Source organism: Carcharodon carcharias, chromosome 13 (genome assembly GCF_017639515.1).
Source record: "Carcharodon carcharias isolate sCarCar2 chromosome 13, sCarCar2.pri, whole genome shotgun sequence".
In the NCBI taxonomy this organism is placed as follows: Eukaryota; Metazoa; Chordata; class Chondrichthyes; order Lamniformes; family Lamnidae; genus Carcharodon; species Carcharodon carcharias.
This window is the reverse complement of record NC_054479.1, coordinates 34,019,670-34,270,426: the sequence shown is the minus strand read 5'-3', so window position 1 is coordinate 34,270,426 and position 250,757 is coordinate 34,019,670. Positions and strand designations below refer to the sequence as shown.

The following is a 250,757-nucleotide window of genomic DNA, read 5'->3' as shown; positions in this document are numbered from 1 at the left end:
CAACATTTTCCTGTTGCATATTTCTACATTTTATCTTTATAGATCAATATATTGATGTTGGGTGTGGAGTAGATTGGCGAAGTTATGATATGCCTCACAATCATAAATCCTGCTTTGGAGGGGCTGGGTGTGAGGTGGAAAAACTCACCTATCAAGAATGACCATTTAGATGAGGTATTATAGGGCTACCGGTAATGTGGAACTGTACCCCAGATTCATTCAATGTCTTCAAGTAGTTGAAATTTAAAAGAAAAAAATCAAAATTATTTTCAATTAACTTTTAACTATATACGGCAATATAGTCCAATCCTCTGGATTACCAGTGATATAACCGCTAATGATCAAGAGAACTTGAGGGTTCAAATCCCACTACAGCAGTTTGAGAATTTGGATTTTGTTTCAAACAAATCTGGAAGTAAAAAGCTGGTGTCATTTAAAGTAACTATAGAAACTAAATAGGATCATTAATGTCCTTCAGGGAATTAAATATTTTTCAGTCCCACACCAACATCATTGGCTTTTAATTGCTTTCTCAAGTAACCTAGCAAGCCACTCAGTTAAGGACAACTAGGGATAAACAATAAATACTTATCAGCAGCGCCCACATGCTGAGAAAAACTGTCAAGATCAACATTAAAAATCCCTAGTCTTGCCACCTCCTATCATGTTTAAAAGTTTTATTTTTATAATGGGATTTTTCACAGGATCTGGTTAAAATTTGACAGGAGTTTGTAATACATCGAAGTGGAATATTATGAAATACCTACCATTTTTGACACATATTTTGGCTAAAGGCAGACAATTTTAGATACATAAAAGTGGGAATGGTATCAGCAGTCTTTTGATCAATTGATAAACAACGAGCCATTTAAAAGCCTGCATTCTGAAAGCATATGTGTTTTATCACAAGGAATAACTTAAATTGATGTATATAATAGGAGGCACCCCCTACTGGCTTGCATATCCACAATGCCTTTCTAAATGTATTCTTTCTATTAAACCTTTTGCTGACCCTGCTTATAATTAACTATAAATAAACATTTAATTGCATCTTGGCTGCCAAAGTGAGGGGCTGTTGATGTCTTCAGTTAATATATAAAGATTGAATTTGTTTTTTTAATTGTGAGCTGCACTGCCCTTAATTTTAATCCAGGAGTGAGGAACCATTTGCTTGCTTTCCTTTCCCTTTCTCTCTCCGGCTCTCTCTCTCTCTCTCTCTCTCTCTCTCTCACCCTTTCATTTTCCACTCTATCTCACCCCCAAACCAGCCCAGGGCAGTGACTCAACAATCCAAGGCTCTGGCCAATTCCCAGTCTGAGGCTGCACCAGGGCCTGGGCTTCTTCCTCAGTCTGCAGGTGCTGAGCCACTGTCCTGCAACACCAATAGAGCTGGAAGGGGCACAGGGTGTGAGGCACTGATGGAGCTGGGTGTCCTTCCTTTCTCTATTGCGTTGGGTTACTCATTATAAAGTTTATGGTGCGGAACTTCTAATTTCTGTGCTGTCTCAACAATTCCTCTATCCTGGAAAGGATTGTATCTCTGTTGTCAGGTCCATCTGGGAAATGAAGTCGAGATCTGAGCATTTAGCACACTGCCTGTACACTGAAAAAAATAGAAGAGAATATGCAAGGTTATGGGGTAAGGCAGAGGAGTGGGGCTAGGTAGAATGCTCTTTCGGAGAGCCAGAGCAGACATGATGGGCTGAATGGCCTCCTGCACTGTAAAGATATGGTAACTGTCCTATGAAAAGTAGATAATAATAGGAAGTTATTAGGAGTGGATAAAGGATACTAACGTATTTGTGTGTCATCTTTCTGGTCGATGGTATGAAAGTAATTTTTCCTGTCCTCCTTTATTCTCCACTTCCCCTACAGCACACATCATTCTAACCAGCCTAGTTATAGTTGACCTGGAGATCTGTTCTCAGATCTTTCCTAAGACTCTTTAGTTGGCTCTCCACTGTGGCTGTCTGGGTTACTCACACATCACCATCTGATTGGCAGAGGGCAGCATGTGGGGGGCTGAATCCAGCCCTTGGGAGCCAGGGGTTCCTTACCCTTGTTTTAATCCTGTGTATTTTTACTTTGAACAAGTTATCTTCTACGGGTGGCAGGGGGTGGGGTGCATAGTGATGGTGTGGGGGGGGAAGGTTCACACCAGTTACAACGATAATTGAATAGTTTCAAAATCCATTTCAACGTCTTATTCATGAACATGGTACTGACACAGAATCACAAACGATTAAGGACAGCCATTCAAAACTAGATGCTAAAAATTCTTGCATCATCGGGTCTCATTTCAGCCTCAAACATCTTGCTCCAGGACAATGCAAGTATATTTTTCAGTGCAAGTGTTTACAACTAATATGATAGGATACTTTTCAGTGTAGAGAGATGTGAATATGCAAAGCACTTCCAAGCTAAAAATAAGGACTTATGTGTTCTTGTTAATATCAAATCTTATGGAATTCATGATGAAAGGCACAATCATCCTCATCTACAAGGCGGAGAAGGAGGAAACCAGAAATTTGCAGCCAATTTCACTGCTTAACATGGACCAAAATTCTGTTCAACGCCCTTGCCAATCAGGTCACGTCTGCTCTGGAGTTGGAGACCCACTCTGATTAGATATACACTGTAACCAACAGGAAGATCTCTGAGAGCCTTGCGCTACTCTGATACGATTGCCTATGTGGGTACAAGGTGTGGATACCTGCATCATCAGCTTGGGCTAGGGGAAGGCCTTTGACAGAACATTGCGCACCCACAGGATGGTATGTCCTCCAAATGGGTCATGGGGAGGGAATCTGCAATGGATCCCAACTGCTCTACACAAACATCAACAATGCAGTTTTAATCAATGGGTAGGAATTGGAAAGCTTGCCAATCAAATCTAAAGTCAGGCAGAGCTGTCTCCTCCCTGCTGCCTGGTCTGTGTGCTGTTTCAAGCTTTTTGCCAAGTCCATCAGGAAGGATGCAGGCTTATGACAGGTGATGATCCCAGGCAGTGAAGGCACTGAGGTCAAAACCCCCTTGTACATGGATGATGTCGCTATCTTCTATTCAGATCTATTGTTGGTTTGTAGACTGATGAGCTTCTGCAATAAGTTCAAACCAGCTGCAGGAGCCAAAGTAAATCATGGCAAGAATGAGGCCATGTTCTTTGGGGATTCGATGATGCTTCATTGTTATGGTGATGGGGATATGGTTTGGATGGGCCAGGGCATGCACTGAACACTGGAAGGAGTGTATGGCCAATGTGAAACAAACTAGATGTGCAGAAGGAATTCCCCGCTCTGCATAGTATGTAGGAACCTGGTAGTCAGGTGCAAAATGTTCTCAGTATGATGCAGGTCTGGCCCAAATATTGCTCCTGCACTGGTGGTCACCTAAGTCATCCTCTGCAATATCTGAAGATCAAAAATGGCCCATATCCACAGAGATGCAACGTACAAAAAAAGTATTAAACGCCACCCTCATCCTATTGGCCACCTTTGTGTGCACCTGCATCAAGCTGGGCATAGACCCTTGGCATGCAACACCAAGTGTCACTACATGAGTAGGTTTTACCTATCCTTGGTGTTGCAGAGGATGGGTCTGGCCATATTGGCATGGAACACACCATTCAGTTGGACTGTGCAGTACCAACAATCCCTCATGAAGTTTGTACAGAAAATCACCTTTGACCACATGTACATCAGATAGCGGTCTGCATGTTGTGTCCTTGAGGCCCTGCCGGGAAATGTCAGATCTGATCTGATGATTCCCTGAGCTGACTCTCAAACCCATCTGGCAGAATGCCTCATTGCCAGAATTCTCAAATAAGCATCAAGATGTAGCTTGGCTGGTGATAAGAAGGGCCCTCGCTGTCGGATCCAATCTCAGTGCCAGTGCATGCTTTCCTTGAGGTGGCTGCAGTGGGGAAGAGACTTGCCCACCTCCTCCTTTGCAACACAGGTCTGGAAAGAGGTGCACTGGTTTTTATCAAGGTTCATCCTGAGCAGCTCCTTATCTCATGAATCAGTGCTCTATGGGTATCCCCAGGGACACATACTGAGGTCGGAATCAATTGCTGCTGGAGGACCATCAACTCAGTGCTCTTTGGTCAGCCTGAAATTTGATGGTCTTCTAGTGCAAAGAAGTGTTGGCAACTGTGTTGTAGACTGCCACATTCCAAGGTCCAGGATTATGTTCTGAGGGATAGACTAAAACCTGGGGCAGCCACTGTAAAGGCTGAGTGGGGAAAGGCCATTGATAAGACTCTTCCGCCATAGTATACAGAGGGGTTGGAAACCAGGTAAAACCCCTCGGGCTGTATATGCCAGAGAATGTTTGAGTGTAAATGTACATTGTACATATAACCTATTATGGTAAGCATAGTGAGGCATCTCATGTACTGTATTGAAAGAATCTGATCGGTATTGCACTTTATGTAATATTAAATTTTAACTTATATAATGTACTTTTACAAGTTTTATAAATAAAGTATATTTTGTGGGAAAAAAAATCAAATTTTGTTTATAGATGAAGACACGGTGAAGAATACTTAAATATACTAACCACTTTAAACTGCCTGTGATTAACAGTGAATTTATATTCTGGGGTTTCCGTCATGGGTGCAGTCTGGAAGTCAGACCTGCAATTGTGCAAAATGGTGCACCCATTTTGTGAATATCAAGTTACATTTAAACATCCTCCCAGTAGATCCTATGGTACAATTGTCGTGTCCCTACCTCTTGGCCAGATGCTCTGGGTTCAAGTCCCATTTCAGAACTGGATGGCCATGGAAAATGTATCCATAAGATGACCAAGGAGCCTGTAAATCCTTCCAATATGCCTAATGGCAGGTGATAAGAGTAGGACAGTTTCCAGGTCAACCATACCACAGAAGGCAATGGTAAACCAATGAAGTACTTTCACAGAATCACACAGTGCAGAAGAGGCCCTTCGGCCCATCAAATCTGCACTGACACGTGAGAAACGCCTGACCTGCCTACTTAATCCCATTTACCAGCACTTGGCCCATAGCCTTGAATGTTATGACATGCCAAGTGCTCATCTAGGTACTTTTTAAAGGATGTGAAGCAACCCATGTCCACTACCCTCCCAGGCAGCGCATTCCAGATTGTCACCACCCTCTGGGTAAAAAGGTTTTTCCTCACATCCTCTCTAAACCTCCTGCCCCTCACCTTGAACATGTCCCCTCATGACTGACCCTTCAACTAAGGGGAACAGTTGCTCTCTATACACCCTGTTCATGCCCTTCATAATCTTGTACACTTCAATCAGGTCGCCCCTCAGTCTTCCCTGCTCCAATGAAAACAACCCAAGTCTATTCAACCTCACTTCATAACTTAAATGTTTCATCCCAGGCCACATCCTGGTGAATCTCCTCTGCACCCCCTTCAGTGCAATCACATCCTTCCTATAATTCCAGAACTGCAAACAGTACTCCAGCTGTGCCCTCACCAAGGTTCTACACACCTCCAACAAGACCTCCCTACTTTTGCAATCTATGCCTCGATTGTTAAAGGCAAGTGTTCCATATGCCTTTTTCACCAGCCCACTAACATGCCCCTCCACCTTCAGAGATCTATGGATACACACGCCAGGGTCCCTTTGTTTCTCAGAACTTCCTAGTGTCATGCTGTTCATTGAATACTTCCTTGTCAAATTACTCCTTCGAAAGTGTATCACCTCATACTTTTCAGGGTTAAATTCCATCTGCCAATTATCTGCCCATATGACCATCCCATCTATATCTTCCTGTAGCCCAAGACGCTCAACCTCACTGTTAACCACCCGGCCAATCTTTGTTTCATCCGCAAATTTACTAATCCAACCCCCCCACATAGTCTTCTATGTCCTTTATATAAATGATGAGTAATAGGGGACCCAGCATAGATCTCTGTGGTACACCACTAGAAACTGGTTTCCAGTCACTAAAGCAGCCTTCTGTCATCACCCTCTGTCTCCTATAACTAAGACAATTTTGGATCCACCTTATCAAATTACCCTGTATCCCATGTGCATTTGCCTTCTTTATAAGTCTCCCATGTGGGACCTTGTGAAAGGCTTTGCTGAAATCCATATAAACTACATCAACTGCACTACCCTCATCTACGCACTTGGTCACCTCCTCAAAAAATTCAATCAAATTTGTTAGGCATGACCTCCCTCTGACAAAGCTATGCTGACTATCCCTGATCAAACCTTGCCTCTCCAAGTGGAGGTAGATTCTCTCCTTCAGAATTTTCTCCAATAGTTTCCCTACCACTGACATGAGACTCACTGGTTTGTAGTTCCCTGGCTTATCTCTACAGCCCTTCTTAAATAGTGGAAGCACGTTAGCTGTTCTCCAGTCCTCTGGCACCTCCTCTGTGGCCATAGAGGAATTAAAAATTTGGGTCAGAGCCCCTGCAATCTCCTCCCTTGCCTCCCTCAGCAGTCTGGGACACAAATCATCTGGACTTGGAAATTTGTCCACTTTTAAGCCTGCCAACACCTCCAACGTCTTGTCACTCCCCATATCAATTTGCTCAAGAACCTAGCAGTCTCTCTCCCTGAGTTCTATACCTTCATCCTAATTCTCTTGGGTGAAGACAGATGTGAAGTATTCGTTCAACACTCTACTGATGTCCTCTGGCTCCACCCAATGATTGCCCCCTTGGTCCCTAATGAGCCCTACTCTTTCCCTGGTTATCCTCTTCCCATTGATATACTTATAGAATATCTTGGGATTTTCCCTACCTTTACCAGACAGAGCTTTCTCATTTCCCCTCTTTGTTCTCCTAATTGCTTTCTTAAGCTCCACCCTTAACTTTCTGTACTCCACTAATGCCTCCGCTGAGCTGCTCCCCTTCTACCTGCTAAAATCCTCTCTTTTCCTTCTCATCATATCCTAAATATCTCTGGTCATCCATGGCTCGCTGGGCTTGTTACTCCTTCCTATCACCCTAGAGGGAACATGTTGAGCCTGTACCCTCCCCATTTCCTTTCTGGACGCCCCCCACTGCTCTTCTGTAGATTTCCCCACAAGTAGCTGTTCCGAGTTTAACTTGGCCAGATCCTGCCTTATTTTACAAAAATCTGCTCTCCCCCAATCCAAAACAGTTTTTTGCAACTTGTCTATTCCTTTGACTAAAACAAGCTTAAGTTGTACCATGTTGCGGTCGCTATTACTAAAATGCTCCCCCACCACCACCTCAGCCACCTGTCTGGCTTCATTCCCCAGAATTAGGTCCAGCACTCCACCGACTGTTGTTGGACCCTCTACATATTGACCTAAAAAGTTCTCCTGTACACATTTCAAGAAATCCACTCCATCCAAGCCCTTAACACTATGTCTATCCCAATTAATGTTGGAAAAGTTGAAATCACCTAATATAATTACCCTGTTGTTATTGTTTTTACACACCTCTGCGAATTGTGCATATATTTGCACGTCAAGTTCCCGTTATCTGGGGGTCTATAATAAACACCTAACAATGTGGCTGCCCCTTTTTTATTCCTAAACTCGGCCCACAAAGCTCCATTCGATGCCTCCTCCAAGATATCATCTCTCCTTACAGCAATAACTGACTCCTTAACTAATAATGCAATACCTCCTCCTCTTTTAACCCCTCTCATCTTGCCTGAAGATTCTATACCCCGGAATGTTGAGCTGCCAATCCTGCCCCTCCCTCAACCACATCTCTGTGATGTTTACTATATCACAATTCCACGTGTCAATCCTCACCCTTAACTCATCTGTTTTACCTGTAATACTCCTGGCATTAAAGTAGAGGCCATCCAGCCCTGCCTTACTCCCTTGAAACCTAATGCAACTATACATCCTCTGACTTGATTGTTTTACTGTATTATGATGTGTCCCTATTCTGCTAACATTCTGTGTCCCCTCCCCCTGCCGAATTAGTTTAAACTCCTCCCAACAGCACTAGCAAACCCGCCCACTAGGATGTTAGTCTCAGTCTGGTTCAGATGTAGACCATCCTGTTTGTACAGGTCCCACCTTCCCCAGAAATGGTCCCAGTGATCCAGGAATTAAAAACCCTCCCTCCTGCACCAACTCTTAAGCCACATATTCATCTGCGCTATTCTCCTTTTTTTGTGCTTGCTAGCACGTGACACTGAGAGTAATCCAGAGATTACAACCTGAGAGTTCCTGCTTTTTAGTCTACTGCCTAACTCCCTTAATTCTTGATGCAAGACCTCATCCCTCTTTCTACCTATGTCATCGGTACCAAGATGTACCATGACCTCTGCCTTATCACCCTCCCCCTTCAGGATGCCCTGCAATCGTTCAGTGGCATCCCGGACCCTGGCACCAGGGAGGCAACACACCATCCTGGAGTCACGTTAACAGCCACAGTAGCGCCTATCTGTTCCCCAGACTATAGAATCCCCTATTACTATTGTTCTTCCTCTCTTCCTCCTGTCCTGTACAGACAGACTGCTTGTGGTGCCAAAAGCTTGGCTCTGTCTGCACTCTCTGGAGGAACCAGCACCCTCATCAGCCTCTAAAATGGAATACCAATTTGTGAGCAGGACCCCAGAGGACTCCTGAACTACCTGCCTGTTTCCCTTGGACTGCCTGGGGTCACCCATTCCCTTCCTTCCTCAAGTCCCTTCAGCTGCAGTATGACCACCTCTCTAATCTTTTTGTAAAAAAATATACTTTATTCATAAAATATCTGGAAGAACATTACAAAACATTTCAAAATCGCCATCACAGAAAGTACAATCAGATTCAGCTTTTACACATGGATCACGAGGTGCATCAATACAATCAATGAATATTACAATCATTTCAATATGGTCATTACAAACAGTCAGTCAATGGTATTGGAGTTATCAACATACATCATGTTGCACTCTGAGGTGCTTCAATACAATTATAATACAATTAGTATTCAATGCATTCATTCAATTTGAGCTGTACAGCCCAAGGGACTCACAACAGTTCCCAGCCCCTCGGTGCACAATGGCAGAAAGGTCTTAGACAGTGACCTTTCCCCACTGCACCTTTGCGGCAGCTGCCCCAAGCTTTAGTGCATCCCTCAGCACGTAGTCCTGGACCTTGGAATGTGCCAGTCTGCAACACTCGGTAGGGGACAATTCTTTGCCCTGGAAGACCAACAAGTTTCGGGCAGACCAAGGAGCGTCTTTCACCGAGTTGATGATCCTCCAGCTGCAGTTGATGTTTGTCTCTGTGTGTGTCCCTGGAACAGCCCGTAGAGCACAGAGTCTTGTGTCACAGAACTGCTAGGGACGAACCTCGACAGAAACCACTGCATCTCTCTCCAGACCTTCTTTGCAAATGCACAATCCACAAGGAGGTGAATAATGGTCTCGTCTCCACCACAGCCACCTCGAGGGCAACGTGCAGAGAGTGTGAGACTCCTGGCGTGTTAGAAGGATCTGACGGGGAGGGCCTTTCTCACTACCAGCCAACCTACATCTTGGTGTTTGTTGGAAAGTTCTGGCAAAGAGGCATTCTGCCAAATTACTTTGACAGTCTGCTTGGGGAACCATCCCACAGGATCCACCCTCTCCTTTTCCTTCAGGGCATGTAAGATGTTACGTGCCGACCACTGCCTGATGGACTTGTGGTCAAAGGTGTTTCTCTGCATAAATTTTTCCACGAGGGACAGGTGGTATGCCACGGTCCAACTACTTGGAGCGTTCCACGGCAGCGTGGCCAGACCTATCCTTCGCAACACCGGGGACAGGTAGAACCTCAGCACATAGTAACCACCTCTCTATAATTTTTTTTTTGCAAAAATATACTTTATTCATAAATCTTCAAAAACATTTCGAACCATTTCAGTATCACCATTACAAAAATACAATCAGGTTCAACTTTTACAACATGAATCACAAGGTGTATTAGTACAAACAATGAATATTACAATCATTGGCAGACATTCATTTTAAGCTGTACAGCCTGAGGGGTTCTTTACAGTTCCCAGCCCCTCAGTGTACTATGGCAGAAAGGTCTTAGGCAGCGACCCTTCCCCATTTCGCCTTTGTGGCGGCTGCCCCAAGCTTAACTGTATCCAGTCTGCAACACTCGGTCGGGGACAACTCTTTGCGCTGGAAAACCAACAAGTTTCGGGCAGACCAAAGAGCGTCTTTCACCGAGTTGATGATCCTCCAGCTGCAGTTGATGTTTGTCTCGGTGTGTGTCCCTGGGAGCAGAACATAGAGGACAGAGTCCTCTGTCACAGAACTGCTCAGGATGAACCTCGACAGAAACCACCTCATCTCTCTCCAGACCTTCTTCGCAAAGACACAATCTACAAGGAGGTGAACAACGGTCTCTTCCCCACCACAGCCACCTCGAGGGCAACATGCAGAGGGGGTGAGACTCCTGGCATGTAAGAAGGATCTTACAGGGAGGGCCTTTCTCACCACCAGCCAAGCTACGTCCTGGTGCTTGTTGCAAAGTTCTGGCGATGAGGCATTCTGCCAAATGACTTTGTCAGTCTGCTCAGGGAACCATCCCACAGGATCCACCCTCTCCTTTTCCCTCAGGGCCTTTAAGACGTTACTTGTCGACCACTGCCTGATGGATTTGTGGTCAAAGGTGTTCCTCTGCATAAATCTTCCCACGAGGGACAGGTGGTACGGCACGGTCCAACTACTTGGAGCGTTCCGCGGCAGCGTGGCCAGACCCATCCTTCGTAACACTGGGGACAGGTAGAACCTCAGCATCTAGTGACACTTGGTGTTTGCATACTGAGGGTCTACGCACCGCTTGATACAGCCGCACACAAAGGTGGCCATCAGTATGTGGGTGATGTTGGGCACGTTTTTTCCCCCTTTATCTACAGGCTTGTACATCGCGTCCCTGCAGACACGATCCATTTTCGACCTCCAGATAAAGCGGAAGGTGGCTCGGGTGATCGCCACCACACAGGAGTGTGGAATGGGCCAGACCTGCGCCACGTACAGCAACAGCGAGAGTGCCTCACACCTGATGACCAGGTTCTTACCTGCAATGGAGAGGGAGCGTCGCTCCCACATGCCCAGTTTCCTTTTCACCATAGACACTCGCTCCTTCCAGTTTCTAACGCTTGCCCTGGTCCCTCCAAACCACATCCCCAGCACCTTCAGGCCATCAGCCCTGACAGTGAAGGGGACAAAGGATCAGTCAGCCCAGTTCCCAAAGAACATGGCCTCGCTCTTCCCATGATTTACCTTGGCTCCCGAGGCCAGTTTGAACTGGTCGCAGATGTGGATAAGTCTGTGCACTGACAGCGGATCCGAGCAGAAAATGGCGACATCATCCATGTACAGGGAGACTTTGACCTGAGTGCCTCCACTGCCTGGGATCGTCACTCCTCTTATGCCCAGATCCTTCCTGATGGACTCAGCAAAGGGTTCTATGCAACTCACAAACAGGACAGGGGAGAGAGGGCAGCCCTGCCTGACTCCAGATTTAATAGGAAAGCTATCTGATTCCCACCCATTGATAGAGACTGCACTACTGATGTTAGTGTAGAGCAGTTGGATCCAATTGCGAATTCCCTCCCCAAACCCCATTTTGGAGAGCACATCAACCATGTAGGTGTGCGATATTCTGTCAAAAGCCTTCTCCTGATCCAGGCTGATGAGGCAGGTATCCACACCCCTGTCTTGTACATAGGCAATCGTATCCCTGAGCAGCGCGAGGCTGTCAGAGATCTTCCTGCCTGGCACAGTGCAGGTCTGGTCAGGGTGAATCACCAATTCCAGAGCGGATTTGACCCGATTGGCGATGACCTTGGACAGAATCTTATAGGCCACATTCAACAGTGAAATGGGTCGCCAATTTCTAATTTCCTCCCTTTCCCCCTTGTGCTTGTAGATGAGGGTGATAATGCTTTTCCTCATGGATTCTGACATACTGCCGGCCAGGAGCATACTCTCGTACACTTCTAGCAGGTCCGGGCCGATCCAGTCCCACAGAGCCGAATACAACTCCGCCGGCAAGCCATCGCTTCCGGGAGTTTTACTCTTCTCGAAGGACTCAAGGGCCTCAGTCAGTTCGTCAGGAGTTAGCGCTTTGTCCAGACTCTCCCATGTACTGTCGTTTAAGACCTCCGTGATAGAGGACAGGAAGGACTGGGAGGCCGTGCTGTCTGTGGGCTTCACGTCATACAATCCGGCATAAAAGGATTTGCTGATCCTCAAAATGTCGGACTGTGATGACTTTACTGAGCCATCTTCTTCCTTCAGGCTGCTGATCACAGAGCTCTCTCTGTGTACCTTTTGGAAGAAGAAACGTGAGCATGTCTCATCCTGCTCCACGCAGCGGACTCTGGAACGGAAGATGATCTTGGAGGCCTCCGAGGCAAAGAGCGAGGCTTGCTGGCTCTTCACCTCTTGGAGTTCCCCCTTGACATCGACCCCCATCGACTGCAGCCGGAGCAGATTCTGCATGTTTTTCTGGAGTCGGGACATTTCCCTCTGTTCCTTTCTAGCTTTCTGGGTGCCTTTGAGGATGAAAAACCTCTTGATGTTTCCCTTGATCGCTTCCCACCAGTGTGTCAGTGACTCAAAGTGGGGTTTCATGGTTCTCCAACCTTTGTAATCCCTCTTGAGCTCCTCAATATTCTCTGGGGTCAGCAGTTTCACGTTTAGCTTCCATGCCCCCCTGCCAACCCTCTGGTCTTCCTCTAAGTGACAGTCAGCCAGTAGGAGGCAGTGGTCAGAGAAGAACACCGGCTTGACGTCGGTGGATCTGACTGTGAATGCACGGGACACAAACAGGAAATCTATCCTGGAACAGACAGACCTGTCAGGCCGCGAGCAGGTGTATCTACACTGCGCTCCATCTGCAGGGTTGCTGAAGATGTCATGCAGCTTGGCATCCTTTACTGTTTCCATCAGGGATCTGGACGTAGCGTCCAATCTGCTGTCGGCCCTGCCGGATCATCCAGCCGCATCGATGATGCAGCTGAAGTCACCGCCCAGAATGACCGGCCTGGAGGTTGCCAGCAGCAGTGGGAGCTGCTGAAAAACCTCCAGCCACTCAGCCCCTTGTGATGGGGCGTAGACGTTAATTAACCGGAGTGGAGCATTCTTGTACATTACGTCTGCTATGAGGAGGCGCCCGCCCACCACCTCCTTAACCTGGGAGATGGTGAAGTTGCCTCCCCGCAGCAGAATACCCAGGCCGGAGGAACGAGAGTCGTTTCCTCCTGACCAGATCGATGGCCCATGGGACCACCATCGTGACCATTGCCTGTAGGAGCAGAGGTGCGGTATCGCACACTCCTGCAGAAACAACAGGTCAGCTTTGACCTTGGCAAGGTAATCCAAGGTCGCAACACATCGTGTAGTAGATTTAATGCTACGCACATTTATGGATACAATCTTTACACCCATTTTAAAGCAGTTAGTCGCTTACCAAACCTGTTGTCTCTGAGAGTTCCAGACCTTTGGTCTGCTCCTTCATGCCCGTAGTGTGCTCAAATTGCTTCACTTTGGATGAGCTGAGGAAGGCGTCCTGAACCTCCCCATTGGCGGTGTTCTGCTCGGGTGGCATCTGGGGGTCTGTGCAGAGAGCGGGGTTTGAAATGTCCTCTGTTGGAGAAGCTTCTCCAATCCTCTCCCCCTCTGGGGCGTTGCTGCTCCCGGTTTCCCGGAGCTGGGGTGCGCTGAGCGCCTCACTGTTCCCAGATTCCTGGGGCTGTGGTACAGTGGCCTCTTCGGGTTGTGGGCAAAGTTGGGGTGCGCTGGTCTCTTCATTGTCTCCAATGTTCTGGAGCTCGGGTGTCTCATCTTCCAACTCCCTAGCGTTTTGCCGCTTCTTCTGTTGGCACCGCCCTGGCCCTTCTTCGTCCAAAGAGCTGCTGCTCTTGTTATCCATGTCGGATAGGAGACACCTCTTGACTCTAGTCTGGGAAGTGGCTTGGTTTCTTTTTAGCCCCTTCTTCCTTTTGGCTCTCTTCACCAGCTGCCACTCCCCCTGCTGCTTTCCCACTGCTGCCTCCTCCTCCTCCGTTGATTCGCTCTCCTGAGGAGTGGGAGGTTCAGGGGGCCGTGCTGTTGGTTGGCCATCTGTTGCCCCAATCTTTTCCTCCACCTTGTCTCTCTCTGTGTCCTCCTTTGTCCCGTTGTTCTCCCTGGGGGCCTTGGTAGTTGGAGTGACACGAGGCATTTCTTCTGCTTCCCCCTCGTTGGCTTTGGCTGCCTGTGCATAAGTACAGCAACGTTTGGGACAGGTCTTGTAGAGGTGACTTGCCTCGCCACACAGGTTGCAGCACTTAGCCTGTTTACAGTCTTTTGTCTGGTGCCCTTCCTGTTTGCAGTTCTTGCAGAGGACGGCACTGCAGTTGGCCACCACATGACCAGACTTGCCGCATGAGCGACAAAGTTTGGGTTGCCCAGCGTAGACAAGGTAGCCACGGCTTCCCCCGATAGCGAATCTGGAAGGGGGGTGGAAGACGGCTCCCTTACCGTCAGTCTTGAGCGTTACCTTAACCTGGCGTTTACATGTCCAGATACCCAAATCATCTCTAACCGCGGTGCAGCTCCCAACCTTACTGAAGTACCTGGTAAGGAAGGTGAGCACGTCAGCGACAGGGACGTAGGGGTTGTACAGATGCACCGTCGCAACCCGTTCTCGTTGCAACGGCAGAGCAAAGAGCGGCTCCGCCGTCAGGATCTTCATTTCTGGCAGGTCTTTCTTTTCCTCAAACACCTTCAGGAGTTTGACACAAGCTGCCACTTGCTTGAAAGTCACATCAAAAAATCCAGCGCTGGGGAAATCCTGTAGGCAGTAGATCTCCGCAGCCTCGAAACCACATAGCTTGAATAGGATCCTCTTGGTGAAGAAGGTCCTATCCATTCCTGTTCCTTGCTCGCTGCCCTTCACCATGACTCGGATGGTGTTAGGTACCCCATGGTAAGGAGTTCGACTGGTTATAGCCATTGCTCTTTCCCTGGCAGAAACGCGATGAAGGTCTCTCCCCTGCCAGGTAAGTAACCACCTCTCTAAATTTTTTTTTGCAAAAATATACTTTATTCATAAATCTTCAAAAACATTTCGAACATTTTAAATCACCATTACAAAAATACAAACAGGTTCAACTTTTACAAACTGAACCACAAGGTGTATCAGAAAAAACAATGAATATTTCAAACATTGGCAGACATACATTTTAATCTGTACAGCCTGAGGGGCTCTTTACAGTTCCCAGCCCCCCAGTGCACTGTGGCAGAAAGGTCTTAGGCAGCGACCCTTCCCCATTGCGCCTTTGCGGCGGCCACCCCAAGCTTAACTGTGTCCCTCAGCACGTAGTCCTGGACCTTGGAAAGTGCTAGTCTGCTACACTCGGTCGGGGACAACACTTTGCGCTGGAAAACCAACAAGTTTCGGACAGACCAAAGAGCGTCTTTCACCGAGTCGATGATCCTCCAGCTGCAGTTGATGTTTGTCTCGGTGTGTGTCCCTGGGAACAGCCCGTAGAGCACAGAGTCCTCTGTCACAGAACTGCTCGGGATGAACATTGACAGCAACCACTGCATCCCTCTCCAGACCTTCTTTGCAAAGACACAATCTACAAGGAGGTGAACAACAGTCTCTTCCCCACCACAGCCTCCTCGAGGGCAACGTGCAGAGGGGGTGAGACTCCTGGCATGTAAGAAGGATCTTATGGGGAGGGCCTTTCTCACCACCAGCCAAGCTACATCTTGGTGTTTGTTGGAAAGTTCTGGTGATGAGGCATTCTGCCAAATTACTTTGTCAGTCTGCTCAGGGAACCATCCCACAGGATCCACCCTCTCCTTTTCCCTCAGGGCCTTTAAGATGTTACGTGCCGACCACTGCCTGACGGACTTGTGGTCGAAGGTGTTTCTCTGCATAAATTTTCCCACGAGGGACAGGTGGTACGGCACGGTCCAACTACTTGGAGCGTTCCGCGGCATCGTGGCCAGACCCATCCTTCGCAACACTGGGGACAGGTAGAACCTCAGCATGTAGTGACACTTGGTGTTTGCATACTGAGGGTCTACGCACCGCTTGATGCAACCGCACACAAAGGTGGCCATCAGTATGAGGGCGATGTTGGGCACGTTTTTTCCCCCTTTATCTAGAGGCTTGTACATCGTGTCCCTGCGGACACGATCCATTTTCGACCTCCAGATAAAGCGGAAGATGGCTCGGGTGATCGCCACCACACAGGAGTGTGGAATGGGCCAGACCTGCGCCACGTACAGCAACAGCGACGTACAGTAACCACCTCTCAATTTTTTTTTTGCAAAAATATACTTTATTCATAAATCTTCAAAAACATTTTGAAACTTTTTAAATCACCATTACAAAAATACAAAGGTTCAACTTTTACAAACTGAAAACACAAGGTGTATCAGAAAAAAACAATGAATATTTCAATCATTGGCAGACATACATTTTAATCTGTACAGACTGAGGGGCTCTTTACAGTTCCCAGCCCCCCAGTGCACTGTGGCAGAAAGGTCTTAGGCAGCGACCCTTCCCCATTGCGCCTTTGCGGCGGCTGCCCCAAGCTTAACTGTATCCCTCAGCACGTAGTCCTGGACCTTGGAAAGTGCTAGTCTGCTACACTCGGTCGGGGACAACTCTTTGCGCTGGAAAACCAACAAGTTTCGGACAGACCAAAGAGCGTCTTTCACCGAGTTGATGATCCTCCAGCTGCAGTTGATGTTTGTCTCGGTGTGTGTCCCTGGGAACAGCCCATAGAGCACAGAGTCCTCTGTCACAGAACTGCTCGGGATGAACCTCGACAGCAACCACTGCATCCCTCTCCAGACCATCTTTGCAAAGACACAATCTACAAGGAGGTGAACAACGGTCTCTTCCCCACCACAGCCACCTCGAGGGCAACGTGCAGAAGGGGTGAGACTCCTGGCGTGTAGGAAGGATCTTACAGGGAGGGCCTTTCTCACCACCAGCCAAGCTAAAGTTCTGGTGATGAGGCATTCTGCCAAATTACTTTGTCAGTCTGCTCAGGGAACCATCCCACAGGATCCACCCTCTCCTTTTCCCTCAGGGCCTTTAAGATGTTACGTGCCGACCGCTGCCTGACGGACTTGTGGTCGAAGGTGTTTCTCTGCATAAATTTTCCCACGAGGGACAAGTGGTACGGCACGGTCCAACTACTTGGAGCGTTCCGCGGCATCGTGGCCAGACCCATCCTTCGCAACACTGGGGACAGGTAGAACCTCAGCATCTAGTGACACTTGGTGTTTGCATACTGAGGGTCTATGCACCGCTTGATGCAGCCGCACACAAAGGTGGCCATCAGTATGAGGGCGATGTTGGGCACGTTCTTTCCCCCTTTATCTACAGGCTTGTACATTGTGTCCCTGCGGACACGATCCATTTTCGACCTCCAGATAAAGCGGAAGATGGCTCGGGTGATCGCCACCACACAGGAGTGTGGAATGGGCCAGACCTGCGCCACATACAGCAACAGCGAGAGTGCCTCACACCTGATGACCAGGTTCTTACCCGCAATGGAGAGGGAGCGTCGCTCCCACATGCCCAGTTTCCTTTTTACCATAGACACTCGCTCCTTCCAGTTTCTAACACATGCCCTGGTCCCTCCGAACCATATTCCCAGCACCTTCAGGCCATCAGCCCTGACAGTGAAGGGGACAAAGGATCAGTCAGCCCAGTTCCCAAAGAACATGGCCTCGCTCTTCCCACGATTTACCTTGGCTCCCGAGGCCAGTTCGAACTGGTCGCAGATGTGGATAAGTCTGTGCACTGACAGCGGATCAGAGCAGGAGATGGCGACATCGTCCATGTACAGGGAAACTTTGATCTGAGTGCCTCCAATACCTGGGATCGTCACTCCTCTTATGCCCGGATCCTTCCTGATGGACTCAGCAAAGGGTTCTATGCAACACACAAACAGAACAGGGTAGAGAGGGCAGCCCTGCCTGACTCCAGATTTAATAGGAAAGCTATCTGATTCCCACCCATTGATTGAGACTGCACTACTGATGTTAGTGTAGAGCAGTTGGATCCAATTGCAAATTCCCTCCCCAAACCCCATTTTGGAGAGCACATCCACCGTAACCACCTCTCTAAATGTGCTATCCACGATGCTCTCAGACTTTGCCAAGCATAATCATGGACCTATCCAATGGAAGTCCATGCTCACCAACACCCTCTTAGGGCATGGTATCTGAAGGAGGAGGGTTCTCCCAATATCATTAGAATACACCCAGACTCAAAATGGGTGTGAATCAGTGGAAATCAGTTTAAATAATTGGGGCCCACAAAAAAATACTGAAGCAACACTATATGATTCTTCTTTAAATATGATCATTTATTTTTTTAATTAGCTAATCACCACATATATATCAGCATAAATGTTTGAAGACCTGCAATCTGGAATTATTTTTATGTGACTTATAGTTATTCCATAAAAAGACTAGAAAAAACAGAAAAATACAGAGCAGTAAGTACAAGTATTTTTAAAACCTTCAAAAATTGCAATTACACACCAGAATAATTAGATATTTTTCTTGGCACATCTGAAAATCTAATCACAGTGTAAAGCCACCGGACAAGTGGATTGGAGGATCCTCGATTTGAGAGTTGGGGGGGGGGGGGGGAGGCGTGGCTGATTTTGTGTTTCCGAACTGGATAGGCTGGCGGAATGTAAAATAATGGTGAAGATTTGGGTATATTCACACACACAGGCCGCAAACGCAGATGGAACTCAAGGCCCATGTATAGTAATCTTAAATTCCCACGGTAACCAGTTTCCATTTAGATAGGTCAAGATCACGATAATTCATTTAAATCACTGTAATAATGCAGACTTTGTAATGCATATGGTAAACAAAATGAATTAGGATTGAATGTGAGATGAAATGAATGTGTAAATGATTTATTTATGAGGACTTCGCCTCTAGGTTTTCATTTCTAATTTTCTGGGTGTTAAGACCAGAAAAGGGTGCAGGATTTGTTACACTGCTTGCTTTCATTTTCCAAAGGTGTCGCAGGTTTATTTTTATATTGCTACATTAGAAAACTATAATAATATCCGATTTTACCCACTAAAGTTCGTCCCAAATATAGTTTCATTATATTGTATTTCATTCCAAACGCCAATAAAAAATAAAATGTAACTTATGTTGTGGTATGTATAGTGGGAAGTATAAAAGAATGTGGTTCCATATAAAAATCAGCACTTTATATTTTTATTTCGGATTTCCATCATCCGCAGTATTTTGCTTTTATTATAAAGAATGTGGTTCGTTTGTTGTGGCATATTTATAGAGATGAATTACCGCCCCTGCTTGGGAAGAATAACATGGGAAGATGATCCAGCTCTAATGTGATTAATGGACGTTTGAATGGCCAGACACGTGTTCCCGAGTCCACTCCGTCTTTCCAGCTTCCCCACTCTGACCACAGCCAGGGCTTCTCAGCCACAAAGATAAAAACAAAAAAACTGCGGATGCTGGAAATCCAAAACAAAAACAGAATTACCTGGAAAAACTCAGCAGGTCTGGCAGCATCGGCGGAGAAGAAAAGAGTTGACGTTTCGAGTCGAAGGGTCATGGGGACTCGAAACGTCAACTCTTTTCTTCTCCGCCGATGCTGCCAGACCTGCTGAGTTTTTCCAGGTAATTCTGTTTTTGTTCTCAGCCACGGTCGTATTTACTATTAGGAAAAGTGGCGACGTATGATACATTCAAATGGAAGAAGGGAGAATGGAAGTTGTACCGGCCAACAACACTGCATTCCCGTGAAAATGTTTTCCCAGTCTTTTCTTTAGGAGTTCCCAAAGTTTTAAAGAGATTTTATATTCGCGATCTTTTTATTACTGAAATTCAATTAAAATACCAATACATGTAAAAACGCTGTCAATGATTAAATAACTGAGTTGTAGATCAACAATTTTGTCCCACATTTATAAAGAGGGACTATACCGCGAGATTTCAAAAGTTCTTATTAGGTGAACGTTTTGTACAGAATGATCTTCGCAGAATCAGTGCAGAAGAGGCCCTTCGGCTCATCAAGTGTGCACTGACACGTGAGAAACACCTGACCTACCTACCTAATCCCATTTACCAGCACTTGGCCCATAGCCTTGAATGTTATGACATGCCATCCAGGTACTTTTTAAAGGATGTGAGGCAACCCACCTCTACCACCCTCCCAGGCAGCGCATTCCAGACTGTCACCACCCTCTGGGTAAAAAAGTTTTTCCTCACATTCCCATTAAACCTCCTGCCCCTCACCTTGAACTTGTGCCCCCTTGTGACTGACCCTTCAACTAAGGGGAACAGCTGCTCCCTATCCACCCTGTCCATGCACCTCAATCTTGTACACCTTGATCACCCCTCAGTCTTCTCTCTGCTCCAACAAAAGCAACCCAAGTCTATCCAACCTCTCTTCGTAACTTAAATGTTTCATCCCAGGCAACATCCTGGTGAATCTCCTCTGCAGCCCCTTCAGTGCAATCATATCCTTTCTATAATGTGGCCACCAGAACTGCACACAGTATTCCTGCTGTGGCCTCACTAAGGTTCTATACAACTCCGACATGACCTCCCTACTTTTGTAATCTATGCCTCGATTGATAAAGGCAAGTGTTCCATATGCCTTTTTTACCAGCCCACTAACATGCCCCTCTGCCTTCAGAGATCTAGGGACACACACCAAGTTCCCTTTGTTCCTCAGAACTTCCTAGTGTCATGTCGTTCATTGAATATTTCCTTGTCAAATTACTCCTTCCAAAGTGTATCACCTCACTTTTCAGGGTTAAATTCCATCTGCCACTTATCTACCCATTTGACCATCCCGTCTATATCTTCCTGTAGCCCAAGATGCTCAACCTCACTGTTAACCACTCGGCCAATCTTTGTGTCATCCGCAAACTTACTAATCCAACCCCCCACATAGTCATCTGTGTCATTTATATAAATGACAAATAATAGGGGGCCCGGCACAAGTCGCTATATCTTGGATATTTTCAAAAATCTGTGGCTTTATTGAACCCCCGGCCCACTCGCAGTCCCCCACTTTCGGTACCTGTACCGTACATCCACTCCCTGCTCCCCCTTGACCTAATGAGTGAATCCTGCTACTTCTCACCTAGTTCTCATGTCCTGAACTTGATTCACTCAGCACTTACACCTTACCCTGATGTTACTCAAAATCTTTGTTCCTACAACTGCACGTTCCTATTTCCCTTTACCTACATCGTTGTTCCCCATTCCTTCCTCAGGTCTGCCCCTGTTCCCAATGCTGAGCACCTGCACTGTGCCATTAGCAAGGTTACTTTCACCCAATGGCCAAACATTCATTTCACTATGCTCAAAAGTCCATTTTCCCAGTGCCTATACACCCTTCATGCAGTGCCCATATTCCCTTCACTCAATGTCCACACTGCATTTACCCAGTGCCACTCTCCCTTTGCCTAATGCCCAAAATCGACCCAGAGCCCACACAGCCTGCACATTGCCCACATTCCCTTTACCCAGTGCCCACCCTCCCTTCACCCAGTGTCTACACTCCCTTTTACCCAGTGTCTCTGCTCCCATACCCTGTGGCGACACATCTGTCCACACTTCTTTTACCCAGTGCTTACAGTCCCTTCCCAGTGCCCCCAAACTCTTTACACAGTGCCACACTCCCTTTACCCAATGACCACACACCTTTAACCCAATTCCATACTCACTTTACTCAGTGCCCACACTCCCTTTACTATGTCCACATTCCCTAAATGCAATGCCCACTCACCCTTCACTCAGTGCTCCCATTCTCCTTACCCAGTGACCCCACTTGTTTTACTCAGTGCCTACACTCCACCCAGTGCCCATACTCTCTACCGTGTCCAATTTTCCAGTGGCTATACTCCCTTTTCCAGTGCCCACACAGCTTTTACCCAGTGCCCACATTCCCTACACAGTGCCTAGAGTTCCTTTACCCAATGATAACATCTTAACTAGATTCCACACTGACTTTACCCACTGCCCACACCCCATTTACCCGTGCTCACACTTTTTTCATTGCCCACACATTTACCCTATGCTGACACCATTTAGCCAGTGCCCACATTCCCTGTACCCAGCGCCCATATTCAATGTACTTAGTGTTGATTCCCTTTACCCAATGTCGGCACTCCTTATACCCAGTGCCATGTTCCCTGTACTCAATGTCCACAGATCCTCTACTCAATACTGACACTCCCTGTACCCAGTGTTGACATTCCCTGTACCGAGTGCTGACTCCCCTACAACAGTGCTGAGACTCCCTATACCTGGTGCTGACACTCCCTGTATTTGGTGCTGAATCTCCGTGGACCCATTGCTGACACTCCCTGGGCTCCATTCCAGTGCTGACATTTCCTATACCCAGCACTGACAATACCTGGATCTAGTGCTAACTCTTCCTATACCCAGTGCTGTCTCTCCCTATGGCCAGAGCTGCCATTCCCTATAGCCAATGCTAATTCTCTCTATATCCAGTGCTAACTCCATATATCCAGTGCTGATACTCCCTAGCCCAGAGCTAACTCTCCCTATACACAGTATGGACACTCCTTATAATCCAGTGCTATCACTCACTGCACCGTGTACTACTCACTATGTCCAGAACTGATAATCCTGTATCCAGTGCGGACAATAATTGGATCCATGTGTGGTGCTGGCACTCCCTATACCCAGTGCTGACTCACCCTCTAGCCAGTGCCAACTCCCTATACGCAGTGCTGAGTCCCCATACCCAGTCCTGATTCCCTTTATCCAACTCCCTATACCCAGTGCAACACACCCCATACCCAATGCTGACCCTATATCCAGCGCTGACTCTCTCTATACTCAGTGGTGACTCCCTATTTCCAGTGCTGATATTCTATGGGACGTGTGCTGACACTCCCAGACCTAATATTGAGTCTCCCTATATTCAGTGCTGACTCCCTCTATCCAGTGCTGACTCCCCTTTTCCAGTTCTGAACTGTCTGTATCCAGTGCTGAACTTTCTATTTCCAGTGCGGAATCCCCTCTATCCAGCGCTGACATGCCCTATACCAAATGCTGACCCTATACCCAGTGTTGAATCCCCATTCACGGTGCTGACTCCTTCTATCCAGTGCTGAAACTCTCCATACCCAGTGCAATACACCCAATGCTGGCTTTCCCTATACCCAATGCTGAGCCTATTATATACAGTGCTGCCGTTCCCTGGACCCAGTGATCACTCTCCCTATACTCATTGATGCCTCCCCATATCCAGTACGGACACTCCACATACCCTCAGTGCCTGTATCCAGCGCTGACTCCCTGCGTCCAGTGCCGACATCTCCTATTTCCAGTGCTGACTCCCTGCGTCCAGTGCAGACACTCGCTATACTCAGTGCTGACTCCCTGCGTCCAGTGTAGACACTCCCTATACTCAGTGCTGACTCCCTGCGTCCAGTGTAGACACTCCCTATACTCAGTGCTGACTCCCTGCGTCCAGTGTAGACACTCCCTATACTCAGTGCTGACTCTCTGCGTCCAGCGCTGACACTGGGTTCTCTGTGTGGGAGGCGTTGCCTGACGTCAGTTGGCGGGGCCGGTTTGTTGGGCTCGCTTACTCGGCCGAGCTCGGGTTCGCGGAGCTGAGAGGCCGGGATAGGAGCCGGAGACAAAGTTACCGCAACTCGAGGTGAGTTTTCACCCAGAGCCTTTGGAAGGGGAGCTCCCTCGGGGCTGGTTCGCTGGAGGATCGGCCGCCTGGCGCTGGCGGAGGCTCTGGGACGGTGAGTGCGGCAGGGCCTCAGCTCTGTGGCTGGGCCTTGGGGATAGGAAGCAGCTGGAAACTCTGCATTCTTGGCAGCAGTTAGTGTTCACAGCCGGGTTAATGTTTGAATGTGAACTTTGAAATTATGAGTACATAGTGAGGGCCAATCGACGGCGGGAACACCCGGACTCCATTCCCCGCTTTCTCTGAGTTAAAAGTATCGACGGCGTTTTCCTAGTAAAGGGACCAGGACGCGCTCTCAGTATCACTTCAGGCCACCCTTTTCTCCACTTATCAATGGGCATTTGATTATTCGGATTTGATTTTCATCTATACACTTACTGTTTCTCCCTCGTCGTATCGTTTTGCCTGTCAGATGACATGGGAATGTGCCAACTCACACAAGGGTCCTCTTACTTCAGTTCCTGTCAGCTTCAGCTCTTGTTACTTTACAAGTGTCCACTAAATTCATAACTGTTGCACAACGATTGTGGACTGTCTCAAAATCGTAGCCACAAAATAAAAGATGAAGTTGCATAACAACTTACGTTGTTGAATTCTTTTGGCACTTCCAATTAAGCATGCCTTAAGTTATTTAAATCAGATTTGTTTTAAGGTGGCATAATATAATTGGTAATAAAAACGGAAAATGCTGGAAAAACGCAGCAGGTCTGACAGTATCTGTGGAGAAAGAAACTGCTGACATTGCGAGGCTGTATGACTCAACTTCAGAGCTATTTCAGATTTCCAGCATCCGCAGTATTTTGCTTTTATTTTTATATAATTGGTAAGTGGAACAAACAGCCTCGGTGACCTTCTGAACTGGCTTTGACTAGCTGGTTTTTTTCTGTTTGTCATTTTCATATGTTTATAAGGCTAGTTTAGTATTCTTTACAGTTTCAGTTACTGCAAGATTTTTAAGATTCCTACAAATAGCAATTGATTCTTCACGTGCAGAGATATTGAGTTAATTGGATTGTACGCAATTATATCCTTGTTTTTAAATCTCACCACGGCCTTGCCCTTCCCTGTCTCTGTATATCTTCCAGCCTCACAACCCTCCAAGATATATGTGCCCCTCTAATTCTAGCCTCTTGAGCTTCTCTGATTTTAACCCCTCCACCATAGGTGACTATATCTTCAGCTTCCTGGGCTCTGAAATTCCCTCCCTAAACCTCTCTTTCCTCTTTTAAGACTCTCCTTAAAACTTATCTCCTTGGCCAAGCTTTTGGCCATCTGCCCAAATATTGCCTTAAGTGACCCATAGTCCAGTATTGCTTCTTATTGCTCTTGTGAAATGCCTCTGGGCATTTTATTATGTTAAGGAACTATATATGTACAAGTTTCTGTTATAATCAGTATAAAGTTTATCAAGGATATGAATAAAATCACAATTCTGGAAAAAGTATTAAGTTCTAAGTATGAAATTTTGATTGAAATTCTAAGTTTTAAAAACGAGAACAAAACAGAGACAATTGTAATGTGTGTGGCAAATTGGATTATTCTCATGGATTTCCTAAATCAGTGGGTACTAGAGCTGCCAAGTTGAAGGGAGACAGGTCCTTTGAGGGGAACCAATGGAAACAAGTCTTCAATTTACACTGCCTTCGTTCATATCCTAGTAAGCTGGAATTAGCTTGGGTTTGGAACATATAGCTGTCATCTTTCCTAAGATGATAAAAGGCATGGGAGAATATCTAGGTCAGCAACCTTTTATAAACAGGAAATACTGGCAATACTTATTTCATGTAGCATCTGTGGAGAGAGAAGCATTTTGGTCTGTGATCTTTTTGTCAGAACCAGAAGAGAATTCAATTAGCAATACATTGGAACTATCTGGTCTAGTTATTGATAAGCTTGGAATCTCTGTAAATAGGGAAGAAACACCTAAGGGGAAAGAAACTAGCTATCAACATGTTCGGCATCAAGTCAGGAATTGAAAGGGGATAAAACTTGCATTTATATGGTGCCTTTCATAAACCCTGGATGTCTCAAAGTCCATTACAGTCCATGAAGGGCAACTGGAGTAGCTATTTAATGTAGGAATTGATTTAAAAATTCATAATGAATAACAAATGTATTTGCTAAGAATGATTTCAATCCACTGGAAATGCATTGGGAAATCTATAAAGGGTGCAGTAGAAGTGAAAACATGATGATGTACATCATAAAACAAAAACAGAATTACCTGGAAAAACTCAGCAGGTCTGGCAGCATCGGCGGAGAAGAAAAGAGTTGACGTTTCGAGTCCTCATGACCCTTCGACAGAACTTGCGTTCGAGTCCAAGAAAGAGTTGAAATATAAGCTGGTTTAAGGTGTGTGTGTGGGGGGCGGAGAGATAGAGAGACAAAGAGGTGGAGCGGGGGGGCGGGGGTTGTAGGGACAAACAAGCAGTGATAGAAGCAGCTCATCAAAAGATGTCAACGACAATAGTACAATAGAACACATAGGTGTTAAAATTAAAGTTGGTGATATTATCTAAACGAATGTGCTAATTAAGAATGGATGGTAGGGCACTCAAGGTATAGCTCTAGTGGGGGTTTTTTTTTTATTTATATAATGGAAATAGGTGGGAAAAGGACAATCTTTATAATTTATTGGGAAAAAAAAGGGAAGGGGGAAACAGAAAGGGGGTGGGGATGGGGGAGGGAGCTTACGACCTAAAGTTGTTGAATTCAATATTCAGTCCGGAAGGCTGTAAAGTGCCTAGTCGGAAGATGAGGTGTTGTTCCTCCAGTTTGCGTTGGGCTTCACTGGAACAATGCAGCAAGCCAAGGACAGACATGTGGGCAAGAGAGCAGGGTGGAGTGTTAAAATGGCAAGCGACAGGGAGGTTTGGGTCATTCTTGCGGTCGCCCAGTTTACGTTTGGTCTCTCCAATGTAGAGGAGACCACATTGGGAGCAACGAATGCAGTAGACTAAGTTGGGGGAAATGCAAGTGAAATGCTGCTTCACTTGAAAGGAGTGTTTGGGTCCTTGGACGGTGAGGAGAGAGGAAGTGAAGGGGCAGGTGTTGCATCTTTTGCGTGGGCATGGGGTGGTGCCATAGGAGGGGGTTGAGGAGTAGGGGGTGATGGAGGAGTGGACCAGGGTGTCCCGGAGGGAGCGATCCCTACGGAATGCCGATAAGGGGGGTGAAGGGAAGATGTGTTTGGTGGTGGCATCATGCTGGAGTTGGCGGAAATGGCGGAGGATGATCCTTTGAATGCGGAGGCTGGTGGGGTGATAAGTGAGGACAAGGGGGACCCTATCATGTTTCTGGGAGGGAGGAGAAGGCGTGAGGGCGGATGCGCGGGAGATGGGCCGGACACGGTTGAGGGCCCTGTCAACGACCGTGGGTGGAAAACCTCGGTTAAGGAAGAAGGAGGACATGTCAGAGGAACTGTTTTTGAATGTAGCATCATCGGAACAGATGCGACGGAGGCGAAGGAACTGAGAGAATGGGATGGAGTCCTTACAGGAAGCGGGGTGTGAGGAGCTGTAGTCGAGATAGCTGTGGGAGTCGGTGGGTTTGTAATAGATATTGGTGGACAGTCTATCACCAGAGATTGAGACAGAGAGGTCAAGGAAGGCAAGGGAAGTGTCAGAGATGGACCACGTGAAAATGATGGAGGGGTGGAGATTGGAAGCAAAATTAATAAATTTTTCCAAGTCCTGACGAGAGCATGAAGCGGCACCGAAGTAATCATCGATGTACCGGAGAAAGAGTTGTGGAAGGGGGCCGGAGTAGGACTGCAACAAGGAATGTTCCACATACCCCATAAAGAGACAGCCATAGCTGGGGCCCATGCAGGTACCCATAGCCACACCTTTTATTTGGAGGAAGTGAGAGGAGTTGAAGGAGAAGTTGTTCAGTGTGAGAACAAGTTCAGCCAGACGGAGGAGAGTAGTGGTGGATGGGGATTGTTCGGGCCTCTGTTCGAGGAAGAAGCTAAGGGCCTTCAGACCATCCTGGTGGGGGATGGAGGTGTAGAGGGATTGGACGTCCATGGTGAAGAGGAAGCGGTTGGGGCCAGGGAACTGGAAATCGTTGATGTGACGTAAGGTGTCAGAGGAATCACGGATGTAGATGGGAAGGGACTGGACAAGGGGAGAGAGAAGGGAGTCAAGATAACGAGAAATGAGTTCTGTGGGGCAGGAACAAGCTGAGACGATCGTGTTGTGTTAAGGGGTGGGGGAGACTGGCAGGAAGAAGAAATAGAAATGTTAAATAAGGTGGCCAGTGATCAACTAAGAAAATTAAAGGAAGACAAGAAATCATGCCTAAGTGAACTTCTTATGAGGATATTTAAAGAGGTGTTGCTGAAATCAGTCATATATCTTTAGGGAATTATGAAAGACAGGAATACTATCCAAGGTTTGAACAGTATCCAACACCAAACTTTAAAAGGGGGCATGGGGATGAAATAGAACAACAGGCCATTGAGTCTAATATTGCTTGTGGATAAAGTATTAAAAGGCATATTAAAAGAGGCGATAGTGGAACACTTACATTTATGCTGATTTCCTCATAACTATATGTGGGAACTTGGTCCTGGCTAACAAATTTTCTTCATTTCTTTATGGAAATGATGGTCTTTGTTGACATGAGAAATTCTGTAGTATTACATATTGACAATGTTTTGGTGACTGTGCCACACACAACTATTCCAAAAGATAGGAATACATGAGATAGGAGCTAAACTTCTGTTTTCACTGGTTTCATCTCAGTTCAAAGGTTAGTTAGCATGGCAAGGAGTCCCTAGCAGGTGCCAAAGGGATCTGTCCCACTGCTGTCGTTGTTCGCAACAAATAGCACAAGGAGACAGAAACAAAGCTGATTAAGTTTGTAGATGACACCAAAAGGGGAAAAGAGTGTTCCAGAAAATATGGTAGAGGTAAACTCAGTTGCTGTAAAAAGCAAAGGTAGAAATAGTAGAAGCATTGGTCACAATACTTCAATCTTCATTGGAGAGCAAAGGAGCCCTGAAGTGTTCCTAATGTTATACCACTATTCAAGAAAGGGATAAGTTGGAAAACTACATGCCTGCCTGCTTAACAACACTGGTGGGAAGAATAGTTATAAGCAACAAAATTAACTTTCATTTGGGAAACCATGGATTAATCAAAGAGAGCTAAAATCAAAGATATGCCAAAAATATAAATTATGTATGACTAACTTGATTAAGTTCTATGAGGTAACAGGGAAGGTTAATCAAAGAAAGTAGCAGATCTGTATATTGACTTTCAGAATCCATTCAATAAAGTCTCTCACATGAAGCATGTTAAGATGGAAGCCTGTGGAATTAAGGGGAAAGTGGCAGTAAGGGTGCAAAACTGGCTTTGTGACAGGAAGTGGTGAATGGATGGTTTTCAGAATTTGCGGTGGTTTGCAAGGTGTTCTCCAAGGATCAGTTATTGGTCCACTATCTTTTCAGTTTTTATAAATGACTTAGATTCAGGTTTTGGGAGCAAAGTTTGCTGATGATATACTACTTTGCAATATTATAGATAGTGGTGAGTTTAGTTATAGACTTCAGGATAACAAAATGGACAGAAGCATGTAGGTTAGAGTTTAATAAGTATTGTAGCAATGCATTATGTGAGGACTAATGTGGAAAGGGAGTATGCTATAAGTGGCACAATTTTGAAAAGTGTAGATGAGCAGTGAGACCTTGGTGACTATACACACAAATCCTTAAAAGGCGGCAGGGCAAGTAAGGCAGTTACAAAAGCAAAAGGGTTACTTGGGTTTATGGATAGAGGCATAGACTATGAAACAAAGAGATTATGCTAGAACTTTATAAATCACTGATTAGACCTTAGTTGGAGTATTGTGGACAATTCTGGGTGTCAAACTTGGGGAAAGATGTAAAGGGTACAGAGGAGAATTTACCAGAATGTGACTCGGAATAAGAGACTTCAGTTATGAGATGAGGTTAGTCAAATTAAGATTACTCTTGTTGAAACAAATAAGGTTAAGAGATGACTCCTAATAGAAGTTTTGAAGATGGAGAGGTTTTGATAGAATAGATAGAGAATAGCTATTCCCTCTGTGTGGATCAAGAACCAGAAATCATACATTTAAAGTCATTGGGAAAAGATTTGAACCGGAGATGGAAATTTTTTTATTTCTTCTGTTGTTGGGATCTGGAATGCTTTACCCGAAAAGCTGGTGGATGTTGATTCCATTAATTTACAAAAGGGAGTTGAACAGATACTTCAGGACGAGGAAATTACAGCGTTATGGACAAAAGTTGAGGATGTGTGATTAACGACTTGTGTTCCTTCAAAGAGCCAGCACAAGCACGACTGTTCAAATGGCAGCTTCCTGTGCAAATCTCTGATTCTAAGTGAAGGCAAAGAGATCTGGATAGGTTGGAAAGATGGTCTAAGTAGCGAATGACATTTCGTATAGACAAATGCTTGCTAATTGATCTACGAAGGGTAATAAAAGTCTGCTGTGTACACGTTTGTATGCTCTGTCTTGCTTCTGTGTTCTCAAACATATATACAGAATATTACAGACTGTTTAAAATTTAATATAGTTTATTTAGGAAAAAGAGCAGAAATAGAATAGAAATAAAAATAATTTAAATACTTGCCTAAATTGAGGATGTTTTTGTGAAATTCTCTACTTTTCAAACTAATTTGACAAGGAACATATATCATTTAATTAATATTTCCATGAGAAAATGATTTACTTTAAAACACATTGTAAGGATCAAGAAACATCCTGTGGGGTCAGTTACAGTATAGTACAATAAAGAGTATTATCCACACTACATTGTAGTTGGGCATATTCATCAAACAAGTTATATTTTAAACTATCATATGCTTGTGTTTAATTTAAAATTTAATATATCCTAGAAGTAATTTCCACAAACAGACTAAGGCACGAAGCATATCTAAACATAAATTAGAATGAGAAATACAGTGCACATCATCAGCAAAGAGATTGCACTGTGAATAGGTTATTACAGTTGGTTTCCCATTGTCAATAATCCAGCCTCAAGCAACAATGCAATAGGGGAGCGATAGGATATATTGAAAGCAGGTTTGTTATGCTGTTAGGGAGGGAGTTCCAGGATTTTGACCCATCGACAGTGAAGGAATGCTGCTTGATAACACTATTAATAACACCTTCCATCACTTAGCTGATGATTGAGAGTAGACTGACAGGTAATTTCCTGGATTTGGATTTGCCCTGCTGTTTTTTTAATAGGACATTACTGAACAATTTTCCATCTTGAATGTTTGGGCTTCAAGTCCCACCCCAGAATTTAGGCATGTAATTTAGGTTGACATTTCAATGTTGTGTTGTTGGAAATGCTGACTTTTGAATGTGATGTTAAACCAGGGCCCATTTACCTGTTAAGGTAAACATAAACGATCCTTTGGCACAATTCTAAGATGAACAGGGAGTTTTGGCTATCATCCTTTACCCAACAGCACCAAAGAAAGAATGATCTGCCAAACTCATTTCATTAGCGCTAGCTGAATGCTGCATTACCTACATTAACAGTGATGTCTACTTGGAAAGTAATTGGTTATGGAATACTTTGAGAAATCCTGAGGTGTGATAGTGTGCTTTCTTTTGCTATTATTTATTTTCCTTTTTATTTCCATAATCTATTTAATGTTATTTATGTTTTCTGTTCTACAATTGATAGCATTATATTTATATATTTTTCACAAACTTGTATGCTGCCTGAATGGGAATTTCTCCATAAATGTGTCTGATTATTATAAAAGTTATGATCCAGATTCATTGCATCCTAATGTGACCACAACTTGCTGAACATCACCATCTCTGTCTTGGAGTCCGTTATTCATTACGGCCGATTTTTTTTCTCTAATTGGGAAAGCTGAGTTTAGAGATTTATATATTAACTTAGTATAACATTTTGTTTAATATAAAATATTGTTGGAATATGTTTGTTGTTAAAAGCCTCTTAATGGGAATATAATGCGAGCAAACAAATAAGAATTACCTAAAATGGATGTTGTGCATTTTTGCCTGGTTTTGTCTTTCTCTTTTGACAATGAATTGTGCTGTGGTGTGGTTCTACATTACCACACCCAAATGGCCATTGGTTAGGTGTGAACCTCAATTAAAATTGACAGTTTTACCACAAGTGTGTCTGTATCACAGCTGACTCTGATAACACCCATTTTCTATTGACATATGTTGAACAGTGATTAGGAGTGGAAATGTTAGCTGAATTGTTTTTCTCTTTCCCAATCATGGATGCTGAGGTCAATTGCAGTCCCCCCGCCATTAACCAAGTGTGACATCAGTTAAGTCAGCCTAAAGCAGATCACACTTGATATGTTCTTGATCTGCATGGCTCAGTACAATGTCGTGGTGTATCTAGTTAATTGATTTCAATTTGTATTATCTCCAAAGTACTGTTGAAAATTAGTGCATTGGTTGTACCCATGAAAATTGTGCCAGTGGCTTTTATGCTTCCTACTGATGGCAAGTTACTCTCATTCTCCCCCTAAAAATGTGTTGCTAAGAAGACTAGGTGCTGAATGCTTTTCCAATGTTCTGGGTAGAAACAAAAAAATTAAAAAGAATCTTCTGCCGTGCAGCTTTAACAAAGCTTTAACAAAGCTTTGGGAAAAGTAGTTTGTTGCAGAGTGATTCAGCTTTTCCACAGTGAGATTATAATCAAGTACACCAACTGTATAAATCTGATCTTGATGACATCTAGAAAAACAACTTCCCCTTGATTTTGTTTAGGTTGCAGAGGTTTGTTACAAACTAGTAGATTTTGGATTAAAATCAGGAACTAAATCAGCCCATACTTTGTGCACATATTTTAAATATTTTATAGCACCGACTAGAGATAACTCTGACAGTAAACTTTGTCCAATCGTGTTTAAGTAAATTGTGTTAATCTCAGTGGTTCGAAAAGTATATTTAGGGTTTCAGAATCCCGCCTATGAAGCAGCAACCCCAGAGAAACTGTTCACTCAAGCCAACTATTGAGTTTTTTCCTCTTGGTTGTACTAGAATGAAACAATATCAAAGCAAAAGTCACAGTTACCCTGCAAATCTTGCATGTCATAAGGCCTCTCCACTCCCATGATCTTGATCACAGATTAGGTCATCTCCAACTACTTATATCTCTCACATCACCCACATCTCTCTACTGCCTTCCAATTCTACTTCTGTTTATTTCAACCATGGTAAAACAACTCTCCTCTGCTTACAATAGTATATTCAAGTTGCTAACTGTCTAGCCTTTGGCCTTCAATTCACGACTTCTACAGCTGTCAATCCTGTTCCATCACCCCTTCACTTCCAACTTTGACACCTTTATACCCAGCAAAACCTTTAATCTCTCCCATACCAATCATTTTCCATCTTTGCTCTTCAAATCCAAGTGATTCAAATTTAAGCTTATCTCATGTGCAGCTGGTTTCACAATCCATCACCAGATCTGCTGGACACATCAAGCCCCATTCTCCTCTGTCAATACCCATTATGCCAGGATCACACTGGAAAGCAAAGATAATCCAGTTGCTTTTCCCTACATCAATCATCGCTCTATATTCTTAACTCCTGCGCCCCACAGTAGTGCAAGGAACCCATGAATTATTTTGGCATCAAGACTAAAATCATCCATTTAGCATCTCTGCTGCTTCCTCCCCTTTTCTCCTTCACTGAGCCGAGCCAAGCCAAACCTTCCACTTTCTTACCCAGTCCTGAACCCACAAATTTCTTTAGTTTTTCTACTATTTTCCCTAAGCCCCTCTGGGAGTTCATCTTGCCCATGAGACCCATTTTCTGATTCCATGATCCCATATCTTCTAAACTGATGAACCACTCAACTTTTTCTCCTTGTCCCCAGAATGACTGACATTGTACCCGAGGAGAGAAAATTATTTTCAATCTCTCTCCATTTTAAAACTGCTGACATCAACAAGCTCCTCAAACAACCACTCTTAATCCCTCCAACCTTTCAAACTACTGCCCAATCTCCAACCACTCTTTCCTGCCTCCAAAGTCCATGTTAATCTTTCCCACAAATACATGTATAAATCTTTAAACAGGTTTCCCAGCCTGTCATAGCACTGTAACGTCTAGAATCGAAGTTACAAATTACATTCTCTATAGCTGAGATTGTCCTTCTTAGCCTGTGGTTTGTGACACAGCTGACCATACCAGTCCTGTCCAATGCCCCTCCTATATGGTTCAGCTCAATGGGATTGCCCTTGCTTGGTTCCTCTTTTACCTATACAATAATAGCTGGCGCACCTCTTGCAATAGCCTCTCTCTCTGACCCTGCAATGTTATTTTTGAAGTCCTTCAAGAATCCATGATCAGCTTCTACCTCTTTCTCAGCTATATGCTACTCCTTGGTGGCATGATCTGAAAGCATGGACTCAGCTTCTACATGTATGCTGACAACATCCAGATCCATCAACTCAGCCACCTTGACATCCAGCCCTGAAAAAGTTGAAACACAAAGATCACCTACTTACAACTCCATAACACTGCACACCTACAACGCTGCGTCAGCACATCAGTTGCTGAAACTCTCATCCTTGCAGGCTCAATTATTTCATCATTTGACCTCCTTCCTCATACAAGACAAAACATCTAAATCAATCTTCCTCTGTTTGAGTAATGTCACTGTAGGCTTTAGGAAGTAATTTTACCTACACTGATGAGTACATGCAAACCCAATTGGCACCAGTTTGATCTGTACCAGAACAATTGTCCATGATGAATTGAGATTAAACTACACATCTGAGGAAGATTAAATATTGATTATACAGCAAAAACACAAATGCATATATAAATAAACTCTTTCATGGCTTTCATTAAAGAAAGTATTGTTTGATTTAAATAATCTAAATTTCTTATTCATAGCATTAATTGCATTCCCAAGTGTTCACATTAATAATATATTATAGCTTTCCACAACTCAATTATTCTGAAGTATTTGTCAGTACCCAGATTTAATCCATGACAAAAAAATCAGCTTTCTGCATTTAGTATAATCTTCATCCAAAACTTCTATTTTCTTAAAAAGCATTTTAATATCAAAATACATCAAATATTAGTCTTGGATCAAATTAGCAGAATAGGTAACTAATTCCAAGATACACTGGACATTTTTAAAATCTATTATTGTACTTTTTTCCATATGCTTCAGCAAGGTGGAATATTCCAATATCACCCTCACTAAGCACAGATGTAAAGATGTTAATAATTGTAAATGAAACGGAGGAGGGAGTTCAAGATCTAAAGTTGTTGAATTCAGTATTCAGTCCGGAAGGTTGTAAAGTGCCTAGTCGGAAGATGAGGTGCCGTTCCTCCAGTTTGTGTTGGGCTTCACTGGAACAATGAACCAAGCCAAGGACAGACATGTGGGCAAGAGAGCAGGGTGGAGTGTTAAAATGGCAAGCGACAGGGAGGTTTGGGTCATTCTTGCGGACAGACCGCAGGTGTTCTGCAAAGCGGTCGCCCTTTTTGCGTTTGGTCTCTCCAATGTAGAGGAGACTGCAACGAATGCAGTAGACTAAGTTGGGAGAAATGTGAGTGAAATGCTGCTTCACTTGAAAGGAGTGTTTGGGTCCTTGGACGGTGAGGAGAGAGGAAGTGAAGGGGCAGATGTTGCATCTTTTGCGTATGCATGTGGAGGTGCTGTAGGTGGGGTTTGAGGAGTAGGGGGTGATGGAGGAGTGGACCAGGGTGTCCCGGAGGGAGCGATCCCTACGGAATGCCGATAAGGGGGGTGAAGGGAAGATGTGTTTGGTTATCTGAACATGATTGAAATACTGCTCTAGGCACTTTCAATTTTGCTGTTCTGTTTAGAAATACTTCATGACTTTCCTCCACTTTTATTTATTCAAGTTAGATTTCAATAATACGTTTTGCAACTTTTTAAACTGCTGTACTATTAAAATCTATTTGAAGGTCTATATTTAATTGGGTATGTATAGCCCAAAAGCAGATACGTGGTTTCCCATTTGTATCTCTGAATGAGAATGCAAACTCACCATGCTTCTTGGCTCCACGTATCTGCTTTTGGGCTATACATACCCAATTAAATATAGACCTTCAAATAGTTTTTAATAGTACAGCAGTAAGTGGGAAAATTTCAGTTCTAATGCTAACTGTTTAATATTTGTGGACACAAATTATGTCCTATGTGCAGCATGACCTTTTGTATGCAATGTTTTCACTGTCAGAATTTTACAAATTGCAGGAGCTGTGTTAGAAAGTGAAATTGGAGCAAGCTGCGAAAATAAAATTAAAATTTAGATGGGTAAAGACAGCCTTTAAATAAGGCAGAGAAATTGTGTGATAGTCAGTTGTCTCTGACACTTATGGTGACAAACAAAAAGTTGCAAAACGTATTATTGAAATCTAACTTGAATAAATAAAAGTGGAGGAAAGTTATGAAGTATTTCCAAACAGAACAGCAAAATTGAAACTGCCTAGAGCAGTATTTCAATCATGTTCAAATAAATTTGAGTAGATTCTTTGCAAGTGGATTGGCTTTTATGTTTTACTGTAAGAAAATGGTAAGTTCATTATGACACAGTATATTTTTCGTTCAGTTATGTAGTAAGTGAATATAACTTGCTGATTAGAATTTTACTTTCTGTTACTTCATCTGTAATTATAAGATGCACAAAAGCAGTTACAAAATTAATTTCTACTGTCTTAGTTAAAACAAATATCCATAAATTTAACTTTTATGTGATGGGTCACTTACAATGCTCAAAGTCTTCACTTTACTGGTAACTTGAGAATCATAAATTATGCAGGAATTTTATTTATGAAAGTGTAATGCCGTGTGATTTTATGCTACACTTTGGCATTCAGTTGGACATCATTGTTATATATAATTGGGAAAAACACATCCAATAAGATCATCTGGAAGCAGTAAGGATGCTCATTAAGCTTAAGTTAAAACAGTTGGTGACAAATTTCACTAGTAAAGGAATATTTTTAAAAACGAAAGCAAACTCTTGAGGCTTCCTGTACTGTTCACATTTTAATGATTGTCAGTTAGCTGTGTTGTATCAAATACTCTAAAACTACTTGGAGATTGATGATCATTACTCATTACTTGTGCTTAGGATGCACATGTAGAACTAAGCCTTCTCTTCATTGGTAAGTGACCAGGTAAACTTAAGACGAACTGGACTCTTTAGTATTTTATTGAAGAGGTGTAGGAAAGGTACCAAGGGCCTGGATAGAGTCTAACAGGAAATATAAAACAGCATGTACAGAATGTGATTGTGTTAAACTACAGAATAAAAAATATCCTGGATGTATCAGTTCCATTCATCGAACCACCAAAATTGTCAGAAGGCATCTAGGGTTAAAGTTGCATCTGTTAAAAGGGTTTGCTTGAGCTATTATTCCTTTTGTAAACCCGATCTCTCCCCTAAGCTGTCTCAAAGGTGTGTGCTCATTCCATTGATAATGACAGCAACCACACCCTTTGGGTTTGTATGTTCATTAAAGAGTTTGTCTTTTTGAATTTTGTTTGACTATCATCCAAAAATTACGTAAGGCTTTGTGGCACTTTTCATATTTCAGCACCTAATTTCCATTTTGGTATTTTTTTCTCATTATATGCAAGAAAATACAGCTTCTGTTTACTCTAGGAAGCCTTAGGACAATGGCACAGAGCATTAAAGAAATGAAAGGTATTCTGATACTTGGTTCAAGGTTGTGCAAGAACAAATGGTAGTAGTGCCTGTTATAGCTGCAATGTTGGGTGAATTCCAAAAATATAGTAAAATTGTAATTTTTCTGTGATCAATTTTACAAAAAAAGCTTTTGCAAAGAGCTGATTATGTTCAGTGAAAAGATTTATCAAAGAGCTGAGTATGTTATCACTTGAAATGTGTAATAAACAAAATTATGCTGAATATGTACTTTCTCCTCAAATTATATTGACGTGCAATTTTGGAAGAGTGATTATGAAATAGGAGACTGATGTATGGGATGCTGCCTCAACAACTCTTAGAATCTTGCCTCCTGCAGTAGGATCCTATTTCTCTTATTACTTTGTCAGATTTTGGCATTAGGAGTGTCTAGATTCTGTTTTGCTGACATGAGGAATTGTGTAAGCTACCAATGGCATTTAGTACTCTGCATTAGTGTTAAATGTATAATTTGACATATATTTAGTTAGAAAATTTGAAATTCTCACACCATAGACTTTTTCTGTTTTTACATGATATTTCCAGACTTTTTCTATTAAAATTGCATTAATTTATTTTTAAATGAGGGCGAAAATAACTTTTTCTCCCCAGTTTTTTTTAGTGTTAGTGAGCTGCCAGCGTTTTTTAAAGTTTGTAGTTGGGATGTGGATAATGCTGCTAAAACATATTGCACATCCTTAGTTGCCATGAGAAAGTGGGTATGGGCCTTCTTGAAATGAAGTGCTCATAAAGCTGGTATTCCCAGAATAGTGTTAGCAACAACAACTTGTATTTAAATAGTGACTTTAATGCAATGAAACATTCGAGGGGTTCACAGCAGCATTAGTTAAGTATGGAATTCCAAGATTTTGTTCATTGACATTGAAGGAAAATCAGTATATGACCAAATTAGGAATGTATGTGACTTGACGGGAACTTTGAGGTGATATTCCTATGACATTGTTGCCCTTGCCCTTCTTGGTGGTAGTAGTGAAGACGCTGGGTGGTACTATTCAAGTTACCTTGATGAGCTGCTGCAGTGCATCTGCAGATAGAGCATATTGTCACTACTGTTTGTTGGTACAGGAGGGTGTGGATATTGTCCAGTAGCCAGGGCATCGATCAGGTGTAATGCTTTGCCTTGGATGGTGTGGAGCTTGAGTGTTATTGCAATTGCACCCATTGAGATGAGTGGTAGGTGTTTAATTGCACACCTGAATGAGCATGGTAGTTGCTGGAGAGGCTTTGATGAATCAGGAGGTGAGCCATGTATCAGAGTGTTTTGCATCTGACCTAATCTAGTAGCCATTTTGTCCTGCGGCTGGCGCAATTCAGCTTTTGGTCAATTTTTGCATTATTGAAGGTCAAGTGAGGTGGTTGGACCTTTCTATTTTTGGAATGTTCATTACATGGCCTTTATATGGTGCTTATATTACTTGCCAGTTGTCAATCCAAGTCTGGAGGCTGGCCATGTCATTCTATCTTTACTATCTGATGAGTTGTAAATGGAGCTGAAAACTGAGGATTTTTCAGTGAATAGTCCTACAGAAGTATTGTTTGGTAAAGGTGGAATCGCAACAAGGACTGGTTTGAGACCTACTTAGCTGAGATGATATCTGTCATTGATGCAAAAAACAAAGCCTATGTAGCAGTTCTTCTTGGAGAAGAGAAGGTTGAGAGGAGTTTTGCTAGAAATGTTCAAAATCATGAGGTGTCTGGACAGAGTAGGTTGGGAGAAACTGTTCCCATTGGTTCTCAATCCTTCTACCAGAGGATACTGATTTAAGGTGATTGGCAAAAGAAGCAATGGTCACATGAGGGAAAACTTACTTATGCAGCAAGTGATCTGGCAGTAAGGGATCTGGAATGCACTGCCTGATAATGTGGTGGAGAAGATTAAATTTTGGCTTTCAAAAGAATAAGATCATTACCTGAAGAGAGAAAACTTGCAGGGCTACGAGAAAAAGGCAGGAGAGTGGCAGTAGGTGAATTGCCCTTGTAAAGAGCCAGCACAGGTATGCAGAACCGAATGGCTGCCTCCTGTGCTGAGGTCATTCAATGTTCTCTGATTCAATAATGCAAACATAGGCCCAACAACTAAAACACCACACAACCTGAAAGTAGCTAAGACAGCCAAGCAAAGGACAGGGCGATATTGTGCAAATAACCATTGGATCAACTTATGTCAAGAAATCCGTAACCTCTGTGACAATGGAAATCTACAAGCCATGTATGAAGGGGTCAAGAGGGTGCCTGACCCTAACACCACTAAAGTTGCCCTCCTGAAGTCAGCAGATGGTGAAGTATTCACTGACAAAAGTAAACAAATGTCCCTCTGAGCTGATAGTACTGTAACTGTACCCCTGTGAGTTGGACATCGCCCAATCTGTCCTTGATGCTCTCCCACAACTTCCTGTCATGGATGAGTTAGATGAAGAACCATCATTGCTTGAGCTCGAGAAGACCATAGACCGCCTAGCGAACAGAAGGGCACCCAGCAAGGCTGGATTCCCAGCCAAACTGCTCAAGCATGCAAAATCCCATCCATTGCCACACCTTTATGACCTTTATGAATCCTTTGTTGGAAGGTAGGCTCTGTTCAACAGGAGATGCATGACATCAAAATCATCACACTATACATAAACAAAGAAACAAAGTCAACAGCATTGAGACTGCAACAGCCACAAGGGCATCTCCACCCTCAGCATCACAGGAAAGGCCTTTGCTACTTAAAAGACTACTTGCAGACCAAGCGTACCCAGAAGCACAGTGCGGTTTCCGTGCTGGCAAACCTACTGTGGATGTGATCCTCTCCATACACCAGGGACAAAAGAAGTGTAGGGAAAGGGGTATACCCCTTTACCTTTTGTAGATCTCAGGAAGACATTCAACACCCCACCAAAGGTGCGGCTCTACAAGATTTTGGGAAAAATTGGCTGTCCACCAAAGCTGCTCAGTCTCATTTGCTCCTCCCTTCCATGCACTGCACTGTACAGTTTGATGGTCCGTTTCCAACAATTTGAGTGAAGAATAGAGTGAAATGGGCTCTGTCCTAGCCCCCCACTCTTTTTGGTGTCGTCTTCTCCAGGCTCCTGACCTTCCCCTTCCCTGCAGATATGGTAAGTTTTACAGTCAATCAAGACTGAGCGAAGACGAAAACACATCTTGTCCTGACCAGGAGACTCTTGTATGCTAACAATGCTGTACTCATCGTCTGTACGAAAAATCAACTACTAAGACTCATGGGCTGCATCTGCCATGCTTTGTTCTCCCTGACTATAGACATCATGAAAATGTGATCATGGACAAGGTGTTGTATCTCTGTTTCTGAACATACTACATGACACCCCACTAGGAGTGGTTAGCAAATTCCGCTACCTTGGGTCCACAATGGCAGACAATCTGTCCCTTCATGCAGACCTCGATTCATGTGTAGGGAAAGCAGCTGCCACCTTTGTTTGACTTGCAAAACGCACTTGGGGTAATACCAAGTTTATTGAGGACAAAGCTGATGGTTTATAAGACCTATGTTCTCAGCACCTTGCTGTATGGCTGTGAAACATAGGTGACTTACAGAAAATCACAATTGTGACAGTTCCCTCAAAGGCAGAGCTCTCGTGTGCTGGCACTAGTCAAACAGGTGGCTTTAATAGATCGTGCATGTCCACAGGATGGAAGACGGTCATGTGCCCTGGAACCTTCTGTGTGGTGAGGTAACTGGAGACCATGTGGCGCCCAAGGCTCCATTTGAAGTGTGACATGAAGATCCTCAACATTGACTATTGTGCCTGGGAGTCATTTGGCCAAAGACGGAAATGCTGACATCTCCTGTGGTCTGGCATGCGCTAACTTGATGACCAGTGGCAACAGTGGCATGGCACCAGGTGCCAACACCAAAAACAACAGGTCATGACTTTGCAGCTTTATGTTTGGCATTTGTGGCAGAACCTGCCTGTCAAGGATTGGCCTTCACAGCCATCAGCAAAGATATACCAAGTGAAGACACCCCACCTAAATAGATTGTTGTGTGTCCATTATCGCTTGCAAATGGAAGGATGCCAACACTCAGTCCTACACCTGACCTTAAGAGAGAGGTAAGGACTTGGTAATACAGCTGAAGTTGGTTGGACTGGACTGGAGGCACTACCTTGACAAACTCAAGGTTGTGAAGATGGCCTCTGACAACCACGTTCATCTGTGTGCGCGCGCCAAGCATGACTGAAACCACTCATGAATTTTCCCTTTGACCCCCATTGATCTCCATTTTGCTAGGATGATTCCTTGTCCTAAGTCAAATGCTGCCTTGATACTAAGAGCAGTTACTCTTATTTCTGACATTCAATACTCATCATGTTCACACCTAAGACTCTACCAAACCAATTCTGCAACTTGATGATTTAAGGTATGTAGCTGTTTTCCAGTAAGGACCTCATTGGGGAAACTAGTTTGTTCATAAAGTTGCTCTACAAACTGCAATATACTATGAATTTAGTTACTTCCTCAAAAAAAAATTTTGTTAGACGTGACCTACCCTTTACAAATCCCAATCAGTTCAAGTTTCTCTAGCTACTCAGTCACTCTTCTAAATTATAGATTCCAATAACTTCTCATAACAGATGTTACGCCAACAGGTCTATAATTTCCTGGTCTCTCTCTCACCTCTCTTAAATATAGTCTTTGATGCAGTAAGATAACTAGCTATTTGTAGCTATTGGCATCAGTGCATACTTCCAAATGAGTAAGGGAACTGAGTGCCCTGTTTATCTGCTGCTCATATATTTACTCTGCACCCAGGCAACCTGACTACCAGAGCAGCAATTGCTCTTTAAACATGCTTGTCTCAGATGAGTGTTTCCTGGGTAACCTGGCCAGTCTATAGTATCCTATTAATACCAACTACCTCATACTTTTTAAGCTTCATTTACTTTGTGGACCATTGCTACACGTTTTTTTCCTTGGATGAGACATCTTCATTTTTATTTAGGAACATTTGTTGCTTTGAGTTCAACCAATGAGTGTCATTTGTCATATTATAAAATAAAATTATTTTCGTTTAGTTAAAGAGAGTACTTTTTTTTTTCAGTTGGTTAGACAACTGTTGATAGAGCACATGAGTTTTTAATGTTCCACCGATCCATTACAATTTTTTGGCATTCTGTCAGGGAAGGTCATTAATATTTATATAATCCAAGAATTATGCAGTACTGAAGGAGGCCATTCAGCCCATTGTGTATTTGCCAGCTTTGAAAAAGTTATCCAATTAGCCCCACTCCCCTGCTCTTTTGGGGGGTCCTTAGGCCCTTTAATAATTGAATGGCATCACTATTGAGCTTGTACTTGGTCTTGTAATAGCTTTACAGTACAATAAATCAAGCTTTTTTACTGCAGAACATTTCTCCAAAGTACACTGCAGATTTTGGCTGATGATGGCAGTATTATATTTCCAGATTTCTGGGTCGGTAGTGGACAATGGAGACTTGAGAGCAAATGAACCATTCACTGCAGCCATGGTGTGGTTTAGGATGAAAATGGAGGGCTTTTGTTCCTAAAATAAAATGTCAGTTTTTCTGGCCAGTGAAATAAAGTTTATATTGTGTATTTGTGTTGAGGTGCACTGAATGCAAAAACTAATATAAGTAAATAACACCCTTGGCGAGGTGCAAATATCTTTTAAGTATTTATGTCCTGCTCACCCCTTCTAAGTGATGTGGGGTTACAATTTGTGCTAAGCATGGACTGCAGTTTAAATAATGCTAATTGTATTCTTCTCCTTAGGCAGTCCCTCAGGATCGAGGATAACTTGCTTTCACACTGATTTGATAGGTTTTGAAGTGGCTAATAAATCCATGCAAGCTGTGTAGACTCTGCCACGTGCAGGATAGGTGGTGCTTGAAGGGTTGGGTAGGTGGGTTGCCTGGAGGTTTATGTGCTCTCTCCTATGCCTTGACTTTGCTTCTGCACGTTCTCGACAAAGTTTTTTGCTGTGTTCAATACCTTCCTAATTGAGCTTCTCCGTGTTAGTCGATCACAAGCTACAGTATCCCATGAGTCAGCGAGTATGTTTGACTTCTTCAGATGTGCTTGGAGGGCATCCCTAAAGAGGTTCTGTTGTCCTCCTGGGAGTCTCCTAATGGGACTGAGTTCCAAGTAGAGCAGTTGCTTCAGTAGTCTGTTGTCAGGCATATGAATGATTCCCCGCTCAGCAGAGCTGGTCTTGAGCGATTAGCGACTCAATGCTAGGCAAGTTGGCTTGGGAGAGAATGCTGCTATTGGACCACCTTTCTCACCAGCAAATTTGGAGGTTCTTGCGAAGGCATGACATGTTTATTGCATTGCATGTTTATTCAGTAGCAAGCTACAGCCATCTTGTTAAATAGCTGAGTACTGCAATAGTGCTACCATGTTGTACAGGCCATTGCATATAGCAGAAAAATCATATTTGCATGAACCTTCCTGCTATGAGTGTTGAAGAATGTATATAATTTTTTTGTTTGATCTGCTGCTTTATTGAGTGTGCCACCAGTGAACTGTCTCTTGTTTCTCCCAGAAAGAAATAATCTTTTATGTTATATATCATCTCCAGAGTGAACCATATTTATGTTCTTGAGGATCTCACTAATCAAATCAGTGTGTTAGTCACAAAGCTAGGCTAATATTCAACCAACTCTAAAGAGTTGCAGATGCATTTAATGTTAGAAATATTTTTGCAGTATCCAAAATGGACCTGCAGGTGCCAAAATGTGTATTGTACAGTTTGTGAGGCAGTAGGTTTTATTTAGGTCCGTTATACAATTCTTGATAGATACTGCAGTTCCATCAGACAGTAGAACCAGTGGCTAATGGTAGTGATGTTTTTTTCATTTTTGAGATGTGGGCATCCCTGATGAGACCGCCATTTATTGCCCACCTTTAATTCCCCTGAGAAGGTAATTGATTGGCTTGCTCATCCACTTCGGAGGGCAGGTAAGGGTCAACCAACATGTAGGCCAGAGCAGGTAAAGATGGCAATGAATAGTTGGATTTTTTTAACAAAAATCCAGCAGCTTAATGGTGACTCTTTTTTGACAGTTTTTAAAAAAAATAAATTCAAATTATCAAACTGTTGCAATTTGAACTTGTGTTCTCTGGAGTATTACTCCAGGCCTCTAGATTACTACGGTACCATAAACAGTACTATGTTGCTGTAAAACAAAAACAGAATTACCTGGAAAAACTCAGCAGGTCTGGCAGCATCGGCGGAGAAGAAAAGAGTTGACGTTTCGAGTCCTCATGACCCTTCGAAAGAACTTGAGTTTGAGTCCAAGAAAGAGCTGAAATATAAGCTGGTTTAAGGTGTGTGTGGGGGGCGGAGAGATAGAGAGACGGAGAGGTGGAGGTGGGGGGTGGTGTGGTTGTAGGGACAAACAAGCAGTGATAGAAGCAGATCATCAAAAGATGTCAACGACAATAGTACAATAGAACACATAGGTGTTAAAGTTAAAGTTGGTGATATTATCTAAACGAATGTGCTAATTAAGAATGGATGGTAGGGCACTCAAGGTATAGCTCTAGTGGGGTTTTTTTTTATAATGGAAATAGGTGGGAAAAGGAAAATCTTTATAATTTATTGGAAAAAAAAAGGAAGGGGGAAACAGAAAGGGGGTGGGGATGGGGGAGGGAGCTCACGACCTAAAGTTGTTGAATTCAATATTCAGTCCGGAAGGCTGTAAAGTGCCTAGTCGGAAGATGAGGTGTTGTTCCTCCAGTTTGCGTTGGGCTTCACTGGAACAATGCAGCAAGCCAAGGACAGACATGTGGGCAAGAGAGCAGGGTGGAGTGTTAAAATGGCAAGCGACAGGGAGGTTTGGGTCATTCTTGCGGACAGACCGCAGGTGTTCTGCAAAGCGGTCGCCCAGTTTACGTTTGGTCTCTCCAATGTAGAGGAGACCACATTGGGAGCAACGAATGCAGTAGACTAAGTTGGGGGAAATGCAAGTGAAATGCTGCTTCACTTGAAAGGAGTGTTTGGGTCCTTGGACGGTGAGGAGAGAGGAAGTGAAGGGGCAGGTGTTGCATCTTTTGCGTGGGCATGGGGTTGTGCCATAGGAGGGGGTTGAGGAGTAGGGGGTGATGGAGGAGTGGACCAGGGTGTCCCGGAGGGAGCGATCCCTACGGAATGCCGATAAGGGGGGTGAAGGGAAGATGTGTTTGGTGGTGGCATCATGCTGGAGTTGGCGGAAATGGCGGAGGATGATCCTTTGAATGCGGAGGCTGGTGGGGTGGTAAGTGAGGACAAGGGGGACCCTATCATGTTTCTGGGAGGGAGGAGAAGGCGTGAGGGCGGATGCGTGGGAGATGGGCCGGACACGGTTGAGGGCCCTGTCAACGACCGTGGGTGGAAAACCTCGGTTAAGGAAGAAGGAGGACATGTCAGAGGAACTGTTTTTGAATGTAGCATCATCGGAACAGATGCGACGGAGGCGAAGGAACTGAGAGAATGGGATGGAGTCCTTACAGGGAGCGGGTTGTGAGGAGCTGTAGTCGAGATAGCTGTGGGAGTCGGTGGGTTTGTAATGGATATTGGTGGACAGTCTATCACCAGAGATTGAGACAGAGAGGTCAAGGAAGGGAAGTGAAGTGTCAGAGATGGACCATGTGAAAATGATGGAGGGGTGGAGATTGGAAGCAAAATTAATAAATTTTTCCAAATCCTGACGAGAGCATGAAGCGGCACCGAAGTAATCATCGATGTACCGGAGAAAGAGTTGTGGAAGGGGGCCGGAGTAGGACTGCAACAAGGAATGTTCCACATACCCCATAAAGAGACAGGCATAGCTGGGGCCCATGCGGGTACCCATGCTGCTGTACTCAAATTTGTCTGGAATAAAAAACTGGGTCCACAGGTTAAAGTGAGCTCACTATACTTAATGCATGCAGTTGTTTGTTAAAGGAAGTTTATACTTAAGAAATAAGCTTGCAATGCTGGCTGAACAGAATTGGCAGTTTATTAGATCAGTTGTAATTTTGCTATCACTGGACCATTCCCAAATGCTCTTGTGCTGCCGAGTGTTATTTGAAAAATTGTTGTGCGAAGCCTGTGTGGTTGTCTAAGTAGTATTGAATTAAATATAAACAAAATGGTGGATGCAGGTCAGGCAGCATCCGAAGAGAGAGAAACAGAGTTAATGTTTCAGGTTGATGACCTTGCATCTCTAACTTTTCCCAGTTCTGATGAAATAGCAAGGGGTTGGAGCAATGTTAGAGCAAAGGATTGGTTGGGACAAAGACAAAGGAAGGCCTGTGATAGGGTGAAAGACAGGAGAGGTTGAATGACAGAAGAATTAGTCTTACAGGGCCAAAAGGAATGGTGTTGGGGCAAGAAAAGAAACAAAAGATGTGCCTAAAGCAGGTCTGCTGCTGTCTGAAAGTAAAAATAAGACCAAAAAAATGCAAGAAAAAGAAACAACATTGGAGGAGAGAGTTTATGGTCTAAAAATGTTGAATTTAATGTTGAACCTAGAGGGCTGTAAAGTGCCTGATTGAAAGATGTGGTGCTGTTCCATGAGCTTAGGTAGAGCTTCATTGGAACAGTGAATAGTGCAGCAGGCCAAGGACAGATATCAGCGTGAGAGCAAGGTGAGAATTAAAATGACAGGCCACCGGAAGCTCGGAATCAGGCTTGCGGATTGAGTAGAGGCGTTACGCAAAGCAGCTTCCTAGCCTGTGTTTGGCCTCTCTACTGTAGAGGAGACCACATTGTGAGCAGAAAATACAGTGTAGCAAATTGAAAAAAAATACACAATCGTTGTTTCACCTGAAAGGCGTGTTGGGTGGCGGAAATGGTGGAAACTGATCCGTTGAATATGGAGGCTGGTGGGGTGGAAGCTGAGGACAAGGGACCTTGTTCTGGGAGGGAGGGGAAGGGTGAGAGAAGATGTTTCCTCTGTGATACCCTGATCCACTCCCCAATACCTCCAACACCCTGTCCCTTTCCCACAACACCTTTTCCATGCAAATACAGGAGCTATAAACCTGCCCTTTTACCTCCTGTCCCCTCATTGTCCAAGGCCCCAAACACACACTCATTCGAAGTGAAGCAGCAATTTACCTGTACTTTAAATTTAGTATACTTTATTCACTGCTCACAATGTGACCGCTACAATGGGGAGACCAAACACACATCGGGAGACCATTTTGCATAACCCCTCTATTCAGTCGGCATGCATGATCCTGAGCTTCCGGTGGCCTGTCATTTTAATTCTCCACCTTGCTGTCATGCTGACATCTCTGTCCTTGGCCTGCTGCACTGTTCCAGTGAAGCTCAATGTAAGCTTGAGGAACAGCACCTCCAAACTCAATATTTGAGTTCAACAATTTCACACTGTAAACTCTGTTCCCACACCACACCAACTTGCATTCCCCATTTTATTTCCTTTTCTTTGCTTGTTTTCATTTTTTTCTTATGCTTTCAGACAGCAGCACACATGCCCTAGGCACAACTTTTGTTTCTTTGTTCCTTTTCTTGCTCCATCTCCATTTCTTTAGGCCCTGTAAGACTCTTACTATTATTCAAACTCTCCTGTCTTTCACCCTATCACAGGCCTTCCTTTGTCTTTGTCCCACCCAACCACTTTCTCAAAATCTATTACATTTCTAACATTCCCAGTTCTGATGAAAGGTCATTAACCTGAAATGTTCATTCTTTTTCTCACTCCACAGATGCTATCTGCTATAGGTTGGGTCTAGTTTCATTCCATTTATGTGAATGTTATTTCCAACATGGTGAGCTGTTGATTTCAATTGCCCATCTGAATAATATGCACGTATCACAAGGTTTTCACCGTTCTCTATAAGGCACTAAATGCAGATTTCTTTATGGCTGCCTAACAGTAAAGGGAGAGATGGTGAATTTACACCATTAACACTGGTCCAAGAAACACTGTATGGCACATGGAAGCCAAGAGAACTAATTATACAAATTGGAATTCTCTTTAGCCCAATTGATGCTTCAGTTTAAATCAGTTTCACTTTTGGATACAGTATTATTGCTAAACCAATTTTGAATGTGATTTCAAAACCTTTAGTAAAATTATGGGGATCAAACCAATCCACGATAGTTGGTGGCCGTTTGTCTTGAGAAATAAATTTGCATTCTGTATGTTGAAGTTCATTGCTTATATCCTAACTATACACAGTTTTCCTGTTTTTTTTCCCCACAGTGAAATAATTTCTGAAGTTTTTAATGCAATACCTTTAACTTTATACCTGTAACTTGCTGAAGGGAGAGATTTGTATCAACAAATTTTGAGTACAACACAGATTTCATAGGATAGTTAATTATGAAATGTTTAAGATTATAAAAGGATGGACAGGGAAGATAGAAGCAGATTCTTTCCAGTAGTTCAGGGGTATAGAATGGTGAACCATAGATGCAAGATTAAATGCAGGATAATTAAAAGAGAGCGGAAAATAAGCTTCCTTGTGAGCTTGTGGAATTCATATATGCTAGACTCAGCATTCCAAATTGGATTGGATAGTTGGATGAAGGAAAAGAGCAGAAAGAGATGTGGAAGCTAAATGGGTAGATGTTATTCAGACAATTTTCTTGCGTGGTGGGTAGATAACGCCAAGGACTAGTTGGGCTGCATGTCTTATCAGTGTTGTAACTTGTACATTGAGCAACTGAAATCTAAGCGTGCCATTCCTGATTGTGGATGCAGTAATTTTGAAAGCACTGCAGGGGTGTGCAGAATTTATATCTACCTGAATGTTATTAGCTGCCTCATGTGTTCAGATAATTAATGTTTTGAGAATATTTTAATCTCATTTTGAAAGTGATACCGTATTCCACATGACCATTGAGTTACAAGGAATGTTAAACAAAGGATATGTTGATTCTTTGAACAAGCAACACCAATACAGTATTTTCGTTTTCCAGACGGTATTAATCACAGGCTGCTGTGAAGTGTGGTCATTAATAATACATGAGCTCCATGGTTTAATCATATGTTACTGTCTTTGTTTTAAAAATGTATAATTATTTACTGGTAACTGCTTTCCGTGTTTTAGGAGAAAATGTCACTCTGGGTTCGGTAATGTCATGTCTAAGTGGGAATATAAATCATGGATCATGTGCTCATTGCAAAGACTGATGACTACATAAAATATTTTAATTGATTTTTTAAAAATAATCCGGCCATAAATTGTGTACTGTTAGAAAATATAATCATATTTAAAGCTTCTTTTATAACTCAGCGAAAAACAACAAAATTAGAAATTCTGAAACGTTGAAAGTGGTTAATAATAAAACCTGCCGTAGAAAAATAGTCATCTTTTAAACGTTCGGCCTTTTCAGAAAAAACAGGATTCAAGCACAGGGTAATAGGGGAGGACCTCATTGAAGAGTCATTCATAGGAGCTCAGGCATGTGGAAAAGAGCATTGTGCTTTGTCAGGAGGAAGCTGTTTTATGTACTGCTTCCTGCAACAAATCATTCAAATGTTCATGTTATAGCAGCTAAAATATTTTTTTCAGTCTGTGTAATATTATCTCTTTCAGGTTTTAAATGATGCACAGAATCTAAAAGCAGTGCAGATGATTTGATGATTGGGACAAACTATTTCTGAGACAAAGGCTGAAGGAAGCGAAGAGGAAGGATGAGTCTGCTAAAACCTAGTGGGCTAAAAGCTCCTAGCAAGATTGCCAAGCCAGGGAGCACTGCAGTGAAGCAAGCTGCTTCTTTACAATCATCAAGTAAGCCTTTGGAATCTCCTGTCTAGACTTTATGTATGGTACAAATGAAAGCTAAGATTACCATTTTAAATTTCTTTGTGCAAGATTATGTTTCATCTTAAACCTTGGAGCAGTGCCTCATTAATTTTACTGGACAGAAATAGGTAATGAGATTCAATGCACAGTTCTACTAACATCTTTGTATGGTCATTCTGGTTTTAAGCTTTGATGCGATTACATTGTATGCTTTAATACAAATCTAATGTATTGTTTTATATTATATTGATACGAACACTTTTCCGTAGCTTGGTGAGCCAAAATTTCAAAAAGATAGATCAGCCTTTTTCGCCATTGTATCTTTGCAACGCTTTATGTTTAGTTTGTAGGCTTATTGCACACAATGGAGAACAGCTGAATATCCAGTTTGTTCCATGAGTTATCATAAAATGAGCTATGAAGGTATTTTTTCTAAAATTACTTGGAACAAATTGAATATTTTCTATGTATCCTATTTAAACAATGTGTTTTACAAATTTTTAAAAAAGCTTTTATTTGTTTCATTTTTATAACACTGGCACTATTCCAATATAGAGCAGGCTTTCATATTTAATGTTGCCCTTACTCTGTGTAGGCTACTATTGTGCTGCCACAATCAGCAATTTTGAATTTGCAAAATTAATTTCAAATAGAATCTGTTTTTGGAGGGTGGTGAAGAGAGAAAGGGAAAGCTTATATCTGTTAAAGGAAAAAGATAACATGCATTTTTTGGAATAGAATGGAAGATGAACCACGCTGGACTTGCAGTGATAAAACTGAATGTAACTAGGTTTGGTGAGAGAGAACCATGATTGGAGAAGAGAAGGAACTGGTAATATATATCAGGGATTACTTAGACTCTCTATTGGCCTCATGACCTCTCTTTTGTCTCTGTTTCGAGTTTTTTTTGTACAGCAGACGCCTTCAAAAAAAGTTGGGAGTTTTCAATTTTAAACTTTTAACATTTCTAATAAAATTTTAGTATATGTGTATAAGTTGTTTCAGGGTGTTTTGTAAAAAGCATTATTACCTTAAAATGATGCTCAGCTGCTGTGTTTGTGCCACCATCCGTACATTAAAGCTAAAAATTGTTTCTGTGTAGAAGTCTATATGGCTTTTATCTTCTTCCTTTGTGCTCGTTTCCATTTGTAACAAGCTTAATCTCTTTTCCTTCTGTCTACATTCTTCAATTATTATCTTGATAACTGCTGAAAAGGCATTGCAACTGAAGACAGAAATCAAAATAAAGGCAGGAAAAAGATAAAGTATTTTTTAAGAGTTGAGAAAGGACAAACCATATGAACCCAGTTTCGCAAACAGCATTACTTCCGCTTGCTTCTTCCTGCGTTTTCTGTGCCTCCTTCCAAAAATGGAGCGACAAACAAAAAGTTCAGTCTTTGTAAGGTCTTGAGTTTTTGATTTTGTAGCTGGAAACATTTTAACAAAACAAAATGGAGGAAAAGAGCAAAGGAGAACAATGTAGATTCAGTAATGGCAACATAACAGTAACCTGGAAAGAACAGAAATCCAGAGCGCTTGTCGGGTCAACGAATAATGGTACAATGCTGTGTAGTGTGGAACTGAGTCACAGGATGGTACCAGATTCAGTCTCTGGCTTGTGTTGTGTTAGCAGTTCTCAATTGGATTGGCACTGGGGGTACAAGAATTAGTGCCTTACAGCTGGCGAACGACAAAAAAACTCAGTCAAGGTCTGGGACCACTGGTTGCTGTTCAATGATTCCTACCTGAAAGTGCTTGTGCTGATATTGGAGAGTGACACTGGGACACCTTAGTTCTGATGTCATAGAGCTTGTGTCCATGCCAGCTCTCTAGAGCAATCCAATCAATGCCATTCCTCCACTTTATTCCTGTAGCCCAGCGGGTTAATTTCCCTGAAGTGTTCATCCAATTTCGTTTTGACATTCATTGTTACTGCTTCCACCAACCTCATAGGCCATGAGTTTCTGATCATTATCAGATGCCATGTTTTTTTAAAAAAAAGTTGTTCCGCACATCACCCTAGCTGCATCTCTCGCCCAAAACCTTAAATCTGTGTCCCCTAGTCCTTGTATCATCAGTTAATGGGACTATGCCATGGTAAGCTTTGATATGCATGACAAATGAGATTCATTAAATTGTGTGTGAGCATTCATGTTTATGGCTCGACTTGATATGAGCAGCGTCACTGTACCCTTCTCAATTAGGATTCAGACAATATAAGGGGCACGTGTGGGAGAGGGAGAGGGTGAGCGCTTGTGTGGTGGGGGAGAGAGAGGGTGAGTGTGTGCGTGGGGAGGGAGAGGGGCTGAGCGTGTATGTGGTGGGGATATGGGGAGATGAGCGTGTGTGTTGGGGGGGAGAGAGGTTGGTGAGCGTGTGTATGGGGGGAGAAATGGTGGTGAACATGTGTGAGGGGGAAGAGGGGAAAAGCATGTGTGAGGGGGAGAGAAGGGGTGAGTGTATGTGTTGGAGAGAGAGGGAGTGAACATTTGTGTTGGGGAGAAGGGGAATGAGCGTGCGTGTGTGTGGGTGGGGAGGGGGTGCTGAGCGTGCATGTGGGGGAGAGGGAGCTGAGCGTGTGTGTGGGGGGGGGTGAAAATGTGGTGGGGGGGAGGGAGGTGAATGTGTGAGTGGGAGAGGGGGGAGAAGGCGGGGTGAGCGTATGTGTAGGAGGGAGAAGGGGGTGAGTGTGTGTGTGTTGGAGGGAGAAAGGAGGGTGAGCCCGTGTGTGTGTGTTGGGAGCAGAGAGGGTGGTGAGTGTGTGGGGGCGGGGAGAGGGTGGTGAGCGTTTGTATGGGGGGGGTGAGAGGGAACGAATGTGTGTGTTGGGGAGAAGGGGGGTGAGCATGCGTGTTAGGGAGAAGAGGAGGGTGAGTGTCCGTGTTGGGGAGAAGAGGGGGTTGAGCGTGCGTGTCTGGGGAGATAGGGGGTGAGTGTGTGTGTCTGGGGGGGTAGAGAGGAGGTGAGCATGTGTGTCGGGGGGGTGGAGAGGGGATGAGCGTGTGTATCGAGGGGGTGAGTGTGTGTGTCGGGTGGGTGGAGAGAGGGAGGGTCAGTGAGAGAGAGAGAGAAGGAAGTGTGTGTGTTTCTGGCTCACTCCTAGTCCCAGAGTTCTCATTCATCCTCAGCTCCACACAGCAACAGACACTCTCACCCACTCTCTCACACCAACAGGCACTGTCACCCACTCTCTCAGGGGTGAGGTTGTAGGAGTGAGCTGGACACACACTGTCTCACCCTTTCCGTCTCAAATGGTGGTCTTAATTTAAAAAAAAGAGAATAAATGATCAATTTATGTTGTGATTTCTTTTTTCTGCTCAGCAAGTTATTTTCATCTGTCAACTTTTTGTTTTGAAATTCATGTTTAAAGTTGTGCCAAACCTGAACTTTCTAAAATTTTCTCACTGGCCCCCCAAGTGTGAGAAAAATTGAAATGTGGCCCCCCCCATGCAAAAAGGTTGGACAAGCCTGCTCTAACATATTAGAAAACACTATTCAGGCATATAACAACTAGCATTATACAACACAACTATTATCTGCTAAAGATTGTTAGTTAAAAATTTTGAAAAGTTGTGATCTAAGCGATTATTTTGCTGATGAGATGAACTTGCATTTTATTTCATGTCTTCAAAAAGTTATGATCCCCATAGAGACCAATAACTTTTTTAAAAGGGCTATGAATTTCCCAGTGCACAAATCCAAGTATCACACAATGGGATTTCACATTTTAGACTGTTTTGACTGTTACAAACACTAAAATTAACATTGACTAAACATTACTTAGTCGGCAATTAATACATTAAACTACAGAAAATTTATTCACTTCCTACCAAAAAACCTATGCCAAGTTCATACATTACACTGTGTTTGCTGGAGAATTGTAGTCTTGTGTTTAAAGTCCCAAGCTTCTCTCAGCTTTAACAGGGTCACTTCTCCCTGCCCCACCAGGATGAATCTTCCTGTGTCCTTTTAACCAGGTCCGCTTCACTCAACCCTTTGAGCATAATTGAATGGACTTCCACTAGCATGGTAATTCTGTGGTCATTAAATCTTTACAAGCCTCTTTTCTTCAAACAAGGAATCTGTCCATACCAGCACTCTGCTTGGTGTTAACCTCAAATCAGTCCTTTTTTTTTCTTGGCATAGCAGCACCTGTTGTGGGTCATCTTCTCCCCCCCCCACCACCCCCAGCCAAAACTCTTGGTCTGACTGACCCTCAGAGTCCAGGCAAGTAAGGCCTCTTGCCTCCTCCTTTATGTCCAGGTGTTAAAACTTGCACCTGACTCTGAATAAGTTTCAATTTTAGTTTTTGACTCCATACATATCAAGCAGGTCACACAGGTTTGTCTCTGGGTAGATTTAGTAATTAACCCTCTGCAAATTATTCCATTTTACCTTGAATTAAAGGTGACAGTTTAAAACATAACTGTCTTATAAAATCCAGCATTCATAACACAGTCCCAAAGTCCTTCACAACCAATGACTTAAATTTGAAGTGTAGCCAAATTGTTTAATTTTGTAAGCAAATGTGGCAGCTAGTTTCTGCACAGCAAGGTCACAGAAACAGCATGTGAGATAAATGACTGGTTAATTTGTTTTAATGGTTTTGGTGCAATGATGAATAGTGGCCAAGAACCACAGGCTCTTTATGGGATCTGGATAGGCAGATGAAACATCAGTTTTAACATCTGAAAGACTACTAGATAATTCAACGGTCCCTCAATACTGCTTTCAGTTGTCTGAACCCCATACTCTGGAATTCCCTTCTGAAACTTAACATCCTCCTAAGACCCTCCTCAAAACCCCCTCCTTGACCAAACTTTTGCTCACTGCTTCTAACATTATTTTGGCTCAGCTGTCAATTTCTGTCTGATGTTTGCCTCTTTGAAGTGCCTTTGTAAGTTTTTCAGTGTTAAAGAACTCTAAATGCAAGTTGTTGTTGAAGTGTCAGCCTAGTTTATGTGCTAAAGTCCCGCAGTGCGGCTTGAACCCACAACTTTCTGGCTGCAAGGTGAAAGTAATACCAGCTGAGCCAAGCTGATGAGATCACTGTGTAATTTATATAATAAAGCTAATTGAAAAAAACTAATTTCTGCTTTTTTGAAATCCATAGTCCTACTGAAAGCATTACCCTTTGACTGTTTCAATTGTTTCTATTATTTGGAAAGTTGCCCCAGCCTTTTTGTAATCAATTTTCCCACTAGCTAACTAACATAGGTAAATAAATTTAACTTTATTGAAGATTCTTGAATATGGAATAGTGAAACTTCATTATAGATGTTGCTGTATTGTTTTGAATATGAAAAATATTAATTCTTTTTTATTGAGAGTCCATTAATCTCAATTAAGGTAGTGCTGGGGACACTACAATTTGACACATACGAATTAGGAGCAGTAGGCCACTCGGCCCTTCAGACCTGCTTCACCATTCAACAAGGCCATGGCTGATTTAATTTTAACCTCAACTCCACATTCCTACCTTGATAACCTTTCATCTTCTTGTATATCAATAACCTATATACCTCTGCTTTAAAGATATTCAAGGACTCTGCCTTAACCACCTTTTGAGGAAAAGAATTCCAAAGTGTCTCAACCCTTCAAGAAAAAAAATTTCCTCCTATTTGTCTTAAATGGGTGACCCCTTATTTTTAAACAGAGACCCCTAGTTCTAGATTCTCCCACAAGAATAAACATCCTTTCCACATCCACCCTGTCAAGTCCCCTCAGGATCTTATATGTTTCAATTAAGTTGCTACTTATTCTTCTGAACTTTGTTAAATACAAGCCTAGACTATCCAGCCTTTCCTCATAAAACAACTCACCCATTCCAGGTATTAATCTAGTAAACCTGCTTTTGATGCATTTACATCTTTCTTTAAATAAGGAGACCAATATTGTACACAGTACTCCAGATGTGGCCTCACCAATGCCCTGTATAACTGAAGCATAACCTCTCTACTCTTGTGTTCAATTTCCCTTGCAATAAGTGATAACGTTCTATTAACTTTGCTAATTATTTGCTGCACCTGTATTCTAACCTTTTGCGATTCATGCAATAGGGTACCCAGACCCCTCTGCATCTCTGAGCTCTGCAATCTCACCATTTAGACTCAGTAACTCTGGATTAGAGAAGGGAAAATTTGCCAGGATTTCTGGTGCTGATCACTATCCAACAAACCCTGCTGGACAATGTGCACATGTGGATGTTGTTTAAGGACATGATTAGGATTGACTGTGTTGCCTGTCACAATATAATAACTTCTTTACACTTATTGTCAATAACCACAAATGAATAGCCATTTGAATGAGACAGAAATAAATGCTCCGATCTGTACCCCAATGTGGAATTTGTGCTGAGAGGAGATGAGGGGAGAATATTAACAAATAGAAAACAATGTATAAAAGAATGAAATTGTTTACAGCTATTTAACAGTTTTTTTTTCTGTATCAACAACTATTATTGCTACAGCAAAAACGTCACCTGCAGAGAAGTCAAGCGCGCCCACCACAGAGGCACAGGAAGAATTTGTGGACGACTTTAGAATTGGAGAGCGCATCTGGGTAAATGGTAGTAAACCTGGATTCATCCAGTTCCTTGGCGAGAGTCAGTTTGCTCCAGGCCAGTGGGCTGGAATTGTTTTGGATGAACCAATTGGTAAAAATGATGGTTCAGTTGCTGGTGTTCGATATTTCCAGTGTGAACCATTGCGTGGAATATTTACAAGACCTTCAAAACTGTCTCGAAGCCCACTGACAGATGGTGAAGCCAATGGTTCACAGACTCGTGCAGCATCTGTTTCCAGAGCCACTTCACCAACATCTACATCAGCTAGTATTGCGACTGCTCCATCTACGCCAACTGCACAAAAAGCAGCATTAGGTACACCAGGTGCAGCTCAGGAATCTGCAACATCTTCAGCCATGACAAATCTCTTAAAAACAGCAAGTGAATCCGTGTCAAACCTTTCAGAAGCTGGCTCTGTTAAGAAGGGAGAACGCGAATTGAAGATCGGAGACAGAGTCCTGGTAGGTTTGTTAACTATTTAATGTTATTTTATGATGAGGTCCTGCACTCTGGTTTTCACACATCATGCATAAAGAGAAGAAACAGAGTGAGTAATGTAACTATGTAGTTTGCTAAGCTCTACCCCCAATTTCCAGTTCTTTGAAACACACTAGTCTTGTGCCCAAATTCCTGTCCCACTCCCAGATCTTAGGATCCTCTTGGTGTTCAGAAACTTCTAGCCATGATCCCAGTGCCCTTGGATCCCAAAACTGGCCTTCATGCTCCCAGACCCTGAGTACTCCCTCCTTACTTCTTCCATGTCCCAGGACTCCTTGTAATGTAGATCCTATGATTGCCCCAGTATTTGTGGAAGCCTCGTCCCAGTGTTCCTAGATGTGTACCTCAAAATATTGAGCACCCTTGGACCTTATCCTACTCCTGCCATACTCTTGAGATGGCTTCGTTCCTAATGATTCCAGGACTGACCCCAATGTTCATTTTTCATGATTAAGTTTATTTTCTGTTTGAATGTAGTTGCATTAGCACTATTTGTAGTCTTTAACACAAAACATTTTCTATTTGTCATTTAGAAGTAGTGCCATGTAAGTTGAATATTCTCAACATTCCTTAAGAGCTGTTCAGTACTGTAGTTGTAAGATGTGTTTGCAGCACTGTCGGGCTAGCTAAATATCACAGCAAGGAGAGATGAACATAGCTTGTATAATTTGCAGGGCTTCTGGGAAAAGACATGGGGGTGCGTCTAGCTGAGTTGCTTTTTGCAGAGAGCCAACAGACACAATGGGCTGAATGGTCTCCTATGTTGTAATCATTTTTATTCAAAATATATCACTCCACACTTCTCTGCATTAAATGTCATCTGCCACATGTCTGCTATTCTTTCAAATAAGGCTTCTTTGTAAAAAGGTAGCCTTTTTCCATAATTTCTGATTAGTTTTTTTCACTTTAACGCCTCTGGTGTAACCAAGTAGGCAAAGGGGGAGCAATGGAATATTTAACTTGCTCAAATTGTTACAAGTACCCAGTCATTAAGTTTAAGATTATCAGACCATGCTCAGGTATTATTCATGGTACTTATTTTTTATTGTCCACATTCTTGGTTTGAACTATTACACTGTTTGAATAGTTTCAACAAACTGAGCATTAGTATATTGAATGTTGTTACTTCATTTTAGTATATTTATAGTAAATGACCTGACAGTTATAAAATGAAAGTTGTCTTTTCCACACCTGATAATATGGAGATAAGTTTGTATTGACCAGACAACTTACTGCAGTCAGATATCAGCTACTGACAGCAATGTGTTCTTGGATCTAGTTTATTTATACGCAATAATCCATATTGGGTCTTTTGGCAGCCACTTTGGAAATGTGTGCTAAATGCTAATAGTATCTTGGTGAGTCAGCCTAGATGACCTACAATAATCACTTGTTCATTTACATGGAGCAGTTTATTATGCTGCTGTTCTGCTGTTTGTAGCCCTATCCCATCTGTGGCCCTCAGAAGGGGTTGCTCAGAGGTTTTTCTTTCAAACAAACACTGAAACAGTAATGCTAGCACGTGGGTGTTTCACAGCTGAAGCAAAAAGGCAACATGATGTTACTATCTTCTTCGACATCAAGGAGATTTATTAGCATTTATGTATTCTCTCCATCCTCCCACAATACCAAGTCGTCTTCTATTTCAACACTGAATTTTATTTTTCATTGAAAAGCATTGTCATAATAACTCAATACTCTGTGGAAATGACAACTAGTCTGTTTCTTAACAATTGATGTGGCAATGGAACATCAAGCTACATTTGGCAGGTTTGGCAACCTCCAAAATAATTGCTTTAATCAAACTTGAAAAGAATACAATTATCAGAAACAAGTCTGATCTGTGTTATGTATGACATCATATTATTTGTTGCTGACAAGCACTAGCTGACAGGTTATTGGATAGCAATCAGGAGTTAATTTCTAAAACAAAAATAAAAATACCTGGAAAAACTCAGCAGGTCTGACAGCATCTGCGGAGAGGAACACAGTTAATGTTTCGATTCCATATGGCTCTTCAACAGAACTAAGGAAAAATAGAAAAGAGGTGAAATATAAGCTGGTTTTGGGGGGGGACGGGGACGAAGACGACGACAGGTAGAGCTGGATAGAGGGCCAGTGATAGGTGGAGATAGACAAAAGGACAAAGAGGTGTTGAGGGTGGTGATATAATCTAAGGAATGTGCTAATAGGCGACATTAAGAGTAGAAAGCAGGACGAACAAGATACAGATAGTCCTAGTGGGGGTGGGGTGGAGGGAAGGGATCGAAATAGGCTAAAAGGTAGAGATAAAACAATGGATGGAAATACATTTAAAAATAATGGAAATAGGTGGGAAAAGAAAAATCTATATAAATTATTGGAAAAAAGAGGGTTTGGAAAGGGGATGGGGATGGAGGAGAGAGTTCATGATCTAAAATTGTTGAAGTCAATATTCAGTCCGGAAGGCTGTAAAATGCCTAGTTGGAAGATGAGGTGCTGTTCCTCCATTTTGTGTTGAGCCCTCTATCCAGCTCTACCTGTCCCACCCCCCCTTAAACCAGCTTATATTTCACCTCTTTTCTATTTTTCCTTAGTTCTGTTGAAGAGTCATATGGACTCGAAACATTAACTGTGTTCCTCTCCGCAGATGCTGTCAGATCTGCTGAGTTTTTCCAGGTATTTTTATTTTTGTTTTGGATTTCCAGCATCCGCAGTTTTTTGCTTTTATCTGGGAGTTAATTTCTTCTCGGTTCACGGGCACTGAGAACAAATTAGATATATTTAGCAAAGACTAGGAACTGAACTTAAAACATTTCTTCTTTGTGTGGTTTAGTATTTGCAAACTTTCAATGCGTTTACCCACCATGCCATTGAGGGCACTGAAAGTGCACTTTTATTTCCTTTTCATGATATACTGAAAATAACTGAAATTACACTGTTGTAAATGTTGGGATACTGAAGTAGCTGTTGTAGTTATCCTGAAGTTCTATCTAATTCCTTTGTATGCATTCAATGATATATAGTATTATCAGCACTTGATAGATTAGAGCTGTGATATGGTATGAAATGTTAAACTGCCAGACCAGAGGAATTCCTAATTATGCAGCAAAATGTTGTAGGGAATCCCTAAAACAGTTACTTTTGATTTTTTTCATGTTAAAGTCTTTTTATTTCAATAACAAAGTGTTTACTTTAAATTTCTGGTAGACTTTGTAAGAGATTTATTCCGTTAAGTATTTCAACTTTAAGTCCTTTGAGAAGAGATGTACTATGTCATCCAAAAATTTCATGATTGTGTATTGCAAAATTTTTGGATACAATGTATGTGCAATGATTTCAAAGCAATATATTTTGCCAGTATTTGTGTGTACATAAATTGGCATTTATGTAGAAGTTATATTAATAATTTGTGATTAGCCGGGCTGGTTGTGTACATTTGATTGTTGCTGTGTGTATAAATACTCCTAAAAGTTGATGTATCACTTGCCAAATATCCTTAAAATCAAAGATATTTGAATGCAATATGTGTAATAAGATGATGTTGTAATAAGAATATATTTGTACAGCTAACAGATCAGGCTTTAATATGCCATTGAGAAGGTATGGCATATATTTCAAAGAGTTAAAATTCCATTTTTGGGTGATGGAAGCTTTATTCCCTTTTGTTTTGGTATGGCTGCTCTTAAAGAGTTGAAGCAGTATCATTGCAGTTGTGATATCTTCCAACTCATAGAATTGCTATGTCATGTACCCAGGTTTCTTGGAACCATCAGATTAGTTTAATTAACAGCAGGGTAATATTTATTATTATTTTAGAAGACCTTTGACATCTGAAATATGACAAGCGATAGTCTGAGTACCATTCTGCCACTGGTTCTAAACAGACTTCATTCCAAATTGAAGGAAAATTGTTGACTGAGTTGGAAGGTTGGCTAGGCTGTAGAAGGCAGTGAGTAAGGATAATGGGTTTATAGTTGAGTTGGAAGAAAATGATTAGCCATGTCCCATAATATCTGTGCTGGGGCCTCAACTATTCATTATATTAGTGAATTGTGTACTGCATTTATCCCAGTTTGCTGATGATTAAGAGACTGGTGGCCTAATAAGCCACCACTACATAGTGTAAGACCATAAGACATAGGAGCAGAAAGCAAAAATTAGGCCATTTGACCCATCGAGTGCTCCGCCATTCAATCATGGCTGATAATTTTCTCAACCCCATTCTTCCGCCTTCTCCCCGTAACCTTTGATCCCCTTACTAATCAAGAACCTATCCATCTCGGTCTTAAATACACTCAATGACCTGGCCTCCACAGCCTTCTGTGGCAATGAATTCCATAGATTCACCACTCTCTGGCTAAAGAAGTTTCTCCTCATCTCTGTTCTAAAAGGTCTTCCCTTTACTCTGAGGCTGTGCCTTCAGGTCCTAGTCTCTCCTACTAATGGAAACATCTTCCCCACATCCACTCTATCCAGGCCTTTCAGTATTCTGTAAGTTTCAATCAGATCCCCCCTCATCCTTCTAAACTCCATTGCGTATAGACCCAGAGTCCTTAAACGTTCCCCATATGTTAAGCCTTTCATTCCTGGGATCATTCTTGTGAACCTCCTCTGGACCCTCTCCAGGGCCAGCACATCCTTCCTGAGATACAGGGCCCAAAATTTTTCACAATATTCTAAATGTGGTCTGACCAGAGCCTTATAAAGCCTCAGCAGCATATCCCTGCTTTTATATTCCAGTCCTCTCGAAGTAAATACCAACATTGCATTTGCCTTCCTAACTACCACGTCAACCTGCAAGTTAACTTTAAGAGAATCCTGGACTAGGACTCCCAAGTCCCTTTGCACTCCAGATTTCTGAATTCTCTCCCTATTTAGAAAATAGTCTATGCCTGTATTCTTCCTACCAAAGTGCATGACCTCACACTTCCCCACGTTGTATTCCATCTGCTGCTTCTTTGCCCATTCTCCTAACCTGTCCAAATCCTTCTGCAACCTCCCTGCCTCCTCAATACTACCTGTCCCTCTACCTATCTTTGTATCATCTGCAAACTTAGCCAGGATGGCCCTCAGTTCCTTCATCTAGATCATTAATGTATAAAGTGAAAAGTTGTGGTCCCAACACTGACCTCTGTGTAGTAAGGAGCGTAAGATTACAATGCGACGTTGATCACTTAAGTGAGTGGCAATACTGTGACAGACGGATTTCAGCAGAGGTAAATGTGAGATCATTCATTTCGGACCAGAAAGGATAGATAAGAGTTTTTTTAGAATGGTGAAAAGCCAGCAACAGTGGCTGCCCAGAGATTTTGGGGACCAATTAAATAGAACACGAAGATATAGAGATTAGAAGCAAAAAAAATCAAAAGGGCTAATTTCAAGGATGTTTTGCTACAGCTATCTAGAGTACAGTGTACAGTCTACTGCATTCGCTGCTCCCAATCCGGGGTCTCCTCGACATTGGAGAGACCAAACACACACTGGGTGACCGCTTTGCGGACGACCTTCGGTTTGTCCGCAAGCATTACCCAGACCTTCCTATAGCTTGCCATTTCAATATCCCATCCTGCTCTCATGCCCACATGTCCGTCCTTGGCCTGCTGCAATGTTCCAGTGAAACCCAATGCTTCAAGCCCAAACTGGAAGAACAGCATCTCATCTTCCGATTAGCCCTTCTGGGCTTAACATTGAGTTCAATAACTTCAGACCATGAACTCTCTCCTCCATCCTCAACCCCTTTTTAATGCCTTTTTTCAATATTCATTATTAATTTTTATTTTTTATCAACTTATTTTTACTTATTTTCATTTTTATTTATTGCTTTATCCCCAACTTTTATCCCCCCACCCTCACAAGGACCATCTGTCACTTGTTCATGTTGTTCTTTCCAGAGTGTTTACCCTTGTCCTGCTATTATCACATTCTACTTTCTGACCTTAATGCCACCATCAGCACCTCCTTTAGCCAGTACCACTATCATTTACACCCTTTTGTCCATGACATCTCTGGCAATCTCTCCTTTGCCTCCACCTATCACTGGCCTTCTATCCAGCTTCACCTGCTCCACCCCCCCCTTAAACAGTGTAAATTTCATTACATTTTTACTTCTCTTTAGCTCTGAAGAAGTTATAAGGACGTGAGATGTTAACTTTTTTTTCTCTCCGGAGATGCTGTTAGACCTGCTGAGTTTTTCCAGCATTTTCTGTTTTTGTTTCAGATTTCCAGCATCTGCAGTATTTTGATTTTATTTTAGGACAGTGTACGGTTCTGGGTGCTGCACCTTGGAAAGGATTTGTTGGCCTTGGAAGAAGTGAAGTACAGATTCACAAGAATGTTACCAGGGCTCCGAGTTAAATTCTGAGAAGAGATTACATAAACTAGGCTTGTATTACCTGGAATACAGAAGATTTAGGGGTGATTGATTAAGATTTTGAAAGGAATTGGTGGGGTTGAAAAAGAGAGAGATTTTCCATCTGTGGGACAAGTCTGAGACAAGGGGATACAGTAGCCTCTAAAATCAGAGCCATTCAGGAGAGAAGTTGGTCATTTTTTCATGCAAAGGGTAGTAGAATTGTAGAACTCTTTGCCACAAAAAGCAATAGATGCTAGATCAGTTGATAACTTTAAAAATCTGTGATTGATAGAGTTTTGCTTGATCGGCAGATAGAGTTGGGATACAGATCAACCAGGATATCATTGAATGGCGGGAACAGGCTCAAGGGCTGAGTGACTTACTCCCATCCCTATTCCACAGCTTTATTTTAATCTGAATATTGCTGCTAATTTGATAATATGCTTGTTCAGGCAACCAGATTTATGAGCAGAGAATAGTAGATATGCTGAATGCTTCTGCAAGTGACCAGAACATGATGCAGCCATTGTAGGAAAAGCACACTACTATGTTTGGGAATTATTAGTTTTGTGTGTAGGTGATTAAAATCAGGATCCACTGTATTGACTGCTTGACTTGTTAAACAGAAAAGATAATTTAAGACAGTGTAATGTGGTGACATGGAAGTGAAGTAATTGCTTCATGAAAGGTTGTTATGCCAGTAAAAGTCAACTAGGATATATTAATGGCCCAGAATTTGCTGCAGCATGCCTTATTAGTTAGATTTTTTTCCTCACCCTTCAATTTGAAAAGCTTTTACACTGCAAATTGCTGGAAATATGTGCTGATAACAGCACAGCAAGCTCTGGAATTTTGGTGAATGATAGGACCAACAATCTATCTCCTTGATTAATGAATTCGAAGGATAGAGAAGAAACTGAAATGACTGAGAAGGAAAGAGGATGAACTAAAATCAAAATATGTTCAGAAAGAGAAATAAAAGTGGGAAAAAAAGATTGGGATTAAGAAGGGGAAAAAAGGAAGAAAAATTCTAAAAATGTTAAATCTTAAAAACTCCTAAAAAATCATTTGCTACCCATAGAACTGACACTCCAATTACAGTTCTTCCCTTCTGAGCTGAAAATATTGAATGGCATTCCAGGAATATAAATCTCATCAATAAGGGGCTTCTTACTTGCTTTCTGCCGTGGGTTTAGTTGTTAATTACTGCAGAAATTACTTGAAATTCACCGGGAAGTTGATGGTGACCTGCTGTTTTTGCAAGATTAGCATCAGAGCGACGCAAATCGTCCCACAATCTGTGGCGATTTGCAATTCTCTTCCTTGCCACAAATTGCTGAATGACTTACACACTAATAACAGTGTGCGCGTTATTTTCCCAGCAAATTCTGGGCTATTGTTTCCATGAAAACTTTGGTTGTACTGTTTTTATGTCATAGTAATGGCATTGTTAGCCTAGACAAAAATGTGATGTTCATAACCTGGTGCCTTAATGGCTTTGTACAATTTGTAGAGGCAGTCATTGCTTGTTTTTGGTTATTCTGTAGTTTTGTGATTTTTTTTTTCTTCAATGTTTTCCTCCCGTCTACTTGCTTGGATCGATTGTTTAATTGGTTTTGGCTGCCCATGAATACCTTGGCTACGTCTTTCTTCCATATGTGAGGGTAGGCATGTAATTTGATCATGGAGGGCTTCAGAAAGCATATTCCCATTTTATTTCTCTACACGTTTTGTACATACGATATCCACATATGCATACTTTCCATCATGAATCATTGGATAGCACTCAATCCAGAACCCGTGGCTGATTTCCCAAAATCTGTCTATGCTTATTGTTTCTTACAACGTCTGGCACATATGCTGATGAGATCCTTCTTTACTTATTGTCCCTAATAACTTTCAGTGTTTAACTGCTGTTATTTTATACCTCTGGAGATGTTTTTTTTGATATTCCTCCTTTGCTTTTTGAAATCTTATTTTTGCATTTTTGCTTGTTGTGTGAGATGTCTTGCTCTTGCAATCATGGTGTTTTGCTCATCTTTTTATTCTTGCGCCAGAAGCTCAATAGCCTTTTGAAGGCTTGTCTGCTTACTCATCTCAGTCCTTTTGTTTCATTTGCCCGTACTTTGTTCTTCCACTCGATTTTTCTGTTCTTTGGCTCTTTCCTTTTATATACTTCTGTGCAATAACTTGTTTGCTCTCATAGTAAATATTATTTGCTTTGATAGAAAATGACTTCACAGTATAATAATGACAAAAAACACTTAACTACTCTCTTACTCCTTTAACTAAATGCATTTTGCTAAAATGTCCTTCAATTTTTAGTGTATCATTTAAAAATTAAATTAGTTTTTATAAAATCTAATACCTTATCTAAGTGGTCATTCTTCATGTTAAAATCTTAACATTCAATGATCTATTTGATAATGGGGCTCTCGGAGCCACATCCTAAACTGACTTCAGTCAGTGTACCCACACAAGCACGCTTATCACTAGCTGGTACATGTAATTAAGAGCAGCAATGTTTTTGTTCCACTCCTCTCATCTCTATCCTTTCCCCTTCTAAGACACTGGCCAATTTCAGCACACCCATTTCTATTCTAGCTTGACATACTGAATTGCTGAATTAGTCACAGACCAGCAATCAGATTTGAGATCTCCTAGTCTGTATATTTCTTGTCTACATTATGTATATTTAACACAAATCCAGTTGGCTTAGCTGGAGCCTCAGATTTGCCAGCAGTTCACTGACATCTAATTGAACAAAGCTAAGGTTGCAAGCAGCTTCAAGTTGCTCAATTCCCACAAGGAGTACTTGAGCTCTACCCTTAACAGGACAGCACACCATACGTTAGTAGCTAAACATCACAAGGATGTGCCAAAGCCCAGGCTGCTCAAGAGCAAAGCCTTAATTTAAAAGCTTCAAATTGTGTGCTATCCATTTTTTGTGTGTTTAATACCTATGGGTTAACAGAAGCAAATAGGACCACATCTGTGTATAGCATCTTGGCTTCAAAGTTTTAAAATAATATTTAAGAAAATAGGGGGAGCCATTTATGTTTTTAAAGTAATTCTGTTCAAATGATGGGAAGTGTTACATTCAGCCAAATGCCAGTTGGTATGTTTTGGAAAAACAGCGCCTAGCTCTCTGAATTGTGAAAGAGTATAAGAATGTGCTTAATGGCCTGGATTTTCATCGAGTCGTGTTTCACTTGGGAGCCCTTTAAAAATGGCGGCCAGGTCCTGATTCCGGGATTCCTGACTCCATTCACAGGTTGATTTTTTAGAGTGCCATTAAAGGGTGTGAGCTGGTTTCTGTCAAAAGCCCGCACCCAGCACTCCCAACCTGGCTGACTCCATTGCAGGAACAGGCATGTCCTACGCTGCAATTTTCATGGAGTCAGGCCAGGTTTTTAAAGAGTCATGGTTCATGGCACCTTAGGAGAGTCATGAATCCTGGTTTGCATGAGGGGACCTTTTAAAAACTTAAGTTCAATCTCTGCCTGTCCACCCCCTATGGCCCCTCATGCCCCCTTTGCCAAACTATGGCATTTTCCTGCCCATTGACCTACTGTGCACTTTCTAGAACCAAAAATGTATAGTTGTATGTGTGGGGAAAAAATAGCTTTGAAGTAAAAGTAATCCATCCTAAGTTGAAAACAATGTCTTCGCCACAAGTTTTAACATATCATTGACAAAAAGCACAAACCCTTGAAACTACTAACTTATGCAAACAAGCATTGTGAAATTGACAGCAGAGATCAGAAAGCATGAGCTGTCAATCAAACAATGTTTCCAATGAAAGAGCTGCTCCCCAGAGGAAACATTGTTTGATTGACAGCTCAGGCTTTCTGATCTCTGCTGTTAATTTCACAATGTCTGTTAACTCAAGTTAAGTGACTTCAAGAGTTTGTGGCTTTCGTTATTGATACATTAATTGGCCTGGATTATTGACACTTAGCCTAAAGTGAAGACTTTTTTTTCAACATAGGAGAAAGTTATGAATAGGTTACTTTTTAAAAGTTTCTTTTTTACACATACCACTATACACTATAGGGACTGGTGATCTACTGTACACTTTCTGCAATCAATGGACATGGAAGTGCCATAGCTTGGCATAGGGGGCCATAGAGGTGAGTGGAAGGGTAGAGCCTGGTGTAGGGAGTATGAGGGGCCATAGGGGGTGGGTGGGTGGCATGTGATGGCATGGGGTATGAAGAATATTTGGAGGATGAGGAGGTATAAGGGATGAAGGGCCTTTTTGTTTATATTTTAACTAGGACATGGTCCCACGGCTCTGAGGCAGGCCTTTTAAACAGCCTACCTCCACACCCTGCAGCCCCTGTGGCTGCCTCCAAACTTCTTCCCGGGTTGGCTGGCCCAACTCCAGCCTGCACCTGCCCCCACCCCCAGCAATGAAGGCACTTTCTCCTGAGGTGGATGGATCGAGCCGGGAATTTTCCCAACTCCCCCTACACACCTTGAGGATGAAATTACAGGCTAATATTTCAGGCCTGCTAACTATAATTACGTGTACAATGATTTAGTGAGTCCATATCCCATCCAAAACTGCTAGTGCATGTTTCCTTCATGTTTTAAGAATATGATAATTGACAAAATACTACATCAATAAATTTAGAAACTGCAGGTATTCTCCAATTAGGAGTTTGTATGTATCCAACTGCTGCATATGGAGTGCCAGACTACAATCTGTTAGACTGAGCTTGGCTTGATGCAACAAACAGTTTATCCTCAGGATGCAAATAATGTATCCTCAGAGTCTGTATCTAACATAACTGCACTTGTTTTAATTTAGGATGATTTTACAAAGCTGCAGTTAAAACAATTCTGTACACCTTGGAATTTTATGAATCCAAAGTCACATTAAAATCTAAGTTGTTTAATTCTGTACCTGTAAAGCTATTTTACTGACCGCTCGTGAGATAATTGGATCATGCTTTGGACAATTATTTAACTTCTGCAATATACTGGAATTGAAATAAATGTTGGAGCTGCTCACATTAAGTCAGAGGATGCATTTTTTTAAACACAATGTGCAATACTGTTGAGGCAGTTGATTTGTAACTTTATTCTTCCTATACTGTTGGGGCACATATCATTAGCCAACTGATACTATCCAATTCCACCTTGGGCTTTTGGCTTGAGCTCATGTAGTTGCAAGTGCACTTCAGTTGCATTTGTTATTAATGTAATGTGTGCAGTTTTCTTGGAAGAACTCTAGCTTGTTTCTATTGTGGCTACTATTTCCATGTTTGCTTAGGAATCCCTTTATTGGACATTCTCAGAAATTTCCTTTCCTGCGAAGCTGGTAGGCAAGGGGGCATGCAACATGCATGAGACGTGACTGAGGCAAGTTGCGGCAGTTACTGATTGTCAACCTATTCAAACCTGTGGTGCCAGATGCTAGGCATGCCCTCTCTCTTATTCCTGCCAAATTCAGGGATCCCCCCTCTGGCAGTGCAGTCAGAATTAGTGATTCCATCCCGTGCTGCTGCACCTGAGGATCCTTGTTCCCAATGCTAACATGACTTTGTTCCATTCCCATGAGATTGCCCTTGCTCGAAGCTAGGTTTTTTTGAATTGTTTGTTCAAACAGTACTTGCCAGCTAGTTTTAAGTGCAGTCACAAGTAAAGTGAAAACCATACAGCATAGCAAGTTTAGGCCTGACCGTCCAGGCATTGGTCTGACAGGCCAAAAGAGCTGAGAATGGGAGTAGGGTGGTGCAGTGTGGTGATTTTCTACTCTCTTGAGGTTTGGTAGGACTGGAATGGGAATCCTTGGATTGAAAGGATGAGTGAGGGTCCTGGGTTTTGACACCAATACTGGTTTATTCTAGTGTAATGTAAAGTTTAATCTTACTGTGGAACAATGTTTGGAGTTTGTTGGCACTTGGCATGAGTGTGTAATTTAGCAACGTTATACAGAGATAACCTGAACTTTGCAAACCCATGGGTTGAGATAGGTTTGTTGGCTTCCTGAGGTCTGGCGGCATTGGTGAGCAAGAGACTCGAGAGTCCCACACAATGGGAAAGGTCCTATAGTCTGGCACTGTTGAGGCTTCCAAGTGTCTAGGCATTCAGTGGGAGAAGGCTCACAAATCTGGCAATATTGGGGGAGTGGGAGAACCGGGAAGAGAAGTAACTTTTTTTATTCTACTGAGGTGGAATGGTGCCCCGTAAAGTCACAGTTTAATTATTATTGAGTTCAGTTTAGTCAATGTTTACTGTTTGGCCAGGGAACTTTGTAAATTGGAATGTGCTAGTCAGTTTAGGTTGCATTATACTGTACCATGTAATGCACTATATGTCATTCTGCTATTAGGGTGAAGTTATATTTAAGGTGTCCTGACCCTTTAAGACCACAAAGTCTAATTGCTATAAGTACGCACGTTGAAGTCAGTTGTTTGGTGACTAAATTTTGTTGATTACACTTTACTTGCCAGTTTCAAACTGTAGCTTGGAAATGCCAACATTTTAAATTAAAAACAAAGTGCTGGAAATACTCAGCACACCTGGCAGCATCTGTGGAGAGAGAAACAGAGTTAATGTTTCTAGTTGAATATGACTCTTAGCCATTTTAAGATTGTATTGTGTCTGTACAAAGTATGATGTCTGTTTATGCTAGACATCATAATTTATTCATGAATTTTAAAAGATCAGGTAGACACAGTAGGATTTTACCATTTGGCCCAGAAGATGTATGCCAGTGCTCATGTTCCATACAAGATAAAAAATAAGCACACTCTCAATAAGTACACATAAGCAAACAAGCATGGTGCCCTTATGAAAAAAACAGGTATCATGCTCTAAGGCCAGTAGAGCACAGATTTACACCATGTAGTGCAAAATTCAATATTTAGTTTGGATGGAGTTTTGTTTCTTCAAGGCAACAAATAAACAAAGCTACACATCACTTAAGATTTAATTGTTTGGTCAGGGAAGTTTGAAGCTGGCACGTGTTTATTTGTTTCAGGGGATTAGAAATTCATATCGGCATTTTAATATTGTTTTGCATCAGTGATAAATTGCATCATTAAATGTGACAATTGCATATGCTGCGTTGTTTTTAATGTATTCCTAGTGAATCTTCTCTGCCATGGCGGAATGGCATTTTTATAAGGACTGATCTGTACATCAGGAAGGATATAATGACCTTTTGAATAGGTGCAGCACAAATTCATCAGATTTATACCAGGGCTAATGAGGTTAGATCGCCCAGACTAGGCTTGTATTGCCTTGAGTATAGAAAATCAAATAAAGGTGTTTATGTTGATGAAAGAATTAGATAGGGAGAAAATATTTCGTCTGGTAGGAGAGCCCAATGTTCATGTGCAAGTTCTTAAATAACTTTATAATTATAGCTAGGCTATTCACGGGTGAAGTCAGGAAAGATTTCTTCAAGCAAAGGGTAGTAGAAGTCTAGAACTCTTCTAACCACCCCCAGTCCTCAGAAAAAAAACTGTTGAGGCTAGGGCAATTAAACATTTCAAATCGGAGCCTAGTAGATTTTTGGGCAATGATGTTAAGGGATACCAAAACAGGTAAATGTGGTTAAGAGATTAGGCATAATGTAACTGTATGATGGAAAAGGCTTGAGGGGCTAAATGGCTAATTTCTGTTTCTGTGCCATGTGACACACTTTTGTTCTGCTAAAGTGCAACTGTATCCCTCGAAGGTAGAAAGGAATAATTGCTGCTGGTTCATGAAATTAATGTTTGGGTCAATTAAAGATATGACTGACTTTCTCCAAGTGTTTGAGCTCTCAAAATCTAATTTTTAGGTAAATAAACTCCGGTTAATTGTAGTTTACAGACATCCTGGTTCTTCTGTCAGATAACTACCTTTTTTTAAAAGTCTAAATGGGAATTTCTATGTAACTTAAGTATGATGGACCAGAAAGGTGCATATTCTATACAGTTTTTATTCTATAGATCTTTACCAAGGGGGAGGTGATGGTGCACTGGTATTGTCACTGTACCAGTATCCCAGAGACCCAGAATAATGTTCTGGGGACCTGGGTTCGATGTGACCACGGCAGATGGTGGAATATGAATTCAATAAAAATCTGCAAATAAAAGCCGAATGATGACCATGAAACCATTGTCAATTGTCGTAAGAACCCATCTAGTTCACCAATCTCCTTTCAGGAAGGAAATCTGCCATTTTTGCCTCGCCTGCATGTGACTCCAGACCCACAGCAATGTGGTTGACTCTTGGCTGCACTTTTAATTGGCCTAGCAAACTGCTAGAAAGTTAATAACGAATGAAACCAGACGGACTGCCCGGCATCAACCTAAGCACCGGAAACAACAATAAGCTCAGCCCTGTCGACCCTGCAAAGTCCTCCTTACTAACATCTGGGGACTAGTGCCAAAATTGGGAGAGCTGTCTCACAGACTAGTCAAGCAACAGCCCAATATAGTTATACCCACGGAGTCATACCTTACAGACATCACCATGCCTGGGTATGCCCTGTCCCACCGGCAGGACAGACCCAGCAGAGGTGGCAGCACAGTGGTGTACAGCCAGGAGGGAGTTGCCCCGGGAGTCCTCAAGATCGACCCTGGACCCCATGAAGTCTCATGGCATCAGGAGATCACCATGTACTCCCTTCCCCAGTGACAATACCATGATGCCACCGTCAGCTGATGAATCTGTACTCTTCCATGTTGAACACCACTTGGAGGAAGCACTGAGTGTGGCAAGGGTGCAGAATGTACTTTGAGTGGGGGACTTCAATGACAATCACCAAGAGTAGCTTGGTAGCACCACTACAGACTGAGCTGGTCGAGTCCTAAAGAACGTAGCTGCTAGACTGGGTCTGCAGCAGGTGACGAGGGAACCAACAAGAGGGAATAACATATTTGACCTCGCCCTCACCAATCTACCTGTCGGAGATGCATCTGACCATGACGGTATCGGTAGGAATGACCACCGTACAGTCCTTGTGGAGGTGAAGTCCTGTCTTCACACTGAGGACACCCTCTATCGTGTGGTGTAGCAATACTACTGTGCTAACTGGGATAGATTTCAAACAGGCCTAGCAATTCGACTGGGCAACCATGAAGCACTGTGTGCCATCAGCAGCAAAATTGTACACAACCACAATCTGTAACCTCATGGCTCTACTCTACCATTACCACCAAACCAGGGGATCAACCCTGGTTCAATGAAGAATGCAGGAGGGCATGGCAGGAGCAGCACCAGGCATGACTAAAAACCTGATGAAGCTTCAACACAGGACTACTTGCGCACCAAACAGCATAAGCAGCAAGTGATTCCACAACCAGTGGATCATATCTGTTCTGCAGTCCTGCCACACCCAATCTTGAATGGTGGTGGACAGTTGAACAACTCACTGGAGGAAGAGGTTACACAAATATAACCATTTTTAATGATGGGGAAGCCCAGCACATCAGTGCAAAAGATAAGGCTAAAGCATTCGCAACAATCTTCAGCCAGACGTGCGCTCAGTGGATGCTCCATCTCAGCCTCCTCCGGAGATCCCCAGCATCAGAGATGCCAGTCTTCAGCCAATTCGATTCATTCCATGTGATATAAAGAAATGGCTGAAGACATTGGATACTGCAAAGGCAGTGAAGTCTTGTGCTCCAGAACTTGCAGCGACCCTAACCAAGCTGTTCCAGTACAGCTACACCACTGGCATCTATGTTGCCCAGCCAGTGAGGGCTACATCCCATGAATGAATTTTAAAAATGAGTTCTTTCTTTGACAGGACATCTGAAGATTGATTACTGTGGGACTGACTAAGTGGAAGTAGCCAATTCAATATAAACATAACCAGATTTAAAATTTAATAGCCTAACTGGCAGAATGAGTTATTGTTTCAATATTGCTGATCTATTAGACTGGCACAAGTTGTATTATGCTCCACTGTGCCTACATTGCTTATTCTGCTGGTTACTTGTAATAGGACTCAGTTTATTTTTAAGTGTTTCCAATGTTGATGTGTAGTGTAATGTGTTGGGGTGCTTTGGAGTGGCTTAGTGATAAAGAATCTTTATGTAGGTCACATAAATAACAACCTTCTGTGGTTCATTTTTTTGTACTGTTCTAATTTTGGGGCTGAATTCAATGCATGAAGTAAGCTGAAGTTGAAATACAATATACAGATTTTGGCAGCGGGTGGCAGTAGAAAAAAAGTGCAGGTCACAGAATCACAGAATTGTTATGGTGTAGAAGGAGGCCATTCGACCCATCATGTCTGCACCAGCTCTCTGAGCATTTTAACTTTAATGTTTTAACTTTGTGCCGATCTCCCGCCTTTTCCCCATAACCTGCACATTGTTTCTATTTAAGTAATCATCCAATGCCTTCTTAAATGCCTCAATTTAACCTGACCCCAGGCAGTGCATTCCAAACCCTAACTCCTCGCTGTGTGAAAAAGGTTTTTCTTACTTCACATTTGCTTCTTTTGTAAAACACTTAAATTATGCCCTCTGGATTTCGATTCATTTATGAGTGGGAATAGTTAATCCTTATCTACTATGTTCAGACCCCTCATGATTTTGAAAACTTATATCAAGTCTCCTCTTAGTCTTCTCCTCTCCAAGGGAAACAGTCCCAACTTCTCCAATCTTTCCTCATAACTAAATTATCTCATCCCTGGAACCATTCTCGTAAACCTCTTCTGCATTCTCTTCATTGTGTTCACATCTTTTCTATAATGTGGCACCCAGAACTGTACGCAATACTCCAGCTGAGGTCTAACCAGTATCCTATAAAAGTTCATCATAATCTCCCTGCCTTTGTACTCTATGCCTCTATTAATGAAGCCTAGAATACTGTATGCTTTAGTAACAGCTCGCTTTACCTGTCCAGCTACCTTTAATGACTTAGGTACAGATACACCTCGGTCTCTCTGCTCCTGCACACCCTCTACAATAGCATCCTTTATTTCATACTGTCTCTCCATGTTCTTTATACCAAAGTGTATCACTTCACACTGCTCTGCATTGGATGTCATCTGTTACCTATCTGCCCACACGACCAATGATTCAATGTCCTTTTGAAGTTCTACACTGTGGTCCTCACAGCTTACAATTCTCCCAAGTTGTTGTGTCGTCTGCAAACTTTGAAATTGTTGCCTGCACACCAAGATCTAGATAATTTATGTATATCAGGAAAAGCAAGGGCCTCAATACTGACCCCTGGGGAACTCCACTACAAACCACCTTACAGCCCAACAAATACCCAACAACCATTACTCTGTTTCCTATCCCTCAGCCAATTTTGTATCTATGTTGCTACTGTCCCTTTTATTCCATGACCTATTACTTTCCTCACAAGTCTGTTGTGTGTTCCTGTATTGAACGCCTTTTGGAAATCAGTGTACACCACATCAATGGCCTTGCCCTCATCAACCACCTCTGTTACTTCTTCAAAAAACTCCAAGTTAGTTAGACACAATTTTCCTTTAACAAATCCATGCTGACTCTTCCGAATCAATCCACATTTTTGCATGTGACTATTAATTCTATCCCAAACAATTGGTGTTGGGGAAACTTCTAGAAACAAAGTTAAACTGACTGGTCTGTAATTGCAGGGCAGATCTTTACAACCTTTTTTGAACAAGGACATAATCTTTACAATTCTCCAGTCCTCCAGCACCTCCCCTGAATCCAGGAAACATTGAAAGATTATTGCCAGTGCCTCTGCAATTCCCGCTGTCACTTCCTTCAATATTCTTGGATGCATCCCATCCAGTCCCAGTGCCTTATCAACTTTAAATACCGGCAGCTTGTACAATACCTCCTCCTTATCAAGTTTAAATCCTTCTAAGTGACTGAGTTTCCTCCTCTGTCACCATAGCCTGGACAGCATCTGCCTTGTAGTAAAGACAGATGCAAAGTATTAATTTAACACTTCGGCCAGGCCTCTTGCCTCTATGTGTAAATCCCCTTTTTGGTCCCTAATTGTTCCCACTCCTCCTTTTACTACCCTTTTACTATTGATTTGCTTATAAAATATTTTGGAATTCACTTTTATGTTAGCTGCCAGTCTTTTTACATAATCCCTCTTTGCTTCTCGTATTTACTGTTCCACATCCCTTCTGAACCTTCTGTCTTCAGCTTAGTTCTCAATTGTGTTTGCTACCTGATACCTGTCGTAAGCACACTATTTCCTCTTTAACTTAATTTCTATCTCCTTTGTCATCCGGGGAGCTCTGGATTTGTTTGTCCTACCCTTCCCTTTTGAGGGAACATACCTTGACTGTGCCCAAACCATCTCCTCTTTGAAGGTAGCCCATTGTTCAGCTCCCGTCAATCTTTGGTTCCAGTCTGTCCGGCCCAGCTCCATCCTTGCCCCATTGAAGCCCGCCCTCTGCCAGTTGATTATTCTTATTCCACTGTCATTTTCCATCATCATCCTAAACCTTATGATACAATGACCAGTCCTCTAAATGTTCCCCCATTGTCATTTGATCTACTTGACCCACCTCATTCCCAAGAACCAGCTCCTGTAGTGCCTACTTTCTTGTTGGACTGGACACATATTGCTGTATGAAATTCTCCTGAACACAATCTAGGAACGCTTGTCCCTCACTGTCCCTTACACTACCACAATCTTAGCCTTTATACAGGTAATTAAAGTCCTCCATTATAACTACGTTATGATGTTTACCCCTCGCTATAATTTCCTTGCAGATTTGTTCCTCTATATCCTTCCCATTAGCTGGGATTACACTGAGCAATGTAATTGCAACCTTCTTATTCTTTAGCTGTAACCAAAACAATTCTGTCCTTGAATCCTCTGACACATCCCCTTTCTACAGTACTGCAACACTCTCCTTAACCAAAAATTCCACCCCTCATCCTTTTTCCCCTTTCCTATCTTTTCCTTGTAACCAGGAATATTGAACACTCAGATCTGCCCGCCTTTAAGCCAAGTCTCCATTATCGCCACAACATCATAATCCCACAAGGCAATCTGTGTCCATAACTCGCCAATTTTATTAAATTATACTCCGTGCATTCACGTACATGCAATGTAACCCTGATTTAGACTTCATTATCTGCTCCCTTACTCTGACTCCAAGTATTAACTTAGTGTTCTCTATTTTAGTGCTATCTACCTCTCCCAGTCTTCTGTGCAACCTGGTTTCATTATCTAATATTCTCTTCTGGTTCCCACACCGCTGCTGAGTTAGTTTAAACCCTCCCCAACAGCACTAGCAAAATGACCTGCAAGGAACTCTGGTGTGTTTATCCAGCCTTGCACCTAATCCAGTGTTCAGTTCTGGTTTAATTTTCCTTCACATTCTTTTTGGTTGAAAAGAAAAGAAATGTTAATTCTTTATTTGTAATATAGCTTTACGTATTTCTGTAGGTTGGTGGTACAAAAGCAGGAGTAGTGCGCTTCCTGGGCGAGACTGACTTTGCTAAAGGGGAATGGTGTGGAGTGGAACTGGATGAACCCCTTGGGAAGAATGATGGAGCTGTGGCTGGAACCAGGTTTGTTTAGGATGATGTGTGCTGTTTACATTAGAACTCTTTGAAAACATGTCACTTTTAAAACATTTCACTATTTTCAGAATCTGGTAGATTTAGCTTTTGGTGAACTAAAAAACCAAAGTTTTAGTTTAAGTTCAGTTGCAATAAATAATTCAAATTGAAATAGTTAATATTAATTGAAAGAATAATTCATAACCTATAGGATATGCTGCATGCTGTTTTTCTATCAGGCTGGTGTCTTCATTCAAAATTGACTATATAACTAAAATAACTTTTCAAGGAAAAATGTTATGATTGGCTCAAATTACTTATCTGTTCAATTAACAATCAAGTATCCATTTGACTGCATGAATCAAAAAATTGCAAAAATTACAAATGATTGAGTATTCAGCTGAAAAAATGTTTTAATTTTTAATGCAGTTTGAACCTCACATAAAACTTTTGAATTAATAATGTTGTTTGGGGCAAGGTTATTTTATTCTTCACGAAAGGGGAGTGATTTTTGTGCCAGGACAGAGAGGTGCTGATTGTTGCCGATGGGAAAATCCTCATTACAATAGCAGTGTTAATGGATGACAGTTCAGCAAGTTCTACAGAACCACCTTGGAAGTAAGAGGTGAAAAATACATTCTATAATGTTCTAAATATGGAAAAATATCAGAGGTGGGAAAAATAAATCATATACTTGTATAAATTTTATACGTGAGATTTTCTTAGGGGCAGGACAAAATTGCTTCGCTTTGAAGTTTTATCAAGTGATGATCAAGTAGTATTACAGGCCTTGAGACCAGCATCTTTCAATATCAGAAAGAAATCTCATTTTTACCTTGAGTCACTCATTTGATACAGCAGCAAATATACTGCAATGTGTCAATGGGCCATTTGCTGTCACACTTGCATTACTTAGTTATTCCCGCTGGCCTCTCTAGATGTGTTTCCATTAAATGAATTGAATATGCACAAAATACAAAGGAATCAGCAACTCCCGACATAAAGTTCTTCTTTGATCCACACACAAGCTGAATCTTGATAGCACTGTGTGTCATAATGTTCCAAGCAATGTTTTCTGATGCATTGGTGAAAGAAATAGGTGGTTTAAACTGCCCTGAGATTCATTCTGTCTACAGAGGGTGTACTTTTTTGAAATAAATATCTTGCATTTATATAGTGCCTTTCATGACCTCAGGATGTCCCAAAACACTTCACAACCAATGAACTCTTGAAATGTTGTAATGTCGGGATATACAATCAGTTTGCACACAGCAGGATCCCACAAACAAAAATGAGATAAATGGAAAATTAAATAATTTTAGTCATATTGGTGGGGGACAAATATTAGCCAGGACACGAGGAGGATCTCCCCTACTCTCTTTCATGGATAGTGTCCAGATTTGAGACCACTGGTTTAGTTAGTGACAACACTTTGTGACCAATGGTATCACCGATGTTGTACCCAGCTTTATTGTCAGTAGTTACTCTGTTAATTTATTGTTAATGCATGTTAGAGCTGTCTTCATAATATTGGAGAGTGATACATGGATTGCCTTTATTATAAAGACCATTGTTGGCATTAGCCCTGTCTCTAATGGGTAACATTAAGTATGCTTAAAAAGGTTTACTGGACCATTTAAAAGGAAAATTTTCAAAAGAATACTTTTTACCTTTTGTCAGATATTTTCAATGCCAGACAAAGTATGGTCTGTTTGCACCAGTTCACAAGGTTACCAAAATTGGATTTCCCTCGACGACACCAGCTAAAGCCAAGACAGCCGTACGAAAAATGGTAGCAACCCCATCAAATCTCAAGCGCAGTCCTAGTGCATCATCCATCAGCTCTTTGAGTTCCATAGCATCTTCTATCAGTGGTAGACCTAGTCGTTCAGGATTGGTAAGGAATCGCATTAATCTCAAAACCTGCTTAATCCAGCCTTGTCAATTTGTGAAATGGTATTTTAAGAAATAGTCATAAAAAGCAGTTAATCTCTTATGATGCTTTATATGGGGAATCAGTTTAAGGCCTGATTGGGGAGGGGCAGAGATTGGCAGAGAAAGTAGATGGAAATGCAGTGGGAGTGGGTAAGGTGGGCAAGAAGGAAGGAGAAGGTAAGGATGGGACAAGGGCCTGGGGTAAGGGAGAGGGGAAGATGAGCTAAGAGGGGAGAATAGGGTGTGAGGGTAGGAAGTGGCGAAAGGAAATGGAAGCCAGGGGATGGGAGATCAAAGGAGGGTGAGGGGAGAAGTGGAGGGAGGAGTGTGGAAGCAGAGAAGAGGGGAGAAATGGGAAAAGGATGCACGGGAAAGCAGTGCTGAAAGCAGGAGGAGAAAAAGTGGAGTTTGCCTCAGCAGAGATTGAGGAAGAGTCTACCAATTTTCCTCAAAAGTGGTGGGCTAGGCAACTACTTTTGATTCAGTAGGGATGGAGAGAGGTCATTGATTTAAAGGGCAAGTGGGAAGAGTGAGTGAATGGATTGAGGGACAGAAGGGAAGAAGAAGTGGAATGGCAGTGGCAGAAGAAAAACTTGCCTCAGCAAGGAAGAGGGACTTTCTGTGTGCTGCTTTTTGTATCAACAAGTAGAGGTGGGGAGAGCTGGGCATATTTTGCTTCCATTTGGAATAGAAGTTACCAGCAACGAATTTAGCTAGTCCAAATCCAGGACGAGCCCTTCCATGTTGTCTCTTACAGTCCAAGTCACAAATCATGATCTTTAAATTCTTTGCTTTGCAGTAGACGGGATTGGGAGCAGCCAGTTTGTAACTGTTCTGTGATTTCTTTGCCATTTTGTGGTACATCTTGCAATTAATGGGAATTCCTGCTATCTTCAACACTGCTTGCGAATCCTGCTACCGTTTTTAAGTTTGGCATTGTAAATTCTTTTTTACCTGCCTTCTCTGTAGCTTCTGAAATATGAAACCTTGTATTCAGTTTGCTGTGCTTTTCAGACAGTGCCTTGGCTGGTCACGCTTACCACTTAAATTCACTCTACATTCATCCTATTGTTCCTCAATCTAGTTCCAATATTGTGCTTAGATTTTTAATGTTTTCTTAGTTTTGTTTCTTCTTGTTTTTCCTGTGTTGTTTCCAGGGTAGATGATTAACGTTTCTATTGGTTGGCCCTGTCATGTAACATTAGTCAATGTAACCTTATGCTTACAATGCCATCTGCAGTTACAATGTCCTTGGCAGGTTGCAATTATGAACCATTTTTAATACATAATACATATATATTCATTATGTTTGGATGATTGCATTTATTCCCTACTGTATTTGATTATGTAAAATGTTAGTGTAAGTAACAGCAAAATCTCTGCTCAAATTTCAGCCAAATAACTAGCTCATCTTATGGGTTATTAAAACAATACCAAATGTTTCCTTCCTTGTTAGCCCACAATAGTGCTTTTTAATTGCCTTTGTCCACAGTAGTTACATATTTATTCCAGTTGAATACTCACTGAAGCTTTAAACCTTAAGGAAAGTGAACACTCCTGTTCTTTGCTAGACCAAATGCCTATGTATTTCTTGGACCAGACATGAACATGGTGATTTTTCTGTCTCCCTTTTCCTTGTCTGTTCAGTATGTTCAGCATATGTTTTTAAACCAGCCAGGTCATCGAGTGTTTGTCACTTGTGTCCACAGTGTGTTTCACCCACTCAGCTAAACTATTGGAGAGAAGATCACTATACAGGAGAGGAGAAAAGCAAATAAAAGGGGATAAAAATGAGTTGTCCAATGAAAAAGGAATTTGCAATAATATACATAACCTTAATTGTAATTCTAATGGCTGAGATAATGAACATTTTTTTCAGCTAACAGAAACATCCTCACGTTATGCAAGAAAAATTTCAGGCACCACTGCATTACAGGAAGCTTTAAAGGAAAAGCAGCAGCACATTGAGCAGCTTCTGGCTGAACGAGACCTGGAAAGAGCAGAGGCTGCTAAAGCAACTAGCCACGTGGGAGAAATTGAACAGGAGCTTACATTACTTCGGACAGGTCATGAACAGGTAAGAACTTAAGACAGTGAACTTTACTGGCTTTATGAACATTTATCGAATGTACAATAGAAATTAGATGTAAAGATACATAATTACTTTATGATGGGCACCACAAGAATCCGAAACTAAAATCGATTTGATGGGGAACAATATACTGTTGAGAGTGTCTTTTGGATGATTGCATTTATTCCCTACTGTATTTGATTATGTAAAATGTTAGTGTAAGTAACAGCAAAATCTCTGCTCAAATTTCAGCCAAATAACTAGCTCATCTTATGGGTTATTAAAACAATACCAAATGTTTCCAATACCAAATGAGAACTATTTATAGTTTATTAATAAAAGTTGTAAGTTTCTTTTCTAAGAGGGAATGCTCTTTTTTGACCAGTAATATCGGTGCCTGAATCAGGTGTAAATGGGTCCCTGTCCACACCTATCTTTATCTTTTACCATTAAGTAATGTCAAGATCTGCATCATTTCCATCCTTGGAAACAAAGTTAGTTATTTATATGTAACTAAAAGTTTATTAAAACCTAGCGATGATGTCCATTGAATAATTCACATGATCAGGTCTTTTATAGCTAGGTTAGCAGTAAGGGCATTTTGGCTCTGTGTAAATTTGCATTACTACTGGCAAGGGAGAATGATTTTTCAGTGAAATTTTCTTCATGATCTATCTTGGAAGGATTGCTTTTGATTTTTAAGAAAGCTATATGTCCCTGGGAAAACAGTGAAGGATGAATGTAGTAGAAATTTTTCTGAAAATAAAATCAACATTTGACATTGCATTTTGCTTTTCCAAAGTAACAATTTATCTTGGCCATCTTATTGAAGGGAATTTATCCACCTGTTTCTTTAAAATGTTATAACTTAAGGTTGGTATTCGTTAGAAAACTTTCCGCAGCCAAAATCCGTTCTATGGGTATTTTATTTTAAAAAGTAAATGTTTTGCTTTTTTATATCTTTAACCAGTCATAAGCTTGTTATGTCTGTGCTTAACTAGTTTGTTTATCAAACTGAATTTTTTATAAAATCTTTTTCCATCATCCTTTTCTCAGTAATTCCATATTAGTTACATTACGCATTACTGTGCAACCTTCTGCACCTTGTGGGGAAACAGTGTTTTTTGTAAACGTTTCCATAGATTAAGGGATGCTTGGTTATATGGTGACTGGAAGCTATCTCCTAATTGTTCCATGTTACATTTCACGAAATATGGGGTATTCACTTCATTATATCTATGCACAATTCTTGAGTAAAGCAGTTTACATGAAGAGTACAATTAAAGATGTAGACTTGCATCTGTTTTGACTTTGTATGAATGAACTTGGTCTCCACCACTGGAGTATTTTCACCTGAAACGAACTTCAGAAGATAATTGCTGCGTCTTGTGGCAGGAGGGTCTGTGCAGTTCTCATAGCAAATATGCTACATTAACATAAGTAATGATGGCATTTCAATCATGTGACGATAAATGAGAAACCTTTATGCAATGCCTTTAACAAAAAACACCCTGCAACACTTCACTGATGGGTATAAGAGTAAATGATGCCAAGCCAGGAAGGGAGAGCACTCATGTGCTTTCCTTCTTTCTCCTCCCCTTCTCCTCTCCTCAACCCCCAAACAATTTTTCTTACACTCTGATGACTACTGTGTAGGCTGTTTGTTAATTGTGTTGGATATGAGATAATAATCGATAGATATCAGTGGTTGCAACAATAGAATTTTGCACTCCACTAAATACCACTTAACATCCAATGTTTAATCGTTCTTGTTCCATATATTATTAAATAATCTAGATAATAGCATATGTATGAAATCTTTTATGATGGTCATGACAAGTAATATTTTAAAAAGTACGTTATGCAAAGCACATGGTTCTTATATGTTGGGTCAGTATTTTATGGTCTGCCACGTGGCAAGTTTGGAGGCAGGGTGTTATTTAATCTGGCAGATTGGTGGCGGGTGGCGACCCCACCGCCTTTTCACCTCTACCCCGATAAGTGGATGGCCTTCCTGCCCTGCCACCAATTGAGGCCCTAAAGGACAATTAAAGCCCCATTAAGGGCTTCTTTTCACCATCACTACTATTAATCCAGCAGCAGGCGGGCCCTCACCATGCGAGGAGCACAACATGCAAACTTGTGTAGGTTGCTTGTGGTCTCCCCAGGCTTTCCCCTGCATTCAACGGCACTAAGTGCTTGATGGAGAGTCTGGCATCGGGAAGTGGGGTGCCTGCTGAGAGCCACAGCCCTACCCTTGCAGAGAAATATAATAACTGCTTAATGAACTTCCCACAATGCAGTTGCCCACAGTGTTAAAATTTCATTCATTTCATGCAGCATGTGTTGGAGATGGAGACGAAGATGGACCAGTTACGAGCACTGGTTGAGGCTGCGGATAGAGAGAAGGTGGAGCTGCTGAACCAGTTAGAAGAAGAAAAAAGGTGCCATTTACTAACATGAATTTTAAAGTATTATCAATAATGTGACTTTCTTTTTTTCAAAGTACATAATAACATTATACTGCAGATTTAAAAAAATAAACTTCTATATGGAGTCACCGTTGTTACTATCAGTCAAATGAAGCTTCATTTGGTATGAACCAACTCAGAAAGCTCAGTTAATCTTTAAACTACAGACACTCCTTTACAGCGGCAATTTTGTAATATAAGTTTTTATATGAACTAAGAAGACTTCTCTTCTGAGCGTAATTTTCTTCCTACTTTCCTTTCTTCCTAATATTGAACGTTCAAAACCTCAGGATATGACATTCTTTTTCCTTAATAGAGTGCCAGTTGGCACTTCCAGGAATTACCTCTTTGTCTTTATCAACAGGAAAGTGGAAGACCTTCAGTTCCGTGTTGAAGAAGAGTCCATTACCAAAGGTGATTTAGAGGTAAACAGGCTGCTAATTTGCAAAGAACCTGAACTAAAGACCATGACAGTGTGGTTCAGAAGCTGATGGGAATTTCATGTTAAAAAAACTTGTTAAGCTAGTGCTTAAATATCCAGAGAATATTGACACTGAATGTTACCAATACCTGTTGATAAAAAAGGGGTGAGAGGTTCATATTAGTAGCCGATAACTGCTGATTAACAGTGAATTGGGGCTAATATATCTGAACATTTCAGATTAATTGCTATTTGATAATTGGGCTATTTGGCATGGTGCTTGTGGCTAGGTGGCTGCAATGGTGGCAGAAAATTGTTGATCAATTAAAGGTTTATAAACTGACGTACTCACCAAAAAGTATCATTTTATCTGATTATCGTTTTGGTGAAGCATGTATTCAACTGAGGACAAAGGTTTATTCTGTTTAACAAGTTCTATTACTGCTTTATAATTTCTTTACATTCAACTTGGATATTCAAATATTTGGAAATCTCAAATATGAGTTATACTTATAAAACTGGCAGCCTTTGGTTCATTGATTCAGAATTAATTTAACAAGATTCTTTTAATGGGGTGTCCTTCTTGTGTTTATAGACATCTTTTCCAATCTTAGGGTACTGGTTTATGACACAACATATGGAGTTCTTCACTTTCCTTTAAATCTCTGAAAATATTTTATTTTTGAAAACTACATCAAGGAAATGAGGGAGATAGTAGGAAGGGCTTTGGGAAATTATTTTTGGAACCATTATAAACACTGAGAGAGCACTTGAGCTTGAATTGAGACAAATAATATTCACGAAGAGATTGCAATGCAACCTGTAGACCAATTAGATTGACATTTGTAAAGAGGAAAATACTTCAACTTATCATACAAGGAACTATCATTTAAAGACCACTAATTCATCAGGAATTGGCAGCAAAGATTTTGAAGCAGATGGTTTTACTGTACCTTTGCTTGAAATCTTCAAAGAGATAACCACAAATTGATAAGATCTGCCCACTGGAACCAGTTTACTTGGATTTTAAGGCATTTCATAAAGTTTCTTTCACTCGGAAGATTAAATGGGTACAGGTCTATAATAAGATAGATTGTTTGAGGTCTGTTGAAAGTGAAGGCTTGGTGGGTCAAATGGCCTTTACTCATTGCATGCATTTTTATAGCTTATTTAAAATAAAACAGAAAATCATTGTTATAAAAGGAGCTGTGCAAAAGTTTGAACCAACATTTTGCTAATTGTATATGCATTTTAATTTTCGACCGTACCTGAATTTTTAAACGTTTTTTTTAATAGAAGCCTTTACTTCAACACCACAAAATACCTCCCTATTTAGTGAGATGCTATTATGTCACTTGCCTTGGAAAGGTCAAGGGTAGTTGAAGGACTGTAATACTGGCTTAGAACAACAATTTTGGATTTAAGGCAAAAACGGCAGCTGCGAAATAGATATTAGATGATTAAAGATAAGCAAAGAGGAATGAAACATCAAGGGCCTTAACTTCCGAGTTCCACAGTGTTGGATTGGTGAGGTAAGGTTTGCACAGCGATTGCCCAGAAGTGCAAACTTCCCATGGACAATTGATCTGCATTGGGAACCATCCGAGAATGTGATTTAAGTCGCAAACTTTGAATGGTTCCCACTGGGTCACACCAATAGTTACCCAGAAAAAAGCTATCAGAACTAAAAGTACTAACTTTTGGGTGACTATTGTACAGATCCAGACCAGGGGACTCCCCCCGACCCTCCAGGGGACTCCCCCTACCCCCTCCCATGGGACTCCCCCACTCCCACAAAACCCCCAAAGTGGGATTCCCCACACCCGCATGGGACTCCTCCCAGGCCCAACTCTCACTACCACGCTCCTAGGCCCAATGGATCCAACTGAGCCCTGACCCCAACCCCATTACCCTGAGGCCTGGCCTGACACCTACCCCCACCCCCCTCAAAAAACAACCCCAGCAAGGACCTTTAAATTTCAATGGATAAACTTCCCTGGTAAGAAAGGGGAACGGGCCTCCTTCCCTTTGACTCTGCTGCATTTCAGTGCTGGGCCCCAGGGACGCGCTGCACTGCCTGGATCTCGCCCGGCCTGAATCAGAAGACTAGGCGAGACAGGCTGAGAAGAAAAAATTTAACTTAGGTAATTGGGCACGGAGTGGCAATCCGCTCTGATTGCCGCTCCGTGGAAGTTCAGGCCCATAGTAAAACAGAAGAATAGAATATAATTTAAATACTGCTATGAAGTCTGCCTTTAACCATTTTCTTTCTAGACTTGAAGGTCAAATTCATTTAATTTTCACTCATCTCATTTCAGAGCTATAAGGGTGTGAGGTAACTAACTTTCAAAAAGTTATGCCTGCTTTATTGTTATAGTCAAAAAATCAACTTCAAAGTAGGAACAAAGCATCATGACATAAGTTTATAGCATGGATAAATCTCAGAAATGCAGTTTTAAGTCCATATTTGCTTTCAGCGATATGGACTTCAGTATTTAAAATCTAAATCAGACGTAAAAATCTTAATTGTAAAGGTTGATTGAAGTATTAGTTTTGAATAGCATGTAAATGAAAATTGTGAATTATACTCTGTGACACAACAATGTCTAAATTCAATTGGAATTCTGATTATTGCAAAAGACACAACCATTACAAAAAATATAAACTTTATATGAAAGCATTTTATTTTATGTGCTTAAGTTATACTTACATTGAGTAAAAATAATCTGCTGAACATTAGCTGATTAGTTTTAATAAATTTCATGCAAAAATGAATTAAATATCAGGGAATTAATATAAAAGACAGAAATAAGCAAAATGAGAACTTTAGAAACAAGTTAAAGAAATTCTTTGGATCAAATCCTGCCAGTTTTACGGGAAACTTTGGATGTCTTCGAAAGTTGTGTTGATTTAAATGTTAGAGTATTGTGATACATAAAGTTTGAATTCTGTACTTGATGTGCAGAAATATGAAGTTTGTTTCAAAACATCAATGTAGAAAGTGATATTGTTGCCTAAAATATAGGCCAAAACTAAACTAAGTGTAGATATTAGTTGACAGCCTGTGGGAGACCACAATTAATAATGCTAATTTATACATTGAGCTCAGGTAAACCAGTAGCTTGATCATTTTAAATTCCAATCCAGCACAATAACTGATTCTTACATTACTATACCTTATATCATTCAAAAAGATATACTTTGTCTTCCCCATGACTCGGTGAATTTATGCAGCAAGTAGTTGAGCCATGCAAATCAGGAAGATTCCTGATTTGAACTGTACAGAGTTAGCTGATCTCACCTGGTGTGCTCTATTGGCCTTTTGAAAGGGGTGAGTTGACCAATTCCCACTGCAGATCTCTGTCCAGTAACTCTGTTGAAAGCATGCAAATGATGCATGGCTGGAATGCCTTTCACAGTCAGATTGCTGGCTGAGACTCATTATCAAGATTTATTCATAAATAATGCAAACCAAGTGAGGTATTGGAGTGTGCTTCTGGGCCCTACTCCTGTAAGAGTAGAATTATTACAGAAAAGGAGGGAATAAAATTGGCAAGAAAAATAGCCAAATAAATTTTATAAAATTGAAACATGCATTGAAATGTGAGATAAAACAAAATGGATTTGATGGCATGGTAAGTGGTTTCTCACCAGATCAGTAGTTTTGGCACCACTGTCACAGTGGCCAACTTTATATAAGAGGATTATAGGGACTTTTGTATAGCATTGTGCTGAATTTGTTACTTTTTAAATTATAAACTTGTAATGGATAATTCTATCTTCTGAAGAGTATTAGATTAATACAGAGAATGATGTATGGTGTAGCACGTATGAAGACATCCAATGTTTAAAATAGTTTCTAATCAGAGCAATTCAAAACACTACTTTGGAACAAATTGCAGAACTAACTGTACTGACTGATTTCTCAGCATTGACCTACTGATATGCATGTTGCTTTCACAGCTGCAAAGAATGAAATGCAATATATGTAATGAGTGATTATGCTGTAAACCCCTAATCAATATAGGATTATTATCAGTTTTGCTGTCATCATTTGTCTGCCCATCTGTTACATAACTTAAAAACTACCTACTACCTAAGCATCACTTTGAGGGCAATTTATTACTTTCCTTATTTTAAAAATGACACAGATATTTACTTAGGTTTTGTAGGCACTAAATAAAAATTATGCATTGGGATATTTCTCCTTCAATTTGAATTTTGTGCAGAAACTTGGATTTTGTTTCATTGATTAATGGAGAAACTTTATAACTACTCCATGCCTCTCGTAAGACTCGTGTGTGTGGTTGATATTGGCTCCCCTGTATTGTGATCACTGGTCAACGATTTTTCTTTCTTGGTTTATGAGTCTACCACTCCACTCTTGTTACACATTGGAAATTTGACGTGTGAGGAGAGATCAGGAGAGAAAACGTTTTTCTTTTTAATCAGGACTGCCTTGTCTGCATGATGGGCCTCGATTCTACTGCTACTCAATGGATTTACCCCCACAAATATGATTGGAGAGATGCCACACCATCATGTGTACTCTCTTGCAAGAGGAAATTACTCAGTAGACTAAAAAGGAAATCACTTTCCTTTTATACCCGAGCAATGGTGATGGTGCCAGCAGAGATTTTGGCTGTAGTGACAGTGAAACTGTCAGAGTTCAATGTCATTACCCTATGAAACTGAGAGGAATATTTGGCTAAGTGTGGAAATCCAGAAGTTGCTATCAGTGACTGCTGTTCTAAAGGGTGTGTTGCTGAAGTTCCTGCAGAAGGCAGCCTTGAGAAACCGCTGAACTGATATGAATTTCCTCCTTTGCCCTGCAATATTGTCGTTAAAAATCCCCTTAAAAAGTTATGCTTGTTAATTGGGAGTAACTGCTGTTAAATTTTAAATACTGTAAAAGTCATGAATTGTACTGAACAACCTTTCTGGCCCTGGAAAATCAATTTTATATTTGTGGAATGTCAAATTTCTCCCTTATGATAATTCCATTGTTTTTAATATTTCTTTTGAAGCTGGTGTGATATTTCAGCTTCTAATGTGTATGACCCAATCTTTATTTTGTTCTCTGTAAAAAAAAAATTATAAAAATTGAATGATAATCTCGTGCATTTTGCTTCCTCGTTTGCTATTTGTGAAAATTCTTCAACATAATTAGTTGTTTACCCTGCTTGATGACATCACTGTTGCAGGATGCCTAGAGATTCCGTTGAATTGACGCCAGATTCAAATTAACTCTTAAGAAGTTAAAATTTGCGCCAGAGAGTTCGCTAGATCTTTGTGTGCTGCTTTTTTAAAGCTCAGTAGCAACCACTGCTGGAAGAAAAATCAGGGCCTTTATTTCATTTTCTTAACTTTCTTTCCAGTACCCCTCAGATTTGGTATATGACATTGAGTCTAGAGGAATTGGCTTAGTTTTCTTTATCTTGTAGCCCCACGTTGGTTATTTGTAGAAGTGTATAGGAATTAATGCAAGGGACCTACTTAAAGGTACATTTTGATGGCTGATCAAAATGTTTTCTCCTTTTAAGGGTTTTGTGGCCAGCAGTGTTAATAGCCTACTTTGTTTATTTAGCAAAACTTCCAAGTTCTTGTTCAGCACTTCTACTCATGGTATTTCATGCATTATTAAGATTCATTGTTCTGGCTGATCCCAGTTTTTCCGGCTAGAGACCTTTCTTACAATTTGGGTTCAATTCAATTAGTTCTCTCCTGTGTCCAATGCAAAAGTTTGCTTAGATGGGTAAGCTTCACTCTTGTGAACTGAAATGTAACTTATTGTGAGACAGTGAGCTCTTAATCCAGTGAAACCTGCACTGGAAATAATTCAATTCTGAACGCACACCAACCTGTAGTAAACACCATGCTGACAGGTGAATTAAGTTTATTGAGCAACAATATTAAACAGAAATAAAAACAACAACCAGCAAATTTAGTTTACCACATTTCATTTGATTTATAATATCCATACTAATATAATAAAGGTTCTGAATCCTTGAATTCTCTGCAACATTTTAAACAGCTTGGAGCATTCTTCGTGAAAAGCTGTAAAGTGAGAAGTGAAACCTGCAAGTTACCTGTTAGAATTCATCCTTATAGTGATTCAGCGAAGAGGGAATTAAAAAGCATTCCTCGGGTTACATCCTTTTCTTTCCATATAAATGCAAGTTATTTTTTGCTCTTTATTGTTAAGTAAATACAAAAGATGATCAAAATATATCCTCAATTGTGTAGAACAGTAATTCAAAATAGGACGCAAATGCACAACACTGGCCGACTTCCCTGACTTTTTAATAGAACAAAGCAACACTCGTAATGGATGAGAGTTACCCCTGCTCCCCCGCCCCTCCATCAACAAATCTTTGTAGAATAAGAATACACTTGTAAGCAATTCACAGATGATAAACAGGCATCAAGCAAATCCCTTTACAATAGCACTAAGGGTTGTGGATTTCTTCATTCCCTCGTGTAATTCAGTGTCAAACTCCGATTTCCTTATTTGCCTATGAAACCATAGAGGGATTAGCTTCTCCAAAGATATTGCTCAGGACTCATTTTCAATTTGCTAAAAATTGACTAAAATTATATAACATGGAAATTTTTAGCATTTGCAATTGGACAAACCTTCGATCTGTTACTGCCTTGTCGCTCAGTGTTTTTGTGCTATGATTTGGATGTGCATTATTCAAAAGAAAGCAAATCACTGTGTCTCAAAGCCTTCTCTCTACTGATTTTGACTTGTGTATTCTCAAAATCCATCTGTGAAAGAAACTTCGGCTCTGGTCATAATTTGCAAAGTTCAATTGGCCCACTTTAATGTTGAGCTTTCTGCTATTCTACTGTGCGAATAGTACCCTAGATTCTTAACGTTTATGAAAAACTTCAGTATTATCCATCCAGTCAATTAACTTTGTAATATTCCCATGTGGAGGCATCAAGAAAATCTCACTGAACTAAAGATTAAATCCTTTATTAGCACCTTAGTACTAATCAGGAAGTTGTTGCAATTCATTTATCAAAATTTTGCTGCAACAGAGTATTTTGAGCTCATGATGTTTGGGGTGATATATTTGCATGGATAGAGAATCAGCTGACTAACAGGAAACAGAGAGTTGGTATAAATGGTCATTTGCAGGATGGCAGTGAAGTGCCACAGGGATCAGTGTTGGTTGGGGCCTCAAATATTTGGAATGCAAATTGACTTCAATGAAGGCACCAACCATAATTGTAGTTAAATGTGCTGCTGATACAAATATAGATAGGAGAGAAAGTTATGTGGAGGATACAAAGTGTCAGCAAAGGGACATAGGTTAAGTGAATGGGCAAAAAATCAGCAGATGGAGTATAATGTGGGAAATGTGAGGTTGTCCACTTTGGGAGGAAAAATAGAAAAGCAGAATATGATTTAAACTGAGAGACACCTCCAGAATGTGGCAGTACAGAGGGATCTTGGTGCCCTTGCACATGAATCTCAAAAAGTTAGCATACAGATACAGCAAGCATTTAGGAAGGTAAAGGGATTATTGTTAGGGGAATAGAGTATAAAAGTCTTGCTACAATTGTACAGGACATTGGTGAATCTGCAGCTGGAGGGCTGTGTATGGTTTTGGTCTCCCTACTTAAGGAAGTGTATACTTGCATTAGAAGCAATTCAGAGAAGGTTCAATAGGCTAATATCTGGGTTGAAGGGGTTTGTCTAATGAGGAAAGGTTGAGCAGATTGGGCCTATACTCATTGGAGTTTAGAAGAATAAGAGGTGATCTTATTGAAACATCTAAGGTCCTGAGAACTTGACAGGGCAGCTGCTGCGAAAATGTTTCTAATGGGGACATCTAGAACTAGGGGATACAGTTTAAAAATAAGGAGTCTCCCATTTAAAACAGAGATGAGGAGGAATTTCTTTCACAGGGTCGTTGGTCTTTAGAATTCTCTCCACCAGAGAGAAGTGGAGGCTGGGCCATTGAATATATTCAAGGCTGAGCACTGATTTTTGATTGACAAGGGAGTTGAATGTTATGGAAGACAGAGGAAATGCCACAATCAGATCAGCTATGATCTTATTGAATGGTGGAGCAGGCTTGATGGGCCAAATAGTCTAAACTTCCTATTTCTTATGATCTAACAAATCATTATTACAAAATCCACATACCTGACATAAAGTACGAGTATAAAATAAGTTGAGTAACAAGGTAGCTTTGTTTCTTTATATTGTTGCTGACCTTTGGACTCCAAAGTTTGCCTTTGGGCAGCAACCTTAGACTTTGTCCCGCATGGGACCAGAGAAACTATGGACAACCTGACAGCGGGTGCGAAATCTGAATTGTTAAAAGAAAGATTATTTAAATTGAAGCTCTTCGCAAGATCATCTGGACACAACCACATGCACAACTACCCTGTCCCCATTGCTCAATACTGGAAAACACTAATATAATTGTATATAGATTTCTCAGGGAGGCATGGACTAGTTTTTTTTTCAATTATATGTATGAATGACCAACTCCAAACCCAAGTGCATTGAAAACTGTTCTTTGTGCAACCTGAAAAAGTGCAGTGAGAAATATACTTTGAATTAAATGAGCCACTTGGAAAAAATTAATTGGTATTAAAAAGTATCGAGGGAAAACAATGTAAGTGATTTATTGCTTTGCCCTGCTCTTAAATATTTCACCTGTAATTTCAAATTCTGTTTGTTTGGTTAAACCAATTATGTTACACACAAAAACAACAAAGGGGTTTACAGTATTAAACTAAAATTTAAGTATTAACTGTTCTGATTTGAACTATGCTGATATTTAAAAAAAACTGTACACTGCATGAAACTTGAATCTGCCTTTTTTAAAAACTGTATTTCACTTTAATTCCCCATTATCCTTTCCTCTGCATACTTTTGATACAATTTTCCATTAAACATTTCTGTTTTCTTCCATTCTGTTTTTGTGTCAAATTTACCTTTTGCTTCCCTAACTGTTAAAAAGGCAGAAGGTGCTGGTGGATAAGCCTGCATGTGGCTCCCTCCTGTCGTGCTGGCATGTGATGGTGGCACTGGTGTGTTCTCTTCCTCTCCCTTTTTACTAACAGACGCAGACCAAACTGGAGCATGCCCGCATTAAGGAGCTTGAACAGAGCCTGCTCTTTGAAAAGACCAAAGCTGAAAAACTCCAGAGGGAGTTAGAAGACACTAGGGTAATGGATTTCAGTGTTTCAATGAACTCCATTCAGTTTATCAGCATGTACCCAAAACTGGCATAAATCACAGTGCTTAACTTTATTGTAGTAATGCTTGACCCCTACCAAAAATGTCTACCGATACACAATGAAAACTTTTGTTTCTTTTGTTTTAGTAACTTCAATATCCCAACTTGTTGACTAATCAATCAATTTTTTTTAAGAAAGTGTATTTCTAGTATTTTATTAGTTTAGGTCTTACTCCGTGTACCCTACCTTGACTGAGTGGGCAAATAGACAGTCTGCTCCTGGACTTCATCTAATGGTTCTGTATAACCTGTTGATGAGATCATGAGAGAGATGTTGACACTAACCTATCTTTCAGTTTTCCCTATGCTCGCTCGGAAAAATGCCTCTGCACGGCATTTTCCTGAAGATCTAGCTGACTATAGATGTCACTGTCGTGGGGACTAGTCGGGTATCAACCCACGTTCTATCACTGTGGTGCAGTATGTTAGTGTGCTGTGTTGCTAGACCATCTGCATGGTTGGTTGTGCCCTGAAAATATTGTGTTTTTGATTAAATTAGAAGTAAAACTTATTTTAAAACAAAAAGGTATTGAGGTAAATAGATAGTGCAAATATATATCACTTCACACGCTCCAATCTTTCTGAAGCACCAGCTTCATTTTTGGAGAAACATTTCCCCTTTGATTTCATAGGACCTATTTCAGTCACAATATGATCTAGTTACAACAGTTGATGGATCGTGGAGTGCACATGCTACTTTGTATTACCAGCATGGGAGCATGGTTGCACTGTTTTCAGACCAGATTGATCTGGGGATGATGCATGGTTGCATTTGAGTGTTTTGGATGAACTACTTTTTTCTCCTTAGTTATTTTCTCACCATTTTCACTGGTATTGCCGAAAAAAGACATTTTGTCAAAACAAAGTTGTTGCTTTCCATTACATTGGCATTCTAGCGATTGTCCTGATGACTGCAAGATGAAAAACTTTGACAAAATGTCTTCTTTCAGCAATACTGAAGTTCTGTACTACCAAACGACTATTTTCACTGGTCTCGCCAAGCCACGCAAAAGCTGCATTAGAGAATGCTGGGTGCCTTAAGCCAATCATTCTGCAGATTCCCATCACAATCTCCATCCCCCAGCCACTGATATGAACCCTATCCCTGGTCATTGTCTCAGGCAAATCTAGAATGTTTGCAAGCTTGGAGTCCTACTTGACCCTGAACTGAGTTCCAATCCCATATCCTATCCATTACCATGACCACCTACCTCCACTTCCATAATGTTGCCCATCTCCATCTGGCCTCAGTCCATCTGCCACTGAAACCTTCATTCATACTTTTGGTACTGGTAAGTTCAATATTTTCCTGGCCAACCTTCGATCCTCCACAAAAATTAACCTTGCCTGAAACTCTGCTGCTTGTACCCTATCTTGCACCTAGTCCCACTTAACCATCATTCCTATGTTCATTGACCAAATTTGCTCTCAGACCACCAATGTCTTGAATGTAAAATTTTCAACTTTGTTTTCAAATCCCACCATTGCCTCAGTCCTCCCAATCTCTGTAACCTCCTCAGCCCTTCAACAGTTTAAGAACATGAGCTCAAGTCCCATCACACAGGTTGGGAATTTAAATACAGTGAATTAAATAAATCTGGAATATAAAACTGCTACCATGGTCACAATTACTGAAACCGACTGTTGGAAAATCCAGTCTGGTTTACTAATGTCCTTCAGGGAAGGAAATCAGCCATTCTTACCCAATTAGACCTATATGTGACTCCAGACTGAGAGCTATATGCTTGGTTCATAACTGTGCTCTGAAATATCCTGGCAAGTCATTCAATTGTATCAAATGGCAACACAAAACCATAATAAGAATAAAACCTGATGGGCCGCCTCCCATCAGCTAGGCATCAGAATTAGAGACAACAAAGGCACATCCAACCCATTTGATCCTGCAAAGTTCTTCTCACAAACATCTGAGGACTTGTGGTAAAATTAAGGGAGCCATCCCACAGACTAATCAAACAACAACTGGACTCAGGTTTAGAAATATGATTCTCTGAGTAAGACCATGTCTTAGACCCTTCCATCGCCATCCCTGGGTATGTATGTCCTGTCCCAATGGCAGGACAGACCCAATAGACATTGTGGCACATTGGTATACAGTGAGGACGGAGTGGCTGTGGAAATCATCAATATTGACTCTATGAAATTTTATGACATCAGGTCAAACATAGGAAAGTAAACCTCCTGATTGCCACCTAACGTGCTTTGTCAGCTGATGCACAAGTACTCCTTCTTGCTTATCACTAATTGGAAGTAGCAAGGACCACAGAATGTCCCCTGCTTGGTGAACTTCAATGTCCGTCACCAAGAGTGGCTCGATGACACCATTACTGACCTTGCTGGCTATGTCCTGAAAAGGAAAGCTGCCAGATTGAGTCTGTAGTAAGTGGTGAGAGAACCATGCAATGAAAAAATGTCCTTGATAATATCTTCATAAATCTACCTGTTTCAGATGCACCTGTCCCAGATGTACCTGTCCGTGACCATGGTAGAAATGACATGGTAGAAATCCTTGTGTGATCAAAGCCCTGTCTTCACATTCAGTACACTGTACCACTGTGTCAAATGGGTTAGATTCTGAATTTGTTCATCAGCTCAAAACTCCATGAGGCACTGTGAGCCATCAGTAGCAATATTCTACCACAATATATAACCTCATGATCTGCTATATCCCTCACTCTACCATTACCCTCAGGCCAGGGAACCACTTTGGTTCACTGAGGAGTTTAGTAGACCATACCAGGAGCAGCACCAGGCATATCTGAAAATGAGGCGCCAACTTGGTGAATCTACAGCATGCTAAAAAGTGGAAGCAGCATGCTATAGACAGAGCTAAGCAATACCAGAACCAATGGGTCAGGTCAAAACTCTGCAGTCCTACCACATCTAATAATGAATGGTGGTAAACAATGAAACAACTAACAAGAGGAAGGGGCTCCATGGATATCCCCATCCTCAATGCTCGAGAAGCCCACCACCTAAATGCAAAAGTCAAAGCATTCGTAACTGTCTTTACCCAAAAGTGCCAAGCGGATGATCCATCTCTGTCTCCTCATGAGGTCTCCATCTTCTTGGAAGTCAGTCTTCAGTCAATTCAATTCGCTCCCTGTAATATTAAGAAAAGGCTGAGCACACAGGATGCAGCGAAGGCCATGGGCTCCAACAATATCTGGCTGTAGTGCTGAAGACTTCTGCTTCAGAACTAGCTGTGCCTCTAACTAAGCTGTTCCAGTACAGCTACTTCAAAGACATCTACCCGACAATGTGGAAGATTGCCCAGGTATGCCCTGTCAACAAAAAGCAGGGCAAACCCAATTTGGCCTATTACTGCCTCATCACATTACTCTCAATCATCAGCAAAGTTATAGAAGGTGTTATTGGCAGTGGTATCAAGCAGCATTTACTCACCAATAACCTGCTCGCTGATGCTCATGTTGTGTTCTGCCAGAAGCACTTGTGACCTCATTTCAGCACTAGTACAAACATAGATAAAGAAGTTGAATTCCAGAGGTGGGGTGAGAGTGACTGCTCTTGACATTAAGGCAGCAGTTGTCTGATTGTGGCATCAAGGAGCCCTAGTGAAATTGAAATCACTGGCTGGAGTCATACCTAGCAAGATGGTTGATGGTTGTGCTTTTTGGAGGCCAATCATCTTGGCCTCAGAACATTGCTGAGGGAATTCCTTAGGGTAGTGTCCTTGACCAACTACCTTCAGCTGCTTCAACAATTACCTTCTCTCCATCAAAATAAGGTCAGAAGTAGGGATGTTTGCTAGTGATTGCACAGTGTTCTGTTGCATTCACAGCTCCTCAAATACTGAAGTCCATGCCTGCATACGGTAAGACCTGAACATCATTCAGGCTTGGGCTGATAACTGGCAAACAACATTGTGCCAGGCAATGAACATCTCCAACAAGAGGGACTTTAAACATATCTCCATGACATTCCATGGTGTAACCATCCCAGAATTCATCACCTTCAACATCCTGCAGATCACCATTGACCAGAAATTTAGCTGGACCAGCCATATAATACGGTGGCTACAAGAGCAGTTCAGAGATTGGGTATTCTGTGGTGAGTGACTCACCACCTAACTCGCCAAAGCTTTTTCACCATCGACAAGGTACAAAGCAGGAGTTGATGGAATACTTTCTGCTTGCCTAGATGAGCGCCACTCCAAGAAGCTCAACACCATATAGGACAAGTAACCCACTTGACTTGATTGGAACGCTGTCCACTCCTGGTGCACAGTAGCGGCAGTGTGTACCATTTACAAATGTACTGCAGTAACTTGCTGAGCCTTCCTCGACAGGGAACTCCCAAACCTGAAACCTCTATCACCTAGAAGGACATGGGCAGCAAGCAAATGGCAACAGCACTACCTGCAAATTCCCAACCACATGTCATCCTGACTTGTAAATATTTCACTATTCTTTCATTGTCATAAGGCCAAAATCCCAGAATTCTCTATCTAACAGCACTGGAAGTACTTGGACCACACAATGCAGTGGTTCAAAAATGTGGATCACAACCACCTTCTCAAGAACAATTAGGGGCAGTCAATAAGTACTGATTTTGTCAGCAAAGCCCACATGCCAAGAACATTTTTTTTAAAAATTCCACCTTTCTCCAGTTCTGGCCTCTTGTGCATTCCCCATTCACTTTGTACCATTAATGGCGGTGTCTTCAGCTGTTTAGGCCCAAAACTCTAGATTTCTCTCCCTGAACCTTTCATCCTTTTAGATACTTCTGAAAGCCTACCTTTGACGTTGTCAGTTTTTGTCTGATTGCACCCCAGTGAAGCACCTTGGGATGCTTTACTACCTTAAGTGTGCCTTATGAATGCAAGCTTTTGTTGCTTTGAACTGGCCAGGAGGAGATACCAACTGATGATTGTTCCTTCTATTTACATTTCTTTTCTCACATGGGAATACATGGTCTTTGTTCTGAGAAGCAAAATGTCCAGGAACCCACAAGCTACAATGAACCACACTATTTTACATTTTAAATAGATGCTATGCTGGGTTTGTAGAAGAGCTTTCCAATATTGTTTTCCCTGACAAATAATGAAAAACATAAAATTGCATACATCTGCAGCTAGACTTATTTTTACAAAGAAAATCTAGGAAGTGGCTGTGTAGTTACTCTTCTGTATACTGTGGTTACCGATCAATCAGATTCTCAAATGCCTATTTGATGACATCAGTGCACCATGTAACTAAAGTTTTAAGAAATGTTTTGATAAAGGTCAATTGACAAAAATCCATGCAAAGTACCTGGCCAGCAATTAGTTTTGAGTTCAAGCTTGATAATGACCAATGTGAGCTGTTGTTCAGTGCCGTAATGAAAAGCACCAACATTGTAAATGCTAGTTCATACATATTTTGGTATGATATGACAAATAGAAAATGAGCAAAAGTGGTAGTGAGTTTGTATAATTAAAATAATTAACTGTAGTTAAGCTCTAATCTCTAATTTTATTAAAGCTGCATTATTGAATTCTGTTCAAGATGGAAACTCCTGATTGCACATCAATATATAAAACATTTTCATGCACAATGTGACTGATTATGCCACTTTCTTTTAAATGATTATGGATGTGGAATTTAAAGAGTGATCCTCAAATACAGGGCTCTTCCATAAAATATAAGGCTTAAACTCTACAGTATTCAACAATGACCAGCTGGTGAGGGTTCAGAAGAAAATAGCAATGGTATTATGGGACTTATGGCTCCAAGATGCAAGAGATTCTCCATAGATGTCTTCATGAGAGCAAAGGCAATAGAAATGACAAGTCATCCAAATACTTGAAATGCTAGAAGGAATAAAAAGTGTAAATGCAACCAGAGTTTTGTAATCTAAACTGCAAATGTAGACGTGAAGATTATAAAAATAACAATCCTCCTCTAAATTTGTTGCATTTCTGTATTTGAAATAGACTTTCATACAAAACAATTGCTATTCTGTCAATGCTTCAAAAGCTGGATGAATGTCTGATTTGAATCAAGGTTAAAGATTATAAGAAAGAATATTATGGAGCTTAGCTTTACTTACCTTTGGGAGTTGAGGAAAATTTTACAGTATCCTAAGAGAAATGGGTTCTATAGAGCCGTTGTTCCTGGTGGGTGAGAGAACAGACTGTACCAAGTAGTTTTTCTCTTTCCACATGTTTGTAACTATATTGACATTGAAAAGATTGTGGTTGACTCAGTCTGCCATTGTCATGAATACAAACAACATATCAATTTGTGAATACTGTATTCAGGAGTTTCTGTTTTCTACCTGAAACTATTATGATCCACTTTCAATTGTCATTAAAAGTTGCTCGTGGTGGGAATTTTATTTCATGGAATTTTACACAAACAATGGCAATGACATAATCCATCAAAATTTACTTTTACTTTCCCCATCTCTCCTGAAGGTACTGACTGTCACAGGGGTACCCAGTCACTTTGTCCAAGTGACCATTCGTTATCCACTCTCCTGGATGGTGGTGTCAAATTATTATACTATGGAAAGCGTCACAGCCAAGCCCAATTCTTTAGTCATCAAATGTCTGCATATTTCAGCTTTCAAGCAGGTGTAACTGGCAATGATTGGAATAGCAACTTCAGCTGCTTTTCATTTTATTAACCCTTTCCCAGCCCAGATGAACTAAGCCAATTTTTACCTGCTCGTTACTGCTGCTTAGATCAACAAATTCAGGAAACAATACAGCTATAATATTTCTTTGGACTTTTTAACCAAATGCACATGTGACTTTTAATTAAAATTTGAGGCAGTTTTTCATATAACTGGCTCTATTATAATTGTGAAGAAGTTAAATGCCACAATGTTTCTTTTCACTATCCTCCTCCCAGCACTGTCCTCCCCAATCATCCCCCTTTTCCTGGGATGGTGATGCATGCCAAGGCACAGTTCCATGGACAATAGAAGTCCTCTGGTACCCTTGCCTGAGTGTCCATTATTCATGCGTGTCCTTGATTTTGAGTGTCAGCAGCCTATACAAGGTAAAAGGGTATCACAGCCAAAACAAATCCTCTTGACACATCACGCACGTTTCAGTGCACAGAGATAAAGATTGAATTCCCAGTCTGACTTTTCACACTCTAATTCAGGCATGCCTGTGTCAAATTGATGTGCCTTCACCAATGCCCAGCTGATGTTATCTAGTATCACAGGCAAAGAATTTAGTCTGGTATTTTGCTGGCCTGTATGGCTGTTTATCAAACTACCTGATTCCTTGCCCCCACCACCACTGGAGGAATTACATAATTATTGCACATTCAACATCAAAACTGAAAGAGCTACACTTGTTATAATTAAATATGCAGGTGGTGTATTTGAACCTTTAAATTGTTAGTAAGGCCACTGAACAATAGTATTGCAATAATTTGTTTAAATATATTGGGTATGGGAATAAAATTATCTTGATTACAAAAATGTACTAATTGTAAAGAAATATGAAAATATATGTCAGTATATTTCACTTTGTTATATTTATATTTCCTTTGGGGATAAAATGCACTATAGGTGGCCACAGTATCTGAGAAGTCTCGGATTATGGAGCTAGAAAGGGATCTTCTGTCACGCACGAAGGAGGCCTCAGAGCTTCGACATAGACTCATGAGCACTGAAGGTTCAGGTAGTGTGGATAATACCTCACCTCCCTTGGAAGAAATCAACTGTATGCGAGATAAGCTTACAACAATGAGCAAAGAACACCAAATAGAACTTAATACACTCAAAGAAAAACTTGAAACCTCAGAAGCAGCCCACCAAAAGGTAGTTCAACAACTGCAAGCTACCAGTGAAAAAATATCCAAGGAGAATGAGACTCTCAAGTCCAAATTGGATCAAGCCAATATTGAAAATTCAGAGGTTATTAACCTGTGGAAATGTAAGTTGGAGTCTGCAATTGAATCTCATCAGCAAGCCATGGAAGAACTCAAATTTTCTTTCAATAAAGGAGCTGGTGCCCAAACTACAGAACTTCTAGAATTGAAGAGTACCTTAGAAAAGCTTAAAGCTGAGCATCAAATGGAACTTGAGAATATTAAAATTAAGCAAGATTTTGAAAAGTCCAACTACCTAAAAGAGACTGAAAAGCTAGAATCCCAGTTATTAGCATTCACTACAGAGAAGGAGAAAGATATAGAAATTCTGAAGTCTCAGCTGGAATCTGCTACAAATCAACACCTGGTAGAGATGGAAGAGACCTTGGCAAAGCTACAGGAGACTCAACTGAAGGTAAACGAACTGCAAGTGTTGCAGGCTAAGTGCAATGAACAGGCACAAATTGTAGAAGCCCTAACAGCTAAGGTGACAACAGCTGAAGAGAAGGTGATGGGATATGAATTGCTGCAAGAAGCTGAGTCACAAGGTAAAGAGGAACTCAAAAGACTTGAAGAGAAGCTTATGGTAGTTGAGTCACAAATGAAAACCAGTGAAGCTTTAAAACTTTCTGAAGGTAGCAAGGTTTGTATCTATTTTTCCATCATTTTAATTTACTTTCATTTTTATCCCCTTTTCAAATCTTGTTTTGGTTTAAGTTTTTTTTATCATAAAAATCCATAAAAATAATTTGCAGGGTAATAGAAATCTGTGGTAAGTTTTTGGTTAAATTTTTATAATTCATTTTGTGAAATTTGAAAGTGTTTTGTTACAAATAAAAACTGTAATTGTTCATTACTTTTAAAAAATAGTTTGATTCATGAACTTTTGATTCTAAATCATAAAAAAACTGGCAATTTTGCAAACCAAATCCATGATTTTAAAAGAATCGATATATTTTCCTTTTCTGTGGGTGAGAATGATGCTCATTTTGTCTGTGGAAACAGACATTTTTGCCAAATTAGTCTCTCTAGTTAGGCATTAAATTACAAGAGGTCAAATTATTATATACAGTTATTAAATTGAGAAATTTCTGTGACATGAATAAAATAATGAATTTGCAAATATTTTCAACACCAAAATAATGTCCACATGTTTCTACAGTCCCTGATTATCATGTGTAATAAGTGTAATTGGCAATGAAATTGAGAGTCTCAGTTATTTCATGTGTATTATTCTATGTGGTTTGCATAGCAGAGGCCTATTTGTCTAGAATGAGTATAGTGTAGGAGTAGTATGGCATCATCGATAGTTCACAAGAATCGTTCGTTCTTCACAAAAAAATGCTCAAATATAGGCCGTGCCCTCTACTGATCTTCTCGTAAAGGAGCTTATTAAACATTGAAATTTTTATGCAGTATTGCAGCAAGTTTATGTAAGATTTCAAGTCAGTTACAATTGTCAGACTGATTTGGGAGAGCTGATATTAAAGGGGACCCTTAGTTCAGACTAGCTACCTACTGCGTATGAGTGGTATATCACAAGCTTCACAGAATGTACTAAGTTAATCACAATAAGTACAAATGTGATGCTTAACAAAGGCAGTAATATAGACAGTTCACTCTGGAACACTGGCTCGTGATCCTCCAGTTGACTGTGGCAGTGTCTCTTGTTGCATTCTGTTGACTGTAGTCTTTGTACTTCCTGCTTGTTGTCTTTGAGCAGTGCACCAAAAGGTCCCAAGAGCTCGCTCTTTTAGACCCAGCCATGTACATGATCAGTAGCATTTCTGAGCTGTCATTGGTTATGGCAGCACATGATCAGTCTCTGATTGGCTTCTTAAAGGTGATGGTCATCTTCTGATATAATTTCCTGTTATCCCCTAACTAGCTCCTTAAGGTGCTTTAACTGTGGGATGTCCCTCTCATATTAGTTTTTTCCATTATTTCACTAAGCTTTCTGGTTTTCTCCTGAGGTGGCAGGGTGCCTCAAGGTATTCTTGGTATCTGCTTATTTGAGATGAGAAAATGTGGTGACAGCGTACTAATGATTAATTTCTGGGCCCATCATCCCAAATGCATAATTGGTGTATTGGTATCTTGTAGAATTTCCATTAAGGCAGGTGATTTTCAGTATGTTGCTAATGTATGTTCTAAAGTAGTGCATAAGGATAACCAGTGTGTTAAAGCTAAGGTAACAAGGGTACGTAAATTTGTTATAAATTTTGAAAGAAAGTAATTACTTCTTTTTAAGGGACTATGCATTAAAACAAAAGTACAGCTTTGCACCAGCCTAGATTCAGCCTTGGTGGTGCGTTTCCACCTGTTTGATAAGATTGCCTCTTCAATGCTCTTACAGTGTAATAGTGTCCCACAATGACCATTATTACACTGAATATCTTTGATTAAAATACCTTGATCCTCTAATCATTAAATGTGGCTAAACTACAGATTAATTATTAAACATGTCCTTTTTAGTAATTATTTCATTGTCTATCCATGAGCTCTTAGTATGCTTGTACATACCTAAAATTCTAGATGGGGGTGACTCCTGGTTCTACTGCCTTTCTCAGGAATCTCAAAGATCACATTTTTAACTAATGTTGCTCATTTCCCTCTGCTTCTGCCAAATCCATAGCATCTGACCCCTCCTGCTTGTCTCTGGTCAGTATGTGCCAAACATTTCTTTCCAAGCTTGACCAGTCTAAGGTCAGCAGTTCCTCTAATCTCAACACTGCATTAGCCTTTACATATTCCAGCCAAACTTTTACATTTAGCAAGATCTCTTACATTGACCAAATTAACAACCATGCATTGCTTCTTGGCCTTTCATGGATCATAAATATATTAAGAAAAAAAAGCACATAAACCTACATGTACTTGCAGTTATAGGTTTGATATTAGTGTTAACATGTAAATGAAACATTGAACTTATCTATGTTCATGTGTCTGTAACAACATAATTGTCTCAATAAATTTCCGATTGCATTATTTCTTTCCTACATAAATGACTGCTTATTTAGATAGCTGAAGGTGATAGAGATACATGTATAGATATGGTAAATGTGAACAATTCCAAAATTCTCAACAATGACATTACTGCAATATGGGCAGCCACTATTAGACATTTTTGAAGATTTTTTTCCTTTAGTTATAGCAACTTTTGAATATCTATTTTGTAGTTATCAGAAAAAAACAAAATTATTGCCATAAATTCATGTTATTTAAAAGCAGAATAATTAGTTGCTTTCCTAATTTATTTTCAGTGGAATTGTTTTGTCAGTTAATTTTGAGTAACACCACTCAATTCTTCTGACTACAAGAATATAGATATCAAAATATTTCAGTTGGCCTAAAAAGCTCTAAATTGGGAGGGATGAGATGTTTCCGGATATGGTTCCATTATATTTTGCCCCGTTATTGAATGTTTGTGCTATGTGTTAAACTCTGACTCTCTTCATTGCCAAATTGTTTCATTTCATATGTTTGCCTGTAATTTATTGATTTATTCTCCTGTTTTGTTAATTTTGCTTAAAATGAAGATACAAGTTTCTGCTTAAGTTTATATTAGTTTATTCTGCCAAATTAAAGCTGCAGTATTCAAGAAAGAATGTTAAAATACAGCAAGTTTCGGGTAAATTGGCCTTGAACATTTATCCCACGTTTCTTTCTTTCTTTCTGTTGATCAGTGTACATCATTCTCAAATTGTTATATAAAAGCTAACCACTCTGCCTTAGTTGTTAAGGATACCCCTGAGCCTCAGAAACTGAAATTTACAATAAACAATAAATCATTTGGAACAGTTTAATAATATATGAGCACACATATGTTTTAATTCATGTCTTATGTGTTTTTGTCTTGTTCAAACAACTCAAATTGGACTCAGCACTAAAATTTCAAACAATTGTTTTGTATATTGTAGCTTTAATTTTGTATTTCATCTCTTTTGAGTTTATACTTGATTTCTGCTGTTTCAACGCATTCATCCCTTTTACTTTTATTTTTGCAATGAATTTGCATGCTTGTTATTAGGTTACTGATTTGACCAAACAGCTTAAGGAACGAGATCAGTCAGTTACTAATCTGGAACAAAACTTGGCTGTAATGAGCCAGGATAAGCAAATTTTGGAACAGCAGCTGCAGTCCATGGTAAGTGACTCATTGCACTTCATCTTTTGTCTGAAAAAGCCTGTTTGAAATAAGGATGAGACACTGTATAAAAGGTAGGTCCCAGTTTGCCTGTAAACCCTGTGAAATGTGGGTAATCATCAGCTGAAATGTTTCAACTGTTAGTTTCTTAGTTAGTTGTTAGTTGCTAGTTGTGGTCATGCTTATTGAGGACATGCAAAGAATTGACAAGTTTAATAGTTTATAATGGTTTAATAATTACATTATTCTTTAGCAGTGTTTGAGAATCTTTTTCACAATGATAAATTTCTTAAGAATAAAATGTAAACCTGATTCTTAAAAATCTTACAACTACTTCAGCATTTTGTTCTGGCTCTGTCCCTTCAAATTTAATGGATGTGGTAAGTGAAAAGTAGTAACAATATTTCAATATGACCAGTAACTTATTAGAGAAAGTATGTTGTCAAGATAGATGAAAATAACGCTCCCTGGACGTTCAGGTATTTTGTGGTGCCTAAATAGGAAGTAGAAACTTAATATCACAACATCCTTATTTTAAGTATTACTGTATGAAATATGTTTTACACATTTGTAATTTCCGTTTTTTAAAACCCTCTGCTAAACTTGAGCAATGAGGAAATGCCATTACTTTATTGACCTGGGATAAAATGACTTGAAGGTTTTCTTTTGATATGTAGTGTGCTTACTTTCAGAAAGAAAAACTTGACAACACATCGGAGACGCAGCAGAAACTACAGCAGACTATACAAGGTTAATTAAACATATTCAAAAGAAAATATTATAAAAGATCTCCCTGTTTGAATTTAAGGTATTGCGTAAGATATTTTCAGCAAAGTTATTGGTATGTAGAATTAAAGATGATGTGGTCAGATGAATAAAGAGATGGTTGGAGGGCAGAAAGTAAACAGTTGGGTTAAATGAAAGTATCTCAGTTGGAAAGATGTGGCAAGTGATGTTCTACAGAGGTCTGTGTTGAGACTACTATTTGCATAATATTTGAACTTGGGACTTAAAGGAACGCTATCAAAATTTGCCAACAACATTGGGTTTTAGGATATGGCAAATTGAGATGAAAACCACAAAAGACTGCAGGCTAATGTATGCTAGCAGAATCGACAGGTTGGTGGTAAATGAAGTTCAAGGCCGAAAATGTGAAACACATTTGGAAAGCAAGAAAAGTGTAAGAATGTGTACCAAATGTTGTACAATTTTAATGGGTGAGTAGAAGGACCTTTATATGTATTACAAAAACAACAGCAACCTTTCTTATTATTTATTTGTACTTGGGATGTGGGCATCGCTAGCTAGGCCTGCACTTATTGCCCATCCCTCACTGCCCTTGAGAAGGTGGTGGTGAGCCACTTTCTTGAACTGATGCTGCCCATGTGGTATAGGTTCACACACAGTGCTGTTAGGAAGGGAGTTTCAGGATTTTGACCCAGTAACAGTGAAGGAACTTGTATTTATATAGCACTTTTAAAAAGTAAAATTTCCCAAGGCACATCACAGGAGTATTATCAGGTAGAATTTGATATCAAGCCACATTAGGAGATATTAGGGCAGATGACCAAAAACTTGATCAAAGAGGTAGCTTTTAAGCAGCATCTTAGAAGAAGGAAGAAAGATTTAAGGAGGGAATTCCAGAGCCTTATTTATCTTTTTAGTTGTAAACATCTTACCATGTCTCTTTGAAAACCTCTTCATTTACCTTGAAATGCAAATTTCATTTACACCCTATCTGCTGAGACTTTACCCTAGTTCATTCATTAGCATTTCACATGCCCTCTTACTCTTTTGATAGTTTCAACCTTGCAGTCTATCCGTCTCTAATTAGTCAGACAGAACCTCCCCACACACACAAACATAAACCCACTTTATAATATTCCCCAATAATATTATGAAAAATAGGATAGTTTCGTGACAGAGTAACAAAGATGTCAGAAACATTTTCACGCAGTTAAGATCTAGAAAGCACTGCCTCTGAGAGTGTGGTGGAGGCAGGTTCAATCGAAGCATCCAAGAGGGAATTGGATTATTATCTGAAAAATGAAGAATGTGCATGGTTATCGGGAGAAGGCAGGAGAATTGCAGTAGGTGAATTGTTTATTCGGAGAGCCACTGCCAACAGGCTGAATTCTGTGATCCAGTGAAGTATCAGGAGGGTAGAATGTTGGAAGCTAGTTAGATAGTCAAGTCTCAAGGTAGCTAAGGCATCGATGAGAATTTGAGGAGCCACTAAGATGAGGCGGGTTGGAGTTGGGAAATGTTACGAAGGTTGGGAATGGACGGTCTTAATGCTGTTGTAGAAATATGGTCAGAAGCTCATCTTGAGGTTAAATATGACACCAAGGTTGCAAAAGGTCGGATTCAGCCTCAAGACAGTTGTCTGGAAGAGGGATGGAGTTGGTGACGAGGGAGCGGAGCTTGTGGTAGGACCGAAAACAATAGCTCAGGTCTTCATAATATTTAGTTCGATGAAATTTCTGCTCGGTCACTACTGGATGTCAGACAAGCGTCTTACAATTTAGAGACAGTGGAGATGTCAAGAAAGGTGGTGGCGAGGTAGAGCTGCGTGTTGTCAGTGTACATTTGGAAACTAACATGCTTTTGGATGATATCACCTGAGAAGGGAAAGGAGAGAAACTAAACAAAGATACAGGTTCAGGACAAGGGGAGGGGGACCTTTACAGGAAGCTTGCCATGGTGAACGAGGGGAAGGAAGGGAAGTGGCAGAGGCAGCTAATTGGATGGTCACAATCTTAATGACAAAGAAGTCCATGATCTTTTCTTGCTTATTGTTGGAGATGAGGATGGAGAAGATAGAGGAGAGGGGTTTAAGAAGATGGCAGTAGAGAACAGAAGGTGGGAGTTATCTGTACATTCTGGGATGATCCTGGAATGGTGAACAGTTTTAGCAGAAGAGGGCAGGACCTGATGGCACTTTGTGATCCAACCAGATCTGACAGTATCTGGCTGAACCAGTTGTCCATCATATCCATTCAAGTCTGTGTCCCTTGGATTAAGGGAGCATAGGTGAAGACTATCTGTGAGGAATGGCCAGGATAAGAAAGTAATGGTTTTAATGGGGACAAGGGCATAAAAGATGGAGCTAAGGATGTAGTTGAGCAGATTGGTAGCTGCTGAAATGTTATGGTGAATGAAGAGCCAAAGGCCTTTGTGATTTTGAAAGTGCAGCTGTAAGTGCATTGAGAGAGAGTTTTCTCCAAAGGTGAATACAGAATTAAGAAAGGTAGGAAAGAAAAAGTGAATGTGGGGGAAGAGTGATATAAGGAAGTGATCAGTGAAGGTCTTAAGCTACGTAGGCCATTTAGGGGGTGACATGTTGAAAATATAAGGCCACTTAGAGTGACAATGGAACCTTTGAGTCGTATGTTGAGTTATAGAACACAAAGTCAAGGAGGAAATACTGAACTTTCCAAGATCTTGGTTCAGCTGGGTGTTATAATATTGTTGTAGTTTTGGACATAACGTTGTGAGAAAGATATAAAAGTAACAGAAAAGGTGCACTGTAGATTCACTAGGATGTTATTTGGGATGTACAGTTAGTTATTGAGAGAGGCTTAATTGATTAGTGTTTTTTTTGCAAGTGCTGAAAAGGTGAAGGGGCTACTTAATAGGGGTTTTCATGTTTCTGAAGGTCTGTTTTAAAGTTGTTTCCTGTGGTCTGCGAGACAGTAACAAGAGGGAGCACACAAAATGAATTAAAAGGACAATTAAAAAATATATATTTTTGTAAGAGGTGGTGAGAATGCAGAATCATTTTTGAAATGGGGCATATAAAAGAGAATTAAACAGTGACTTGAAAAGGAGGACTATTTATGGTGAGTGAGCACAAAAGTGAGATGAGACATCACAACTTTTGTAGAGAAGAAAAGGATATAGATTTTGGGGCTCATATTACACATTTCTGTGATCCTGTGTGCTGGGGAGCAGAAAATAGACAGGATTCGGTTGCTGATCACTAGTAACTGCATGTTGTAATGTGTGGGCATTAACACCATGTTTGGCTGAGATTGTCCTGCTGACTCTTAATTGTGTAGGCTCACACATGAAGATGGCCAGTTGAGTGAGCATGAATAACCAACATGTTTGGCAATCTGGTAAAGTTAATGTACAGATATCATTGGATGCTTTTGAAAGAATATTGGCTATTCTTTAACCTTTTGGGCAGAATACTGTTTAACAACGTGATTGAAAATTTTATCCCCTGATCTTAAGAATATTAACATATTTTCTTAATATTCCATTTTCATAATTAGATACACTTGCTGAACTGAATATGAAAGAGGAGCGGAACACTTCACTTTCATCTGAATTAGTGGAGCTAAAATCTCAACTTTCTGGTGAGCAATTTGCTGTTATGATGGTTTTGCAATTTGTATTTATTACAAGATGATGTGTGCACTGAATTTAGAAGTAATGAGTCCACCAAGACTTTTAGAGATTTTTTAAAATTAAATTAAAATATTTATTAACAAAGTAAACGATTTCAAGCACATGCATAAGATTACAATTACTTACTAATATAATAACTCCTAAAATTCTTAATTGACCTGACTCCCAGTTATACACCCCCTTTAAGGCAACAGTCCAAAATAGATTTTAGATTTTAAACAAAACCAGCAAATTAACACAATACCCGCTTGACAGTGGAATTCCAAATGGCTTTGCCCCAACTTCAGTTACTTTAGATAGCAGACTTATGCACAAATGGCTAGAGGCTTCTTGAAGACTGTTTCACACGCTCCTGTTAGATCTTACATGGCTTCCCTTACATAGTTTTTCTTTCCCCTTTGTATATATTTCTCTCTAATATATAAATTCTATTGTCCCATATGTCTTTGAAATTGTATTTTCCTCATAATATTAAAACTTTCATGTTGCCAATATTGTCAGTAACCTTTGGGAAAAATAAACTTAGCCTTGCTTACCTGGCTAGTTGTAAACAAACTAAGATCCCTTTGAAATCCAAACAATCCATTCATTTATCTAAAAATGTAAATTCCCTTCACACCTTACATGCTCAGCCAGCATCCATGTTTACTTATTAACATGTCGTGCACATTTCTACACCGAGCTTCTTTTGATGATTTCAAGCTTGCGGTCTACTTGACTCCAAATGTAATTAAATCCCACAGACAGAACCACCTATACATACCCCATAAACCTACTTCACAATAAACAAAAAAAAATTATTATACTTTTGTCACATTGTGAAGTTTACTAAAGCTAAGTTTGATTCAAATTAGTATTTTTCTCATGTAAAGTGAGCATCTCTGCTCTGAATTTAGTTATTCAATTACTTAGGCGGGATTATCAATCACTTTCTTCAATTTCATGAACTTTTCAGATATAGAATTGTTCAGAGATTTTTAAAAAATACACATACACACATAGGAAGGCACAAAATAAAACTACCTTTGTACCAGGGATGGTGAAAATAATTTGCCACCATCAGTCATGATCTTATATCATTTTAACTGGCAGAACCTTTTGGGAGACTATTTACGTTTCCATTTCCCCAGATCTAATTTGCAGCTACATCAAGTGATCCATCCAGCGTCCCAATTGTGAATCTTGCCCATGTGTCTAAATGATTGAACATTCTTAATATTCAGTGTAGGAGTAATCACCCAGTAATCATCCTTACTGTCAGCTGATGCTGAGACTTCAACATGAAACCACTGCACAGTCCACCATGGTAACCTGACATTGATTGCATATTATAGACATAGACTCATAGACGTCTACAGCACAGAAGGGGGCCATTTGGCCCATCGTGTCTGTGCCAATCAACAAAGATCTGACTGCACTAATCCTATTTTTCTGCACTTGGCCCATAGCCCTGAAGGCTATGGCAGCACAAGTGAGTATCTAAATACTACTTAAATGTTACGAGAGTTTCTGACTCAACTACCCTTTCAGGCAGTGAGTTCCAGACTCCCACCACCCTCTAGGTGAAAAAATTTCTCCTCAACTCCCCTCTCAGCCTTCTACCTCTTACCTTAAATCTATGCCCCCTAGTTATTGACCCCTCTACTAATGGAAAAAGTGCCTTCCTATCCACCCTATTTATGCCCCTCATAATCTTATATACCTTTGTCAGATCCCCTCTCAAACTTCACTGCTCCAGGGAAAACAGCCCCAGCCTATCCATCTTTCCTTATAGCTCAGATCCTCCAGCTCAAGCAGCATCCTGGTAAATCTCCTCTGCACCCTCTCCAGTGCAATCACATCCTTCCTATAATGTGGTGACCTGAGCTGCACACAGTACTCCAGTTGTGGCCTCACCAGCGTTTTATATTCTAGCACAACCTCTTGTATTCTATGTCTTGGCTAATAAAGGCAAGTATCCCATGTGCCTTCTTAATCACCTTATCCACCTGCCCTGCTACCTTCAGGGATCTATGAATATGCACACCAAGGTTCCTCTGATCTACAGTGCTTTCCAGGGTCCTACCATTCATTGCGTTAGCCCTCCCCAAATGCATTACCTCACACTTTTCTGGGTTGAATTCCATTTGCCACTGCTCTGCCCACCTGACCAGTCCATTGATATCCTCTTGCAGTTTACGGCTATACTCCTCACTGTTTACCACCCCACCAATTCTTGTGACATCCGTGAACTTCTGATCATACCCCCTACATTTAAGTCCAAATCATTTATGTACACCACAAACAGCAAGGGCCCCAGCACCCAGCCCTGCGGATCCCCACTGGAAACATACTTCCAGTCACAGAAACATCCCTGTATCATCACCCTCTGCTTCCTGCTTCTCAGCCAATTTTGGATCCAGTGTGCCACTTTGCCTTGGATCCCATGGACTCTTACTTTCTTGATCAGTCTGCCATGAGGGACCTTATCAAAAGCCGTGCTAAAGTCCATGTAGACCACATCAAATGCATTGACTTCATCAGCACCCCTGGTTACCTTCTCAAAAAATTCGATCAGATTTGTCAAACACGACCTTCCCTTAAAAAATCCATGCTGACCATCCCTGATTAATCCCTATCTCTCCAAGTGCAGATATATTCTGTCCCTCAGAATTCTTTCTAGTAACTTCCGCACCACCAAGGTTAGACTGACTGGTCTGTAATTTCCTGGTCTATCCCTTCCTCCCTTTTCTAATAATGGTTCAACGTTAGCAGTCCTCTGGCACCTCACCTGTGGCCAGAGAGGATTTGAAAATTACTGCCAGGGCCCCTGATATCTCTTCCCTTGCCCCTTTCAACAACCTAGGATACATCTCATCCGGGCCTGCAGATTTATCCACTCTTAAGGCCGCTAAACCCTCTAGTACCTCCTCTCTCTCTCTCTCTCTCTCTCTGTTAATTTCCTCTAATATTTCACAGTCCTCCGCCCTGATGTCTATATCTGCATCGTCCTTTTCCATTATGAAGCCCAACACAAAGTATTCATTGAGGACTGCACCCACGTCTTCCGGGTCCACACACACATTGCCTCTACGGTCCCTAACTGGCCCTACTCTTACCCTAGTTATTCTCTTGCTATTTACGTATTTAAAGCCGTTTGGCTTTTCCTTTACTCTGCCCACCAATGCTTTCTCATGCACTCTCTTAGCTTTCCTAATTTCCTTTTTAAGGTCCCTTCTGCACTTTTTACACTCCTCTAAGGACTCTGCCATATTGAGCCCTCGGTATCTGCCATAAGCTTCTCTTTTTTCCTTAATCCTAACATTTATGCCCCTTGATATCCTGGGTTCTCCGGACTTGATTCCCCCCCCTCCGCCTTTGACCTTTATTGGAACATATTTGCCTTGTAGTCCTCCAAGGAAATTTGCCTTGCTATTTCCTCCTTGAATGCCTCCCAATGCTCTGACACAGTTTTATCTGCAAGTAGAATATTGAAGTTATTTGTCTCCTTTCATCTTTGATTTTGGTTTCTTTGACTAATAGGACTGGCAGATCTCTATGTACTTTGCAAGGCAGAAACAGAAAAGGCTCTTGAGAAGGAGGGAGAGGAGAAATGCAAAGATTCAGAAAAGTGGCATTTTTAGAATGCTTTTGAAAGCACAGCAGGAGATTGCAAGGTGGAAGGAGATACTAAGGGTAGGAGCATAGTGACTTACAGTCACCACCAGCGAATAAGGTAGAAGAGCCGGCTCTTATGGTTTGAGGGCTGGAGGAGAGCACTAAGGTAGGACACGATATGGGGCATTGAAGGATTTAAAAGCAAACAGGCTAAGTTATTGATCCAGAGGGCATAAAGGTTCAGTTAAGAACTGATGTGGGACTTAGTTGTCTTAGTGGTTGTAACATTTTGAGTGAGCTGTAGATTATGGAGGCAGTGGGGCTGTCAAGGAGAACTCTGCAGAAGTTGAGGCTTTCCAAGGAAACATTGTCAAAAGTTTTCTGAAAGTCAAAATAAACTGTACCATATAGAGTTCAATTATACAATTGAACTATAACCTCCTCAAAGAAGTACAGGAGATTTGTTTAGGCAGGATCCCCTCCTCCTAAGTTTATAATTGCTGTTACTAAATCCTGAATTGAATTAACTTGAATTAAACTAAAGGGACAGACTTTCAAATTGAATAAATTATTGATAAAATTAAATTACAGCGTATAAATGTTTATGCAACCTCCTACGTATTAAGAATTTACACAATACCAATACGGCTCAGATGTTTAATAATGGCGTTAAAAGGGCATTTATGCATGGCTAACAGGTACTAATGTGGTAGCATTCTGAACAAGTACAGCATTTTTGTAAGTCTTCTCTTTTCCAGAAATATTTGAACACCTGAGCCTTCCTTTGGGATATTTTGAATCTTGAAAGATATTTTATAACTTTCTTTGCAACGTTTTTTACACTTTGTACTTTTTGTTGCTTATGTTGTCCTGTGTGATGTATTCTGCTTTCATCAGCCGTGGAAAGAAAAATAAAAGTTGAAGAGGAAAAGGCTGAACAACTAGCTCAGGATAAATCCAAACTTGAGAACACCATCTCTGAGATGATGAAATCTTCAGGGGATAACTCTGCTCAGCTCACAAAGATGAATGAAGAGCTGAAAGAAAAAGAAAGGTACCTTGTTAAATTTTGTGTGATTGCTTGCGTGAGATTATTGTGATTGGTTATTGATCTTGAACAAATGATTTATTCTCGATTTGTTAAGTCTGTATTCTAATGTCTAAGAGAAAACTATAATCAATCCTGTTACATGCGGGTTGCAGTGGATAAAAATTGTATAACCAGACTTGTACATAATGACCAATAATGTGAGGGACGAAACTGGAAATTGAGAACACTTTTGCTGACATTAGGATCACATTTTCTGCATTGTTTTTTTTTATGTGTCTTCTCCATTTCCTTTAGACATTTCTCTTGCTGCTCTATATAACTATTTGGAGATTCATCAAATAATAGTTTTTTCTTTTTTCTTTAGGAAGCAGGATGAACTTCAAGCTCTGTATCATCAATCCAATGAAAAGATTGCCCGTTTACAGGAAAATTTGGAGCAACTCACATGTAAAACAGAACAGACTCAGCAGGAGGAGCTACAGAAACATCAGCTTGAGCTTAAAGCAATGCTGGAGAAAATGACAGACCTGGTACGAGCAACCATTCAGCTGTAGCTTTAGCACCAGCTATGAATAAACTTCTAATGACAAAATTTTATGACCCCCCTCCCTAAAAAAGAAAGTGCAGTCTATGCAGAATTTTGAATGTTTACTTATAAAAGTGCAAGTTAACCATCTTATCCTTTAATGATTTTTCCACAAAACCCATCCACTAATATTTCATGCAGTTATTGCATAATTATGTTTTAAATTTGTACAGTTCAGATTTATCAAGTGTAAATAAAGGATGTCTCCATACTTTGTGAATGAGAGGCTAATTAGAATGTGACATCTTTTGTGTTGTTGTAAATCCCACCTCAAATGTGCAGCATTATAAATTATTTCAGATGTGAAAAATCAGACAAATGCATGAAAGAACACAACATGCTGGCAAACTATTTCCCACTTTTAAAGTCTTAGACTTTCTGAACATTTGTAGGAATAGCATCTTAATTTCATTCTGTATTGCATGTTCACTTCAAAAAAATCTCTTTACTTAGCATGTTCATATTTTTTAAGATGCATTTGCCTTATATATTTAGAAAAGTTATAAACACATTTTTAGCTTTCTGAGAAGCTTATACTGTTGTGTTTTGCTATGTTTTTAACTTGAAGGCTGTTGCAAGGGCTGTTCTAATTGTTGATTCCCACAGAAAAAGCAGGTGGAGATGTACAGTGCACACAACAAAGAGCTGCAAACCACTCATGAGAAAGCCCTTTCAGAAATAAATACCAACAATGATGCACTAGTGAAAGGGCTGAAGCAGGACCTAGAGGAAACCAAACAAGCACTGAAGAGCACTGGGGAGAAGAATGATGAAAGGGAAAAACTGGTAGAAGAATTAAAGCAGCAAGTAGAAGAGGTCCAGGTATTCTTGCAACCATTAAATTTAGTTGTTCATTTCTAAAGCCTGTATATTTTGCAATGTGAGAGGAGTTTAACTATCTATTTTGGAGTGTGGAAAGCTCAGGTTGTTGAAAAACTCTAGGATGTAATTTATTTTCTGTTTATCTACATCCAAGGTATTGCTGGGCTCTTTATATTTTTTAAAATCAGTTTTTGTTTAAATTTTGAGGTGGCTTGTTTTCTGATTTGAGGCCATCCTGCAGAATATTTATTTGCAATATCATACCCAAAAATTATCCTATTTGGGTAGTAAATGATGACAATACATAGAATTAAGTCTCTATTCCACATTTGAAGCTTTGAAACAATCTCTATTGTACATTCTACATTTATGATTAAGTGGCTTCTGAATCAGCATCAAGTTGCTAATATGCAGTGCACAGTCTTATTTCCTACATGATTTAACACCAAGACTACTTGCTCATGTTACTACTGTAGTAGTGTCTAGAGTTCAATAATTATTAAAAGATATTATTTTAACTGCATTTGTAGTACTTAAATGCTATATTCAGTAAATAGATGTTCACATCAGTTGAGATTCATGGACAAGATGAATTCTTAGGATCGGAATAAAGGTCCTGAAACACAGTTAGTAAAGACTATTGCCAAGTATGTGAGTTGTTCAGTCTTGCCTTAACTAAAAATGCATATTATCTAACACAAATTTGGTGTGCTAAGAAATATAGTACACGTTTTGTCTAACTTCATGACAATATTGGATGCTACATAAATTTATAACCACTTGTTTAATATGCTAATTATTTACATTCCTATTTTAGAGAAACTTGTAGCAGTGATAGTAAGAAAATTCTTATTAGTTGGCTGTTCATCTGCACACTGTAGTTTATTTCTTGCTTTTGTCTTCCATTCATCATGTTTTATAATAATCCTTTATGTTGCTATGCTCTTGCAGAAAATAAGAAATATTGTCATTTGGCACGAAAATGAAGCCTTTGGGTTCCTCAGCTGATTTATCAGGAACAAATTCATGTTCCTTTTTTATTTGCAGAGTTGCTACCTTCCATCATGGGATTTGGCAGCTCTATAACTGGAAGAGACACAAATTTAGATGTGCCTTTAACATCTAAAATACTTGTTTTGGAAAACAGTAGTCAACAAGTAAACAAAGTCCTCTTCATTCAACCCTTTGACCATAATCAAATGGACTCCGTTTTAAGGTTCCCTCTGGTGATTCCATGGTCTCTAATTTTCACAATCCCTGTTTGCTTGAACATGGGTTCAGTCCTCACCAGCCATTCACATAGTGGTTAACCTAAAATAGTTCTTTTCTTCTACTTGGCATAGCAGCACCTATTAAGGGTGTACTTGCCCCAAATTCTTCACTGTCTCTCACTCTGAGAGCCTATAAGCTGTGTGCATGTGCTAAAGCTTACACCTGACTTTGAATAAGTTTTGACCTCAGCCCCCTTGCAACCAGGTCACATGGGCTCATCATTGGGCAGAGTTCAGCGCAATTTCACATCAACCTCCCATTCCAGGGCATTCTGTTTTCCCTTAAATTAAAAGAAACAGTTTAAAACATAACCATCTTATAAAGCCTAGCTGTCATAACAATCTGGTGAAATGGGCCATGATGCTGGACAGGTGGAAATGGGGAATAATCTGAAACTCATTCTTTAGGAATATAGTTTGACAATTTGAGTATTCCCATCTCCCTGGGCAAGCCATTTTTTAAGCTATTAAAGCACGTGCTAAAATAATCAGAATATTATAGTTAAAAAAAACGTCGGATAAGAGAAAGATGTCAGATGATTTCACTGCAGTAAAGACTTAAAATACAATTTTAAAGGAAATAAATTAAGCAAATAATTTGTCTTGTAAGATAGTATATAGGCTTACAAATACGTTGAGTCAATGCTCTTTTTGATTTCTATTCCACTTTTCCAGGTTAAAAACTTCCTTTTGATTCAAGCCAGACTCCTTACCTATGGTGTAGACAGTGCAGTAGCATGCTCAACACACTTCCTATCTTCCCTTCCATTTTTAAATAAGAACACAACTCTGAGTTGTGAATTACTGTAAAATCTAATATTGCTCATTTGGTGTATCACATCTTTTTCATGTCAAGTGGAAAAACATTGCTGACATTGCAAAATAATTTATGCTGTGAAATGCTTTGAAGTGCTTTACAGGGAAGTGACAAGAGTAGGGCAATTTGGCTCCATTGCGCCGGGTTTCAATGCTATGGGCAGAATTTTCTGCCTGTTGGGCGGGTGGGCCCGACCCAATCTCCTCCGGCGGGCAGGGAGCCGATCCCCACCGGAGAAGCCGGCCGTCATTTTATGTGGGTGGGCCAATTAAGGCCCAACCAGCGTGATGCCGGCGGGAAGCGCTATGCACTTCCTGTGCGAGCGGGGGGAGAATTTCCCAAAAGCAAGAGTGCGCACGAAAGAGCGCACATCTCCCTGAGGCTAAGTGCTGCCTCAGGGAGATCGCTGACACTTCTTTAAAATATTAAAAATAGAAAAAAAAATTCCTTAACATGTCCCCCTCATGTGACAATGTCACATAAGGGGGTATGTTCATAATTTACATAATAAGTTTATTAAACTTTTTTAAACCCTACATGAAACCTCATCCCACTGGCGGATGAGGTTTCATGGTTTTTCTATTGCCCGCAGGGGCTCCTGGCCTGCCCACCAACCTTAAGGTTGGACGGGCAGGTCTTTTGATTGTATAATTTATCCTGTCAATGGCTTCAATTGGCCATTGACAGGTTAGCAGGCCCGCAGCTGATTTTGCTGCGGGCCCGCCTGCCTGAAAATTTAAATGGACCAGGATGATGTCGGGGATTCCCCGCATCATTTTATGTGTCGGCGAGCGGGCCCCGCCCCCTGCTCACTGACGGCAAAATTCTGCCCTATGAGTTTGTTTTGCCTCCAAACTGATAAGAGCGGTGCTCACAAACATTTCTGGTGCTAGACACATGGCACGCCAGTTTATTGAGTGTGTTAGCAGATATGGAGGGAGCATCCACCAGAAATAGGCAGAGTAGGCAGATTGTGTCAGCAGTCATTACATAATGTTTATTTGATGCCAGTACTGCCACTTTGGAGCACAAAATTCCAACTAATGCCCTCTGTTAACCATATACAGCTGACCATATATTCAACAAATGTTGTAATCCTGAGAGAGGATAGCAGGCTCCAACTATGTGGAGCGTTACCACTCCCCCAAGGCATGCCTCAGAAATTCTGGTGATTTGTTAGAAGACCCCGCAAGCCCCTTTGAATGCTGGTATCCACAACCATGACGGCAGCAGTCTGAACTTGCATGGCAGAAAGCTAAACTTCCACTGCAGGGCACAGATGTTGGTTGGCTTCTGCTTGTGCTGCATTGGAAACTGCGTCATTGGTCATCAGGGGCTGCATCGAGGTTGGGTTTGTTAGTGGGCTAATAGAATTGGCCAACACTTGCATACTGGAAGAATGGGTTTCAGGCTTTGCGGAAACCCCTGTGAAAAATTGGTACCAGACTCCTCCATGTTCCTTGATATTGACTGCAGGCCTGCTAATGCATCAAGCATTTCATCATGCAGAAAATCACCAAGGTTCCTTTGGCAGCAGCTTCAAGATCTATGAGGCTTACCATCCAGATGGACAAGGGCAGCAGATACATGGGAACACCACCACCTGGAAGTTCCCCTGTAAGCCACTCACCACCCTTACTTGGAAGTATATCGCCGTTCCTTCATTGTAGCTGGGTCAAAATCCTGGAACCCCCCTTCCTAACAGCGCTGTGGATGTACCTACACCACAGGGACTGCAGCGGCTCAAGAAGGCAGCTCACCACCACCTTCTCAAGGGAAATTAAGGATGGGCAATAAATGCTGGCCTAGGCAGTATGCCCACATCCCATTAAATGAATAAAAAAAATCTCATTAGCTTTTTCTGTAGCCAACCCTATTGAAGTTATCTCTGAATCCTCTGCAACAGAACTCACTCTCTGGTGAGCTGGCGCCTATGCTGTCCTGTCCCCTGCCCTGACTGCCAGCTACTCGTGCAAATTACTAGCAGTATCTGAACTTGGTGGCTATGAGAGTGAGTGATGATGGTTTTCTTTATTACTGTCTTCCTACTTTTCCAGCACTGCCTGTCCAAGTGACATTTCCTGGGTACTTGAAAGGAAAAAGGCACGAGGGTAGGGCTGTGGTGAGAGAGGGAAAGCAAGAGGTCCACGCTTACAGCATCTCCAGTTTGTAAATGAGAAGAGATTGTAAAATGTGACAAGGAGGATTAGATATGAGGATTCTGTAATCTTCGATGGTTTCAGCCTCGCCAATGGCTACAGTCTTAGCCATGGCTGTTCTAATGATGATCACAGTCACCTCCACTAAGGTAAGAACATGCAGCTATGCATGCACCCTGCCAGATAGCTACTGCTGTCTCTGTTTATGCACCACATTGTCCTGCAAAAGGGAGATGTGTCAATGTACTGTTGTGATTGGTGAAGACTGCTGGTAGGTGAATGATGGGATGTAGTGCATTGAGCTGCGTGAGTTACTAGTGGTGCAGTTGATGCTGTATGGAAAATGATTTGTTCACTGACCTTGACCACTTATGTGAGGTTATTGAACTGCAAAATGGTCCTTGGGGCTATATTCCTGGCATTGGCCATTATGGCTATCTGATCTCACTGCCATCACAAAGTTTGTCTGCAGGGCCTTCTGCCCCATGTAAATAGATGACATGTTTCCTTCACACCAACTTCTGCTCCAAGGCCTCCGGTGTGCCTTTGGAAAATCTTGGAGCCTGTTCTCTGCCACATTGTGCCATTCTTGTGTCTTTCCCAGATAAGAATCAGTTGAAGAATGCTTTCCTGCTCCAGCCAAGAAAGCTCCTGTTCTTTAAGAGGTGGAGGTTGGCTTTACGTGGGTGTTATGGCACAGCGGAGGGTAAATGCTGAGCTGTTCAAATCCAAGAGGGAAACTTGAAACAACTGTCACAACTGTTTACAATTTGTATTTATTTCGGGATGCGTGCCTTGAATTCAGCAGTAATAAGACCACCGAGTCTTTTAGGTTTTTTACAAAACTAAATTAAACTTTTATTAATAGAAGTAATAATTTTAAGCACATACATAGGTCTACAAATCACTTCTATGATAACTTCTAGCTCCCCTGATTAACCTAACTCCCAGTTTAACTTAACTCCCAGTTACACCTATGTTAAGGCAACAGCAAAAACACATAGGGTAGGATTTTCCATTTGACATGCGGGGGGGCGGGCCCCGCATGTCCGCATGTAAAATGACACGTGGTGATGTCAGGTGAGCATCCTGACATCAGTCACCGTGCCCCATCGTGATATTTCGCTGGGCGGACACGCGATGAAGTATGACGTCCGCCCGCCATTAACTAACAGGCCACTTAAGGCCCTTTAGTCTTCAATCAACGCCGATTTTTCAGCACCCGTGCAATCTTTGGGTCGGCGCACGGGTGCAATAGGCAGGCGGGTAGGAGACATTTCTATTAACCTCATCTAAGGGCAAGATAAGAGGGCTCAGTGGGATTGTGAATCTGCTCTGTGATGTATTTATTGGAGAAAGTTTTTAAAACTTGCCTGTGTAATCTGCAGTACTTCAGAACGCATCCCAGCAGCTTTTTCTGGACTTTTAACCTTCAGGCCAGCACTCTGCAGTGAGGAATTTTTTCCGGGCCTGCAGGTTTCAGGAAGCCTTCCCTTAGCCTGAGTATGGGATCTGATCTGTCCACTGGAGGCAGTTCCTCTGAGGAGGAAGGGAGATCTAGAAGGAGAAGAAGGAGGAGGAGGCCAGGAGTGCACATTCAGCTTCCAGGGGAGCCTTCATTGGGAGTATAGGCACAGGCACAAAGGGCGCAGGGCTAAAGATAGTCCAGGGTGGAAAGGGCCTCAGAAAATGCCACTATCCTGTTGCCAGGGTATACAGGTGGCGAAGCAATTACCTCAATATGTCTGAGGTGCAGTGCCAAAGGAGGCACCAGCTGTCAAGGGAGACGGTGAACTATATCTGTCAGATGATTGGGCCTGAGATCTCCCCTAAATGTGGGCGGACACCCCATGCCAGCGGCTCTGAAGGTCACAGCTGCCCTCAACTTCTATGCCTCTGGCTCCTTCCAGGGCTCGGTGGGTGATCTTTGCGGTGTCTCCCAATCAGCTGTCCACACTTGTGTCAAGCAGGTTACAGATGCTCTGGTCAGATGGGTATTGACCTTCACCCACTTCCATTGGAGCCAGGCAAGCCAGACACAACGAGCCAAAGGCTTCGCGGCCATTGCTGGCTTCCCCCGCGTCCGGGGTGCTATAGACAGCACACGTGTGGCCATCAAGGTGCCAGCAGGTGAGCCCGGTGCCTTCATCAACAGGGAGGCCTTCCACTCCATGAACATGCAGATAGTGTGTGATCACAGGATGCTGGTACTACAAGTCTGTGCAAGGTACCCAGGCAGCTGCCACAACGCCTACATCCTCGGGCACTCCCAGGTGCCGGGGGTCTTCAGTGCTCGGGCCCGGCTTGATGGATGGCTGCTGGATGACAAAGGCTATCCCTTCAGGTGGTGGTTCATGGCGCCTCTCTGCCATCCAAGAACAGAAGCTGAGCAGCGCTACAATAGGAGCCACGCCTTCACAAGGGCTGCTGTGGAGAGAACCATCGGTCTTCTCAAGATGCATATCCGGTGCCTGGACCGCTCAGGGGGCGCACTCCAGTACCCCCAGATCGTGCCTCGGTGCTAGTGGTTGTATGCTGCGCTCTCCACAATCTTGCGCTGGAAAGGGGGGACGCAGTGGACGATGAAGATGTTGGCACAGTGGATGCGGCTGCACACAATGAGTCCAGCACTGATTCCGAGGATGAGCATGCAGAAGGAAATGCTGAGGGGGTAGACGCTGACCCGGAACTACTCCAAGGAGGCAGGGACACCCGGAGTGCTTTTATCCAACGAACCTTCAGCTAGTACAACACAGATGGAGCACCAGGACAAGCTTGGGCTGCCGCCTTGATACTCGGCACCTAAGTGCAAAATCTGCAGGTCATTAGCACGTAGTAGGTCTTGTACCTAAAGCTGAATGTCCAAAAAAACACTCATGACACTTTTCTTAAACATACATATGCAAAAGAAACGAGGCACCCTCAGCCATGGTTACACATCTGGCATTTAATGTGTGAATCAGAAGTTATCACAAATATTAAACAATAGTGTAAGCAATCCCCCCCCCCCCCCCGGTTCATTATGCACTCAAACTTCCATTAGCAATGGCCCAGCAATGCTGCAACAATAACTAATTTAACAATCATCAGTGCTATGGCTGTTGGGAGGACAATGCGGACCTCACTGTTGGCCTTAAATATCTGTCCGTGCCACCCCACCTCACCGACACCAGTAGGCCTGGGTGCATGGTGCCTCTCCAGCTCAAGGGCCTCCTGCTCAAAGTGGCTCAATATGGACAGCTGTGTCTGGCTGCCTCCAGTCCTCATGCTCAGCTGCCTTATGAGCATTCTTCTCCTGAAAAAGAGAGACGACCATTGGTTAGGGCAAATTTCACATGGACTCTGCTCGCGCACACCACACCCCAACCAGAGTGGGGCATATCAGGCCTCCAGTGGCTCCTCTCCCCGCTGCTGCTGATCACTCAAAGATGCTCGGCCTGCCCCCCACCCCCCCCCCCCCCAACAAATGCCTCCTTGGACAAATGCTGCCTACATCACATTAGGAACCACACAGTATTTCTTCTCATAGCAAGGAGGCGCAACCATGTGCAGCGTAGAGGGCAGCAGATAGTTCGGTGCCGCAACACCTTGAGGCTCCACTTCCACCATCTCACTACCCTGAATAGGACATGTCCTGGAGTTCTGAGTATACACCTAGGTGCAACTCCTCCAGGTTGCCCCTGAACCAGTCATGTGGGACTAAGATCAACCCATGGTATGGGGGAGAACTCATCTCCTCATGACCCACTCAGGCTGACCTCAGTATTAGCACTATCTGCTTGCCCACACAGCAAAGGAAAAATGCCCTAAATGGTTCAATGCAGTCACAACAGTAAGACTTTGGGGAGATGGGGCGGGGTGCTCAAAGGGTAAGGCTACCTGCTGGGTTAAATGCCCAATTCCAACAAGGTAGTCACCCTGCCAGAGTGCAGCAAATCATTGAAGGGCTTGCAGCACTGGATCCAGATGCACTGCACCACGTAGCGGGAGCTCACCACCTTCGCCACCTCCTCCCAGGCATGTTTGGTCATGTGGGGGGGCCTCTTCCTATCCGGGGGTACCAACACCTCCCACCATGCTGCCACCTCCTTGAGGAGGGCAGCACAGCAGTCATCAGAAAAACAAAGGGCACATTGGCCCCCTGCTGGCCTACCCTGCAGCCTGGCCTGCTCCTCTGGCCTTCTGTCCAGCCTGGCCTGCTCATCCCAGCCCTTCTGCTGCAACCTGGAACTGGCCATTGTGAGCAGCCTACAAAAGGCTGCTAGGCATTTTTTAAACAGACTGCCGGGTCGCCATTGGACCCAGCGATCCATGCATGCCCTCCGTCACCTGCACACAACCACGGGAGTTGGCAAATACGCTGGGCGGGCCTTAATTGGCCCTCCCGTGTAAAATAGCGGAGCAGATCTAATTGCGAGCGGCGTCCGCTCACCCCCCCCCCCCTCCCCACAAACAGAAAACCTTGTCCATAGATTTTAACAGACCCAGGCAATGCACACACCCTGGACAGCTGAATTAAAAATTAGTTTTTCTCCACTTCAGTTCCTTGTAGACAGCAGCTTGAGGCTTAGATACTGGAGGCTTTTCATACTTGTGTTACATCTCAAAATGCCTGCTCTTACACACAGCCTTCTCTCCTTTATAGATATTTTCCCCTTTGAATGCAAATTCCCATTGTTTCACTATGTCTTTGGACTTTACCTCTCTAATAATAAAAATCTATCATAGTCCTAATTTTACCAGTAATCTTTGGGAAAAATAAACACATTGTTTCTTAATTTCTTCTGGCTAGATGTAACATTTCACCCCCTCTTTTGAATTCAAGCTACTCTGGATTATTTTAAAATGCAAATGTTCCCCTTACACCTCACATTCTAAAAATTCACCCATGTTTACCTATTTAGCATTTCAAACATACACACACACACACACACACACACACACATCCCGACCCCACTATTGCTCTAATTTGCAATGGAATCCAATATCATTATGAAAATTATTATATCTTTCTGACAGTGGGGCATGCTAACTTTAACTTGTGCTAATCTATTATGATTTTGCATTCTCTGCTCAAAAGTTCAGCCACTCAACAGCACACATAGCAATGGCTGCATGATACAGTCAATTACACTAGCAGGTGGCACAAAGTTTGCGTGCTGTCTGCATTAGAGGCAGCAGTGTGGGTTAATCATGTGTCGTGAACCCCACATCTATTTTCAGGAGTTATCAAAATTTCATGGCCAAAAGCTTTTATCAATACTGGATCCCTAAGCTTTGAAGTTCATAACGGAATGTTATGACTGTAATACTAAACTTCTTGAAATTTTTTTTAGTTTTAAATACTGTAATCTAGGTCAGTGCATTTTTTCTTCCTTCATAAATCTGCTGAGAAATCCAAGGACTTGTTGGTTATTATGTTTTTTATTTTGTGTTTGAGCAGCACACTTTACTTTTGTATTGTCTTTAATCCATGCTGTTTTCATTTGTCTACTTGACTATGTTTTTATTTTCCTTTCTCCCCACTTAAATTCTCAAGTCTTTAACCAATGAGCTAGCAGCAGCCAAAACTCAGTGTGTGCAAATAACAGAGGATATGAGAGCTTTGAAGGGGGATAAAGAAAAGATGATCCAGCAAGCAGATGCACTAAAATCTGAGAAAGAGTCCATATTCTCTGAACTTTCAGAGCTGAAGTTACAGTGTATTTCCCTGCAGAAAGAGCAGCAAGTGTTAGAATCAAAGAATGAGGATCTCCAGTTGGAAAAAACAGCATTTTTAAAAGAAAGGCAGGATTTTGAGTGTAAACAGCAACAACTTGGTCTGGAAAAGGAAGCTATAAAGACTGAAAAAGACCAGTTTCTCATGGAAATCAAACATTTGCAGCAGCTACTTGATAAGTTAACAAAAGAAAATGAAGACCTCCAAGTCTCACAATCCAACCTGAGTAAATTACTGGCAGAAGTTCAGATAAGCAACAAAGTAACAGAATGTGAACGAACACAATTGCTTCAAGAAAAGGAAGAGTTGTTATCGGCCCACAGGAAAGTGATTACAGAAAAAGAAGAGCTTGCAAAAGAAAAAGACAAGATTACAGAAGGTTTTCACAAGTCATGTGCAGAGACAGCCATTGCTCTTGAGAAGCTGACAAAAGAAAGAGATGGTCTGATGGTGGAAAAAAACTCGCTTTTACTGAAATACTCGAAGCTTGAAGCTCAGTGTGAATTTTTAGCTAAGGAGAAAAATCTGCTGCAATCAGCAAGTGATGAATTTGCATCTGAAAAAGAAACTCTTCAAAAAGAGAAGATAGATCTTAGTTTAAGTTTGCAGAAGACTATCCTTGAAAAACAAACCTGCATTAAAGAAAGGGATCAACTACAGAATAATGAAGATCTTTTGAAAGAAGAACTAGAAAAATATGTGAAGGAAAATGCGGAACTTAAGGTCTCAACATCCAGCCAGTCAAAACTCTTGGATGAAATTAGGAATAGCAGTGAGGTAACAGACTCTGAACGTCTCCAGCTGCTCCAAGAGAAAGAAGTGCTAACTACATCGCAGAGAAAACTTACTGTAGAAAGGGATGAGCTTGCTAAGGAAAAAATGGAGTTGATTGTAAAGCTGCAGAAATCAATTGAGGAGGCAGCCATTATCGAGAAGAAGCTGAGCGAAGAGAAGGATGCCCTGAAAACAGAAAAAGATTTACTTTGGCTGAGGCAGTCACAGCTTGAAACTCATTGTGAATCCTTACAAAAGGAGAAGGAGACCTTGGAATCAAAAAGCAATGTGCAATTGTCAGAAAATGAATCTCTCTTGGGCAAGATAGCCAAAATCAAATCGGAGCAACAGCAGGTAGTCTCTGAAAATACAGCCAGAGCTGCAGAACGGGATCAGCTCCTCAGCAACATTGAGTTTTTAAAGAAAGAGCTTGACAAAATGACCAAAGAAAATGGAGAGCTCCAGGTCTCAAAATCAAATTTGTCTACACTTTTGGATGAGATTCAGAACTGCAAAAACGTTGAGGATTCGGAGAGATTCTGTTTGTTGCAGGAAAAGCAGAGACTGGCAGCTGAACTTAAGGAACAGTGCTCTGAAACAGAAAACCTTATTGCACAGAGGGAGGAATTAGAAAAAAAATATAATAAATTAAATGAACACATGAGAGCATTTGAGAACCAACTAATACAAGACAGGAATGCAGAAAAACTGGAAAAAGAGTGTCTCATTATGGCTCATTTAAAACTTGAAAATAATTTCCAGCTATTACAGAAAGAAATGGATGTTCTTAAAGCTAAAAATGATGAACTATTTTCAGAAAAAGATGTGCTAGTTACAGAAAAAGAGGTTATAGATGCTGAAAAAAAGAAGTCTGCTAGTGAGAAAGAAGACCTAACAGTTGAGAAAAATTGGCTGGTGTCCAATGTTGAACAGCTGAAGAAGGAGCTTGATATATTAATGAAAGAAAAAGTAGAGATTGAGGTTTCACAATCAAATCTTTTGCGACACTTGGATGAACTTCGCAGTAGCCAGGAGGTATGTGACTTGGATTGGTTAAAGCTACGGGAAGAAAAGGATAATTTACTAGCAACAGTACAAAAGCTACACATAGAAAAAGAAGAGCTTGTTCGAGTGAAGGACAAGCTAGCTGAATCCCTCTGCAGGGTACGTGAAGACGCTGCTCAAGACAATGGAGAAGCTGAAGCGAAACTCCAACAGCTGCTATGTGAAAAGGAGGTATTGCTGAAACATGAAGAGGATCTTGCTTCCAAAATAAAAGATCTTCAGGTTCATCAGAATATTACTTTATCAGAGAAAATTGAGGTACCGAATATAAACATTCAGATAAATCCAGAAAGTTGTGGGCTCTTTTGTTTGCTAATGAGTGCACTAATAGGTTTGGTTTTGTACATTTTTGATCACTATTAACAGTGTTTGTCAACTATGTTTTAGATTACATTAATTCTGGAAAATAACTTTGTGGCTTGTCAATCCAATAGATAGATGGTGTGGTGTGCACAGGTGGCTGTAGTCATTATAATTCCGGAATCTCATTTTTCCTGAATTAATTTGCATTATATACAATTAGAAATCTTGTTCGAGTGTGGATGAAATGAAGCTTTAAGTTTGAATATATATTAACATGGAAAAATATTTAGGTTTTTTTCAGTTCATTAACAACACTTTAATCATTTTATTTGTGATCAAGTTTATCAAAGGAACTACTTTACATGTTCCCAAATTTAACAAACTGATTTTCCTCAACAAATCAATTTCTTGGTTAATTTAGAAAAAAAAAATCCTGATTCTTGACAGAATTTTGTGTTTTGTGCAGAATGCAATTATTTCTAAATTCTCAAAACTTCATGTTTATCCACAGTGAAACCAGTATTTACTGCCAACAGCTAATTTGAAGAAAAGCAAAAACAAATTGAAGCCATTAGGCAGAACTGTACAAGTATAAAGCTATTGAGTGAGTGCATGCATTATGGAGTTTGGTTGCATAGTGGATATGTTACTGGATACTAATCCAGAGGCCTGGATTGTTGATTGGAGACATGATCCCGCCACAGCAGCCGGGAACTATAAACTTAATTAAGATCTGAAATAAAAAGCTAGTACCAATAATAATGACCATGAAACCACCAGATTGTCATCAAAACACATCTGATTTACTATTGTCTTTTAGGCTGAACGTCTGCCATCCTTACCCGATCTGATTTATGTGAATCTAGACGCACAGAAATGTGCTTCATTTCTAGTGGATTGCTGTGCCATTTCACCTATTAAGTTGTATTCAAGAAGATGGCTTATTGCCACCTTCTCAATTTGTCAGTTAGGGATGGGCAATAAATGCTGGCCTTATCATCAACACTGACATTCCGTAAATGAATTAAAAAATTGTACTGAACCATATAGGCCAGGAAGCTGCCAGGTTTGATATGAACTGTGCTGAGTTTGCTGATCGTGATTGGGGCACCAATAGTGCTGCTACAACTGCCCTACGTGGCTCTGAATGGGGGGAAAAAAGGACTTGCATTTATAGAGTACTAAAGGAGCGTCTCAAATGTTTCAATCACAAAGAACCACTTCTTCAAAGTAGTGAATTGCTATTTCTTTACTCGTCTGTGATGAAACACCTTGGGAATATTTTTCTTCCTCTAAAGTGCTTTCTAATTGTAAGTACTTATAATAGTAGTAGTTAGCGGAGCATTATATTAGCCAGGGCTTCCACTCCTGTTCACCACTTGGTGACTCCTGGTGGACAGTAGGTGTTTACTGTCACCTACAGTAAATGATCAGCTATGATTTTTGCCCTAGACCTGTGGTTCAGTAGGTGTGGATGCTCACCATTGCAATTCAGGCATGAAGAATGACCACTCGATAAAATACCAGAGAGGGGCCAGTGCCCCTTGGAAACATAGTCCAGCATGGGTCCCTTTGTTCTAGTGGGTGCGGACTGCAAGTTTGTGCATTTAAGCTGATCCATTAAAATTTAATAACAACATCTACCAATAATAATTCCAAACTTTTCTTTGAATTTAAAGCAAGCTAAACGAATACGAAGAATTGGCAATAAAGTAATATGTGGCATATAATATTTTAATTAGCTTCAAAACAAATATCAAGTTCTTAAAATTAATTTTCTCTTTGTAACTTAGAAGATGAATTGGCCAGTTGGCAGTTTCTAAAACATGAGAATTTTAACTTTGCTTTTCTCCATGTTAATTACTTTAAAATTTAAAAAAATATCAGTAGCATGTTTGGCATGAAACTGAATCTGGCACATTGGAATCTTAGAATTTGTTGCATATATTTTCTGTGAAATTTTAAGTGCATTTAATATAATGGTGTCTAACATTCAATTTGATACTATGGAATATAAAACTATAGGTTCAGGACAAAAAAAATGTAGTTAAAATTTCTAAAAAAAATAATAAAATTTGCATAATTTTCTAAAATTCTATTTTTCAAGTCAGAATTACATTATGTACAAGACATCAATTAACTTGATCCATCCACATGTAAGATGTGTTTAACTTTTGGAACCTGTTTCAGTGAAATTCTAAACAATTACCTGAAATTAGGATGATATATTTTTAGGCTTCAAAAAAAGTTGAAGAGGCTGGACTGTTATTAGAGCAGGTTATGAAGGAGAAGAACATACTAGACCAACAGAAGACTGAAACTTTGATACAATTGGAAGAATCAAGGCTGAAAAACCAGAAGCTTCAAAATGAGGTAAGAGCTAACCCATTGCTTTGTTCTATGTAGGCTTCAAAATTAGTATAAATATAACATTGCTGTATTGAGACATAAACTAAGGGTTGCAAAATTGATGTTAAATTGCAATCAAGAACAGATTAAAAATAGTTATTTTAATTCTTTCACAGAAAGTGTGTGTTGCAGCCTAGGCCAACATTTATTGCCCATCCCTATTTTCCCTTGAGAAGGTGCTGGTAAGCGCTGCATTCTTGAACCCCTTCAGTTCATGAGGTGTAGGTACACCAAAAGCGCTATTAGGGAATTCCATGATTTTGACCCAGCGACAATGAAGAAACAGCGATATAGTTCCAAGTCAAATGGAGTGTGGTTTGAAGAGGAACTTGCAGGTGGTGACGTTCCATGCATCTTTTGCTCTTGTCCTTTGAGGTGGATGTTGTGCGTTTGGAAGGTGCTGTTGAAGGAGCTTTGGTGATTGTTGCCGTGCATCTTGTAGATGGTACACACTGCTGCTGCTGTGCGTTGGTGGTGGAGGGAGTTGGATGTTGAAGGTGGTGGATGGGTGCCAATCAAACCGGATGCTTTGTCCTGGATGTTTCCAGCTTGAGTGTTGCTGGAGCTGCACTCATCCAGGCAAGTAGAGTGTATTCCACCACACTCGACTTGTGCTTTATAGATGGTGGACAGGCTTTGGGGAATCAGGAGGTGAATTACTCTCCACAGAATTCCCAGCCTCTGATCTGCTCTTGTAGCCACAGTATTTATGTGGCCAGTCCAGTTCAGTTTCTGGTCAGTGGTAACCCACCAGAATGTGGATAGTGGGGGATTCAACGATTGTAATGCCAATGACTATCAAGGGGAGATGGTTGAATTCTCTCTTGTTGGAGAGGTTATTGCCTGGCACCTGTGTAGTGCGAATGTTACTTGCCTCTTATCATCACAAGCCTGAATATTGTCCAGATCTTGATACAAAAGGGCATGGACTGCTTCAGTATCTGAGGAGTTACAAATGGTGCTGAACATTGCGCAATCATCACCGAACATCCCTACTTCTGACCTTATGATGGAGGGAAGGTTATTGAAGCAGCTGAAGATGGTTGAACCTAGGACACTACCCTGCAATGATGTCCTGAGACTGAGATGACTAATCTTCAGCAATCAGAGTCATCTTCCATTGCGCTAGGTATGAGTTCAACCAGCGGAGATTTTCCCCTGATTCCCATTGACACCAATTTTGCTAGGACTCCTTGATGCCACACTTGGTCAAATGCTGCCTTTATGTCAAGGGCTGTCACTTTCACCTCACCCCTTGAGTTCAGCTGTTTTTGTGTGTGTTGAACTAAGGCGGTGTTACGATCCCAGCTGGTGTTATTTGCTGAGCAAGCCAAATCCCAGAGGGAAACTTGTCTTACTGGTCATAACATTTTTTTTGAATTCTGAAAACTAGGAGAAACCTACCGAAGCATAGAATTCCTGTAACACCCCTGGACTTTAAAAATTAATTAACAAGAAGTGAACACTTAAGTACCCAAAATAAAAGTTACACAGTTAAAACAGTTTTACAAAAGCTCCTCAAAAGAACCCACCTGGTCAGAACACAACAGTAAGCACCTTTTTGGCAAAAAGACTATCCTAGTTTCTGGATCATCCTTCAGATTTTGCACCTTCTGTCAGCACAGAGCTGGTCCCAGGATTTCGTCCCCACATGGCCAATACAACTCAGCTCAACATCTTTCCTTGAATATCCTTTTTCCCTTTCATCTTTGATTCCATTGTCTTTAGCATCTCTTTGAACTCAACTTCTCCAAAATATAAAAATCTTTCATGTTTTCCTATTGTCTTACCTTTCAGGTCAAATCATTGTAACAATCTTCCCTTGTTTACTTATGAAACCTTTCCAAGTTGTAAAAGTCCCTTACTCCCCTTTGAAACTTAACAGCTGAAAAGCTAAATCTCTCTCTATCTCTCAAAGCAAATTTCTAAACCTAACCTATTTACTTGTAAACCCACTTCATCAGGGCCCCTCATTACAAATGCATGCATTTAGAACATTTACCCCTTTTATCTCTCAGTTCCCAGACCAGTTGTCTTAAGTAAGAAAAAAGCAAAAAACTTTAGTAACCTTCCCCCCCAGTTTAATTAATCTCTCTCTCTCTCGCACACACACACACACACACACAGCCTTCTTTATAGAATACCACCATATGTTCAAAAATATTTTAAAAAATAACATCCCATCTTCACAGCTGTAAGTCAGGAGCTGAGTGGCACTGATGGAATCTAAACTGAGTGTCAGTGAGCAGGTTATTGCTGAGTAAGTGCCGCTTGATAGCACTGTCAACAACACCTTCCTTCACTTTGGTAATGGTCGAGAATAGACTGGGTGATCATTGACCAGGTTGGATTTGTCCTGCCCTTTGTGGACAGGACATACCCAAGTTATCTCCTACATCGCCGAGTAGATGCCAGTGTTGTAGCTGTATTGGAGCAGCTTGGTTGAAGGTGTGGCTAGTTCTGCACCACAAGTCTTCAGTACTATTGCTAGAATGTTGTCAGGCCTCATAGCCTTTGCAGTATTCAGTGCATTCAGCCATTTCTTGATATCACATGGAGAGAATCGAATTGGCAAAAGACTGGCACCTGTGGTGCTAGGGACCTTGAGGAGGCTGAGATGGGTCAATCTCTCAGCACTTCAGGCTGGAGATGGTTGCAAATGCTTCAGCCTTGTCTTTTGCACTGATGTGCTGGGTTCTCCCATTACTGAGGGGAGATATTTGTGGTGCTGCCTCTTCCAGTGAGTTGGTTCATTGTCCACCACCATTCACTACTGGATGTGGTAGGACTGGAGAGCTTTGATCTGATCCATTGGTTGTGCGATTGCTTAGCTCTGCCTATTGCATGCTGCTTCTGCTGTTTGGCATGCAAATAGTCCAGTGTTGTAGCTTCACCAGGTTGACACCTCATTTTTAGGTATGCATGATGCTGCTCCTGGCATACCCTCCTGTGCTCTTCATTGAACCAAGGTTGATCCCCTGACTTCTTGGTAGAGTGTGGGATATGCTGGACCATGAGGTTACATATTGTGGTTGAATTCAATTCTGCTGTTGTTGATGGCCCACAACGCCTCATGGATGCCCAGTTTTACATTGCTAGATCTATTTGAAATCTATCCCATTTAGCACGGTGGTGGTGTCGCACACCATAATGGAGAATATCCTCAATGTGAAGACGGCACTTCATCTCCACAAGGACTGTGCGATGGTTACTCCTACCAATACTATCAAGGGCAGATGCATCTACGAGAGCTAGATTGGTGAGGACGAGATCAAGTAGGTTTTCCCTCTTGTTGGTTCCCTCACCATCTGCTGCTGACCCGATCTCGCAACTATGTCTTTTAGGACTTGGCCACCCCAGTCAGTAGTGGTGCTACTGAGCCACTGTTGCTGATGGATATTGAAGTTTCCCCCATTCCCAGAGTACACTCTGTGCCCTTGCCATCTCAATGCTTCATCCAAGTGGACATAGAGGAGTACTAATCCATTAACTGAAATGGGGGGAGGTATGTGGTAACCAGCAGGAAGTGTCCTTTCCCATGTTTGACCTGATGCCATGAGTCTGGAGTCAATATTGAGGACTCCCAGGGCAACTCCCTCCCGACTGTATACCACTATGCTGCCACCTCTACTGGCTGGAAACTTGCCTTAAAGAAGGGCAAAAATGGCAGCTCAACGTCCCTGGATATAGTGTTTTCAGGCAGGATGGAGAGGGGATAAAAAGGTGGGTGTGTAGTATTATTGGCTAAAGAATCAATTACAGCTGTGAGGAGGGATGATATACTAAACGAAGCATCAAATGAGGCCATATGGGTTGAGCTCGAAAATAAAAAAGGGGCAGCTAGGAGTGTACTATACACCCCCAAATAGTAGAAAAGAGTTAGAAGAACAAATATGTAAGCACATTTGAGTGCAAAAACAGTGGGGCAATAATAGTTGGAGACTTCAATTATTCTAATATCAATTGGGATACGAACAGTGTGAATGCCACAGAGGGCACAAAATTCTTGAACTGCATTCAGGAGATCTTTTTTAGCCAGCATGTAACAAGCCCAACGCAAGGGAGCGCAATTCTCAATTTAGTCTCAGGAAATGAAGCTGGGCAAGTGGATGAAATAGCAGTGGGAGACCATTTTGGAGATAGTGACCATAATGCAGTTAAGTTTAGCATCATTATGGTAAAGGGCAAGGTTAGAACAGGAGTGAAAGTTCTAACTTGGGGAAAGACCAATTTTACAAAGCTGAGAGATGAACTGGCAAAAGTGGACTGGATACACCTACTAGAAGGGAAAGCAATGTCAAGTCAGTGGGAAGGCATTCAAAAGCAAGATTCTACTGGCATAGTGTGGGCATGTCCCCACAAAGAAAAAGGATGGTACTGCAAAATCTAGAGCTCCCTGGTTACCCAGAAGCATACAAGGTAAGATAATGCAGAAAAAGAAAACAAAACGTTGTAGAAAGCTTAGAGTATAAAAAGCACAGGGGTGAAGAAAAAATTGAAATTAGGAAAGGAAAGGGAGGATATAAAAAATATTGGCAGGGAAAATCAAAGAAGATCCAAAAATGTTTTACCAGTACATTAGGAACAAGAGAATAACTAAGGGAAAAGTAGGGCCAATCAGAGATGTATATGGTAACTTATGCGTTGATGCAGAAGATGTGGGCAGCGTTCTCAATGAGTACTTGGTCTCTGCCTTCACTAAAGAGAGAGATGATGCAGGCATTCTAGTTGAAGAGGAGGATTGTGAAATTTTATATACAATAAGCATATTGAGAGAGGAAGTACAGACATCCTTGAAGGTGGATAAATTACCAGGGCTGGATGCATTGTATCCTAGATTGTTAAAGGAAGCCTGGGAGGAAATGGTGGATCCTCTGAGGCTCATTTTCCAATCTTCACCAGTTGACGGCGAAGTACCAGAAGATTGAAGGTCTGAGAATGCTGTACTTATTTAAAAAGGGTACAGGGGATAGGCCAGAAAATTATAGGCCAGTCAGTCCTACTTTGATGGTGGGCAAAATATTGGAATCAATTCTGAGAGACTGAATGAACTGCCACTTAGGCACAGATTGATCAGGGATAGTCAACATGGTTTTGTTAGTGGAAGATCAGATTTTTTGAGGAAGTAACAAGGAAGATTAATGAGGATAAAGCAGTGGATGTAGTCCACATGGATTTTAGCAAGGCATTTGACAAGGCATGGCAGACTGGCCAAAAAAGAGAAATCCCATGGGATACAGGGAAAAGTGGCAAGTTGGATCTAAAATTAACTCAGCGACAGGAAGCAAAGGGTAATGGCCAATGTTTTTGCAAATGGAAAGCCACTTCCAGTGGCGTTCCACAGGGCTTCGTGTTGGGACCCTTGCTGTTTGTCATATATATTAATGATTTGGACTTAAATGTGGGAGGCATGATTGGGAATTTTGCAGATGACACAAAAATTGGCTGTGTAGTTGATAGTGAAGAGGATAGCTATTGTTTCCAGAATGATATCAAGGTTGGTTGAGTGGGTGGGAAAGTGGCAAATGGAATTCAATCCGGAGAGTGTGAGGTAATGCATTTGGAGAGGGCAAACAAAGCAAGGGAATATTCAATAAACGGGAGGATATTGAGAGAGGTTGAGGAAGTGAGACACATTGGAGTGCATGTCCACAGGTCCTTGAAGGTGGAGGAACAGATGGATAAGGTGGTAAAGAAAGCATATGGAATGCTTTTCTTTATTGGGCAAGGTATAGAAAAAAAAGCAGGGACCTAATGCTGGAATTGTATAAAATGCTGGTTAGGCCACAGATGGAATTTTGTGTACAGTTCTGGTCATCATATTACAGGAAGGACATAATTGCTGTGGAGAGAGTACGCTGGAGATTTATAAGAATGCTGCCAGGGCTTGAAAATTGCAGCTATGGATAGACTAGGGTTGTTTTCCTTAGAACAGAGGAGGCTGAGAGGCGACCTAATTGAGGAGCCTAGATACGGTAGATAGGAAAGACCTGTTGCCCTAGCTGAGAGGTCCGTTACCAGGGGCATAGATTGGTGATTGGTAGAAGGATTAGAGGGGACATGAGGAAAAACCATTTCACCCAGAGGATGGTGTGTGCCTGTAATTCACTGCCAGAATTGGTGGTTGTAGTTGAAACGCTCGACTCATTTAAAAGGTAAAAGCAAAATACTGCAGATGCTGGAAATCTGAAATAAAAACAGAAATTACTGGAAAAACTCAGCAGGTCTAGTGGCATCTGAGAAAGAAACAGTTAACACTTTGAGTCCATATGACTCTTCAAGCTAAAGGGAGTTGAAATGTGATGGATTTTATGCTGTTTGAGGGGGTGGAGCAAGTGGAGCAAAATAGAAGGTCAGGGAGGTGGAAGCTCAGGAGAGATTTGACAAAGATGTCATGGACACAAGACAATGGGAGTGTGAATGGTAAAGGCTAAAGAAGGTGTTGATAGTGGCATAAAGGTAAGATAGTAGAACAAGGGTCAGCGCTCTGTGAAAGCATAACATAAGAACAAGTGACAGATGTCATATGGGGGGGTGTTGGGGGAAAAAATTGAAAAATAAATTCCTCTGCCAGTACCAGCATGATACCAAGATACCACCACCAAACATATCTTCCCCCCACACCCCCGCCCTCCCTGCCCTCAACATTCCTTGGGACCATTCCCTCCGTGACGCACTGGTCCACTTCTCCATCACCTCCAACTCTTCATCCCGTTCCCCCGCCACCTTCCCATGCAGAAAGCGCAACATCTTCCCCTTTACCTCCTCCCTCCACGCTGTCCAAGGCCCCAAGCACTCCTTTCTGGTGAAGCAATGCTTCACTTGCACTTCCTTCAATTTGATCTATTGTATTCACTGCTTCCAGTGCAGCCATCTCTACATTGGGGAGATTAAACGTTGGCTAGGTGACTGCCTTGTGGAATACCTTCGCTCAGTCCACAAGCACGACCAGGATCTTCCTGTCGCTTGTCATTTCAATTCATCATCTTGCTCTCATGCCTATATGCCCATCCTTGGCCGCTGCAATATTCCAGCAAAGCCCAATGCAAACTGGAGGAGCTGCACCTCATCTTCTAGTCAGGCACTTTACACCCTTCTGGATTTGATATTGAGTTCAACAACTTCAGAGCATGAACTCTCTCCATCTTGACCACCTTTTTATCCAGTTTTTCTCCACCATCCCACTCCCACCCCTACCAACAGGCCCATCTGTCACTTGTTCTTATGTTTTGCTTTCACAGAGCTCCAACCCTTGTTCTGCTATTAACACATTCTGTTACCTTACCTTTATGCCACTATCAGCATCTTCTTTAGTCTTTAACATTACCATTAACACTCCCTTTGTCTTGTGTCCATGACATATTTGTCACATTTCTCCCGAACTCCCACCTATCCCTGACCTTTTATTTTGCTCTACCTGCTCCACCCCCTCTTAAACAGTATAAAATCCATCGCATTTCTACCTCTCCATCTCTGAAGAAGAATCACATGGACTCGAAACGTTAACTCTGTTTCTCTCTCCACAGATGCAGCCAGCCCGACTATAAGTAGTCTGGTTTGATCATTTCACCTTTTTCATGGCAACAGCAGAGCTTAATAGGGGCTGCAACGGGGGTTGGGTGTTGGACAGGAGTGACAACAAAACCCCTGGTGGGCTTCACAACCAGTTGAAGTGCATATAGTGCAGCCCCACAGTTCTGGAGGTGACTACATGCTCAGTAACAAAACTTTGAAGTGGGATATACATTAAGTATCCATGCACTATGCCCCTGGTTATTATACTCAGTTTAAGCAAAAGTGGAGTGGTGCATTTGTAATGAGAATGTTTTCAGTTAAGAGCAATTCTTTGTTAGATACAAGCAATTATAAGATAAATCTATTGTATTTAATGTGGGGAAGTGATTTTTTTTTTATTGGCAAGTTACATCCTGGGCAATTAACAAGTTATTTTATTGCTTACTTGGCCTACTTCAAGGTTGTCATCATGAAGAAACTTTGCATTCCATAAATATAAACTTAGCTTTTAAGGCCAGAAAGGTTTTTCAGCGATAATTATGAACTTAGCATACTGTTTACGAACTCAGTTACATCTCATTCAACAAGATGTAACTTTCTCAATTGTTTTTCACAGTGAGATTTATAGCAATAAAAAGTCATGTTCTCATCAGTTCAGTGATTTCCAATTGATTGCATTATGGGATACTTTAGACCATTCTATCAAGATCTGTAGAATCACTGACAGCAGCTTCTATATTTTTTGCACTTAACTGTGCATATATGGATTCCAGAAGTTGCTGTCATTTTCAGAGGAGAAATGACAATGAGCATTGACAGTTTCAGCGTCATTACTATCATAAAATCCGGGCCAGTATTTTATTAGTCAAAAGCTCATACAAACTTAATTAGACGCTACATTAATAAACAGTTAACAATGCTGTCAAACCTAATCTAATACAAGCCATAATTAAGCAGTTGACTGCACACTTAAACTTTGTGCACCTGGCTGAGTTTGCTTGCTGTCTTTTGTTTTCCTGGAGTGAGAGCATGTGTTTCTTTCCCTCTTTATTGTCATTTTATTGACTGGCCACATTTGCGACTGTCATAATTCTCATAAATCATCAAGTTTTAGCTTGAGATAAAGTTGTTATAATTTCGTTAGCCATCCTACAACCCTTAGGCCTTTGAACAGAATGCTGGACTTAAGCATTCTTGATAAGAACCTTATCCTTATCAGAACCTACTTAATTGTCAAAATTGATCATCCTTTTGGACAGTACACATGCAAACTGAAATACTTTCCCTATGCAGCTGTCAAGTTCTGCTGCTTGTATGGTTTGCTCAAGATATTTTCCCTGTCTTGGCTTCATAGAAAAAACTACAAAACCAAATATATATTTTAGAATAATTTGTGATAGAATAGCCTAAGAATATCTAGGCCACTGTCTTCAAAAAATATAACAACTAAGTTGTTATAAGCAAACTAAAATTTAAAATTAGTTTTATATTATGAGTTTTACAACTGTTGTAAAATGATTTCAAAAGTGAAATGAGAGAAAAATAGCTGGATTTGCATTTTTAATTAAACGTTTTTGTTAATTATGACTTTTTTCGAGGAGGAATCCAGATGTTTATTGCTTGTTTATGTTGTAATCTAGTTTGTTGGGAATTTTTGATTTAAACTTGACAATCTTGTAAATTGTATATCATTCCTGAATAGAGATCAGCAATGGAATTCAGTTGTTATGTACTGTAGTTCGTGGCTTCTAATCAGATTAAAGCTGACAGTACCATCAGGCAATTTTCTGGTGTTTAACGATGAAGTATATGTTCTCAGGGATAGATTATCTAGTATGCAGATGCAGCCTAAGAAAGGTGGATTTGTTGTTGACTGGGTTTTTTGTCCTTATGTTGCCTAAATGCCAGCAAGGCTAATTCTATGTAAGATGCATGGATAGAAGATTTCACAGAACAGGCTTGTAATTTTATAAATCTTTTAAATAATTATTTTGTGATATTTTCAGAAATTTCTGTTATTTTAATGGGCACATAGAAATAAGTATGAGAAACTGTGAGGCCATAGAGCTTTAGATGATGTCACTTGTGCATAAAAGCTGATTTGTTGGTACTGCTATAGCTAAAGATTCAGGAGCCTGTAGTAGTAGGACAGCTGGTTAGAGGCTGTACACGAGATTCTCGTGTTATGCAACTCAGCACTGGTGCATATGACAGATTATGGCACTGAGCATTCAGGTTCATTATCTAACGCACATAATTGGATCATACCTTCAGAATAATTTTTCAAGGAAGAAAATTTCTTAAGATCAGTAATGGATATCAGGGCTTTAAAGGATAATTATTCTCATTATTTCTCTGTGCAGCTTAAGGTATGATTTTTTTTAAGGAACAGGTGATGTTCAGTTCTCTTTACTGAGCACTAGGCTATTTATAATGGTATGTTCTGGTAATCAGTACTCTGTTGTACAGTGAATGCTTTTGCAGCAACTAAGATAAATGTTGTAGCCTTGTGTTGCATTTCTTCTATTTGATTCTCAACCTTTACTCAGGTAGGCAGCAGTTGTAATTTGATTCTGAGGTGGGGAAACATCTGGAAAGCTGCCGTGTGTGGTATTGGTAGTAAATCATAAAGCAGTAATGGAACATGCATTTAAAAGAAGGTTTTAATGTTTTACATAATGGATCGTGGTAAGGGCAGTTCTGTTTTTCTTTACTGAATAACAAGCTTTTGAAACGCTTGAGGCACTGCATGATGGATTCACATTTTATAATAGCCATTTTCTTTTCGCTAATATGTTGGAACAAAAGCATTCTTTGAAATTAGAGTACACTCATATATCGGTTTTGTTTGTTTTTTGTACGTTCTGGAAGATTCTGAAGATATTTTATTTGACTATGGAAATGAAAGACTTTTTATTCCTTTGTCAGCTGGAAGCTCTTACGGAACAAAACAGTAAATGCCAAGAAGATTTGAACCACTCAAAACAGCAGCTCAGCTCTGAGAATAAGAGAATAGGAAGTCTTTGCAAAGAAATGTGAGTAATTACATTGAATGATCACAATAATTATGATATTCCTCTATAAGTAGATTCTTTATGTAATAACGTTGCCATTTTTTAACTCTAACGCTTGGCTTAATTTCACTAATCCTCTTTAACTTTTCTATTTTCACACTATACAATAGTGGAGAACTGTAGAATTTATTTTATCCTAAACACTGGTTCGTGGAAGGCTTCTTGTAACCTTAATGATATTAAAATACAGCAATTTCTGATTGCCACCAGAAGTTGTACACTCTGTTCACATTTTTCCCTCTGCATGGGGAGATGCTTGGCTTCTGGATGGTATCTTCCTTTGCAGGTTAAAATTTGAAACTCATCATTGTCATTTATTTGTACTGAAACTACTAGACACAATAATCGTATATGCAGCATTGTCAAAATTGCAATACCAGTCAGTCTGAAGCTCAAGGGTTAATTTAGCTTTTTCCCCCCTCCTCCACCAATTTTCCTCTCCTCTTTCTCCCTCCCTCCTCTCTTGAAGATATTAATTTCTTGCTGGGACACCGGTTCTTTGCCTGGCCATTCATTTGGAAGTTTTTTTTAATGCTACATACACATTTATAGTTGAGGTATTCACCTCACCAGATATAATCTCTACTATCAGCAGTTCAGATCTCTGGAAAGAAAGCTTTCATTGAGTCTATATATTTCCTAAATCCCAGCATTCCTTTTTGCATATAAAAGAAAATAGTGAATGATCTTACTTAAGTTCCAAATAATTTAATCATATTTTACAAGAGTGATTCCTAGTCCTCCTTGTATGCTAAATGCTATTTATCAAGGGAATTTACTAATTTCAGAAACAACAAGAATTTGCATTTATATAGTTCCTTCAACATGGTAAAAATGTTCCAAAATATTTAAGAGCATTTATCAATTTTTAAAAAATGACACTGAACCCCAGAAGGAGGTATCAAGACAGATGATCAAAGCTTGGTCAAAGAGACAGATCTTAAGGAACATCTTAAAGGCAGAAAGATTTAGGAAGGGAATTCTGAAGTTTAGGGCCAAGACAGCCATTGATGGAGCCAAATTAGGGATGAGTTTGATGCCAGAATTGGAGGAGTGCGGAGATTTCCAAGCCTTGTAGAGCTGGAGGAGGTTTCAGAGATAGGAAGATAGATAAACATCTGTCCTTATTAAATACTTTTAAGACTAGAAAAGTACATTGTGGGAAGTAAGATGAGCCGTGGGTGGCAGTTCACTTCTGGGACTGAGGTCCAAACCTAGCTCAGGATAATGATGGAAGTTTCCTTTGCACACAAGAGTTGTTTATGAAGTGGGTATATGCATTCCTAGTGGATTTGAGCCAGTAAAATTATCAATATGTGTTGCTAAGGCAGCATAATACGGACCTGCCTACCAGTAGTTAATGTGAGATGGAAAAAAAGCAGGTTTGGGCAGTGGAGACTGGGGTCACCTATTTCCACCTTTTAATATTTCCAAACTTTGCCCCTGTTCATCTGCTGCTGAAACCCTCATCCATGCTGAGGCTTGGCTTTGCTTGGAAAACTCCTATGTTCTATCCTGTGCAAACTTGAAGTCATCCAAAACTCTGATACATGAATCCTAACCTGCGCCAAATCCCAAACATCCATCAACCTTGTGCTCACTGACCTACATGGACTCCTAGTTAAAATTCTCATCCTGGTTTTAACATTTCTCCATGGTCTGTTCCTTCCCTATCTTTGTAATTGTCTCCTTCATGATATCTGTGCTCCTCCATTTCTGGCCTGTTGACCATTCCTGATTTTAATTGCTCCACCATTGGCAGTTGTGCCTTTAGCTGAAAAGGCCCTAAATCTGGAATTCCCTCCCTAACCTCTCCATTTCTCCACCTTACTTTTCTCCTTTTAAGATACTCCTTAATACTGACCTCTTTATCCAATCTTTTAGACATCTGCCCTAATGTCTGCTTTTGTTGCTCAGTTTCACATATTGTTTGTTAATCCTCCTGTGAAGTGTCTTGGAACATTTTATCACTTTGCTAGCATACTCACCTCTGAATCACAACATTCCAGGTTCAAGTCCCAGTCCAAGTCTTGAGCACAACGTTCGAGGTTGACACCCCAGTGAAGTACTTAGGGAGCATTTTACTGTCAGAGATGCTGTCTTTCAGATGATATGTTAAATCAAGGCCCCATCTGCCCTTTTGGCTGGATGTAAAAGATCCCATGATATTATTTGAAGTTATTCCCAGTGTTGTGGCTAATATTTGTCCCTTAATCAACATCGCAAGAAAGCAGATTATCTGGTCATTATCACATTACTGTTTGAGGGATTTTGCTGCACGCAAATTAGCTGCCACATTTTCTACATTACGACAGTGACTACACTTCAAAAAAAGGTACTTAATTGGCTGTAAAGTGCTTTGAAAAGTCCAGTGCTTGTGAAAAGCTCTATATAAATGCAAGTCTGTTTTCTTTTCTTCCTTTTTTAAAGGCACTATATAAATACAAGTTGTTGTAGTTGGAGAACGTTATTAGGACAGATTACAGGGACATTTTACTCTTGAAGCAGCCTGTATCAGATCTCACCTGGGATCACTTGATCATGGCATTAGGTGCCAGAAATGGAAAGTGTTCCATTCCCAAAGCGCAAACATCTGTCAATTAACCAAACACACAAGCTGCATTTTTAGCATAATTTTGCAGCATTATCAAGTGTCTGTAATAACAAAAAGAAGATAGCATTGCTAGAACATTTGGTGGAAAAGAATGCTTATAGTTTACAATTAAATGGATTATTTTTGGAAAAATGAAATTTGGGTTTGCTTTCAGTGTTTCAGCTAATACTGTCAGATATTTTTGGCAAATACTGTATATCTGTTAATGTACTCTTACTTTTTCTTTATATCTTTCTAAAATAACTTCAGGGGTTAAATACTTTGTTAATTATTTGCCCCCATATATTCTTGCTTGCCTCCTAAATATTCTTTAAGATAAAATCCAGTTCTCTACTGCAGGCTCTCTGTGGAGCTCTGGATATGGCCCGTGAGAAAGGAAAGTGGAGGGATGAGCAGAGATTTGAGTTAAGGAAAGTTCAGATTGGTCTGAAATCAAACACCAATGCTAGAAAATGGGCAGCTTCCAACAGAGAGATCTCCTTATTCGTTTGACTTTCTTGCAGACACAGAATGTTCTTCCTGGACCCTATAAAGATTATTTAAGAATTTATTCCTTTGAATTTTTGAAGAACAGAAATATGCATAAGTTGCATCTGGAGATGAAGCAATTGAACAATTTAAATAGAATGACAATTCAACTCCATTTCATTGTTATAGTTGCTCATAACCAGTGTCGCACTACTTTACTTTTTAAATACTTGTTTAGAAATAATTAGAGGATGCAAGTAATTTATGCTGAATGTGCAAAATATCTTCATGGTCCGTTATCTTGATGAACCACAATTCTGCATAATGGTGGTCTAACATAACCCTACCATGCTTTGTACTTTGCTTGGTCCCTATTATGTAATCTGCCATTGCCACAGATGAGTTTTACAAAGTGTAATTTCCTGAAAGTATTTTAATCATTGAAATGCGGATAATACATTGGCAGAGAAATATTGAGGGGCAGAAAATACTTTGCTGATGTCTTAACTTCAGTGTGGTATTAGTCTTTTGCACAGCTGAAGATGTTTAATTAGTCAGTAGATAATGTTCTAATGATGTATGTAATCTGTGTTACATCTCGCCTGAAGGCAGTTGGTATTACAACTAGACTTTAATTCAAAATCTTCATATTGATCTTTGATCGAAGTCCCTCCAGATGTGCGAAGATAAAATATTAACACGGCAACAGCTCAGTGTAATTTAGAAGAGTGGGATTTTCATGGGGGATGATTTTATTTTCTCTCCTCCATGCGATAAATTTTCAATTAATTACTTGTGCTATGTTAGGGAGAGACTAGGTGCTATTCTACTGGGAAGAGAAAGGAAAGCAACTGGGAGCATCATCTCAGGCCACATTCATGTATTCATAAGGTTGGTTGGTTATAGAGTAACCCTGAGCAAGACTTTAGTGCAATCACTTGCCTGCTCTTTTAATTACAGAATAATGCAGTACAACACACAGGGAGACTAAAAGGTGAAGGGAAAATAATGCACATGATTTTAAAATGCCTTGCATAATTCTTGAATCAAGTCATTATCAACAATGAAATATGAAATGGTATTACACAATCCCTCCATACCTCATTCTTCATTTCTCATGAATGATGAAACCCAAGTCAAATGTATTGAATTATTTTTTTAAACTATGATGAAGGTACTGTGGTGTTTTCAGATCAGAGACTGGTTTTGTAGATTCAAATTGAGTACTGAACGTATATTTTCTAATTTGCTAAAGTAACTTAGCATAATATAAGCTGAGATTTGATCATAATTGGATATCAATTACTGTAGCTGATGCTTTTTAATTCTTCTCCCACGCTGCAGAAGCGGGGTGATGCCTGGTATGGTGCAGTCCACTCGTCGTCTGTGGACAATTTCTGCTTATAATTAGTAAAATGCTTTATCAGATTATAGACGCGCTTCATTAGGTTTTGACTACACTTCACGGGCAATGACTTTGCATCAAACACTTTGAGTTTCTTTCAACAATGGGCATGCTGGCACCGAGATGTGCATGTGCACGTGCACGCATGTTTGTGTCCATGAACACTGATGTAGCACTTCAGTTTTTACAATACAAAGCTTCGTAAGTAGTCTTAATCATCAGACACAAAGGGCTAGACTAACTCACTCAGTGCCCATCCACTTGCACAGAGTTAAAATCGGGTCCAAAGTCTTTTGACAAATGGAAATGCCGTACAGGTGTGTGTGCATGTGTGTGTTCATACATCTATAAATTGTAACCTACCACTTACTCCATATATTGGAGATATTTAATTAGATTGTAACCAAAATTTCTTATCAGGCACTGAGTTGCCTTCACAATGTAATTGTCATGTGTTATTTAAAGTATCAAGCAGTGTTACTCAGAGAATTGCATAGTGTGCTTAAGAGAAGTTCTTGCATTCCCAAATTAGTTTATTAATGGCTGTTAATTGAAATAAAATTAAAGTTGTATTATTTTGTATACCAAATGTAGTTCAACTACAGTTCCTCGATGATGAGTGTTATTTCCGACCTTCTGTTATACCTTAAATGATGTGAGATATCGTCTTAATCTATTACAAATGCTACATATTTGTGATCGGTAAATTGCAAGCTTCATCTTACTCTGTTCTGCAACAAAATCTAATGATGATACTGTGCGTAGTAGTTACTGCAGTGTTATCCATTTATAAATGTTCACATCATCAAACTATTCTTTTTCACTCCTTTTAAAGCAAATACTCCAAATTTACAATTTAGTTTTCTGATTCAATTGAGTTTAGTTGCTCAGTGGCTTTAACAGCAGGTACAGCTGAAGGCTGGAATCTATTGCTGCTACTACAGTATTGTGTCACTTAGAACTTACTGCAGCCCTTGACATGATTGACCACACCATCTTCCTCCAACACCTCTCCACTGTCATCCTGCTGGGTGAGACTGCTCTCATTTGGTTCCATTTTTAGCTCTCTAATTGTAACTAGTGTTCACTTGCAGTGGCTTCTCTTCCTGCACCTGCACCGTTACCTGTGGTGTCCCCCGAGATCTATCCTTGGTCCCCTTCTATTTGCCATCAAATGCTGCCCCTCGGCAACATCATCGAAAAGCACAGCATTAATTTTTGTATGTACACTAATGGCATATAACGGTGCCTCACCACCACCCGTCACCCCTCTCGGCTCCTCCATTGCTGCAAGTTATCAGACTGCTTATCCAACATCCAGTACTAAATTAACAGAAATTTCCTCCGATAAACGTTGGGAGGACTGAAGCCATTGTTTTCAGCCCCTGCTCCAAATTTCATCTCATAGCTACTGACTCCATCTCTCTACCTGGCAGCAGTCTGAGATTAAACCAATTTGTTCACAAATTTTGTGTCATATTTGACTTTGATGAGCTACCAGTCACATATTTGCCCCATCACTACGACCACTTATTTCCACCTCAATAACATTGCCTGACTTCACCTCTGTCTCAGCTCTTCTGAAACACTCATTCATGCCTTCAATACCTCTAGACTTGACTATTCTAAAGCATTCCTGGTTGGTCTCCCACATTCTGCCCTTCTAAACTTGAATTCATTCAAAAGTTTGCTACCTGTGCTTTAACTCACATCAAGTACCATTGATCTCTCACCCCTGTGCTTGCTGACCTACATTGGCTCCAGTTAAGTAACATCTTGATTTTAAAATTCTCATCTGCATTTTAAATTTCCTCCTTGATCCCACCTCTCCCTATCTCTATAATTTCACCCAGCCTCATGACCCTCCAAGATATCTGCACTCATCTAATTCTGGCCTCTTGAGCATCCCTGATTTTTAATTGCTCTATCACTGGTCACTATGCCTTCAATTGACTAGGTCCTAAGCTCTGGAAGACCCTCACTACACCTCTGTAGCTTGCTTCCCCCTTTAAGACAGTCCTTAAAAACTTTGACCAAGTTTTTTGTCACGACCTAATCTCATATTTTGTTTTGTAATGCTTCTCTGAAGCATTTTGGGGCACTTTATTACATTAAAAGCACCAAATAAATATAAGTTCTTGTTATAGAATGCATTTAGTGTAGAAAATTGATTTACACGCATGTATTCAGAAATTAATTAACCAAAGAAAATAATCAAAGGGGTGATCCAAATTCTCAGTCAAAGAGATTTTAAAGGATGGTCTTAAAGGAGAAATGAGGTAGAGCATGGGGTCAAGGCTGGTGAAGACGCACTTATCAGTGGCATGACAAATGTGTTGGTAAGGAGGAAGGAAGTCAGAGGAACAAAGTCAGGGAGAGGAGTGAGGCCATGAAGAAATTTTAGCCCATGGAGGAAACTTTTAAATTAAGTGCATTTTTGGATATGGGAGCTAATGTAAACCAACAACAACATGGGTGATGAAATAGGATACAGACAAAAGAGTTTTGGATGAGCTGAAGGATAGTCGAGTCTGCAGATGTCAAAGACTTTAATGAAGATTTCAGCATTGGTTCTGTAGTAGTTATTTTCTATCAATCTTTTGCAATTTATTGACTTGATTTAATAAATGTTTGCACAATTTTTTTGGAGAAGAATTGTTAATGTAATATCTAATAGGCCTTTCATTTTTTTTTTCATTTTAGAGGCTTGTAACTCAAAATAGAGTCTCAAATTTAAAAACTAGTGAGTATAGACATCAAGGTGCCTTTTATTTTTGTTTCACAATTTTAAAAACAGTTATTCTCCATCTGCAGTGAAATTGCATGCTGCCTTTTACACACTTTAACTTGAACTGCTTAGTGACCTATTGATATACTGATCGTAGAATTTTTCACTTCCCGTTTGAAGACTGCAGCTACAGACTGGTACAGAACAAATGCACTGAGTACCATAAAATACGCTTAGTAAGATATTTTAAACCCATATTTTGAACATAATGAAGAGTAAATTTCTGTTATCTGGAAATGACGATTATCACACATTGCATGCTGTATTGATGGCATAAGTGAAACTGTAATAGTTGTCTGCCTGACTGTATAATTACACGTGAGTCCTTGAAATGATCAGTGCAAATAGTAAACTCTTTATCACAGATCCCATATCATTTGGCATTTTAACTATCTCTTAATGTGATTGGTAGAAGGAAAGAGGGGACATGAGCAAAAGCCTTTTCACCCAGAGGGTAGTAGACATCTGGATTCACTGCTTAAGTTGGCGGCTGAGGCTGAAACACTCAACTCATTTAAGAGGTACCTGGATCTTCATTTAAGTGCTGTAACCTGCAAGGCCATGGCCCAGGCGCTGGAACGTGGGATTAAAGTGAGCGGCTGGTTTCTTTTTTCTCTCTTTGGCTGGCGCAGACACGATGGACTGAGTGCCCTCTTTCTGCACCATAACTTTTCTATGGTTTACGTTTAGATTTATGGGGCTGGATTTTACGGGGGCGTATTGCTGGCCACACCCAGAAGAAAAGTCAGTCTTGAGCCCACAGACTTTAAAAATTGAAACTTGTCCTCAGGGTAGGAAATCCTGCTCCCTAGAGCTGTCAGCCAATCTGATTGAGTAGTCCCACCAGCCAGATCTCAGTAGTGAGTGTTGCTGGGACTACAAGAGAAGGAAGACACCATGGATGCCAGACTAAGGTGAGCGCAGAATTTTCAGTTGGGAAGGGATCGTGGACAGTAGGGAGTGGGGGGAGGGTGTGATAGATTGGATTCTGGGAGACCGGGGGGCGGTTGGGCAAGGAGAGGCACAAGGTGGGGGAGTGCCACTGATGGGCACAGGGTGCCCATTTCTTTCCTGCCTTTTAGCTCAAGTTGCTCAAAAAAGCAGGCAGACCTCCTTTGTTGCATCTTCCCAGCCGCTGCATCACACAAATTCTCGTGGTGGAGGCAGATACAGGCTCTTAAGTGGCCATTAATTGGCCAGTTAAGGGCCTCAATATGCCTAAGGACAAGCAGACTGGCTAATGTCTTACCTGCCTGCAGTATTTTGGGGACAGTTGGGTGGTGGGGAGAAGGTGGTGGGCTGGCGACTCGTTCTTTTTTTTACGTGCCCCACCTTCGACTGCAAATATGCCAGAGTTGGCTGGGGGTGGGGGGCATAAAATCCCACCCACTGCCCTCCATAAAGTACAGTTGTTCATGCCATTTATTTTTTAAGTGCTTTGATTCAGGAATAAAACCAGACTGACCACCCGGAAATGACAATGGCACAACCAGACCTGTTGACCCTGCAAAGTCCTTACTAACACCTGGAAGCTTGTGCCAAAATTGGAAGAGCTGTCCCACGGATTAGTCAGGCAACAGGAGGGAGTTGCCCTGGGAGTCCTCAACATTGACTCCAGACCTCGTGATGTCTCATGGCATCAGATCGGACATGGACACAAAAAGCTCCTGCTGATTATCACTTACCACCCCCCCATCAGCTGATGAATCAGCACTCCAAGTTGAACACACTTTGAAGAAGCACTGAAGGTGACAGCAGCATAGAACGTACTCTGGGTGGGGAACTTCAATGTCCATCACCCAAGAGTGGCATAGTAGCACCACTACTGATCCAGCTGGCTGAGTCCTATAGGGTATAGTTGCTAGACCTGGTCTCTGCAGGTGGTGAGGGAACCAACAAGAGGAAAAATTGACTTGACCTTGTCCTCACCAACCTACCTGTTGCAGACGCATCTGTCCATGACATTGGTAGGACTGACCACTGCACAGTCCTTATGGAGATGAAATCCAATATTCACATTGAGGATACCCTCCATTATGTTGAGTAGCTGTATCACTGTACTAAATTGGATAGATTTTGAACAGATCGAGCAACTCCAAATTGGGCATGCTGAGGTGCTGTGTGCCATCAGCAGCAGCAGAATTGAATTCAACCACAATCTGTAATCTCATGGCCCAGCTCTAGCCTCAACCCCCAATCCACCCTTTAGCATCAAGCCAGGGGATCAATCCTCGTTCAGTGAAGAGAACAGGAGAGCGTGACAAGAGCAATGTCAAGCGTTTGTAACAATGAGGTGTCAACCCCCAGTGAAGCTACAACACAGGACCACTTGCATGCAAACAGCGGAAGTAGCATGCGATAGACAGGGTTAAGCGAGCCCACAACCAATGGATCAGATCTAAACTCTGCAGTCCTGCCACATCCATTATGAATGGTGGTGGACAATTAAACAACTCACTGGAGGAGGCAATGCCACAAATATCCCCATCCTCAATGATGGGGGAACCCAGCACATCAGTGCAAAAGACAAGGCTGAGGCATTTGCAACCACCTTCATCAGAAGTGCCGAGTGGATGATCCATCTCAGCATCTTCCTGAGATCACCAGCATCAGAGATGCCAGTTTTCAGCTAGTTTGATTCACACTATGTGATTTCAAGAAACTGCTGAAGGCACTGGATATTTTAAAGGCTATGGCACCTGACAACATTCCAGCAATAGCACTGAAGACTTTTACTCCAGAACTAGCCACACCCCCAGCTGAGCTGTTCCAGGACAGCTGCAACACTGGCATCTACCCGGCAATGTGGGAAATTAGCAAGGTATGCCCCATCCACAAAATGCAGGACAGATCCAACCTATCCATTTATTGATGCATCAGCCTACTCTCTGTCATTAGCAAAGTGATGGAAGGGGTTGACAACGCTATCAAGTGGTACTTAGCAATATCCTGCTCACTGACAGTCATATTGGGTTCCCCCAGGGTCGCTCAGCTCCTGACCTCATTACAGTCTTGGTCCAAATATAGACAGAAGAGCTGAATGCCAGAGGTGAGGTGAGAGTGACATGCCTTGACAACAAGACACATTTGACAGAGTGTGGCATCAGGGTGCCTAAGCAAAACTGAAGTCAGTGGGGAGCAGAGGGAAAACTTTCCACTGGATGGAGTCATACCTTGCTCAAAGGAAGATGGTTGTGGTTGTTGGTCCCAGGATATTACTGCAGGAGTTCCTGAGGATAGTGTCCTATGCCCAACCATCTTCAGCTGCTTCATCAATGACCTTTTCCCCATCGTAAAGTCAGGAGTAGGAATGCTTGCTGATTGGGAATGGTACAGAACATTGCACAATGACTCAGATACTGAAGCAGTTCGTAGCCATATGTAGCAAGACCTGAACAACATTCAGGTTTGGGATGACAAGTGGCAAGTAACGTTTGCATACAAAAGTGCCAGGCAATGACCATCTCCCCTTGAGATTCAATGGTGTTACCATTGCTGAATCCCCCATTGTCAACATCCCAGGGGTTACCTTGACCAGAAACTGAACTGAACCAGCCATATAAGTACTTTGGCTATAAGAGCAGCCTGGGAATTCTGTGGCAAATAACTCTTAGTCAATAAGCATTGCTGGCAAGGATTTGAGGCCATGGAAGCAATCTGCATAAGCTTTGTGTTTTAATTTCAGATCTGCATATGCAATGTTGTATTTTTTACAGGTTTTTGTTTGTGCATGTAGAATCCACTATTTGAATATTCTTTTATTTTTATATCGCTGCCTCATTTCCCTGATCCTTTTATATCATTCTAGATTACTGTTAAACAAGTTGCAGACTATTTACATTAACAATCTCAATGTGACTGGTCTATCTGTTGATTCTCTTGTCTACCTCACATCAATAAAGACCACGTACTTGAAACACAACAAATGCTGACAGACCTGTTGCCTATTTTTGTTTATAATTTCAGATTTGAGTTTTTCCTTTTAATGATGCTGTAACTTGTTCTTGTTCACTGTGCCTCAGCATGCGAAATTTGACACAGCCCCTGCTGTTTTTTCTGTGTACTGTTCTTTAGCCTGTACGATTAACCATTGTTGAATATTTCCAGTTTTTCTGCCAGTGCTGTTCTCAGTTGGTTGATAGGTGGTCTGTGCTGACTTGTCCTCTTACTGTTCCATTTCCCTCATTTCCACCCATCCTCCACAAGAAACGTTTTCTTTGCTTTTCCTACTTCTTCAGATAACTCTGCCTGAGGTCAGGAATTCACCATGTGAGGAACTGAGAGTTAGCGCACATTTTCCCAGTGTCAAAGTGATTCAGTATATGAATCTACATGCACCACTGAAAGAATTTTTTTAATGGACTGGGTCACTAAGTAACCCATTTTAAAATATAACTTTTGTATATTAGGTCATTAAAAGGGAAAGCAACTGTGTTTAACAATACTGCCTTTCAAAGAGATTCATTGTAATGTAAATGTAGAGCATCATAAATATGTACATTTTATTATAGTGAACACAGTCAATGAAATTGATGCCATTTAATCTTTGGTTTTAGCTGCAACTGTATAACAGATGGATCTGTATGTTAGTAGCACTGAACGTGGGAAAGCTTACTAAATAATTCTAAAAATATTTCTCCTCCTGTTATTGTTTAAGACCTCGTGATAGCTCCCTGACAGAAGTTTTGGAGCTCTGAAACCCTTGGGTTATTTTTGAAGTGTAACGTTTATATTTTTAGCCATAAAAATTATTTTGCACTTTTCACATCAGATTAGCATTCGTGACCTAAAAACATTTTAAAGATATGATGCTGATCCTCTCCCACTGCTTCTTCACTTGTCTCTCATCAGTGGTTGCCATAGTAACCGTGCACTCACTTTGCCTTTGCAGAGAGGAGCTGAAGCTGGCAGCAGCCCAGAAGTCCCAGCAGCTGGCAGCACTACATGAGGAAAACGGCAAACTTGCAAGCGAGCTGGGCAGAAGCAAGGACGAAGTCACCAGTCATCAGAAGGTACGTGCTGAGAAAAGGTGTTTGGATCTTTCCACACCACAATTCAATGCTGACACTTCTAGAATTTCAAAATGTAAAGCACTAATGCTTGCTAGTTTCATAACCGGAATATGTATATTTATCCAATATTCTTTCCTATTTAGTAATTTTATTCTACAAACCACATTTAATATGTAATCAAGAGGAATGTTTTTGCTAATTATGTAATGGTCAAATTAGTTAGAGATGGCTGATCTAGTCAAAAATCTTTAGCATTTTTTTCTTTAAAGATTTGATTTGGGGTATCTATAACCACAATCTACACAACACACTACCCCTAGTAGCATGCATTCAAAAGCCTCTATTTACATAATTGTTTTGGTGTATGTTAGGCATCTGTTTACCGTCTAATTTTATGATAATATCTCCATTGAGGACTTAAATCTGCTTGTGATTTTCCTATTGTTTTCCCTAAATTATCAGGCTGAATTTTCTCTGCTGGATTTCATGTTTGTTCATATCAACCTGCAGAGGTATGATTGGCTGTGTATAGGCACTTGGAAGCAATAACCTGCAGTCAGCACTTACTTCCATTTTCAAAATTCACCAAAAAAAAATAGTTCCACAGGGTGAATATAATTTATTACCAATTGATTTGTGAAATTTAATTTTTTGAATTTTTAAATAATGAAATAATTTGTTTCCATTATGCAGAAAAAGGGTTCCATCTCCTCAACTAAATGAGTTGTCATTACCTTAGATGTTAGGGCAATAAAGCACAATGTCTTTTTATGGTAATCAAAGCTCTTCAAATTAAATTATAGTATAACAATTTTCCTCAATGTTTTTAGAATAGTTTATTGCCCATATTTTTCTTGGAACTGATAGATCAGATGCTGATTAAAAATGAATTAACCTAACCCCGTCACAGTTTGTAACCAAGACCAAGTGGTTTTACCTTGTAAGAATTTGTCCAAAATGCCCTACCTCCCAAACAATGTCTTGAGCTTCACAAGTTTGAGTTTAGGCATTGAAACATTGCACTGTATGTCATTGAAAGCAGATTGAAATCTGGGCTAAGTGGCAAAATATCATGGTTCATTATCTAACATCAGAAATGTTGGGTTAACAGCCCTGATGCAGAGACCTGCTTGTGGTGAGTTGCAATTTTATAAATTGGGCAAAGTGTATTTTTTAAATTTACGCATAATAATGCAATTATTTTTCACCCTCTATTTCACAAGCATGAATATTTTGATTTGATTTTCACATTCCAGCCATCTTATGGCCTGGCTATTGAGGCTGCCAATTAGTCTTTAACTATGAGTAGCTTTCTGCTATTAACCAGTGGTCACAATGAACTGGATTGAGGCTATCCAAACTTTTTGTTTAGAACTCTAGTAGCAAGTGAAGAACAAAGACTTGGCATACTTGGAAAAGGTGTCAAGATTCCCAGAGATGAAAGGCTTGCATTTTTGACCCATTGTGACACCATGTGCCTTTAACCTGATTGATTCTTTCTAGATAACAGCCGAGGATTTCTTTTGAATTTCCACAAACATTCCAAAAGGATAACATTCTATTCCTTTCATGGTGTAGTAGGATTAACATTTGTAAATTATTAGCCTGTTTTTATATACTGTATTATAACTTATTGAAACTTCATGTAACATGTTCACTGTTTTATTAATAACATTATGATCTATATTTTTATGGTGGTTAAGTCTCAATAACCAAATTTACATTTTCCTGTCAAACAAAAATCGACCTTCAAGTTCAGTGGCATTTCAGTTATTGAGAAGCCAAGGTGATTGTAAGCCTATGGCAAATTACCTTGTAAAGCCCAGTTAATTATACGAAATAAAGGCATTTATACAGCCCCTTTCATGACCTTGGGCCTTCTTAGCCAATGGGGGTACTTTTGAATTGTTTTTACTGTTATAATGTAGGAAAAATGCAGCTTTTCCCTCTTAAAATTCATGGAACCTCTTGGCCAAGGTGCACCTAGGGTCGATTTTGGTGTACAAGATATATTTAAATTAATTTGTGTAAAGTAGAATCAAACCAAAGCTTCAGAATACTAGAAGGACAAAGTTTGATGCAATGTTGATTTTAATTACCTGGAGTAATGCATTCAAATAACATTCTGAACGTATATTGGCTGATTATTGTTCTTGAATGAATGTGAAACACACAAACCAATAACTTTGAATCTAAAAGCATGGAAATTTTTAAAAATTCAATAAATTGGTTAATTTTTGTGCTGACACCAGAAAGGATGGCCACGAAGGCAGATGAATTGTTTTTTAAAAAGCTGTACAGGTTCACCAGTATTCTTTAGGAAAAGCCACCTGCCACCTCTGTCTAGCCTGACCTATACATGACTCCAGTTCCACACTATGTAGTTGACTCAGTGACTTCAGGAAACTAGGGAATAAATACTATCTTGCCAATGTTGCCCACATCCGAAGAACAATTTTTTTTTTTTGAAAGTTCTGATTTCATTCTAAGTAGTAGTTTTTGACAGTGCCAATGTTAAGCGAGTTAGTATATTTTCAGTGTCAATAGATAATTAATATACATGATTATAATAAGATTGACAATTTCAATGAGAACTTTTCTAAATTGACTGAGAAAAATGCCAATCATATCTATAAGTGGGAAAATATGAATTGCAACATTATATTGTTTATACTTTATTTCAAATAAACTCTGGTATATTGCTGATACCTGATTAGTGTTGTGGGCATCTTTTATGTCTAATTAAGGATGCCTCCCTATGACTTTCTTAAGCTGCATAGCTCCTTAGAAGCAACAGTGTAAAATAAATTGTCATCCTTCAGATGAGATGATTAAAAACTGAGGCCTCAGCTGCTTTTCTGGTGCTATAGGGATCACTGCTGGGGTCTGAACTATTTAAGTCCATATTAATGACTTGGATGAAGGGACTGAATGTATTTAAGCCAGGTTTACTGGCAATACAAAGGTAGGACAGCAGGTTGTGAGGAGAACATGAAGAGTCTGCAAGCAGGTATAGGTGGGTTAAGTGAGTGGACAAAAATTTGGCAGCTGGAGTATAATGTGGGAAAATATGAGGTGGCCCAGTATGGCAGGAAGAATAGAAAAGCAGAATATTATTTAAATGGAGAGAGATCACAGAATGCTGCGGAACAGAGGAATCTGGGTGTCATGAATCTCAAAAAGTTAGCATGGAAGTACAGCAAGTAAGAAAGAAAGCAACTGAAATGTTGATCTTTATTGCAAGGGGGATAGAGTATAAAAGTAAGGAAGTCTTGTTACAACTATATGGGCCATTGTTGAGACCATACCAGGAGTACAGTAAGTCTTCACTTTATAGTGCCTCCTTTTAAGTAATTTCGATTTACTGTTGATCAGTTCATGGGGTGGACATTCAAGTTTAGCATCAGGAGTTTTGTTCTAACATTGTTTCACACCGGTCTGACACACGGTTGCATGACCTGATCAGCATCATTTTGGAGCAGCCTCTCTTCCTGAATCTTCATCTTGCTGACCCACCCTATCGCTGGCTGAATCTCCCTCTTGTTGCCCTTTTGGCTGCTGGCCAGCATCCCCCCAGTCCCGATCCCACCCCAGTCTTGACCCTCCCAGTCACAATCCGAGCCTCCCAGCCCTGTTGCTCCCTGACCCAGCACTCCTTTTCGTGGCTTACCTTTGCAACCCTGCAATTCGAGGCGGCTCTCTCTCTGAAGCTGCTCTTCCTGCCTCTTGCAGCTCATCTCCTAGGTCCCTGCTTACAGCGAGGTTTTAGGAGATTGAAGCGGTTAACAGGGGAGGCAGGGAGCAGATGTGGCAGCCAGTGGAAGGGTTAGCGTGTGGGAGAGGCAGCTAAGTAGAAAGAGTTGTAAATTTAAAATAAATATCATTTACGAATATAGGATTTTAGCAGTATACAGTATTTAAACTCACAAGGTATAATGTTTTAATGTTTCTTTCATGAGAAAGCTCTGACAGAAACTAACTACTGTTTTTACATTTGTTGTAATGGAAAATCTGATTCACTTAATGTTGTTTGCTTAATACTGTTTTGCTTAAAGTTGCACTTTTCAGGAATCCAACTTGATGTTAAGTGAGTACTTACTGTGCTGCATACAGTTTTGGTCTCCTAATATAAGGATACCTCCTATCGTGCATTGGAAGCAGTTCAGAGAAGGTTCACTAAGTTGATCCCTGGGATGAAATGGTTGTCATGTGAGGAAAGGTTGAGCAGGTTGGGCCTACTGGAATTTAGAAGAATGAGAGGCGATCTTATTAAAAAATGAAAGTTTCTGAGGGGTCGTGACAGAGTTGATGCTGGGAGGATGTTTCCCCTTTTGGAGGAATCTAGAACTAGGAGGCACTGTTTCAAAATGAGGGGTCTCCCATTTAAGGCAGAGATGAGGGAGAATTTCTTCTCATAGAATTGTTAATTATTGGAATTCTCTACCTTAGTGACCAGTGGAGGTTGGGTCATTGAATATATCCAAGGTGAGTTAGACAGATTTTTGATTTTCAAGGGAGTCCAGAGTGATGAGGGGGGCAAGCAGGAATCTGTTATCTTATTGAATGGCAGAGCAGACTTGAGGGGCTGAATGGCCTACTTTTTTTATGTTCCTATGTTCATAAATCCTGTGACATAATTCAAAAAAGACTAGTCCAAACCAGTACTCTTCCCTTAGTCAGAACCATCAAAACAGATTACTGGTCATTAGGCCAGTGTGTGAGGGATTCTGCTGCTTCATTTGCCTACTTAACAAAGGTTACTGCTGCTCAAAAGCTAAAATGCTTTGAGAAGTTTTGATTTGATCAGGTGCTACATAAATATTTCTATAATTTGCTTTGATGCTGTTAAGCTCTCATCACCCATTGCATAAAATTGCTGAGAAAGTTAGATAAATTGGCATTTTCATAGCTTCCTCAGGTTACTGATGTCTATCGTCATGCATTTTTATAGTTTTTCAGTTTCCTGTGAAATACATTTATAAAAAGCAACAGTATCATACTAGTGTTCAGTCATTCTAATTAATTTGTTGTCATAAAATCATAGAAATTACAGCACGAAAGCAGGCCAGTCAGTACCAATATGCTTGTGGTGGGGCCAGCTCTTTAAATTGATCTGTATATCCTAAACTATTCTAAATGTATATTAATCATACAGTAATTTATAAGTAAGGTTGCATTCTTTGATTTAAGGGCTTGATTTATATTCTTTATCTTCAATCTACCTTCCTGAGTAATGAGGAAATATGCAAGCATCAAAATCATGACTCTTTTGCTCAGTTGGACTTTAAATTTCTTTAGAAGTCCTATCACATCAGCAATAGTTATTTATTTATACAACAATAAGAAAAACTTTAACTTTTGTCAAAAAAAATCTGCCTTGTGCTGAGAGACATTGTTGTTGAGCAATAAAGCAACTGGATGCTGTGAATTGACACCCAGTGTTGGCAGCAGACAAAATCACTTGTAGGCAGAGAGATTAAGACAGAAATTAAAGGAGAAATGGAAAGGATAAAGGAGCAAACACAAAATTGATCAGAATTCGTGACAAACATAAAACAAAAGAGACAAAAACAGGCTAATTGGTGAATAGACGAGAGTAATAGATGATCCTTGTATTTTTGGTAGTAGAATATGTCTGTATTTCTTCAACTGGCGATGATCCACCGCAGGGAAAAAATGCCCAGTTACCTTTGGGTTAGGTGTCTGCCTCGATAGCAGAATTCCCCACAGTCTATCAGTGGCATAAGATTTATGATTAGGGAAGTGGAACAATCAAATCTACCTTTCACTAAACCTATTTTGTAATTGGCTGCTTTGGACATAAAATAGCCACTACATCACACTTACATTCACACTTAGATCATTGAGTAGCAGGTGTTTATTTAGCATGATTGTCTGGCTACACAAATTAGGAATATAAATATTATCCCAGAGTATGAGCCTTGGCTTAGTGATAGGACTCCTGCACACCTCAGTCAGAAGCTTTTGTATTCAAGTCCCATTCCAAAGATTTGAGCAAGTGACCTAGGCTGACATATCATTTCAGTATTAAGGAAGTGCTTAACTGTCGGAGGTGCAATGTTAAATTGAGGTCCTATCTGCTGTGCCAGATGGATGTAAAAGATCCATGGCTTTATTTGAAGAAAGTAGGGGAGAGTTCTCCTGGGAGTCCTGGTCAACAGTTATCTCTCAATCAGCATCACTAACTGTTGTCATTTATCTCATTGCTGTTTGTGTGACCCTTCTGTATGCAAACTGGCTCCTGCATTTCCTACATTGCAACAGTGACTATACTTCAAAGTTTTCAACTGGCTATAAAGTGCTTTCAGATAGTTCAAGGTGCTACACAAATGCAAGTTCTTTATTTCTGGCTAAAAATATGAGAACTAAATTTGTGATACAAATGTCAAACATCTGAATTGCTGTATTATCTTATTGAAGTAATTCCATTGTCTGGAACAATCTAGCAATGAATCTAACAATTCATTAGGTCAAGAATAACAAGTACAAAGTGAGTTGATATCTCAAAGTGCTTTGTTTATACCTATATTTTCAATGAGATCCTTATTTTAAAATGTGTTTGAAAAACTTTTCCTTTCAGATTCCCGCCAGAAATTGTTCACTGATTTATGTCCCATAAACATCAATTTTAACTAAATTTGTATATTTTAGCAACATTGCTGAGCTTAATTAGCTTTTTTTTGTCAGGCCTTGTTCTCTGTACCGTTTGTAATCTTGCTGACTGCAGTTTTAATTGTGGCAAATTATTTTTGTAGAAATGTATTACCATTGGAAGTGAATATGGCCTATTGAGCATATGCATCATTTCATATCATAGAATGATTACTGTACAGAAGGAGACCTTTTGGACTGTCATATCTGTGCTGGCTCTCTCCAAGAGCAAATCTGCTAGCCCCACTTCACAGCCTTTTTCCCACAGTCCTATACCCACAGTCCTATACATTTTGTCTCTTCAGTTGTTTATCCAATTCCCTTTTGAAAGCCACAACTGAATCTGTTTCCATTAAACTCTCGGGAAATACATTCCAGATCCTAACAATTTGCCGTGTGGAAAAAAATGTTTTTTCTCATGTCACTATTGTTTCTTTTGCCAATTACCATAAACTTTTGTTCTTTGGTTCTATGGTTCTCCACACTTCCACCAATGGGATCAGTTTCTCCCCATCTACTGTTATGATTTTGAACACCTCTGTCACATCTCTCAACCTTATCTTCTCTAAGGACATAACTAAGCCCCTCATTTCTGGAACCAGTCTTGTAAGCCTTTTCTTCACCCTCTCTAATGCCTTCCAGAAGCATGGTGCCCAGTATTGGACGCAATTCTCCAGTTGAGGCTGAACCAGTAATTTATAACGGTTCATCATAAGTTCCTTGCTTTCGTACTCTATGTCTCTATTTATAAAGCACAAGATCCCATATGCCTTTTAAACCATTTTGTCAATCTGTTATTCCACCTTCAACAATTTGTGTACATACACCCCCAAATCTCTCTGTTCCTGCACCCCTTTTAGAATTGTATCCTTTATATTGCTCCTCATTCTTCCTATCAAGATGTATCACTTTGCTGCGTTAAATTTCACCTGCCTTGTAAAACTGCAAAGATGCAGATAATGCACAACATTGTGTAAGTTAAATTTGAATGCAGCTTTTCATAAACTGATAAAATCTTTAAATCACTGCTTGAGTTCATACCAGCATATCTACTTCATCTGCTCCTGCTTCAGCTCATCTGCTGCTGAAACCCTCAATCATGCTCTTGTTTGCCCTAGACTTGACTATTCCAATATGCTGGTGGCCATCCTCCCATTTTCTACTCTATCCAAAACTCTGCTGTCCATATTCTAATGTGCACAAAGGCCTGTTCACCCATTACATCTGCTCACTGGTCTACAGTGTCTCAATTTTAAAATTCTTATCCTTGTTTTCAAATTTCTCCATGACCTTCCGATCCCCAATCTCCTCCAGGTCTACAATCCTGCATGATATCTGCACCCCTCCAATTCTGGCCTCTTATGCAACCGTGATTTTAATTGCTCCACCAATGGAAGCTATGCTTTCAGCTGCCCTGGCCCTAACCTTGGAATGCCCTCCTTAAACCTCTGCACTTTGCCAATTATGTACCCATTTAAGGTGCTTCTTAAAACCCACCTCTTTGACCAAGCATTTGGTCATCTGCAATAATATCACCTTACATGGCTCAGTGTCAAATTGTTTGAAAATGAAAGGCCTTGGAACATTTAACAATGTTAAAGGTGCTATATAAATGAAAGTTGTGTCTCAAATTCTCCCATTTGTCCATCTGCATTAAAATCATTGAATGGTTACAGCACAGTAGGTGGCCATTCAGCCCATCATGTCTCTGCTGGCCTTCTGAAGGAGCAGTCTACCTAGTGCCACTCCCCAGCCTTTTCCCCATACCCCTGCAGATTTTTCCTTTTCAGATAACAATCCAGTTTTGAAAGCCTCAATTGAACCCTGCCTCCATTGGAGCATGATTTTCCTTGCAAGCCAGAATAGATTTCTGCAGAAATAATTAGCAATATCCATGTGCCTGTTCATGTGCTGCTTCCTACAATATGTGGGGCATTTATCTTATTAACTTACCAATTAAATGTTCAGGAATTAATAAAATACTAGTAATTAAGATGATAAACATGTAGATATTGGATAATGTTAATAGCATCAGTATTTCACTACTGGTTGTGGATTTATGTTTTAATATACCTCATTGGAGTTTGAGTATTTAGACAACAAATGTAGGCTGTCCACCTTGAAGCACCTTGATAACTGAAAGATGTTACTCTTTTGCTTCAGCTCGAAGAAGAGCGATCTGCACTCAATAATCAGCTACTAGAAATGAAAAAGAGGTAAGCACTTCTAATTGTGTGATACAATGCAATGTACGTGTGCTTCAAAAAATATCCTAGAGCATCGGGGGATACGTAAACATCGTAGTTAACCAAATCAACTTGTAAATAATGGAGAAATAACTTGCCTGTTAAATGTGAATGACTGTCAGTGGTAGAAAAAAATCATATTTAAACAGACTGATTGGATTACTCTACAGACATGGACGCGATGGGCCAAATAGCAGCTTCCTGTGCCGTAATGACTTAAATTGCCCCCATCACAGTATATTATGCAAAGTTGACAGACTATATAATCACTTTGTGCATAACACTTTTACCCAGCAATATCCAAATTATTTCATAAATTTTTTGATCAAGTAATTTAATTTTAACCAGAACAAACTATTTTCATCCTTTTAATTTTAAATGAAGGCATAAAATCAAATGTATGTACTTCACCATCACCACACATTGGGGTATTGTAATTTTATGTTACTGAAGATAGAAATATTAATTAATCCAAAATTGTTTTCAAATGACAAATTCTCATCTTAATGACAGGGTTTTGCTTGTGCATTTACTGTTATTAGGTACAGTCTGAAATTGTTCAGTTAATGGTCTCCAGGGTTTGGGGTGGGGCAGTATTACTGTTTCCTTAGCAATCAGCAGCTACGTTACTATATTAGCTGATTTTTTTTTTTAAATCCTGAGTCACAATTTGATGGAAACACTTTCATTGCATAAATTGGGACAAAATTACTGTAGAATTGGTTATTTTTGCGGTTGTCACAATCTCACCATTTTCCTCGAGACACCCAAAAATGGAATCACTGTGAAAATATTCAGTTATATAATGTGCTGGAAAGCAGAGATTGATCTCATTTTTTTTTTAATTTAATGTGCAACTTCCACAATGTACAATTCGAGTTGTACTGTATTTTTAGGCCATTTGTATGCTCAGCCTCAGTTAAGAATCTCTGATATTGTGAAATAGTAATTTGATGTGTTTTTTTACCTCTTCAGAGATTAGCTTTGAAACACTGCCACTAAATTCCCCAAGTGTAAAATTAATAGACTTGAAATTTAGGTTTAATGTTTGGAATATTTCTATGATTAGCTCATTGTAAAAGTAAGGAATAGGATTTAACTAAGTATAAATGAAGTAACTTAAGCGTTGTAATATTCATAAGGTTCTTTGTTTCATTTCCGAAATGCCGATCACTGCTACCAGACATTCGTAAGCTTATTTAGTATTCATAATTTAATGTTGAAACAATGAAGAGACCTAAATAAATACGCTACAAGAGCAAAATACTGTGAATGCAGGAAATCTGAAAAAAAAACAGAAAATACTGGAAATGCTCAACATGTCTGGCAACCTCTTAAGGAAAGAAAAATAAACATTTCAGGTCTGTGACCCTTTGGGCAGAATCATCCCAGATTTGCACTCAGTGCAGTAGAGGGCAGGAAAAGGAACATTTTACCTGCTGGCCGCAATGGCAGGTTTTTGCGCTGTATTGTCCTCATCAATCATGCATTCTTGGGAAACATGCCATTTCGTTGGCAGGCAGCCTCCAATTCGCCAGCTACACCATCTGCTCGCCGCTTCCTCACACCGGGTGCCATATTTAAAGTGCAGCCGCGCGTACACCTCTCACTGCTTCCAGCCCAGGATTGCTGCACAGAATGCATGGCTCTGAAAGGCAAGAAGACTGCAGCCCCTCCCAATTCAGTGATGCATCCCTGGGATGCCAACTGGACACCTTTGGAGCCCGCCCCGATGTCCTCTACCACCCCGCGCTGGCCGCAAGAGGCCCATCAATGTCACCACTTCGGCTTGGAAGGTGGGAGAAGTGGTAGTCAGTGCCAGCGCTCAGAAGAGGTTTGCCATCCAGTGCAAATGAATAATCTCATCTGTGTTACCAGGGTAAGGCAACCATCTAATCACTCTAAACTCTCTCACTCTCAAACCAATCACACATGCACTGCCACCTCACTCAGACATCTCGAGGCATCACCACACTCTTTTTCTCACACCCTTGCATCTCCATCTGGACTCATCTCCTCTGGGGACCGCCTCCTCAGCCCTCACATCCTTGAGGCCACTTGCACAGATCAACATGTGTCCCCACACACCCTGGGATGCCCCCCTTTTCCAGTAATGTCCTAGCCCTACAGCCTCTTCTCTTGTCTGAGGCCATTTCTCCCCTTTCCCCCAAGAAGGCCCTAGCCCTGCAGCTGTTGAAAAGCTATCCCGCCTTACAGCTGGTCTCGTAATTAGAGACCTGCCTGTGAGCCCCCCCTAAAAGTGATGTGGTGCTGTCTGCAAAGCCTGGCACTGATGACTGCGAATGCTGCCCAAAGCAAGGTAGGCAAACAAGCCTCCAAGTCCAGAGTTAAGTGCAGCTCACCAGGTGCACGTCGCTTATGTTCAGTTGTGAAACACGTTGGCATGCAATCATGCCGACATGCCTGGGTGATCCAGTGTGGGGGGATGATTCCAGCAAGTTAGACTTATAATGATATGCAGGTGTATTATAATGAAGTTCCCAACATGCGGCAGTGGGAAAAACAGCCTGCCATTGACAGGCAGACCGGATGCTTGCAAATTAGTTTCACAATGTCATGAAACTGATTTTTGGCCTTCCCACCATATTGTTCGCTCACGCTTACCTTGCTGCCTGACACCGAGTGCGGAAAACTCTGCCCTTTGTCAGAACTGTTCTGATGAAGGGTCACTGTCTTTAAACATTAAATCTCTTTCTATTCCTCCATAGATCCTGCCAGATTTGCTGAGTATTTCCAGCATTTTCTGTAAATAAATAGGTTATTGGGGGTTGAATTCAAATGTAGGCAGAATCTGGAAATTTTTAACTTTTTTCCAGTTAATGCAATTCAACTACCTCTGTGAAAGTACAGCTGTATCAAGATTACATATTAATCTGCAGTCACTTGTGTTTGATTAAATTATTTGAAAAAGTATTCAACAAGTGGAGAAATAATTTTGTGGATGCACAAAACTCTTTTGCACTTAATTTCAATGCAGAAGTGACTTTCTCAGTGTAACATGTAAAATGTAACACAAGTTTTAAAATGGTAAGGAATAAGTTTAGTCAAATCAGTTCCTCTGCCTTTTGCTGTGACCCAGATCTTGCTCTGTTGAGATTAAATCAAGCTCAGAACATTTCATTTTACCAAAGGAGAGAGAATGTTGCTTCTGCTTCATGTTTATGCATATTGGGTAGAATACAACCAGTTTTATTGGAATATAACTGGAATGTATTCTAGGGGTGTGCAGCATAATGTTCTCAAAATTTGTGGGTAAAGGTAAATCACATTGTTTGGATCTGGACTGAATTGCATACAAGTTATGTAGCTTTGAAAAGTAGAATAATCTTGCTAATTTGCTGCAATTCTATCCAGAATTGCATTCCCTGAAGGAGAAACAGTGGCATTCTACTTATGTGAAAAATACAATGTTATGAGCAGGATTCCATTTGCAATACAGCAAGATCAGGTCAAAGTGCTTAACTGCGTCTTCTATTTCTGCGTACAAAATTCCATCATTTTTGAAATTGGGTCAATACATTACCTTTTCAAGCTCTTTTTAAAATTCCAGGTCAGTAAAATATTTCATCAGTTATGTGGGTCACTGTTGAAAAATGTGTAAACCGTTTGAGAGCGTTTTTCTTTAAAATAGCCCAGGAAAGCATCTTCCATCACAACTTTTTCCTAAAATCATATTTTAAGATAAAGCATGCCCTGTTTCAGCTTAACTAAAACTAAATATGAATACATAGACCATGTCTGTTGTTAGTATTACCTGCTCAAAATGGCAAATTCTATCCTTTTTTTATATTTGATGAGAAAATTATACAGCAGGCCTCAAATTATTTTTGAAAATAAGGAAGCAATTAAATTTACATATGTTGAGAAGCAGAAAGCTGATCATCTCTGACTTTCCAAACATCCAAAGTGAACTTTTGTGTTGTAAACGTTGTAAACATGTGGCTATAGAATGTTAATCTTTTGATGGATAAATGGATATCTATTTTAATGAACATTGACTTGTGTTTCTGTGCTAACGCAAGCTTGTCAAACAAGTCAGTGTGGCTTGCAAAGTGTCATTGTGTCTCTGCATTACTTACAAAACCTCATCTCACTCCTTTCTCTCTCCTTCTCCTAATTTTGCTGTCCTTGCTAAATCTGTCTGTCTTTGATGGTAAGACTGAAAAAAGTCTATCCACGTTACAATAAGTAGCCAAAACCAATCGAACCATAATATTTTTTGTACATACTATGGCTGCAACCTTCCTTTACTGTGTCTTGCTTCTGTGTGAATTATTTCAAGCAGCTTTTTAACGAAATAAACCATTTAATGCGGAATTGTGTAACTTCCTGGATTGTAATTTGCATTTTTCTTCCATGTTTCTAACTTGTGCTTCTTGTTATCTTGCATTTTTAAAGCTTGCCCAATAACACTTCAAGGTATTTGCTTCATGACTAGACTTTTTTCTTACTTTCATAGTAAGAGGAGAATCTGGGTGATGCAAGGAACCTTTGATACAAATTACAAAAACAAAAAGCACTGCTAAATTTGTTTTGGAGAAATGTTAGTATCTAGTCTAAATACTGTTACTTACAAATACTTGTTGGGATTCCTGCGTAGTTGCAGATAGTACTGATATTTTGAGGGCCTAGTCGTTAAGTTTCAAAAACCCAATCTGACAATTTGGAGTTTTAGGTTCAGAATACTTTGTTGGATATGCCAATCTAGATTCTCTGATTCAATGATCAGATTTACATAGCCGTTATCATAGCGAACTGCTTATGTTGTTATAGGGTGTAATAGTTAGAAAATTGAATTCACAGCAAAATACTTTTAAGATTAACTTGATATTTGAGGATTTTTCTAGTTTATTTTTTCACCATATTTGATCATTGTTATCTACAATAGAATGCAAATGCACTCAGGTAAAATTTTGTGAAGAAATACCAATTTTCCAGTTCATGTAAAAACATAAACTTCAAACGCAGGTCATGCAGCTCATCAAGCTTGCCTCTTGCAGACCATGTACAATCAGCCCTAAAGTGGACTCCAACCTTTTTAACAACCTTTTTAATCATTTGATAGCAAGTTTTATAAAAGACCTCTCTAAGCAACACAGTGAAACAGAACTGCACAATATGTTTCTGCATTTAATGTTCAATTTTGAAAACCGGCCACTTGCTTTTCTGACATTTCCATGGTCAAAACATCAGTGGAACCATGAAATATAAATGCTAGAAAAAAATCTCAGCATGTCTGGCAGCATCTATAGAGAAAGAAACAGAGCTAATTAATGTTTCGAATCTGTCTGACTCAGAGCTAGAGAGAAGTAGAAATGTCATCGATTTTATATTGTTTAAGAGGGGGGTGGAGCAGGTGGAGCAAAATAGAAGGTCAGGATAAGTGGGAGCTAAGGAGAAATTTGACAACGATATCATGGACACAAGACGAAGGGTGTGTTAATGGTAGTGTTAAAGACTAAAGAAGGTACTGATGTTGGCATAAAAGCAAGTCAGCAGAATGTGTTAATAGCAGAACAAGGGTCAGCACTCTGTGAAAGCGCTACATAGAAAGCAACTAACAGGTGGCCCTGTGAGGGGAGTTGTGGAAAAAGGTTTTTTTTAAATTTAAAATGAATAAATAAAAAAAATTAAAAATAAATAAAAATAAAATAAATAATTGGTTTAAAAAAGGGGTAAAGATGGAGGAGAGAGTTGATGATCTGAAGTTGTTGACTCAGTGTTAAGCTCTGAAGGCTGTAAAGTGCCTAATCAGATGATGAGGTGCTGTTCCTCCAGTTTGCAATGGGCTTCACTGGAACATTGCAGCAGGCCAAAGATGGACATTTGGGTAAGAGAGCATGATGGTGTGTTGAAATGGCAAGTGACAGGAAGGTCTGGGTCATGCTTGCGGACTGCATGAAGGTGTTTCATAAAACAGTCACCCAGTCTGCGTTTAGTCTCCCCAATGTAGTGGAGACTGTATTGAAAGCAGCAAATACAGTAGACCAAATTGAAAAAGGTGCAAGTGAAGCACTGCTTCACCTGAAAGGAGTGTTTATGGCCTTGGACAGTGAGGAGGGGGGAGGTAGAGGGGCAGGTGTTGCCCCTTCTGCAATTGCATGGAAAGGTGCCGTGGGAAGAGGATGAGGAGTTGGGGGTGTTGAAGGAGTAGACCAGAGTGTCACAGAGGGAAGGGTCCTTTGGGAATGCTGACAGGCTGAGGGTTCGGGTGGGGGAAATGTGTTTGGTGGTGGCATCTTGCTGGAGTAGGCGGAAATGGCGAAGGATGATCCTTTGACTGTGGGGGCTAGTGGGGTGAAAAGTGAGGACATGGGGGACTCTGGGAGGGAGGAGAAGGCAGAGGTGCAGGAGATGAGTCGGACGCGTTTGAGGGCACTGTCAATCACAGCAGGGGGAGTCCTCAGTAAAGGACAAAGGAAGGCATGTCAGAAACGCCATTTTGGAAGGGAGCATCTTCAAAACAGATGTAACGGAGGCAGAGGCACTGGGAGAATGGGATGGAGTCCTTACAGGAAGCAGCATGTGAGTAGCTCCAGTCAAGGTAGCTGTGGGAGCTGTTGGGCTTGCAATGAATATTGGTGGACAGTCTATCACCAGAAATGGAGACAGAGCGCCAACTCTCAGACACTTCTTCCTATCTCCTCCTGGCCTATGACCCCAACTGAACATCAAGCCATTGTTTCCAGAACTGTCAATGACCTCATCTCCTTTGGAGATCTCCTCTCCAGAGCTCCCAACCTCATAGTCTCCCAACCCCGCACAGTCTGCTTCTATCTCCTTCCCAAAATCCGCAAACGAGACTATCCTGATAGACCCATTGTGTCAGCCTGTTCCTGCCCTATGGAACTCATTTCTTCCTATCATGACCATTCTATTTCCCCTTGTCCAGTCTCTCCCTACCTATGTTTGCAATTCTTCTGGCATCTATGTCATATCAATAATTTCCGGTTTCTTGGCCCTAATTGCCACCTCTTAACCATGGACATCCAGTCCCTTTACACCTCCATCTCCCACAGGACAGACTGAGGGCTCTCCACTCCCTTGAACAGAGGCCCGGGCAATCCCCCTCTTCCATCACTCTCTGCCTGGCTGAACTTGTTCTCTCACTAAACAATTTCTCCATTAACTTGTCCCTCTTCCTCCAAATAAAAGGTGTCACTATGGGTGGTACCCACATGGGCCCCAGTTATGCATGTCTTTTTGTGGGGTACATGGAACATTCCTTGTTCCAGTCCTACTCCGGTCCCTTCCCACAATTCTCTTTTCCAGTTCGTGAATGACTATATCAGTGCCACTTCATGCTCTCGTCTGGATGTGGAAAAATTTATCGATTTTTGCTTCCAATTTCCACCCCTCTGTCACCTTCACATGGTCCATCTCTGACACTTTCCTTCCCTTCCTTGACCTCTCTGGCTCCACTTCTGGAGATAGATTGTCTACCAATATTCATTACAAGCCCACTGACTCCTACAGCTACCTCAACCACATCTACTCACACCTTGCTTGCTGTAAGGGCTTCATCCCATTCTCTCAGTTCCTCCGCCTCCATTGCACCTGTTCCGATGATGCTACCTTCCAAAACGGCATACTGTTGTGGTTGACGGGGCCCTCAACCGTGTCTGACCCATCTCACGCAGTTCTTTCCTCACCCCTACCCCCTTCCTTCCAGAACCATGATAGGGTCCCCCTTATCCTCACTTTTTTTCACCCCACCAGCCTCTGCAGTTAAAGGATCATCCTCTGTCATTTCTGCCAATCCCAGCATGATGCCACCACCAAACACATCTCCCTCTTCCCTGCCGTCAGCATTCTGTAGGGACCGTTCCCTTTGTGACTCCCTGGTTCACACCTACATCATCCTCATCCCCTTCCCACGGCACTTTCCCATGCAATCGCAGGAGGTGCAACACCCGCACCATTAATCCTCCCTCCTCACCAAACAAGGCTCCATAAACCCCTTTCTGGTGAAACAGCGCTTCACTTGCACCTCCTTCAATTTGGTCTATTATATTCGCTGCTCCCAATGCAGTCTCTTCTACACTTGGGAGACCAAACGCAGACTGGTTGACCACTTTGCATAACACCTTCACTCAGTCCGCAAGCATGATCCAGACCTTCCTGTTGCTTGCCATTTCAACACACCATGTTGCTCTCATGCCCACATGTCAATCCTTGGCCTGCTGCAATGTTCCAGTGAAGCCTAACGCAAATTGGAGGAATAGCACCTCAATTTTCCAATTAGGCACTTTTTACAGCCTTCAGAACTTAATGGTGAGCTCAAAAACTTCAGACCATGAACTGCCTCCTCCATCTTTACCCTTTTTTTAATCCAATTATTATTATGTTTTATTATTTTATTTAATTTTATATATTTATTTTAAATTTATTTATGTTATTTACTTTTTTTATTCTTTGTCCCCCACCACCCCCGCACCTCCCCCCCAAATAGGGTTATCTATCACTTGTTTTTATGTTGTGCTTTCTCAGAGCACTGACTTTTGTTCTTCTATGAACACATTCTGCTACTTTACACTTTAGCCACTATCAGCACCTTCTTTAGTCTTTAACACTACCATTATGTGTATCCATGACATTTTTGTCAAATTTCTCCTTCGCTCCTACCTATCCCTGATCTATTTTGCTCCAGCTGTTCTACCACCTCTTAAATAGTCTAAAATCTATCACATTTCTACTTCTCTCTAGCTCTGAAGTCATACAGATTTGAAACATTAATTAACTCTGTTTTTCTCTCTCTATAGATGCTGCCAGATCATCTGAGTCTTTCTAGCATTTTCTGCTTTTATTTCAGAGTTCAAGCATCTGCAGTATTTTGCTTTTGTATCAGTGAAACCATTATGCTCCATACAGTATATGGTCACCTCTTGCTATATTTATCCATGTCATCTTCAATCCCATTCCAAACTACCTATGTATCATGGCCTTATTTGATGGAATTAATAGACACAGCATCAACTGCTTTTCTTGAAACTGTTCTAAATTACTTGGGAGAAAAAAAAAATTCCATTTGCCATATGACTGATTTAAGAATAACACACATGCTAAAATGAAATGATTATTGATTTGGAGAGGCAAGTCTGATCCAGTGGTTAGAAAGCTGTCCTTTCCATTCACCTCTGGGACTTGAGTTTAATTGCTACCCTGACAGCTCTCTCTCATAGCTGTAAAGGTGTACTAAGGGAAATGTGTTTGGACTATCTGTGGTCAGTTCTTGACACAGATACAGATGATGTGCAAAATTGAAGTGTTACACACTAATGTCGCAGAGGTTGACAGGGATTGTCCTACTTTGAGGTAATGGAGAGGAAAATTTATTATTTGTCCCACATTATTTGTGAGCTCAGTATGGTTGATGATGGCACTAAATGAGTAACATTCTGATTCTTTTATTATTGGTGGAAGCCTTACCCACTGCTGGGCCATATCGAAAATTCAGGCACATGTTGCTTTATTTTCTGATCCATTAAAATAATGGCTGACAAAATCACATAAAATATGCTCGAATTTCCAATATGTATACCTGATGGCGATACAAATTCATAAAATGATTCCTAAGTTGTATAGAAAATTCAGAAGTCTCATATCCAAAGAAACAACTAACTTCACAATAATGAAAATCCAGGTCTTTACTACCATCAATCTGTTCATATTTTGAAGTGATATGTAACTTTTCAAATCGGTTCAAACTTATACTTTAAATCGTAAAGCACTGAATTTGTTTTTAAAGGGATTTAGATATTGAGATATTTATTTGAGTTCTGGTACAAGTAGACAATCTTGAGTTTATTGCCTTTTCTTCCGACACAGTCAATTTCAACTCAGATTCAATTTTTTAAATGCAGAGATTCATTGCACTTTCTATGGATTTGAGATTTTGAATTGCATTTTGAATGGAAATTATAGAGTAATTTAAAAGCTGTAGCTGAACCTAAACTCTTTAATCCATTTCATGATCATGAGAGTTGTAGGATTCAAATGGTGCCTGATATGACATGACTATAAGATATCACCAAAAGAGTTGCATTGTAATTATTAATCATCAATAATAATTTCTACATATTTCTAAGCATGACAATGGTCTAAATATTCAAAGGAAAATATGATATGCACACAGCAATTGATAATGGAAGTGAAAGGAATTAGCATATAATTAAGAGACTTCAACAACATACTATTATAGTTTACTCTATTGCTGCATCCAAGGCCACCTGATGCTAGAAAAGCTAATCTACCAACTCCTTTATCAGCAATATTCTTTTGCCTATCTCTCTGCTGTGTCTGGCAAAGCTGATTAATGTTGTTTCCTAATGGCCACCATCAGCTTTCCCAGCTGCTGAGCTAGCAACTGAAGGCAGCTTGTGTTCACCTCTGTTGATTGACAGCCTCCACGGCACTGCCTTCAGCAGAACTGCTGATTCTAAAATTGAGAGGCTACTGCTTAAATTCACTGCTGGTATTATTAACATGTGCTGTGTTCACCTGTACAGAAGAATATTTAAACAAGCAAATTTTCTATTGATTTTAAAATCTGTCCTGAGATCAGGGCAGTAAAAACTGGTGGGCTCACTACAAGTGAGTTATGTGTAAGCTTTAGCACTGATCTCCATAACTGGAGAATATAGTTGCCATTGAATATACACTTTTGATAAGGTGGCTGATGTTGCAAGTGTTTCTTTGAAGGGGATAATTGAGCAGGTAGATCAGCTGTTTTATCATGAGTTAATCTTGATGAGCAGGAACAGTCAAAAGGTTTGAGTGAAGGTAAACATAATTCTGCTACTCTCTTGTTGGTTTACAGATAATCATAGAACTTAAACTGTAAACCTTTACATTCCTGTTTCTCAAATGTTGAGCCAGTTTAATATCCATTTTTGTATACTAAAAGCCTTTCTGTGAAGTCTTTTGGTCAGTTTCCTTTTCTCACTGAGTACTTTTATCTTTGTGAGATCTGTAGATCCCTGTTAAAAGCACAGTGCTGTTGCACGTCATATCTTTTTCATTTATGACCATGTTTATTTTTAATTTTGTAGTATATTTCCTCCCCCTAGACGCTGTAAAGAGATGTAGACAGGTTAATGAGTGGGCAATAAGATGGCAGTTGGAGTACAATGAAGAATAGAAAAGCAGAATATTTTTTAAAAGGTGTGAAACTTTAATGTTGATGTTCAAAGAGACTTGATTGTACTTGTACAAGGAACACAAAGTTAACATGCAGGTACAACAAGCAATTAGGAAAGCAAATGGTACATTGGCCTTTATTGCAAGAGGATTGGAGCACAAGAATAAAGAAGTCTTGCTATAATTATACAGAGCTCTGATAAGCCTGCACCTGGAATACTGTGTGCCATTTTGGCCTCCATATTTAAGGAAGGATATACTTGCATTGGAGGCAGTACAGTGAAGGTTCACTGGAGAGATCCCTGGGATAAGAGGGCTGGCCTATGATGAGAGGCTGAGTAAATTGGGTCTGTATTCTCTGGCGTTTAGAAGAATGAGAGGTGATCTCAATAAAAGATTTAAGATTATGAAGGGACTTGATTGGGTAGATGCTGAGTCATTGTTTCCCGAGTCTGGGACTCTAGACAAGTGGGCACCGTTTCATGATAAGGGGCTGATCGGTAAGGAGAAATTTCTTCACTCAGGGTTGTGAACCTTTGGAATTCTCTACCCCAGAGGGTTGTGGATGCGCCATAATTGATTTTATTTAAGGCTGAGATAGACCGATCTTTGTTCTCTCAGGGAATCAAGGGGTATGGGGAGCAGGGGGTAAAGTGGAATTGAAGCCCAACATCAGCATTGATCAGATGAACAGCTTTGACAAGCTTAAAGTGTTCTCCTGTTTCTTATGTTTGATGTTCTCTTTCATCATTCATCAGTTTCCACAAAATAAATTAGACCAGCCTACACCCAAACTTCCGTCAGTATACTCTGTCACCATCACTAGCAGACACAGGACTGAGACTACAATAATTCATGGTCCAGATTTATTTTCTTATAAAGTTCTGGCCACTGCTTCATTTCACTTTTCTCCAGATGGCATGTCAAGTTTTTGGAATGTGTGGGAAAATACAGACAATGACTTGCATCCTGGTACAGTGCTTTGCTAACCTGATGAAATGGCTATCTCCCCTCACTGCTGAACTTCGGCAGTAACAAACTAATTCCTTTGGGTACGCAAAGCGTAATGCTTTCCATTGGTGCAAAATTTGAATCTCAGTGCCTCATTGGAATGGCACCTTCTGATGCTATTTCAGGGTTGAGTTTCTATGCTGTGCTGATGCTGACATGAGTGAAAAATATGTTCCATATTCTAAAACGGATGTCCCTCATCTTTAAGAATATAATATGCAGAACCATAAAGATAAAAATAAAAGATGATGCACAGTATCAGCATTTTTATATTGTAATTTGTTATGCACTACTTAATTTACATTTGCATTCTTCATTCATTGATAACTGGCTGCAAACAAATTTTTGTTATCTGATCTTCTACTATTGCTAGCTATTTCTAGCTAGTAATGCATATATTCCGTAATATCATGTGAAGGGGACTTCATTGTGCATTTATATAATACAAATTTGTACTTGTAGGGTCTTCCTACTTCTTTGTTCAGTCGTAGTAACACTACACTAGAAATTATTACTCCATTTAAAAAGTTGCCATTACCTGAACAGTGAGTTTAACGCGTAACTGTCGATTTTTCATTTCCCACCAGAAAATCAACTCTTGGAAGTATTTTTTCTGTATAGATTAAGTGCTTTAGTTAATAGTACCCATGTCACTCATGTGCTTCTAGGATCAAGAGGGAGGTTGCCTTGGGGCTCAGGTTACAAAGCAGTTTGTCAGACTGCACAAAGTCCTACGATGCTATATTTTTATGCACAAAAGAATAGAAATGTATTGAGCAGAAAAGAAGACTTCAAACAGACCACAAGAAAGTATAAAAGTTTTCAAAATTAACAATTTACCAAAAGCCAGGAAAAAACATTTGTAATTTATAAATTATAAAGCAACAGTTAGAATTCAGAAATATATTTTCCGAAATGAGTCTGTGATTTTTGAAATGTTTTAGAATATACTTAAGTAAGCATAAAAGATTGCATAGAGTGGGGAAAACCAAATTCACAACCTCAGTTACCAATCTTTTTCAATTTATCTCTGATATTTTAAACAAATTTGCATTGGGAAATAAGTACAAATAGTTGTAAGGTGGGACCAGGGTCACTTATGTCGAACATTGTGTTCTATTGCTTTAAAACCCAGATTCTCCACTTAATTTTCTCATTCCTGTTTATGACTGATAGCATGGAAATCAATTTAGCAATTTATATTGCCTTCTCCGCTCAAAGAATTGGTTTCATTTCGTTCAGCATGCTGTGTGTCTTAATGAACCTGCTCTGCCTACTGGATCTGAATGCTTCCTCACCTAAGCTGAAATCTGTTTAATCATAATTATTTATAGTCTCTTTGTATGAAAGTTCAGGTCAGTACCAATTTCAGAGAGGGAACATGCAGATATCAGCAGGATTCACTACAGATATTTATTTGCATGGTACTGGTAATTGCAGTGAAGCTACGCATGTAATTGTTGTTGCTTGGCATCATGTGCCTTTAATGAATGTCAGATTCTGAGTTAGGATTTTGTGTTTTTTGTGTTGTTATTTTAACTGTAAAATATGCAATTTTGTTAAATTGAACAGTAGTGTGTTTTATAAGTAACATGGATACAGTCATTGGTATGCAAAACTATGCATGTTCAGATGACCGAAAGTGCAATTTGGTGTCAGTGTGGCCCAATCTACTTTGGAATAGTTTTTATGTCTTACTGCAGTTCTAAAATGTCAAAATATTGACACAACAGTGAAAATGTAAGTATGAGATTTCCTATTTCTAAACAAAAATACAAAAATATTTTAATGAGTAATGTCTGCATACTGAATTTTGATAGTGGCTTGATTTGGTTAATTTTGGACAATTGTATGCTGCAGTATACCAGTGAATGTGAAAATAAAATTTAGCCTTTTTAAACATTTTGTGGTTTGATATTTTTCTGAGACGCTTCATTTTTCTGCAGAGAATCTTTATTAAAGAAAGAGTTTGATGAAGACAAAAAATCCTTACAGAAATCCATCACTACTACTAGTGCCTTGATCACAGATAGAGACAAAGAACTAGAGAAGCTCAGGAACGAGGTAAGTTATTTGTCTTAGCAGATGACATATGTGTTTGGAATATGCAAATATGAAAGAGATTTGAGCTTCACTAAATGTCTGTTGTCTTGCAATTAATCATAAGGATGTTTGTTGATCACTAGTAGCTTTGCTCATGGATTAAAACACGCTCACCCAAGGTTGGTTGAGGGGGTAGTTGAGAAGCCAGATTAATTTTTATAAAACGCTGTGTACTCCAGTGAGAGTGATGGTATCTTTCCAAGTGATAAATATGATAACTCATTCAGCTTAGTATGAGTTTTTCAGATTTTGTATGGATAAATAGAGCTGATTAACCATCCTTCTACTGTATGATCATCTGTCTTTCCAGACACTGTGTACCTCAGTGGGTTTAAAAAGAAACTTCACTACATCTTAACATTAAGAAATTGACTTTGGTTAGAAACTGTGGATTTATTAGAGAATAAGGTGCCTCTTATTTTAAAAAAAGAGTAATGAACCATTTTTTATTTCTACGCTTTTATTTTTAAAAACCTATTGTTGACTACAGTAAACACTAAGGACCTAGGCTTTCCAATTGGGGCATTGATAGGAGCCCACCAAAATGTATTGGTACCATCAGTGTTCACAATCAGGCAAACTAGGTGTAAGTTTTTATTACATCACATTAATGTCTACTGGCTTGCAAGAGTTTCTCAGCCGGACCATGTGAGGGAGCTGATTTCAAGTTGGTAGAGGTACTTAATCAACAGTCACAATCCAGGTCAGTAATTTTGTTGGTTTGAAAAGATAAAGTTTATTTTAGCACCTTTCAGAACCTTGGGATATCCCAAGGTATTTTTAAGCCAACAAAGTACTTGTTCGTTTTCAATGTAATGTAGAAAATGTGTACAGATTGCTCCCACAAACAGCAATGTGATAATGACCAGATAATCTGTTTTAGTGACATTGGTTGAGGGATGAGTAATAACCAGGACAAACTCCTCTGCTGTTGTTCAAAATAGGATTTTTAAGTACGCCTGAGAGGAAGACGGGTTCTTATTTTAACGTTTCATCCAAAAGACAGCACTTCCGACAGCATTACCTTGGTACAGCACTTGAAGTGTCAGCCTAGGTTTTGTGTTCAAGCCTCTAGGTTGAGAGGGCTACCATTGAACCATAGCTGACACCATGCTCCAAGTCACTATTCCTCCCCGTGATATCATCAGTGCTCTGTTTAAACAAAAAGTATTCAAATAAAGAAAATAAAAGCCTCAAATTAACAAAAATGTGTTAATGACTGTAACTGTTTAATTTTTCAAAAAGAGACCAAATGTTCAGAGCAGCTCCTCAAATTTATTTTGGAATTTCAATCAAAGTTAATAGCTTTTGCCTTCTCCTTCACTGGGTTCCTTTCAAAAATAGGCATTGCTAGGAATTAGGACCATTAATGCATTGGAATTTGTGTCTACATTTTCTGCACTTTGTCACTAATGCAAAAATAAAAAACTTCAGATTCATTTGGCACTTTATTAGATAAAGGTGTTGAGAAATTTTTCACAAAAGCATTGATTTGTAAATGAAACGAGTTTCGACTAAAACAATGAAACACTTAAATTAAGGGATTTCTCGTTAGACGTTGCTCTTTGTGTGAACTTTCAATTGTTGCAAGCCATTCTGTCAGAAATTGAGTAAATATTTAAGCAATTATATAAATGTAATTTGAATGGGTTAAAGTACTTGCAGTTTTCTCTTCAGCACCCCCCTCCAACCATCCAATGAAATTTTGTTGACTCTTACAATGATTTTCACAAATGAAATACCTTTCCTGAATAAGGTTATGTGTGTATCATTCACGTTTGAAATTGATCCTGTATTTTAGATTATTTAACTGCATTTAATCAGAGTTCCTCACATGACTACTTTATTTTTCCTGCTGTGATGGTAGGCTAAGTAGTTAAAGCTTAAATAAGTCTCCCAGCAATGTAATCTTCCACCAGTGCACACTTCTTTATAACCAACTTTTGTGACTCACTAACCCAGTTGAAAGTTGGTAAATCTTAATATTGTCCTAATGCAAATCTGAAAAAGCTTTCCAAGGGGTCAAAGCTAAATTAAGAAGTCAACACCAAAAGCAGCCCTGAAATGTTAATTAGGGGCAGTAAATATTTGTTAGGACAATGTCATCAGACGAATGAATTCTGAATTACTCGTAGTTTGTTACAGGGTGTTTCGTGTACTGTCTTGAAACGTAAAACAGTCTGTAAAGCTTCAATTTTACTTTACTAGAAATTCCCTTAAGTGAATATTTTTATTCAGCTTCTGGAACACATGCTATTGTCATCACATCAGTGATGCTTGACTTTGTTTGGTTTGTAGATCGCAGAGTTACGAAATGAAAGTGCCATGGCAAAAAAGTTGCATTCGGTAGTCCAGTCGTTGGAATCCGACAAATCAAAACTTGAACAAAAGGTGCAGAATTTGGAGAAGAAAATCAACGATAACAAGAGGCAGCTTGACAATGTCACATCCTCTTCAGGTAAATAGACATCAATAGAACATCAATAGCTCTTAATATTTGCTTCCCATTTTTAATTAGTACAGTAGTTTAATGCCTAATTGTGTTTTATTGGTATGTATTTTAATCAATGCAACTTTGTATGATTATTGTCAAGTTTAATTTGAATGCTTTATTTTTCAGTGTAAAATTAGGATTTTCCTTTTGTTGTAAATAATATTTCTGCAAATGATTATAAAGACCTTTATGACCCAGGTCCCATCTGGTATTCACCCAAGCTTTTGCTACTGTTATATCAGAGCTTCTAGACAATTGATGTGAGTGCCAAGGGGTGGTTAACTTCTGTGATCTCCCACTGTGGCATTGAGGTTCAAAAAGAGTTCAAAATAAAAATAAAATTCTGTGAATGCTGGAAATCTGAAACAAAAACAAAAATAGCTGGAAAAACTCAGCAGGTCTGACAGCATCCGCAGAGAGGAAGACAGTTAACGTTTTGAGTCCGAATGACTCTTCATCAGAACTAAAGAAAAATAGAAATGAGGTGAAATATAATCTGTTTGAGGGGGGTGGGACAGGTAGAGCTGCATAGAGGGCCAGTGATAGGCGGAGGCAAAGATGAGATTGCCAAAGATGGCATAGACAAAAGGACAAAGGAGTGTTGACGGTGGTGGTATTAGCTAAAAGATGTGCTAATGATGACATTAAGGGTAGAAAGCAGGACGAGCAAGTGACAGCCCTAGTTGGGGTGGGGTAGGGGGAAGGGATCACAAAAGGCTAAAAGGTGGAGATGAAACAATGGATGGAAATAAATTTTAAAATAATAATGGAAATAGGTGGGAAAAGAAAAATATATTTAAAAAATATATAAATAATAAGAAAAATATATAAATAAATAAGAAAAAAGGGGGATTGTAAAGGGGGTGGGGATGGAGGAGAGAGTTCATGATCTGAAGTTGTTGAACTCAATGAAACATTGCAGCAGACACCAAACGCAGACTGGGTGACCGCTTTGGTCTGTCTGCAAGCCTGACCCAGACCTCCCTGTCGCTTGCCATTTCAAGTCCCTGCTTTCATGTCCACATGTCCGTCCTTGACCTGCTGCAATGTTCCAGTGAAGCTCAATGCAAACTGGGGGGACAGCACCTTATCTTCCGATTAGGCACTTTACCGCCTTCTGGACTTAACATTAAGTTCAACTACTTCAGATCATGAACTATCTCCACTCCCTTTCCGATCCCCTTTTTTTCTAATTTTTTATATATATTTTTATTTTCCCATCTATTATTATTTTTAAATTTATTTCCATCCATTGTTTTATCTCCACCTTTTAGCCTATTTCAATCCTTTCCCCCTACCCCACCCCCACTAGGGCCATCTGTCACTTGCTTCTCATGCTTTCTACCCTTAATGTCACCATTAGCACATCCTTTAGCTATTATCACCACCGTGAAGAGTCATTCAGACTCAAAACATTAACTGTATTCCTCTCTGCAGATACTGTCAGTCCTGCTGCGTTTTTCCAGCTATTTTTGCTTTTGTTTCAAAAAGAGTTCCATGTGCAGGGCACGAGAAATACAAAACCTCTCTCAGACCATTTAGCAGTGTGGTGCATTGACACAAAACGTGCTGTTATATGATGATGGTGGGGCTGAGGGTACTGGTGATGTTAATTGCCAGTAGGCTTCCAGCAGAAAACACTGGCTCAGTTTCCCACTTGCATTCTAAGACCATGACAGTTTTAACCACAGGAAGCAACTGCTGTCCTCCAGAAAATCACGGCAATCAGGCATGTACGGGAATTGAGGCTCTGGAATATCTCACGATGGGAGTGGGGCCAGGATGGTGGAGTGTGTGTGAGTGTGGCAGGGGAGATCTAAACTTTCCTTATGGGTCTCAGAGGAGCACACAAAGAAATTTTTTTTTAAACTGGAGCGTCCCTTCAGCTACCTATAGTCCTCACACTGACCATTAGTTGGTGAGTAAGCTGTGACAGCTTTCCCACGCAAGCTGGTTAAAATCGTTGTCAAGGCCCAATCATATCATTGGACCAATTAGCATATGCGAATTGCGATCCTGCCAGCTTTGAATGGACAGTTTGGCTGCCTGGTCAGTACATCCGTTAAAACCGGAAATGGAAGGTGAGCAACCCAACGCATTTTAACAGTCCACTCCCCACCCCACCCAGCTCCTGCCTTGTGGGTAGGGTTAAAATTCCTGCCTCGTACTTTAAAATATACTGAATGGCAAAACAGTTCCAGTTTCCAAAGTTCATACCTACCTTCACTTTAGTTGGCCTATTTGGTTGTGACTTTCTGTAAGTTTGATATTTTCCAAATTATGGGGAAAATGAACAACTAATCTAAAATGAGATATAAGCAAATGTGAGTTACATAAATCATCTATTTATAACAGAATCCCAAATGAATTATATGAAAACTGATAGATGTTGACGTCTCAAGAAGCTCACTTTCTCAGAACAATGAAGAAAAAAGATTGCGTGTTTAGAGTAATACATTTGGACAGTTTTACAGCTAATGTAGAACTTGATAAATGTAGTGCTATGATCTTGGTCGAGACCAGTAACTTTTTTTGAAAGTAGTTTGAAATCCCAGTTCTTTGCTAATAGAATGAAGCAGAAGAATTTTTGCTTTACAAGAATCAACAAAGCAAATTCTAAATTCTATTTCTCCAATATCTTAACATCCAGAATTAACATGAGTTAAACATGAATTAGCAAGCAAATTGTGGTTGAATATAAACTATAAAATTGCATCTTAAATGGCAGGTACAACTAAAGTAGATCTCTATACCTGCTCTTTACACATAAAAAATCCCCTGCTCTTTACACTTTATTGTAATTATTTTTTACACCAGTATCGATTCTATACTTAAGCTACTTTTAAGAAAAAAAGAAAAAGAAGACTAGAGACCTAAACACAAACCAGAAGCCTTACTTTTACTCTAAAGCGTAGAAATACTCACCAGTCCTACTCAACAATCAGCTGCTCTCCATGCTCTTCCCTCTCGTACTCTTCAATGGTCTCTTGTCTCTCTCTGCGCTCTTTAATGATCCCTCGTCTCTCTCTCTCTCTCTCTCTGAGCTCTTTAATGGTTTCCCGTCTCTCCATCTGCACTCTTTAATGGTCCTTCGTCTCTCTCTCTTTCCACGCTCTTTAATGGTATCCCATCTCTCTCTCCGTGCTCTTTAATGGTCTCTCCTCTCTCTCTCTCTCCACACTCTTTAATGGTCTCTCGACTTTCTTTCTCTCCGCGCTTTTTAATGGGCTCTCATCTCTCTCTTTCCCTCTGCGCTCTTTAATGGTCCTTCATCTCTCTCTTTCCGCGCTATTTAATGGTCTCCCGTCTCTCTCTCTCTCCATGCTCTTTAATGGTCTCTCTCTTTCTCTCTCCACACTCTTTAATGGTCTCTCATCTTTCTTTCTCTCCGCGCTCTTTAATGGGCTCTCATCTCTCTCTGCGCTCTTTAATGGTCTCTCCATCAAACAGCAATGAACTACATTACTACATTTGTTTTAACATTTGCCAGGGCACTGTGAGATTTCCCGTGCCCCTCTTAAAATATTTCCATGAGATCTTTTGCATCCACTTCAGAGGGTAAGACAGGACTTGGTTTAATGTCTCATCGGTACTGCACTGAAGTGTGAGCCTGGATGTGTTCAGATCAATGAAGTGGGGATTGATTCCACAACCTGCTGACTTGTATGCAAGAGTGGTGCTACTGACTCACAGCTGACATCCGTATGAATGAAATAAACAACAGCAAAAAAGTCTTCAATCATATGTACTAGTTAATGATGAAATTAGCAAACAGTATGCGCAGACCTGATGGGCTGAATGGCCTCTGGGCATTAAACTCCTTTGATTCTGCACTCGGCCATCAAAAATGAGAAGTAATCCCTGATATCTGACTATAAGAGACACAAATAATGGTGCTTATTACTTAAAAGTCTCACCTAATGTTTTGAAATATGAAAAATTGGCACAATAGTTCTTAAAAATATGCATATATTCTTACAATGTTCCCCCATATTCCTTGTGGTTGTATGCATATTTATTGTTTTTAAACTACGTTCTTTTATATTTAAAGGTGAACCAGTCATTGAAAAACAAAGAGAAGGAAATGATTCAGCCGAGAGCCAGGTAAACCTGTCATTTTATAACTTCTTTAGCAGCAAAATGATTTTGTTATAATAAAGAAAATTAACTAAACAAATGTACGAGAGGAGAAATATGTATTGAACCAATGGTAGTAAAGTGTAACTAAATATCATTGGAAATTTACATTGAGTAAATTGATTTAAGTAAAACAAACTGGAGGGTAGGCCACAGATTTGAATTTGTATTTTTTAAATTTTAAATTATTACTCTTTATTAATTATCATCTTTTTTTCTATCATCACTTATGACTGCTTGCTATATTTGACTGAGGACTAATTATAGTCTTTAAATTTCAGATAAAATAGTGCAATTTTATTATTTAATCTGTTGTGAAAGGATTAAGGATCTCTACAAAAGTTGTCTGTATTTCTTAAATTTTTCCAGATTTGAGAATTGCTGAATAAAGAGGCTGTTGAAGCTTTTCATCTTGCACTCATCAGGACAGGTGCAAGAACGCCAAACTTCAAAGAGAACAACAGTTTATGCTGCATGAGAAAAAGGGTGCTGATTGGTTGGCAAGTCAGTTCTGATTGGTTGAGACATTGTCATGAGTGCACTATTGCCCCACCGCTTTAATCTGTTCAAAAAAGGTGCAATGTCTAGACATATTCCTTTTGCTTGCAGAGGACAGGGCCCTGCATTTGAATATATGTAATCTCCAGCAAGTGCAAATGAATGAACTATATTGTGAGCCTGACAATCTTAAATTGGTTGTTAGTATAATTTTTTAGCACACTCGGGATTATTCAGTGAGTGCTGGCCAATCGCCAGCAGGATACTGCCATCAAGCCAAAAAAAGTTGCTCTGTTTACCACAGAAATGAGTAATGTGGTGTATAAATTTCAGTGTTGGTGCAATGCCAGGCACATAGGCCATACGTCCCAACAACTAGCGGATCATTCAAATAGCATGTCCCTTCGGCTGTTCGCAATAGACAGAGTACTGGCAGCGCTCAACCAAACCTTGCTTGCAAAGCTCAGAACACAATGCCTAACATTAGATGTGATTCTGCAATTGGTCAGCACCTGCGGAACAATCCTGAGTGTGCTAAAAGTTAAACAAAAACCAATTTAAGATAACAAAAACAGAAAATGCTGGAAAAACTCAGCAGGTCTAACAGCATCTGTGGGGAAAAAAAAACAGTTAATGTTTTGAGTCCTTATGACGCTTCAGAGAAGAAGATGCTGAGTTTTTCCAGTATTTTCTGTTTATGTTTCAGATTTCCAGCATCCGCAGTATTTTGCTTTTAACCAATTTAAGATTATCGGTCAGGCTTGCCATGTAGCTCATTCACACTTGCCAGAAGCTACTTATGTTCATATGCAGTGATCTTTCCTCTGCAAGGAATATGTCCAGACATTGCACCTTTTTTGAGTAAACAAAACATGAGAGATGACAGCTCTCTGATGTATTCACCATGGCAACGTATCGACCAATCAAAGCCCACTTGCCAACCAATCACCATCCTTTTTCTCATGCAGTATAAATTATTATTCCCTTTGAAATTTCGCATTCCTGCATCTGTCCTGATGAGTACAAAATGAATAGCTTCAACAGCATGCTTCTTTTTCCAGCAATATTCAAGATCTGTACTACCAAGCAACTAAATCTGAGAATAGTTATTGATAGTTCAATTCTGGAGTGGGGGAGCTGCATGTTTGCTTGTGAGCAGGCAAAGTTCCCTTCTTAAAATGATTGAAAATAAAACAGAAACATGTACCAGCAGCTTTTCGATGCAGCAAGAACCTTTTTCCATATTTTAAAAGCAATTATAACTGGGGGATAACTCCCCTGTTCCTCTTCAAAAGAATGGGTCCTTAACATCCACCTGAGCAGGCAGATGGGGCGGGCCTCAGTTTAACATCTCATCTGAGAGACGTTATCTCTAGCAGTGTAGCACTTCCTCAGTTCTGTACTGAAGTGTCAACCTTATTTTTTTGTGCTCAAGTCCAGAAGTGGGACTTGAACAATTATAAAACATTTTGTTGCACAGCTAATTGCCAGTGTGATCCGTTTACAGTGGCACAGAAAAGTTAACATGCAAAATAATGGAATGCTAAGACGAGTTTACAATTATTGGATTTTTCTGTCATTAGTGATTTATTATTCAGAGAATCCAGTAAAATAACTATGGAAAATATTAAATGTAAGCCAAAAAGGTTTATTTGAAAATGTTTTAACACTTTGTCAGGTTTTTCAGTTTATGTCTTACATTTTTTTTGTAAAAAAACAAAACACCCAAAGGCATCTGATTTCAATTCTGTGTAAGCTTATTCTGCTTATTTCCTACTATTTTTACAATAACTGTTAGTTGATAAGTAATGCTGCATTGTACTAACTGATTTCTCCATTTTTCCTCCTCTTGATGCTGCCGGTGCTTCTCTCCAAACAGCAAATGGTTTGTTTTTGCTTGCCTTCCTTTTCATACTTATTTGTTCTGCATTTGTATATTTCGCAAAATTCCTAACTAAGATCATCCTGGTACTTGAATCCTATCAAGCAGTAATTATTGTTGGGCAGAAATATGTATTGAAAGAAAAAAAGAAAACATTGAATGTGTCTTATACAGGATTATCTTAAGTGTTATTCATTACTATTGTGAGTCTTAAGATTGCAGCATGTTTATCAATTAAAAATATCCTCAATATTTTGAAAGTATTGAACTTAGCACTGGATTCCTATTGTCATGCCTTTGTGATTGTACTTTTCCCATAACACTGAATCAAAGTAAAACAGCAAATCAAAACAAAGTACAAATCAAATGCAAGAAAATTTTAAAAACTGCCAAAAAGAAGCCACTATTAACTTATGAAACAACCAATCCCAAATGATCAATGAAAAGAAACCACCATTAAAATTGACCGGGAAAAGTGGCAAATCAATCAACAAATATTCAAAAAAGTGTGTAATGCAAATTTCATGATCAACTTTATCCATTGAATTGTCTTGCAATTCCTCTGTTAAGTTAATGGATGATCTCAACCTTTCCCAAATGCCTGGGCTTAAGTTTAATGTAATCGTCCACTGTTAGCTGAATACAGATCCCACAGTCTGAGTGTACAGTTAATTAGTACTCATTTAGCCCAACTGATACAATAAACATATTAAGCTGAGAGATCATGCATTTGACTTCTTATTTATTCCCAAATAAACAAGTGAATTGAATTTTGAACATTCTCAGGAAATCGGAAAGGAAATTATCATGTGTTTTGTTTGTTAGGAAATCTGAACCAATTCGTGACAGCAGTAAAACGGACACATTCATGGACAGGCACAGTCAGAAACAGAGAGATGCATGACCAGGAACTAATTGCAAAACTTTGAATTCAATGTTTATAGAGATCTCCTAGAAACATGAAAATCAGTGCTGCCAGATCCAGTGCCACCTGCCTATTTCCCACCCCCATAAGCTGTCAGCCCTGTGTCCTCCTCTCCCCTTACTGCTAGCAGGCACCAAGAGTCCATCAATGAGCAAAACTCCCAACATTTCATCCTGAAGGTCTGGTGCAACTTGACTTTCCTCTCCACAGTGGTACCACACCCTCTTTGTGCACCAAATCAAAAACCATCCACCAGTACTATCAGACCCCAAGAACTGCTCACCCCAACAAATAATTCCTTCTCCCCAGGATGACTAAATAAATACCAGTTAGCTACTTCCAGCTGACACCTTTAAACGTACCATCTTGTTATATATTTTGAGCTTAAAAAGTGATCAAGAATAAAAACTAAATTAACCCATTTCTAAACTTCATAGAATAATTAGAATTTTGGAATTTGACCCCCAAAGCACTAGGAAAAATCCAGAGTACTTTGCAATAAAATAGAATTTGAAGTATACAAGTACAATAAATCCATAGTTCTGACAATCTGCTGTACATGACATATAAACCTCTTTAAAAGACAACGTATCCTCCAACTCGCTTTTGCTATGGCTTGAGATTGCTTGTGTTATATTAGAAATGTTATCTCTGCCTTTATAGATCAATACTTATCACTGTAGTTAATCTTTCTCATCAGACATTAGCCGCATGGAACCAGCTGCCTGTTGCTGTCTGATTTTACATTGCTCCCAACAGAAGAACAAAAACAAAATTGCCTCTATGATCTTATCAAGATATGTTCTGATAAATACCAATGAAGGATGTATATATTGTCATCTTGATTTGGGGTGCGCATGATGCTTATCAGTATTAATTATATAATAATATTTGATCTCACGTAACCATCTAATTCCCAATTTAACAGGCAGACTGGATCTAGTGATGTTCTAGTTGCACAAAGCTGTGCTGAACATCCAGTACCAAAATATCTACAAATATGAAATGGGTCAGATTTGTGTTTGCATGAGTGAGCAGGTCAATTTCTGCATGAGCCAATCGTCCTGCTTCTCACATTGTCTTTTTGCAGATCAAGAATTAGAAAATTATTTCAATTACTTAAATTGGTGGTCGTCTGTGATACTGGACCGTCCAGTTCAAACCTGGATGGTGGTCACCCTTCGATGAAAGTTCCAGATAACCTTTTTTTAAAGATTATTGATAAAATCCTGTGCCTTGATCTGCTATTAATTCAATTAAAATAATTTTTCCTCATGCTGTTTTTAACATAATACAAACATGCTACAAAGTTATAAATAAAATAATTCACAATGATGACGATTTTATTATTTTATCTTCATTTGATAAACTTTGGCTTTTGAAATATGCATCAAACATCATATGTTGAAATAATTGTATGATTGCATTCTCAGCTTACAAAAAGGTGCGGTCTGTGATTTTTAGTAACTATTTTTTTAAATTATTATAATTGTTTTATATGTTTACTGAATATTTGCACCTTTATTGTGATACTGAATCATTTTCCAATATTTATGTAGGTACTGGTCATATTCAGGACACATTTTAATTTTCCCTTTACAGAATAATTATTTTTGTCTCTTAATTCTGTGAGTTATGAAGGGTATGAAATGCCTTGCTGTGGTTTGACTTACAAACCCCAAATATTCTCAGAATGCTTTGGTGTATGTGTGTGCAGAATATTTTCATTTAGCTTGAACCCACTTTCTTTTCTAAAATTAAGCCTACATATTCCTATTCAGTTTTCATTAAGAAATCAGAGTTTGCACTGCCTTTTAAGGATTTATATATGTTTTACTTCTTTGAATCCCAGATTGATTTCCTGAACTCTGTAATAGTGGATTTACAAAGGAAGAATGAAGAACTGAAGGCAAAGCTAGCACAGATGGCTGAAGCATCCCTTAATGGCAATGATGCTACTGATATAAATAATTTTGGCAGGTAAGCTGAAATAATAAATGTCGTGACTTTGTGAGTACAATTTGCAATATGTTAACAGTCTGTACTGGGAAATCTGCAACTCATTCTTCACATCTTGAGCCCTTAATATTAGACCATTGAGAGAGAGTAAATAGACAGGAAATGAGGATAGCTGGTTGTGCGACCTTATTAAACTACCTAACATCTATAATGCTTGAGAAAAGTTATTTGCTTCCCATCCAGACTCCGCCTTATTAAACTTGATTGTACTATTGTGTGAGGTGCCGTGCAGAGGATAGGCAGATCCTGTTCAAGGCATTGTCACCTGACCCCTGCCACGACCACCTATTGACCGGTTGTCTGTCAATTTCTTTGACTGAAGATGGCATGTAGCTCAAGGAAACCATGGGAAAGAAGGGGAAAATAAGTGCCAAGCCTTATAACAAAAAGACCAGAAGGGCCTTTCACATTTCCTTCAACAATTTAATGTTTTCACCTTCTGGAAAGGGGCACAAAAATTTGGTTGGAGACCATTCCGAAGAAGATAGAATTAAGCAGTACTGACATTACCATGCTGAATATCTCCTTTGCAGCTTGGATGAGACACAAACGAAGAAAAAACTACCACCTCGTCTCTTCTGTGATATCTGTGACTGCTTTGACCTCCATGATACAGAGGATTGTCCCACGCAAGCACAGATGTCTGAATTTCCTCCACATACTACTTACCATGGCAATAGAAATGATGAGCGCCCCTATTGTGACACCTGTGAGGTTTTTGGGCACTGGACGAACAGCTGCAATGATGATGAAACCTTCTAATGCAATACTGGAATGCAGACATGATCTGCATTGTTTGTTTGAATTTGCAATTTTTTTTTTGCTTTCCTTTTCTGCTTAACCATTTTTTCTCCTGTCCTATCATTACTCTGTCCTTTCATTACTCTGTCCTTTCATTACTCTGTACTGCACATTCGTTTAACTGCATTTGTTACGGTTTCAATATCAACTAACTTGAAAAATAACTTATACAGAACAAATATTACGTTTGGATTTAAGATTCAATGTATAAAAAATCTTGTAGCATTTAAAACTATCTGCTTCTGAATGTCAGACTTTAGTCTGTGTATAAAGAGAGTGTGGACATTATATTGTTTTTCATACTGTATGTAAAATATGTGGGAAATTAGGCTTATAAACGTGTATATACCTTGATTTATTTTGCCCAAAAGTAATTTACTCAGAAATCAGCATAAGGATATGTTGAATATTTTTCCTCTGTTTCTAAGTTTGGGTTTTGAAATGAATGTATAGTATTACAGTTGTTGCAGGGGATGGCATATGTAAAGACAGTATTAACCCAAACACTGTGTACTGTGTCAACTTTAATAAATTATTACCTATGATTGTTTTGATTGCCTTCATTGATCTGTATATGATGCAGCTTGTTTAGTTCAGCGTCTTCTGTAATTTTAATTTTGTATTGTTTTACATTCAAATGATTGCTTCCCTCTCCACTTTTAAGAATTTGACAGTCATGTAGGCAAACCAATATCAGGAAAAGCTGTTATGTAATGATTTTTAAAAATGCACATTCACATTTATAACATCCCCTCTAGTGATGAGTGAAATTTGTTCTGTTTATTGGTTCTCGGTAAATATCCAGAATGGTTAAATCATCAGTTAATATTTCTAAGCAAACCACAATCGCAACTTTTATAGCACCTTTAATGTAATGAAACATCCCAAATTGCTTCATAACAGCATCATATAACAAAGTATGACACCAAGCTATATAAGGAGACATAAGGTCAGATGGTCAAAAGTTTGGTCTAAAGAGGTAGGTTTCAAGCAGTGCCTTAAAGGAGGAAAGTGAGGTAGAGAAGCAGAGACGTGTAGGGAGGGAATTCTAGAGCTTGGGGGCCTAGGTCACTGAAGGCGAGACCAGTGGTGGAGTAATTATAAATGGGAATGCACAAAAGGCCAGAATTAGAGGAGCACAGATATCTCGGAAGGTTGTGGGGCTATTGAAGGTATACAGATAGACGGGCAAAACCATGGAGGGATTTGACAACAAGGATGAGAATTTTAAAGGCAAGACGTTGCATGACTAGGAGCCAATGTCAGTCAGCAAGCACAGGTGATAGGGAAAAGGGACTTGTGACACGGCGGCTGAATTTTGATTTCAAGTTTATGGAGGGCAGAATGTGGAAGACCAGCCAGGAATGTGTTGGAATAGTCGAACCTAGAGGTAAGGAAGGCATGAATGAGGGTTTCAGCAGCAGATGATTTGAGACGATTGAAGTCAGGGCAGTACTCCCATTCTCGTCCAGACCAAGGGGAATCCCTAGCCAAATGTCCCTGACCAAGCATTTTTTTTCTCTAAGTTTACAAAGTGTCCAACAAGGTGGAGTAGCACAGTAATATTTTTTAAGGTGAAGCCTTCGAGAATTTCCAGAATAAATTATGCAAGAGTGTTGCTGAAGTCTTGACAAAGTGTCCCACAAAGTCTTCCGATGTGTTTCAGTGGTCTTGTTCACAGTTCCAGCAGCAAGTGAACATGAAATTGTGAATATCCCTTTAAGTAGTGCTTGAAATTACATCAATGCCTTTTATACATCCTCAAACGTCTGGTCATTGTTAGGAGAGAGTGTCAACTACCAAAATGCCTTGCCCTCCTTAACAACCACTAGCAGGCATTTTAAGTGGCGTTCAGTCCTATTATGAACCTCCGGGTGGCCGTTCCTAGTGTGCACATCCTTTACCAAAATGGTCTCTTGGAGTAAATGCAGGCCAAACTGGTGTTTTAAGACTCTATCTTAGCCACCTTGGAGGGTCGACTGCCAAAATTCACCTCCAATGTTCACCTACTTTGAGACTATTTTGTAACATAATTTTAGCTACACATTGATTAGAACATTGTAAACATACTAGAATGAAAGCATTCACATAAAGTCCCTAACATTTTATTTTCCTACAGTCCAAAACTGGCTTATTACTGTTCAATAATTATAATTCATCTACTTTATCCCATCAGTGAAAACTACTGTATTGGAATTTAAAAATTAAAGAATAGTTTTCAAAATAATGTCATACCAGAAATAAGGGTCATTAAAGAGTAACCTGTTATTGCACTTTAAAAAAGCTGTACCCTGTAATTTTGAATTAGCCTTGATCAATGAATGGGATCCATTGGGAACAAAAGTACCTTCTCTTTAAATTTGTTATTCCTCTTTGGTGTACATCATAGTGATTCAGAGCGCTGTTATTAAATTCTAACCCAGTAATCAGCTTCTTTCACACATGACCATAACTGTAAACTTAGCACCTAGTTAATTTAAATATATTACGTTGACAATATGAATAAATGACTTGTAAAACAATTGGTGAAACACCTGTTTTGAAAAGGTTTTTTCCTGAGTTTCCACTAGAGGAACAGATGCCCACCCCATAATCTGCATTGCTGTAACAAAAAAAAACAATCTTTCAAATCTGTGTTCATATTTGGATTTCCTTTTTTTATTCATTCATGGGATGTGGGCGTGGCTGGCTAGGCAAGCATTTATTGCCCATCCCTAATTTCCCTTGAGGCAGTGGTGAGCTGCCTTCTTGAACTGCTGCAGTTCATGTGGTGTAGGTACACCCACAGTGCTATTAGGGAGGGAGTTTCAGGATTTTGACCCAGCGACAGTGAAGGAACAGCATTACGTTTCCAAGTCAGGATGGTGAGTGGCTTGGGAGGGGAACTTGTAGGTGGTGACGTTCCCATGCATCTGCCCTTGTTCTTCTAGATGTTAGTGGTTGTGAGTTTGGAAGGTGCTGTCTAAGGAGCCTTGGTGAGTTGTGCAGTGCATTTTGTAGACGGTACACACTGCTATGTGTCAGTGGTGGAAGGAGTGAATGTGGATGGGTTGCCAATCAAGTAGGCTGCTTTATCCTGGATGGTGTTGAGCTTTTGAGTGTTGTTGGAGCTGCACTTCTCCAGGCAAGTGGAGAGTATTCCATCACGCTCTTGACTTGTGCGTTGTAGATGGTGTACAGACTTTGGGGAGTCAGGAGTTACTTGCTGCTGGATTCCTAGCTTCTGACCTGCCCTTGTAGCCACAGTATTTATATGGCTAGTTCAATTTCTGGTCAATGGTAACCCCCAGGATGTTGATAGTGGAGGATTCTGCAATAGTAATGCCATTGAATGTCAACGGCAATGGTTAGATTCATTCTTGTTGGAGATAGAGGGCAGCATCATAGGGCTAGATTTTATGGGACACCATAGATCCCACCCCTCCACCCACCCCAAGGCTAGAAAGATGGGGGTTGGGAGGGGGAACCACCCATTCCAACAACTTCCCATAATGATTTAACACTGAGAACAGCATAAATTGCTTTAAGGTAAAACTTCTATGCCTGTCCTGCCTTCGAGAGCTCGGCCAATTGAATGGCTGGCAGCTCTGTAGTTCCAGCAGTGCCACTGGTAGTGGTGACCACTGCTTGGACTACAGGCTGTCCGCAATACTGAGAGGCCAGGTAAGTCCAGGGTCAGGGTCTAGCAGAGGCCTGCCAACCTGGCCCCAGTGAGGGGACATGAGGGAATAGAGGGTTTGGTTCAAGAGGCCATAGGGTGGGTTAAAAGGGGTGACCCTGGGGCGGTGCCTCTGGTGGATTCAAGGGCCTGCAAAAGTGGTTCCACCCACCCCCTCTTGCCTGACACAAGCCCCCGCAACTAAAGCTGCATAGTGTGGGCCTACCCCTGCCAAGGGTAAATTAAGTGGCTTATAAACCCGTCAGTGGGGGAGTGTAAATCCAGCTCATTATGAATTCACATTATATCCTCGCTAAAGCATCAATACCCTTCCTATAGTGTAAAACCCAATACAGCACCCTTATGACAGTTTTATATAGACTTATCATTTCTTGGCTTTCATTTTCTATATCTTGCGATAAAGCCTAGAATCCCATTTGTTTTTGTTTAACTACTTTAAGGTCCCAAGGTGCTGCCTTTGAATGTTCTGTAAATCTGTACCCTCAAATCCCTCTGATGTTTCAGGCTTACTTCTATTCAAAGTATATTCTGTATTTTTTAACCAAGAAATATCACCTCACACTTAATGACATTGAATTCCATCTACCACATTATCACCCTTTAGCAATATTATTTTGTAGTTTTCTTTGGTCTTATAAAGATTTGGCCATATCCTATTTTGGTATCAGCCACAAATTTCAACACCACTCCCTCTGAGTCTATATCCAAATTATAGATAGATGTATTGAACAGAAGTAGCCCAGAACTGAACCTTATGGGCACCACTGTACAAATACAACAGAGCCTTCAAGAGGAAGTAAATCACTTGATCTTATCCTCACTACATGATATTACAGACTCCTCTAACAATAGCATTGGTAAAAGTGACCAACTTCATATAGATGGAGGTTAACTTTAACTTACCAGGTCTGTCAGCATCCATGGAGAGAGAGAGAGTTAAAATTTCTGAAGAAGAGTCATAAAGACTCGAAACGTTAATACTGTTTCTCCCTCCAAAAATGCTGTCAGACCTGCTGAGTTTTTCCAGCGTTTCCTGTTTTTATTTCAGACTTCCAGCATCTACAGCATTTTGCTTTTATAACTTTAACCTAATTGGTTCAGATAGACCAGCTATTTTACAGACCAACATAAAGTAAAATCAAATGGATGTAAAATGGACAGCAAATCTGTACCCAAGAATTCCCCACTGGACACATTGGGTCCATCTTCTCTACAAACTATCATCTCTGCTGCAAAGATGATTTCCACTGTTTGTTGTGGTACTGCTACTGTGTTAAGTGAGAAAAATTAAGAACAGGTCCAACAGCTGAAAATTGAGCCTTCATGAGACAATGTGGGCCACCAGTATCATAATTGTTTACAACTACAATCTGTAACCTCATGGGCTGGCACATCCCTCACTCTTGACCCTCTTCAAATCAAGAGACTACCTCCGATTCAACATAGAGATAAAAGGGTGTGCCAAGAACAGCAATAATCATGGGGGATTTGAATCTACATGTGGACTGGAAAAATCAGATGGGCAAGGGTAGCGTAGGTGAGTTTATAGAATGTTTTCAGGATAGTTTCTTAGAACAGCACGTTCTGGAGCTAACCAGACAGCAGGCTATACTAGACCTGGTATTGAGCAATGAGATAGGGTTAATTGATAACTTCCTAGCGAAGGCACCCCTAGATAGCAGTGATCATAACATGATTACATTTTACATTCATTCTGAGGGTCGTGGACAACCAGACAACTGACAGTGTCAGCCTTGCCTCAATAGCAACACTCTTGTCTCTGGTTCAGAAGGTTGGGGGTTCAAGCCCAATCCAAAAATGTAAGCATATAATCTAGCTCAATGAAGTGCTGTCATGTCTTGTGCTATGTAATCTTTATCCTCTTCTAAAGAGGATCCCAATACAAGTGCAAGAGACCAGGCTAAATTATTTGAGTCTCTTCAGCTGATTGGTTGAATGGGCCTGCTCCCAAGTTGCCCAATGTCATACATGCCCGCAACCAGAGTTCTCTCCATATGAGATTAACAAATGGTGGAGTGCACTGGATACAGCAAAGCCGTTGAGTCTGAGAACATCTTGGTAATAGTGCTGAAGATACACACCAAAGCTTTCTGCTCTCAAAATTAATCCAGTACAGCTATAACACTGCCATCTATCCAACCACTTGGAAGATTGCCCAGGAATGTCCTCTCCATTAGAAGAGAGGGAAAATCTGACTTGCTGCTGTTCTATCGGTTTACTTCCAACCATCAGTGAAATGATGGATGGAGTCAGTCAACACCTACTGCTCACCAACACTCAGTTCAGGTTCCCAGAACCATTAGAGTCCAGACTTCATCATAAACTTAAACCACAGATGCAAGAGTGAAGACAAATAATCCTAGTTTCTTCAACTGCTGTACATACACTTATATAAAAGTGAAAAGACATGAATTTATATAGCACCTTTCATGGCCTCAGGACGTTTTAAAATGCTTTGCAGTCAAACCAGTACTTCTGACGTGCAGACACAGTTGCTAAGCAGGAAATGCAGCAGTCAATCTGCAAACAGAAAGATTCCACAAATAGTAATGAGATAATGAATGGATAACATGTTTTATTAATGTGGGTTTTTTGAGTGATAATGTCAGTCAGGACACTGGGAAGAACTCCACTCCTCTTCAAATAGTGTATTAGAAACCTTTGCATCCACTTGTGAGGGCAGATGGGGCCTTGGTTTAATGTCTCTTTGGAAGCCACATTCAACAGTGCAGCACTCTGTCAGTGGTGCACTGAAGTGCCTGCCTAGATTTTGTTTAAGTTTCTGGAATGGGACTTTAACCCACAGACTGCTGACCCAGAGGCGAGAGTGCTACCACTGAGTCACAACTGACACCTAAGAGGTAAATTTACAGCCTTTAAGCACACACAGGCCACTTAATATTACTATAAGAAGTTGGCCATAGTTTAACAACTTCAAAATATTTCCGCTATTGTTTCCACAGAATAATTTCTCCAATATTATCTCCCAACAAAATGCCTAATCTCAATTACAGGAAGTTTTGTTCAGTCTTAGTTGTACTGAGTGAATGATTTGAATGTAATGTTACATTTTTGAGCTGCATGAACAGAAAATGAAAATGAGGAAGATTCACAACCTTGTGGGAGAGGGGACCCAGGTGAAAGACAACAGGAGCCTCTGGACTGGCACAGGGGTAGAGGTGGAAAGAGAGGTCCAAAGGTTATTTGTGAGCCTTGAGGGTATTCCTCCTCCTGATTTATAAGAAAATCTCAAATTTGGTTCAATTATTTATCTACCTGGGTCTCTTGTAGCGCACAGTACAGCTCCTGTAGCAGGAGTAGCCTGTTAGGGAAACTGTCACTGGTCTGCCACTCAGACCTCCACATATAATTACAGATTGAGTCACAATAACATCAAATTTTAATTTATAATGTTCCTGTGAAGCACTTTGGGATGTTTTATTACATTGAAGATGATATATAAATGCAAGTTGCTGATGTTAAAGAGCGCTCACTACTGCTTTCCCATGAATGTCTCACTCACTTGCTCAAAAGAGCAGGTTAAATCAGGACACAGCAGGAAGGCAGCCAGATCAGAGGAAGGAAATGACTGCCTTTGTTCAAACTGCCCTCTGCCTGGTTTCCACGGGGCAGGGGAGTTCAAACTGGGCCCAAATTTATTTGACTACATGTTAGTGCGCATAATAAAAACTTGAATTTGTCTAGTGATGGATGCACTGACCATTACTGTAATTTAGTTCTAAGCTTCTCTTAATTGGATGAACATAGTGAAAATGTTTTACTAGCATTGCCCATCCTTGGAAGTGGGCATTTGTAATCATGTTCAACTGAATCCCTCTCCGCAGATGCTGTCAGACCTGCTGAGTTTTTCCATGTGTTTTTGTTTTTGTTCTAGATTTCCAGCATCCGCAGTATTTTGCTTTCATCTTTGTAATCATGTTGTTACTTAAATGGCGCTGGACTGGAACCTTTATTGGTCCATTTCAAATCGTGTTTCACCAAAAAGCAGTGGTCCTTTTAATGCATTCTCTGTGTAATGAACAGCAATAGGCAGTTTGTTAACTGTTTGTAATTTACTTCAATTAGTCCCCAGCCTCAAAACAGCTCCTCCAAGCCCAGGCTCGTCGCAAGCGCTTCCTGATGGACAGGCTGGGTCACGTGGGGCGGCGCCTGCCGCGTCACATGACCAGGCTGAAGATGGCGGCGCACCTGAGCTATGGGAGGGTAATCCTCAACAACCTGCGGGAGGCAGCCCGTAAGGAGCTGCGCGAATTCCTGGATAAATGTGAAGGCAGCAAGGTCCGAAGCTGCGGTGCTGGAGCAGGGCCTGGGAGTGCGCGTTACCGCGGTTACGGCCTGAGTCTTGCCGACGATTAATGGAAAAACCGGTGCTCTCGGCCCAGGGGTGGGGCAGCCCTTTCCTTAGGGACCCCCTGGAAACCGGGGGGTGGGCGGGGTAACACTTTCCTTAGAGACCCCCCTGGAAACCTGGCGGTGCGGGATAACCCTTTCATTAGAGACCCCACCCCCTCCGCTCGGAAACCTGGGGGGGGTGGGGTAACCTTTTCCTCTTTCCCCTTTCCTTAGAGACCCCCCCCCTCCACCCTGGAATCCGGTGGGGGGGGGGGGGGGGGGGCTGGGGGCGGGCGGCGCAGGGCAACCCTTTCCTTAGAAATCCCCTTGGACACCTGGGTGGGGGTGGTGGGGCAACCCTTTCCTTAGACCCTTGGATACCTGGGGTACGGGGTAGCCCTTTCCTTATTAATCTCTAGAAACCCAATAACAGTCTGCTATGATTACAAAAATACTAAACGAAACAACTACTGATTTAAGGGATGGAAGGAATGCAATGACAATGTTATGCGTATTGACATGTGTTTTTAACTAATTTTTATTAGGGCTCCATTATTCTCATTTATGAAGGGCTGTTGATTTACCAGAGTCCTGATTTTTCTTCTATGCTTACCAAGTTCAAAAAAATTAATTTTAATAACATTGAGTAACTGAATTACATTCCTGACCATCCCTCAAAATTTATACAAAACAATTGTATATAAAAACATGGTTTAATGCATGTGAGCTTGCTCAGTAGGTACACTTGCATATTATGCTTTTTAACAGAAAACTGGAAATGGAACAATTTTCAGAGATGGAGTGGTCTAAAAATTGAGATCCCCTTTTTTTTCCCCCCTGCCTGCCTGTGCTTACCTGTTTTTAAAATGTCAATCACTTGGTCCTAATTTCTTTGCATACTTTCTCCCTGACATACCATTTGGTTGAACTGATGGTTACTTTGTCCCTACAGCCTGGAACTTATTCTGTTACCTTTCCTTACCTGCTGTGTGTGTGTCTACCCACCCCCCCCTTCCCCAAAGCCATCACTAAACCTATAACATGTATAGGGAATGCTGAAAATACTTAGCATACCAGGCAGCAATTGTTGAGAGAGGGGAAAAACAATTAATGCTTCAGGTTGGATAACTTTTTGTCAGAAGTGGAAAATGTTACAGATGGGGCAGACTATAAACATGTAGTGTGGGGGTGAGGGCATGAGGAGGAGAGAACAAAAGGAAAGGTCTGTGACAGGCTAGAAGGCAGGAGTGATTAGATAACAAGGGATGAATGTGCAAGGCAAAAGTGGGTGTTAGTGAGATAAGTAAATAAACAAAATACGTAGAGGAATTATAAATGGTAACTGCAGAACCATTACCGAAATGGGAGCAGTGCTTATGATCTCAAATTGTTGAACTCAAATGCTGAGTTTGGAAGGTTGGAAAATGGCTAATTAAAAGATTAGTTGTACTTGAACTTCATGGGAACAATGTAGGAGGCCAAGGACTTGGTCAGAGTGGGAGAATTAAGTTGGCAAATGATTAGAAGCTCATGGTTTAGCTTGTGTATTGAATAGAGGTAATTGGCAAAACTATATCTTGTGTCTGACATTTTTCACTTCTGTGAATTACCATGGGATTTTTACTGTGTTAATGGTGCAATATCTGGGGATTGTTGAAATTTACTCTCTAGTTAGTTTGCTGCATTTTGTTTTCTTTCATGGGATGTGGGCATCGCTGGCAAGGCCAGCATTTGTAGCCCATCCTTAATTGCCCTTGAACTGAACATTACAGAGGGCAGGTAAGGGTCAACCACATTGCTGTGTGCCTGGAGTTATGTGTAAGCGAGACCAGGTAAGGATGCTAGATGTTGCCATCTTTAGTGTGCTGCCACATTTTGTCCAATCTATTATTACTTATTTTGCAGCTGTAAATTAGATTTTTTTTTAAATAGTTCATAAAATAGAGATAAACTTATGGAGCAGAATTTTTTTTTGAAGAGCCAAGATACTGAATGAATTGCCTACTGCTTAAGATATGTCTTTGTCTTTGTGCATATTGAGTAGTCTGACTATCTTTTAAATTTTGTAATATATTCTGCTACAAGATTCTACATCCTAGCTTGCTAATGAACTAGGTTGGAATATGGGACAATGTGGTATTGTATGGTGTTCTGTTACACTTGTGTTTCCTCATGTTTGTCACTTTTTTGGCTGTGGAAGTTAAGTGTTAGAAATAGATTTTTTTTGTATAAACTTTGAAGTCACCTTATTTGACTCCTTTACTCAGTAATACTGTTGGTTTGTACTTTGCATAAATCAAATGCTCTAGTAGCTAGAGACAAACAAGAACTCCAGTTTTTATCTTGATCTCAGAAATGTACCTCTTGAAAGGTTTTTGGAACCTCATCATTTTAAACCAAGCTGCTTCACCAATGTCCTTTAGGGAAGGCAAGCTATTATTCTAACTTGATTTAGTCTGTATGTTTTCTCAGTACCACACCATTGTGGTGGACTCTGCTGCCCTTTGAAGTGGCCCAGAAAGACGCTTGGTTCTTTCAAACCACTTAGCGAGTCAACTGAGGATGGACAGCAAATGCTGACCTTACCAGCAACGTCCATATCCTGTGAATTAGATGAAAAAATATAAAATAAGATGAGCTTAAATTTGAAAATCTGTTCTCTGCTTTCTTGGTCACTGTTGGCTGATGATTGTTAGAGGTTGTCGATCTTCCTGCTGTAAGTGCAGGGACAAGACTGTTTGAGACTTCAGGACTTTGTGAATTTCTGGCACCTGAATAACAGTCTATTTTTCTTGCACAGGCAATAGTTTGGGATGAGCGTCTTACTGGACCATTTGGACTAATTGCACAGTATTCACTATTAAAGGTAAATGGCTGTTTCCTAAGACTTGGGCACTTTGACTAACACTAGTCTGTTTTATTCCAATAAATATCATTCTTCTAACGTATTATTGATCATCTTCCAAAAATGGATATTCATTATAGAATAATTAGTAATGAAATACTTTGAACCAAGATTGAAAGCTAATCTGTTTTACTGCATTTTTGTTTATATAGGTAAAATGTATTTCTGTAGAACTGACAATTTGGAATAACTTAATGTTGAGCATTGCCTGAAACCCGTTTTGAAGCAGAATTTGAAATTCTGTAAAACATATTTGCTATGCAGGCAACACTGCTGAATATTTTTATGTGATTACTATAATAATTTTGTGGTATTTTCCCTTCCTAACAAAAATTAGAAATTTTAAAGTAATATCCACATTAAATTAACAGATTAATTCTTAAAATCCTGCAGATAAGTCAGTTTTTCCATGGTATTTTGTATTGTTTTTCTCAAGTCTTTGAGGGTCATGATACTTACAGTAATGGTAAAGTTTAACAATCCTTTAGGAACATGAAGTGGATAAAATGTTTACCCTGAAGGAAGGGCGTCTACCTGTAGCAGATGTCAAAAACATAATTTTCTTTGTGAGGCCTAGACTGGAAATAATGGACATCATCGCTGATAATATTCGTTGGTAGGTGCTTCTCAGTTTTATACCAGGTTGCTGATTTCTTTTTCTAATTTATCCTTTTTCAAATTGCTTTTCCCATGTCATCTGATGTAAGATGTTAAAATGGATAATCTCCCTTGAGATTGGTGCTCTGATCTCTATGCAGCTAAGGACATAAGTTTATGCTGTTATGGTTGTTTCCTGTCGGGTCAGGTAACAATTACCTTTGTTGAGCCAGCCATTTTGGTCAAGGCTTTTGGTTATTTAATGGCATAGACAAGGAACAGGGAGCATGTCACCTCTTCGGGAGATGTTGCATTAAATAGAAAAATGCACCTTTTAAAAATTATTTTTGAAATGGTTCTAATGTTCTGGTAACATTTGTCTTTTGTATTCTGCTTTTCTGTTTCTCTTCCTCATCAGTGTGATAACTTCAACAGACAAGTGGTGTACCTGCTGGCACATGAACTTTGCCCATTATTCCACCTGGAAAAGAACCTCCTTGTCTTAGTTTAACTAGTTGGTATAATGATTAAACTATTGCTACTGTTACAGATACTGCTGTAATTGAATGACCATCTTTTGGTTTTTAAGTGGACAGCCAAATATAAATGTAAGGAACTAAAACTGGAGAATAAAAGCTGATTTTTCGATCGCTGTATTTTGAAACATTGGTATGTTTACAACTAGCATTAAGTTTACGTGCACAAGAAGGCTGTTTTGTGCATGTACATGTAAATCTATTGATGTACGGTCTTTCCCCACCCTTTTTGGTTTTAGACTGGATTTTTAAAAAATCTCTGGATATAATCAATAATGACTAGCCGGATAACTAGCAGTACACAATTACTTGCAACAGGAGAATAAGTGAAGCCAGAGTGGTAGAAACGGGACTTGAAATTCAGTACAATTTGACCCTGATGTAAATTATTACCTAGGTACATTAATTTGTAAAATTTTTATTTTAGTGAAGACAAACTTCCTGGTCCTCACAGAGATTTCCATATCCTGTTCCTGCCACGCCGAAGTCTCCTTTGTGAACAGCGACTAAAAGAACAAGGACTATTGATCCACATCACGCATATTGAGGAGTACAGCCTGGATTTAATTCCTTTTGATAGTGATCTGATGTCCATGGAAGCTGAAAGTGCATTTAGGGTATTTGGTTATCTCCTTATTTCCACTAAACTCAAGTTTACTTAAGTATTACACACATTTATCTCTCTTGAAATGAACATGGTTGCAATTTAGGCATTCTGTATTGCTTACTTGACTGGATAAACCAGTTATATTTTTCACTGTGTTCTTAATTGCCTCTGATTGCGTTGGGTGTGGCTTCATATAATCTCTGCAATAGTCAGTGCTCTTGTGTTCACTTGGGATCCCCATCATATGAAGTTTGGCACTTGAATCCGATGTATAAAATTAGGTGTAAAAGTGAATCAAGTAAATATTCAGATTGACATAATGCAGTTTCTTCATGCATTATGCATAGCTCTTTGTATTCTTCCTAGTTATTTATTGAACTGAGCAAGGAGTTTCATAGTTATATCTCGAGTGTAACATGAATCAATAATTCCTTTTTCCTGACTGAAAATCAAGATCTAAGAAATCAACTTTTCTGCATTATGATGAGCACCATTTCCATATCAGTTATTATTGCTTTTACACCTGAACATCAAAACTGAGGTTTAAATACTCATGTACTTTACAAGCACACCATTCTTTCAAAAATGGTTCCATTTTTATCTGACCTGTACTAAGGTATGACTAATATACTGAATATCTGTGCTTTGTTTGCCTGCGATTCTGAAGTTTTAATTCATGCAAATAACATTGAAATAATGATTGGAATTCAACCTTGAAACTAATATGATTAAGTGTAAAAATTAAGCTTATTTCAGTACCTTTTGTTAAGAATCAATGGAGATTATATATTTTCCCTTTCTGATTAAGTATAATTTCTACAAAGCATTTAATCAAAGCCTTTATTTAATAATGCACATTTTGAAGTGGATGGGGTGGGTGGGAAACATGGTTGAGTAGGTGCAAAACACTGGGGCACTTTGCAGCCAGTGTCAGCAGTGTGCCATGAATCAGTGCATGCCTTTACTGTTTCTTAGAGTTGTTAATGCAACATTAAAATAAACTTTTTGAATACTGGGAATGTGCTACTGTGACAGGGTACTGACATCTTACCGGCAGCAACCCTAGCAGGTTTAATAATTGTTCAAGATTAGTGTACAGTGTTTGAGACTTCAGTATTCACAGTAATTTACTTTTGCTGATGAGTGAAATCAGAGTTGTTTAAAAGTTACTTCCAAATAAGTGGTACATTCCTTACATATAATTTAACTGTGTGTGCTCCCAAACAGACTCTACACCTGCAGATACCAGCTCTAAATAAATCAACATTAATCCAGTGAATTGTGAGCAATCAGCTTTAATGCTGAAATGTAACTTCAAGAAAGTAGACATATAAATAAAGTATTGTTTGCCCACAGTGACAGTTATTTTTTACTCAGAGTTTACTGGATTCTTCTTGCAGCAAGCAAATAAGTAATTTATTCTTTGAAATGTGCCATAATCTTCCCAAGGCTTCCAGTTTGTACAATTTATTGTTTCTTTGGCATTTTCCTCCTCAGTTTTCACAATTATTTTGACCTACTTTCCACTGCAGCTGGAAAAGCGGATTGTATTTATGCAACCATTACAGCATTATAGGGTTTATTTTTGAACGGTGCCAGGGGCCAGCTGTGGTTATGTTAACCAATTGCATTGAACTGCAGCAAAGGAACATGTGAGTCTATATTCAGAGCTGCCTTCTGAGTTGGTAAAATTCCTAATGACTGGAAAGTTAACTATTAGAGACAAAGACAATATACCCATTTTAATAACCTCACAACACCACACACATGAATAAATAGTCAGAATTGAAATATCAGAAGACTGCTGGTGCCTATAGAACTAGTCCCATCATGAGTCATGACTTTAAGGAGAAGAGGAAGGAAAACATGTGTTTTGTTTGAGAAGGGGAGGTGAAACCTAAACACAGCAATAGTTGGTGCACATTGCTACAGGACCACCTCTTATAATTTTCCAAAAATTTGCCATGAACAGAAATATGCACCATATCTTTGTGTGCTATGTGGACAGTTGTGGTGCTCTCATTCAGTATCTGCCACAGACTTATTCCTAGCTGCTACCAATATGATTCTGATGTGTTGTCAAGAGTTGTACTCTGGCGATATCCAAGCTGATCTGCAAGTTTGTGCTGCTTTCCTGATTATTAATGAGTGACACATTTAAAACAAAATTTGAGCATTGACTACAATAGTAGTTCAAAGCATGATGTTCTTTGGAGCCCTGAGTTATTATCACATTGCCTTAGATACTTGATAATATATATTTTGATCACTTGCAGTGATATTTGCAAGTTGTAAATCATCCTAAATGTTAATATTTTATAGTTAATGTTAGAGGATAGGTGGGAGCACTTGCTTTCTTCTAACATCAAAAACAAAGGTTATAATATTTCCAAGAGGCCCAGTGAATCAGATGGACACTTTTAACATGCACAAATAGCTGATCTGATTTAGTGTTAAGGGATTTACTTTATAGAAAAGAATTAAACTTTTGTTGTATTTGCAAATAGGAGTGTTATCTAGAAAATGACCAGACCATTCTATTCCATGTTGCCAAAGGATTGATGACTCTGCAAGCTTTGTACGGAACCATCCCACAGATATTTGGGAAAGGTGAATGTGCGCGGGTATGTTCAAACCTTTTCCACATTGCTCGTGAGTTTTATGTTCTTCAATACAAAGAATAAGATTTGAGGATGCTACTGTTTATAAATTGAGAAGAGTCTCAAAAATGTACTTTTAATTATGCCTTTTATTTTTAATTAAGTTTGAACCAGTAAACAAAATCATTATTCTGTAGTAGTGAAGCATTGTGTTATTTTCTATCATGAACTTTTGGTGTTGAACACAGATACTTTATAAAGTAAATGAATAAGTGCCATCTGCGATAAGTCCAGTGGCAAAGTGAATGGGTGATCTGATCCTTTATTGCCTACTATGGACAGCATTGTACTTCACAGCAGCATGAGAATGCATCTTGCAGTAACACTTATGAAAGTTTCACTCATCAATAGGCAGGCAGCAGGCTTAGGATTGGATCTGCAGTGATTGTGGGGCCTGTCATATTCTTTATGGTTTTCTAGACTCCTTTCACAATGCAGTAATGTTGGTCCAGCAGTCATCACTTCCCCCACTCTCCCAAGTGTATGCTACAGATGATCTATTATCTGGAGCTCGCCCATTCTGCTGTAGGTGGTTCTTACGAAGTCCTGTTTCCATATCTTTCACTACTGGTGATCTGAATTCTGCCATTGGCTCTATTCTAGGCCCTTTTTAACTTCATTGTTGTTTAGGAAACACGTGATGCTGTGGGTGTCAGCGTTTTGGGGAATCTGTTGAGTGGAGCTATAATACAAAGGCTTGGCTCATGATGGTTGGTTTCATAATTTTAACCCTGGCTCTCTTTCTCCACAGCTGGTGGCAAATATGATGCTAAGAATGAAACGAGAATTTGCTGGAAGTCAGAACCAGATTTTACCTGTCTTTGATAAACTCCTGTTACTTGATCGTAATGTTGACTTGTTAACACCCCTAGCAACACAATTGACCTATGAAGGACTGATTGATGAAATATATGGAATTCAAAATAGTAAGTTCTGAAAATCTACAATTGCTGCTGCACTTACAATTAACAACTAAATAAACATTTCATTCCTCAACAGTTTCAAAATGTTCAATGGAAAATAATCCACTCCCAAAAGTTTTGAAATCTTGCATGAATCTTCTTTGTTTCATAGACACTTAATTTCTGGAGTTACCCATATGGAGAAGCAAGCTTAATTGCCTGAATTTTGGAACCATTGTCACTCGCTATTTAACCAAACTTTATTTAAGCTAATTTTATTTTTTGACATGATGCGGGGGGAAGGAAAGAGCTATCTCTTTCTGGAATCTGACACATCCACATTCTGCTCATTGCTTTTATCTGCTCAAAGGTTTATTGATTCTGGGGAAAATTAATGCACAGTGATGCTGAGCCATACGGACCAGGATTGTCCCAGGTTCAGTTTTTGTTATATGCTGAGTTAGCTCATCACATCCAATGTAGGAGTGGTATAATGGGCCGTAGTATCCCTGGATCAGCAAGGGTGGAAATCAACCAGGGTTCCTGCTCCTTCAATGGTGTCTATTGGGCAATACTTGTGGGTGGCTGTTGGGTGACAGTACCAATCTCAGCTGCAGTGCTCCCTTCTGTAAATGAATAACCTAATGATTCTTACTATTTAGGCTCGCACATAATGAATGGTCATAGTCAAATTACGGAAAGCAGCTGGTACCTTTGGAACTGGAACGCAAACACCTCCAGAAGGAAAGGAGTGATTTTTTATTTTTTGTTTTTCTATCCCCTTTTCCACTTGTTTTGTTATTTTTGGCCTTCACTTGGTGCTTACTCTAGTAAACTTTATTTGGGAAACTTGGGGAATAGCGTTCCAGGAAGAGCAGTGGAGGGTAATATGCTGGAATCTTTTGGGAAACAATTAGATGCTGAAAATTGGAAACTTCAGGATGAATTAGGATAAGCTGAATAGCCTTCCCCATCTATAATTACCTTGTGAGCATTTTACCACTTAAGGCTCCAAGTGTGTCTACATGTAGCCAAGTTTGGTGATTTGGTATGAGAATGTCTATTTTCCACATTGAATATCCGTACATAAACCCACTTTTGTTGTGTGTTTTTTTTCCCCATACCCTCACAACGTTGAAATTTGAATATTAGTGTTTAGGAAATATATTGTTGATATATTTTGTCATTTATGCCTATTTAAGCAACTTATTTAAATAAAGTAGCCATTTGATATGTTGTTTAAAGGAAATAAAAGAAATTAATTTAACTTGCATTATTATCTTCCAATAAAAACTGAGAAAGCTATCCACCAGGACCAAAAAAACGTTTCTGACCAAGCTAAATGATACTGTTTGGCACATTGTGATAATTTGTTTGGATGAGGTTGCGTGTAAATAAGTTATTGTTTTGTATCACATCTCTGCTGCTCCTATTCTTACACATGGTTTTCACTTCCAAGACAGCAAAGAGGTCTCCTCTAATCGCTGCCTCTATTTGTACAGTTTCTTTCAGAGGCTGTTCTTTCCCATTTTACAGCCTAGGACTTTTGGATAAGGGAGTGTGTTAATCTGAATTCTTTCTTTTTGTACAATGGTCCTTTATTTAAATGCACAATGACAATCCATGTGCCAAATACGGGACCTAATGCACAAATGTTGAAAACCAACACACAAACCTGTCTTTGATAAGTTTCTGGACATGTTCTACTAAAGTTAACTAGCATTTGAAGACCCATTCCTTTTTCAGTTGATTTTTAAGGGCACCCACACTTAATAAATAAGTAACACTATATTTGGCATCTCAAGACATCCCCCTTTAAAAAAAAAATGAGTTACTTGGAGCTGGATGAATTGATGGTCCAATTTCATTGTCCATATTAAGAGAACACTTTTACATACGAATCGAGAGCTGCTGTAGGCGCCTCAGCCCTTCAAACCTGCTCTGCCATTCAATAAGATCATGGCTTATCTGATTTTAATCTCAACTCCACATTCCAGCCTACACCTGATAAACTTGCACCACCTTTGCTTATCAAGAGTCTATCTACCTCTGCCTTTAAAAATTCTTTTGAGGAAGAGTCCCAAAGACTCTCAACCCTCAGAGGAAATTTCGCCTCATCTCTGCCTTAAACGAGTGACCCCTTATTTTTAAACAGTGGCCCCTAGTTCTAGATTCTCCCACAAGAGGAAACATCCTTTGCACATCCGCCCTGTCAAGAACCCTCAGGATCTTAAAGGTTTTGACCAAGTCGCCTCTTACTTTTCTAAACTCCAGTGGACACAAGCCTAACCTGTCCAACCTGTCCTCCTAAGACAATTCACCCATTCCAGATACTAGCCTAGGAAACCTTCTCTGAACTGCTTCCAATGCACTTACACCCTTCCTTAAATAAAGAGACCAATACTGTACACAGTGCTCCAGATGTGGTCTCACCAATATCCTGTATAACTGAAGCATAACCTCCCTACTCTTGCCTTCAACTCCCCTCACAAACAATGACATTCTATTTGCTTTCCTAATTAGGAATTGCTGTACCTGCATACTAATCTTCTGTGATTCATGCATTAGGACCCCGATAGAGACCCTCTGTATCTCAGAACTCTGCAATTTCTCACTACTTAGGTGATATGCTTCCTTTTTATTCTCCCTGCCAAAATGGACAATTTCACATTTTCCCATATTGTACTCCGTTTTCCAGATCTTTGCCCACCCACCTAACCATATTCTTTTGTGCCCTGGATTAATTAATGAGCTCATAATGAAGGCACCCAGCCTCCCTCTTTATAGGGGCAATGCTCACTTTAATAACTCTACTTTTTTTAATATATCTGTAGAAACTCTCATTATCCATCTTTATATTTCTAGCTAGCTTTCTCTTCTACTCTATTTTTTCCCTTAATTTTTTTTTTTGCTGTTTTCATATTCCGTCCATCTTTGCGCAAAGTGCCCTGTTATGACATCCTTAATAATAGCTTCTAACATATCCCCTATGACAGATGTTAAGCTAACTGGCCTGTAGTTCCCTGTTTTCTGTCTTCCTCACTAACTGAATAAAGAATTTACGTTATCTATTTTCAAATCTAATGAAACGTTCCCCGAATCTAGTGAATTTTGGAAAATTGAAACCAACTTATCAACTATCTCACAAGCCACTTCTTTTAAGACTCTAGAATGAAATCCATCAGAACCCAGGGACTTGTCGACCCGCAGCTCCAACAATTTGCTAAGTACCTCTTCCCTGGTGGTTGTAATTTTCTTGAGTTCCTCCCCCCTTTCCAATTCCTGATTTACAGCTATTTCTGGGATGTTACTTGTATGCTTTATAGTGAAGACTGACACAAAATACCTGTTCAACTCACCTGCCGCTTTATTTTCCATTATTAACCCTCCCCAGACACTATAGGACCAATGCTCACTTTGTTAACTCATTTTTTATATATCTGTAGAAACTCTTACTACCTGTCTTTATATTCCTGGCTAGTTTTCTCTTGTACTCTATTTTTTCCCTTTTTATTAATCTCTTAGTCAATTTTTTGCTGTTTTTTATATTCAGTCCAATCTTCTGATCTGCCACCCATCTTTGTGCAATTATGTTTTTCTTTAAGTTTGATACTATTTTTAACTTTTTTAATTCACCATGGATGATGGGTCCTCCCCTTGAAATTTTTCTTTCTTGTTGGAATGTATCTATTCTGTGGATTCTGAAATATCCCCTTAAATGTCCACCACTGCATCTCTGTTGCCCTATCCTTTAACCTAAATTTCCAGTTCACTTTCGCTAGATTTGCTTTCATGCCCTCATTATTGCCTGTATTTAAGTCTAAAATGTTAACCTTTAGACCCACTCTTCTCTCCCTCAAACAGAATCTAAAATTCAGTCATATTATGATCACCTTTATTATGAGGTCATTAATTAATTCTATCTCATTGGTCAACACCAGGCCTCTTATAGCCTGCTCTCTGGTTGGCACCAGAACATGCTGTTCTAAGAAACTATCCCGAAAACATTGTGAATTCTACATCTAGCCTACCTTTGCCCATCTGATGTGAATTCTTCATCTAGCCTACCTTTGCCCATCTGACTTTTTTTTCCAGCCTGCTGATTAAAATCTCATGATTGCAGCACCTTTCTGACAAGCACCCATTATTTCTTCTTTGATACCCATCCTACCATGTGGTTACTGTCAGGTGGCCTGTACACCACTCCCACATACGACTTCTTGCCTTCATCATTCCTCATCTATACCCAAACTGCTTCTATTTCCTGAATTTGGGTCATCCTTCTCTATTGTGCTAATATCATCTTTATTAGAGCCACCCTTCCACCTTTTCCTAGCTTCCTGTCCTTCCTAAACATGTCACATCCTTCAATATTTGGCTCCCAATCTGTCATCCTGCAATCATGTCTCTAGTGGCTATTAGATCATACTTATTTATCTCTCTTTGCGCTTATTTATCTCTCTTTGCGCTATCAATTCATCTGTTTTGTTTCAAATGCTACGCGCATTCAGATACAGAGCCCTTAAGTTTTTTTTTGTAACCTCTAGCCTTACCTGCTGATTTACGCTTAGATTTGTACTCTTTGTCCCTTCGTGTCATGTTCTGTTTATCATTTCCCACGTTAATACCTTTCTGTCTTGTCTTGTCTCTACTCTTTGATTTACCACATCTTCTCAAATTTGATCCCTTGCCCCCGCCGTTTAGTTTAAAACCATCGTCTTCATTTTTTTTGCATATAAATAAGATCACGTTTTTTTGGAGGTGGAAAAGCTTTCATCAAACAATCTCTCACTTCCAAAATATAGAGATGCTTCCCTGTCCAGTATGAAATGATGCTTCTAAGTAAATGCAATACAAAATGTAGTACTATTGTGGTAGGTGGTATAGTGGAGGGTTGATAGATTAGTCTTGAACAGAAAGTTTGCAGCTGTTTTTTCCTTGAATTTGTTTATTATTCATTGTATGTGGGTACGACTGACATTACTCCATCCTTAATTACTGTGAATAAGCTTGAGTGGCTTGCTAGGCCATTTCAGAGGGCAGTTAAGAGTCACTATGTTGGTTTGGAACTTGAGTCACACATAGTCCTTAGCATGTAAGGATAGGAGGTTTCCTTTTCTAAAGAACATTAATGAAATTGCTATCTTGCAATGCCACGGCATACAAGGATATGGGCCTAGTGCTGGAAAATGGAATTAGAATAGTTAGGTACTTATTTGACCGGCGCAGACTCAATGGGCCAAAGGGTCTTTTTCTGTGCTGTAGACCTCTGACCGTATGGATTTTTATGACAATCTGAAGACCTTGTTGTCATTTTTACTGGTACCAGGTTTTTAAAACCGAATTCAAATTCTTAACCTGCTGCAGTTTGAGTTGAAGTTATGTTACTGGCTTATTAGTCCAGAATATTGGATTACTAGTACGGTAACATTATAACCATGCTAAATAATAGAGGGTAATTTTCCTACCGAATAAAACTATAATCTTGTGAAAACTGTAACGTTCTGGAGTTCTGCATATCCCACAGTTATTCTCTCAATATTCAATCTTGGTGGTACTCTAGAACAATCCATTAATTATAGCAAGGTCAGACAGGCTTTAGGCTATAAGAAATTCTTGTGTTGTGCAACGTAAGGAATAATACTTTTTAAAAATTATTCAGTTATTAATTTTGATTACCCAAATACTGAAAGGCTGCATATATAATTCAAATGAAACAACCTCTCTGGAGAAATTAGTGTAAAATGAAGCTTTGTGAGTTTCTGTGACATATTCTGTTCCGTGGATGAAAGTAATACTCTTCAAAGAGATTCCTGGAGATGTTATGTTAGGATGATTACTTGAATGCATCTTGGCTCTAGTAAAGCAAATTAAATTCAACTATCAATTGCAAATCACTGCCATTCTGGATGGAGTGTCATTTTTGAACAGTAACTTGTTTTGCTGTGTCAGATGCAAGATGACGTGCTGAGAGAATGAGGTAAAAAATCTTGTTCTCAACAAATTTTTAAATGAATTATTAACTCCCATCAGCACGTTTGCCCTAAGCTATGTTGTTGCATGACTGAAGTGGAGTACTTAGGGATGGAAATGCACGATGGTTCTGGCAATTTCTGTTCCAAGGAAAATACTCAGTTATGTAATTATCTTCCACTTTGTCTTCCCTAATGGAAGATATCTGGACTTGATTTTCCATGGAAAAACTAACCTATTAAAAGCAGCAGTAGTTGAATCAGTGTGATGTGATATGGTCCCTCTTTCTTTGTGATGCCAATATCCAGATCTCTTTGTCGCCATTGATTTCCCCAATTGAATGAAGTGCCCATCACAATCCTGGCAAAATGTCAGTTTGATATGGGATGCTACTTTTTGTATGCCTGGACATTTTAAAATTGTATTTCTTTGCATTATCAAAACATGATTAAAGTGTGATTTTTTTTATTATTCTTGGTTATGGTGGATAAAGCTGTAATGTCATGTTCATGGATGCACAACAGCAACTTTCATTTATGCAGCATATTTGATGTAGTAAAACATCCCACGAGGCTTCATGTGAATATTATCAAACAAAAACTGATACCAAGCTGCATATTCAGGTATTAGGACTATTGACCAAAAGAGTAGGTTTTAAGGAGATTTGTGGAGAGGTTTAGAGAGGGAAACCCAGAGCTTAGGGCCTAGACAATGGAAAGGACACCTACCATTGTTGGAGCAATTAAAATCGGGAGTGCGCAAGAGACTAGAATTGGAGGAGCGCAGAGATGTCCGAGGTTTTTATGACTGAAGGAGGTTACAAAGAAAGAAAGGGGCGAGGCCATGGAGGAATTTGAAAACAAGGATGAGAATTTAAAAATTGATATGTTGTTAGACTAGGATCCAGTGTAGGTCAGCAAGCACAGGGACGGTGGGTGAGTGACCTTCATTTGAATGAGGACATGGGGAACAGAGTTTTGGATGAGCTCCAGTTCATGTAGCATGGAAAATGGGAGGCTGGCTAGGAACGCGTTGGAATAGTCGAGAACAGATAGGAGGTAGCAACGGCATGGATGAAGATTCCAGCAGCAGATGAGCTGACAGAAAGCAGAGTCAGACGATGTTATGGAGTTGAAAATGGCTGGCCTTGGTGCTGGTGTGGGTATGTTGGAAGCTCATCTCGGGATCAGATGCAACACCAAGGTTGCAAATGGCCTAGTTCAGCAATTTCTGCTCCCTGGCCACTTTCTTGAGACTCCTCCATTTGCCCCTCAACCTATCCCTCATCCCAAACCAAAGAAACTGGTCAATTTACTTTTGAAAATGTAGAAATTCATGTGGAATTGCATTTGACAGAGCTATGCCATTTTGATGCTTCTTAGGTTTATATTTGTAATATTTCTGTTTTTCAGCAAATGTAAAACTGCCTCCTGAGAAATTTGCACCAAAAAAGCAAAATGAAAGTGGCCAAGATCTTCCCACTGAACCTAAAAAACTGCAGTTAAACTCTGCTGAAGAACTCTATGCAGAAATTAGGGACAAAAATTTCAATGCAGTTGGTTCAGTCCTTAGTAAAAAGGCCAAGTTCATCTCTGCTGCATTTGAGGTAATGCATGTTTTACAATTGGAGATTGGCTGCTCTTTCAGTGAGCAACATGCCAAATCAGTGATTGTGTTCCTAAAGCAATTGGGTGAAATGTATCTCTACAGGTCAGAATTAATTTTGGTCCTAAATCCCTGCCTTCTCTGTGCTGTTTTGCAGGGTATTGGTGAATATTGTACTTTTGTTGCAGTAAGAATTTTGTTCAGAGTTAAACATGGACAAACAGCCATATTATTAATTATAGGAAAGAAAAATGACAGTTCACCTGACCCTTTTTATAGTTAAAATTTAGAAACTTGTTTGGGCAAAAACAGATTCATTCAAGTGCTCTTGAAACATTCTGGTTTGTTAATTACCAATAAATGATGATTATATATAATGTGTCAATCTATATATATTCAACTGAGCACCATTATATCTAAATTTAAATGGATATTGAATGTGATGTTAGGAGCTAAAAAATATTCATTATATTTCTAACACCAGGAGTTACACCTCCACAATTTTAAGGCTTCATTAACACCTCCATGTCTCAACTTGCCCAATTTCTTCAATCTACCAATGTTTCTATTGTGAAAAGTCAGCTAGATGTATGTTGCTTAAAATTTATAAAGGACCTAATGCTTCAATTGTTTTAAACTGGAATGTAGTGTATAATTCTTCAGTCCTCATCAAATGGACTAAAATTATTATGCATTATTTGTTTAATAGTAAGATGCATAACAAGGTGCAGCTGAGGACAATTACAAAGACAATCAATGCCCCTCAGATTTGACTCTGCTGATTGCTGTAATAGCCAAGTGGTTATGGTACTGGGTTTGTAACCCCAAGACTCAAGAGTTCAAATCTCACAATGGCAAACTATGAAACAATATAACTTCATCTGAAACAGATGGAAACAGGTTTACTCAAAAAGAGTATCAAACGTTCAAATCTCACGATGGCAAACTATGAAACAACGTAATTTTGCTTCCCCTCCTTGAGGCTATGGTGGGACGTGGGCAAGACTCACGTCCGAGTTTTCTGTCAAGAGTACGCGAAGGGGTCGACAAAGAGACGCAAATCCAGGGTCAAGGAGTTGGAGAAGGAGGTGCTCGACCTGGAGGCACGTCTCCGTCAGCCCGACGCGGACCCGGCCCTGCGGTCGGTGTACGACGAGAAGAAGGGCGCGCTGCGGGACCTGCAACTGGTCGGGTCTCGGGGCGCGTTCGTGAGGTAGCGGATCTGTTTCCTTAAGGAGATGGACCGTGGCTCTCCCTTCTTCTACTCACTGGAAAAAAGGCACGGGGTCCGTAAGCAGCTCTTTACGCTGCTGGCCGACGACGGATCCCTTGTCTCGGATCCGGAGGGCATCAGGGCCATTGCCCGAGATTACTACACTGCCCTGTTCTCTCCGGATCCGTCCAGTGAGGAAGCTTGCAGAGTTTTGTGGGAGGACCTGCCGCAGGTCGGCCCGGAGTGCGCCGGAAAGCTCGACTCCCCTATAAGTCTGGGGGAGCTGACCGGCGCACTCGACGGTCTTTCTAGGGGCAAAACCCCGGGACTAGACGGGCTGACCGTGGAGTTCTTCAGGGCGTTCTGGGACGTCTTGGGGAGCGACTTCACGGGGGTCCTGGGGGAGAGCATTGCTACCGGGGAGATGCCTCTTTCGTGGCGCAGGGCCGTGATTGCCCTGCTGCCGAAGAAGGGGGATCTCCGCCTTCTTAAAAACTGGCGCCCGGTCTCCCTCCTCAGCACGGACTACAAAATCTTCGCCCGAGCCATGTCTTCTCGGCTCGGCACCGTGCTGGACCACATGATCCACCCTGACCAGTCCTACACCGTCCCGGACCGAACCATTTATGATAACATCCATCTGGTCCGGGACATCATCCACCATTCCCAGAGGGCTGGTCTGTCGAGCGCCTTCCTGTCTCTCGATCAGGAGAAGGCGTTCGACAGGGTGGATCACGAATACTTACTCGGAACTCTGCGAGCTTTCGGGTTCGGGACGCATTTTGTCGCCCGGATCCGACTTCTGTACACCGCCGCGGAGTGTCTAGTGAAGGTTAACGGGTCCCTGACGGCGCCCCTTCGCTTTGGGAGAGGGGTACGTCAGGGCTGCCCCCTGTCTGGCCAGTTGTATTCTATTTGCGTGGAGCCTTTCCTGCGCCTCTTGCGGAGGAGGTTGTCGGGATTGGTTCTGCGCGGGCCGGGCATCGGGGTGGTCCTTTCGGCTTACGCCGATGAAGTGCTCCTTATGTTTAGTGACCCGGCTGACCCGCGGAGGATGCGCGAGTGCCAGGAGGTCTACTCTGCCGCTTCTTCTGCCAGGATCAACTGGGGTAAATGTTCTGGACTCCTGGTCGGTCAGTGGCAGATGGATCCCCTACCCGAGGAGCTCAGGCCTTTCACCTGGAGCAGGACCAGCCTCCTCTACCTGGGGGTCCATCTCTGCCCCGCTGAGGAATCCTGGCCGTCAAACTGGCAGGAACTGGAGACGAAAGTCACCGCTCGCCTGCGGCGCTGGACAGGACTGCTCCGAGTGCTATCTTACCGAGGTCGAGTTCTGGTCATAAACCAGCTGATCGCCGCCATGTTGTGGTATCGGCTGGTCACTTTGACCCCTCCCCCGGACTTTGTCACAAGAATCCAGAGATTGTTAGTCGACTTCTTCTGGGACAAAAGATTGCACTGGGTCGCTGCCGAGGTTCTGAGTCTCCCGCTTAGGGAGGGTGGTCAGGCGCTAGTGTGCCTACGCACACAGGTGGCGACTTTCCGCCTTCAGACCCTGCAGTGATACCTCTACGTCGAGCCTCCTCCTAGATGGTGTGCCCTGATGACGTATTTCTTCCGTCAGGTGCACGGCCTGAATTATGACGTGCAGCTCCTGTTTATAGAACAGCTGGGCCTCGGTGGCTCCTTGCAGGCGTTGCCCGTCTTTTACCAGGACCTGATCAAAGTCTGGAAAGTGGTCGCCTCGCGACGCAGCTCTCCCCCGTCAGGAGTAGCGGCTATCGTCAGAGAGCCGCTGCTCAGGAATCCGCCCCTCCGTCCTTTTCAGTGGTTGGCGGAGAGGAGGGCTGTGGCCGCAGGGGTGACCAGAATCGGGGACGTGCTGGGTGGCGGAGGACTGGGCTGGATGCTCCCGCAGGAGTTGGCGCGACGCGCGTCTGTGAGTGTCCAGGTCGCAGCCGATGCCATCCAAGACCTGAGAACGGTCGTGCTCGGACCCGACGTTATTTTGGGTCTTGAGGTGGCCCAGGTGCGCGGCGGTCTTCCTTCTGAACGTTCCCCTGTTCAGACGGAATTCCACATTGGCCCCAAGCCCCGAACCCTCCCTCGGGTGCTGGTGCCCCGCAATATGAGCCGCCTCGGGGACATGCCCTCTGTGCCTTTTGGCACGGCAAAGAGGGGCTTTTTGTACGGACTGCTGCTGCACACCTTCCATTTTCTCGCCCTTGTCCGTCGACCGGACACGCCCTGGCGTGCCTTGTTGCCGTCCGGCGACGGAGGCCCTCGATGGGAGGCCCTCTACGGAGGTGTCCTCCCCCTTTCTATCGGGGACCTGGGTTGGAGGGTGTTGCATGCAGCAGTCCCTTTATAATAATAGGATGCATAGGTTCACGGACTCTCAGGACACATGCCCTTTTTGCGGTCTTGTGGAGTCCGTGGACCATGTATACATAGGGTGTTGTAGGCTGCACTCCCTTTTTAGTTATTTGAAAAACCTTTTATTGATGTCTTGTTTGCACTTCAGCCCCACGCTCCTGATCTATGGGCACCCGGTGCGGAAGGGGGTCGGGAAGGAGGAGGACCTCCTCGTGAACCTGCTCCTGGGCCTGGCCAAGTTGGCCATTAACAGGTCCAGGCAGCGGGCGATCGACGGGGGAGTCCCGCCCGATTGTTTGTCCCTCTTCCGCGGCTACGTTCGCTGCCGGATGTCCCTGGAGAAGGAGCACGCGGTGTCTGCTGGCACTCTCGAGGCCTTCCGTGCTCGGTGGGCACCGCGGGGACTGGGGTGTTTTGTTGACCCCTTCAATCACATTTTGATTTAAAATTTGTAAGTTTCCTTTAAACTTTTTTCTTGGTTTTACAGCTGACCTGAATTAGGGGCTGTGCCTGATTTATCCCAATTTTGTTGATTTGGTTTTCATTTAAAAGATTATCAAGAGTTCAAATCTCACAATGGCAAACTTTGCTTGGCCTAAATAGCCAAGTGGTTATGGTACTGGGTTTGTAACCCCAAGATCAAGAGTTCAAATCTCACAATGGCAATCTATGAAACAATGTAACTTCATCTGAAACAGATGGAAACAGGTTTACTCAAAAGAGTATCAAGAGTTCAAATCTCACAATGGGAAACAATGTAACTTCATCTGAAACAGATGGAAATATGTTTGGGCTGGGCCTAAATAGCCAAGTGGTTATGGTACTGGGCTTATGACCCCAAGACTCAAGAGTTCAAATCTCACAATGGCAAACTATGAAACAATATAACTTCATCTGAATAAACAGATGGAAACAGGTTTGTACTCGAAAGAGTTACTAACGGCCTGCTCTTTCACAAAACTCTGATCAAGAGTTCAAATCTCACATTGGCAAACTATGAAACTTCATCTGAAACAGATGGAAACAGGTTTGTACTCGAAAGAGTTACAAAGAGGTTGAAGAAGCTCAGCTCAGAGTTGGAGTTTGATTCCGATCTTCAGACACTGAGACATCAGACAGAGGCATGGTTACCTTGACACTTTATTTAAAAGATTATCAAGAGTTCAAATCTCACAATGGCAAACTATGAAACAATGTAACTTCATCTGAAACAGATGGAAAACGGGTTTGTACTCAAAAGAGTTACAGCAATTTCATAACATTCAGTGCATGCTAGTAATGAGGCAGATATCAAGAGTTCAAATCTCTCCATGGCAAATTATGAAACAATGTAATTTCATCTGAATAGGAACAGATGGAAACGTGTTTGTACTCGAAAGAGTTACAAAGTCGGGGAGAAATGTGTAGGCTAGGGATAGAGTTTCTGTACAACATGCCAAATCAAACTGCCTGGCCAATGAATATTCTATACCATTTATAGAACATTAATGTTACTAATGATGATTGGTAAAGGATAGTCTTGTCAGAGCCTTTAGTATTGGAACAAGGCCCTTGTACAATGTTAGTGTCACCTTGGAGCTTGGTGTTATTTTCTTTTACAGTAAAATTCACTCTAGTGCATGCTGTTAAGAGGAAGTTGGAAGAGGAATGTCAAACTCTTGCCTAGAGAGTCACCCAAGCTGGTGGTTCTGCATGATTCTTATCATCTTAGTAGGGGCCTGGATATAGGTTTTCTCTTTGGGAGGGAAGCAAACCTTTATTTAAAACAAAATTGAAATGTTTGTTTTATTTCAAATAGTTTGTATCAAAGCTAGTTTATAATTATTGTAACCAGATCTGTTTCTTGCAGGGAAGACATAATGCAAAGACTGTAGGTGAAATTAAACAGTTTGTCTCCCAGCTTCCACATATGCAAGCAGCAAGAACCTCACTAGCTAATCATACATCTATTGCTGAACTCATCAAAGACATTACAGGTAAAGCTCTGAAAAATGTTGTTTTTTAATGTATGTATAAATTTCCCCTTATTTCTTCCAAAAATCAAACGTTTTCACAACATACTCCGCCATTCAGTAGGATCGTGGTTGATCTTCGAGCTCAACTCCACATTCCCATAGCATCCCCATATCCCTTGATTTCCTTGTATTCCTAGAATTATCATTGTCTTGAATATAAAAGTTTTGAAACAATATCTAATCAAGTAAGCTAAATTGTAAATCAGCCTCACTGAAAGTAGGCATCTTTTACTTGCTAAAATTGTTTTCTCTTAGCATCAGAAACATTCTTTGACAATTTGACTGTGGAACAAGAATTTATGTCTGGGATTGATACTGACAAGGTAATAACAAAACCACAGCTTGTCCTTTTGAATGTATTAACACTGTACTTTTGCATCAAATAGCTGTATTAGCTGTTTGCCATTGCATATAACACATCTATCAAAAATCTAGAATTAAATGTCTTATACTTTGTGGTTTTAATTGTATCTACTAGAAGGCAAACTATTTTATTTCAGATGTAGGAATAATATTGTGATGTTTTGGAGCATGTAGCACTAAAGAAGTAACTTGAGTGCTATTATGACAAGTATGCAAGGGACAATCTGAATTATTGTCATGAGTTGTACATTAGGACAGGGTAAAATTTGATGTTTAGTATTTGATTTGGTAGGTAGGCAAAAAGGTATTGTTTTTTAAAAAAAAAACAAATTGCACATGGCCCCTAATGGTACTAGTTTGGGCTGTGATGATGATAAAACGTATGACCAGAGTGGCTATTTGGTTAGGAGGAGTGAAACGGATTACAATTTTTTCCGTTTCTGACCAGCTGGTAATCAATTAAAGCGAGTTTACTTAAATGGAACAGCTTCAAGTATGCATTGCATCTTTTCCTACAGGTTAATAGTTATATTGAAGACTCCATTGCTCAAAAACAACCTTTGATAAAGATACTGCGACTTGTTTGTATGCAGTCAGTATGCAATAATGGCCTGAAGCAGAAAGTGCTAGACTACTACAAGAGAGAGATTTTACAGGTTAGACAAAATAATTAATCTACTTAACTTCATACTGAAATGCCACTTCTGTTTTTACAGTTTATTTAGGAAAACCCTGCTTGGAGTTTGGAATGACTTGGTTCATTCACAGTAATTGAGAAACATGAAGTCATTATTTTTTTAAGGCACATCTGTCATGGAACTTGTAAGCTTTGCTAAGTATGCTTACATGTCATATTTGAAAGTAAAAATTTCCAAGTTATAAACAGGTTTAGCTATTTCCCATAAATGGATGCTGGTACTAACCTAGTTTTTTATTCATGGGATGTGAGTTTCGTTGCCTGGACCAGCATTAGTTGCCCATCCCTAGTTGCCCTTGAGAAGGTGGTGGTGAGCTGCCTCCTTGTTTATGGTGGGGGATTCAGTGATGGTAATGCCATTGAACATCAAGGGGCGATGGTCAAATTCACTCCTATTGGAGATGGTTATTGCCTGGCACTTGTATGATGCGAATGTTACTTGCCACTTGTCAGGCCTAGCCTGGATATTGTCCAGGTCTTGCTGCATTTGGACATGGACTGCTTCAGTATCTGAGGAGTCGTGAATGAGGCTGAGCATTGTGCAATCATTAGCGAGCATCCCCCCTCCTTCTGACCTTATGTTGGAAGGAAGGTCATTGATGAAGCAGCTGAAGATGGTTGGGCTGAGGACACTACCCTGAGGAACTCCTGTAGTGATGTCCTGGAGCTGAGATGACAGACCTCCAACAACCGCAGCAATCTTCTTTTGTGCTAAGTATGACTCCAACCAGTGGAGAGTTTTCCCTCTGATTCCTATAGACTCCAGTTTTGTTAGGGCTCCTTGATGCCACACTCAGTCAAATGCGGCCTGATGTCAAGGGAAGTCACTCCCACCACACCTTGGTACAAGTACAATACTTAGCAGTTAGTAAATTGCTAAGTTCTCCATGTATTGACTTTATAATTAAGGGTTTCTTCCAAAGCCCACACACTGTTTAAGCTTACAGCAACAAGGTAGTTTACAATTTGACCCAGGATCCAAAGCTTGTAAACCTCATTTATGGACTGAATTGTTTAGTGTGCCACAGGACTAATCTTTTTTGAGAGTTTCGGACTAGAAAGATGCATAGACTACCCACCGTGCTCTCCTGATAACTCCCTTAGGTGGAATAATACCTTATGATAGACCAAAAATTTCAGGATGTGCTAAAAGTTATATTTCCTGTAAGTTGGAAATTTATACTGAGGCAAAACAAATTACGTACAGTTGCAGTTACAGCACTTAACTCTGATAGTTAACAACCAAAATTACAATACACTTGGAATTACGGGTGACCTTTAATGTACTCTTGCAATACTGTAATGTGAGTTATTTGTCTTCTGTCTACTGTCGCACCACTGCAACATGGAGTGTTGAAACACATAAACCAAAGAGAGGCTGCTGATCAGAGACCTTCAGATTAAAAACAGGCCTTTCGTAATACACAGGCATCTTTGAAACAGCTCCAAATTTTTTTTTCAATAGCTCAGTAATCAATATTAACTGCTTCTATCACCACAGTTAGTTAGGAAATGAAAAATCAACTTTTCCTTGCTGTCTAAGTTTGGTCTACGTTTGTTGCCAACGCCTTACATGCACAGAGATAAAAACAAAAAACTGCGGATGCTGGAAATCCAAAACAAAAACAGGATTACCTGGAAAAACTCAGCAGGTCTGGCAGCATCGGCAGAGAAGAAAAGAGTTGACGTTTCGAGTCCTCATGACCCTTCAACAGAACTGCCGTTCTGTTGAAGGGTCATGAGGGCTCGAAACGTCAACTCTTTTCTTCTCTGCCGATGCTGCCAGACCTGCTGAGTTTTTCCAGGTAATCCTGTTTTTGTTTTGCCTTACATGCACAGTTGTATGCGCAGCTGCCATCTTTATAGGGGGCAAAGTGTGACATGAGCCCAGCTTATTTAGTTTCAAAAGCTATGTACCATGCATCCAAATAAAGTGGCTGTCAGTACTTTGCAAAATCATACCTAGTTCTGCAACAACATTAATTTATCCTTTTTAAACTGAAGAGATTTGAGAACATGACAGAATGTGCAGATATTTTAATGCAGGATTCTGTCCCTTCGCTAAACCACAAGAATTAGTTAGCTCAGTACAACATTGCAACAGTTTTCTTTTCTGTCTTGACTGAATCTTTTGGATCACTGAATGTTTAGCAACATATGTTCACAGTGCTTATAAATTACGAGACGACAGAAATCATTAAAGTGATTTGAATCATCGGCAATCAGTAATGGATTCTGGATTGTTCCTGTCACTCCTTTTAAGATACTGTAATACTCTCCCCAAGAGTCAATAAAATACTTGAGCTAGATATTCCGAGCAACCTGCTGACAGTGATGTGTGGGATTCGTGGAATCCACAAACTAAGAGCATGTTGCAATAACTGAGTTAGGAAACAAAATGAGTTAGTGGTATGCTGGGTAAACTGATGTGTGCACGTCATTGGATTCCTGTGCATGCGTGGACCGATTCGCATGAGCAGACGGGTATCGGCCAGCCATATTGCATTGGCAGGAGACAGTATAAGTTTATTACATTAGTTTCAAGATACAGCCTATCAAATTCTATGTTTGGGAAGGCCCTACTCTTTGCGAAACATTAGGCATCAAAAAGCCATCAAATGTTGTGCAAGACTAAAGAATTTGTGCTTATGACTAATGCTACCAGCTGGGAATTTTTGACTGATGTTGCCTATTGGAAGGAAAGTATGATAGAAACAACAGCTGGAGCTTCTATTTTAAAAGCCTCCATTCTTTACAAAATAAAATTCGTATCAAAATATGTGCCCATCATCTTAATTTCACCTGTTCCGTTAGTGGGAAATGACAGAGTTTTGTCACTCCTTCCATAGGAAGGAATAGAGGGTAAATCTAGAAATCTTTCCCTATTGCCCCATTACTTTTATTAGTTACTATCTTATATTTATGTATTTAGTTCTGGATCCTTCTCCAAGTTGTAACCCCTCTAGTTGCTGCCTGTTTTGGACATTGTGCTCTGATTTCTCCTGCAAGCGCGTGTGTAAATGCGTGCATTTGAATGAATATGCCAAGTGGTACAGGAGAACTGATGTGACAATTGTGACATTAGTCTGTTAAATTGGAGGAAGGATTTCTCCAAATCTACCCTGTAACCCATTCACAGTTTATCAGGTGACCTCTTCTTTTGTAAAGAAGAGAAGTTCAATCTATTTCAATAGTTATAACCTCTCAGTTCAGGTACCACTCTTGTAAATCTTTTTGCACTTCTCCAATGCTTCTAAGTTTTTTTTTAAATAAAATTACATTGTATTTATGTGTAAAATTCGATTAAGCGGACATTCTTTTGATAGATAAAACCTGATTTGCTGAAATAAAGTTTTTAGTTTGCCCCAAGCTTTATAGATATGGAAAAATTGTGTGAATAAGCAATATCAGCCGTGGTTGCCTTCTCTTCCTCTAAATGAGAAATGACTCCAGATTACTCAAGCATTTTATAAATGTCAACTTGGAGTTTTGATGATACAAGCAAAAGGAATTAGCCTTACCCTGTCAAGAAGTCATTAGCAGGCAGGGCATAAAACAACAGAGGAAACATCTTGATTTGGAAGAGTGCAGGTGGATTTTCCAGCTACTTTCAGCACATTTCCAATGCATAATAAGAACAAGTACATTTTTGTGGCAGGAAAATCATTTAACATCTGTCGTGCTAGTTTTGTGCTATTAATTGTTTCCTTGAGTTCCTTCATGCCCTAATTTAAGTATATAACGAAGGCCTATGACTCTTCCTGATTTTCCACTCGCATTGAACAGAGTAACTTAGCCTGAGAATTATATGGTGCCAATGTTGCCAGGATTAGCTGAGATAGATATCAATGATTCTTTTTCACCACCCAACCCCTTTCTGCTGACACATACATTGCTTCTAGCAGGCTCAAATCACAAGTGAATTTTCACCTCTTCCTCTCCCTTCAGTGAGGGGTTCCCATCATCAGATCTGGCATTCCATATGGACATACCTTTATAAGCCATTGTGGAGGAGCAGCACCGAACGGAACAAAGGATAGCGAGACAATGTTTCAAAAGGATGTGGTACACATTATATTACCTCCTCCTTTCTATCATGGTAGAATGTGCACAAGTCAAAAGAGGATCTGACTGAGGAAATATGTATGAATGCACTCCTCCTCCAAAGAAGCAATAAGGCATGATGACTTCCAGCCATATGCACTTCCCAGCACTGTGCACTCTGGCTATGAAGTTAACTGCCACAGTCAACTTGTATGGAACTGGCTCAATCATGGATCCATGGCCAATCTTAGTTAAATGAACCAGGCTGCAGTACAGTATGTAGATTACATCATGCATTCACAAGGTGACCTCACCGTCTCCCATGGCAAGAGAATGATACCTCTCCACTAGCTCCCTGATCTTAAAGAATTAGAGTTGTTTTTAGCTGGTGATAACCCCTCTAGTTGCTGCCTGTTTTGGACATTGTGCTCTGATTTCTCCTGCAAGCGCATGTGTAAATGCGAGCGTTTGAATGAATATGCCAAGTGGTACAGGAGAACTGATGTGAGAATTGCGACATTAGTCTGTTAAACTGGAGGAAGGATTTTTAAGGTTATGCTTGTTAGTAATTCCTTTTTAGTGAGCTGATTAGCCATACTGTACGATACCAAGTCAAAGCACTCCCCTCTCCCCATAAATCAGACTGAATTGCAAAGCCTTAGTTGGACTAGTGTGCTTTTAAACAAAGAGTATGCTGGTGCCATAAAAGAGAATGGTGAGTGTCTGATGTTACCTTGCTCTTTCTGCTGGGAGTACTGATCTGTAGTCCTAGGGTGAGAGGGTTGCCATACTGAATCAGCGCTGCCTTCATGCAGCTGACACAAATGAGATTCCTGGCAGTGATGATGTCCCTTTAGCCCTGTTTCCTTCAGGAAATTCTTGAAGGTTGGAACCTGTAAAACTCTTGGCAGTTTCTTTATGCCTATGTGCGAAGCCTCTGCCTTACTTAACAGTTGGGCCCAATCATTCCTCCTCCAGATATTTTTGAAAAGTATAAAAAAAAAGACTGGGACATAGGGAAATACCTGAGAGTCAAGTGAGTGATCTAAGCACCGCTACTTCATTAATCCATTATGTCATACCCTGCTGCTACATTGTTCAGCCAGGACTGCCTTTTAAAAGGCTGCACTCAAATTTCCGTGCACTCCAGCAGACAGCATCCATTTCTATGCCAATCTCTCGGCTATCACTGAGTGCAAATCTTTTTCCACCAGTATAACAGTGTCATAAATCACTGCAGGGGAATTTATTTGTTTTATGAAGTAAAACATTTAAACATAATTGCATGAGTTCTTTATTAATTGTTAATATTTAATAATCAGAGTACCAAATACAAGTTAAGGATATAAAGTTTTTTGAGATTTTAGAACTTTTAATTTAAACAGAGGCTTAATTTTTTTTCTGCTGTACATGACCAATGAATGAGTTTATTATATATTGCAGACATATGGTTATGAACACATTTTAACACTGAATAACCTAGAAAAGACCGGATTATTGAAACCTCAGACTAGCACCAGAAATAATTATCCAACTATAAGAAAAACCTTGCGCCTTTGGATGGATGACATCAATGAACAGGTTAGTTAGTTAGCTCGGAGACCTCCTTCAATGGGAATAACAAAGTCAATTTAACAAAATAGGTTTTAAAATGAGAATTTTAACAGATGTTAATGTAAGTACTTTTAGTCTTAGAATTTGGTCAATTTGAATTTATTCCAAAACTGATGGAGAGAAAGTCCTTTTATTTTTTGCAGCATTTTCGTTATCTGGAATTAGTCTGATCATATAAATGAAAATCAAGTCAGATAGTTCCATTCGCCAGGCAAATCAGCATCAAAAATTATCCGATGCATTGTGGGGGAGCAGGGAAAAGATAAAATTTGAGAATCCTTGATGCAATGCAAAAAGGAATCCATTTACAGAAAAAGTAAAGAAATTATAATCTTCACTGGGGAAATTTCTTCATTTTTCTGGTTAATGTAGAGTCTTGTCATGTGAAACATTCAACAGTTTCTTGTTTCATTATTAGTAAAACATTACCAAATAAGCACACTCTTAGTAACTGATTTTTTTAGTGTAGATTTTCAGCATACTTTTCTGTAGTGGTAGCAGTGAGGTGAGCTATAATATTGCTTCGCATTGTTTGTCACTTCCAATCTTTTTACTCCAGACCTCTATTGAATGGCTTGAGCTCATTTAATGAAAATAGAAGATGGTTAATCTTTCATGGGAATGACTGATACAAAGTCCTCTGGTGGTGTCAGTGGATAGATGGCTTGTGTAATACTCAGGGAGCAATGATGGTCGTTATTGCTTTAATTGTTTAATCATCATATGACCTGATAATATTCAAGAAAGCCTTCTGATGTTTAATTGACATTGAGCGTCTGACGTGTGGAATTTATTTTTTATCAACCATCTCTCATTTGTTTTTGACTGTTGTAACACAGGTTGATAGACTTGAACTGGCTAATAGAACAGGGGTACATTAGTCTTAACTGGTAATCCAAGAAGTGTCAAACATGCTCTTTCACTTTCCCTGTTGGTTAACACACTGATCAAACTTTTTATGGGGTTATATTCAATTGAAATTATTTAATGTACCAAAATAGTTACATTATTAGAAAATTGTCTTGCAATATAATATGTTTTTATGCCTGAATTTAAATGCCACATGTAGTTTTAAGATCCTTAATATGTTCTTTAAATATTTAGTAACTTTAAGTTTTTCAATATTACAGAATCCCAATGATATCTCTTACGTGTACAGTGGTTATGCCCCTCTGAGTGTGCGGTTAACACAAATCCTGGCTCGTCCTGGATGGCGAAGCATAGAAGAAGTACTAAAGATGCTACCGGGACCTCACTTTGAAGAAAGACAGCAGCTGCCTTCTGGATTGCACAAAAAACGTAAGATGGAACATCTTGTATTTATATAGCTGCTTTAACACAGTGTCCCCAAGGCACTTAAGTGACATCAAACAGAATTTGACACCAAGCCACTTAAACAAATCTAAGGACAGATGACCAAAAGCTTGGCCAAGGGGACAGGTTTTAGAGCTTAGGGAGTTGGCAGCTGGAGGCATGGCCACCAACTGTGGAACAGGTAAAATCAGCGATGGAACATTGCAGACATCTCCGTGGGCTGCAGGAGATTTGAGATAGGGTGCAGTGAGGTCATGGAGGAGCTTGTAAGCAAGGATGTTGCTTAACCAAATTATATCTACAAACAGGGGTGTGATGGGCGAACAGTACTTGGTGTGAGTAAGGACTTGGCCAGCAAAACTTTGAATGACTTCAAGTTTATGGAGAATAGAAGATGGTAGGCCAGCAGAAGTGCATTGGAATAGTCAAGTCTAGAGGTAACAAAGGTACGGATGAGGAAGAGAAATATAGAAATAGTTTAACAATACAGTAATCGATATGCTCTTAAGGATGTATTTATCCTACAACTTCAGCATTACTGCAAAGCAGTTTCTATTTCACACTGACAAGGAACAGGTCTGAAGAGTTGTGTATTGATCAATACTGCCACAGAAACAGTGAGATTTCCTGGAGGCACAGCTGCCTGAAAGCTGGTTCAGAGATGGATTTATTGCACTAATCTATAATCGCATTGTAAAATGCAGAAATTTCTCTATTTTCACATTTGAGGACTACTTCATGTTATTTTGAAGGCGCTTCCATGAGTTCAGAGAACTTAAAGTAATGAATCAGCCATCTAGCGAAGTCATAATGGGCAGTGTGTCCCTTCCTTGGTTCCCTGTATCTTCCTACAGAATGCACGCCATGCTTGTAGAAAAAATTACAATTATTTGTTGCAACAGTTTTTACCATTTTCTTGCCAAGTGTGTGTTCTCAATATACAAACAGAAGAATTTCACAAATAGCATTCTACTATGTGGTTTTGTTCCATAGGAAATACATTTTCCATTGTCATTTTAAATGGCTCTTTTGCAGGGAAAATGAAGTGGGAAATCATCTAAAATGTGCTTGGATGACTAGATTAAGAAACTAATGAAGAATGAAATCTATATTTTTGAGAAGGCTGCAGAGCTTATAAAATGTGTCTTTTCTCTCCTGATCTCTAGGCCAACAGGGTGAGAACCGAGTTACTCTGGTGTTCTTTCTTGGAGGCGTGACCTATGCTGAAATTGCAGCACTTAGATTCTTATCCCAGATGGAAGAGGGAGGTACAGAATATATTATTGCCACCACAAAGCTGATAAATGGATCAAGCTGGATTAAATCTATGATGGACAAATTAGAGCCATCTCTATTCTAAAAGGACAATGTGATGGACAGTATTAATCCAGATAAACTTTTTATTGACCCCAGATGCATTTGGAAAATAAGCATAACTCATATGTTTCAATTGAGAAACTGGATTGAACATGGCATGGGATGCAGAAAACCAGTCCTTGTGGGCATAAATTCACATTCAGCTGCACTGCCACTTCTGAGTGATTCTTCAGCTTGCTTGATGGTAGAGTAGCATTTGGAACTGAAATGCTTAGGAATTCAGGATGCTTCAGAATTCATATTACAGCTCCCCGAAACATGTTTCGATATTGGCAGAACTCAACCATTTGTGCCACTGAATCTATTTAACTTGGATGCAGGCTTTGCACAAATTCCAAGCACTCTGGTATCCTCTGAAACTTGAAGTGCTGATACATTCGTGCAAGAATATGTAATGCATGGCATAGTACATGCATGGCACATGTGCAGTAACATGCTTGATTTTGAAACTGATGTACTAAGTGCAGCAGTGTAAGAAACCTAGGCAGTGTGAGGGAAATAGGGTCAATGAATGTGTATCATTTTTGCTACCTTAGTAAATATAATGCTTTGAAACTTTGTTTATACTGATGGAGTCCATAGTTAAAATGTCATCTTAAGCTCCTGTTCTGACTTCTGTTTCCTCTTTATCACATCTAAAATGATGTTAAAAGCTTTGTTATCCTGTGAGAGTAAAACTAAATCTCGAAACCCTGGTATTTTCTCTTTACTTTTGATGTACTGTTCTATTTATTGAATGGTTGCATGGTTTCAGTAAAAATTGTATCATGTATTCTGAGTGTGAAATGATTTTCAGCAAAAGTGTACCTTTTTATTAAAAAAATTGGAATACTGATTGGGCTTATGCACCTTTTTTAACATTGTAGATCAATTTTACAATTCATTTATGCAGAAAAAGCAAAGATTCTTCAGGAAATAAGTCATATGTGAAGTATGTTTTTATGTTGTCTGGGGACAGTTGAAGTAGCGAAATGCATGCAGTAATTTCTCCCATTCTAATACTGTGTGTTTTTTCCTCAAACATCTGCAGGAGGAATGAACAATAATGACCTGAGCCCTATGAGTAAAATAACTTACTTTATGGGCTAGTATGAAAGACTGTTTGGCAAATCTCAATTAGCAGTCCAAAGCACAGTTTGAGAATCGGTTGATTCTTTGTGATCTTATAATATTGGAAGTATGCAACACTTTTTTATAGAAATGGTCCACTAGGCCAATCAAGTCTATGCCAGCATTTTTCTTCCTAGACAATTTATTGCCCATCTCTAGTTGCCTGGAGGGGATTAGGAGTCAAACACAATTAATGTGCGACTGCAGTTGCAGTAGGACAGAGATTGCAGATTCCCTTCCTTGAAGGAGTGATAATGAATTTAGCTATTTTCATGGTTATTTTCTGGTGCCAGTCTGTAAAAGACCAAATTTATAAATTCAATTCCACCACCTTAAATGTTTATTCCCTCCACCACTAGTGCATAGTGGCAGAAGTGTGTACCATCCAGCAAGATGCACTATAGCAATTCATCAAGGTTCCTTTGAACAGTGCCTTCCAAACCTGTGACTTCAACCACCTAAAAGGACAAGGGCAGCAGGCACATTGGAACGCCACCACTGCAAGTTCCCACCACTGCAAGTTCCAGTCACACACCATCCTGACTTGGAAATGTATCGCAACTCCTTCATTGTCACTGGGTCAAAATCCAGAGCTCTGTCCCTAAATAGCATCATGGAAGTACCCAAACCACGTGGACTGCAGTGATACAAGAAGGTGGCTCATCACTTTCTCAAGGACATTTGGGAACTGTGCAATAAATGCTGCCCTTACTAGCAATGCTCACATCCCAAGAATGAATAATTTATTTTAACAAACTTTCCACACTTGGATTTGAATATTTAACCACTAGTCCAATCCCATAACAATTCAGCTACCATATCTTGTTATTTCTTCAAAGAATTGTACATTAATTAATCCGGACTTGTCAGATGATGCTTCTGAAAGTTTAGCTAAGAATGATCTCCTTTAGAAATTCATGCTCCTAATTAACTTGTATTTTTTTCAAGCACTTAATGATGTTGTGGCATATATGGACTTTAGTAGTAGTTTACCAAAACTAAATTAAATCTAACAGACCCATAATTTTCTGGCTTATCATTTCCATGTTTAGAGACTTTCCTGAGTACTGCTAAGTAATACATTTAGTATAGTGATGGTCAAACAAGTGAACTGCAGTATGAGATCAACTACTAACAGCTTGTAGTTTGGTTCCCTCAGGCCTGCAAGGGTTTTGGACTGACTATCTGCATCAAGAAGACCAAGGTTATGGGCCAGGATGTAAAGACTCAACCTTCCATCAACATTGACAACCTCACTCTGGAGTTGTCAACAGCTTCAAATACTTTGGATCAGCAGTTACCAGCAACTTATCCCTTGATGCTGAAATTAGCACCAGGATTACCATGGCTACAGCTGTCATTGTCAAGGTTGAGAAGGCTGGTGTGGGTCAACAGCAAACTAACCAAAAATACAATACCAGGCTTGTGTTCTCAGCGCCCTCTTTTATATAGTGAAACATGGACAACTTTTACAAGCCAAGAAAAGCAGCTGGAACAGCTTCCACCTCTGCAACTGATACACACATCGGGAATTTCCTGATAGGGGACAGTGGCAAACACAGAAGTACATTGGACTGCAGGGATTCCCAGCATGTTTGCCCTCGAATTAGCAGCAACTCTGCTGGCTGGGACATGTGAACAGAATGGATGATGACTGTTTGCCAAAGACCTGCTCAATGGTGAGCTTGCTATTAGCACAAGACCAGCAGGTTGCCCACATCTGCAATACCAGAATGTCTGCAAGTGGACTGGGATTGGAGTTGATGCATGGGAAGCCCTTGTTGCTGATCGGAGTGCCTGGAGACTAGCAGTCAGGAAGGGTGAGGAAAAAGCAGAGGACAAAATAAATGACCAAATGTTGGAAAAGTTAGCCTGGAGGAAGGAAGGACATCAGTGGACCTCGGGCCATTATTCACTCGTGCCAGCTGCAGAAGGGACTGCCACTTGAGTCGGCCTCTGCTACCACAACAGACGATGTTTTAATCCAGAAATGACACAGACCCTGGGCGTAATGGCACAGACCCATTATCTCCTGAGACTGAAGGATGCTACACTGATCAAACAAAAGTAATAACTATTATTTCTCCTCTCAAAACTTGCACACAATTTTGGAAAATCTAAATTTGAGCCCCTAATTCTGCCCCTAGCTTCACTGGTACATAAATCTTTGGGTCCTGCTGATTTTTATCTACTTACTACAATCCTAACAAATGTCACATCTGTGAAAACTGAGTCAAAGCACCTGTTTAGTGTGTCTGCCATTCACTGATGTTTGCCTCCCTCGCTTCTCTACATCTTCTTTATGATTTTTTTTGACCTACCTATTAATTGTGGTTTGGCACTGCAAAATTAAAATTTACATTTTTAGGGCATGTTTTTCCTCACAAACTTCCTTTAGCTTATAGTGCAACTGTAATGAAAATGATGATTTGCTGTGGAGGGAATTAGAAGAGCTAATTGTCATCAGCCTACCTATGGAACCTGCCATGTTTTCGAGTTATGTCTGAGGAGCAGCATGTAGCTGAGAACTAGAAGGGGCCCAAGGGTAGATCCTTGGAAGACTCCAGAGGTAATGGTGCAGGAAGGGAAAGAGAAGCCAATGACAGGTGATTCTCTGGCTATGACAAGTTAGATAGGAATGAAATAAAAGCAGAAAATGCTGGAAATACTCAACAGGTCAGACAGCATCTGGAGGGAGAAACTGAGAGTTAACCTTTCATCAGATCTGGGAAAAGTTAGAGATTTAATAGCAAGGGATTAGAGCAATGGAGTAAGGGGTTGGGTGGGACAAAGACAAGGAAAGCCTGTGACAGAAGAATTAATCTTACGGGACCTAAAGAAATGGAGATGGGCAAGAAAAGAAACAAAACGTGCCTAAAGCAGGTGTGCTGTGGTCTGAGAGTGAAAATAAGAGAAAAAGTGAAACGTGGAAAGGAAATACTTTGTGGACAGAGATTACCGCCTGAGATTGTTGAACTCTATTGAATCCGGAGGTGCTGATCCTCCTCAAACTTGAATGGAGTTTCACTGGAACTGTGCAGCAGGCCAAGGGTAGATGGCAGTATGAGAGCAAGGTGGAGAATTAAAATGACAGGAAGCTCAAGGTCATGCTTGCAGACTAAACGGAAATGTTCTGCAAAGTGATCAACCAATCTGGTGTATCAAATATAAAGGAGACTATGTTGTGAGCAGTGAATACTGTACAGTATATTAGGTTGAAGGAAGTACACTTATAATCACTGTTTCACCTTGGAAGGAGAAACAGAAAAATAGGAGCAGGAGTAGGTCATTCGCCCCTTGGCGCCTGCTCCACCATTCAATATGATCATGGCTGATCCTCTATCTCAACGCCATACTTCCACTCTCTCCCCATACCCATTGATGCCTTTATTGTCTAGAAATCTATTTCCTCAAATATATTCAGTGACTTGGCCTCCACAGCCTTCTGTGATAGAGAATTCCACAGGTTCACCAACTTCTAAATGAAGAAGTTTCTCCTCATCTCAGTCCTAAATGGCCTACCATGTATCCTGAGATTGTGCCGTCCTTGTTCTAGACCCCCCAAGCAGAGGAAACATCATCCCTGCATCCAGTCTATCCAGCCTGGGGCTTTGGACAGTGAGGAGAGAGGAGGTAGAAGGGCAAGCATCACCTCTCTCATGTTTGCATTGAAAGATGCAGGGCTCGGGGGGAGGGGGCGGTGATTGAAGAGTGGACCAGAGTATCACGGAGGGTTGGTCCCTTTGGATTGCTGGTAGGGGAGGGGCAGATGTTTGGTGGTGGAATCATCCTGGATGTAAGGAAATAGTGGAAAATGATCTGTTGAATACAGAGGCTGATGGGGTCGAAGATGATGGCAAGGGGGGTGGGAGAGCATATCTTGGTTTTGGGAGGGAAAGTTGAGAGCAGAAGTGTGGGAAATGTGGCAGACACTGAAGGCCCTGACAACCTTTTTTTTCTCCTCAGTTGAGGAAAAAAGGCAACATCTTAGAAATGCTGGTGTGGAAGGTTGCATCATCTAATATTCATTATAAGCACACTAACTCCTTGAGCTACCTTGACTATATTTCATCATACCATGTAAAGATACCATTCCAATTAATTGTCCCAATTCCTCCATCTGTTTCAATGATGCAACCTTCCACACCAACATTTCTGAGATGTCTTCTTTTGTCATCCTTCATGATAGGGTTCCCCTTGTCCTCACCTTCCACCCCATCACTCTCCATAACCAATGGATCATTTCCGTCACCTCCAACATGATGCCATCACCAAACACATCTTCCCCCTACTCTCCTCAGCATTTTGAAGGGACTGTTCCCTCTGTGATACCCTGGTCCACTCCTCAGTCACCTCCCCACAGCCCAGCACCTTTCAATGCAAACAATTTTACTTTACTGAGGAATAACACCTCATCTTCCGACTAGACACTTTACAGCCTTCCGGACTGAATATTGAATTCAACAACTTTAGGTCGTGAGCTCCCTCCCCCATCCCCACCCCCACCCCCTTTCTGTTTCCCCCTTCCTTTTTTTTCCCAATAAATTATAAAGATTTTCCTTTGCCCACCTATTTCCATTATTTAAAAAAAACACCCCCACTAGAGCTATACCTTGAGTGCCCTACCATCCATTCTTAATTAGCACATTCGTTTAGATAATATCACCAACTTTAACACCTATGTGTTCTTTTGTACTATTGTTGTTGACATCTTTTGATGATCTGCTTCTATCACTGCTTATTTGTCCCTACAACCACACCACCCCCTCCACCTCTCTCTCTCCGCCCCCCACACACACACCTTAAACCAGCTTATATTTCAACTCTTCCTTGGACTCGAACTCAAGTTCTGTCGAAGGGTCATGAGGACTCGAAACGTCAACTCTTTTCTTCTCCGCCGATGCTGCCAGACCTGCTGAGTTTTTCCAGGTAATTCTGTTTTTGTTTTGGATTTCCAGCATACGCAGTTTTTTGTTTTTAACTTTTACTTTCTCACTTTCCAAAGGCAACAAAATGTATTTTTCTGCTTGCATTCCTGTTGGCCAACTAGAGAGCTTTAGAAAAGAAATGGAGGAGGGGGTGAACACAAGTAACTAAGGGATATGTGATATGTTGATATGGTTTGCATATCTGACATTGGCATTTTTCTAAAGAAGTGTAATGTGTGGATTAAGGTCCTGTTTCGATCGGTTTATAGATCTCTAGTGCGTTTTCCTTCAAGTGGACGTTTCTGTGATATGTGTTTTGAACAAGACCTTTTCATGCTATAAAGCAGAATAACTTGTTTTTACTAAACAAGAGAGCAGTGAACCTCGAGTGGACTTTGTCCCCAGAGGAGCAATTACCGCTAATAGCTTTTCTGATCAGCTCGTTAATGGCCTGTTTCCGTCTGGAGACAGCAGTGGACGAGGTAATGATTTGATAGCGGGGAATGCTGATTGGATTAGAGGCCCATTTGCTCTTGGTTGGCAAGGGATAATGTGCCTGTTGCTGGAGCAGTTTGATCCAGGATTGATGGAATAACAATTCGTGCCTCACCACTGTCCTCACTTGTTTTTCAGGGTTTTTATTGTACACGGACAACTGAGGGCTTCGGTGCCAAGCAAGCCGGTCATTGAGGAGGAAGCATTTCAGTTCTCTTGGTCCACGAGCATGAGAAGTTAGTAGTTCTAAGTGTTTGAGATACCTTTAACCCATTTGAATAAACGTACTGTAATTTCCAATTAATTGCACGAAATATAAACGAAAACTGTCACGACTGTGAACTTTGCAACGTAGAGCAAACTGATTGCCAGAAAAGGGGAAAAGTCTATTATTCGAGAACTGCAAATTATTCAATCTTTTTAATTTGCAATCCATTTTCTGCCTAAAGTAGTTTAATCCTGTGGCCTATTTTTCTGCGCAGCTTTGATAGTGATGGTGAATATTGTATCTGGAACTGGGAGAGTTTTAGATCCTTAACGCACCACAGAGGAATAATTTAATTTAGAGATTGCATTCTACCCCAATAAGAATTTGTAGCACTTTCTCTGTTTTCATCATGATTCATCTTGGGATTCTTTGCAGATTTCCTTTTCTTCCGGAAAGGAGCTTGTTGATAAATCTGCACTTCCAGGAACGAGAACACCTAGAGCGAATGAAACAAAATTCCTTTTGTATTAGGGTATTTTCCCCTGGCTGCTTCTGAAGAGAGTTTGCAACATGCAATCAGTTTAATAAACCCCCCGGCCACACCTATTCCATTAGCTTTGCAAAAAAAAACAATGCAGTGAATGCAATGTCATGTGATGAGTTATTTGCCGAGTAGCACCCTCCTTGCAGCTGATTGGAAGTGCAGTATTGGCGCAGAGGTTTACGTTTTGGGAAGAAAATTAAACACACTCTCCTCGAGACAGACGCTGGAATAGGTAAGCACTTCTTACAACTTCACAGGGCGGAATGGTGACCTGAGGTGGCAGAAACGCTAGACTCGGCGAAGAAGCAGCTGGATGCAGCCACAGTGCACCTCGATATATTTTGCAAGGTTTTATAAGGTTGGGTAGAATATTTCAATGTGGGTCTATTTACCAATACACCATTGAAATTCAATCAAAGTTTTCCATAGCCAGAATCAAGGCCATGGCGGAAATCTCAAAGAAATTGAGTCTTTAAAGCAGGTATCATCAAACATTTTCGTATGGGCAGCACCAGAGTCCGGAACACGGTATTGTTTAAAAACAAAAAAACTGCGGATGCTGGAAATCCAAAGCAAAAACAGAATTACCTGGAAAAACTCAGCAGGTCTGGCAGCATCGGCGGAGAAGAAAAGAGTTGACCTTTCGAGTCCTCATGGTCATTGTTTGTTGACTGCGTGACTACGATGCTGTCAAAATACTTTTCTAAGTAAAAGTGAGTATATGACGAGCCAAAACTAACCTCCCTCCGTTAATATCAGCAAACCATGATATATGGACATGATTTAATTTTGCGGAGGGTAAGCCCTGATTTCAGTGATGAAGCAGCATTCAAATGGGTTTGGGAGCTTGCTGCAAGCTGATATTGATGAGAACCTAAAGTTGTCAAAACCTACTTTGTCCGTACAGCTGCTATCGACCTGTTGCAGGAGTGCCCACAAAAAAAAGTTCTAGTAAAGTATGTTTAAAACTGTACTTGACAAATTAGTATTTTCTGAAACTTTTTACAAAATGGTAATAATTACAACGATTGACAGGGCAATGCTCTTGATCAAGCAAAACGATGTTTAATTTGTGTCTTTCCTTTTCCTGGTTTAGTGGTTTTCATTTTATAATTCCGTTTTTCGTATTTGTCTCGTTTTTCTGTTTGGGAACTGTGATGTATAAGCAGCTAGTGTCGCACCCTCCCTCCTCCTGTCCACAATGCCATCAGTGTACAAAGTATTGGTGAAAGCAATCCGCAACAATCTCTACTGCTTTGCGCCATTACTCTGTTATCTTTGGCAAAGCTCGAACCCTAGACTAAAACGTAAAGCCCAATTGAAAACAAATCAATGCAATGTGAAGGAAACATTTGCAGTATTTAAATATTTATGTTAAAACATCCGCGCACCATTTACAGGACAATGGCTGTTAATGTCTGTCAATGAAACAAAATCACCTTATCTGGTCTCGATATTAAAAGCCAGCTGTTATTATCTCATTCGTGTGGGTCGCATGTTTTGTTATAGTTTTGAAAAATAGATCTGGGTTTTGATAACTTGACACTATCCAATTATAGAATCTGACTTTGCCTTCAGTAATAACTAGGGTAATATGTAATGCTCAAGTTATTTCACCTCGCACTGTACTTCTGACCTGTTTTCATCTTTGTTTCCGTATAGACAAGGAGCACCGATTAAACCTAGGAGAGTTGTGTGTTGGTGCCTGGCTTTCCCCAAAGTAACCAACATTCTTCTCGAGGTCCAACTTTCACCATGGCTGGGAGGAAAGCCCTAGCGGAGCCGTTCGCTGTCCATTACCTGCGGGTGCTGAAAGAACTCCTCGCCTTCGTTCTCTTCAGTTACACCGTTTTACTGGGAGCTTTGGTGATAGCTGGATGGACCACTTACTTACTGATCGTTAAGTGATTTGCTTCTGGCCTTTAAATCGGAAGAAATGCTTCGAATAAAATGTATGCAACGCTTTTAAGTAATGAGAAACTCCGCTTAATGTTCAAGAAGTAGAAGATTATTGCACTATCCATAGATCATGCGAGAACGTGATGTAATCAGGTACAAATAATGCATGTATTCAATCCTTTTGGTAGTTTTATTAAATTAGATATTCAATTTGCTGTTGTATCAAGTGTGTAGACGCGATATTCACAGGAGGTATATAAAAATGAATAAAAATAAAGCAAACACGTGACTATGTAACGTGTATTTGTGGCATAGAATGAAGTCTGTTTGTACCTGTTAAATATTTAAAGGAACATTTTGGGTTCAGCGATCTAACCCCCGTGGAATTTTCTCCGTTGCGTTTGGGATTTTGATAAGGAAAAGGAATTGGTTGGCCAAAAAAGGGAGCAAATCTACAAAGCAAACGCACAAAATGAGGTAAAACACTAAGGCGAAAAATGAAGGAATATGAAATGTCAAAATTCAGAAAACGGGTTAATGCAAAATGACGTCAGCAAGAGGCTAGTAATTCCGAACAAGAAATTCCAAAATAAATGTTAAAAACTAGATGGACAGCTAAGAATAAAAGTTACTTCAAATAGTGTTTAGTTTGCATTCCATTCTCAAACTTTAAAAACCAATTCACCAAACTCGTTGTGGTCAGATTCATACTATCCACAAGCCTGGCATTATTTCTAACAATTTCCCTTAAATTTTACTCCTGAGGAGAGAGTTTATATATTTATAAAAACAGACTTACTGGCACGCAGTTGTGGGCCCTAAATAATAAGTATTGCAAAATAAGGATTGAAAATTCATCTTTAACGAAAAGTAAGAGAACGCTCTAATCTATTAATTTCAAAAAGGAAAAATAGATATTCACCACTTTGTGTTGAACATTTTTCCCTACTTTAGTTTGTAGAAACCATGTACGAACCTTTCTGTTTGTTATTCAGGTTTTCCTGTGGAGTTTCATTCTAATATTCTTCCCCCGCTAACCATGCTGAGTCATAAAAGTGTACAAATACTCTACAATTATGAATCGCATGCAAATAGTCTCACGCATTGGTTCCTGTATTTCAAAGTGGTTTGTTTCTCTGTGATGTGAAATTCTTTGAAAAGTTGTCTCAGATTTTACACCACACTCCACCTTTAAACCGACCGCGAGCTTTCCGACTCTGTTCTGGCGGAAGGAAATAGAACAGATCAGGTTACAACGAGTCTCACTGCATTTTAAATTAGTAATTGTGTTTTGAATCTGCCTTATGTTTGCATTGTTTAGGAATGTTTTATTGGTGATCATACAGTGCGATACGAAATGTTTACATATTGTATGTATCAGCAACAAATAGGTCATATCTGAAGATCAGAGGCTGTCTGCGTGTCTCTAGTTTGCTCCAGCCTTTGGTGTTTGCAGCTATTTTGTTATCAGGTAGAGGGGGTTGATCGCTCAGTCCTCTTTATTGCACATTATTTCTTCCTCTCCAGGTTCGTACAGCTTCTGAGTTAAATGGCGCGGGTGTAGAAAGGACTGGTTGCTTGCCAATTGTTCAACCCCAGAGATCAGATTTTTGAGAAATAAACTCTTTTGCTTCAGCTATATGGCTAACATCATTTTGCCCGCCGTTCCACAGCACTATGGGCACGAGTTGATTAGGTAGTGAGGAAGACTGTCTCCAACCACTTCAGCGGACTTTCAATAAGAAGGAACCGTTAAGGGCGTCGCTGTGACAAAAGGAGGAGCAAACATCCTAAATTGGTGGGTTTTTTTTTCATTTTCAATGCACAAGTGAATGAAGATTGTGTATGTAATGTGTCCAACTTGACCGCTAGATCACATGTTCATGTGACCTATCAAGCTGCCTCACAAAAGCCAGGAAATTCCATTTAATCATATTTCTTGGTTTAACGTGTTTGAATTTCTTGAGTCTTGGAGGCACTGTTCATGGTGTAGATGCCTATCTGATAGATCAATCTTTAGGCAAAACACCAACGTATATGCAAATTATTGCAAACGTTTATGTAAAGTTTACATGAGGCTCCAAGACATTCCATGGTATCTACCTAATTGGCCCACAAATGTAAAAAAAAAACTTGGACAATGCTTGTGCAGTCCCACATGGATTAAAAGTGTACACTGCAAGTGAAATGAATGAGAAGTTTGTGATTTTTGTTGGTGAGGCTGGGTGAATACTTTTTTTTTGCAAGTAGTGGATGTGTTCCCTTAGTTGGTAGTTTGTCAATGATCTAAGAGACTTTTTAGCCCCTAAAATGCTATAAATTCAAGTTTTTGCTTGATACTGGGGCAGTACACAATGTGAGTGCCACTTGCACTTTGAATGGAATATGAAATTAGGTGACACATGATGAGTGGACACATAAGAAAATTGCTTTATTTAGAGAGGGTGACAACCTTGATTCATATCAATTGCATTTGTGTTTATTAATAGTATCATCTGCAGAAAATGTGAAACTTTTTGCGTTTGGATAACCACAGCCTTTTTGAATTTTTCTATTCCATGATAATCTGGAAACGTATTTGTGTATCAGTGAAGGCAGTTTGCAGGACCATGATTTAGGGAATATTTGGGACAGAGAATGTAGTCAACTTCTTAGTACACTGATACTCTAACAAGAATGGGAGATAGCATGTAGCCTTGTATACCTTTAATTAATTTTATAGGTTTGGAACCATCTCTTGGTCTTTGCTATTCTCTTTACTTTCTTGCTTCATGGTTTTGGGATTAACCAGATGGACTGCTGAGACTTTGCTAGTTTTGTACCTTTCTAAGTTCCTGTTTTCTTTAGACCTGTTGAGGTTCACCCCTACCCATCAAATAATTACACTACCAAAAATATATTCAATTCCTATTTACAATTATTTTTCTTTTCTAGGATATGGTTTTAATAAAAAGAATCCAATTATAAAGAATTGTTTTCCCACAGCACCTTACATTGAACTGCATCCATTGGCTGTTGTGTGTTGTCCCTGCTGCACTAATCAGTTTGTAGGTTCAGTTCAAATCAAATTACATCATTTGGCTCAGGATTACACAAAGTTAGCTGAAGGAAGTTATACTTTACCCCAGTAGTTTTAGCATTCGAGCAACAGGACAAAGAGTACTACAGCAAACATTTGTCGGGATTCTTCAGCTAAGTAGTATTGACAGTGAGTCATCAACACCTATTATACATGATAATTGAGATTTATATTAACATTTACAATAAATAGCAACTCAGCATAAAAATCTACAGTGCCTTTTAAATGCTGGCAGATTGTTACCAGTTTGACCTCTAAATGTCAGAACAAAATATCTTTGTTCAGCAAGTTCTTCATAATTCAGATTGTCCTGTATAAAGTGTTTTAGTGGTTAAGTGCTGAACTGAAGAGGAAACCTCATCAATAAATATCATCAAACAACAACTTGCATTTGTGTTGGACCTTTTAATGTAGAAAAATGTCTCTTAGGCACTTTACAGAGGGAAACATTCCTTCTACTTACAAACAAGTTCATATCTTACTGTTATCCTTTGAAATTTAAGGTTCTCAACTGATAATGATGTAGTTTCTGCTGGTACCAAGAAAAATATTTTTGTTGAGATGGAAGCTATGTGAAGAAGATTTCACTGTTAACTATGTTATTAAAGAATAATGGGAAACTATGAACATCAGAGTCAAGAAGAAATATACATAAAATAAACACGTCAGTTCCTAACTCTAATTCTGGCTGCCTACACACTGACCTACGGCTGCAATGACTAATGCTTTTGCTGAAATCCACAACAAATGCTGTGCATTCATTTTCAATCCATTTGCCTTCAATAGACAGTTTCCAACTCTGGTCATCTCCCTGACACATTAGCCACCTGTGCATCCTCAAATCTGAGGGCAGCAGGCTTGGCTACCTGGTTATCTACCACCAAACATGGCTTGATCACTTCAAACAGTATCATTTTACTAAACTACTGCTACTTCCTCCAGCCACACCACTTACCCTAACCTGCCTCTTCCCTGTGTACCTACTCCAATTCCCACCCTGTTATACTATGTAGCCTATGCTCCAGCTCCTAACAACTCAGTTATCTTCCATCAGCCCAATTTTTACCAATATCTTTTATCTTTCCCTTTTCTTCAGCAAACCCCCCCCCCCCAAAATAAACTTATGATCGCTTTCATTTTTTAAAAAGCCCAATGTTTGATCCCAGCTGAGGTTACCCCTGGACAAGCCTGATCCCAGAGTGGAGCCCAGCTTGAGACATCCTAACTTCTAATTGTTTGTTTAGATATGTGGAGAGTAGCTACTGAACAGAATCACAGGAGTCAGCTGATGAACTTTAATATAAGAATAAAACATTTATTCAACAAGATGAACTATATTACAAAACTCCTTCACCCACTACACCTTTACAGATATATACAGATTTGTAAGAATAACACAAGTTACAAATGCCATCTTATACTCTAATGTCCACAGAAAGTATACAATCCATGTACCACTAGCCACCCTGTGGTCAGACCCACCACGCTCTGAAACCAAGTGGCAGATGTCACTTCAACCACATGCTTTGGAGCTCTACTCAACTTTCTGCTCCCACCCCAATCCCAGATGCTTGTTGCACTTTGAGCCAATCAGTCTCACTGATCTCTGACTTTCCCACAAGGGTTTCCAATCTCCACTTTCCAAGATCTCACCTTGGAATCTTCTCCCAAACCAACACTTTCCCGGGTCACCACATGCATTCAAGCTGTCTTCCACACACTGTCTCACTGACTCAGCCATCAACAGTACACAGCTTCACATGCCCAAAGCAAAAATTTACAGACCTTCAGCCAACTCTTTTGACCCTCTTGCCTCTTGCAAGCTGTTCTCACTTTAAATCTGCTTTCTGCAACTTTTGTCTGTTTAAATCTGAAGCTTGGAGCCTTTCTCTCTGCCTCTTAACCTCATTAACAGGACCTTTTTCCAGGTTCCTGTCCTTTCTTTGACTAGAAGGTTGTCTTGGGACTTTCTCTTGTTCCACTGCCCTGGATTTTGGGGTAATTTCTTTAGTTTAGGACTGGCTATCTGTCCCCTTTTGCTCCAGTCTCTCTCTGGCAGCTATCTTTAAAAACAGCTGAACTCCAACAGCTTCCAAAACAATCTGCTGTTTCTAGCTCCTCTGTGTGTCTGCGGGAGGGATCTGCCTCAGCCTAATTCTTCTACTCTTGTGCTTGCTTAACTTCTTAAGTCATAAAACTCATTAGAAGTACAGGTACCTTTTTAAAGTGAAACTAAAACTCCATTTGACCTTTCTTAACACACACACAAATATAAATAAAACTTAAACTCTAAAGCTCATTCCTAACACCCACAAACACAAATATAACTTAAACCATCTCTATTTCCTAACACCACCTAAACTTTGCCATCATATTTAACTATTACTCTCTAACTTTCCTCTCCTATTCTCTCGAATACCTCAGCTCACTCAACTTTGCATGACCACTATATCCATTCAACTGAACTCCACTAAGGTTTCATCTGGCCACAGCACTGAGACCACCCTATTCAAAAGAAGTCATCAGAGATTTTCTGTGTGCCAGCCACTCACCTGTATTATCTCTCCTTCAATTCTATATGGCTTTGAAACCTTGACACCTCTCCTCCATAATCTACCTCAATGACACTGCTTTTTTTTATCCTGCTTCCTTTCTTATTGACCCCAATGTTATTAATATATGTTCTCTAATTGGGCTTCCATGGTCATTTTACCATTCCCTTAAGGTTTCATCCTTTACTCTCGTTTAAATGCTGCTTCTGAAGAAGATCACCCACAAGTATGCTCAGCTTTGATATGTGTGCTAACGTACCACAATTCCATAACAGTGACATGCTGTCTTGCAGCCTATATGATGTAGAATGTGGTAAAACAGAACGCACTTTAGCTTAAGTTCATCAGTGCTGAATCCATTCTGTTCTGTTCCTATCGGAAACTATTCAACTTAGTCATCAATCTCACCTCCTTTCCCAGCAGTATGGGCAGATTGACCCCAACTGTGCAAAATCCTGGCTGACCCTTATGAACTTCAGCTTCCAAGTTAAAGAATGCTAACTTTCAACTCCAGAACGTAGCTTATTTAAATTCATATTAAAGTTCCACATCCCTTAAAAATGATCATGGCCTTTGTTACATCAAGATTTGATTTCCATAATACTGTCCCCACGGTGCTCCTAGGCTCCACACTACACAAACTTCAATTTATCCAGAACTTGTACAGTATGTTATCCTACAAACACATAATTTGTGTCTTCACAGATCCCTCCAACCCCCTGTGGGATTTATTCCAAAATACCCACCTCTGTATCCAAATCACTCCATAACCTGACTCTCAGCTGCTGTTGCATTACTTTCCACCCCCATGTTCCAAATTGCACCCTCCAGCTCTATGTGCCCCTGTCTGTTTTTGTTTCACCATCTATGGTAACCACCTTAAAGATCATTCTCCTGCAGGCTGGAATTCATTTCCTACATTTCACTGCCTTCAAAACTGCCTCAGATAATTTCTTTAACTTTGGCTTTGTTCATTGTTTCTGGTTTTTTACCTAATTTTCTTTCTAGCATTTTGTAAAGCATTTTGGAATGTTTCATTGTGTGAATGATGCCAAGAATTGAAACTTGTTATCTAATAAATGAAACACTTTGTTGAGACTGTGTATTGGGGTCAAAACTTCTCTATAATTTGTTTTTATTTTATCATCCTGATTTGTGCTGCTTTGGTTTAAACTGAGACTGTAGGAATTTCCACAGCTGAAATCTAAATGACACCAGCCTGCATAGAAATCCAGCTAATTATTTCTCTGTCCCACTGACTGTTTGATGACCAGCAGAAATTAGAAATTCACTGTTACAAATTCACACAAAAGTCAGTCAATACTGAGATTCTGTTTTTTTTTAGTCTGACACTAAGGCATTAACGTTATGCACCTGGTAAAGGTTTCCTTCACAAGATCTCTTAGACACATTTTATATTGATATCCAAGACAAAATAGATTTCCCCAACATATCTTCATACTGAGCTATGGGGGTAAATCCATTAACACCAAAGTTAAAGAACCCCTGCAGTGTTTGCCTCTTGAGAAAAAACACCAACAGGGATAATTGTAAAGAACAAAGATTAACATTTGCGGTCATACCAAAATCATGTGATCCCTCCTGCCAAATAAGTCTGCAGAGTGTCCATTCCCCCAAAATGCAACAAGTATTGTGTGGCCCTCTCAAAATTAAGCAGCTTTGATCTTTACAGATGTCGCCATTGTAACTTGATCCTACAAGTATATCAGGGATTATGAAAGTAATTCAACACATCAGTTCTCTCTCTCTTCACAACAGTCTAGGTAAGGACGGTGGGGAGTAAAATGGCAGAAACAAAAACAGAAAATGTTGGAAAAACTCAGAAGGAGGTTCATATGGACTCAAAATGTTAACTCTGTTTCTCTCTCCATAGATGCTACTCGGCCTGCTGTGATTTTCCTGCATTTTCTGTTTTGCTCAGATTTCTAGCACCCGCAGTATTTTGCTTTTATCTTAGAGTAAAATGGCAGATCTGATTACAAGGCAAAATCCAAGAGAAAGAAAGAATTGTTCAGTGGTAAAGCCAAGTTTGACTGGATGCTTTATACTGCAGCTGCTCTTCTGTGACTCATTTGATTGGTATCTAATGTAATTTAGCTGTACTGCATTAATATGAAACTAGAGTTCAGCTTTATTGTGTTTCACAAACATAGCAGTACATTGAGAGAGATTATCATTGTGCTCCAATAAATAATGTTTTTTTGTTTCTATCTGTACTCTTTCTCCATCTTTTATTTGAACCTCAGCATAGCCTAGCCCTAGTCAGTGGCTATGCTACCTAATTGTGTTGGCTCCACCAGGGAATCCTTCATTAAAATTTGTTTGTGTGTGAGTGGGAGAAAAATAAAAATGATCAAATGCAAAGGATAATCTATTTACCATACTGGTTATCTTTATTTTTCTAATCAACAGTACCAGAGAAGACCTGAGAAACTGCAGCCTGTGCAACTATTGTTATTCCAAGTATCTGGAAAAAAAGAACTTGTATTCTTAGTTTTGTGGCTTCTTTCTGAAAAGCGATCAGTAAGAAAAGAGATGTTCTTGTTGTAACAAGGCAGGAAGTCTGCTGATGATGAGCATGGCCATTTCTGTGCTAACCTTTAGTAAAAGTGCACTGCTGTTAAGATTTCTGTTGGAGAGAACAGAAAGTTACCGAATGCAATAAGTACATTTATTCTATTACAAAATCGCAGTGTGCTGTGAGGTTTCTTGGCTCTTCAGTGCTTCTAGATTTCAACATTTTTTTTAAAAGTACAAGTTTAGAAATTTTGGAGCTCACGCTCCATCACTGGGTGTTGGGGCAGGACTTCTGCCTGCCTGCCCCAGTCCTGATCCTGTCCCATATTCTGTGGATAGGGTAGTTTGAATAATAGGGGCACATTTGACACTATTAGGACTACCCACCCTGTGGAGGTTGGGGTGGGAGCTGTTCAAGAATTCCAGAAGGGCCAATGTCACTGACCAGATTGGTCTAAGTGATAAGAGATCACAATTTTAACTCTTACTCAGTCCTTGGTAAGTGAGATCAATTACAATTTGGATAAGGCAATGTGCGGCCTCCACGTGGCACTTGCATAGTAACTCTGCTTTCATTCTATTGTACTTGCTGCCAGGTTTAAGCTAAGCAGGAATACCAGCATTCTCCCAATTTGCTTTCACAATGGGAGGAGGGTACAGGAAGAAGATATGCTTACCTCCTCCACCTCACTGCACATCAGAATTTTTCAGTAAAATCAGTAAGAGGTAGAAAAGAGTCAGTCACAAATTCCTCTTTATACAGGTCACAATACGCTGTGCACAAAACAAGCCAGAATTTCTAGGGTGTTATCTCCAAATCTCAAAAAAACCCATTTTTAATTAAGCTCTGTGAATTCAGCTTAGCTGCTTAAGTTTCAAAAAGTGCATTGGGTTCCAATGCTGAAAATAATTATCTTTATTTCCAGCTATTTGCATTAGTGCAGTTTTATATTCAGCCTCTGTGTGATAAAAGCTATGTTTTATGGTTTTCAGTGTAGATTCAAAATTAAAAAAAAAACCTCCATTGTTTTAACCATGATGTGTAGTTCCAAACAAGTCTGTTCATGTTGTGCACGTCACGGGACTCAATCGCTTGAGCTTCTAGCACTTACTCACAGGTGCTTTCAGTTAGCATTATATTGATATCAATTATCACTTAATGTGGGGAAGCTTCACAGGTTAAGAGGAAGTTAAAGATATATAGTTTTTACTAATTCATGGGATATGGGCATCGCAGGCTAGGCCACCCTTTATTGCCCATTTCTAATTGCCCTTGAGAAGGTGGTAGTGAGCTGCCTCCTTGAACAACTGCAGTCCATGTGGTATAGTACGCCCACAGTGCTGTTAGGAAGGGAGTCCCAGGATTTTGACCCAGCGACAGTGAAGGAATACAAAAGATGTATCTCCTTTGAAAGTCAAATGATTGAAGTAGCAGTTATGAACTTCTATTTATTTATTTATCTAGTACAAAGGGAGATGGTTGTGGTTGTTGGAGGTCATTCATCTCAGTTCCAGGACTGCAGGAGTTCCTCAGAGTAGTGTCCTAGGCCCAACCATTTTCAGCAGCTTCATCAATGACCTGCCTTCCATCATAAGGTTAGAAGTGGGGATGTTCGCTGATGATTACACAATGTTCAGTGCCATTTGCAACTCCTTAGATACTGAAGTAGTCCATGTCCAAATGCAGCCAGATCTGGACAATATCCAGGCTTGGACTGACAAGTGGCAAGTAACATTCACACCACACAAGTACCAGGCAATGACAATCTCCAACAAGAGAGAATCTAACATTGCCCCTTGATGTTCAATGGCATTATCATCACTGAATCCCCCACCATCAACATTCTTGGGGTTACCATTGACCATAAACTGAACTGGACTAGCCAAATAAGTACTGTGGCAACAACAGCAGGTCAGAGGCTGGGAATCCTGTGGCAAGTAACTCACCTCCTGACTTCCCAAAGCCTGTCTGCCATCTACAAGGCACAAGTCAGGACTATGATGGAATACTCTCTACTTGCCTGGATAAGTGCAGCTCCAACAACACAAGAAGCTCATCACCATCCAGGACAAAGCAGCCTGCTTGGTTGGCACCCCATCCACAAACATTCACTCCCTCCACCATCAAGACACAGAGGCAGCAGTGTGTACCATCTACAAGAGGCACTGCAGGAATTCACCAAGGCTCCTTAGACAACACCTTTCAAACCCATGACCACTATCATCTATCATCTAGAAGGACAAGGGCAGCAGATAGATGGGAACACCACCACCTGGAAGTTCCGCTCCAAGTCACTCACCATCCTGACTTGGAAATATATCACCGTTCCTTCACTGTCGCTGGGTCAAAATCCTGGAACTCCCTCCTTCACAGCACTGTAGGTGTACCTACACCACATGGACTATAATGGTTCAAGAAGGCAGCTCACCACCACCTTCTGAAGGGCAATTAGGGATGGGCAATAAAGGCTGGTCCAGCCAGCAAAGCCCACATCCCACGAACGAATACAATAAAAATTTCCCACTCTTGATTTTTGATTGGTCTTTTAATAAAACATTGTGTCTTGTGTATGTACACTCACCTATGTCAAGATGGAAAGCCATCATTCCATTTCCCTCTCTCTAATCATTAAGTCTGTATGTTTCTCTCTCTTGATTTTTTAAATATAGTTACACAGCCACATAATTATAATTGGGCCCAATGGTGAAAGGAGCAAACCTCTCAACGGCCTGGAATTTGGACAGAACTCAGTTCCAAACAGGATTCTGCCTAATTATAAAAGCAGAATACTGCGGGTACTGGAAATCTGAAACAAAAACAAAATTATCTGGAAAAACTCAGCGGGCCTGACAGCATCTGCGGAGAGGAATACAGTTAACATTTCAAGTCCGTATGACTCTTCATCAGAACTAACAAATATAGAAATGAGGTGGAATATAAGCTGGTTGAAGGAGGGTGGGACAGGTAGAACTGGATAGAGGGCCAGTGATAGGTGGAAGCAAAGATGAGATTGCCAAAGATGTCATAGACAAAAGGACAAAGGGATGTAGATGGTGGTGATATTAGCTGAGGAATGTGCTAATGATGACATTAAGGGTAGAAAGCAGGATGAGCAAGTGATGGATGGCCCTATTGGGGGTGGGGTGTGGGGAAGGGATCGAAATAGGCTAAAAGGTGGAGATGAAACAATGGATGGAAATACATTTAAAAATAGTGGAAATAGGTGGGAAAAGAAAACAATATATAAAAAAATATATATATTAAAAATGATAAATTATTGGAAAAAGGGGGATCAGAAAGGGGGTGGGGATGGGGGAGAGAGTTCATGATCTGTTGAACTCAATATTCAGTCCGGAAGGCTGTAAAGTGCCTAGTTGGAAGATGAGGTACTGTTCCTCCAGTTTGCATTGGGCTTCACTGGAACATTGCAGCAGGCCAAGGACAGACATGTGGGCATGAGAGCAGGGTGGTGTGTTGAAATGGCAAGCGATAAGGAGGTCTGGGTCATGCTTGCGGACAGACTGAAGGTGTTCCGCAATGCGGTCACCCAGTCTGCGTTTGGTCTCTCCAATGTAGAGGAGACCGCATTGGGAGCAGTGAATGTAGTAGACTAAGTTGAGGGAAGTGCAAGTGAAATGCTGCTTCACTTGAAAGGAGTGTTTGGGCCCTTGGACAGTGAGGAGGGGGCAAGTAAAGGGGCAGGTGCTGCACCTTCTGCAGTTGCATGGGAAGGTGCCGTGGGAGGGGGTTGAAGTGTAGGGGGTGATGGAAGAGTGGACCAGGGTGTCCCAGAGGGAACGACCCCTGCGGAATGCCATCAGAGGTGGAGTGAAGGGAAGATGTGTTTGGTGGTGGCATCATGCTGGAGATGGCAGAGAATGATCCTTTGAATTCAGGTTGCTGGGGTGATGTGAGGACAAGGGGGACCCTATCATGGTTCTGGGAGGGAGAGGAAGGTGTGAGGGCGGATGCGCGGGAGATGGGCCGGACATGGTTGTGGGCCCTGTCAACCACCGTGGGTGGAAAACCTCCGTTACGGAAGAAGGAAGACATATCAGAGAAACTGCTTTTGAAAGTGGCATCATCAGAACAGATGCGATGGAGGCAAAGGAACTGAGAGAGTGGGATGGAGTCCTTACAGGAAGCAGGGTGTGAGGAGCTGTAGTTGAGGTAGCTGTGGGAGTCGGTAGGCTTGTAATGAATATTGGTGGACAATCTATCACCTGAAATTGAGACAGAGAGATCAAGGAAGGGAAGGGAAGTGTCAGAGATGGAAATAATAGAGGGGTGGAAATTGGAAGCAAAATTAATACATTTTTCCAGGTCCAGATGAGAGCATGAAGCAGCACCAAAGCAGTCCTTGATATACTGGAGAAAGAGTTGTGGGAGGGGGCCTCAGTAGGGCTGGAACAAGGAATGTTCCACATACCCCATAAAGAGACAGGTATAACTGGGGCCCATGCGGGTACCCATAGCCACACCTTTTATTTGGAGGAAGTGAGACGAGTTTAAAGAGAAATTGTTCAGTGAGAGAAAAAGTTCAGCCGGACAGAGGAGAGTAATGGTAGATGAGGATTGTTTGGGCCTCTGTTCGAGGAAGAAGTGGAGAGCCCTCAGACCATCCCAGTGGGGGATGGAGGTGTAGTGGGATTGGACGTCCATGGTGAAGAGGAGGCGGTTGGGGCCAGGGAACTGGAAATTGTTGATATTATGTAGGGTGTCAGAGGAATCACGGATGTAGGTGGGAAGAGACTGGACAAGGGGAAAGAGAATGGAGTCAAGATAGCAAGAAATGAGTTCCATGGGGCAGGAACAGGCTGACATGATCGGTCTGCCGGGACAGTCCTGTTTGTGGATTTTGGGTAGGGGGTAGAAGCGGGCCATCCGAGGTTGGGTGACTATGAGGTTGGAAGCTGTGTAGGGATGATCTCCAGAGGAGATGAGGTCAGTGACAATCCTGGAAACAATGGCTTGATGTTCAGTGGTGGGGTCATGGTCCAGGGGGAGGTAAGAGGAAGTGTCTGCGAGTTGATGCTCAGCCTCTGCAAGGTAGAGGTCAGTGCGCCAGACAACAACAGCACCACCCTTGTCAGCAGGTTTGATGATAATGTCAGGGTTGGACCTGAGAGAACGGAGTGCAGCAAGTTCAGAAAGAGACAGGTTAGAGTGGCTGAGAGGAGCAGAGAAATTGAGACGACTGATGTCACGTTTTTCCAGGTATTTTTGTTTTTGTTTCTGCCTAATTATGCTGCTTAACAAAGTTCTTTGGTTTGAAGAGGGCGAGAAAATGTCTTTTGCCCATTCCCCACATCAAGAGACTGAGGAGTTCCTGAGTTAACTGACAAAATCTGCTCATAACGCCCTAAGGAGGTCTCAGTATAATTCTCCCTGGATGAGGGCCTGGTGAGAGTTCTGTGGAGACCCCAGGAAAGATCCCAGACCTTGTATAAACAAAATTAATTGATCATATCTAAAAGTATCGTAGTTTCATAAAAAACTTCTTACAATCTTTGTCCCATAAAGAGACTCCACCACATCACAACCACCCCCACCCCCAC

The 250,757-nt window shown here is 40.6% G+C and overlaps 2 protein-coding genes and 1 long non-coding RNA gene across 13 annotated transcripts; all 3 read left to right on the top strand.

Moving 5' to 3' along the window:
• Nucleotides 1-23,504: 23,504 nt before the first annotated feature.
• clip1a (CAP-GLY domain containing linker protein 1a) lies at nt 23,505-189,539 on the top strand. 8 transcript variants are annotated; one of them, XM_041202209.1, is made up of 27 exons: nt 23,505-23,647; nt 49,927-50,121; nt 56,606-57,162; nt 76,905-77,029; nt 78,701-78,917; nt 80,835-81,032; nt 83,367-83,470; nt 83,862-83,922; nt 93,009-93,113; nt 100,733-101,677; nt 105,065-105,181; nt 105,874-105,931; nt 109,462-109,545; nt 114,092-114,248; nt 114,610-114,775; nt 115,438-115,653; nt 125,440-127,716; nt 129,997-130,134; nt 140,614-140,720; nt 152,926-153,046; nt 161,882-161,934; nt 176,082-176,199; nt 178,537-178,696; nt 182,784-182,836; nt 185,247-185,252; nt 188,027-188,154; nt 188,727-189,539. In XM_041202209.1, the coding sequence occupies exons 2-27, from the start codon at nt 50,025-50,027 to the stop codon at nt 188,953-188,955; spliced, it is 6,597 nt and encodes a 2,198-aa protein (XP_041058143.1). In that variant the 5' UTR covers nt 23,505-23,647; nt 49,927-50,024; the 3' UTR covers nt 188,956-189,539. The 8 variants fall into 8 exon arrangements, with proteins under 8 accessions (XP_041058143.1, XP_041058147.1, XP_041058146.1 ...); XM_041202210.1 differs by having other exon boundaries at nt 23,507-23,741; XM_041202211.1 differs by lacking the exon at nt 23,505-23,647 and adding an exon at nt 24,399-24,509.
• Nucleotides 189,540-196,854: 7,315 nt separating this feature from the next.
• Nucleotides 196,855-228,680, top strand: vps33a (VPS33A core subunit of CORVET and HOPS complexes). 3 transcript variants are annotated; one of them, XM_041202759.1, is made up of 13 exons: nt 196,855-196,993; nt 199,848-199,913; nt 200,425-200,568; nt 201,513-201,702; nt 204,200-204,316; nt 205,104-205,278; nt 212,640-212,833; nt 218,271-218,397; nt 218,692-218,759; nt 219,318-219,455; nt 224,984-225,121; nt 226,285-226,453; nt 227,635-228,680. In XM_041202759.1, exons 3-13 carry the CDS (start codon nt 200,459-200,461, stop codon nt 227,826-227,828), a joined length of 1,620 nt encoding a protein of 539 aa, XP_041058693.1. In that variant the 5' UTR covers nt 196,855-196,993; nt 199,848-199,913; nt 200,425-200,458; the 3' UTR covers nt 227,829-228,680. The 3 variants fall into 3 exon arrangements, with proteins under 3 accessions (XP_041058693.1, XP_041058691.1, XP_041058692.1); XM_041202757.1 differs by having other exon boundaries at nt 196,861-196,993; nt 200,441-200,568; XM_041202758.1 differs by having other exon boundaries at nt 196,882-196,918; nt 200,441-200,568.
• A 6,605-nt stretch (nt 228,681-235,285) lies between these two features.
• LOC121286256 lies at nt 235,286-238,664 on the top strand. Of its 2 annotated transcripts, none has more exons than XR_005944909.1 (2): nt 235,286-235,362; nt 236,793-238,664. It is a non-coding gene; the product is annotated as an uncharacterized LOC121286256 (long non-coding RNA). The 2 variants fall into 2 exon arrangements; XR_005944908.1 differs by having other exon boundaries at nt 235,294-235,843.
• Nucleotides 238,665-250,757: the final 12,093 nt, after the last annotated feature.

What these genes read in the sequence shown, in the direction of transcription:
- clip1a (XM_041202209.1), top strand. Translation starts at nt 50,025, where the DNA reads ATGAGTCTGCTAAAACCTAGTGGGCTAAAAGCTCCTAGCAAGATTGCC. An exon ending in CAGTTAGAAGAAGAAAAAAG is followed by an intron (nt 83,471 to 83,861) that starts GTGCCATTTACT and finishes CTTTATCAACAG; the next exon opens with GAAAGTGGAAGACCTTCAGT. An exon ending in TAGAGAAGCTCAGGAACGAG is followed by an intron (nt 176,200 to 178,536) that starts GTAAGTTATTTG and finishes TTTGGTTTGTAG; the next exon opens with ATCGCAGAGTTACGAAATGA.
- vps33a (XM_041202757.1), top strand. Translation starts at nt 196,877, where the DNA reads ATGACCAGGCTGAAGATGGCGGCGCACCTGAGCTATGGGAGGGTAATC. An exon ending in TGGATGACATCAATGAACAG is followed by an intron (nt 225,122 to 226,284) that starts GTTAGTTAGTTA and finishes TCAATATTACAG; the next exon opens with AATCCCAATGATATCTCTTA. An exon ending in TTCTGGATTGCACAAAAAAC is followed by an intron (nt 226,454 to 227,634) that starts GTAAGATGGAAC and finishes CCTGATCTCTAG; the next exon opens with GCCAACAGGGTGAGAACCGA.